Genomic DNA, 288358 nt, shown 5'->3' on the forward strand with positions numbered 1-288358 from the left:
GACGAAGAAGGTACAGGGAGTCAAACATTTAATATTTAACGGACATGGAAGGAGACAGGAACAGCGTCAGCAAACGAGTAACAGACAAAAACAATCAATGCAGCAGTGGGGAACAGAGCAGGGAACTGACAAATATAGGGGAGGAAATAAACAGGTGATGAGGGAGTCCAGGTGAGTCCAATATCGCTGACGCGCGTGACAAGGGACAGCAGGTGTGCGTAATAGATGATAGGATTGTGTGATGCAGGTCAGCCTGGTGCCCTCAAGCGCCAGAGAGGGGGGAGCGGGAGTAGATGTGACAGATTCAGTAAACCAGTTGATAAACTACACAACACAGCTTTTAAGAACACTATAAGGAGAAACATGTATGCAGTCATATTCACTGTTATCTGTCTACCTTCCCAATACCTTCATCCATGTCTCATATTCACTGTTATCTTTCTACCTTCCTCCATGTCTAATATTCACTGTTATCTTTCTACCTTCCCAGTACCTTCCTCCATGTCTCACATTCACTGTTATCTATCTACCTTCCCAATACCTTCCTCAATGTCTCATATTCACTGTTATCTTTCCACGTTCCTCCATGTCTCATATTCACTGTTATCTTTCTACCTTCCCCCATGTCTCATATTCACTGTTATCTTTCTACCTTCCTCCATGTCTCATATTCACTGTTATCTTTCTACCTTCCTCCGTGTCTCATATTCACTGTTATCTTTCTACCTTCCCCCATGTCTCATATCCACTGTTATCTTTCTACCTTCCCCCATGTCTCAAATTCACTGTTATCTTTCTACCTTCCCCCATGTCTCATATTCACTGTTATCTTTCTACCTTCCTCCAGATGGCCAGTGGAGGGCCACAGCATGGGGAAAGAAACTGTTCAGATGGGCACCTATAACATCCAATCACATAGGTTTATAAGCAGCTGACAGTTGCAACTTCCTTCTAATAACTCAAACTGCCTTGGTTTAAGTAAAGACAATATATGTACAGATGTAGGATCCTAATTTGATCATCCTGTTGCAGGACGACGTTGCTGCAATGGAGTTATTTTCAAACTTGTATTGTATTTGACATTTAAAAAGGCTTTTGGAGTTTATAATAGAGGCTACTTCCTCTGCAAGACAACCGGTCATCCACATCACGTGACTCTCAGAAGTTTTGTGATTTCCTCATAGGAAATTAAAAGCATGTTTGAAGCCTACGCAGTTTCAAAATGGCTGTTGAAACTGTGGCAAACATTTGTCAGCAACATTAGAAGTGGGATAAATGTGTTGATTTGAAGGGAAGACGGGCAGCCTGGTAAGTCTACTATAGACTACATAGAACTACTATTATAAAGTTAGGTTGTGATCAGACAAAGCATGAGATATGATCCTTTATCATGCTGACTGACCTGAAGGTCTCTGTAGGAAATTAGATATGATCCTTTATCATGCTGACTGAACTGATGGTCTCCGTAGTAAATGTTGTGAAAATATCAGGCTTAGGCCACATGCTCTGGTATTCATATTGAAAACAGATTTGAAGGTGATACGTCCTGCTACTGATAGCTTATGTGAACGGATCTGAACAGGTTTAGGCTGGTCATCTATGATATGTTGGCTATATCTGAGGTACAGACCTGATTTGCATATCACTAACAACCTGCTACTATACATTATAACCTAGCCTACTTTACATAATTTAAAATATCTTACTTGTTGCAAACCTTTCTGAATGGATCAAAGATTTTGCCCTCAGATCAATCATGTCCGTTTTAGCCCTTCTGTCTACATTCTCAGATAAGTTCAGAAAATTACAGATTGAAAGACAATAAATAGCCTACTTTTAATAAATACAAATAAGTGTGAGACATGGCCTTGTGTTGCTATACCGTCTAGAACTACCTTAACAAACAGTGACTTATTATTATTATTATGATTGTTGCTGTACTGTCTAGAACTACCTTATTAACAAACAGTGACTTATTATTATTATTATTATTATTATTGTTGTTGCTGTACTGTCTCTAACTACCTTAACAAACAGTGACTTATTATTATTATTGACGGTTACCATGGAGATGAAATGTCACATCTACATGTTCATGTGATTGCATTAAATCATCTGTTTCAAAGAAATAATGAATAAATGAGAACAATTGACATTCAATAATTAGTTGACATTGACATTCAATAACAACCAGCATGCTGGATTTCTGTTTAGGGGTCAGTGCTCTAAAATGAGTCTCGCTGGGGAGAAAGTGGTGGGGGGCCCTGCCTCTAAAACAAGTCTCTTTGGGAAACATGACACTAAAGCTAAGAGGTGAGATGACAGTTTTGTTTAAGAATTATTCATTTATTTTCAAAATTTATTAATTTCTTCCTTGGTTAAAACATCTGTCATTTTAACCGGTACATAGGTTACCTTCAGACGAGTCCGGTGACACTTGTGGGGGACGTAGAGAAAAACTGAGAACAGCATTGTGTTTGTGAGAGTCTCCCCTTTCCATGGAATGTTCAAACTATGTTGTAGGTCAAACAGTTCGGAAGCTACAGCCATTTGTATGAGAAGACAGATTTTAGGGATGTGTCATGTTTTGACAAATATTGCTCTCGCTCTGCCACATTTCATCAAAGATGCAGAGGTGTGACATCAGAAGTTATGGTAGGATTGAGAAGCATCCAGTGCAAAATACGTGACATTTCTAGTTTAATACTGACAGATTCCAATGTTTTTTTATTTTTTATTCACATACCGGTGCGTCAATCGGACCAAAATGAAATGAGATCCAATTGATTTTGATGTCAACTTTTTCATTGTTAAAATCTACATTTAGCTCTTTCTTAATTTGTTTCTTGCTGTTACAGCTAATGAAGATTGAATCTGAAAGACTCAGCAGATGAATTACAGAGTATTTGAACTGAAACCTGGTCAACTGCTTGGAAGATAGCTATGCTCACAAGTATACCACCAACACTCACGTGATTCACTGTGGCCTGGCAACATCGACCCGTCAATCCATGTCCTCACCGTAATTGCTGGCGACTGCAAAACAATGTCTTGAAATAAATGGCTCGTTGGTCTAGGGGTATGATTCTCGCTTTGGGTGTGAGAGGTCCTGGGTTCAAATCCCGGACGAGCCCTTTTAAAGAGCCTTTAACAATCTGAGACAGGCGGATCTTGGGCAACTGGTTGGAGGGGCGACTGCCACCACTGGAGCGCAGGACCAGGTGGATGAGTGATTAAGGCAATGGACTGCTAATCCATTGTGCTCTGCACTAGTGGCTTCAGCATCGCACAACATTTATTCATTTCTTCCTTGGTTAAAAAATCTGTCATTTTACCGGGACATAGGTTACCTTCAGACGAGTCCGGTGACACTTGTGGGGGTCGTAGAGAAAAACTGAGAACAGCATTGTGTTTGTGAGAGTCTCCCCTTTCCATAGAATGTTCAAACTATGTTGTAGGTCAAACCGATCGGAAGCTACAGACATTTGTATGAGAAGACAGATTTTAGGGATGTGTCATGTTTTGACAAATATTGCTCTCGCTCTGCCACATTTCACCAAAGATGCAGAGGTGTGACATCAGCAGTTATTGTAGGATTGAGAAGCATCCAGTGCAAAATACGTGACATTTCTAGTTTAATACTGACAGATTCCAATTTTTTAATTTTTTTTATTCACATACCGGTGCGTCAATCGGACCAAAATGAAATGAGATCCAATTGATTTTGATGTCTACTTTTTCATTGTTAAAATCTACATTTAGATCTTTCTTAATTTGTTTCTTGCTGTTACAGCTGATGAAGATTGAATCTGAAAGACTCAGCAGATGAATTACAGAGTATTTGAACTGAAACCTGGTCAACTGCTTGGAAGATAGCTATGCTCACAAGTATACCACCAACACTCACGTGATTCACTGTGGCCTGGCAACATCGACCCGTCAATCCATGTCCTCACCGTCATTGCTGGCGACTGCAAAACAATGTCTTGAAATAAATGGCTCGTTGGTCTAGGGGTATGAGTCTCGCTTTGGGTGTGAGAGGTCCTAGGATCAAATCCCGGACGAGCCCTTTTAAAGAGCCTTTAACAATCTGAGACAGGCGGATCTTGGGCAACTGGTTGGAGGGGCGACTGCCACCAGTGGAGCGCAGGACCAGGTGGATGAGTGATTAAGGCAATGGCCTGCTGATCCATTGTGCTCTGCACTAGTGGCTTCAGCATCGCACAACATTTATTAATTTCTTACTTAGTTAAAAAATCTGTCATTTTACCGGGACATAGGTTACCTTCAGACGAGTCCGGTGACACTTGTGGGGGTCGTAGAGAAAAACTGAGAACAGCATTGTGTTTGTGAGAGTCTCCCCTTTCCATAGAATGGTCAAACTATGTTGTAGGTCAAACCGACCGGAAGCTACAGACATTTGTATGAGAAGACAGATTTTAGGGATGTGTCATAACGCGGAAGCCAGATGCACCAATTTGTCAGAGGAAACACCGTACACCTGGCAACCGTGTCAGCGTGCATTGCACCTGGCCCGCCACAGAAGTAACTAGTGCGCAATGGGACAAGGACATCCCTGCCAGCCAAACTCTTCCCTAGACAACGCTGGGCCAATTGTGCGTCGCCCCATGGATTCGCGGCCAGCTGTGACAAAGCCTGGACTTGAACCCAGAATCTCTAGTGGCACAGCTAGCACTGCAGTGCAGTGCCTTAGACCACTGCGCCACTCAGGAGGCCTAAATGCATTTTTATATGATTTGATTATTTCTATCAAATCAGCACTTGACTTTATCTGTCCTTCATAGTAATCAGAGAGGAATGGAAACAGTGAATTTCTGTTGAATGTCTGATATAGAACCTACTTTACCTTGGTGGAAGACCATGCAGTTTATTAGGCTACAGATGAAAAACCTTTATGGACTTCACAGCTTGGTGAATAAGCAAGGCGTTGAGTTTGATGCTCCGTTCCAATAAATATTGAGGGTCTTATTCTGGTGACATGATGATCGATGCTTGGCTGCCGTTTGACAATACAAATAATACCGCTCTTATCCATAATAATCTCAATGTACTGTAGGTAACCTACCCAAACTGCATCTGCTAGCTGTTGGCTAGAGCGTATGGGCCAAGACCAGAGTGGGTACATTTGCTATACAACGCAACAGTGTTTGTGAAAACCATCAGTAGAGTTTGAAATGCGATGGGAATCAATTTCACTTATATTTTTCATTTGGTACATAAAAGTTATTTTTATGTGCACTACGTCTTCACACACAGTCTTTTAACTGCAAAAAAAGGAACTTTGATGGAAACATCTCTGGTGGGAAAATGTGCATATTGTTTAATGCAGATTTTTGAATATTCACATGAAAATCTGTCACAAATTGGAAGGAAACCTAGCTAAATAGGCAAGTTTGAGAGAAGTTCAATCAACTTAAAATGTGTAAACAATTTGTTCATATGGAAATTATTTTTAAATATTTTAAGACAAGTACATTAATGATGTAAGTCCCTTTCGACACCTTTTTAGTTTGTCATGATCCAAGGAATGGACTGGTCAAATCTGTACTGACAAACCAAGGACCATACAAACGTGTACAACAATCTGAGGGCGTTAGGTAGTCTAGCGTTTAGAACGTTGAGACTGTCGCTAGTTCAAATCCCTGAGCCGACAAGCTGAAATATCTGCCGATGTGTCCTTGAGCGTGGCACTTAACCGTAATTGCTCGAAGGACGCCATTGTTAATGGCTGACCCTGGCCAGTGGCCCCACTCTTCAAGGGTGTCTCAGGGGAGGGGGCTTTGGGACATGCAAAATACAAGTTTTCATTTCATACACTTTTACAAATATAAGCACCCATCAAATTTTTTAAGCATCATATTTCAGTCTCTGTGTATGTTTTAACTGAACTGTGAAATACAGTTTGCGGAAAGTGTGGTCCCAGCAAACTAAGCTTTTTTTCTATTTGATTTGCAAAGGTTCACACAACAATTTGTTATTTAAAAATCTGTTCACTTTGATAAACACAACAATTTTACAGATTTTACTGAGTTACAGTTCATATGATGAAGTCAGTCAATTGAAAGAAATACATTAGGCTCTAATCTATGGATTTCACATGACTGGGAATACAGTTGCCTGTTGTTCACAGATACCTTAAAACCTCTATGGGACGGTTGAGCTAAGGTGCACTAATGTGATTAGCATGACGTTGTAAGTAACAAGAACATTTCCCAGGACATAGACATGTCTTATATGGGCAGAAAGCTTAAATTCTTGTTAATCTAACTCCACTGTCCAATTTACAGTAGCTATTACAGTGAAAAAATACCATGCTATTGATGGAGGAGAGTGCACAACATCAAAAAACCTTTATCACGGCAACTGGTTTGATAAATTCACCTCTGAATGTACTTAATGCACAAACTTGTTCAATCAACTTAAAATGTGTAAAAAATGTGTTCATATGGAAATGAATAATTAACAAGAATTTAAGCTTTCTGCCCATATAAGACATGCCTAGGGAAGCTAATTATCCAATTATCCACATTCCTGGGAGTGTGTAAAATACATTTTGTATTACCATATCGTTTTTGTATGTTCTCTGATACGTTATGTAAATGAAAACGTATCAGTTGACCAATTCGGCACACTTGGGCAGACTTGATACAACATTTTGAACAGTAAAACAATGGTTCATTGGATCTGTCTAAAACTTTGCACATACACTGCTGCCATCTAGTGTCAAGTCTAAATTGCGCCTAGACTCTTAAGCGTAATAATGGCCTTTCTCTTACATTTCAAAGATGATTGAACAAACAAACAAAAATGTAAAAAGCATGTTTTTTTCTCTGCATTATCTTTTACCAGATCTAATGTGTTATATTCTCCAACATTAATTTCACATTTCCGCAAACTTTAAAGAGTTACCTTTCAAATAGTATTAAGAAAATGCATATCCTTGCTTGGTTTTTTAAATAAATGGGCCTCACAATGGGCCTCAGGATCTCGTCACGGTATTTCTGTGCATTCAAAATGCAATTGTGTTCGCTGTTCGCAGCTTATGCTTGCCCATACCATAACCCCATCACCACCATGGGGCACTCTGTTCACAACAGTGAAATAAGCAAACCGCACGCCCACATGGCGCCACACACGTGATCTGCGGCTGTGAGGCCGGTTGGACGTATTGCCAAATTCTCTAAAACTGCGATGGAGGCGGCTTATGGTAGAGAAATTAACATAAAATTCTTTGGCAACAGCTCAGGTGGTCATTCCTCCAGTCAGCATGTCAATTACACGCTCCCTCAAAACTTGAGTCATCTGTGGCATTTTGTTGTGTGACAAAACTGCAGATTTCAGAGTGGCCTTTTATTGTCCCCCGCACAAGGTGCAACGGTGTAATGATTATGATGTTTAAACAGCTTCTTGATATGACACACCTGTCAGGTGGATGTATTATCTTGGCAAAGGAGAAATGCTCACTAACAGGGATGCAAACTAATTTGTGGCCAAAATTTGAGAGAAATAAGGTTTTGGTGCGTATGGAAAATTTCTGGGATCTTTTATTTCAGATCATGAAACATGGGACCAACACTTTAAACATTGCATTAATATTTCTGTTCAGTGGTACACATTGATATCAGTGTGACAGAAGTCCCAAAGAAACCATGAAACAACATCTGTAAACATTCTAAAAACACCCCTAGCCATGGTCTAAAAATAACATAAACAGCCTTACTTTCCCACTGTTGTGGCAACATTAGGAGAATGTTCTGTGCTGGTTGGGAAATGGTGGATGTATGTATAAGCAGTGCAACAATGCACACTCCAGAAGCACATTCATTCATTCAGTTGGTTTAACAAATGATCTGAACACAAATTCAAAGTCAATTACATTATTCGGATCATTCTTACTATTGAAAATGTATCAGCAACCCTACCATATTGGCAATGTTAGCAACCATTTTGTGCAATATTGGGTAAAAGCGTTTTGTAACGTAGGGGCGGCTAACGTGTGGGCAGTGTTACCGAGGTGAGCAGTGGTTTGCTATGAAGACTGGGGTTGTCTGAGCAGGATGGTATAGAATTAGCTTATGAGTGCAGAATGATGAGATGCTATGACATTTGACACGTAACAGGCAGGGAGAAAGGCTGGCAAATATGGACAGAAGTGCAACAACAAGGGGTTTGACTGTCATTCTACTTATATTTTCAATATTATGACATCAATGATTCTAAATCTATAAAGCCCCCTTGGAGGTGTAAATTATAAAGTTATTATGCATCTCAGTAAAAATGACAAATAAAGCATTATTTGGTTCTCGTAGAGTAGGTAAATCAGTGCAGTCCTAGAAATCCTTTCTTCATTTGATTAGGTCAGGGTTGCCATTTTGAATGCAGACCAGGGTTTTTATTTGCCAAAACAAACTTCTACTTTTAACAAACTTCAATTTTTTTCTTCCTGGAAGGAAATACAATAATCCAGTTATTTTGTTCACCCACAAAGGGGCATTAGATGCCCACGAAATCCTCAGCCAGTCCAGAACAACTGTTCTCAGTTCTCATTGGTCCATGGTGGGCTGGATGGTTGGCTCATTCATGAGTGAGAAGACTGCTAGTCTGGCTTGTGTGTGTGTGTGTGTGTGTGTGTGTGTGTGTGTGTGTGTGTGTGTGTGTCACCGCATAACCTCTGTGACCCAATGTATCTGGTCCATGTCTTGATGAGGTCATCTCTGGGTCGCCCTTAGATGTCACGCATCATGCTATGAACTCCAGTTGCTTCCTTCAGTTAGCCTTCAGATTTCACTCAGGGATTTATCTCCATCAGGTCTATGGTCAATTATATAGCATATCCAAGAGGTGCCACTCTTCTTGTCAGAGCTTCATGCAGTCTCCTCAGTTTCTCTTCAAGTCCATTTTCAACTAGTCCACATAGGGTACAGGTTCGGTGTGTATATGTGTGTGTGGTAGTGCAGCTGAAGGCAGGCATGCAGAGACAATCTTCAGTAATGAGAGAGGAGCTGCTCTCTTCTCTCTGTCCCTCAGTCACAACCTGAGAGACAGAGACAGGACAACAGCGCTTCACAGTGGAATGACTACGCTTATAGCTTATATTCACATAGGGAAAGAGGGATATCGGCAAAACTGTGAGTTTGTGTTTTTTTTGCAGACAGTCGTGTGTGATTTCTTGTATGTGCTGTCACAAGGAATTCTGTGCACCTGTGCGTGTTTGAGGGTATTTTTGAGGGTATTTACATTAGTTGCAAGATTCCATTTAGTTATGGCAGTGTCAAACATGTATACATGTCTGTCAATGTCCATCAGTCCATGATTTAGAGATTGTCTGAAGGGATTGCACATTTGTTATACATGCTGTGCTTGTGAATATGATTGTGTTTCTGTATTTACCACCTGTGTGTGTTTCTGACTGTAATATGATCGCTCTTATTATCTCAGTCAGCGCTTGCTGGTACAATTTCAGGCCCCCGGGTGCAGTTGAGAGTGCTGAACCCAGGCAGGGTGACCCGTCCGTGGGTGTAGATGTCCCTGTCGAGCCCCTGGTTCATCCTCTTGACCAGGTTCTTCTCGTAGAGCAGGGGGTGGTAGGCCCCCAGAGTGCAGGCTGCGTCGTAGAAGCGCTGGTAGTAGTGACACAGTTCCGTCTTCCTCTGAGATGGCAGGAACTCATACACGTGTACTACCTCACACAGGGACATCATCAAAACCGTACCTGGAGGAAGGGGAGAGGGAGGGGGTTTAGTTGAATGTAAACTGGGTCTAATCTGGCTCAAAGGCCCATAAAGAAAAAATGTCCCGGTTGGATTGTAAACTAGGTTAGCCTCAGGTAGTATATTGCCGCTATAGTGCATCGGTCATGATGCAATGAGGAGTTGAAGACCCCTGATGAGGAAGGGATAGGAATTAGGTCTCTGCTATCTGCGCTTAATGAGCCTGACACTTTACATCAGGATAGCGCTGGATACCGATATGGAAAAGTAATATATGGGCATATATGGCCTAATATACAGTGGCTTGCGAAAGTATTCACCCCCTTGCCATTTTTTCCTATTTTGTGGCCTTACAACCTGGAATTAAATTGATTTTTTTGGGGGTTTGTATTATTTGATTTACACAACATGCATACCACTTTGAAGATGCAAAATATTTTTTCTTGTGAAACAAACAAGAAATAAGACCAACAAATTATATTGACTGTGTATAACTATTCACCCCCCCAAAGTCAATTGTAGAGCCACCTTTTGCAGAAATTACAGCTGCAAGTCTCTTGGGGTATGTCTCTGTAAACTTGCCACATCTAGCCACTTGGGATGTTTGTCCATTCTTCAAGGCAAAACTGTTTCAGCTCCTGCAAGTTGGATGGGTTTCGCTGGTGTACAGCAATCTTTAAGTCATATCACAGATTCTCGGTTAGATTGAGGTCTGGGCTTTGACTAGGCCATTTCAAGACATTTAAATGTTTCCCCTTAAACCACTCAAGTGTTGCTTTAGCAGTATGCTCAGGGTCATTGTCCTGCTGGAATGTGAACCTCCGTCACAGTCTCAAATCTCTGGATGACTGAAACAGGTTTCCCTCAAGAATTTCCCTGTATTTTGCGCCATCCATCATTCCTTCAATTCTGACCAGTTTCCCAGTCCCTGCCGATGAAAATCATCTCCACAACATGATGCTGCCACCACCATGCTTCACTGTGGGGATGGTGTTCTCGGAGTGATGAGAGGTGTTGGCTTTGTGCCAGACATAGCGTTTTCCTTGATGGCCCAAAAGCTAAATTTTTGTGTCATTTGACCAGAGTACCTCCTTCCATATGTTTGGGGAGTCTCCCACATGCATTTTGACGAACACCAAACATATTTGCTTAACCAATGGCTTTTTTTCTGTCCACTCTTCTGTAAAACCCAGCTCTGTGGAGTGTATGGCTTAAAGTGGTCCTATGGACAGATACTCCAATCCCCACCGTGGAGCTTTGTAGCTCCTTCAGGGTTATCTTTGGTCTCTTTGTTGCCTCTCTGATTAATGCCCTCCTTGCTGCTTTGAAATATATTCCAGAAGAGTGTATATATTTTTTGATGGCATATTTAAAAAAAACGTACATACATCTCAGAAGTAGGGATTCATTATTTTCTTATTGCATTTGGTTTTAAGCAACCTTATGACTACTTTGTTGTTTCTTGTAGCTACTGTAGATGATACTTGCCATTTTATTTTTTAGATTAGATTGAGATGGTGTAGCCAACTATTGTAGGTTTATAATTTGTGATGTTAACGTTTTGAAAACGCACAGAAACCTATCTAAGTATGAATGTTTATTGTCATACACTATAGTTGTGGCTGCCCATAAGGTTATGGAATCACATTGTATTTATGAAACATGGTTTAGATATTATTGTTGTAATCATTATTTTACTGTATAATCCTCCAAGGATTTCCATTGGGAATTGTTTATGCATGCTGCCACCAGCAGGAGGCGGTTAGGAGCACAAGCATAGCGGTTTCCGTCTCGCCTCAACAACTCTAACCGCTTCTCCTCGTTTAATTTTTCTTTGATCTGTTAAACAGGTACATGGTGTACAAAAGCACATTATTTAGAGAAAATGTTAGTTGAAATGGGTATCTGAGTGAAACTTACCATTTATGTTGAAATTGTTAAGTTTAAATGTTGAAATTGGTTTTGTGAAAACTGTTAGCGATTTTGACATATCGATGACTGGGTTTGCGCCTAAGCTAGGTAAGGCCATAGAATAATAAGACAAAATGGCGACCAGATAATATTCTTGTTTGAACTTATTGATTTATAGCCCCTCTGAGGTAATATTTTCTACTCCGTTTATATGGTCTATTCCCTGACATCTCCCCACCCAAGTGTTATATATTGCAGAGTTATAACTATGCTAACGCTAGCCTGTCAAGCCTATAGAGTTGCTACAAGCTTAGTGGCTCAGTATTGAGATGGCTGTAATGGTTTGTGGTTCATTTAGTTATTTAAAGGTTAAAACACGTTTCCTTATATGTGTATTCATTTTTATTGAAACTTAGTATGTGAGTTTAATATAAGCAGGTATGACTGTATTAGCTAGTAAGACTGTATTAGCTAGTAAATCAATGTATTAGCTAGTATTTCTGTACAGAGATTGTATTGAGCATAGAATTAGAACTGAAGAAGATCAAAGAAGATCCAATCACACTGGGGGTCTCCAACTAAGAATGCACATATAAGGATAACAGGCATTGTGTCAGAGATACATCGCCTGTGAAAAGAGGCTACTTGTTGTTCACCCCAACCAACACTTCCGGATGGGAATGGCCGTTCTAGTCATTTGAATTCTATGGGACAATGGCTGTGGTACAGTATGTATATATACCCTTCCCCTTTTCCACATTTTGTTACGTTACAGCCTTATTCTAAAATGTATTAAATAGTTTTTCCCCCTCATCAATCTACACACAATACCCCATAATGACAAAGCAAAAACTGTTTAAGAATTTATTTAGCAATTGACACAAAATAAATAACTGAAATATCACATTTACACAAGTATTCAGACCCTTTACTCAGTACTTTGTTGAAGCACCTTTGGCAGCAATTCCAGCCTCAAGTCTTCTTGGGTATGATGCTACAAGCTTGGCACACCTGTACAGTAGCGGATTTAGGTATGGGCGACATCGGCATCTTGCCGGGGGCGGCACAGGGCACATACACATTTATTTTTGGAATGGTGACATTTGCGTGATCGGTTCTCTATCGCTCATTTGCACGTCATACCAATGATATCATGTCACCGTGTGGGACTGTGGGTCAATTAAACTTGTTGGAGTGGGTGCCCTGATTCTAGTTTGTGAGCTAGGCAGGCTACTGCCTGGGAAGGTCTCCCACTCAGAAGTACGAGATAGGGAGGGGGGCGGGGGTAGGTTGACCTCACGTCTCAACACTGGGAGCCTGGAGCGGGGGAATGTATCAAATAGCGCACCTCTAACTTTGTGGAGTACAAATGCAATTAGTAAAATCAGTCACACTACGAAATGCTACCAAATAAACCACAATTCATTCATAATACTGTGACTATATGCAGTGGGGCAAAAAAGTATTTAGTCAGCCACCAATTGTGCAAGTTCTCCCACTTAAAAAGATGAGAGCCCTGTAATTTTCATCATAGGTACACTTCAACTATGACAGACAAAATTAGAAAAAAAAATCCAGAAAATCACATTGTAGGATTTTTAATGAATTTATTTGCAAATTATGGTGGAAAATAAGTATTTGGTCAATAACAAAAGTTTATCTCAATACTTTGTTATATACCCTTTGTTGGCAATGACAGAGGTCAAATGTTTTCTGTAAGTTTTCACACACTGTTGCTGGTATTTTGGCCCATTCCTCCATGCAGATCTCCTCTAGAGCAGTGATGTTTTGGGGCTGTTGTCTCAGGATGGTAAGTTGGTGGTTGAAGATATCCCTCTAGTGGTGTGGGGGCTGTGCTTTGGCAAAGTGGGTGGGGTTATATCCTTCCTGTTTGGCCCTGTCTGGGGGTGTCCTCAGATGGGGCCACAGTGTCTCCTGACCCCTCCTGTCTCAGCCTCCAGTATTTATGCTGCAGTAGTTAATGTGTCGGGGGGCTAGGGTCAGTTTGTTATATCTGGAGTACCTCTCCTGTCCTATTCGGTGTCCTGTGTGAATCTAAGTGTGCGTTCTCTAATTCTCTCTCTCTCTCTCTCTCTCTCTCTCTGAGGACCTGAGCCCTAGGACCATGCCCCAGGACTACCTGACATGATGACTCCTTGCTGTCCCCAGTCCACCTGACCGTGCTGCTTATTATTATACGACCATGCTGGTCATTTATGAACATTTGAACATCTTGGCCATGTTCTGTTATAATCTCCACCCGGCACAGCCAGAAGAGGACTGGCCACCCCACATAGCCTGGTTCCTCTCTAGGTTTCTTCCTAGATTTTGGCCTTTCTAGGGAGTTTTTCCTAGCCACCGTGCTTCTACACCTGCATTGCTTGCTGTTTGGGGTTTTAGGCTGGGTTTCTGTACAGCACTTTGAGATATCAGCTGATGTACGAAGGGCTATATAAATAAATTTGATTTGATTTGATTTGGCTGTTGCTGGGCAACACGGACTTTCAACTCCCTCCAAAGATTTTCTATGGGGTTGAGATCTGGAGACTGGCTAGGCCACTCCAGGACCTTGAAATGCTTCTTACGAAGCCACTCCTTCGTTGCCCGGGCAGTGTGTTTGGGATCATTGTCATGCTGAAAGACCCAGCCACGTTTAATCTTCAATGCCCTTGCTGATGGAAGGAGGTTTTCACTCAAAATCTCACGATACATGGCCCCCCATTCATTCTTTCCTTTACACGGATCAGTCGTCCTGGTCCCTTTGCAGAAAAACAGCCCCAAAGCATGATGTCTCCCCCCTCATGCTTCACAGTAGGTATGGTGTTCTTTGGATGCAACTCAGCATTCTTTGTTCTCCAAACATGACGAGTTGAGTTTTTACCAAAAATATCTATTTTGGTTTTTATCTGACATTCTCCCAATCTTCTTCTGGATCATCCAAATGCTCTCTAGCAAACTTCAGACGTGCCTGGACATGTACTGGCTTAAGCAGGGGGACACGTCTGGCACTGCAGGATTTGAGTCCCTGGCGGCGTAGTGTGTTACTGATGGTAGGCTTTGTTACTTTGGTCCCAGCTCTCTGCAGGTCATTCACTAGGTCCCCCCATGTGGTTCTGGGATTTTTGCTCACCGTTCTTGTGATCATTTTGACCCCACGGGGTGAGATCTTGCGTGGAGCCCCAGATCGAGGGAGATTATCAGTGGTCTTGTATGTCTTCCATTTCCTAATAATTGCTCCCACAGTTGATTTCTTCAAACCAAGCTGCTTACCTATTGCAGATTCAGTCTTCCCAGCCTGGTGCAGGTCTACAATTTTGTTTCTGGTGTCCTTTGACAGCTCTTTGGTCTTGGCCATAGTGGAGTTTGGAGTGTGACTGTTTGAGGTTGTGGACAGGTGTCTTTTATACTGATAACCATTTCAAACAGGTGCCATTAATACAGGTAATGAGTGGAGGACAGAGGAGCCTCTTAAAGAAGGTCTGTGAGAGTCAGAAGTCTTGCTTGTTTGTAGGTGACCAAATATTTATTTTCCACCATAATTTGCAAATAAATTCATTAAAAATCCTACAATGTGATTTTCTAGATTTTTTGTCTAATTTTGTCTGTCATAGTTGAAGTGTACCTATGATGAAAATTACAGGCCTCTCTCATCTTTTTAAGTGGGAGAACTTGCACAATTGGTGGCTGACTAAATACTTTTTTTGCCCCACTGTAGTTTCACAGACACATTGTTGCATTTTTTTCTGGTTTGTGCGAAATTGTTAATAATAATATAAAACCAGTCTGCACACCACCAAGGTGAATTGGTTTAATCTTGACTCTTGGTTGACAGTGTTGGGGGAAGGGTAATGTATTGATGCTCAAATGCCAAATCAACACAAATGGATGAGAAAAGTTCTAAGCCATCAGGTGCCCAGTTTAGGAAAAAGAGGAACGAAGAAGAGGAGAAACGTGCAAAAGATAAGGGTATGCAGCTATGTCATCTCATTATGAGTATAATAGTATGCATGTAATGAAATAGGCTAGTATAACACTTATGTTTGTTAGCTTATGTTGCTATGTTGCTTGCTATGCTATTACGCAAAGGGCGACAATATTACGTTTTCTGTCCAACTAGCTTACATGACATTGGATATCATTTCACACAGTTTTATCATGATAATATGTGTAGCCTATAGCAAAACGATTACAACCTAACTAGCACATTATTGATTTGGTTAACTTTCATTGAGGTAACATCATAAAGGTTTTTTGTGATTGTATTGACTAGGTCCTCAGCTCAGTAAGGAGAATTTCCAATGCTGTAGGCTAACTTAAAATACTTTATGCTGATATGTTGTATATTTTGTGATATATTGAGTATTTTGGGGTGTCTTATGCCTAGAATTAGCCAAGGAGGTTGTATGGTTCATTTGGTTCCTAATCTGAAAGTTTGATAAATTGTGCATAATGACATATTTAATTGTGCAACAAATGTAATTAGGGTGTCAATGTAAATTCAGGGCCACTTCTGACATTTTTTGGAGCACCTGGCACTGGCCAGGATGAGTATCCATCTACCTCCTCAGCCACACAGGCCTCTTCAGAAATGATCTTGGAGCCTCAGGATGAGGAGCCATTCACCTCCTCAGGCACACAGGTGTCTTCACAAATGTTGTCTGCGGATGAAGACCCATGTGCTTTCACTTCTCCACAGCAGGATTCTTCAGGTGTGTTTGTGCACACCTGCACGTGTGTGTGTGTGGGTACACGCACATACATTTATGTGCGCAACCCTGCATAACACAAACAAAATAAATAATTTCCCCTTTGCAAAGTTTTAAGTTTCCATATTGTAGGTAACAATGATGATTTTATTATTACTGGGTATGTATGTGGGATGTTCCACCACTGTAAATGCTGTGAATAACGGGTGTAAACTAATGCCCATGTGCTCTCCATTAGAAATGCCTGTAGAGGCATCCCCACTAAATCCTGCTGCTGAGGATGAACCACTGTCTATAGACCCTGCTGACTGGCCTTCAATTCTGACTGACAGAATTCGGACACAACTCGTTTGGAGAGGACCAAGTGAGGTTCCACTTAACATTGTTTTCCCAAGAAATGAGAATGATGGAAGAAGTTGCTACAACCAGTATTTCAGGAAGAACTTGGTGAGTGGTGAAACAATTCTGAAAGAAAACACTCCTCTTCTGCTTCTGCTGCAAACTCTTTTTCTGAGAAGAAAATGTATTTAGCAAATTCAGGACTGACAGACTGGAAACATGCAAGTTCTTTGCTGACTTCAAAAGACAGCAGTCCAGAACACCAGAACTGCATGAAAACATGGAAAGAACTGGCATTGAGTATCAAAAAAGGGTAAACAATTGATAAACATGAGATGGCACTTATGGAGGCTGAGAGGACAAGATGGAGAGAGGCGTGATACATCTGACTGCTAATTGTGCAGTCTCTGGCAATTAGAAATCTGGCACCAAGGGGACACACAGAAACACTGTACTCTCCATGAAATGGAAATTTCCTCAAAGAGGTTGAACTGGTGGCACAATTTGATCCAGTCATGAAAGAGCAACATAACCATGTCCAAAAACGGACCTCTGTAAGGACAGATGACGGATACGAGAAGCAGGTACGGGGAGTTGACATGTAATTAGGAACAGACAAAGAGCAAGACATAAACAGCGTCAGCACAGGGATACACAATGACAAAGGACAATCAACGTAGCAGCGGGGTACAGCGATGGGGAACTGACAAATATAGGGGAGGTAATGTCCAGTTGAGTCCAATTATACGCTAATGCGAATGACGGGGGGAAGGCAGGTGTGCGTAATGACGGTGGCAGGAGTGCGCGACGCTGGGGAGCCTGGCGCACTCGAGCGCCAGGGGGAAAGAGCGGGAGCAAGTGTGACAACCTCGAGTCACACCACCAGTTACCTTGCCACCAAATACAGAATGAACTCATTGATTTGTTGAGCAGCTAGGTCATTTAAAAAATGGTGAGTGACATCAAGCTGGCAAAATTCCTCTCTATCATTCCAGATTGCACCTCAGATGTCAGCCACACTGAGCAGTTGTCAATTGTGATTATAATTGTGTCCCTGCAGGAGGAGCCACACACAAAGGAACATTATATGGGTTTCTGGAGGCAGAGGAGTCCACAGGCCAACATTTGGCATCCCTGATTCTCAAAAAATTAGAGGAGCTAAAAATTCCCTTTGAGGACCGCAGAGGACAGTCTTATGATAATGGGGCCAACATGAGAGGCAAAAACAAAGGTGTCCAAGCCAGACTCCTGGAAATGAATCCAAGAGCTCTATTTGTGCCATGTGGGGCTCACACATTGAACCTGGTTGTGGCTGATGCTGCTAAATGTTATGTCAATGCCACAGGTTACATTGGCATCTTACACAAATTGTACACCTTGTTCTCAGCCTCCACACACTGATGGGCCATCCTGAAAAAACATGTAGACATCACTTTGAAGATATGGACTGAGACAAGGTGGGAGAGTAAAGTTAAGAGTGTCGAGCCACTGGGTTATCAGGCAGCAGCGGTGAGAGGCACTGATTGAGGTGAGGGATCAAACCATAGACCCTGTGATAAAGATTGAGTCCCAGTCCTTGTCAGAGGAGGTGCGATCATACCACTTCAGCATCTGTACAGTGGTGTGGTATGACATCTTGAGCCAGATCCAACATATGAGCAAGCTGATGCAGTCTCCCAGTATGCATGTGGATGTTGCAGTCAGTCTTCTCAGAAAGACATAGAGAGGTCTCAGCAACTACAGGGCAACAGGCTTTATGACTGCACAAACTTCAGCCAATGATATTTGAAGGGGAATTTATGTAGAGGCCGTTCTACAACAAAAAGTCTGAGGTCCACAAAGTGGCACTTTTCATATGAATCATTTGGTGAGCCTTTGAGTGATGCCCTGAAGAAGATGGAGGTGACATTGTTCAATCTCATTGTGGATGCTGCAACCTCAGCCCTTCAGGAAAGATTTTCCACATTGGAAAATGTGGGAGAGGAGTTTGGAGTGCTGTCAACCTTCCAAAGTCTCTCAAATGAGGAGCTGACAGAACATTGTGAGGCCCTTAGTATGACACTGCACTATAAAGAACACTCACACTTGGATGGCAGAAAGCTTGCACAGGAACTGAAGAACTTGCCATCGAAGACCATGACCCTGCTTGAACTGCTGATGTTTGTACACGAAAGGGAGCTCTCAGAATTGTATCCAAATTTGTGCTCTCAGAATTTGTCTAACTCTTCCAGTGACCGTAGTTGAAGCAGAGAGGAGCTTTTCAAAGCTGAAGCTCATCAAATCCTACCTGTCCACCATGCCACAGGAATGCCTTAGTGGCCTTGCTGTCATCAGTATTAACCATGCAATTGCTGGGCAGATTTCTTATGATGATATAATTGCTGACTTTGTATCAAGGAAGGCAAGAAAGGTCAGTGTTAGATGGCAGTTGTGCAATTTAGTTTGTGTGTTTCTTGTTTGAAGTGCAATAGTGTAATAATCAGGTTCTCTTCTTTATAAGTGTGTTATTCTATTTTTGTATTTGTGGCACGCTGGTATAAAGGGATTGGGAGACAGGCGCAGGAATGCGTAATATGTTTTTTTAATCATTACCCAAATTACAGCGTGCCATGTAAAAGCACAGGGACGAAGACCAAACAAACACATATACAAAACACATTGTTGAAACCCAAACAAAAGAGCGAGGAGTACCTCGAATAAATAACACAAGCGCACATTGATTAACACATGGGACGAGACCCGTAATCATCTGCACAATCCAAAAGGGCATGAAAGCCAAAACACACAGCACAGGCCAACGGACATAATAACAATAATCTACAAGACAATGGTGAACCAAGGGCACACTTATACAATTACTAATCACTGGGAATAGGGGCCAGGTGTGCGTAATGAAAGTTCTGGAGGGATCCGTGACATTTGTGTGATATAGGATTTGTGCAATTTATTTTTACTTGTGTGTTTTTTGTTAGCAATAGGGTAATAATGTAATAATTCAATTGTCTTTTTTATTTGTATTTATATACTTCAATTTGTTTTTATTCGTCTTTGTTACTTTTTTTGATATTTAATGAGTCTTATTTTTGTATTTATATATTTAAATAATTTTAAATGTTATGATTATGTAATTGTGTTGTTCCAAATATCTGAATAAAAATTACAGTTAGTGCAGAATGGTGCGGAAAGGGGGTGTTCGCCCAGGGAGCCATACAAGCGAGAACCTCCACTGCACCTGTATTTGGGGAGTTTCTCCCATTCTCCCAGATCCTCTCAAGCTCTGTCAGGATGGATGGGGAGCGTCGCTGCACAGCTATTTCCAGGTCTCTCCAGAGATAGATCGGGTTCAAGTCCGGACTCTGGCTGGGCCTCTCTAAGACATTCAGACTTGTCCTGAAGCCACTCGTGTGTTGTCTTGACTGTGTGCTTAGGGTCATTGTCCTGTTGGAAGGTGAACCTTCACTCCAGTCTGAGGTCCTGAACGCTCTGGAGCAGGTTTTCATCAAGGATCTCTCTGTACTGTGCTCCGTTCATCTTTCTCTCGATCCTGACTAGTCTCTCAGTCCCTGGCTCTAAAAAACATCCCCACAGCATGGGGGTGGCCATTTGAAGAATCTCAAATATAAAATATATTTAGATTTGTATTACACTTTTTTGGTTACTACATGATTCCATATGTGTTATTTCATAGTTTTGATTTCTTCGCTGTTATTCTACAATGTAGAAAATAGTAAAATAAAGAAAAACCTTTGAATGAGTAGGTGTTATAAAACTTTTGACTGGTAGTGTATGTAATAAACACTTTAATACTATGTGTCACACATACACTGTACTCTCTAAGTCTTTGCTAGGTATAAAGCCCAGCCTTATCTCAGCTCACTGGTCACCATAGCAACACCCACCCATAGCGAAAACAGTGTTTTCGGAAAGTATTCAGACCACTATCCTTTTTCCACATTTTGCTACATTACAGCCTTGATGTTAAATTGATTAAATAAATGCTTTTCCTCATCAACCTACACACAATACCCCATAATGACAAAGCAAAAACAGTTTTTTTCAGAAAAACCTTAATTACATAAGTTCGCAGACCCTTTGCTATGAAACTCGAAATTGAGCTCAGGTGCATTCTGTTTCCATTGATCATCCTTGAGATGTTTCTACAACTTGATTGGAGTCCACCTGTGGTAGATTCAATTGATTGGACATGATTTAGAAAGCCATACACCTGTCCATATAAGGTCCCACAGTTGACAGTGCATGTCAGAGCAAAAACCATTAAATGAGGTCAAAGAAATTGTCCGTAGAGCTCCGAGACAGGACTGTGTCGAGGCACAGATCTGGGGAGGGATGCCAAAACATTTCCGCAGCATTGAAGCTACCCAAAAACACAGTGGCATCCATAATTCTTAAATGGAAGAAGTGTGGAACCACCAAGACTCCTCCTAGAGCTGGCCGCCTGGCCAAACTGGGCAATCGGGGGAGAAAGGCCTTAGTCAGGGAGGTGACCAAGAACCCGATGGTCACGCTGACAGAGCTCCAGAGTTCCTCTGTGGAGATGGGAGAACCTTCCAGAAGGACAACCATCTCTGCAGCACTCTACCAATCAGGCCAATATGGTAGAGTGGCCAAATGGAAGCCATTCCTCAGTAAAAGGTACATGACAGCCCGCTTGTAGTTTGCCAAAAGGCATCTAAAGGACTCTCAGACCATGAGAAACAAGATTCTCTGGTCTGATGAAACCAAGTTTGAACTCTGGCCTGAATACCAAATGTCACATCTGGATGAAACCTGGCACCATCCCTACAGTGAAGCATGATGGTGGCAACATCATGCTGTGGTGATGTTTTTCTGCAGCAGGGACTGGGAGACTAGTCAGGATCGAGGGAAAGATGAACGGAGCACAGAGAGATCCTTGATGAAAACCTGCTCCAGAGCTGGGGCGAAGGTTTCACTTTCCAACAGGACAACCACCCTAAGCACACAGCCAAGACAACACAGGAATGGCTTCGGGACAAGTCTCTGAAAGTCCTTAACCTGTAGTGACGCCCAGCCCGTGAACGGGACCGTTATCCTCATCTAACAATAATTAGCATAACGCAACAGACATAAATCTTCCTAGAAAATCTTCCTATTCATGAAAATCACAAGTGAAATATATTGGAACACAGCTTAACCTTTTGTTAATCACCCTGTCATCTCAGATTTTCAAAATATGCTTTACAGCCAATGCTAGACAAGCATTTGTGTAAGTTTATCATAGCCTAGCATAGCATTATGCCTTGCTAGCAGCAGGCAAACTTGTCACGGAAATCAGAAAAGCAATCAAATTAAATTGTTGTCCTTTGATGAACTTCAGATGTTTTCACTCACGAGACTCCCAGGTAGACAGCCAAAGTTCATTTTTTCCCAAATTATTATTTTTGTAGGCGAAATAGCTCCGTTTGTTCTTCACGTTTGGCTGAGAAATCGCCCGGAAATTGCGGTCACCACAACGCCGAAAAATATTCCAAATTAGCTCCATAATATCGACAGAAACATGGCAAACGTTGTTTAGAATCCATCCTCAAGGTGTTTTTCTAATATCTATTCGATAATATATCAGTCTGGACAATTCGTTTTTCACTCTGACCGATTGGAGTAATGGCTACCTCTGTATTTTACGCAAGAATCTCTCTCGGAGCTCCATGTGACCACTTACGCAATGTGGCTGCCTACGGCTATTCTTCAACAGAAATGCGTAAAACTACGTCACAATGCTGTAGACACCTTGGGGAATACGTAGAAAGCGTAAGCTCTTTGATGGTACATTCACAGCTGAATAGGGAGTCATTGGAACGCAAGCGCTTTCAAAACCTGGGGCTTTCGCCTGCAACATGAGTTCTGTTATACTCACAGACAATATCTTTACCGTTTTGGAAACGTTAGAGTGTTTTCTATCCAAAGCTGTCAATTATATGCATATTCTAGCATCTTTTCCTGACAAAATATCCCGTTTAAAACGGGAACGTTTTTTTTCCAAAAATGAAAATACTGCCCCCTAACACCAAGAGGTTTTAAGTGTCCCAGCCAGAGCCCGGACTTGAACCCGATCGAGCATCTCTGGAGAGACCGGAAAATAGCTGTGCAGCGACGCTCCCCATCCAACCTGACAGAGCTTGAAAGGATCTTCAGAGAAGAATAGGAGAAACTCCCCAAATACAGGTTTGCCAAGCTTGTAGTGTCATACCCAGGAAGACTCAAGGCTATAATCACTGCCAAACGTGCTTTAACAAAGTAATGAGTAAAGGGTCAGAATACTTATGTAAATATGATATCCCCCCCCAAATAAAATATATGTGCAAACACATGAAAAACCTGTTTTTGCTTGGTCAAAAAATTGCATCAATCTTAGAATAAGGCGTAACGTAACAAAATGTGGAGAAAGCTAAGAGATCTGTATACTTTCACTGAATGCACTGTATCTGGCTGTGTTGGTAAAATCACAACATATCCCATCAAGCCAAGCGGGGAGAGGCTAATAGTTGTCACAGTTCCAAGACCAGTCAGAAACGTCCAGCATTAAGTAGCAATGATATCCTTCGCAACCGTCATCTTACGACATATCTCAAACCAGTCATGACTATTCAACAAAACAAGTACCGCCCTCAACCACAAAGTGTCAACCTCAATGTTTACATATCCTACATTACTCTTCTCATATGTATATACTGTTCCATACCATCTACTGCATATTGCCTATGCCTATCATTTAAATAACTTTTAATAATGTCTACATATCCTACATCACTCATCTCATATGTATATACTGCTCTATACCATCTACTGCATCTTGCCTATGCTCCACGGCAATCACTCATCCATATATGCATATGTACATATTCTTATTCATCCCTTACATTTGTGTGTATAAGGTAGATGTTGTGAATTTGTTAGATTACTTGTTAGATATTACTGCATTGTCGGAACTAGAAGCACAAGCATTTCGCTACACTCGCATTAACATCTGCTAACCATGTGTATGTGACCAATACAATTTGATTTGATTTGATTTACAGCTAATTTCTTAGTTACATGTTTGTAAAACTATCAAGGGAGTTTTGAAGTTGAGGGTGCAGTATTTCTGAAGTTTGCAATGAGGACGAAAACTAGCATAGTTCAGCTAGCCAGCTAGTTTAGCCAGGGAAAACCAGCTCCAGCCCAGGAGACAGATTGTAGTTTTTATTCCATGATATCAGAAGCTGGCGGCAAAAAGTTTGTTTAAACAATTCAGATTACTTATATTTAAGGAGAGTGAATACAATCCCGAAATAAGCTGTAACTGTCAATAGTAAAACAAAGTTTAAAACTATGTTTGAGTGAACCCTGAATAAAGACAATTAATTGTGAAGTCGGTTTCGGACCCGGTAGACTCCTTCTCACCACTCTATAGAGTTGCTGCCATTGCTGTCTGACAAAAATCACTATTTTAGTAGTTCTTGAAAGTAAATAAGGCATACTCTTATTTTCAGGTTGAGATGGCTCTCAAAGCAACTGCTCTCTATTCCTCTCGATCACACCGTCTTCTGTCTATTCTCTCCCAACATAGATTGAACAAGTAGGCGTGCAATGGATTATGGTCATTGTAGTTAATTACCACATTTTATGTGCTAAACTATGCAGAATATTGGTCTGTTGGAAACTACAACTCCCTACTACATTGCACAGTTCAAGCTTGATCTGATGTTTTTCTAGACAAACTGCACATTGAGCTCACAGAAAAAAACAGAACAAAATGGAAATAAAAAATTTAACCGATGTCGGTCAAGTTGTTTAAAAACCGAGAAATAACAGACATTTCGGTTAATCACTCTGCACTAATACTAATGAAGATTTTGGGTTAAGACTGGGCCCGGGCCTTAAATTTGGCAGAGGTAGGGCCTGAATGTTGCGGGCATGAGTACCCATTTAGGGCTCTAATAGGAACGGTGATTAGCAGAGTTGGGACAGGTGTAGTAAGTTGGCAGGAGAGGGGGCATGTCCAGAGGGTAATTGGGGTGTCTGGTTGCTGCCATGAGACTTCAGAACTGTTAGATAATCAAGGAAATGTACATTTCATTAATATAGGGTGCATATCTCAATCAACTTCCTCTCCTCATCTTACTCCTAAGTATTAAAAGATGTGTAAGAATTGGAATGGTGAAAGCAAACACCTGGAGGACTGGATAGAAAAAGTGGCAAATGTTACTAAGTCGACTATCCTAGCCAAATGAATGATGAATGCCCAGTCCACCATATTACTTTAGCCTATCCTATGTTTTAACCTCTTGAAGCTAGGGGGCACTATTCTTTTTTTTGGTGAAAAATAACGTTCCCAAAGTAAACTGCCTATTTCTCAGGACCAGATGCTAGAATATGCATATAATTGACAGTTCAGGATAGAAAACACTCTAAAGTTTCCAAAACTGTAAAAATATTGTCTGTGAGTATAATAGAACTGATATTGCAGGCGAAATCCTGAGAAAAATCCAATCAGGAAGTGACCCTTATTTTGAAACCCCTGTCTTTCTATGCATCCCTATTGCCAATTGAAAGGGATATCAAACAGATTCATTTTTCTACGTCTTCCCTAAGGTGTCTACAGCCTTTAGACGTAGTTTCACGCCTTTATGTTGAAGAATGAGCGTAAACGAACACATTGCGTAAGTGGCCAGCTGATGGCTCTCAGAGTGATTCTTGTGTAAAAGAGAGAGGTAGCCATTTTTCCTCCCGGTCCTACTGAAAAGCCAACCTTCCCGGTTGACATATTATCGAATAGATATTTGAAAACCTTGAGGATTGATTATAAAAAACGTTTGCCACGCTTCTGTCGATATTATGGATATAATTTAGATTTTTTTTTCGCCGTTGTCGTGACCGCTATTTCCGGTGGATTTCTGAACATAACGTGACAAACAAACGGAGGTATTTTGGGGATAAAAATAATCTTTATGGAACAAAAGGAACATTTGCTTTCTAACTGGGAGTCTCTTCAGTGAAAACATCCCAAGATCATCAAAGGTAAACGGTTAATTTGATTGCTTTTCTGATTTTCGTGAGCAAGCTTCCTGCTGCTAGCTGGACATAATGCTATGCTAGGCTATCGATATACTTACACAAACGCTTGTCTTGCTATCGCTGTAAAGCATGATTTCCAAATCTGAGACGACAGGGTGATTAACAAATGGCTAAGCTGTGCTTCGCTATATTTCACTTGTGATTTCATGAATATGAATATTTTCTAGTAAGATTATTTGACCGTTGCGCTATGCTAATTAGTGTAGTTGCTGACAATTCTCCCGGATCCGGGATCAGTCTTGGCTGATATCAAATCAAATCAAATCAATATAGCCCTTCGTACATCAGCTGATATCTCAAAGTGCTGTACAGAAACCCAGCCTAAAACCCCAAACAGCAAGCAATGCAGGTGTAGAAGCACGGTGGCTAGGAAAAACTCCCTAGAAAGGCCAAAACCTAGGAAGAAACCTAGAGAGGAACCAGGCTATGTGGGGTGGCCAGTCCTCTTCTGGCTGTGCCGGGTGGAGATTATAACAGAACATGGCCAAGATGTTCAAATGTTCATAAATGACCAGCATGGTCGAATAATAATAAGGCAGAACAGTTGAAACTGGAGCAGCAGCACAGTCAGGTGGAAGTTGAAACTGGAGCAGCAGCATGGCCAGGTGGACTGGGGACAGCAAGGAGTCATCATGTCAGGTAGTCCTGGGGCATGGTCCTAGGGCTCAGGTCAGTTGAAACTGGAACAGCAGATATCAATATCTGATAACAGATAACAGATATCTTTTGTTTTCCCCATGATGTCAAGCAAAGAGGCACTGAGTTTGAAGGTAGGCCTTGAAATACATCCACAGGTACCTCCAATTGACTCAAATTATGTCAATTAGCTTCTGAAGGCATGCATCATTGTTTTGAATATTCCAAGCTGTTTAAATGCACAGTCAACTTAGTGTATGTAAACTTCTGACCCACTGGAATTGTGATACAGTGAATTATAAGTGAAATAATCTGTCTGTAAACAATTGTTGGAAAAAAATGACATGTGTTTTGCACTAAGTAGACGTTCTAACTGACTTTCCAAAACTATAGTTTGAAGAAATTTGTGGAGTGGTTGAAAAACTAGTTTTAATGACTCCAACCTAAGTGTACGTAAACTTCTGACTTCAACTGTACATATCCCAACCAGATGCCATGGATTGACTATAGCCAATATCGTCACTGAATTGAAAGGCTACAGCTGCCGCTTTCAATAAGTGGGACTATAATCTGTGCGCTTATAAGAAATCCTGCTACGCCCTCCCACGAACCATCAAATAAGCAAGGCATCAATACAGGACCAAGATCGAATCCTACTACACCAGCTCTGACGATCATGGGATGTGGCAGGGCTAGCAAACTATCCTGGATTACAAAGGGAAAACAAGCCACGAGCTGTCCAGTGACGCGAGGCTACCAGATGAGCTAAAAACCTTCTATGCAAGCTTTGAGGCTAGCAACAGTAAACTATGCATGAGAGCACCAGCTATTGCCGATGAATGTGTGATCATGCTTTCCATAGCCAATGTGAGTAAGACCTTTAAACAGGTTAACATTCACAATGCCGCATTACCAGGACTCACACTCAGAGTATGCGCTGGCAAGTTTCTTCACTGATATTTTCAACCTCAGCCAAGGTAACCTGTCTAAATGACTATCGCCCAGTAGCACTCTCATCTGTAGCCATGAAGGGAGTTTTTCCTAGCCACCGTGCTTCTACACCTGCATTGCTTGCATTGATTTGATTTGATGAAATGCTTTGAAAGGCTGATCAACACCATGGCTCACAACACCGTCATCCCAGACACCCTGGACCCACTCCAATTCGCATACCGCCCCAACAGATCCATAGATGACGTAATCTATGGCAAGTTTCTTCACTGATATTTTCAACCTCAGCCAAGGTAACCTGTCTAAATGACTATCGCCCAGTAGCACTCTCATCTGTAGCCATGAAGGGAGTTTTTCCTAGCCACCGTGCTTCTACACCTGCATTGCTTGCTTTGATTTGATTTGATGAAATGCTTTGAAAGGCTGATCAACACCATGGCTCACAACACCGTCATCCCAGACACCCTGGACCCACTCCAATTCGCATACCGCCCCAACAGATCCATAGATGATGTAATCTCTATTGCACCCACACTGACATTTCCCACCTGGACAAAAGGCACACCGACGTGAGAATGCTGTTCATTGAATAGACCTCTGCGTTCAACACCATTGTGCCCTCCAAGCTCATCACTAAGCTAAGGACCCTGGACTTCCTGACAGGCCGCCCCTAGGTAATGAGGGTAGGCAACAGCACATCCACCACGCTGACCCTCAACACGGGAGCCCCTCAGGGTGCATGTTTAGTCCCCTCCAGTACTCTCTGTTCACCCATGACTGTGTGGCCATGCACGACTCCAACACTAGTATTAAATTAACCGATGACGAAACCAGGCAGTGTGGTTCCAGGACAACAACCTCTCGCTCAACGTCAGCAGGAAAAGGAGCTAATTGTGGACTACATGAAACGGAGGGCCGAGCACGCCCCCATCCACATCGATGGGTCTGTTGTGGAACAAGGTCGAGAGCATCAAGTTCCTCGAAGTCCACATCACCAAGAAAGTATCATGGTCCACACACTTCCCATCAGGAGGCTGAAAAAAGATTTGAGCCTAAAAATCCCTTGCCACCCAAGTCATAGACTGTTCTTTCTACTACCGCATGGCAAGCAGTACCGATGCATCTAGTCTGGAACCAACAGGACCCTGAACAGCTTCTACCCCCAAGCTATAAAACTGCTAAATAGTTAGTTAAATAGTTAACCAAAAGCTACCCGGAATATCTGCATAGACCCTTTAATCTCTTTTGACTCATCACATACGCTACTGTTACTGTTCATTAGTTATCCCTTTGCCTAGTCACTTCATCCCTACCTACCTCAATTACCTTATATCCCTGCACTTTTACTGGTACCCCGTGTACCAGTATATTTTCTCTCTGCAATGTTTGGAAGGGCCCATCAGTAAGCAGTCTACACCTGTTGTTTATGAAGCATGTGACAAATGCAATTTGATATGATAGACTATTGAGTTCTACCCCTGATCTGCCTTGATCTCTATATGGTAACCAAAAGGTTAGTAGAATTCACTGTATAGTTTACCCAGCAGTCCAGAGGAGGGTGGGTTCTTCTGGATGGGCTCGGCCATGTTGTCCTGGATTCGCTGCCAGAGCTGCCACTCAAAGCTGGGGTGCAGGATGTAGAAGGGCTGGAGGGGGTGGAGCCTCCTGTACCGCTGGTACTGGGCGAAGATGGGGTAGTCAGTCTTGTTGTACCACTGAGAAAGGGCAGTGGGTGGGGGTAAGGGAGATAGAAGAGAGAGAAATGGATGGGTGGGGAGGAGAGAAGATGAGAAAGCAACAGGGATCAAGTGGAGTATTTAAGAAAAGGTTTTTGTGTTGGTACTTTCTGTCCATGTTATTTAAATTGAATATTCAACAACATCTACCGCTGCCTAGTTAGGATTTGGCACTCACTGTCACAGCCAGGTTCCATTCCCAGTCAGGGACCTACTCTTTTAAGCATTATATTCTACTGTGTACACACTATGCTGTATTCTGTTCAAGTCAACATAGATATATATATATTTTCCCCCCTTTATTTATCTAGGCAAGTCAGTTAAGAACAATTCCTTATTTACAATGACAGTCTAGGAACAGTGAGTTAAATGCCTTTTTCAGGGGCAGAACAACAGATTTTTACCTTATCAGCTCAGGGATTCGATCTAGCAACCTTTCGGTACTGGCCCAACACTCTACACACTAGGCTACCTGCCACCCCTAATTTGATATTCATATTCATTTTTTCACACACCTAAGTAAACACATTCATTTATTTGGATGTGAAAAGTGGTAGTAACATTGTAAACAAAATGGTGGACTCATTTATTGAACCTTTATTTAAGCAGGAAGTCATCCTGAGTCCACTGTCTTTTTCACAGATGAGCCCTGCATGATATGGAGGACCAAAGCTGCCGTAATTAGAATGAAATGAATAAATAGATAAATGCAGACAAATAGATAAAAACATGAATATGTAAATAAATCCACACATAAAGAGATAAAAGGAGCACAGGCTGCCAGTTGGGGGCACACTGAGCTTCCAGGGAGGGCCGGCAGTCACCATGCCCCCCCCATAACGTCACATTCACTCAACCCAACAAACCCTTTACTCCAACAGTTAAAGCCACAGAGACTCATGGCTGCCCCCCTCCCCTTTTCCCCAGCCTCTCTGTCAACTACAACTGTGTGTTACATTCCCCCAGCTACCTCCACGACACATCCCTCCGTGAGCCTGGCTGCGCCCCCCCAGCCCAGTTACCCCAGATGGGAGAGGAAAGGACACTGTCTGCAGTGAGGGAGATATGGTGGAGGAACTGTGTTCATCTTGACCCGAGCAGCAGGAATGGTTGTGGCAGTTGCTGTTTGAATTCAGAGACAGCTTTGCGCTGAGCGAGGAAGAGGTGGGTCAGACTCATCTGGTGCAGCATGAGATCGACACAGGTGATGTCCCGCTGACACGCCAGGAGGTATCCATCATTCCCTTCATGGGTGCCAGCTAACCTGTGACTGTGCAGAGCTGCACAGTTGTGGGCTCCAACCTGGCACAATATCTGTCCTCACCAGGGTTACTGTGGACCCAGTGTCCACCAGGGCAGAGCAGGGCACCCCCCCCCCCACTCACAGTAACAAGGACATGACAAAAGTCCCAAACACAGGTCCAGCCTACCACCACAACAGGCTCCATCAGCTTGCCACCGTCTGCATCTGGGGGAAGTGGAGCCTTGCTTCCACGTCTGTGCCGGTGGGCTCCTCCTGAAGATGATGGTGGTTGGGAAAGAGAGCCAGGGGTCCGCACTTCCCGGGCTATGCAGACCCCAAGTCGATTCCCTGAGCTCTGGGGGACATGGGGCGAACTTGCTGCAGATGGCCTGGCTGGCCACACCCCCAGCAGACCCTGGGACCAGGGCGTGTGTTTCGTGTTGCCTGTAGCGACACAGCACGAATTAGTTCAGTCATTTCAGCCAACAATGCAGGCTTTTCCGGCTCTGGGCTGCTCTGCCCCCCAGCCCACACAGTGGGTCTGTCTCCCTGCACTCCCACCAAAGCCCCAGTTGAAGCTCCAGCCCACACCAGCTCCCTCTCCATAGCCATCTCCAAGGCTATCTGCAATGACTCAGGATGAGCCAGCTGGGCCTGTATGCGCAGCTACGTTCGAGAGAGCGCCTGTATGAACTGGTCCCGTGCTAGCTCGCTCTGCACGCAGCCCGGGCTGTACACACTGTCCAAAGCGCCTCCTCAGTGCTCCCACTAAAGACCAAAAATCACGTCTGTCGGGGCTAATCAATATCAAACAGGCCAGAGCATCATCCGTGAGTCACAAAGCCAACTGCAGTGCCCTATCTTCATTTGACCACCCCCCAAAAATGAGCTAACAGTTCAAACTGAGCATGAAAAGCTTCCACCTTTCCGCCTTACCAGAATACTTCAGGGTCTTAAAACCTGTTTGGGATAGGGGGCAGCATTTTCACAGAAACCTCCTGCTACTCAGGCCAAGAAGCTAATATATGCATAGTATTAGTAGTATTGGATAGAAAACACTCAAAGTTTCTAAAACTGTTTGAATGATGCCCGTGAGTATAATAACAGAACTCATATGGCAGGCGAAAACCTGAGACATATCCAACCAGGAAGTGGGAAATCTGAGGTTTGTAGTTTTTCAACTCATTGCCTGTCGAATATACAGTGTCTATGGGGTCATATTGCACTTCCTAAGGCTTCCACTAGACCGTTGTTTGAGGCTTCTACTGTGAAGTGGGGGCAAATGAGAACTGATTCAACCAGAGGCCTGCCAGAGTGCCATGAGCGGATCACGCACACATACGTGAGAGCGACCTGCAATTCCATTGCAATTCTAAAGACAAAGGAATTCTCCGGTTGGAACATTATTGAAGATTTATGTTAAAAACATCCTAAAGATTGATTCTATACTTCGTTTGACATGTTTCTACGAACTGTAATATGACTTTTTGAACTTTTCGTCTGAACTTTCATCTGGACTTGCCCGCACCTCGTGAGCTTGGATTTGTTTACCAAACGCGAAAAAAAACAGGTAATTGGACATAAATTATGGACTTTATTGAACAAAACAAACATTTATTGTGGAATTGTTATTCCTGGGAGTGCATTCGGATGAAGATCATCAAAGGTAAGTGAATATTTATAACACTATTTCTATTTTTTACAACACTATTTTACTGACTCCACAACATGGCAGGTATCTGCATGTCTTGTTTTTGTGTCTGAGCGCCGTATATCTATAATTCTGTGCATAATAGTTGTATCTTTTATCAAAGTTTATTATGAGTATTTCTGTAAATTGATGTGGCTCTCTGAAAATTCGCCGGATGTTTTCGAGGCACAATATTACTGACCATAAAGCGCCAATGTAAACTGAGATTTTTGAATATAAATATGAACTTTATCGAACAAAACATACACGAGCCTGAGAAGTTTTAACAGATACGGATGCAATCGGGACCTGGGTCGCCACCATGTTTTTTTACATCCTGAGCCCCAGATTCCTCGTCCCACCATGTCGACGTCACCCCTTCAGTCCGCCCACCAGAATCCGCACGAAGCACAGTCGACGAAGCACTCATGCCCGCTTCAGCCGCCATCATTCTTTTGTCCTCCCTCAAGCAGCCTCTGTGCTCCGACGCCCTGGCGATCTCCTCAGCCAGATCCCACGTCCATGCACACGCACCTCCTTGGCCATAATCGTCCCCTACCTCCACCTTCACTTTGGGATTCCCTCGAAGCATTTCCAACCCCCGTTCTCACATACGTTAGCTAACCATGGAAGTCATATTACCGGAACCCAAACCGGCTGCACGCGTGAGCCATCGTGCACTATCATGCATAAATGTATTTTGTCCCCCTACACCAAATGCGATCATGACACGCAGGTTAAAATATCAAAACAAACTCTGAACCAATGACATTAATTTGGGGACAGGTCGAAAAGCATTAAACATGTATGGCAATTTAGCTAGTTAGCTTGCACTTGCTAGCTAATTTGTCCTATTTAGCTAGCTTGCTATTGCTAGCTAATTTGTCCTGGGATATAAACATTGAGTTGTTATTTTACCTGAAATGCACAATTAATCCACACATTAAAATGGCCAACCAAATCGTTTCTAGTTATCTCTCCTCCTTCCAGGCTTTTTCATCTTTGAACTTATATGGTGATCGGCATCTAAACTTTCATATTATTACCATGACGACCTGCAAAACATTTCGTCTTTCAATCACCGACGTGGGTATAACCAATGAGGAGATGGCACGTGGGTACCTGCTTCTACAAACCAATGAGGAGATGGGAGAGGCAGGACTTGCAGCGTGATCTGCATCAGAAATATAACTGATATATATATAATATAACTGATTCTATTTTTAGCCCTTGGCAACGCAGATGCTTGTTGGCATGCGCGAGCAGTGTGAGTGCCATAATTGAATAACATGGATTTCAACATTTATTTTGCGACTCTCGCAAACTCAACTTGTCCGGTCTGGTCAGCAAGTAACTTTTTATCAACGTTTTTACTTCTGACACCAATGTATTGACCTGACTAGATCATAAACGAACAATTGTCCAGACAGGGGATTGAGTTTACGAATTGACGGTTTATTAACCCAACTTCACACCGGCCACTGTTTGGCCGTAGCCCCCGCCAAATAAATGAAGGATACCCTATAAAACAACCGTGACCTTGTGAAAGTCAGACATAAGTGAGAGAACAATGGCTAAACCTGGTCTTAACTTCCAATGCTCCATCCCCCTGCCTAACCCCCTCCACCAACGACCAGAATGGCCGGCATCAGAACATTCCAGGCATTCCTGTGATTGGCAGATAGCAGGTTGATTGGCATGGCGGACCCCGCGAACACTGGATGCTGGTAAGTACAACACAACCAACTAATAGCCTAACACATAACACACAGTTAACTGTCTGTGCTGGTCGCTACACTATGCTGCTGTGACCCACGTGCACCATAAAACACACACAAATACAATTTCCTTCCTTGACATAGAAACAGGTGAACAGTTTTGGAACACTGAGCCATTGAGCCGTTGATTGCATTAGGTGGCTGTGTTACAAGTGGGTTGCTTCTGACAATAAGGCACCGGACTACAACCATATAGTTTTGAACCTATAAGACAAAGGGATGAAAGTAGGCAGGAGCCGACGAGAGGAATGTCCAGAAAGGCATGGTAAACTAACATTACTGAGCATCAAGCTAGCTAGCTTGGCTACAACTGATAAAGATGAGTTGGCTAGCTAGCTGTGTTTCATAGCCAGACTTAGTTTTACATTTAGCTTGCTAGCTAATGAACTTAACAACAATTATCAAAAAACATTATTTTCTAGGTAGCTCAATATTTGTCAGATGTAAAGCAAGCAGGATCGTGGCATGTCAGAAGCAATGCATGTTAGCTAACTCATGTTAACTAGATCACTTATTAAATAATAGTGGATACTTAATAAGCTAGCAGCTAGCTAATTACAGTCAAGTAAGGAGGAGCATGTTGTCATGATGGAATAAATTCACCTAGCTACGTGAAGCTAGCCACAATATAGATTAGCCACAATAGTTGCATTTACTGTTTAACTTAGGAAATGTTAGTGAGATATGGCATGGTGCCATAAAAGAAAATAATAGTTTAACTAGCTATAACATCTCATGTATATGTAATTTCTCATAGCCGTTATCAGAAAATGGCATGCATACTCAGATCTATTGTCATTTAAAGACATACATGTGAAATATGGATACTGATACATGAATCATAAATACAGGTACCATTTTCTTGTTAGTCTCTGCAGGTTGGTCATCTGATTTCTTGGAGCCAGGTGGAGATAGATGAAACCATACTGCAAGGCAGGACATTTCTCTGCTTCCAGGTTGAGGCTTGCTACCAGCAGGAACATGGAGCACTCTCTCAGTAAGTCATGATATTATTATTTTCCTTTACATTGCATGATACTAGGCAGGAGGCCCTGGGCCAGTGGGAGGTCAGGGCTCACTCTCTTTCTAGCACGCACTATCCTTCTAGCACGCAAGAGCCTTCTAACCAATGACCTGCAATCTCTCCAGAGCACAGAATAGTAAGCTACACTCATATGCACCATGTAAACCACTGTGGCAGTCTGCCTGTGTGATGACAGTATATTATCCACAGCCACTGGTTGGATTAGATTTATCATACTCATTCCAAATTTCATGCTCTCTCCTCCCTGTAAAAGTCTCTCAGACTTTTATCAAAACTAACACGTGTCCATCCTCCTTTCCCAAGGTGAGTCTGCAGGGCTATGGAACTCTAGAAGAGCAGATCAAAACTCCTGCCACCCTGTTGTCAGCTATATGCTTTTCCTGAGGAAGGATGCAACTATCAAGGCTTTTAAAGGCTGCATTTTGGGGGTGACCAAATGCAATAAAGTTTTGTATAAACTCGTGAAAATGTTGTTAGATTACAAAATAATAACATTTTTGTCACCAACTTTTACTAACATCTGTGGTAACTGAAACAAAGACAGCTTGGAGCTTATGATTCAGATGGTCTAAAGTAAATGCAAGTCTCATGTCCAGGGTGAATACATTTTTATTAATGTATATCAGACATCACACAGGTGTGTCAACTAATATATACTACCGTTCAAAAGTTCGGGGTCACTTAGAAATGTCCTTGTTTTTGAAAGAAAAGCAATTTTTTTGTTCATTAAAATAACATCAAAATTGATCAGAAATACAGTGTAGACATTGTTAATGTTGTAAATGACTGTTGTAGCTGCGGCACTCCAGGAACAGGGTTGCCTAGCCCTTCTCTAGGGTCCTTCAGCACTCCAGGAACAGGGTTGTCTACCCCTGCTCTAGGGTCCTGCAGCACTCCAGGAACAGGGTTGTCTACCCCTGCTCTAGGGTCCTGCAGCACTCCAGGAACAGAGTTGCCTACCCCTGCTCCAGGGTCCTGCAGCACTCCAGAAACAGGGTTGCCCACCCCTGCTCTAGGGTCCTGTGGTGAAAGGACTGCTGTGCAAGGTATAAGGCAACAGATTTCTTCCAGGGCCCATATTCACAAAGCGTCACAGAGTAGGGATAGTGATCTAGGATAACCCTCCAACGTGTCAATGTAATTGTACTCAGTGTGAAGGCAAAACTTATTCTAAAATCACTACTATGAAATTCTTTGTGAATATGGGCCCTGCCCAGCAGCATACTGGCCTGTCAGCAATGCCAAATGCAAACAAAACATGAAAAAGAATGATGTTAGTCAGTTAACTTAATGAAACACTAATGTAAATGTGCACAAGCCACCTAATCAGCCAAATTATATGAAAACAACACAGCCTATTTGCAGTAAAACAAGGACAGGCATTTTTCATGCCGGGCAAGGGAACAAAGTAGTTTGACAAAAACTGCTCAAATCTTCAGTACCTACCTACCAATATAACTATAAATTATATAACTAGTTTTTCTTTTCTAGAACTCTAGCTAGAGTCCACTTAGCTAGCTAGCTAAGGTGAACTGTTGGTGGGGGCTAGCTAGCTAAGGTGAACTCTGTTGGTGGGGGTAAGATAATGTTAAACTAGCTTTCCCCCAGCAGTTTCAAGATAGCAGGCTTGTTAATTGTATTTTAATCAACTTTATCAATCAGATGAATAGCTATCAAATATATTCGTTCACCTACGTGTCCCTTCTTCGATGAGGTTGGCATCCAATAAAGGTTGCATTACCGCCACCTGCTGGACTGGAGTGTACCTCCCTTATACTTTTCTTTAAAATAACTATAACTGTATTTAAATACAGTTGAAGTTGAAAGTTTGCATACACATTTAAACTATGCAATACAACAAAAAATATGTTTGAAAAAATTATAAATTATAATAATAAAAAAAGAATGAGACATTGGGTCATATGGTCACCTGCCGTAGGCTACATATTATACATTAAGTGTGAAACTTAAGGATTATATAGAGATGCAATCGATGTGAGGGGAGTTCCTCCATATAATCAATAAAAGGTTTCCAAATTCTGTAAAATGTCTTCGTTCCTCAAGCAGTAAGTCATTTTCTACAGTGGGATACAATTATTAACTTCTGATAGCCAGATTGCAACTGGCAGGGGGAATCCGATTTCCATTTCAAGTCAATACATTTCTTGGCAATCGCTAGCAATATTTCTGTTAGCTTTATAGTATGGCTTTGCCTAAGTTTGGAATGAGTAAAGTCACCCAGTAGACAGACCTCAGGGCCTAAAGGGAATACAACCCTGTGAATTGAGGATATGGTATCGCATCCCCCTGCCAGAAACGGTGTAGTTTTGAACACTGCCAAGTGGAATGTAGGAATGTTCCATCATCTGTATCTGGAGTTCAATGTGGAAGTAACACCATCCCTGCATAGGTCACTCCATAGACCCTCTCCATAGACCCTCATCAAGATTAATACTCAGATCTTTTCCCCATCTAAGTCAGGGTTTATCTAGCTCAGGCAGTGGTAGTCCTGACATAAGAGCATCGTAAACACAGGAAATGGTCACGAACAGTGGTTGGTCTGCGTGGCAGAGTTGTTCAATAGGTGACATCTTAGGTAGGTTCCATTGTCCCTTGAGAGTCACCCTAATAAAGTTTCGTAGTTGTAGGTAGCTAAAGAAGTCCCTGTTAGACAAGTGTTATTTCTGTTTCAGCTGATCAAAAGACATAAGAACTCCCTCCTCATAACAATGTTACAGAAGAGTGATACCCTTATCAGACCATGGTCTAAAGTTACTATTCTGGAAAAACATAGGAATCAATCTATTGTTCCATAGAGGGGTTTTAGGGGAAAGAAATTCCTCTCGTCTGAACAGCTCATGCGGTTTGCACCATGCCAGGACAGAATGTATAATTAAAAGGTTGTCTGATAGTTTTTTATAGATTTATTGTCCCATTTGTAAAACAAGTCTGACCCAGTGTCCTCATTTACCTCAAACTTTTCAATGTTCAACCATGAAGGAGAAGGACCATTGTCAAACCTCTGAGCCAGAAATCGAGACTGTGCAACCCAGTAGTACATTCTGAAATTGGGGAGGTTTAAGCCCAGTTGACCAAAGTCAAGGGTCAGTTTGTCCAGGCTAACTCTAGGGGTTTTGCCGTGCCAGATAAACCGTCTGGTCAGCTTGTCGACAGAGGAAAATATTGTTACGGGCACAGGGATGGGGATGGGGAGAGATTGAAACAAATGTAGAAATCTGGGCAGGACATTCATTTTAATTACATTAATATTACCCAGTAGAGTGAGAGGCAAGTCCATTCATTGACACAGGTTACGCTCCACCTTTTGCAACAAGCTGGCCAGATTGAGTTTATAGAGGTTGTTCAGGTTACCATCCACCATTATGCCCAAATATGTGAAGCCCATAGGTGACCATCTAATAAGGAAACTTATGCCTGATGTTATGATGGTCAAAGACAGACAACGGTAAGATTTCGCTTTTATCAAAATTGACCTTATATCCAGAGAAAGAACTATAAGACTGTAATAGGTTCTGTAAATGAGAGAGGGAATGTTCCGGGTTCGTTAGAAATAAGATGAGGTCGTCCGCAAAGAGTGATAACTTATGGGTATGGGGGCCCACCTCAAAGCCATGTACAGTGCCTTGCGAAAGTATTCGGCCCCCTTGAACTTTGCGACCTTTTGCCACATTTCAGGCTTCAAACATAAAGATATAAAACTGCATTTTTTTGTGAAGAATCAACAACAAGTGGGACACAATCATGAAGTGGAACGACATTTATTGGATATTTCAAACTTTTTTAACAAATCAAAAACTGAAAAATTGGGCGTGCAAAATTATTCAGCCCCTTTACTTTCAGTGCAGCAAACTCTCTCCAGAAGTTCAGTGAGGATCTCTGAATGATCCAATGTTGACCTAAATGACTAATGATGATAAATACAATCCACCTGTGTGTAATCAAGTCTCCGTATAAATGCACCTGCACTGTGATAGTCTCAGAGGTCCGTTAAAAGCGCAGAGAGCATCATGAAGAACAAGGAACACACCAGGCAGGTCCGAGATACTGTTGTGAAGAAGTTTAAAGCCGGATTTGGATACAAAAAGATTTCCCAAGCTTTAAACATCCCAAGGAGCACTGTGCAAGCGATAATTTTGAAATGGAAGGAGTATCAGACCACTGCAAATCTACCAAGACCCGGCCGTCCCTCTAAACTTTCAGCTCATACAAGGAGAAGACTGATCAGAGATGCAGCCAAGAGGCCCATGATCACTCTGGATGAACTGCAGAGATCTACAGCTGAGGTGGGAGACTCTGTCCATAGGACAACAATCAGTCGTATATTGCACAAATCTGGCCTTTATGGAAGAGTGGCAAGAAGAAAGCCATTTCTTAAAGATATCCATAAAAAGTGTCGTTTAAAGTTTGCCACAAGCCACCTGGGAGACACACCAAACATGTGGAAGAAGGTGCTCTGGTCAGATGAAACCAAAATTGAACTTTTTGGCAACAATGCAAAACGTTATGTTTGGCGTAAAAGCAACACAGCTCATCACCCTGACCACACATCCCCACTGTCAAACATGGTGGTGGCAGCATCATGGTTTGGGCCTGCTTTTCTTCAGCAGGGACAGGGAAGATAGTTAAAATTGATGGGAAGATGGATGGAGCCAAATACAGGACCATTCTGGAAGAAAACCTGATGGAGTCTGCAAAAGACCTGAGACTGGGACGGAGATTTGTCTTCCAACAAGACAATGATCCAAAACATAAAGCAAAATCTACAATGGAATGGTTCAAAAATAAACATATCCAGGTGTTAGAATGGCCAAGTCAAAGTCCAGACCTGAATACAATCGAGAATCTGTGGAAAGAACTGAAAACTGCTGTTCACAAATGCTCTCCATCCAACCTCACTGAGCTCGAGCTGTTTTGCAAGGAGGAATGGGAAAAAATGTCAGTCTCTCGATGTGCAAAACTGATAGAGACATACCCCAAGCGACTTACAGCTGTAATCGCAGCAAAAGGTGGCACTACAAAGTATTAATTTAAGGGGGCTGAATAATTTTGCACGCCCAATTTTTCAGTTTTTGATTTGTTAAAAAAGTTTGAAATATCCAATAAATGTCGTTCCACTTCATGATTGTGTCCCACTTGTTGTTGATTCTTCACAAAAAAATACAGTTTTATATCTTTATGTTTGAAGCCTGAAATGTGGCAAAAGGTCGCAAAGTTCAAGGGGGCCGAATACTTTCGCAAGGCATTGTATGTCAGGGCACGTTCCAATAGCCTCAGCCAGTTCGATAGCGAGGGCAAAGAGGTGGGGTTTGTGCTGCTACCATGTTGTTGTTGACCAACAGGGGGAGACATGACTGTAGTCTCTTATAGAGCATTCTTGGTGACCAGTTTACAATCTGTATTAAGGACAGAGATTGGTCTATAGGAGGCGCACTTTAATGGTTTTTCCCTTTCTTGTGAATTACTGACTCTGGAAAACAGTTTTAAGCACCTCCGTAAGGTAGGGTACCAACAGCTCCTTAAATTCTTTATAGAACTCTGGAGGGGGATTTAAATCCAGGGGATTTATTAGAAGGCCTCCAACAATTCAGGGACTGAAGACTTTCCTAAGGCACTCTTTGTCTTCCTCTGACCGTCATGGGAGTTTGAGAGAGGAGAGAAAAGAGTTGATCTCTGATAGATCATTGCTTGATTGGGAAGTATAGAGGTCCTCGTAATGTTTCTTAAAAGTATCATTCATTTCAGTAGGGTCGAAAGATATCTCATTTGTAAGAGTTTCTATAGCCTTAATTGTCCTACTACATTCCTCTGCTTTCAGTTGCCATTCCAATACTTTGTGTGCTTTCCCTCCAAGCTCGTAGTAATGCTGTTTTGATTTAGTGACGGCCTTCTCAGCTTGATACGTGTTCAGAGTACTATATTTCAGGTTCTTTAGCTCAGAGATTTCAGATTCAAGGGTATTCATTTTCGCACTGTGTTTTCTCTTCAAGTCTTTAGTGTAGGAAACATTCTGTCCCCTCAGATAGGCATCAATTATTGTAGGTACACTTGCACAAAGTCAGGGATTTTATAGGCATATAAAATGATTAAACAATTATGTGTATGATTAAACAATTATACCAAACAGGTGCTAATGATCATCAATTCAATATGTAGGTTGAAACACAATCATTAACTGAAACAGAAACAGCTGTGTAGAAGGAATAAAACTGGATGAGGAACAGCCAAACTCAGTTTAGAAGGTGAGGTTGCTGAAGACAGTTTACTGTCAAAAGTCATACACCATGGCAAGACTGAGCACAGCAACAAGACACAAGGTAGTTAAACTGCATCAGCAAGGTCTCTCCCAGGCAGACATTTCAAGGCAGACAGTGGTTTCCTTTGAAGAAGCACAAAGAAACGGGCAACGTTGAGGACCGTAGACGCAGTGGTTGGCCAAGGAAACTTACTGAAGCAGATGAAAGACACATCATGCTTACTTCCCTTCGCAATCAGAAGATGTCCAGCAGTGCCATCAGCTCAGAATTGGCAGAAAACAGTGGGACCCTGGTACACCCATCTACTGTCCGGAGAAGTCTGGTCAGAAGTGGCCAAAAAGCCATACCTCTGACATGGAAACAAGGCCAAGCGACTCAACTATGCACGAAAACACAGGAACTGGGGAACAGAAAAATGGCAGCAGGTGCTCTGGACTGATGAGTCCAAATGTGAAATATTTGGCTTTAGCCAAAGGCTGGAGAGCGGTACACGAATGAGTGTCTGCAGGCAACAGTGAAACATGGTGAAGGTTCCTTGCAAGTTTGGGACTGCATTTCTGCACATGGAGTTTAGGATTTGGTCAGAATTAATGGTCTCCTCAATGCTGAGAAGTACAGGCAGATACTTATCCATCATGCAATACCATCAAGGAGGCATCTGATTGGCCCCAAATGTATTCTGCAGCATGACAATGACCTCAAACATACAGCGAAAGTCATTAATTCCTATCTTCAGCGTAAAGAAGAACAAGGAGTCCTGGAAGTGATGGTATGGCCCCCACAGAGCCCTGATCTCAACATCATTGAGTATTACTGGGATTACATAAAGAGATAGAAGCATCTGAGGCTGCCTAAATCCACAGTTATTCAACTGTGATTAGTTCTCCAAGATGTTTGGGCCAACCTACCTGCTGAGTTCCTTCAAAAACTGTGTACAAGTGTACCTACAGTGCCTTGCAAAAGTATTCACCCCCTTTGAGTTTTTCCTATTTTGTTGCATTACAACCTGTAATTTAAATATATTTTTATTTGGATTTCATGTAATGGGCATAATCAAAATAGTCCAAATTGGTGAAATGAAAAAAAAAGATTTGTTAAAAAAAAAGAAGTGCTGCGTACATATGTATTCACCCCCTTTGTAAAGAAGCACCTAAATAAGATCTGGTGCAACCAATTTTTTTATTTTATTTTACTAGGCAAGTCAGTTAAGAACAAATTCTTATTTTCAATGACAGCCTAGGAACTGCCTGTTCAAGGGCAGAACGACAGATTTGTACCTTGTCAGCTCGGGGATTCGAACTTGCAACCTTTCGGTTGCTAGTCCAATGCTCTAACCGCTAGGCTACCCTGCTACCCTTGGTATATATACACCTGTTCTGAAAGGCCCCAGAGTCTTCAACACCACTAAGCAAGGAGGACCAAGGAGCTCTCCAAACAGGTCAGGGACAAAGTTGTGGAGAAGTACAGATCAGGGTTGGGTTATTAAAAAATATCCAAAACTTTGAACATCCCACAGACCTCCAAGAGAGGGCCACCCACCAAAACTCTCAGACCAGGCATGGAGGTCATTAATCAGTGAGGCAACAAAGAGACCAAAGATAACCCTGAAGGAGCTGCAAAGCTCCACCGTGGAGATTGGAGTATAGGACCACTTTAAGCCGTACACTCCACAGAGTTGGGCTTTATGGAAGATATGCCAGAAAAAAGCCATTGCTTAAGAAACAAATAAGCAAACGTGTGGTGTTCGTCAAAAGACATGTCGGAGACTCCCCAAACATATGGAAGAAGGTATTCTGGTAAGAAGAGACAAAAATGTAGCTTTTTGGCCATCAAGGAAAAAGCTATGTCTGGCGCAAACCCAACACCTCTCATCACCCCAAGAATAGCTTCCCCACATTGAAGAATGGTGGTGGCAGCATCATGCTGTGGGGATGTTTTTTATTGACAGGGACTGGGAAACTGGTCAGAATTGAAGGAATGATGGATGGCGCTAAATACAGGGAAATGCTTGAGGGAAACCTGTTTCAGTCTTCCAGAGATTTGAGACTGGGACGGAGGTTCACCTTCCAGCAGGACAATGACCCTAAGCATACTGCTTAAGCAACACTCAAGTGGTTTAAGGGGAAACATTTAAATGTCCTGGAATGCCCCCCCCAGCAGCTAGATGTGCCAAGCTTATAGAGACATACCCCAAGAAACTTGCAGCTGTAATTGCTGCAAAAGGTGGCTCTACAAAGTATTGACTTTTGGGGGAGGGGGTGTTAAAGTTTTCAATTTTTTTGTCTCATTTCTTGTTTGTTTCACAATAAAATAAATGTTACATCTTCAAAGTGGTAGGCATGTTGTGTAAATCAAATGATACAACCCCCCAAAAAAAAACATTTTAATTCCAGGTTGTAAGGCAACAAAATAGTATTCACCCCTTTGGCATTTTTCCTTTCGCACGCCACTGTAGAAGAATTGATGCTGTTTTGAAGGCAAATGATGTAGATTTTTCTTCTGTTCACTCACTTTGCATTTTGTTTTTGCATACCTTCCCAAAACTTTTGCACAGTACTGTATATGCTCCATTTACCTTAGTAGGAATGGAGATTGATAATACCAGAGGAGAATGGTCACGAAGCAATCTGGGGAGATACTCTGTATCTAACACTGATGGTGCTTTAGCAACCTGAAGGAAGGAAGAAATTCCGAATAAACTGAAGTTGAAGTTAGGAGCATAAATATTCAATTGGGTCCAAGACTCCGAATACATATGCCTTTGCACCAAAACAAACCAGCCTTAGGGATCAGACATGATGTTGCTGACACAGAAGGGAATGTGTTTACTTATCAAAATTGCAGTTCCTCTTGCTTTGAAGTTAAAAGAGGATGTGAATACTTGTCCGACCCATTCCCTCATTCATTTCTTGTGTTCGCTGGCTGTAAGATCTGTTTCTTGCAAAAACACAATGTCAGCCTTTAATTTCTTAAGGTATGTATAGACTATTTTCCTCTAAACTGTGCTGTTAAGACCTTTTACTTTGAATGTGACATACAGTGCCTTGCGAAAGTATTCGGCCCCCTTGAACTTTGCGACCTTTTGCCACATTTCAGGCTTCAAACATAAAGATATAAAACTGTATTTTTTTGTGAAGAATCAACAACAAGGGGGACACAATCATGAGGTGGAACGACATTTATTGGATATTTCAAACTTTTTTAACAAATCAAAAACTGAAAAATTGGACGTGCAAAATTATTCAGCCCCCTTAAGTTAATACTTTGTAGCGCCACCTTTTGCTGCGATTACAGCTGTAAGTAGCTTGGGGTATGTCTCTATCAGTTTTGCACATCGAGAGACTGAAATTTTTTCCCATTCCTCCTTGCAAAACAGCTCGAGCTCAGTGAGGTTGGATGGAGAGCATTTGTGAACAGCAGTTTTCAGTTCTTTCCACAGATTCTCGATTGGATTCAGGTCTGGACTTTGACTTGGCCATTCTAACACCTGGATATGTTTATTTCTGAACCATTCCATTGTAGATTTAGCTTTATGTTTTGGATCATTGTCTTGTTGGAAGACAAATCTCCATCCCAGTCTCAGGTCTTTTGCAGACTCCATCAGGTTTTCTTCCAGAATGGTCCTTTATTTGGCTCCATCCATCTTCCCATCAATTTTAACCATCTTCCCTGTCCCTGCTGATGAAAAGCAGGCCCAAACCATGATGCTGCCACCACCATGTTTGACAGTGGGAATGGTGTGTTCAGGGTGATGAGCTGTGTTGCTTTTACGCCAAACATAATGTTTTGCATTGTTGCCAAAAAGTTCAATTTTGGTTTCATCTGACCAGAGCACCTTCTTCCACATGTTTGGTGTGTCTCCCAGGTGGCTTGTGGCAAACTTTAAACAACACCTTTTATGGATATCTTTAAGAAATGGCTTTCTTCTTGCCACTCTTCCATAAAGGCCAGATTTGTGCAATATACGACTGATTGTTGTCCTATGGACAGAGTCTCCCACCTCAGCTGTAGATCTCTGCAGTTCATCCAGAGTGATCATGGGCCTCTTGGCTGCATCTCTGATCAGTCTTCTCCTTGTATGAGCTGAAAGTTTAGAGGTACGGCCAGGTCTTGGTAGATTTGCAGTGGTCTGATACTCCTTCCATTTCAATATTATCGCTTGCACAGTGCTCCTTGGGATGTTTAAAGCTTGGGAAATCTTTTTGTATCCAAATCCGGCTTTAAACTTCTTCACAACAGTATCTCGGACCTGCCTGGTGGGTTCCTTGTTCTTCATGATGCTCTCTGCGCTTTTAACGGACCTCTGAGACTATCACAGTGCAGGTGCATTTATACGGAGACTTGATTACACACAGGTGGATTGTATTTATCATCATTAGTCATTTAGGTCAACATTGGATCATTCAGAGATCCTCACTGAACTTCTGGAGAGAGTTTGCTGCACTGAAAGTAAAGGGGCTGAATAATTTTGCACGCCCAATTTTTCAGTTTTTGATTTGTTAAAAAAGTTTGAAATATCCAATAAATGTCGTTCCACTTCATGATTGTGTCCCACTTGTTGTTGATTCTTCACAAAAAAATACAGTTTTATATCTTTATGTTTGAAGCCTGAAATGTGGCAAGAGGTCGCAAAGTTCAAGGGGGCCGAATACTTTCGCAAGGCACTGTATATTAGTGAATTATGCATGGGCTGGGTTTCTAATATACAACTGACTAGGAATTCCTCATATGTAAATAGTCAGGTAATGTTTCAACTTTAGTTTGAACACTGAAGTGACCTGTGTCTCTTTAAGAAGGAAATTACATTTAACATAGAAAAAAAACAGAAACCCCACCCATGCTGATTGTCGGACATAAACCACAATCCCAACAATCAAACATGAAAAGACTTGTAGAGATACGCTGTTGCTCGCTTTCCATCTTGCTCTTACTAGCTAAACCTTGGTGTAAACTAAAACCTACGAGCTCTCTAAGTTGAAAACAAACTTTGTGAATACACATTTATGGCTGAATATTTAAATGGGGAAAAAAGCAATAGGTCTAAGCCTACTAATTTGCCTAGCCCAGTGGATATTGACAAAACCAAGATACATTATCCTGTAAATCCCACCATTGAGAAAAAAAACTGTTGAAAATGTTCAAATCAACTGTAGCAACCAAATTGCGGGGTAAACAGATCCAAATTCCAAGTAGACATCAGGCGCTCAGTCCCAGGACAGCACAAACAAGAAAAACAACTATAAACTGCATCTTATCCCATGGATATTGTCAGGATTTGGCCAGGATTATTCAGGTTTTGGTCACTAGATGCCCCCATTGCGCTTTTTTGACCCTTTTGTTTTCCCTTGTTCTAGTTATTAGTTGCACCTGTGCCTCATTTCCCTTGATTGTATTTAAACCCTTAGTGTTCCTCAGTTCTTTGCTCTGTGTTTGTATGTTAGCACCCAGCCATGCTGTGAACTTTTGTTTCTCTAGTTGGGGAGGAACTCAATTTAACCTTGCGTAATACCCTAGATGCAGTTGCACCCCTAAAAACTAAAAACATTTGTCATAAGAAACTAGCTCCCTGGTATACAGAAAATACCCGAGCTCTGAAGCAGGCTTCCAGAAAATTGGAATGGAAATGGCGAGACACCAAACGGGAAGTCTAACGACTAGCTTGGAAAGACAGTACCGTGCAGTATCGAAGAGCCCCCAACTTAATTGAGGAAAAATTATTTTTGATACTGTCGCAAAGCTAACTAAAAAGCTGCATTCCCCAAGAGAGGATGGCTTTCACTTCAGCAGTAATAAATTCATTGAGGAAAAGATCATGATCATTAGAAAGCAAATTACAGACTCAACGTATTAAATCTGCGTATTCCTCCAAAGCTCAGTTGTCCTGAGTCTGCACAACTCTGCCAGGACGTAGGATCAAGAGAGACACAAGTGTTTTAGTACTATATCTCTTGACGAAAATAATCATGGCCTCTAAACCTTCAAGCTGCATACTGGACCCTATTCCAACTAAACTAATGAAAGAGATGCTTCCTGTGCTTGGCTCTCCTATGTTGAACATAATAAACGGCTTTCTATCCACCGGATGTGTACCAAACTCACTAGAAGTGGCAGTAATAAAGCCTCTCTTGAAAAAGCCAAACCTTGACCCAGAAAATATAAAAAATTATCGGCCTATATCGAATCTTTCATTCCTTTAAAAAAAAATGAAAAATCTGTTGCACAGCAACTCACTGCCTTCCTGAAGACAAACAATGTATACGAAATGCTTCAGTCTGGTTTTAGACCCCATCATAGCACTGAGACTGCAGGTGTGAAGGTGGTAAATGACCTTTTAATGGCGTAAGACCGAGACTCTGCATCTGTCTTCGTGCTCCTAGAACTTAGTGCTGCTTTTGATACCTTTGATCACCACATTCTTTTGGAGAGATTGGAAACTCAAATTGGTCTACACGGACAAATTCTGGCCTGGTTTAGATCTTATCTGTCGGAAAGATATCAGTTTGTCTCTGTGGTTTGTCCTCTGACAAATCAACTGTAAATTTCGGTGTTCCTCAAGGTTCCGTTTAGGACCACTATTGTTTTCACTATATATTTTACCTCTTGGGGATGTCATTCGAAAACATAATGTTAACTTTCACTGTTATGCGGATGACACACAGCTGTACATTTCAATGAAACATGGTGAAGCCCTAAAATTGCCCTCGCTAGAAGCCTGTGTTTCAGACATAAGGAAGTGGATGGCTGCAAATGTTCTACTTTTAAACTCGGACAAAACATAGATGCTTATTCTAGGTCCCAAGAAACAAAGATCTTCTGTTGAATCTGACAAATCTTGATCGTTGTACAGTCGTCTCAAATAAAACTCTGAAAGACCTCGGCGTTACTCTGGACCCTGATCTCTCTTTTGACGAACATTTCAAGACTGTTTCAAGGATGATGCAGAAAAATTAATCGATGCTTTTGTTACTTCTAGGTTCGACTACTGCAAGCTCTACTTTCTGGCTACCCGGATAAAGCACAAAATAAACTTCAGTTAGTGTTAAATACGGCTGCTAGAATCCTGACTAGAACCCCAAAATTTGATCATATTACTCCAGTGCCAGCCTCCCTTCCTTACCTCCTTTCCTGTTAAGGCAAGGGCAGATTTCAAGGTTTTACTGCTAACCTACAAAGCATTACATGGGCTTGCTCCTACCTATATTTCCGATTTGGTCCTGCCGTACATACCTACACGTACGCTACGGTCACAAGACGCAGGCCTCCTGATTGTCCCTAGAATTTCTAAGCAAACAGCTGGAGGCAGGGCTTTCTCCTATAGAGCTCCATTTTTATGGAATGGTCTGCCTACCCGTTAGAGACAGACTCGGCCTCAACCTTTAAGTCTTTACTGAAGATTCATCCCTTCGGTAGGTCCTATGATTGAGTGTAGTCTGGCCCAGGAGTGTGAAGGTGAACGGAAAGGCTCTAGAGCAACGAACCGCCCTTGCTGTCTTTGCCTAGCCGATTCCCCTCTCTCCACTGGGATTCTCTGCCTCTAACCCTATTACAGGGGCTGAGTCACTGGCTTACTGGTGGTCTTCCATGCCGTCCCTAAGAGGGGTGCATCACTTGAGTGGGTTGAGTCACTGATGTGATCTTCCTGTCTGGGTTGGCGCCCCCCCCCCCCTTGGGTTGTGCCGTGGCGGAGATCTTTGTGGGCTATATTCAGCCTTGTCTCAGGATGGTAAGTTGGTGGTTGAAGATATCCCTCTAGTGGTGTGGGCGCTGTGCTTTGGGGTTATATCCTGCCTGTTTGGCCCTGTTAGTTATAAAAAACTACAACTGTTCAAAGAACTGGGTGGGCTTGGCCTCTGGGTGGGCTTGTTGGTTATTACTGCATTGTCGGAACTAGAAGCACAAGCATTTCGCTACACTCGCATTAACATCTGCTAACCATGTGTATGTGACAAATACATTTTTTGATTTGATTTCGAAGGATTTGTCATGGCTTGAAAATGAGTCAATATTGTGATATGCCTTTATAGCAGGTCCTATTTCTATTGGCAGGATTATACAAAACCCAATTATTACTCTTACATTGAAGACATGGAAGGAGGTTCAACGCCAATATAAACTGAGTAATGACATTTCTAGACACTCGCCTATATTTCACAACCCAGCCTTTCTCCCTGCTACTATGTCCCAAAGATTTAGGGAATGGGAAAAGAGAGGGCTTTGTAGAGTCTCTCAACTATTCAAAGGCTCATTTTTAAAATAATTTAAAGAAATCCAGGAGGAATTCATTATATCCCCAAAAAACAGTATAGGTACCTTCAAGTAAGGCATTGTTAAAAAAAGGATTGTTACAAAAAATGATTGAGCCAATTACGCCTATTGACGAGATGATTGAATCACTTTCTCAAGGGGAAAACATTGGAACCGTTTCAAATGGTTATCACAATATCCTTAACATGCAAATATTATCTTTAGATAATCTTAGGAACTCATGGAAGGTTGAATTACAGGTGCAGATATCAGAGGAGAGCTGGGGGAACATATGGAAAACACTATATAAAGCCACTACATGTAACTGAACAAGGGAGTTTCAATTCAAAGTACTACATCGTTTTTTCATGAACAGGGGCGTGGCTGCAGCTTTTAGGCTTCCTGTAATCCACAATGAGCTCCTTGGTTTTATTTGCATTGAAGGCCAGGTTGTTGACAGTGCACCATGCAGCCAGGTGCTTGACCTCCTCCCTGTAGGCTGACTCGTCATTGTCACTGATCAGGCCTACCACCGTGGTGTCGTTTGTGATCTTGACAATGGTGTTGGAACTGTGTACAGGAACGCAGTCGTAGGTGAAGAGGGAGTATAGGAGGGGGTTCAGCATGCAGCCCTGTAGCACACCGGTGTTCAGGGTTGAGGAGGTGAGGTTGTTTAATTTGACAGACAGGGGTCCGTTGGTTAGGATGTCCAAAGTATTAGTTACAGAGAGAGAGGCTGATCCCTAGGTCATGGAGTTTGGTGACCAGCCTAGGGCTGACCGTATTGAATGCTGAGTATATGAACAGCCTTCTCACAAAGGTGTTGATTTTGTCCAGGTGGGTCAGGGCAGAGTGTAAAGCTATGGAGATGGCGTCCTCTGTAGACCTGTTCCGTCGGTAGGCAAACTGGTGGGGATCCAGTGTTGCAGGGAAGCAGGACATGAGATAGGCCAAAACCAGTCGTATACAATTTCGCACTTCATGATCGTGGGGGTGAGTGCAATAGGTCGGAAGTCATTCAGACTTGATTCGGTTGACTGCTTCGGCACTGGCACAATGGTTGCGGTCTTGAAGCAAGTGGGGACAACTGCCTGGGCCAGTGACAGGTTGAAAATGTCAGTGAAGACCTAGGCCAGCTGCCCAGCACATGCTCGAGCACATGACCGGAGCACAATGCAGACAACACATCTGCGATGGATAGTCTGAGGGAGAGGTCGTCTAGGGGGAGCTCAGCTTTGATGGCTGGATTTTTGTTGTCCCTGTCAAAGCGAGCATAGAACCTGAGTTTGCAGCTTCCAACGACTCAAAATCCAAACTTTTTAAAATAATAATGAGCAAGCTATCAGGGGGGTGGTCCCCATTCCCCCGCTAATTAGTGAACCCTCACCTATAGAAAGATTGATCGCTGACCTCAGCAGTGATATAAACCCAACTATGCCATTAGCAAAAAACGCCCCCCAATATAAACCATGCTTTGTTAAGGTTTTCTCCAGTTTAGCCCTGATATATGGCCGCCAGCAAAGATTATTGACAGTATCTTAATGCACAGCAGAAGCACAAGCAAGAAACAGTTGATATGAAGAGACAGTGGGGAGAACCAGGAAACTAATGACAAAAGCCGAAAAATAAAAAATACTGCTAGGAACTGCGTTTGAAAATGGAACAATTATTTTTTTTTAAATGCAAAAACGTATGATAATGAACAAGAACAAACTCTTGAACAAAATAGTATTCTACAGGAACAACTCGATTTAGCCAAAAATAAATAAAATGAAGTCCACGCCAAACTAGATACATCTGAGTTATCTACAAACAGAGGTGCGCAACTTGATAACATGTATGCAGTTTTGTTGAACAACACTCAAAGCAATAATGTTCTAGTCCAAATGCTGCAGACCAGATCAGTTAATGAACACAATGACTAAGTTGGATGACAAAACAGCGGAACTCATCGAAGTCTCTGACCAAATAATTGATGCGAGAACCCAGGTGAGGAAGATGAGAAAAATTATCTCTACACAAGCGGAGGAAATCTCATCACTGAATCTCTTGCTCCGCACTCAAGACCTTTACCTGCAAACGATGACAGATAAGTATGAGGCCGAACGGAGCAAGTGCGACTCTCACGCATCTAAAATAAGTACACTAGGAACCCAAGTGGACTCAGAATACCACCCTTAGGTACCATCTGGAGGAATTTCAGAACAGTTACGCGCTACAGTGTGACTTCCCAACCAAGCTCGCAACCGGAGCTCGGTACACAAAGGAGTGAAGAGACAGAAGGTTTCAGAATTTGCCCCTCTCTCAGGTGTCCCTCAGTCTTCTCCTCTTGGTCATTCGGCACAGAGTAATATGGCGGCTCCTCACCAACAAAGCCAAAGCTTGGCTTCTCCTCTTGGCCGTTCGGCCCAAATGTCCCCACAAGATGACGTCATGGAACACCTTGACAAAATCGTAAAAAACTTCCACTTGAGGGAAGCCAAACGACACTGAGACGCTCTTAGCAGACATAGAGGATGCCCTGGATGGCTATCCGAATGCTACAGGTACTGACAGTCTTTACCTCTTGAAGCGAATGTCGAATAGACATGTGACAAGGTTAATCCATCTACAACAGCAACAGGTGCAAAAAGACTACTCGAAATTTGCCATGGCTTTGAAAATAGAATTCAGTGCTTCTGTGACACGCAAACACGACAGCTCACTGTCAAACAAGCTCGGAAGGAACACCCACAAGCATACTATCATAGGCTTTGTTCAGCTTACTTTGGCTACACACTGAAACAGGAATGGAATGTATCCCAACTTCATTAACTACCGTGGCCCTTCAGCCCACGTTGGTTTGCCAATCTCAGAACTCAAAGAGCTTGCGAGCACAGCTTTTGAGGCATCAACAGTGAGGGGCGCTAAGAGCCCTGACATCTTTGTTTTGAAGACTGAACAGGAGCACTCACTCCAGTTAGAGGGTGCGTTATCAGGAATAACGCACAACAAAAGCATGTACCACGAAAACATGATACCAATAACCACAGTGGTCAAAATAACTATAAAGTACATCGCCAGCGAAACGACTACCGCTACAATCAACCTGATTACTACGTTCCTGCCCCCAAACCACACTAAATATCAGAGCACAAGGGTAACAAGGGTAACAAAGGGTTCAGTGATGATCAAATCGTAGACCGATGTTCTCTAAAAGCTCTGCTAAGAGAACTACAGAAGCGCCAAAAATTTCACAAATAGGAAAAAGATCACCATGACTAGGCGTGGCTTTGCCGGACAACAGGTCCGCCAAAATGAACACCATTTGCGTAAACAATCAACTTAATCCCGCTCTCAAACGAGACCCCACTTGATCAAGGAACAGGCCCCCTGGCTTTGACTACAGACTCAGATACAAATGTTGCGACGCACAAGGTCAACCACATCGCAATAGCCAATTCCACTCAAACTCTAAGTCAAATTACACATCACATCATTGCGAACAATCACTCCACTTTGTGGGGAATATGACCACAAAACTCAGACGCCATACCTCAACACATTCCTGGAGGACTGCTTAACCTGTGATGAGCTAATTGATTTGGGTTCAACAATATCGCTCATCTCTCAAATGTTGTTCAATGATCTCAAAAGGGCTTTGAAGCCAGCTAAATGTTGATTAAAAAAGGAGCGAAAAAGGAGCGACTGAAACTACACTTCCAGAACGTATCGCTTGTTCACGCTGTGTATGTTAGCAGCCTCGAAACTGAACATCTGCTACTTTGAGCAGACTTGATGGATCGTTTCGTCCCACTGATGGATTGGAAAAACAACCAATTGTCGTCACAGGTAACCGTGCCTTCGCCACCGACCACAATGTCTTCTCCTAACGCTGGCTGCAACACAGTCATCCACAAGGAGTATCTGTTGAAAGGACCCCTGGAGAAAAAGACTTTTCGACACATCTTGGTGCAGAATCTGACTCAAGCAGATATTCACATTCAATCAGCAAACCTGAATGACTATTCTTTTCATGATTTCGAGCCAGCAGTTTCTGTGTGTGAGCATCTTCCCTCCTCCTTGGAGTCATGGGATACTGTCGCCAAGATTAACTTCTCTTGTCCTTCAGACACTTCCGCAAGCACCGCTGCCACTTCAGGAATAAAAGCATCAACGTGCAGAGTGGACTCAACGTGCAGCAGGTGACATGGAGGTGAGTGAGAGAAGGAGCAAATATTGATGGTTAAGACCGAATAATGACATCACGACAGTCTAATCCTGAAGTTAATTTAATCTGTGATATTCCTCTAAGTATGGCTTCTCATGTGCATTTCAGATAATACAATCAAGCAGGGAGAGTGACTTTGAGACAACGATATATATATATATATACAGTGCCTTGCGAAAGTATTCGGCCCCCTTGAACTTTGCGACCTTTTGCCACATTTCAGGCTTCAAACATAAAGATATAAAACTGTATTTTTTTGTGAAGAATCAACAACAAGTGGGACACAATCATGAAGTGGAACGACATTTATTGGATATTTCAAACTTTTTTAACATCTCAAAAACTGAGAAATTGGGCGTGCAAAATTATTCAGCCCCTTTACTTTCAGTGCAGCAAACTCTCTCCAGAAGTTCAGTGAGGATCTCTGAATGATCCAATGTTGACCTAAATGACTAATGATGATAAATACAATCCACCTGTGTGTAATCAAGTCTCCGTATAAATGCACCTGCACTGTGATAGTCTCAGAGGTCCGTTAAAAGCGCAGAGAGCATCATGAAGAACAAGGAACACACCAGGCAGGTCCGAGATACTGTTGTGAAGAAGTTTAAAGCCGGATGTGGATACAAAAAGATTTCCCAAGCTTTAAACATCCCAGGGAGCACTGTGCAAGCGATAATTTTGAAATGGAAGGAGTATCAGACCACTGCAAATCTACCAAGACCTGGCCGTCCCTCTAAACTTTCAGCTCATACAAGGAGAAGACTGATCAGAGATGCAGCCAAGAGGCCCATGATCACTCTGGATGAACTGCAGAGATCTACAGCTGAGGTGGGAGACTCTGTCCATAGGACAACAATCAGTCGTATAATGCACAAATCTGGCCTTTAAGAGTGGCAAGAAGAAAGCCATTTCTTAAAGATATCCATAAAAAGTGTCGTTTAAAGTTTGCCACAAGCCACCTGGGAGACACACCAAACATGTGGAAGAAGGTGCTCTGGTCAGATGAAACCAAAATTGAACTTTTTGGCAACAATGCAAAACGTTATGTTTGGCGTAAAAGCAACACAGCTCATCACCCTGAACACACCATCCCCACTGTCAAACATGGTGGTGGCAGCATCATGGTTTGGGCCTGCTTTTCTTCAGCAGGGACAGGGAAGATGGTTAAAATTGATGGGAAGATGGATGGAGCCAAATACAGGACCATTCTGGAAGAAAACCTGATGGAGTCTGCAAAAGACCTGAGACTGGGACGGAGATTTGTCTTCCAACAAGACAATGATCCAAAACATAAAGCAAAATCTACAACGGAATGGTTCAAAAATAAACATATCCAGTTGTTAGAATGGCCAAGTCAAAGTCCAGACCTGAATCCAATCGAGAATCTGTGGAAAGAACTGAAAACTGCTGTTCACAAATGCTCTCCATCCAACCTCACTGAGCACGAGCTGTTTTGCAAGGAGGAATGGGAAAAAATTTCAGTCTCTCGATGTGCAAAACTGATAGAGACATACCCCAAGCGACTTACAGCTGTAATCGCAGCAAAAGGTGGCGCTACAAAGTATTAACTTAAGGGGGCTGAATAATTTTGCATGCCCAATTTTTCAGTTTTTGATTTGTTAAAAAAGTTTGAAATATCCAATAAATGTTGTTCCACTTCATGATTGTGTCCCACTTGTTGTTGATTCTTCACAAAGAAATACAGTTTTATATCTTCATGTTTGAAGCCTGAAATGTGGCAAAAGGTCGCAAAGTTCAAGGGGGCCGAATACTTTCGCAAGGCACTGTATATATATATATATATATATATATATATATATATATATATATATATATGAGAGAGAGAGAGAGAGAGCAGACAGTCATGCGAAGATGATCGGCCAAATGTGAATGTCATACCTACTCAAACCCGATCAAATAGGACACTCAATTTTCAGGAGAAATGTTTTAAAGATTATAATTGGTTCCATTACAGCCCCTCCCTTAAAGGGGGTCCTCTGTTTCTATCGTGCTAAATACTTTGTAACACAAAAGTCCAAGTTCACCTTTTGTCAAGACTGGCTTTCAAAATTGGAAGAAGGCACTGGAGAAATTTAGTGCGCATAAAGACAGCCAAATTAGTGTCACAAATTAGCTATGATGACTCGGATTCAGGAGCCAAAGCCTGTTAATTACAACTTTCACATGAGCTTGAAATACAGCAGCAACAAGCGAAGATAAATCTTATGAAAATTGTTGGGGGTGTGAAGTGCTTGGCGCGGCAAGGTCGGGATTTTCGAGGCATTGATAAGGAGAGTGGGAATTTCAGCCAGCTTCCAAAGCGCAAGGCAGAGGACGATGCAGAGCTGACCACCTGGCTGAAATGTCACTTTGATTTCACCAGTCCCCAAATGCAAAAAAATAATTGAAGCTGGTGGGCATTACAATCGTCAAGTAAATTGTCAGAAATAACATCAATGCCAGTGGTCCAGTTCACACTTGGCATTGATGGCACCCAGGATATATCAGGAGTTGATCAGGAGTCAATATGTTTGAATACACCCAGGATATATCAGAAGTTGATCAGGAGTCAATGTGTTTGAATGCACCCAGGATATATCAGAAGTTGATCAGGAGTCAATATATTTGATGGCACCCTGGATATATCAGGAGTTGATGAGGAGTCAATATGTTTAAATGCACCTAGGATATATCAGGAGTTGATCAGGAGTCAATATGTTTGATGGCACCAATGATATATCAGGAGTTGATCAGGAGTCAATATGTTTGAATGCACCCAGTATATATCAGGAGTTGATCAGGAGTCAATATGTTTGCGCTTTGTAGATGCAGATCTACAACCAAACGATGACGGTGCTACAAACATGGCTGGACGATTGCAGGGGGTGCAAGCCATTTTAAGGAAAGAACAACCACTGGCTACATATTATCACTGTGGTCCACATGGTTTCACCTCGTGCAAACCTTTGTCCCACCAGGTGGACTGTTCGCATCCCTGCCATCCGTTCAGGTCTCAGCCAATAGGAGTCAGTGCTGACAGTCCTTGAAGAAATGGCATCATGCAGCTCATCTGACACTTCAACTAAGGCTAATGATCTTCATGGAACATTTCTAAAAGGGGACACTGTGCTTGGCCTTGTAATGACTGAAGACCTGATGGGGGATTTGGAGTGCCTGAACACCTCCCTGCAGCTTAGGAAACAGACTGTTTCAGGCATGTTGGAGGCTATGGACCATGTCAAAACATGCATGCAGGGCAAGCGGATGGAGGAGCACATTGATGTCTTGTTTGCAAAAGCAACTGCTATAGCAATACAGTTGGACCTACAACTTATTCAGATGCCTCATATCCGCAAATCTACAAAGCGTTACACTGGTCAGGCTGCTGCCCATATCCATCCAGATGCCCAGTCTTTGTACAGAGCCCAATTCTACAACACCTTGGACTCAGTGAATACTCAATTCAAAGAGAGGTTTGGTCAAGCTGGATTCCAAAAGCTGCAGCAGCTTGAAAATTCAAGACTACTGCAGGTGCAGCTGGCCATATTTGGGGCTAATTACACATATAAAACGAGCTCAGATGTTGATAGCATTATTGGGGAAATGGTGCCAGAGGTAAGTTGGTCTCTTTAGGCAGGTGGAAGCTTTAGTAAGGCTTAGGGGTCGTGAGAGGAGTTTTAGTGCTCTGAGGAGGCTTAAGACATGGCTTAGATCATCAATGAGTCAAACAAGGCCGAATAATGTGGCCATGTGTCATGTGCACCAGGAGAAACTGGACAGACTGGACCATGAAGGAATATGCCAGTCTTTTATCAGTGTCAACGATAAACACAAAAAGGCCTTTGGATCCTTTGCTTGCTATTTTCTATACTTTAAAACTGGAACCCCCAACAGAAGCTAGCCAGCTAACTAGCTATTAGCTAGTTGTCAGTTAGCCCCTGCTAGCAGTCATCAGCTAACCTTAGCCCGATCAAGTCCTGCCAGTCTGCACAGAGCGATTCAACCCAGAGCACACCGGACTGCTTTTTCTCCACCAAATTTCCACATCTCCGGATTCCTACCTCAAGCTCTGAACCTTTTCACCTGGATCATTGCAGCTAGCTAGCTGCTATGCGAGTGGCTACTCCTGGCTAACATCTCTGTCCCGAAGAAAGCACCAGTTAGCCTGGAGCTAGCCTCGTGCTAGGCCCATCTCCCAGCTAGCTGAAGAGGTCCATCAGCCACTCCTTGGGCTACATTACCTATTTTGCCAATTGGCCTGGACCCCTTTTACTGCCAACACGAAGCCCTGCCTATTCATCACGACTGGTCTGCCGATGTAATCCACCCGAGGGAATTTCCACAGGCTCTTACGTCGCAATGTCCCCCTAAGGCTCTTCTGCTAGCCTGCTAGCCCCGGCCAGTTAGCTGTCTGAATCGCCGTGTCTCCAGCTCACCTAGCTACTCACTGGACCCTATGATTACTCGGCTATGCATGCCTCTCCCTAATGTCAATATGCCTTGTCCATTGCTGTTCTGGTTAGTGATTATTGTCTTATTTCAGTGTAGAGCCTCCAGCCCTGATCAATATGACTTAGCTAGCCCTTTTGTTCCACCTCCCACACATGTGGTGACCTCACCTGGTTTAAATAGTGTCTCTAGAGACAAAGCCTCTCTAATCGTCTACTCCTCCTCTGTTCCTCTGGGGATGTAGAGGTTTATCCAGGCCCTGCAGCGTCTAGCTCCACTCCCATTGCCCAGGCGCTCTCATTTTTTGACTTCTGTAACCTCCTCCCTAAGTTTGTTTTATTCACTGCTTTAGCACACTCTGCCAACCCGGATGTCCTAGCCGTGTCAGAATCCTGGCTTAGGAAGGCCACCAAAAATTCAGAAATTTACAACCCTAACTAGAACATATAACATTTTTCGACAAGATAGAACTGCCAAAGGCGGCGGAGTTGCAATCTACTGCAGAGTTCTGTCATACTATCCAGGTCTGTGCCCAAACAATTCTAGCTTCTACTTTTTTTAAATCCACCTTTCCAGAAACAAGTCTATCACTGTTGCCGCTTCTTATAGACCACCTTCAGCCCCCAGCTGTGCCCTGGACACCATATGTGAAATGATTGCTCCCTATCTATCTTCAGAGCTCGTACTGTTAGGTGACCTAAACTGGGACATGCTTAACACTCCGGCTGTCCTAACATCTAAGCTAGATGCCCTCAATCTCACACAAATGATCAATGAACCTACCAGGTATGTTACGGATACAGTTATCCTGTGTGTGTGTGTATCCTGTGTGTGTGTTTCTTTTCTCTCCTTCTCCCCTCACAGGTGAAAATCATCACTCCCCAATCAGTCAACAATCAATCAGAAGACACACCTCCTCCTATTTCCTACCCTATCACAGTTCCTTCCCCATGGTTTAAAAACCCCATCATTTGTTTGCTCTAGAGCTCAATCTCTCTGTAAATGCCATGTATGTAGATCTCTGTGTTTCACTCTCGCGTTGTGTCTTAAACCTCTCTTTTGTTTGAGCACCTCCATAGCACTTTATCATCACCTGTGAGTATTGTTTTTGGTTATGGTGTTTGTTTGTTGCTGGTGGGAAAAGGGGGAAACCAAGACAAGTCGCCCATGGGCATACACTACCCGTAGGTGAACTTTGTTAAATACACTAGTTAGAACTGGGCGGACCACCCACTGTAATTTTGGTTAGTTAGTTAGCTGTTGTTGAAGTAGGCTAGTCTAGCTTAGGGGTGTTTTGTATATTTATTGTTTCTTTCCTTGGGTCCAGCTTCTCCCCTTTTCCTGCTCCCCCCCATTACCGTGTGTTTATAAATAAACCTGGAGTTTGACGGTAGATTTCTGTTGTGGTGGTTATTTCGTTCACACTTTTACTTTGTCACAATAATAATTTGCATGAGTTATGTTACGGGTCTCATTACCATCCCCCCTAGACTGTCGGGCCAAAAGGGATTCGTAACAAGGTACAACCCCAAAGCCATAAACCCCGTCACCCTCATAGATATCATCCTGACCAACCTGCCCTCTAAATACACCTCTGTTGCCTTCAACCAGGATCTCAGTGATCACTTCCTCATTGCCTGCGTCCGTAATGGGTCTGCGGTCAAACGACCACCCCTCATCACTGTCAAATGCTCCCTAAAAACATTCAGCGGGTAGGCCATTCTAATCGACCTGGCCCGGGTATCCTGGAAGAATATTGACCTCATTCCGTCAGTAGAGGATGCCTGGTTATTCTTTAAAAGTGCTTTCCTCACCATCTTAAATAAACATGCCCCATTCAAAAAATGTAGAACCAGGAACAGATATAGAGCCCTTGGTTCACTCCAGACCTGACTGCCCTTGACCAGCACAAAAACATCCTGTGGCATACTGCATTAGCATCGAATAGCCCCCGAGATATGCAACTTTTCAGGGAAGTTAGGAACCAATATACACAGGCAGTTAGGAAAGCAAAGGCTAGCTTTTTCAAACAGAAATTTGCATCCTGTAGCACAAACTCCAAAATGTTCCAGGACACTGTAAAATCCATGTAGAATAAGAACCCCTCCCCCCAGCTACCCACTGTACTGAGGCTAGGAAACACTGTCACCACTGATAAATCCTCAATAATTGAGAAATTCAATAAGCATTTTTCTATGGCTGGCCATACTTTTCACCTGGCTACCACTACCCCGGTCAAAAGCCCTGCACTCCCCACAGCAACCTGCCCAAGCTTCTCCCATTTCTTCTTCTTCACCCAAATCCAGAAAGCTGATGTTCTGAAAGAGCTGCAAAATCTGGACCCTTACAAATAAGCTGGGCTAGACAATCTGGACACTCTTTTTCTAAAATTATCTGACGCAATTTTTGCAACCCCTATTACTAGCCTGTTCAACCTCTCTTTCTTATCGTCTGAGATCCCCAAAGATTGGAAAGCTGCCGCGGTCATCCCCTTTTTCAAAGGGGGAGACACTCTAGAAAAACTGTTACAGAACTATATCTATCCTACCCTGCCTTTCTAAGGTCTTCAAAAGCCAAGTTAATTAACAGATCACCGAACATTTTGAATCCCACCATACCTTCTCCGCTCTGGCAGTCTCTATGGGGGTGCCACAGAGTTAAATTCACGGGCCGAATCTTTTCTCTGTATACATCAATGATGTTGCTCTTGCTGCTGTTGATTCTCTGATTCTCTGATCCACGCAGATGACACCATTCTGCCATGCTGCCAAGAATACCCTCGTAAAACTGACTATCCTACCGATCCTTCACTTTGGCAATGTCATTTACAAAATAGCCTCCAACACTCTACTCAGCAAATTGGATGCAGTGTATCACAGTGCCATCCGTTTTGTCACCAAAGCCCCATATACTATCCACCACAGCAACCTGTATGTTCTCGTTGGCTGGCCCTCCCTTCATATTCGTTGCCAAACCTACTGGCTCCAGGTCATCTTTAAGTATTTGCTAGGTAAAGCCCACATTATCTCAGCTCACTGGTCACCATAGCAGCACCCACCCGTAGCACGCGCTCCAGCAGGTATATTTCACTGGTCAGCCCCAAAGCCAATTCCTCCTTTGGCCTTCTTCCCTTCCATTTCTCTCCTGCCAATGACTGGAACGAATTGCAAGAATCACTGAAGCTGGAGACACACATCTCCCTCACTAACTTTAAGCACCTGTACATAGCCCATCCAACTACCTTATGCCCATATTGTTATTTATTTTTTTGCTCCTTTGCACCTCAGTATCTTTACTTGCACATTCCGCTTCTGCACATCTATCACTCCAGTGTTTAATTGCTTAGGGGGGCGCCAAATTGGGAGCCACCTGGAAAAATTACAGTTTCTGGCTTATTTTTCCGAAAACCAGCCTGGAACTGCAATCTCGGAGGACTTGGCTATGGGTGGATTATTGACTGAAGTGCGCCAGCTTAACTGAGTGTTTATGGATATAAAGAAGAACATTATCGAACAAAAGGACCATTAACAGGGTAACAGGGACCTTTTGGAGTGCAACCAGAAGAAGATCATCAAAGGTAAGGCATTTTTTATATCGCTATTTCTGACTTTCGTGTCACACCTGCCTGGTTGAAATATATGTTTTTCATGCGTTTGTATGCGGGGCGCTGTCCTCAGATAATCACATGGTTTGCTTTCGCCGTAAAGCCTTTTTGAAATCTGACACAGCGGCTGGCTTAACAAGAAGTGAAGCTTTATTTTGATGGATTACACTATTGATTTTATAGAAGTTAAATATTTATAATACCGTCCCACCTGCCCATGAGAAGTTAATATTATTATGAACAAAACAAAAACAGGAATATGCAAACAAGAGTACATAAAATGAACAGACAGAGGTATTACATATCGAGATGTATTTTCAATTTGTCAAAATATTTTCTGGAACGTATCGCTTTTTTGTTTTTACACTTACTGATCATTTCAAAATAATATTTAAATTCTATCTTAAAGAATGTGAGGAGGGGTTTGTTCTCTACCCACATCATTTTATGGATAAATCTGCCATGAAAAATAAACAAATTAACAATGAAAGTTACATCAGGGTCCATATAAATACATATTTGTTATCAATTGTGTTATCAATTGTGTATAAATACACATTTGTTTGAATCTGTGTATAATAAAGAACTTTACAGGGGTGCTTGATTGCTGTTTGTACAGAACGCTCGGATCAACCCTTAAAGACTTGTGTGGGGCTAAAGCTTCAGAGGGTGTGAACGATGCTGAATGGGTGTAGTTAAAGAAGGGCTCTCCAGTAGTAGTACCAAAACATTCAAAGGCCATTTTCTCAAAAGTGAGTTTACAAGTTTATCAACTTGCAAAGAAAAATGACTTTCCCATTGTTTCTCAAATGCAGTGTATGTTATATCATTTTGTAGCTCTGAGTCTCTACTTTATCCAAAGTAAATAATACCATTTCAAATTTTGCTACATAAGACTGATTTGAGCCGGTCGGTCACAATTTATAAACCAAGCATTTCTGTTAAGTGAGTTCGCCAGATCAGAGGCAGTAGAGATGACCAGGGATGTAAGTGAATTGGACAATTTTCCTGTCCTGCTAAGCATTCGAAATGTAACGAGAACTTTTGGGTGTCAGAGTAAATGTATGAAGTTAAAGGTACATTATTTTCTTTAGGAATGTAGTGTAGTAAAAATGTTCTAAAATATAAATAGTAAAGTACAAATACCCCTAAAAACGACTTAACTAGTGCTTTAAAGAATTTTTTACTTAAGTACTTTACACCACTGAGAGATGACGCTATGATCGAAAGTCCGACATCGGTGGATGCGGTGGATTGAGTCGTTGCAAAACACATTTTTGTTGCTTAAACAGACGGATTTTGACGGGGATGTTTTTTTAAGCTAAATAGATTTCCGCGGGGGCATGGACATCAACTCTAGGGGGTTAATGATCTTTACTGGTCTTGATTGTTCTTGACTAGTCTTGACTGGTCTTTACACTCAATCTTTACTGGTTTTGAAAAGTTTTTATTGGTCTTGAGTAGTATTTACTGGCCTCTAATTATCTCTACTGGTATTTACTCTCCCCAAGTCATACCTGGCTGAGGTCAGCAGAAAAGGGGGAAGGGTCCCAGGCCACCAGAACACCTGTGCTGTACAGAGAGCTGGACAGGAAGCGGTGGTCGTCTGATGCCATCACCTGCGGGACAGGTAACAACGTTGTATCACCTATTACAGGTAAGAACACAGCTTTATACAACATATATAGGTAACAGCACAGGTTTATGCTTTATATAAATTTACATTTGAGTCATTTAGCAGAAACTCTAATCCAGGGCGACTTACCTTGCATTCGGAAAGTATTCAGACCACTGACTTTTTCCACATTTTGTTAAGTTACAGCCTTTTTCTAAAATTGATTAAATAAAAAAATGTCCTCAATCTACTCAAAATACCCCATAATGACAAAGCAAAAACTTTTTTAAATATTTTTTTATATTTGAAATTTTTATTTTGTATTTTTTTAAATACCTGACTTACATAGAGTCGAAGTAGGAAGTTTACATACACTTAGGTTGGAGACATTAAAACTAATTTTTCAACCACTCCACAAATTTCTTGTCAAACTATAGTTTTGGCAAGTCGGCTAGGACATCTACTTTGTGTATGACACAAGTAATTTTCCCAACAATTTTGTACAGACAGACCTTTTCACTTATTCACTGTATCACAATTCCAGTGGGTCAGAAGTTTACATACACTAAGTTGACTGTGCCTTTAAGCAGCTTGGAAAATTCCAGGAATTATGTCACGGCTTTAGGAGCTTCTGATAGGCTAATGTACATAATTTTACTCAATTGGAGGTATATCTGTGGATGTATTTCAAGGCCTACCTTCAAACTCAGTGCCTCTTTGCTTGACATCATGGGAAAATCAAAAGAAAAAAACTGTAGACCTCCACACCTTGGGTGCAATTTCCAAACGCCTGAAGGTACCACATTCATCTGTACAAACAATAGTACGAAAGTATAAACACCATAGGACCATGCAGCCGTCATACCGCTCAGGAAAGATACACGTTCTGTCTCCTAAAGATAAATGTACTTTGGCGCAAAAAGTGCAAATCAATCCCAGAACAACAGCAAAGGACCTTGTGAAGATGCTGGAGGAAACAGAAACAAAAGTATCTATATCCACAGTAAAACAAGTCCTATATTGATATAACCTGAAAGGCAGCTCAGCAAGGAAGAAGCCCCTGCTGAAAAACTGCCATTAAAAAAGTTTCTTCCAAAGACTACGGTTTGCCACTGCACATGGGGACAAAGATCCTACTTTTTGGAGAAATGTCCTCTGGTCTGATAAAACAAAAATAGAACTGTTTGGCCATAATTACCATCGTTATGTTTGGAGGACAAAGGGGTGGGGGGGGGCTTGCAAGCCGAAGAACACCATCCCAACCGTGAAGCACGGGGGTGGCAGCATCATGTTATGTGGGTGCTTTGCTGCAGGAGGGACTGATGCTCTTCACAAAATAGATGACATAATGAGGAGGGAAAATTATGTAGATATATTGAAGCAACATCTCAAAACATCAGTCAGGAAGTTTATAAAGCTTGGTTGAAAATGAGTTTTCCAAATGGACAATGACCCCAAGCATACTTCCAAAGTTGTGGCAAAATGGCATAAGGACAACAAAGTCAAGGTATTGGAGTGGCCACAAACCCTGACCTCAATCCTATTGAAAATGTGTGGACAGAACTGAAAAGGCACGTGAGAGCAAGGAGGAATAGGCCAGCAAGTTGTGGGAAGCTTGTGGAAGGCTACCCAAAACGTTTGACCCAAGTTAAACTATTTAAAGGCAATGATACCAAATACTAATTGAGTGTATGTAAACTTCTGATCCACTGGGAATGTGAATAAATAAATAAAAGCTGAAATAAATCATTGCCTCTACTATTATTCTGACATTTCACATTCTTAAAATAAAGTGGTGATCCTAACTGACCTAAGACAGGGAATTTTTACTAGGATTAAATATCTGGAATTGTGTAGAACTGAGTTTAAATGTATTTGGCTAAGGTGTATGTAAACTCAACAATAAGTATTCAGACTCTTTGTTATGAGACTCAAAATTAAGCTCAGGTGCATCCTGTTGCCATTTACCTGTGGTAAATTCAATGTATTGGCCATGATTTGGAAAGGCACACACACCTGTCTATATAAGGTCCCACAGTTGACAGTGCATGTCAGAGCAAAAACCAAGCCATAAGGTAGAAGGAATTGTCCATAGTGCTCCGAGACAGGATTGTATCGAGCCACAGATCTGGGGAAGGGTACTAAAACATTTCTGCAGTAGTGAAGGTCCCCAAGAACACAGTGGCCTCCATTCTTTAATGGAAGAAGTTTTGAACCAACAAGACTCTTCCTAGTGCTGGCCACCCGGCCAAACTGAGCAATCAGGGGAGAAGGGCCTTGGTCAGGGAGGTGACCAAGAACCCGTTGGTCACTCTGACAGAGCTCCAGAGTTCCTCTGTGGAGATGAGAGAAACTTCCAGAAGGACAACCATCTCTGCAGCACTCCACCAATCAGGTCTCTATGGTAGTGTCCAAATGGAAGCCACTGTGGTGGAAGAATCAGAATTCGTTGGGTAACATAGATAATTAAGATGTCTTATCTGCATAATATGCTTATGTGATATACTTGTTATTAGAATGGATCCTTTCGAACTCTGGTGTTGGCAGTTGCACTTCTTCAGTCACCTGGGGCCCAGAGAGGGGAGAGGTCAGGTTTGTCTTTCACATGTCCCTGGTGATATGCAGAATATCAGAAAGGGAAGAGGACAGGGGGGAACATTGTCTTCATATGTGAATGTGTCTTTACCTATACCCATGTGAAGGGATGGCGCGATTCATGGGGAACCTATTACTTGTCTCCACAATGTCTGTCCAGTCACTCCCTCCTTTGGCATTGGGGGATGTGTGTGGTAGTGTCTGGAACCATTGTATGTCATCTCTGATGTTGCACTTATCCTGGGATAGTGTTTGACCTAGAGGCTCACTCCCCTCGGTGAGCTTGTCGAGGAGTGTGGTCAAGAAGGGGTTTTACTTGAGATGGGAGTATCTGGAGTTGACAATTGATTTATGCCATTGGATGAGTTGGTATTTTTGTGCTGGTTGACGAATCAACCTCAGTACCAGGAATGAGATCGGAACCTCGTCTTAGGGGCCAAACTGAACAATAATTTATAGCGAATGATATCTGGCTACGGGATGCTCCTTTCTCATTTAAAAAGTCTCACCTTGTGACACGTTCTAAACATCTGTGGTTTGTTATGTAGACTAGGGGGTGGATCTTTGCTATAAAAGATCTCAGTAGCCTTTGTGTGGTGGCTCTCAATGGATCATCTGAGGTTGATTCGTCAACCATCCACCGCTATTGCAAAGCTCTCACTAATAAATATTCAGTTTAGGTATAACGCTGACTTGTGTGATAAGTTTCTCTCCTCATTTGATAATCCAGAAATTAACCACCACACCACTCGTCAGTAAAAGACACATGAAAGCCCACTTGGAGTTTGCCAAAAGGCACCTAAAGACTCTCCGACAATGAGAAACAAGATTCTCTGGTCTGATAAAACCAAGAATGAACTCTTTGGCCTGAATGCCAAGCCTTAACCCTGTCGGAAACCTGTTACCATCCCTACAGTGAAACATGGTGGTGGCGTTTTTCAGCAGCAGGGACTGAGTGACTAGTCAGGTTGACGGAAAGATGAACGGAGCAAAGTACAGAGAGATCCTTGATGAAAACCTGCTCCAGAGCACTCAGGACCTCTGATTGGGGCAAAGGTTCACCTTCCAACAGGACAACCCTAAGCACACAGCCAAGACAACACAGGAATGGCTTCGGGACAAGTCTCTGAACGTCCTTGACTGGCCCAGCCAGAGCCAGAGCCCGAACATCTCTGGAGAGCCCGAAAATAGCTGTGCAGCAACGCTCCCCATCCAACCTGACAGAGCTTGAGAGGTTCTGCAGAGAAGAATGGGAGAAACTCCCCAAATACAGGTGTGCCAAGCTTGTAGGGTCATACCCAAGAAGACTCAAGGCTGTAATTGCTGCCAAAGGTGTTTCAACAAAGTACTGAGTAAAGGGTCTTAATACTTATGTAAATGTTGTATCATTTTTTTAAAATAAATTTGTAAACATGTGTATTGTGTGTAGATTGATGATGGGGAAAAAACGATTTAATCCATTTTAGAATAAAGCTGTAACATAACAACATTTGGAAAAGGTCAAGGGGTGTGAATACTTTCCAAATCCACTGTCGGTAACAACACAGCTTTATATCACCTATACAGGTCAGGACAGAGCTTTATATAATCAATATACATGTTGGTAACACAAATTCACAGTACCAGTCAAAAGTTTGGACAGACCAACTCATTCCAGAGTCTTTCTTTATTTTTACTATTTTCTACATTGTAGAATAATAGTGAAGACTGGGGACATCAAAACTAAGAAATAACACATTTAGAATCATGTAGCAACCAAAAAAAGTGTTAAACAAATCCAAATATATTTTATATTTGAGATTCTTCAAAGTAGCCACCCCTTGCCTTGATGACAGCTTTGCACACTCTTGGCATTCTCTCAACCAGCTTCATGAGGTAGTCACCTGGAATGCATTTCAATTAACAGGTGTGCGTGTTAAAAGTTAATTTGTGGAATGTCTTTCCTCTTAGTGCGTTCGAGCCAATCAGTTGTGTTGTGACAAGGTAGGGGTGGTATAAAGAAGATGGTATTTTACCAAATAGGGCTAAGTCCATATGGTAAGAACAGCTAAAATAAGCAAAGAGAAACGACAGTCCATCATTACTTTAAGACATGAAGGTCAGTCAATCTGGAAAATGTTGAGAACTTTTAAAGTTTCTTCAAGTGCAGTTGCAAAAACCATCAAGCGCTATGATGAAACTGGCTCTCATGAGGACCATCACAGGAAAGGAAGAGCCAGAGGTACCTCTGCTGCGGAGGATAAGTTAATTGAAGAAATTGCAGCCCAAATAAATGCTTCAGAGTTCAAGTAACAGACACATCTCAAAATCAACTGTTCAGAGGAGACTGTGTGAAGCAGGCTTTCATGGTCGAATTGCTGCAAAGAAACCACTACTTAAGGACACCAATAAGAAGAACAGACTTGCTTGGGCAAAGAACCACGAGCAATGGCCATTAGACTGGTGGATCTTTTGGTCTGATGAGTCCAAATTTGAGATTTTTGCTTCCAACCGCTGTGTGAGGAGGAGGTGTGCTGGTGACACTGTCTGTGATTTATTCAGAATTAAAGGCACACTTAACCAGCATTGTGCAGCGATACGTCATCCCATCTGGTTTGCACTTAGTCCCACTATCATTTGTTTTTCAACAGGACAATGACCCAAAACACACCTCTAGACTGTAAGGGCTATTTGACCACAAATGAGAGTGATGGAGTGCTGCATTAGATGACCTGGCCTCCACAATCACCCGACCTCAACCCAATTGAGATGGTTTGGGATGAGTTGGACTGCAGAGTGAAGAAAAAGCAGCCAACAAGTGCTCAGCATATGTGGGAACTCCTTCAAGACTGTTGGAAAAGCATTCCTCATGAAGCTGGTTGAGAGAATGCCAAGTGTGTGCAAAGCTCTCAAGGCAAAGGGTGGCTACTTTGAAGAATCTAAAATATATTTGGATTTGTTTAACACTTTTTTGGTTACTACATAATTCCATTTGTGTTATTTCATTGTTTTTATTTCTTCAATTATTTTACAGAAAATAGTACTAATAAAGAAAACCCCTTGAATGAGTAGGTGTGTCCAAACTTTCGACTGTTATTGTATATCACCTATACAGATAAGAATACAAATAAATACACTGGTATTATCACGTGCAGAACATGTATTCGTAGACCTGTGCCTTCTGAAACGAGTGCGCATATGAAGTGGCTATGTTGACTTGAAACAGGCCCTATATGCTAGATTTAGAATTATTTAGCAACTTTAGTTGTGAATGATACAAACCTTAGAATGTTTTAGAAATCCAAACATGTCAGCTCCATGATGCGACTATTGGCTACTGATGATTTGAGAATGTCCAAAAAGAGCTTGCGCTCTGTTCTTTGCCTCAGGCTGCACACGCAGTTCTCGCCTCAAGTGGTCATATTTTCACCCATCAGACTATTCTCAATTGAGCCCTGAGATAGAGCCCTGAGTACCAGACAGTTAGGACCTGGTGGATGGACAATAGAGTCCTGAGTACCGGGCCATTAGGACCTGGTGGAGGAACAATAGAGCCCTGAGTACCAGACCATTCAAATCTGGTGGAGGGACAATAGAGCCCTGAGTACCAGACCATTAGGACCTGATGGTTACCCAAACTTGCTTTTGACCAATGAATGTCCATAGTGAATATGATGAGATTACCATGACTCAACGGTTACGTGGAATTTTACTGCAGACATGATTGCTGGTGTGGCGGTAATATAGTCAACGCAACAGCCCTAGGTATGACATATTTCACAAGGTATGTAATTATGATAAGTGATAACAAAAACATACATAGGCCTATGACATTTGAACTTTGTGTTAATCTACACTCAACAAAAATCTAAATGCACCTGCAACAATTTCAAATATTTTACTGAGTTAGTTCATAAGGAAATCAGTCAATTGAAATAATGGCATGCATGCAGATATGCATCTGTTCAAAAAAAGTATGGGCTGGTGTCACGGCTGGCTGAAGGACTGGACCAAGGTGCAACATGGTAAGCGTACATTCTCTCTTTATTGAAAATGACGCCGACAAAACAAAGAACAAAACCAAACCGTGAAGCTATGGGTTATGTGCCCTGAACAAAGACAAAGTTAACTTCACACAAAACAGGTGGGGGAAAAGGGTACCTAAGTATGGTTCTCAATCAGAGACAACGATAGACAGCTGTCCCTGATTGAGAACCATACCAGGCCAAGACATAGAAATACAAAACATAGAAAAATGGACATAGAATGCCCACCCTAGTCACACCCTGGCCTAACCAAAATAGAGAATAAAAAGCCTCTCTATGGCCAGGGTGTGACAGTCCCCCCCCCCCAAAAGGGCGGACTCCGGCCACAAAACCTGACTCTAAAGGGGAGGGTCCGGGTGGGAGTGACACTGGTCAGTATCTGGTGTGACCACCAGTTTCCTCATGCATGTGACACGTCTCCTTTTGAGTTGACCAAGCTGTTGATTGTGGCCTGTGGCATATTGTCCCACTCCTCTTCAATGGCTGTGTGAAGTTGCTGGATATTGGTGGGAACTGGAACACGCTGTCGTACACGTCGACCCAGAGAATCCCAAACATGATCAATATGTGGCATTCTGGTGAGCTTGCAGGCCATGGAGGAACTGGGACATTTTCAGCTTCCAGGAATTGTGTACAGATCCTTGCGACATGGGGTCGTGCATCATCATGCTGAAACATGAGAGGAGGGCGTCGGATGAATGGCACAATAATGGGCCTCAGGATCTCGTCACGGTATCTCTGTACATTAAAATTGCCATTGATAAAATGCAATTGTGTTTCTTGTCCGTAGCTTATGCTTGCCCATTCCATAACCGCACCTCCACCATGGGGCACTCTGTTCACATAAATTACATCAGCAAACCGTTTGCCCACACGATGCCATAAACGCTGTCCGCCATCTGCCCAGTACAAAATGCACCCCCTCCCCAACTTTACAAATATTTTTACATGACCCTCCTCTTGTACTGTAAAATACATTGAACACCCTCACCCCTCATAGAATTAACTCAAAATAATGGTTATAATCACAACTGTAGCGACCCTGTGTTTATAAAGATAGATATCTATGTGCCATGCATGTCTACGGGCCAGAAGGTTAATGGTTTGCTGACCACCATGGACTAGAATCTCACTGCCTGTTTCATTACTTCACTATCAGAGCCGGTTGCAGACAATGATCAGCTAGGGAGAAATCTGATTTTCAACAATTTGATGCCATATTTATAATTACAATACATATTGCCATTTTTTCCCCCACCAATAGGTTTCTGTGCCACCACACAACCAATAAACAAAAAACATACAGACTTCGGGCACTTCCGTATCATGGTTTGCGTTTTCAACACCAGAATGAATAGACGATGTCAATCTTGACTAACAGAAAACACACCCCGTCCTACCTTGTAGGTTTACCCAGTATCGAAGGCATGGCTTGACAATCTCTGAATGTCATTAAACGTTTTGGTGTTTTCTCCATTCATCAAATTGCTGGTGCACAGCTCGGATTTATTGATTTATTTTATTTGTCAGTAAAAAAAACAACAAAATATATATATATATATATATATATATATACACAATTTTAAAAGTGACCAAGATTGCACAATAAAGTCAGGGACTTATTTCCATTGTGGTTCCTACAGTTGCTGCAGCATATGGTACAGTAATATAAGGACTGAATGCACATCTAATTTACACATTTCCATCTGGCTTTCTGGGGTCACCTTTTTATTTTATTGTAAAGATTATGATTGTTTAAATTTCAGCTGCATTTTTAAATCAGCATATCACCTGAATATCGTTACTTTAAATCAGTGTGCACAGGAGCACTCTGAAATAGTCTCTCTCTCTCCATCAATTACATTCAAATTGAATCTGAGAGAGACAGACATTGAGTGTACAAAACATTGAACACCTGCTCTTTCCATGACAGACTGACCAAGCAAAAGCTATGACCCGTTATTGATGTCACTTGTTAAATCCACTTAAAAATCAGTGTAGATTAAGGGGAGGAGACAGGTTAAAGTAGGAGTTTTAAGCCTTGAGACAATTGAAACATTTTCTTTTTTTACATTTATTTCACATTTATTTAACCAGGTAGGCCAGTTGAGAACAAGTTCTCATTTACAACTGCAGCCTGGCCAAGATAAAGCAAAGCAGTGCGACAAAAACAACAACACATGGGATAAACAAAAGTACAAATGTAGTAAGATTAGGGAGGTAAGGCAATAAATAGGGCATAATGGCGAAATAATTACAATTTAGCATTAACACTGGCGTGATAGATGTGCAGATGATGATGTGCAAGTAGAGATACAGGAGTGCAAAAGAGCAAAACTAATTAACAATATGGGGATGAGGTATTTGGGCGGACTATTTACAGATGGGCTGTGTACAGGTGCTGTGATCGGTAAGCTGCTCTGACAGCTGATGCTTAAAGTTAGTGAGGGAGATTTAAGACTCCAGCTTCAGTGATTTTAGCCATTCATTCCAGTCATTGGCAGCAGAGAACTGGAAGGAAGGGCATTCAAAGGAGGTGATGGCTTTGGGGATGACCAGTGAAATATACCTGCTGGAGCGTGTGCTACGGGTGGGTGTTCCAAGGATGACTAGTGATCTCAGATAAGGCGGGGATTTACCAAGCAAAGACTTATAGATGACCTATATGAAGCGAGGGCAAGCCAACGAGAGCATACAGGTTGCAGTGGTGGGTAGTATATGGGGCTTTGGTGACAAAACGGATGACACTGTGATAGACTACGTCAAGAGTGTTGGAGGTCATTTTGTAGATGACATTGCGGAAGTCAAGGATCGATAGGATAGTCAGTTTTACAAGGGTATGTTTGGCAGCATGAGTGAAGGAGGCTTTGTTGCGAAATAGGAAGCCGATTCTAGATTTTATTTTGGATTGGAGATGTTTAATATGAGTCTGGAAGGAGAGTTTACAGTTTAAGCAGACACCTAGGTATTTGTAGTTGACCACATATTCTAAATCAGAACCGTCCAGAGTAGTGATGCTAGTCAGGCGGGCGGGCAGGTGCAGGCAGCGATCGGTTGAAGAGCATGCATTTAGATTTACTAGCATTTAAGAGCAGTTGGAGGCCACGGAAGAAGTATTGTATGGCATTGAAGCTCGTTTGTCCAAAGAAGAAGGGTCAGATGTATACAAAATGGTGTTGTCTGCGTAGAGGTGGTTCATAGAATCACCAGCAGCAAGAGCAACATCATTGATACTGTTAAAGTCGGAAGTTTACATACACCTTAGCCAAATACATTTAAACTCAGTTTTTCCCAATTCCTGACATTTAATCCTTGTAAAAATTCCCTGTCTTAGTTCAGTTAGGATCACCACTTTATTTTAAGAATGTGAAATGTCAAAATAATAGTCGAGAATTATATATTTCAGCTTTTATTTATTTCATCACATTCCCAGTGGGTTAGAAGTTTATATACATTCAATTAATAATTGGTAGCATTGCCTTAAACCATTTACACTTGGGTCAAAAGTTTTGCGTAGCCTTCCACAAGCTTCACACAATAACTTCGGTGAATTTTGACCCATTCCTTCTGACAGAGCTGGTGTAGCTGAGTCAGGTTTGTAGGCCTCCTTGCTCACACACACCTTTTCAGTTCTTCCCATGCATTTTCTATTGGATTGAGGTCAGAGCTTTGTGATGGCCACTCCAATACCTGGACTTTGTTGTCCTTGAGCCATTTTGCCACAACTTTGTAAGTATGCTTGGGGTCATTGTCCATTTGGAAGACCCATTTGCGACCAAGTTTTGACATCCTAACTGATGTCCTGAGGTGTTGCTTCAATATATCCACATTATTTTCCTGCCTTATGATGACATCTATTTTGTGAAGTGCACCAGTCCCTCCTGCAGCAAAGCACACCCACAACATGATGCTGCCACCCCCGTGCTTCATGGATGGGATGATGTCCTTCGGCTTGCAAGGCCAAACAGTTATTTTTTGTTTCATCAGACCAGAGGACATTTCTCCAAAAAGTACGATCTTTGTCCCCATGTGCCATTGCAAACCGTAGTCTGGCTTTTTTATGGCGGTTTTGGAACAGTGGCTTCTTCCTTGCTGAACGTTCTTTCAGGTTATGTCGATATAGGACTCGTTTTACTGTGGATATCGATACTTTTGTACCTGTTTCCTCCAGCATCTTCACAAGGTCCTTTGCTGTTATTCTGGGATTGATTAGCACTATTCGCACTAAAGTACGTTCATCTCTAGGAGACAGAACACGTCTCCTTCCTGAGCGGTATGACGGCTGCGTGGTCCCATGGTGTTTATACTTGCATACTATTGTTTGCATCTGTAAACAATTGTTGGGAAAATGACTTGTCATGCACAAAGTAGATGTCCTAACCAACTTGCCAAAACCATAGTTTGTTAACAAGAAATATGTGGAGTGGTTGAAAAACGAGTTTTAATGACTCCAACCTAAGTGTACGTAAACTTCCGACTTCAACTGTATATTCAGAGAAAAGAGTCGGCCCGAGAATTGAACACTGTGGCAGCCCCATAGAGACTGCCAGAGGTCCTGACAACAGGCCCTTCGATTTGACAAACTGAACTCTGTCTGCGAAGTAGTTGTTGAACCAGGCGAGGCAGTCATTTGAGATGCCAAGGCTTATGAGTCTGCCGATAAGAATGCGGTGACAGAGTCAAAAGCCTTGACCAGGTCACAGTACTGTCTTTTATCGATGGATGTTATGATATCATTTAGGACCTTGAGTGTGGCTGAGGTGCACCCATGACCAGCTTGGAAACCAGATTGCATAGTGGAGAAGGTACGGTGGGATTCGAAATGGTCAGTGATCTGTTTGTTAACACAGTTACCATTTAAAAAACGAGCTGTTAATTCACCCAAAAATGACATTGTGACCAAAAAGAACAGATGAAATGGACATCGTTTTCATCCCAGCTTCTTTCTATGGTGCGACCCGTTAGAACTGTAACCTTCCATTCTTCTTCTGACAACAGACCTTGACCAACTGCTTACCAGGCACAGCAAGGGCCATCCGGACCATTATGCTGTTCTGCTATTCCAAGGATGTGTAACAGAAGAGAAATATAACGAGTGGACACAGAATACCAACTGGGATGGATCTCGAGTCAATGTGGCTTACCAGTGAACCTTTTGGGGTTCATCATTAATACTATTTCTCAGAGGTTTTTGTCCATGACTGATGAAACCCGAAAAAGCATTAAAGACAGAGTTAATGAGCACTTGAGGTCACAGAGAAAGTCTGGACATGACCTGATCTCCCTTTGGAAGGAATTAGGCACTTTACCACGTTTAATTGTCAGATTTTACAGTAGCCTAATAAACAAATGCAGGCGGCTTCTATCTTCTAAATGCTTTATTATCCAAAGGTTTAAAGTGCGCGTGGGCGACCTCATGCAACCGCAACATATCGGATAAAGCATATACTGTACAGTACTGTATTTCTTCATCAGCATCTTTGTGCTTTCGTTAATAAAATAATGATAAAAATACTCTTTGAAAATGCAGATGTTTATTTCATTATTGATCCATAACAAATTACTATGGGAATAAATATCACTGAATGACAGAAATATTGGATCAAAGTAGACTAAAGAAGGTAAACAAATGGTTACTTACTGGAAAATACTCTTTCAAATTGAATGGAAGAGACAGCATTCAGAGGTCAAGACAGTACTGCTCTGAGACAAGCACGGGGACTGGTCTTGATAAATCAACAAGAATTTTATTTTCACTGAATCTCCGTTTGGGTATTGGTTAGACTACAATTAGGATTTGGAAACATTAGGATTATTTTACTCTTAATGTAGTACTGTAGCCTACTCCTGACCGATCACGTTGTACAGCGCCATTATGGGCTATTAGCAGGACAATACTCTTGCCAAGAAGGAGGGTCTGGGGAGAATTGTATCATCAAATGTATTTGTTAGTTAGGTTGGCTGTTTCACAACTGGCCGTGATTGGGTGTCGCTTCGGGCGGCACACAATTGGCCCAGTGTCATCCAGGTTTGACTGGTGTAGGCCATCATTGTAAATAAGAATTTGCTCTTAACTGACTTGCCTAGTTAAATAAAGGTCACGATGTACAGCGCCATATTTTCCTAAAGGTAACCCTGAGGGTTTTGTTTTTTGTTTTTCTTGGAATAGAAACACCATAATATAAATAAAGCTACATTTCTTAAAATTAATCCCACATACTATGTTCTTACACAAAAAGATTTATGAGGTGATGGTGGGCTTCTTTTTCTCTCCCTCTAAAAACATAAATAAATCATTCAAAATAATAAACTTGCTTTGTTTACAAATTACTAAGAATGTCTTACCTCATGTTCAAGAATGGCCTTTTTTTAAAACAAAACAATCTGCAAAATATTATATATTTTTTTACAAGCCATGGAAAGTTGTTTGCAATTCCAGTTTAATCCACCAGAAAAGACAGCATAAATGATACAACAAATATTGTGGTTAAACTCAAATATACTAATTGATTAACATGTGGAAGGGGAAAAGTATTATTATTATTAACCCTGTTTTTCACAAGCGGAGCAGGCTGTGAATTCTGTAAACAACGGTTCTAGGATGGGCTATTAGCAGGACAATATATATTGGTCATATGGGTCATGACTTCTGAGTGGCGCAGTGGTCTAAGGCACTGCATCTTAGTGCAAGAGACATCACTACAGTCCCTGGTTTGAATCCTGGCTGTATCACATCCGACTATGATTTGGAGTCCCATAGGGCGGTGCACAATTGGTCCAGCATAGTTCGGATTAGGGGAAGGTTTGGCCGGATGGGATGTCCATAAAATAGGCACGTGGGCTTATAGTTTTTGTTGGTAAGAAAGCAGCCAGGAACACTTGAATTCTGCCCAGTTGTTATCTTGTTTTTTTTCAGCTATCCACCAGCTCCTGACAGAGCCTGTGAGGACTGCGGACAAGGTTGCAACCAGCTCTGCATCAGAAACAGGTATCAGTGACAGGACGTTTTCACACTGTTCAATGAAATTCAAAACCTCTGTAGTATCCCTTGTTTCACTAAACGTAGAAAACTCCATACGGATGGGGGGCTTTGAGTACATGGAATGGGAGCGTGATGCAGCTTCTCTTGGTGTACCACTCACATCAGGGGTATGACAGCAGAAAGTTATATTAGGGGATGGGGTGCTTGTGGATTTCACTTTAGAGATCTCCTTGTTCCATTTCTCCTCTCTTCTGAGCATACATTCCACCACTGCTTGCTCCAATTGGGCTAGTGAGTTTTTCAATGTCACTACCATGCCCTCAAATTTTTGCTCCACCTACTCTATGAGGCTGGTATTTCTGTTCACAGCACTTTCCAGAGAAGCCTTGAAAACACTATTCAGAGTATTAGAATTATTTGACAATGTTGTTGACTTCCTCCAAATCAACTGTAGTAATAAGTTTGGCATCATTGACATTTCCACCACCATCATCAACATACTCTTCAGATACAACTCACTCAAGTGATAATATTTCAGCCATAGGATTTCAAAAGATAACACCAAGCCCAGGGATGAAGGGCGGTGTATCTTGGCCTGCTTCATCTTGCCCTTGGTCAATGTCTGTTTGTACCTCCTAAATGGCTAAGGTCAGACCCGACACCAGCCATATTAGCACGAATGTAACTCTCATAAATAATAAAATGAGTAACAGTATACCCGCACTGGCCACCACTCAGTAACAATCATCTTTCATCTCAAACCAAGCTACATATTCAAGTTCAAATAAATACTGTATTCATATGAGTGGCCAAAGCAAGACACACAAAAGGAATCAAGTGAGCAAAAGAAGCCTTGCAAAAGGATTCACTCCCTTGGCATTTTTCTTACTTTGTTTTATTTGGATTTTGCATTTTTATTTGGATGTCATGTAATGGACATACACAAAATAGTCCACCTTGGTGAAGTGAAATTTAAAAAATGACTTGTTTCAAAAATTAAAAAATATATAAAAACGGAAAAGTGGTGCGTGCATATTTATTCACCCCTTTTGCTATAAAGGCCCTAAATAAGATCTAGTGCAACCAATTACCTTCAGAGGTCACATAATTAGTTAGATTGCACACAGGTGGACTTTATTTAAGTGTCACATGTTCTGTCACATGATCTCAGTACATATTCAGTACCTGAACAGTACCTGTTCTGAAATGCCCCAGAGTCTGCAACACCACTAAGCAAGGGGCACCACCAAGCAAGTGGCACCATGAAGATCAAATAGCTCTCCAAACAGGTCAGGGACAAAGTTGTGGAGAATTACAGATCAAGGTTGGGTTTAAAAAATATATCTGAAACTTTGAACAGCCCACGGAGCACCATTAAATCCATTATTAACATTTTTTAAGAATATGGCACCACAACAAACCGGCCAAGAGAGGGCAGCCCACCAAAACTCACGGACCAGGCAAGGAGGGCAATAATCAGAGAGGCAACAAAGAGATCAAAGATAACCCAGAAGGAGCTGCAAAGCTCCACAGCGGAGATTGGAGTATCTGTCCATAGGACCACTTTAAGCCGTACACTCCACAGAGCTGGGCTTTACGGAACAGTGGCCAGAAAAAAGTCTTTGCTTAAAGAAAAAAATAAGCAAACACGTTTGGTGTTCACCAAAAGGCATGTCGGAGACTCCCCAAAAATATGGAAGAAGGTACTCTGGTCAGATTAAATTAAAATATAGCTTTTTGGCCATCATGGAAAATGCTATGTCGGGCGCAAACCCAACACCCCTCATCACCCTGAGAATACCATCCCCACAGAGAAGCATGGTGGTGGCAGCATTATGCTGTGGGTATGTTTTTCATCGGCAGGGACTGGGAAACTGGTCAAAATTGAAGGAGTGATGGATGGCGGTATATACAGGGAAATTATTGAGGGAAACAAACCTGTTTGTCTTAATGAGATTTGAGACCGGGGTGGTTGTTCACCTTCCAGCAGGACAATGACCCTAAGCATACTGCTAAAGCAACACTCGAGTGGTTTAAGGGGAAACATTTAAATGTCCTGGATTGGCCTAGTCAAAGCAGGCAAGGAGGGCAATAATCAGAGAGGCAACAAAGAGATCAAAGATAACCCAGAAGGAGCTGCAAAGCTCCACAGCGGAGACCTTAATCTAATTGAAAATCAGTGGTATGACTTAAAGATTGTTGTACACCAGCGGAACCCATCCAACTTGAAGGAGCTGGAGCAGTTTTCCCTTGACGAATGGGCAAAAATCCCAGTGGATAGATGTCCCTTTACTAAGTACTTTGCTGAAGCACCTTTGGCAGCGAATACTGCCTTGAGAATTCTTGGGTATGACGCTACACATTTGACACACCGGTATTTCGGTAGTTTCTCCCATTCTTCTCTACAGATCCTCTCAAGCTCTGTCAGGTTGGATGGGGAGCGTTGCTGCACAGCTATTTTCAGGTCTCTCCAGAGATGTTCGATCGGGTGCAAGTCCTGGCTCTAGCTGGGCAACTAGACATTCAGAGACTTGTCCCGAAGCCACTCATGCGTTGTCTTGGCTGTGTGCTTAGGGTCGTTGTTCTGTTGGAAGGTGAACCTTCACCTCAGTCTAAGGTCTTGAGCGCTCTGGAGCAGGTTTTCATCAAGGATCTCAATGTACTTTGCTCCATTCATCTTTGCCTTGATCCTGACCAGTCCCCCAGTTCCTGCCACTGAAAAACATTCCCACAGCATGATGCTGCCACCACCAAGCTTCACCGTAGGGGTGATAACAGGTTTCCTCCAGAAGTGAGGCTTGGCATTCAGGCCAAATAATTTCATTTTTTCATGGTCTGAGAGTCTTTAGGTGCCTTTTGGGAAACTCCATGCGGGCTGTCGTGCCTTTTACTGAGGAGTGGCTTCCGTCTGGCCACTCTACTGTAAAGGCCTAATTGGTGGAGTGCTGCAGAGATGGTTGTTCTTCTGGAATGGAGATGGGAGAACCTGTTAGGGTGAACATCAGGTTCTTGGTCACCTCCCTGACCTATGCCCTTCTACCCCGATTGCTCAGTGTTGCCAGGCGGCCAGCTCTAGGATGAGTCTTGGTGGTTACAAACTTATTCCATTGAAAAATGATGGAAGTAACTGTGTTTTTGGGGACCTTCAATGTTGTATAAATGTTTTGGATCCTTTCCCCAGATCTGTGTCTCGACACGATCCTGCCTCGGAGCTCTATGGACAATTCCTTCTACCTCATATGATTTTTTATTTATCCTTTATTTAACTAGGCAAGTCAGTTAAAAACAAATTCTTATTTACAAGGACGGCATGGGAACAGTGGGTTAACTGCCTTGTTCAGGGGCAGAAGAAGAGATTATTACCTTGTCAGCTCTGGGATTTGAACTAAACTCAGCAAAAAAAGAAAAGTCCTCTCACTGTCAACTGCATTTATTTTCAGCAAACTTAACATGTGTATATATTTGTAAGAACATAACAAGATTCAACAACTGAGACAAACTGAACAAATTCCACAGACGTGAGACTAACAGAAATGGAATAATGTGTCCCTGACCAAAGTGGGGGTCAAAATCAAAAGTAACAGTCAGTATCTGGTGCGGCCACCAGCTGCATTAAGTACTGCAGTGCATCTCCTCCTCATGGACTGCACCAGATTTGCCAGTTCATGCTGTGAGATGTTACCCCACTCTTCCACCAAGGCACCTGCAAGTTCCCGGACATTTCTGGGGGGAATGGCCCTAGCCCTCATCCTCCGATCCAGCAGGTCCCAGACATGCTCAATGGAATTGAGATCCGGGATCTTCGCTGGCCATGGCAGAACACTGACATTCCTGTCTTGCAGGAAATCACGCACAGAACGAGCAGTATGGCTGGTGGCATTGTCATGCTGGAGGGTCATGTCAGGATGAGCCTGCAGGAAGGGTACTGCATTTGGGAGGAGGATGTCTTCCCTGTAATGCATGGCGTTGAGATTGCCTGCAATGACAACAAGCTCAGTCCGATGATGCTGTGACACACCCCAGACCATGACAGACCCTCCATCTACAAATCAATCCTGCTCCAGAGTACAGGCGTCTGTGAAATGCTTACTCTTTCGACGAAAAACGCGAATTCGACCATCACCCCAGTTGAGACAAAACCGCCACTCGTCAGTGAAGAGCACTTTTTTGCCAGTTATGTCTGGTCCAGTGACGGTGAGTTTGTGTCCACAGATGACGTTGTTGCCGGTGATGTCTGAGGACCTGCTTTACAACAGGCCTAAAAGCTCTGTCCAGCCTCTCTCAGCCTATTGAGGACAGTCTGACCACTAATGGAGGGATTGTGCGTTCCTGGTGTAACTCGGGCAGTTGTTGTTGCCATCCTGTACCTGTCCCGCAGGTGTGATGCACAGATCCTGTGCAGGTGTTGTTACACGTGGTCTGCCACTGCGAGGATGATCAGCTGTCCATCCTGCCTCCCTGTAGCACTGTCTTAGGCATCTCACAGTACGGATAATGCAATTTGTTTCCCTGGCCACATCTGCAGTCCTCATGCCTCCTTTTAGCATGCCTAAGGCACGTTCACGCAGATGAGTAGGGATCCTGGGCATCTTTCTTTTTGTGTTTCAGAGCCAGTAGAAAGGCCTCTTTAGTGTCCTAAGTTTTCATAACTGTGACCTTAACAGCCTACTGTTTGTAAGTTGTTTGTGTCTTAATAACGACCGTTCAACAGGTGCATGTTCATTAATTGTTTATGGTTCATGGCAAAAGCATGGGAAACAGTGTTAAACCCTTTACAATGAAGATTTGTGAAGTTATTTGGATTTTTACGAGTTATCTTTGAAAGACGGCAGGTAGCGTAGTGGTTAGAGCGTTGGACTGGTAACTGAAAGGTTGCTAAATCAAATCACCATGCTGACAAGGTAAAAATCTGTCATTCTGCCCCTGAACAAGGCAGTTAGTCCACTGTTCCTAGGCCATCATTGAAAATAAGAATTTGTTCTTAACTGACTTGCCTAGTTAAATAAAGGTAAAAATAAAAAATAAATAAAAGACAGGGTCCTGAAAAAGGGTTTTTTCTTTTTTTGCTCAGTTTAGCAACCTTTCGGTTACTGGACCGACCATCTAACCACTAGGCTACCTGCCGGCCCATGGCTTGGTTTTTGCTCTGATTTGCACCGTCAGCTGTGGGACCTTATAGACAGTTGTGTGCCTGTCCAAATCATGTCCAATCAATTGAATTTTCCACAAGTGGACTCCAATCAAGTTGTAGAAACATCTCAAGGATGATCAATGGAAACAGGATGCACCTGAGCTCGATTTCAATTTTTTTTTTCATTTTGTCATTGTGAGGTATTGTTGGTAGATTGCTGAGGATTTTTATTTATTTAATCCATTTTAGAATAAGGCTGTCACGTAACAAAATGTGGAAAAAGTCAAGTGGTCTGAATACTTTCCGAAGGCACTGTATGTTAGCTATTGTCATGACGTGCCCTGAGGGGAGGATCATAGCCCCCCCTCTCTCAATTCACTTCAAGGGGCTTTATTGGCATGGGAAACAGGTTAATATTGCCAAAGCAAGTGAAGTAGATAATATACAAAAGTGAAATGAACAATAAACATTACACTCACAGAAGATCCAGAAGAATGAAGACATTACAAATGTCATATTATGTATATATACAGTGTTGTAACGATGTGCAAAGGGAAAATAAATAAACGTAAATATGTGTTGTATTTACAATGGTGTTTATTCTTCACTGGTTGCCCTTTTCTTGTGGCAACAGGTCACAAATCTTGCTACTGTGATGTCACACTGGTATTTCACCTAGTAGATATGGGAGTTTATCAACATTGGGTTTGTTTTCAAAATCTTTGTGGATCTGTGTAATCTGAGCGACATATGTGTTTCTAATATGGTCATATATTTGGCAGGAGGTTAGGAAGTGCAGCTCAGTTTCCACCTAATTTTGTGGGCAGTGTGCACATAGCCTGTCTTCTCTTGAGAGTCAGGTCTGCCTACGGTGGCCTTAATAGCAAGGCTATGCTCACTGAGTCTGTACATAGTCAAATCTTTCTTTTTCAAATCTATCTTCATTTTGGGTCAGTCACAGTGGTCAGGTATTCTGCCACAGTGTACTGTCTGTTTTAGGGCCAAATAGCATTCTAGTTTGCTCTGTTTTTTGTTAATTCTTTCCAATGTGTCAAGTAATTATCTTTTTGATTTGGTTGGGTTGGTTGTGTTGCTGTCCTGGGGCTCTGTGTGGGGTCTGTTTGTGCTTCAACAGGTCATAAATACCTGGTAGAAACTGCCATGCCATATTGAGAGAGTCTAAGAGAACAAAGCACCTCTCTTGGCCAAACTCCTAATCCCCAAAATGGGAGAATTAAACTATATTTTTACTTTTGAGAATGTGGGAATGGTCCGTAGACACTTAAGGCACAGTTATGAAGAGTGTGTTTCATTTGGTGATCTCATGAAGGACAGGAAACTCACAACTGTATCGCTTAAAGTGTACATTTCCTAGCTGTCAGGTTTACATCTAAATATTGTGAAACGTATTTGTGAAAAGATGTAAAGTGATATTAACCTTCTAAATGAGAGCATGGATTTTCATGTAAAGATTAACTAGTCAGTGGCCACACCCCCGTGAGCTCAGACATCACATTAGGCGTCATAGAACCGCCCCTTCTTCGACAGAGTATAAAACCCACTCCTGATGCGACATGTAGAAATAATTGGCACTACAGCTCTACCAAAGGACAAAGACCATACCATGTGGAGAATTTGCTACACGGCTGGAAATGGTTAAACTCTGAGACGATCGATCACTAGAGAATAAGAGCAAATCTTAGACGTATAATTACTAGTCTGCAGCTAGAAATTATGTAAGTCTACAACGAGAATACTGACAACCGCCGAAGCATCTATTCTATGAGAACACTTCCGAATGGTACTCTGAAGTATTCATTCTAACCACCTACAACCACGAAAGACATTGCAACTTCTGGGAAAGTTAACCAGAGACTCTGATGAACCCTAAAGGACGATTGAGGGTTCCAACAGAGAAGACAACAACGACACACTGGTGTAAATATATAAATTGCAATTATTCTCGAATTAGTGGCCGTTCATGTGCAAAGGTATACCATGTCGATGAATAGAATTATAGACTGTATGTAGTGAATGCATTTTGTCTTTCCCACTCTCTCAGTCCCCACCCCTTCCCTTTGTCTACCAAGCCATCATATCTAAGGGACTTTCCTATCATTGTTAGTAACCAACATCTAATGTTTGTTTTATGTATTTCTGTGATTATTTAGTTAGTTAATACATTTGAATATGCTGATTCATTATGGAAACTAGGGTTTGTGTAGATAACCAATAATTGTACAACGTATGGAATGAGACTAATGAGGTAACAATTAATAATCATTAATGGAAGACTAAGATAAGATATGAAAATATCCGAAGAGGTGATTCGGGAAATAGAGACTCTATAAACATTTGTCTGTGGTGCCCCAACTTCCTAGTTAATTAAAGTTTACATGATTAATTTAATCACATAATAATAGTTAAACACAGAGCATTGATTTGTTAAAATAACAGTCTTCACATTTAATGACACTATGGATGACCTCTCTAGGTTTGTGACGTCCGCAGACCTCAAAATTGCATTGCAAGTAGCATTAAAAAGTTCTTAAAGTCTTAAATTCAAAGTTCAAACTAAAATGTATCATTCTTGTATTGTATAGGAGGGCATGTATCAAGCTAGATACATATGAAAGGGAAAGATGCACATCCCTAAAGTTAGCAAAAACCTTTCTGCCCCAAAGTTGAGTGAACTAATCAAATAACATGTTATTTGTCACATGCGCCAAATAGAACAGGTGTAGACTTTACCATGAAATGCTTACTTATGAGCCATTTCCCAACAATGCAAAGTTAAAAAGTAAGTACAAGTTGTGTGTTTTGTGTGTGTGAGTGTATGTGTGTTATGGTGTGACAATGTAGCATGTCTGAGTGTGTGGATGGAGTCCAGTGAGTGTGCATAGAGCCGGTGCTAGTGAGTCAGTGCAAATAGTCAGGGTAGCCACTTGATTAACTGTTCAGCAGTCTTATGGCTTGGGGGTAGAAGCTGTTCAGGAGCCTTTTGGTCCCAGACTTGGCGCTGAGGTATTGCCTGATGTGCAGTAGCAGAGAGAACAGTGTATGACTTGGGTGGCTGGAGTCTTTGACAATTTTTAGGGCCTTTTATTACACCACCTGGTATAGAGGTCCTGGAGGGCAGGGAGCTTGGCCCCAGTGACGTACAGGGTTGTACGAATTACCCTCTGTAGCGCCTTACAGCCAAACAGTTGCCATACCAAGCGGTGGTGCAGCCAGTCAAGATGCTTTCAATGGTTCAGCTGTGGAACTTTCGAGGATCTGAGGGCTCATGACAAATCTTTTCAGCCTACTCAGGGGAAAGAGGCATTGTTGTTGCATTCAAGACTGTGTTGGTGTGTTTGGACCATGATAGGTCCTTAGTGATGTGGACACCGAGGAACTTGAAGCTGTCAACCCGCTCCACTACAGCCCCGTCGATATACAGTTGAAGTCGGAAGTTTACACACACCTTAACCAAATACATTTAAACTCAGTTTTTCACAATTTCTGACATTTAATCCTAGTACAAATTCCCTGTCTTAGGTCAGTTAGGATAACCACTTTATTTTAAGAAAGTGAAATGTCAGAATAATAGTAGAGTGATTTATTTCAGCTTTTATTTATTTCATCATATTCCCAGTGGGTCAGATGTTTACATGCACTTAATTAGTATTTGGTAGCATTGCCTTTTAAATTGTTTAACTTGGGTCAAACGTTTTGGGTAGCCTTCCACAAGCTTCCCACAACAAGTTGGGTGAATTTTGGCCCATTCCTTCTGACAGAGCTGGTGGAACGGAATCAGGTTTGTAGGCCTCCTTGCTCGCACACGCTTTTTCAGTTCTGCCCACACATTTTCTATAGGGTTGAGGTCAGGGGTTTGTGATGGCCACTCCAACACATTGACTTTGTTGTCCTTAAGCAATTTTGCCACAACTTTGGAAGTATTCTTGGGGTCATTGTCGATTTAGAAGACCCATTTGGAACCAAGCTTTAACTTCCTGACTGATGTCTTGAGATGTTGCTTCAATATATGCACATAATTTTCTATCCTCATTATGCCATCTATTTTGTGAAGTGCACCAGTCCCTCCTGCAGCAAAGCACCCCCACAACATGATGCTGCCACCCCCGTGCTTCATGGTTGGAATGGTGTTCTTTGGCTTGCAAGCATCCCCCTTTTTTCCTCCAAAAATAACAATGTTCATTGTGGCCAAACAGTTCTATTTTTGAGAGGACATTTCTCAAAAAGTACGATCTTTGTCCCCATGTGCAATTGGAAACTGTATTCTGGCTTTTTTATGGCGGTTTTGGAGCAGTGGCTTCTTCCTTGCTGAGAGGCTTTTCAGGTTATGTCGATATAGAACTCGTTTAAACGTGGATTTAGATACTTTTGTACCTGTTTCCTCTAGCATTTTCGCAAGGTCCTTTGCTGTTGTTCTGGGATTGATTTGCACTTTTCGCACCAAAGTACGTTAATCTATCTCTAGGAGACAGAATGCGTCTCCTTCCTGAGCGGTATGGCGGCTGCGTGGTCCTATGGTGTGTATACTTGCAAACTATTGTTTGTACAGATGAACGTGGTACCTTCAGGCGTTTGGAAATTGCTCCCAAGGATGAACCAGACTTGTGGAGGTCTACAATTTTTTTTCTGAGGTCTTGGCTGAAATCTTTTGATTTTATGATGATGTCAAGCAAAGAGGCACGGAGTTTGAAGGTTGGTCTTGAAATATATCCACAGGTACACCTCCAATTGACTCAAATGATGTCAATTAGCCTATCAGAAGCCATGACATAATTTTCTGGAATTTTCCAAGCTGTTTAAATGCACAGTCAACTTATTGTATGTAAACTTCTGACCCACTGGAATTGTAATACAGTGAATTATAAGTGAAATAATCTGTCTGTAAACAATCGATGGAAAAATTACTTGTGTCATGCACAAAGTAGATGTCCTAACCGACTTGCCAAAACTATAGTTTGACAAGAAATTTGTGGAGTTTTAATGACTCCAACTCTAAATGGGGGCATGCTCAACCCTCCCTTTCCTGTAGTCCACGATCAGCTCCTTTGTCTTTCTGACATTGAGGAAGAGGTTATTGTCCCGGCACCACTGCCAGGTCTCTGACCTCCTCCCTATAGGCTGTCTCATCATCGTCCGTGATCATGCATACCCCCATCGTGTCATGGACAAACTTAATGATGGTGTTGGAATCGTGTGTGGCCACACAGTCATGGATGAACAGGGAGTACAGTAGGGGGCTAGAGGACTATGGTGTTGAATGTTGAGCTGTAGTCAATTAAAAGCATTCTCGCGTAGGTGTTCCTTTTGTCCAGGTGGGAAAGGGCAGTGTGGAGTGCATTAGTGATTGCGTCATCTGTGGATCTGTTTGGGAGGTATGCGAAATGGGAGTGGGTCCAGGATGTCTGGGATGATGGTGTTGTGAGCCATGACCAGCCTTTCAAAGCATTTCATGGCTACAGATGTGAGTGCTATGTAGCAATAGTCATTTAGACAGGTTACCTTGGCATTCTTTGGCACAGGGACTATGGTGGTCTGCTTGAAACATGTAGGTATTACAGACTGGGTCAGGGAGAGTGCATGCATGCTCTAAGTACACGTCCTGGTAATCTGTTTCATGAATGTTAGCCTGTTTAAAGGTCTTACTCGCATCGGCTACAGAGAGCGTGATCACACAGTCATCCAGAACAGCTGGTGCTCTCATGCACGGTTCAGTGTTGGTTGCCATGAAGTGAGCATGGAAGGCATTTTGCTCATCTGATAGGCCCGCTTCCGTATTGAGCGCATCACTGGTACTCCTGTTTGTTTTGCTTGTAAGCAGGATTCAGGAGGATAGAGTTAGCTTTGTATATGTCTCTGTGTGTGGAGTAAAGTTAATCTTTCCTGCATTAAAATAACCGTACACTAGAAGCACCGCCTCTGGGTGAGCATTTTCTTGTTTGCTTATGGCCCTATACAGCTTGTTGAGTGCGATATTTGTGCCAGCAATTGGTTTGTGGTGGTAAGAAGATGGGTACGAAAAATACAGATTTAAACTCTTTTGGTAAATACACTGATCAAAAATATAAACGCAACATGTAATGTGTTGGTCCCATTTTTCATGAGTTGAAATAAAAGATCATTACAAAGGTGCACCTTGCGCTGGGAACAACAAAATGTGCAGTTTTGTCGCCCAACACAATAAGCTGCCTCTAATGTTATGTTAGAGAATTAGGAATTACGTCCAACTGGCCTCACAACCACAGACCATGTGTGGGAGAGCGGTTTGCTGATGTCAACATTGTGAACAGAGTGCCCTATGGTGGAGTTGGGGTTATGGTATGGAAAGGCATAAGCTACAGACAATGTACACAATTGCATTTTATCGATGGCGATTTGAATGCACAGAGATACCGTGACAAGATCCTGAGGCCCATTGTCGTGCCATTCATCTGCCGCCATCACCTCATAATTCAGCATGATAATCCACGGCCCCATGTCGTAAGGATCTATACACAATTCCTGGAAGCTGAAAATGTCCAAATTCTTCCATGGCCTGCATACTCACCAGACATGTCACCCATTAAGCATGTTTGGGATGCTCTGGGTAGACGTGTTCAACAGCATGTCCCAGTTCCGCCAATATCCAGCAACTTCGCACAGCCCTTGAAGAGGAGTGGAACAACATTCCACAGGCCACAATCAACAGCCTGATCAACTCTTTGTGAAGAAGATGTGTCGTGCTGCATGAGGCAAATGGCGGTTACACCAGATACTGATTGGTTTTCTGTACCATGCCCATACTTTTTTTAAGGTATCGGTGACCAGAAAAAAAGCTAGATTAAAATGTTCCATGTCCTTTTTCAGCCACGACTCGTAGAAACATAGGATATTATAGTTATTCAGATCACGTTGATAGCATAGTCTCCATTGGAGCTCGTCCAGTTAATTCTCCAGTGATTGCACGAGGGTCGAGGCAGTTTATCCACTTTCAGACATAGTCTCGTCAGGTATCCCGCACGCGGGCCTCTATAACGGCGCCTCTTCCTTTTTCAGGTGTCTGGGAATTGGGCCTGGTCCAGGATGAGCGGTATGTCATTCTCCTCTGACTCACTGAAGTAGAAATCATCATCCAAATTGAGGTTAAGGATCGCTATTCTGATGTCCAGAAGCTCTTTTCGGCCATAGGAAACGATGGCGGAAATATTGTGTACAAAAAAAGTTAAGATCATCTCAAAAAAACACAAAATAGCACAATTGGTTAGGCGCCCGTAAAATGGCTGCTATTCCCTCCAGCGCCATGACTCAGTTCAGTAGAAATCGAATTGCAGCTGTTTGCCTTGATTGTTTGAAGTTGATTCAACAACAACAAAAAATGACTGTGTAGGTGTGTGGTTAAACGTAGATACTAGGCGTGTGTGTGTGTGTGTTACCTGGGAGTTAAGGAGGCGGACGGTGGTCTTGGAGCCGACATCTTTCTCGTACCCCACGGTGGGCGCTGCGTTGAACCGCAGCACTGCATCATGGGAGTCTGTGGTTGGACAATGATAAATAAGTACAGTATGTATATATACATCATTCATTTGGAATCATTGAAGCTACAGATGCTGTACTAAAGTGGGCTTATAAGCATTTTTGAATGCATTTCTGAGATGCCCACATATTTCAGTTTTGCATCCAAATCTGTATTTAGATTCAGGTGGAGTGTATCGTTGTATATTGTATTGTGTTTATAATGACCAATATACTATACCCCCTTGGGCCTTATTTCTTAATTAACCCCCTAGAGTTGATTGACGCCCCGTCAAAATGTGTCAGTTCAAGCCAGAGATATCAGGTTTTTTGCATTACATTTTAGTAGACACTCTTGTCCATAGCGGTTTACAGTAGTGAGTGCATACATTTTCACACTTTTCACACTGTCCCCCATGGGAATCAAACCAACAACAACCAACAACCCAGACGTTTTTGTGAGAAGACCGATTTTTGGGATGTTCTGACAAACACCGCTCTAGCTCTGTCACCGTCCACCACAGATGTGAAAGTACAACACTGGCGGATGCGGTGGACTGAGACGTATCCAATGTGTCCCGTTTGGCTCAGTTGGTAGAGTATGGCGCTTGCAATGCCAGGGTTGTTGGTTTGACCTACAAAACTCGTATGGAAAGGGGAGACTCTCACGAATCGTGTTCTCCGTTTTGCTTTATAACCCCCACAAGTGTCCCCCACAAGTGTCACTGGACATTAAATATGTGTCAAATACATATACAGTGTCTTCAGAAAGTATTCAGACCCTTGACCTTTCCCACATTTTGTTATCTAACAGCCCTATACTAAAATGGATTAAATTGTTTTTTTCCCCCTCATATCTACACACAATACCCCATAATGACAAAGCAAAAACAGGTTTCCTGAGCTTTCTTATATCTCCTAGATTTAGGACAGATACTTCAAAAACCTTGTTTCTTATGATTTCTTATTTTACTGTCTGTTTTCCCATTTATGCATGTATTATTCAATGTGTTTATATTGGTTTTAATAGTGAAGGCCAAAATCTATATTTTATCAAATCATGTATTTATATATTTTTGTTGATACCTAAAGGGGTCCTAAAATTCCAAATCAAATAGCTAAATGATACATAGTATGACCATCTTAAAACAATTCCATAAGTCAGGTTAGCAACCCACCTCCCCCAACGTCTTAGACTCGAAATAATTAAATATATAATCATATATGACACTTTTATCCAAAGTGACTTCTTCCTAGGTTCCTGCCTTTCCAGGGAGTTTTTCCTAGCCACAGTGCTTCTACATCTGCATTGCTTGCTGTTTTAGGCCTTCTGTATAGCACTTTGTGACATCTGTTGATGTAAAAAGGGCTATATAAATACATTTGATTGATTGACTTACAGACATGCGCGCATATATAATGACTTCCTCAATGAATTACTGACTTGGGTTTTGTTGAAGATTGAATAGATCTAGTTCTAGAGGTCAATAAAGTTGTTTCCGGATATTTAATACACATAAGTGAATTTGTCCCAATACTTTTCATCCCCTAAAATGGGTAGACTATGTTCAAAAACTGTTGTAATTTCTAAACGGTTCACCCGATATGGATGAAAATACCTTCAAATTAAAGCTGATAGTCTGCACTTTAACGTCATAGGCATCGTTTCAAACCAAAGTGCTGGAGTAGGGCCAAAACCACAAGAAATGTGTCATTCTCCCAATAAAAAGCCTGTTGATGAAATGGATTGTTTGTTTATAGTTATCTAGCTTGGTTGTAGTCTGCAAGCTACAGTAAGCGAGTACAGTAATGTTACAGTAGCTAGCTACACTTTTACTGAATGACAACAATGTAGCCTGAACACTGTTCTGTCTAGTTAGTTGGGCTTGGAAATTGATAAAGGAACATATGGAGAGATCACACATTCATGCAGCTGTGGTGGTGTCACTCTTTTGTCTATCTACCTGCTTTCAAGCCTTTATCCATACTAAAAGGTCTCCCATGAAAGTAATGTTGACTTCAATGGGACAACCAGCTAATTAAAGATGCAATGTTGTGTTCTCGCTCTCACTAGATAGAAGTGTGTGGTTCAGTGGCAGATTTTCAAAAGAAAATATACAAAGATAGTATCAGCAATCAGACGAGGCACACCTGGTCTCATTCATTTACAGATGTTACTTAGATTGAGAATGATTTCCATATCTGTTATTACCCACCATTACTGTGGGTGCCGTATAGACAATGGTGGTAAATATTTCATTTAAATGTAATTTTCATTCATAAATGTGGCCAATTAATTTACTATGTGGATATCTTTATACATTATGCATACTTAGTTTATATTCCATTCCATTTGTCTTCGATTCCGGAACGTGAAGCCCCCTGACCCCAGCAGGGAGGACCAAGAAAAACTGCTGGCTTAAGGCACTGTATGACTTTGTGTTGAGTAAAATTAAGATCACTCAAGTTAATATTTACATTTAGTGTGACTGACATGAATTGGAGCATTAACTGGCTTCGTCTACACTCGGGTGGAACAACAGATATGCAATACATTTGTCAACAATGGTTGTGCCAATTAATTATATCACAATGGTTGAGAGTACATACACACTTGTAATGTAGCCTACATCCGTTGTTAAACTCTACTGATTAACAATGGGGGAGTGATCGGTCCTCGTTTTCCTGTAGTCCACAATCATTTCCTTTGTCTTGATCACATTGGGGAAGCAGGTAGCCTAGTGGTTAGAGCGTTGGACTAGTAACCGAAAGGTTGCAAGATTGAATCCCTGAGCTGACAAGGTAAAACTTTGTCATTCTGCCCCTGAACAAGGCAGTTAACCCACTGTTCCTAGGCTGTCATTGAAAATACAAATTTGTTGGTAACATACTTGCCTAGTTAAATAAACAAAAAAATATGATTCAGGGAGAGGTCTCTGACCACCTCCCTATTGACAGTCTTGTCGGTGATCACTGTTGCGTCATCGGCAAACTTAATGATGGTGTTGGTGTCTGGCCATGCAGTCATGAGTGAACATGGAGGGGACTGAGCACACACCCCTGAGGGGCCCCCGTGTTGAGGATCAGCGTAGCTGATGTGTTGTTACCTACCCTTATTGAGTTTTGTGTCAAGAAGCAGTGTGCGGTTGTGTTTTGAAGGATGCACGGGTCTCGACGTTCGCCTCCCCCAAGTCCGTACGGGAGTTGCAGCGATGGGACAAGATGACTGTAACTACCAATTGGATATCACAAAAAGGGGATTTAAAAAAAAAATGAAAACAATTCTATAAAAAAGTTTGTAATGACACAATTTCCAGTGTACAACATCTAAATAAAAGGATGTATTGGTGTTTTTCAAGACTTTGTTTATGTGTTATGTGTGCCCACAGACTGCAGAACAAGCCTGAGGTGATAGACTAGATATAAAATAGTAAATGTAAATCTTGGACATTCAAATTAGTTTGGCTAATTAAGGCAAAAACTAAAGTAGGGTGGTTGGTTGGGGTGGGTGGGTGGGTGCAATCCAAAGCTTGCAAGTTGGAATCTTATCACAGACAAATTTAGCCTTTTAGATAATTAGCAACTTTTTTACTACTTACTGTTTTTTGTTTAGTTTGCAACTACTTAGCATGTTAGCTAACCCGTTTAGCTAACCCTTCCTCTAACCTTAACCTAACTCCTAAACTTAACCCTAACCTTCACCAAGTGAAATCACACAAAGAAACGTGTCTGAGCACTTCTATAGTATGACATTAAAATCAAACAGAGATTTGGCAAAAAATAAAAAAGGAAAGTTTATTTAAGTATATAGTACTTTCAAAAAAATATTTAATTTGAATGTCCACAAAATATACTTAAGGATACATTCAAAAAAGTATGTACAAAATATAGCCGCGAGCAGCAATGAACGGGGTTCACAGGATGACAGAAAGGACACAAGATGAGTTGGATAATAAAGCAGGCACTCTATCACATAGGAACTACACTACATGACCAAAAGTATGTGGACACCTGCTAGTCGAAAATCTCATTCCAAAATAATTGGCATTAATATGGAGCTGGTCCCACCTTTGCTGCTATAACAGCCTCCATTCTTCTGGAAAGGCTTTCCGCTAGATGTTGGAACATTGCTGCAGGGACTTCCATTCAGCGACAAGAGCATTAGTGAGATCGGGCACCGATGTTGGGCGATTAGGCCTGGCTCTCAGTCAGCATTTCAATTCATCCCAAAGGTCTTTGATGGGGTTGAGGTTAGGACTCTGTGCATGCCAGTAAAGTTCTTCCACACTGATCTCGTCAAACCATTTCTGTATGGACCTCGCTTTGTGCACGGGGGCATTTTCATGCTGAAACAGGAAAGGGCACCACTCCGGCTTGTGTGCAGCTGCTCGGCAATGGAAACCCATTTCATGAAGCTCCCGACAAACAGTTCTCGTACTGTCGTTGCTTCCAGAGGTAGTTTGGAATTCGGAAGTGAGTGTTGCACCCAAGGACAGGTGATTTTTTTTACACGCTTCAGCACTAAGGGGTCCCGTTCTGTGGCCTACCACTTTGTGATTGAGCCGTTATTGCTCCTAGATGTTTTCACTTCACATTAACAGCACTTATGGTTGACCGGGCAGCTCTAGCAGGGCAGAAATTTGACGAACTGACTTGTTAGAAAGGTGGAGTCTTATGACGGTGCCACGTTGAAAGTCACTGAGCTCTTCAGTAAGGCCATTCTACTGCCAATGTTTGTATATGGAGCTTGCATAGCTGTGTGGTCGATTTTATACACATGTCAGCAATGGGTGTGACTGAAATAGCCGAATCCACTCATTTGAAGGGGTGTGCAAATACAATATATATACAAAAGTATCTTCCTTTACATGCAATCGGTGAATGCATTACCATGTTTATCACTCAATACAACAAGCATGACACAAGTGAAGATTGGTCTAGTACTGTAGGTTGGTTATCTTTGAATGCAGCAGGTAAACGTTACTATTATTATTAGTAGCAATTACTTAAAGGTCCATTGCAGCTGTTTTTATCTCAATATCAAATCATTTCTGGGTAACAATTAAATACCTTACTGTGATTGTTTTCAATTAAAATGGTCAAGAAATAAACAAAAATATCTTCTTAGCAAAGAGACAATTCTGAAGTAAGAATTTAGCTAGGACTGTCTGGGAGTGGTCTGGGTGGGGAGGGGAAAACTGAAAACTGGCTGTTATTGGCAGAGAGGTTTGGAACACTCTTTCTTATTAGTCTAAATAATTTACCGCCTGCTGATGTCACCAAGGCAGGCCAAAACTCCATCCCACAAAAACAGGCTGAAATGTCAGGTGGTATTTTTAAACAGCTCTTAAACTAAAGGGCATTATCATAATTTTCACAATTTTACAGTATTATTCCAGCCTCAGTGTGGAAATATACGGTGCCTTCGTAAAGTATTCAGACACTTGACTTTTTCCACATTTTGTTACATTAGACTTATTACAAAATTGTATTAATTAAATCAATTTCCTCAGCAATTTACACACAAAACCTCATAATGGCAAAGCGAAAAAAGGTTATTTAGAAACAAAAAACAGAATTACCTTATTTACATACGTATTCAGACCCTTTGCTATGAGACTCGAAATTGAGCTCAGGTGAATTCTGTTTCCATTGATCATCATTGAGATATTTCTACAACTTGATTGGAGTCCACCTGTGGTAAATTCAATTGATTGGACATGATTTGGAAAGGCACACACTTCAGTTGAAGGCATTCAGTTGTACAACTGACTAGGTATCCCCCTTTCCCTAGTGGCCAGGTGGAAGCCACTCCTCAGCAAAGACACATGACAGCCCGCTTGGAGTTTGCCAAAAGTCACCTAAAGACTCTCAGACCACAAGAAACAATATTCTCTGGTCTGATGAAAGTCTTTGGCCTAAATGTCAACCGTCATGTCTGGAGGAAACCTACCACCATCCCTACGGGGAAGCATGATGGCAGCATCATGCTGTGGCGGTATATTTCAGCAGCAGGGACTGGGAGTCTTGTCAGGACCGAGGGAAAGATGAATGGAGCAAAGTGTAGAGAGATCCTTGATGAAAACCTGCTCCAGAGAGCTCAGGACCTCAGACTGGGGCGAAGGTTCACCTTCCAACAGGACAACGACTCTAAGCACACAGCCAAGACAACGCAGGAGAGGCTTTGGGACAAGTCTTTGAATGTCCTTGAATGGCCCAGCCAGAGCCCGATCGAACATCTCTGGAGAGACCTGAAAATAGCTGTGCAGCAACGCTCCCCATCCAACCTGACAAAGCTTGAGAGGATCTGCAGAGAAGAATGGGAGAAACTCGAAATACAGGTTTGCCATACCCACGAAGACATGAGGCTGTAATCGCTTCCAGAGGTGCTTCAACAAAGTACTGAATAAAGTGTCTGAATACTTATGTAAATGTCACTATTTCAGTTTTTTTTTAAAGGTTTGCTTTGTCATTATGGTGGGTTGTGTGTAGATTGAAGGATTAAATATATATATTTTAGAATAACACTGTAAACCAACAAAATGTGGAAAAAGTAAAGAGGTACTTTCCGAAGGCACTGTATATAAAACACAGGGAAATCACGTTTTTGAATGCACTGGGATTTTAAAGGTATTACGTTGATATACTAATTCTGGGGACAATTTGACTAATGGTTTATGTTAAGGTTTGTGAAGTATTTTCGGCATTATTGTATTGGCAACAATGTAACCTTTATTTAACTACGCAAGTCAGTTTAAGAACAAATTATTATTTACAATATCGGCCTACCCCCACCAAACCTGGACAACACTGTGCCAGTTGTGCACCGCCCTATGGGACTCCCAATCAAAGTCCGATAAAATGGCGCCGGAAGAAATGGCAGCAGTTTTTCGGGTACCCAACCCATTGTGCTATTGTGTTTTTTTGCATGTTATTTGTAACTTATTTTGTACATAATGTTTCTGCAACCGTATCTTACAGCAAAAAACAGCTTCTGAATATCAGGACAGCGATCACTCACCTCGGATTAGATAAAGATTTTTTCGACAACAAGCAGGAAGCACAGGACATTCTCCAAACACCCAACAGGGCCCACATCCCCGTTATTTGCAAGATGAAGCGACTCAGGTACAGAGGACAAAGAGCCGGATGCCTTGTGAAGACCCGGAGAAGGCGAGCGGGAAAGCTGCCATTACCGTCAATACTACTCGCCAACATGCAATCATTGGACAATAAATTAGATGAGGTACGATCACGAATATCCTACCAACGTGACATCAAAAACTGTAATATCCTATCTAGCGGGATATACACTACACCAGCAAGATAGAACAGCACACTCGGGTAAGACGAGGGGGGGCGGTCTGTGCATATTTGTAAACAACAGCTGGTGCAAGAAATCTAAGGAAGTCTCTAGATTTTGCCTGCCTGAAGTAGAGTATATTGTGATAAATTGCAGGCCACACTACTTGTCTAGAGAGGTTTCAGCTATACTTTTCATGGCTGTTTATTTACCACCATAGACAGATGCTGGCACTAAGACCGCACTCAGTCAGCTGTATAAGGAAATAAGCAAACATGGAACCACTCACCCAGACAGGGCGCTCCTAGTGGCCGGAGACTTTAATGCAGGGAAAATTAAATCAGTTCTACCAAATTACACTACATGTTATAGCTGGGACCCTTTGGATGACAAATCAGAAGAAAATTTTCAAAAAGTAAGTGAATATTTAATCGTTATATGTGAATGTATGAAACCTGTGCCAGTGGAAAAATATTTTGATGTGGAGTGCCGTCCTCAACCAATCGCATGGCATGTTTATGCTGTAATAGTTACTGTAAATCGCAAAGTGCAGTTAGATTAACAATAATTTAAGTTTTCAGCCGATATAAGACACTTATGTACCTAAATGTTTAGAATCCATAATATTTATGATTATTTACTTGAATTGCACGGCATTCAGTTTCACCGGAAGTTGTCCTGCTAGCGGGACACCGATCCTTATAAGCCACTCTAGGGTAGGGGGGCAGGATTTTGACGTCCGGATTAAAAGCGTGTCCAAACTAAACTGCCTGTTACTCAGGTCCAGAAGCTAGGATATGCATGTAATTGTTAGATTTGGAAAGAAAACACTCTAACGTTTCTAAAACTAAAATGATGTGAGTATAACAGAAATGATATGGCAGGCGAAACCCTGAGGACAAACCATCCAAAAAAAAATAATTTCAGCCTACCTACTTGTTTCCAATGACTGTCATGTTTATTATGAGGCAAAGTCATCCAGATTGTAGTTTCTAGGGCTTCCACTAGACGTCAACAGTCTTTAGAAAGAGTTTCAGGCTTGTTTTTGGAAAAATGTGCTGGAATTTGTAGTTTTTCTAAGTGGCTCCAATTTTGGCTTAGTGTTTTCATGCGCGTGGATGAGAGCGCGTAATTCGTTGTTTATCTCCGGTAAAGACTAACGATTCTCTGTCTTAAATTTGATTGTTTATTTACGTATTAGGGTACCTGAGGTTTGATTAGAAACGTTGTTTGACTTGTTTGGATTAGTTTATTGGTAACGTTTGGGATTCATTTTGTATGCATTTTGAGGGAGGGAAACCGGTGGATTATTGACTGAAGCGCACCAGCAAGTTTTTGGGGATACAAAGAAGGACATTATCGAACAAAAGGACCATTTGTGATGTAGCTGGGGCCTTTTGGAGTGCTAACAGAAGAAGATCTTCAAAGGTAAGGCATTTATTATATCTCTATTTCTGACTTTTGTGGCGCACCTACCTGGTTGAAATATGTTTTTCATGCTTTTGTATGTGGGGCGATGTCCTCAGATAATCACATTGTGTGCTTTCGCCGTAAAGCCTTTTTGAAATCTGACACAGCGGACGGATTAACAAGAAGCTTTATTTTGATGTAAGACACTTGTATTTTCATGAATGTTAAATATTTCTATTTCTGTAATTTGAATTTTGCGCTCTGCAATTTCACCAGATGTTGGCCATAAGAAGTTAACACTTATTTTTCTTAACTGCATTGTTGGTTAAGGGCTTGTAAAGGAAGCACTTCACTGTAAGGTCTACATCTGTTGTATTCAGCGCATGTGACAAGTTGTGCTGTGACAAGGTAGGGGTGGTATACAGAAGATAGCCCTATTTGGTAAAATACCAAGTCCATATTATTGTCACGTTCTGACCTTAGTTCAGTTATTATATCTTTTGTTTTAGTATGGTCAGGGCGTGAGTTGGGTGGGTTGTCTATGTTCGTTTTTCTATATTTTGGGATTTCTGTGTTTGGCCTAGTATGGTTCTCAATCAGAGGCAGCTGTCAATCGTTGTCCCTGATTGAGAATCATACTTAGGTAGCCTGGTTTCACTTTTGAGTTGTGGGTGTTTGTCTTCCGTGTTAGTGTTTGTACCATACTGGACTGTTTCGTTCATTTCACGTTTATTGTTTTGTATTTCGTAGTGTTCAGTTTATGTATTAAAATAAACATTATGGACACTGACCACGCTGCAAATTGGTCCTCTGATCCTTCTCGCTACTCCTCCTCAGAAGAGGAGGAAGAGGCTGGTTACAATTATGTGGCAAGAACAGCTCAAATAAGCAAAGAGAAACGACAGTCCATCATTACGTTAGAACATGAAGGTTATTCAATCCGGAAAATTTCAAGAACTTTGAAAGTTTCTTCAAGTGCAATTGCAAAAACCATCAAGCGCTATGATAAAACTGGCTCTCATGAGGACCGCCACAGGAAAGGAAGACCCAGAGTTACCTCTGCTGCAGAGGATAAGTTCATTAGAGTTAACTGCACCTCAGATTGCAGCCCAAATAAATGCTTCACAGAGTTCAAGTAACAGACACATCTCAACATCAACTGTTATGGTGGAATAATTACTTGGCACGTGGCCAAAGACAAAGAGCTTCTGAGAGTGACCACAGTTTTTGATCCAACCTGTTCTATTTGTTTCTTTCAGAAAAAGCTGTGTGGAGAAAAGAGAAGAGGCTAGTTTGAGCACCAGTGACAGCAGAAAGGAGTAACAAAACTGGCGGTTTCACTTGTTTGTACACTATGTTCCCATCATGATCTCACACACCTGGTAAACTGCCAAGTAGACTAAGATTATACAAGCTGAGACCCAACTCTTGTTTGTTGGGCTCTTACCTTTGCATATTTTGATTGATTTTCAGCTCCAGATTTGCAAATCGTATATAATAAAAAGTTGCTGTTTTGAAGAATCTGCAGTCTCTCTTCCTTTCTGATTAGAATTTCCACTACAATTCCAGGCGACAAGGATGGGATGGCTAGCTCCGCTTGCTGATCGTTCCAGGGGACACCAAGGTTAACTGTGCACAGTGGCTACATTAGGCGTGGCTCAGGGAGCCCACACTCCACTTAAAGGAGCAGAAGTGACCCTTCTCGCACCCGGCAGGGAGCGTCAGTGGACGGATACACCATCCCAAACAGGCAAAATAAATGAAGGGTGATTTTCTTTCAAACATCATAGAATATCCTGTTCTGGGAAACGTTCTGCACATTAGGTCTTTGTTGAAGCAAAGACAACCCTGTTTTATAAAAGAGGTATTCCCGGGTACTTAATTAATATTAATTGATATGCCATGGTTTGCAATCGTCAGATTTAAAAGCATGAGCTACATGATTCCAGGACAGGGTCCTGAGATAGAAGTAAGAAAATATTATTTTAGAAGACCGCAGTTTGACCCATGGAGCCGTTGGAGAATTGGATATACTTGGGAAATAATTGGTAATTGGTTACGTGCATAAAACACACAACATTTTGTACAGGGGGAAATACTGTATGGGTACAGAATTCTAAATTTAAAATATTTTGATGGCAAAGAAACACTCCCTTTTGAGTTAACCCATGATCAATATATTTTTGAGTTAACCCATCATTCATTTTAAGAAAGGAAGACTTTCCTAACTAAATACTGTTTTGTTTTGTGTGTTTGTATTCGTTTATCTCTGTGTGTGTGTGGGTAAATGGATTCTCTCAATGGGAGCCAAGAGCACCAGGGGGGAACCGACTGCCCAACCCACTGACCGGACAGGTGAAGGTAATGGTGGATAAGTGGCACAGGGACATTCTGGAACAGGTTCTGCTCTGGCACAAGGTAGCAGATTTTCCCTTAAAAGGCACATTAAGTGAAGTTTTATTAGCAGAATGTAGAAATAAGTTACAGGACTTTGAAGAACCAGGAAAGGCAAGGGAAGTATAATAGACTGGGATGATTTTAGGAAGTGGGAAAGAGAATCAGAGAGAAGGGCAGAAAATAAAATTAAAGGAATAATAGTGAATGATAAGAAAAGAATGAGAAACAATTGTCACGCCCTGACTAGGGGGGTTTCTAGGTATTATATTTCTATGTTGGTGTGTATGTATGGTTCCCATTTGGAGGCAGCTGATAATCGTTACCTCTAATTGGGGATCATACTTAGTGTGTCCATTTTTTGTTGTTTTGTTTTGGAAGTTACACTATCATTAATATGTGGAACTCTACTCTGACAACAATGACTTTTCACCTCCCTGTTATATCCCTGTATTCAATACACCAGCAGCCCGCTCATCCACCTCCCCCGCCGCAGCTCTACCCCCCCAACAAGACCGGATATGACTGCAGGATCAACAGACTGCTCTGGCCGGAGCAGTAAGAACCCGTTCTACACACCGCCTATAATGACTACAGTTTCACTGGAGGACTACAGGCATCGATTGGAGAACTGTTTCCACAAATAATATGGCATCAGACCAGCAACCGATAACTACAAGAGCGTCTTGAAGGCTGTCCTGATAAATGGACTTTTGCCTCATGTTAAAGATGACCTGCATTGGCTGGGAAACTACTACCCTACAAACAGTCATTGAACACTGTAAACACGCTGAGAGGCAGCAACTGTCTCGAGAAGAAAAGACAGAACCAGAGAATGAAAGGGGATGGTGTGAAACTACAAGCTGCCCAGATAGCGTTCTCAGGGACCAGGCCAGCAGTGGCAGGCTCAGGGAGGACCTCAAAACGACGAACAGAAAGGAAAAGGAAGAAGTAGAGGGAGACAGTGCGGACGGACGGGCTGGACAACAGCAACCACAGCGTAGGAACTTTGCCTGCTCTAATTGTGGAAAGAATGGATATTTTGCTGTTGGATTGGGCGGGGTCGGGCGGGGGGTAGGTAACTGGAGAACAGGACCGACACCAAAAACGACCATCTACAACCCACACACAGACTGACGCGAGGTTGAGACAGTTGACACTCTTGGACAGTGTTTAAAGATTTTTTTCAAGCTCCCGTGAGGAGGCAATGGTTTGTCTCTTCGTCAATGGTGAGTCAATCAATTCTCTAGTAGATACTGGCACTGCAATGTCTGTCATAATTTCTAAAACTATGTCCAATCCTCCCGTGTCAAATGAACTAGTCAGCACTTTGGGGGCCTTGGGAGTAATTATGAAAGAGTTACTTACAATGCCCCTGCCAGTTAAAATTGATATGTGCAGGACACATCAATGTATTGCCTCTGCATGTTGCCCTGCAAATTTGGCAGGAAGAGATCTTCTCTGTAAATTGGGAATTCATATTATTTTATCCAAATGTGTGATTGTTAATATGCATGGGACATACAGGACATTAGCTGTTGGGAAAAAAAGGCAGTTTCATGCCAGACAGACCTACATTGCACCACCCATTTCTCACCATTGAAGAGAGATTTACACCTTGAGAGATTTCTGAAAAAAATTGTCTGAAAGAAAGCTTACAATGCAGTGATACTCACAACCTTCAGATTATAGTGGGCCTCAGTTTTGTTTTGTGCTCTTAGTATTAAGATGTCTAAAGAACAGGCTGTATTTTATATTTTTAGGATGCTTGTGTTTGGTTTACATGATATTACACCAAATGGTAGGAAATTGGGTCGAGAGTGTGTGGCTGGAAATCTTTGTACCACAGCCAGTTACAAAACCCCATATGTTGACACTCACAGGAATGACAGGCTATTGTAGAGCCTGGCTGCCTGACTATGCTGAAGTTGTACAGCCACCCTCTGACCACAAGATGGTGATGAATGACAAGATACAGTGGACTCCAGGGGGACTCCAGAAGAACCATTTGTGGCTTATGCTGTAACTGCGGCTGTCACTACCCTAGAGATTGTTAAATTACCGCCACATCTGTCAGCCCAAGCTGCAGAATTGTTTGCTCTCACTAGAGCATGCATTTTGACATTGAAATTGAATTTAAGTGTAAAAAATGTTATGTAAAAAAGGCCTGGTATGAGTTAACTGATTGATCTAAGAGTTGACTGCTGTTAAGAAATGTAGATACCGTTAAATAACGAATTAATGGGGGACTCCTCCCTATTTGTTTAATGTGTGGACGCATATTGATTGTCTTACCCGGGCTGGAAAAACACTGGATCAATGCTGCTCTAACTTCCGCGATGCATACAAGGCCATCCCCCGCCTTCCTTTCAGCAAATCTGACGACGACTCCATTTCTCTTCTCCTGTCCTATAGGCAGAAACTCAAACAGGATGTACCCGTGACAAGGACTATTCAACGCTGGTCTGACCAATCGGAATCCACGTTTCGAGACTGTTTTGATCACGCGGACTGGGTAGCCTCAGATAATTATATAGATTTATACGCTAATTTGGTGAGTGCGTTTATACAGAAGTGCATAGGCGATGTTGAGACAAAAGCTACCCTAACCAGAAACCTTGGATAGATGGCAGCATTCGTGCAAAACGCGAACCACCGCATTTAACCATGGAAAGGTGACTGGGAAAATGGCCGAATACAAATAGTGTAGTTATTCCCTCCGCAATGCAATCAAACAAGCGAAATGTCAGTATATGGACAAAGTGGAGTCGCAATTCAACGCCTCAGACACAGAGACTTATGTGGCAGGGCCTACAGACAATCACGGACTACAAAAAGAAAACCAGCCACGTCACAGACACCGTCTTGCTTCCAGACAAAATAAACACCTTTGCCCGCTTTGAGGATAATACAGGTAGGTGAGGGCACTCGGAGTGGGGTGTCAGAAAAACAACCTCTCACTCAACGTCAACAAAACAAAAGAGATGCTCGTGGATTTCAGGAAACAGCAGAGGGAGTACCCCCCCTATCCACATCGACGGGACAGTAGTGGAGAAGGTGGAAAGTTAAGTTCCTCGGCGTACACATCACGGACAAACTGAAATGGTCCACCCACACAGACAGCGTGGTGAAGAAGGCGCAACAGTGCCTCTTCAACCTCAGGAGGCTGAAGTAATTTGGTAATTTGGCACAATTGAGAGCATCCTGCGGGCTGTATCACTGCCTGGTTTGACAACTGCACCCCCCACAACCGCAGGGCTCTCCAGAGGGTTGTGTGGTCTGCACAACGCATCACCGGGGGCAAACTACCTGCCCTCCAGGACACCTACAGCACTCGATGTCACAGGAAGGCCAATAAGATCATCAAGGACAACAACCACCCGAGCCACTGCCTGTTCACCCCGCTATCATACAGAAGGCGAGGTCAGTACAGGTGCATCAAAGTTGGGACCGAGAGACTGAAAAATAGCTTATGTCTCATGGCCATCAGACTGTTAAACAGCCATCACTAACACAGAGAGGCTGCTGCCTCATTGGCCACTAACAAATGGATTACTAGTCACTTTAATAATGATGTTTACATATATTGCATTACACATCCCAAATGTATTTTTTTATTTAAACTTTATATAACTAAGCAAGTCAGTTAAGAACAAATTCTTATTTACAATGACTGCCAAGGAAGAGTGGGTTAACTACCTTTGTTCAGGGTCAGAACGACAGATTTTTACCTGGTTAGCTCAGGGTTTACATCTAGCAACCTTTCGGTTACTGGCCCAACGCTCTAACCACTAGGCTACCTGCCACCCCATATATACTGTATTTTATACCATCTATTGCATCTTGCCTATGCCACTCGTTCATTGCTCATCCATAAATGTATATGTATATATTCTTATTCTATCCCTTTACTTAGATTGTGTGTATTAGGTAGTTGTTGTGAAATTGTTAGATTACTTGTTAGATATTGCTGCGCTGTCGGACCTAGAAGCATAAGCATTTCGGTACACATGGTTAGCATATGTTATTGCGAGTGTATGTGACCAATACAATTTTATTTGACGCAAACAATAACAGAATGATTGAATGAACGATTGCATAATGATGAACTGTTTAAGTACACAGCTGGAATGGTAAGTTACTATGCTCTGTGCTGCACTTAACAATGCTTTGAAGTCTATTTTCCCCAGAGTTGAAGCAGCTTTGCCTGAACCAAAGGGAGGACAGCTCCACAAATCTTCAACCAGGAGATTGGTTGGTCATCAAGGACCTCCACAGAAAGACTTGGCACCAACAGTGCTGGACTGGTCCATTCCAGGTGCTCCTGACGACCCAGGCAGGTTGCAGAGAGGTCTACATGGGTTCACTTCAGCCATTGCAGCTGTTGTATGGGCCCTGGGAGAAGTGGCCACAATGCAACTAAAGTATACATCACCAGCATAGTTCCACGGCGGGACTTAAATAACAGCCGCTCTATCTCTGAAGACCATCCAGTTTGATTTCAATTTGCCATATATTTTTAACTGTGCTGTTTCACAAAAGTTCTGAACCTATATACATTTTACAGATACAGTATATTTTACATTAGCTATCGTGTTGTTTTTAGTCCCACCCTTCAGTTCCACTCAACTCCTCCCATCTATCTCAACACAATCCATTTTGATGACTATTTTCCATATTTTTTACCTATGCTGTGATGTTTCACAAAATTGCTGAGCTGAACCTTTCTATTCTTATAGTTTCTACAGATTGTACATAAAAACATATTTGCTAAAAGTATTATTATACTGTATTATTGATTGATTGACTGACTTTTCAAGTCACCCAGCATTTAGCTCCAGGTAAATGTTGCAATTCTTCAGCCATTCCTGGACTTGTGACCAAAACCAAGCGAAATACAGTGTTTCCTTATTTTTTAAAGTTGCATCAAACTGCAGCACACCTTGCGGGCTGCTACAGCATTCTAAGGCACGTTATTGAATTGTCAGCCATTTTTTCTGTTAATGCAAGCTAGTGCTAGTTTGACCACCAGAGGGCATCTTTGAGATTAATTTGATAGTCTTCCATATTGGCATTACCAGATAATTTAAAAATGTTTTTGTAATAACGTAGTATATAGGATTAATTTTAAGAAATTTGGCTTAATTCATTTGATAAATATTATGGTGTTTCTATTCCAAGAAAAAGCAAGGCACACCACCAAGCAAGCGGCATCTTGAAGACCAAGGACCTCTCCAAACAGGTCATGGACAAAGCTTGTGGAGAAGTACAGATCAGGGTTGGGTTATAAAAAAAATATCTGAAACTTTGAACATCCATTAAATCCATTATTAAAAAAAGGGAAAGAATATGGCACACAACAAACCTGCCAAGAGAGGGCCACCCACCAAAACTCACGAACCAGGCAAGGAGGGCATTAATCAGAGAGGCAACAAAGATAACCCTGAAGGAGCTGCAAAGCTCCACAGCGGAGATTGGAGTATCTTGCCATAGGACCACTTTATGCCGTACACTCCACATAGCTACTCTTTATGGAAGAGTGGCCAGAAAAAAAAGCCATTGCTTAAAAAAAATAAACAAGTTTGGTGTTCGCCAAAAGGCATGTGGGAGACTCCCCAAACATATGAAAGAAGGTACTCTGGTTAGATGGTGCAAATTTAGCACATCACCCCGAGAACACCATCCACACAGTGAAGCATGGTGGTGGAAGCATCATGCTGTGGAGATGTTTTTTATCAGCACGGACTGGAAAACTGGTCAAAATTGAAGGCATGATGGATGGCGCTAAACACAGGGAAATTCTTGAGGGAAACCTGTTTCAGTCTTCAAGAGATTTGAGACTGGGATGGAGGTTCACCTTCGAGCAGGACAATGACCCTAAGCATACTGCTAAAGCAACACTCGAGTGGTTTAAGGGGAAACATTTAAATGGCTTGGAATGGCCTAGTCAAAGCCCAGACCTCAATCCAATTGAGAATCTGTGGTATGACTTATAGATTGCTTTACACCAGCGGAACCCATCCAACTTGAAGGAGTTGTAGCAGTTTTGCCTTGAAGAATGGGAAAAAAATTCCAGTGGCTAGATGTGCCAAGCTTATAGAGACATACCCCAAGAGACTTGCAGCTATAATTGCTGAAAAAGGTGGCTCTACAAAGTATTGACTTTGGGGGGATGAATAGTTATGCACGCTCAAGTTTTCCGTTTTTTTTGTCTTATTTCTTGTTTGTTTCACAATAATAAATATTTTGCTTCTTCAAAGTGGTAGGCATGTTGTGTAAATCAAATTAAACAAACCCCCCAAAAAATATATTTTAATTCCAGGGTTGTAAGGCAACAATATAGGAAAAATGCCAAGGGGGGTGAATATTTTCGCAAGCCACTAAGTCAGAGAGGTGTTTCTGGGACCACATTGTTTATTTCAAGGTAGGATTATAGCAATATTTTGTTACCTTTATGCCTATTTACATGTATATTTCTATGATTGTACCTAATGTTGGCTGTTAGGCTAAATGTCTTTATTTCTTCTCCAAATGCAGACAATGACCCAGAACACACTGCCACCCGGGATTGCATTGCAAATGGGGGCATAAACTGGGTCAAGACGCCAGCAGAGTAAGTAGACATTTATGTAGTAAAATAAAGGTTAAATAAAATACATAAATAAAAGACCTACAACACCTTCGGTAGGCCTACAGTATATCTAAAAATATTTTTTAATCTCTACTTGTAGGCCTCCTGATTTAAACCCGATCTAACTTGTTTGGCATCAACTGCAAACATTAATCCGTAGCTCTGACAAGCAAAGATGAACTGGTCAAGGCCATCAAGATGTTTTGGCTAGAGAAATTGATGAAACAACAATGCAACAAATACATTGATCATCTCAGCAAGGTTTTACCTGTGGTCGTGGAGCTGGGTGGAAGTGCGACTAAAATGGAGTTTAAATAAACATCCGCATTTTAATGTATTCTCGTTATTTTATTAGCAAAAGCATAAAGATGTTGGTGAAGAAATACTGTACTGTTGTTTTTAGTTAGAAATTTAACACTTTTGAGTACTTAAGCATCGAATACATTGGAAGTTGGGGGATTTTCACTCCAGTAGCTGGGCTATAAAAAGTCTATTGTCCTGCTAATACGAAAAATTTGCATGATGGGCTACACCTGCTACAGTACACTTGTGAAAAACAAGTGTTTGAAAACCTTTTTCAAAATGCCTCCAGTTGTCCATCACTACCCTAAATAAAAACACAGCATCTTGTTTACATTCTTTATTGTACCCACAATGTCACAAATACTTTGTATCTACCTTTCCAATTATTTTTAGAGTTTGGGATTTACAAATGTGAGCTTTTCATTATTAGTTGCATTGTTTTAGGTCGAACGTGCAGACTTTTTTTCTTTAAATGATTGTCTTATGTAGGATGCTACATTTTTGACCAGTTGCAATTGTAAGTAGGCCTAATAAAAAAATCCTACTTCTATTAGGCTGTTAAGCCTCATAGCCGACCTCAGCCAGTTAAGCTATTTTATATGGGCCTAGGCTCTGAAGAAAGACTCCAATTAAGCCCTCTTGTTGTTTGTAAAGTCAAATTAAAATGAAGATTATTGTTGAAATGAATTGCTCCTCTGGTGTAGGTTTTCTCCATCTGTTGGTGTGCAACACTTGCATAACAAGTTAGCTGTATTTTCAGCACCAGCCACTGTTCACCTCCTATTGATTGTGCTGCGTTTCCCACTAGTTGTTTTTTTTACATTTTTCCTATATTTAACTAGGCAATAACAAATTCTTATTTACATCACGGCCTACCCCAGTCAAACCCGGATGACGCTGGGCCAATTGTGCGTCACCATATGGCACACCCAATCACGGTCGGATGTGATACAGTTCTGTATTCGAACCAGGGACTGTAGACCGCTGCGCCACTCGGGAGCCATGACCAATATATATATGAATATATTTTTTTTCAAAATATTAACCCTGTGTAGGTAGATGTGGAAAGGTAAAAAAAAGTATTTGTTTGCGAGCTGTGGAGGAGGGGTTTCACATCTAGCTCGGCTATTAGACAATTATTTAGTAAAGGTTGAATAGTCTTTTGTTCAGCTAATAGCCCATCCTGCTACGCTTGTGAAAAACTAATAATAATACTTTTCCCCCTTTCCACATGTTAAAGATTCCAAATTATAATGTTTTTTTTTTAGCCACAATCGGCCCCAACCCCAATTAATACATTTGGGTACAGTCTATTGCGTGCTGGACATCAGGCTAGAATATTGATGGTTCGAAACCTGCTCCCTGCTTGTTTCATTACATTATTATGTCGGTCACAGGGCAAATAGCCTGGATTGTTACTCCCATCTCGTTCCTCGCCCTCTTCCACGCGTCAAATAGTAATATGCTTTAAACCGCTCTGGTGACAAACACATTTTGCTGCCCTGTTTTCATTCGTCCACATGGCTGGGAGAACCTCCTCAGATTTATTCAGATGAAGGGAGTTAGATATGCATAGGAAGTGTAGTGTACTGTTTTTTTCTGTATATATGAATTACAATTCAGGCTTTACTCAAATCATGTTTCTAGTCTATTGCATAGTTTCAATATGTAATCATTGATGTCCCAGGAGCAGGAGTGGTAAACACTGTTGAAGTGTATAATTGTAATGCATACATACATACATACATACATACATACATACATACATACATACATACATACATACATGCAGACATTCAAAGAATGGAGTTTGATACATCTGGTATTGGATATGACTGAAAAAACTTGCTAAATAGCAATTTTCTTAAATGAACTTTAATGGCAAAAAAATATGCACAATTGTTTGTCTCTACATTAACTAACAGATTCCTCTCAATGGTACATTTTTTGTTTGACTCGTTATGATATAACTACTTACATTTGCTTCCACTGTAACGTTTTTGCCAGACATCTTTGCTGATGAAAGTCACCAGCAACGGGTGGCTCGCGTCAAATTCGTCATTGGAACCACTCGATATGATTGGTCATATAAAAACCTTGGGACCCAAATGCAAAATGAGTGCTCTAGCTCCCCCCTGTGGTGGTCTGGAGCAATGAAGCCGTGGCGCTGGGTACCTCTTAAGTCCCGCGGCGTAAGCTCGCAACTTTTAAAGGAGGAACCACTGTATAGACAGTACCAAAACAAATGATCTGATGATTCTGTATCTTCGCAGCAAAATCTGCAGAGCTGGAATGGTTGAATCATGGACCTAAATACTGAATTGTGTTATTTGGATTTATGGTTCATGAGAAGACGTTTTTTCAAAATGTCCAAGATAGAGGATAATCTATTCTGACGGACCGTATGGGTCCTTGAGGCAAATGTGTTCATTAGGAAAGACCCCTACATACACAGTTTCAAGTCTCTAGGTCAAACAGAGTGGCAGATGAGGGTATAAGTGAGACTGCTTATGCAGTGCCACCTATAGGCTAGTCGGTGTCATTCATTTTGACCAAGTTACACATGGCCTCTCGTTTCTGTGTGCCATTAGAAAAAAAGTTACCAATCATTGACCATATTAAGTGAACCCCTAAAAACATTTACATATTACCCCATGTCCTTTTCTGCAGGTGGAGTTTTGATTTAATATATTATGTTGTTTCTCATATGTTGCTAATATTTTCGGGAGGATTGTACATCTCAAATAATGTCTTACAAGTTTACTTACTTTACTTTAAGTGCCTAGAAGTTCACTTAGTTGACTTTTTATAGTACTCCGACACATCTTTAGTGTATTTAGTACAACTTAAGATGTTCCAAACTAACACTATATAAGTACACATTCAATACATGTATGTATTACAGCACTTGACATTAACTTTTTTAGCCACTTGTTCATCAGACAAGTATAATTTATTTTTTACTTGTCCGAAAGCTCAAGTCATTTGTCCAAAGGAAAAATATATATAATCTGTAAGACCATGGGACGCAACGGTGACTGAAAATTGTGTTGTATCATGCAAGGAACCACTTCACAAAATAAAATGCATTATTATCACTGGTATTGACAATGGAAGGCTGCTGGGTCTCTGTACTCAATTATTATAAATGCTGCCACTGTAGCCTTGAGCAAGGCACTTAACGAAGTAAAATACTGCACTGACAGGCTAATATACAGTGGGGCAAAAAAGTATTTAGTCAGCTACCAATTGTGCAAGTTCTCCCACTTAAAAAGATGAGAGAGGCCTGTAATTTTCATCATAGGGACACTTCAACTATGACAGATAAAATTAGGAAAAAAATCCAGAAAATCACATTGTAGGATTTGTAATGAATATATTTGCAAATTATGGTGGAAAATAAGTATTTGGTCACCTACAAACAAGCAAGATTTCTGGCTCTCACAGACCTGTAACTATTTCTTTAAGAGGCTCCTCTGTCCTCCACTCGTTACCTGTATTAATGGCACCTGTTTGAACTTGTTATCAGTATAAAAGACACCTGTCCACAACATCAAACAGTCACACTCCAAACTCCACTATGGCCAAGACCAAAGAGCTGTCAAAGGACACCAGAAACCAAATTGTAGACCTGCACCAGGCTGGGAAGACTGAATCTGCCATAGGTAAGCAGCTTGGTTTGAAGAACTCAACTGTGGGAGCAATTATTAGGAAATGGAAGACATACAAGACCACTGATAATCTCCCTTGATCTGGGGCTCTAGACGCAAGATCTCACCCCGTGGGGTCAAAATGATCACAAGAACGGTGAGCAAAAATACCAGAACCACACGGGGAGACCTAGTGAATGACCTGCAGAGAGCTGGGACCAAAGTAACAAAGCCTACCATCAGTAACACACTACGCCGCCAGGGACTCAAATCCTGCAGTGCTAGATGTGTCCCCCTGCTTAAGCCAGTACATGTCCAGGCCCGTCTGAAGCTTGCTAGAGAGCAATTGGATGATCCAGAAGAAGATTGGGAGAATGTCATGTAGATGAAACCAAAATAAAACTTTTTGGTAAAAACTCAACTCGTCGTGTTTGGAGGACAAAGAATGCTGAGTTGCATCCAAAGAACACCATACCTACTGTGAAGCATGGGGGTGGAAACATCATGCTTTGGGGCTGTTTTTATGCAAAGGGACCAGGACGACTGATCCGTGTAAAGGAAAGAATGAATGGGGCCATGTATCGTGAGATTTTGAGTGAAAACCTCCTTCCATCAGCAAGGGCATTGAAGATGAAATGTGGCTGGGTCTTTCAGCAAGATAATGATCCCAAACACACCGCCCGGGCAACGAAGGAGTGGCTTCGTAAGAAGCATTTCAAGGTCCTGGAGTGGCCTAGCCAGTCTCCAGATCTCAACCCCATAGAACATCTTTGGAGGGAGTTGAAAGTCTGTGTTGCCCAGCAACAGCCCCAAAACATCACTGCTCTAGAGGAGATCAGCATGGAGGAATGGGCCAAAATACCAGCAACAGTGTGTGAAAACCTTGTGAAGACTTACAGAAAACGTTTGACCTCTGTCATTGCCAACAAAGGGTATATAACAAAGTATTGAGATAAACTTTTGTTATTGACCAAATACTTATTTTCCACCATAATTTGCAAATAAATTCATTAAAAAATCCTACATGTGCTTTTCTGGATTTTTTTTTCTCATTTTGTCTGTCATAGTTTACCTATGATGAAAATTACAGGCCTCTCTCATCTTTTTAAGTGGGAGAACTTACACAATTGGTGGCTGACTAAATACTTTTTTCCCCCACTGTATAAAACATACAGTGGGGAGAACAAGTATTTGATACACTGCTGATTTCGCAACCTACAAAGCATGTGAGGTCTGTAATATTTATCATAGGTACACTTTTTTTAACCAGGCAAGTCAGTTAAGAACAAATTCTTATTTTCAATGACAGCCTAGTGGGTTAACTGCCTGGTCAGGGGCAGAACGACAGATTTGTACCTTGTCAGCTCGGGGGTTTGAACTTGCAACCTTCTGGTTACTAGTCCACCGCTCTAACCACTAGGCTACCCTGCTGCCCCACTTCAACTGTGAGAGACGGAATCTAAAACAAAAATGATTTTTAAGTAATTATTTTGCATTTTATTGCATGACATAAGTTTTGATACATCAGAAAAGCAGAACTTAATATTTGGTACAGAAACCTTTGTTTGCAATTACAGAGATCATACGTTTCCTGTAGTTCTTGACCAGGTTTGCACACACTGCAGCAGGGATTTTGGCCCACTCCTCCATACAGACCTTCTCCAGATCCTTCAGGTTTCGGGGCTGTCGCTGGGCAATACGGACTTACAGCTCCCTCCAAAGATTTTCTATTGGGTTCAGGTCTGGAGACTGGCTAGGCCACTCCTGGACCTTGAGATGCTTCTTACGGAGCCACTCCTTAGTTGCCCTGGCTTTGTGTTTCGGGTCGTTGTCATGCTGAAAGACCCAGCCACTACCCATCTTCAATGCTCTTACTGAGGGAAGGAGGTTGTTGGCCAAGATCTCGCGATACATGGCCCCATCCATCCTCCCCTCAATGCGGTGCAGTCGTCCTGTCCCCTTTGCAGAAAAGCATCCCCAAAGAATGATGTTGCCCCCTCCATGCTTCACGGTTGGGATGATGTTCTTGGGGTTGTACTCATCCTTCTTCTTCCTCCAAACACGGCGAGTGGGGTTTAGACCAAAAGGCTCTATTTTTGTCTCATCAGACCACATGACCTTCTCCCATTCCACCTCTGGATCCTCCAGATGGTCATTGGCAAACTTCAGACGGGCCTGGACATGCGCTGGCTTGAGCAGGGGAACCTTGCGTGTGCTGCAGGATTTTAATCCATGATGGCGTAGTGTGTTACTAATGGTTTTCTTAGAGACTGTGGTCCCAGCTCTCTTAAGGTCATTGACGAGGTCCTGCCGTGTAGTTCTGGGCTGATCCCTCACCTTCCTCATGATCATTGATGCCCCACGAGGTAAGATCTTGCATGGAGCCCCAGACCGACGGTGATTGACCGTCATCTGAAACTTCTTCCATTTTCTAATAATTGCGCCAACAGTTGTTGCCTTCTCATCAAGCTGCTTGCCTATTGTCCTTTAGCCCATCACAGCCTTGTGCAGGTCTACAATTTTATCCCTGATGTCCTTACACAGCTCTCTGGTCTTGGCCATTGTCGAGAGGTTGGAGTCTGTTTGATTGAGTGTGTGGACAGGTGTCTTTTATACAGGTAACGAGTTCAAACAGGTGCAGTTAATACAGGTAATGAGTGGAGAACAGGAGGGCTTCTTAAAGAAAAACTAACAGGTCTGTGAGTGCCGGAATTCTTACTGGTTGGTCGGTGATCAAATACTTATGTCATGCAATAAAATGCAAATTAATGACTGAAAAATCATACAAATGTGATTTTCTGGATTTTTGTTTTAGATTCTGTCTCTCACAGTTGTGTACCTATGATAAAAATGACAGACCTCTACATGCCTTGTAAGTAGGAAAACCTGCAAAATCGGCAGTGTATCAAATACTTGTTCCCCCCACTGTATGTGGCCAACCCTCCATCTGGAGAGTTACTGGGTGTGCAGGCTTTTGGTCCAACATTGCAAAAACACACCCGAGTCAACTTATCAACTGTTGAGCAGCTTTTTACAATGTGTTAGAGCAGGGCTGGAACAAAAACATGCACACCCAGTAGCTGTCGAGGACTATCCTGGAGGGTGGTTGACAACCCTGCAACATTACAATTACAACCAAATATTATTTATGTCTTTATTCAATGATTCCCTCATTCAATGAACCAGGGATCAAACGGTAAGGTGGGCAACTTCAAAGCAAGGTAGCTAAGACATGTTAATCTATTTGTAAGGGTAGATGTCAGGGGAGATCTTGACAGCATAGGAGTTAATGTACTTGTCAATTAAGTTATTCTAAGAATAGTTTTTACTGAATAGAAGAGAATCCCAGCTTTCAAGGGTTTCAGAATTATTTCTCAACACCAAATTTAGAATGGTTGAGAGAGTATGCTGAGAGTATGCTGCATTCATTTTATCAACTGTGCACCCGTATCAACTTTGTGACGGCCATTTAAGGCTGTTCATGAGTGCCGGTGGAAAGTTGTTTATGGCATTGGACATGACAATGACATTAATACATGCTAATAGCTAAATAGTTAAATAGCGAGATAACCAGTGAAATACTGGCACGCATGCATGTGATGCACACACCATGACATTTCCAGAATTTTCATTGCTGACCAAATATTTGCTATAACTGGGCAAATAACTCACTAACTGGCAATGAATATCAACAAAAGTGCAAGCGCTCACTTTTATCTCTAAAACGCAGCTCGAGACTGCATGATTGAAAGACCGCTCATGCCTGTCAATGCAGACCTACAATAATTATACTGCAATGCGCTCTGTAAAAATTGGGAGGACAGTGCTCAACACATCGCAGACAGGGTACACTAATACAATTCTGTTCGGAGTAGGCTAATTGTTTGATATTGTGATTTCTTTTTAAATGACTTTTCCATTTGGACAACTTAAATCTATAATCTGCTTGTCCGACATACTTGCCCCAGGCAAGCGGACAAGCGTTAACGTCAATCCCAGCGTTAGTACATTAGAAATATAAAAATACGTGTACATATAGTCATGTGTGGCTCAGTTGGTAGAGCATGGCGCTTGTCATGCCACGATTGTGGCTTTGATTCCCACGGGGGACCAGAATGAAAATGTAGGCAATCTGTAAATTGCTCTGGATAAGAGTATGTGATTAGATGTAAATAAAATATGTTTACCATGTACAATTATTTTGCAACTAAAAGAGTGCTCCAAAGATAATTAAAGTGCACTTTTAGTATAAATGGGATATGCTACTGACATTATTAACACACTTCTGATGCAAAATAAATCCAAAATAGCCTAATCTTCATGACTAATGTTCCAATTTAGACGTCAAACAGTATCAAGGTTCTGGTCTAATGTTTCTAAAAATGTTAGGCATAATCGTGTTCATGGAGCCCTCAACTAGCCTTACACCTCACAGATTAGGGTGGTTTTACTATTGGTGTAACCAAAAATGTTGGTTCCATACTACTTGACAATAGCTTTCAGTGTCAGTAAAAGTATATTTTAAGTGTGTATAGAGTACATTTCAAATGATGTCTTACAAGTACACTTCCAGTAGTATACTTTAAGTGGGGTGATTTTAGTACCTAGAAGTACACTTAGGTGAGTTATAATAGTACGATAACACAACTTCTATACAACTTTAATGTGTTTAGCACAACAACACTTACCAATCTCCTTGCCCAGTCCAGAGTAGCGTAGTGACCCAGCCGATGATACCACTGCACAGCTCTTGTAGGGTCCAAGGTCAGAGGTTATGGGTTGTAGGGGCAGCTGGTACGCCCAGGGCAGAGAGGAGAAGGGCTCGAGGTCAGGGGTCAGGGTCGCAACGTCTACCTTGTACTTCAGCTGGCACAGCAACTCTGAGCCGCTCACTTTAGGACGAGTGGCCACTCCCCCAGGACCAGAGAACTCCACACCATACTTATTCATCGCCTGAGAGAGAGAGAGATATTATGGTGAGAGGGAACGGTAATGTCGATGGAGAAGAAGATGGGGGAGATGGAGAAGAAGAGAGGCAGTTGGAAAGAGGGACAAAAGACAAAAGATAACTTTGGACAAAAAATATGAAATAAATCCAGTTTTCTGTTTCCATCTTTCTCTGTAAGTTGTGGAAACGTATGTTTTTGGTTTCACATTGGTTGTGGGAACAAAGCCCTATTGTTTCCTGACGTTCCGAGAACAGAAGTGAAAAGGTTGCCTGTTCTAGGAATGTTTATTCATAGTTTAGAGGGTTAGTTTTATTCTGCATCCTTCAAAGTTTTTCTGGGAGGATTTATTAACGCTCTGAAAATTAAAATTCTAGGTTATTTGGAGATTTTTGAATAACTTCACTGAATGTTTCAAGACTTTTAATAACACTGCTTGTTTATTTCTGTTAACTTTTTTTTTACACAGGCATTCATCATGCAAAAACATGTATTTTTTATTGTAACACGGCATTCAAACCTATACTATTATGTTCCCTATCCATGGAGTTAGTCCACTGCGCCACCAGGACGGAGCTAGCATGCCCTCTTTCATTCACAGATACAACGTTTTTCATTTTAGTCTATTCAAACAGAGCCCGTTTCAAAAGGAAACAAGCACTCATTAAGATCAGGTGTGGCCAATTAGTGGCTGCGGCCAACACACCTGAACACACTTAACAAGTTAAAGGATATATATATTTTTTTGATGATAAGAACGGAATCTAAATGTTTTTAAATAACATTCTTAGAATGTTTTTTGAACGTTACAAAAGTTTTCTTATGGTTTTATGTCACGTTTTCTTAACCTTCTCGGAGCAGTTTGATTACCTGACTTTCAAACTGCAATCGACAGTTGAAACAATAACAAATTGTACTTGATAGAGTCCAAGATGGTGTAGCAGTGCAGATGTGTTTTGTTCGTCCTCTCGTGTACTTTTGTATTTTCGTCCTTTTTTGTATATATTTCAATCTCTTATACCTTCCCGTAACCTGCCTCACCCGATGTGATACGGAACCGCTATTATTTTTTATTTTTTAGACCTTATAACCAGAAACTAACCAGCTAATTAGCTACAAGCTATTTAGTCATTGTTAGCCACTGCTAGCGGCCTTTACCTTCTGCACAGATACCAGCCCTTTTTTTAGCCTGGATAATACTCACCAGCCTACCAGACTGTTTCTCCACTACAACGCCGGATTCCTGCCGTAAACCCTGGACCATTACTCCTGATCTTCACAGCTAGCTAGCTGCCACCGAGTGACCCAGTACCAAAGCTATCCCTGAGCCAGGCCAGGCCTACCGCCCTAGTTATTATTGTTTAAGTTTACAATGGAGCCTCTAGTTCCACTCATCATACCTCTTATACCTCTTTTGTCCCACCTCCCACACATGCGGTGAACTCACCCATTATAACCAGCATGTCCAGAGATGCAACCTCTCTTATCATCCCTCAGTGCCTGAGTTACATCCGCTGTACGGCACCCCACCATACCCCTGTCTGCACATAATGCCTGAATCTATTTTACCATGCCCAGAAATCTGCTCCTTTGATTCTTTGTCCCCTACGCTCTAGAAGACCAGTTTTGATAGCCTTTAGCCGTACCATTATCCTACTCCTCCACTGTTCCTCAGGTGATGTGGAGGTAACCCAGGCCCTGCGTGTCCCCAGGCACCCTCATTTGTTGACTTCTATGATCAAAAAAGCCTTGGTTTCATGCACGTTAACATCAGAAGCCTCCTCCCTAAATTTGTTTTACTCACTGCTTTAGCATACTCCGCCAAACCCTGATGTCCTTGCTGTGTCTGAATCCTGGCTTAGGAAGGCCACCAAAAATGTGGAGATTTCCATACCCAACTACAACATTTTCCATCAAGATAGAACTGCCAAAGAGGGAGGAGTTGCAATCTACTGCAGAGCCTGCAAAGTTCTGTCATACTTTCCAGGTCTATACCCCCCCAAAAATTAATCTCTTCAGAAATAAGTCTCTCACTGTTGCTGCCTGTTATCGACCCCCCTCCACTCCCAGCTGTGCAATGGACACCATATCTGAATTGATCGCCCCCATCTAGCTTCAGAGTTCGATCTGTTAGGTGACCTAAACTGGGATATGCTTAACACCACGGATGTCCTACAATCTAAGCTAGATGCCCTCAATCTCACACAAATCAACAAGGAACCCACCAGGTACAACCCTAAATCCGTAAACATGGGCACCCTCATAGACATTATCCTGCCCTCTAAATACACCTCTGTGGTTTTCAATCAGGATCTCAGCGATCACTGCCTCATTGCCTGTATACGCTATGGGTCTGCGGTCAAACAACCACCCCTCATCACTGTCAAATGCTCCCTAAAACACTTCTGCGAGCAGACCTTTCTAATCGACCTTGCCCGGGTATCCTGGAAGGATATTGACCTCATCCCGTCAGTCGAGGATGCCTGGTTGTTCTTTAAAAGTAATTTCCTCCCCATCTTAGATAAGCATGCCCCTTTCAAAAAATGCAGAACTAAGAACGGATATAGCCCGTGGTTCACTCCAGACCTGAATGCCCTTGACCAGCACAAAAACATCCTGTGGCGTATTGCCATAGCATCGAATAGTCCCCCCGATATACAACTGTTCAGGGAAGTCAGGAATCAATACACTCAGTCAGTCACGAAAGCAGAAGCTAGATTTTTCAAGCAGAAATTTGCATCCTGTAGCTCTAACTCCAAAAAGGTTTGGGACACTTTAGTCCATGGAGAACAAGAGCGCTAGGTAACACGGTCACCACCGATAAATCCATGATAATTGACAACAAGCATTTCTCTACGACTGGCCATGCCTTCCTCCTGGATACTCCAACCCCAGCCAAAAGCTCCACCCCCCCCCCCACAGCTACTCGCCTGAGCCTCCTTCTCCTTCACCAAAATCCAGATAGGAGATGTTCTGAAAGAGCTGCAAAACCTGGACCGCCGCCAATGTTGCAACCCCTATTACCAGCCTGTTCAACCTCTTTCATATCGTCCGAGATCCCTAAAGATTGGAAAGCTGCCGCGGTTATCCCCCTCTTCAAAGACCCAAACTGCTATAGACCTATATCTATCCTGCCCTGCCTCTCTAAATCTTTGAAAGCCAAGTTAATAAATAGATCACTGACCCTTTCGAATCCCACCGTACCTTCTCCGCTGTGCAATCTGGTGTCCGAGCTGGTCACGGGTGCACATCAGCCACGCTCAAGGTACTAAATGACATCATAACCGCCATCGATAAAAGATAGAACTGTGTAGCCATCTTCATCGACCTGGCCAAGGCTTTCGACTCTGTCAATCACCGATTTCTTATTGGAAGACTCAATAGCCTTGGTTTCTCTAATGACTGCCTCGCCTGGGTCACCAACTACTTTGCAGACAGAGTTCAGTGTGTCAAATCAGAGGGCCTGTTGTCCGGACCTCTGGTAGTCCCTATGGGGGTATCACAGGGTTCAATTCTCAGGCCGACTCCTTTCTATATATACAGTGGGGAGAACAAGTATTTGATACACTGCCGATTTTGCAGGTTTTCCTACTTAGAATGCATGTAGAGGTCAGTAATTTTTATTATAGGTACACTTCAACTGTGAGAGACGGAATCTAAAACAAAAATCCAGAAAATCACATTGTATGATTTTTAAGTAATTAATTTGCATTTTATTGCATGACATAAGTATTTGATACATCAGAAAAGCAGAACTTAATATTTGGTACAGAAACCTTTGTTTGCAATTACAGAGATCATACGTTTCCTGTAGTTCTTGACCAGGTTTTCACACACTGCAGCAGGGATTTTGGCCCACTCCTCCATACAGACCTTCTCCAGATCCTTCAGGTTTCGGGGCTGTCGCTGGGCAATACGGACTTACAGCTCCCTCCAAAGATTTTCTATTGGGTTCAGGTCTGGAGACTGGCTAGGCCACTCCTGGACCTTGAGATGCTTCTTACGGAGCCACTCCTTAGTTGCCATGGCTGTGTGTTTTGGGTCGTTATCATGCTGGAAGACCCAGCCACGACCCATCTTCAATGCTCTTACTGAGGGGAAGGAGGTTGTTGGCCAAGATCTTGCGATACACGGCCCCATCCATCCTCCCCTCAATACGGTGCAGTGATCCTGTCCCCTTTGCAGAAAAGCATCCCCAAAGAATGATGTTTCCACCTCAATGCTTCACGGTTGGGATGGTGTTCTTGGGGTTGTACTCATCCTTCTTCTTCCTCCAAACACAGCGAGTGGAGTTTAGACCAAAAAGCTCTATTTTTGTCTCATCAGACCACATGACCTTCTCCCATTCCTCCTCTGGATCATCCAGATGGTCATTGGCAAACTTCAGACGGGCCTGGACATGCGCTGGCTTGAACAGGTGGACCTTGCGTGCGCTGCAGGATTGTAATCTATGACGGCGTAGTGTGTTACTAATGGTTTTCTTTGAGACTGTGGTCCCAGCTCTCTTCAGGTCATTGACCAGGTCCTGCCGTGTAGTTCTGGGCTGATCCCTCACCTTCCTCATGATCATTGATGCCCCACAAGGTGAGATCTTGCATGGAGCCCCAGACCGAGGGTGATCTTGAACTTCTTCCATTTTCTAATATTTGCGCCAACAGTTGTTGCCTTCTCACCAAGCTGCTTGCCTATTGTCCTGTAGAACATCCCAGCCTTGTGCAGGTCTACAATTTTATCCCTGATGTCCTTACACAGCTCTCTGGTCTTGGCCATTGTGGAGAGGTTGGAGTCTGTTTGATTGAGTGTGTGGACAGGTGTCTTTGATACAGGTAACGAGTTCAAACAGGTGCAGTTAATACAGGTAATGAGAGAGTTTCTTGAAGAAAAAACTAACAGGTCTGTGAGAGCCGGAATTCTTACTGGTTGGTAGGTGATCAAATACTTATGTCATGCAATAAAATGCTAATTAATTACTGAAAAATCATACAATGCGATTTTCTGGATTTTTGTTTTAGATTCCGTCTCTCACAGTTGAAGTGTACCTATGCTAAAAATTACAGACCTCTACATGCTTTGTAAGTAGGAAAACCTGCAAAATCGGCAGTGTATCAAATACTTGTTCTCCCGACTGTATATCAACGATGTCACTCTTGCTGCGGGTCATTGCCTGATCCACCTCTACGCAGACGACACCATTCTGTTTACTTCTGGCCCTTCCTTGGACACTGTGCTAACTAACCTCCAAACAAGCTTCAATGCCATACAACACTCCTTCCGTGGCCTCCAACTGCTCTTAAATGCTAGTAAAATCAAATGCATGCTTTTCAACCGTTCGCTGCCCGCACTCGCAAGCCCGACTAGCATCACTACCCTGGACGGTTCTGACCTAGAATATGTGGACAACTGTAACGGTCGTCGTATGAAGGAGAAGAGGACCAAGGTGCAGCGTGTTAAGTGTTCATGATTTTTAATATAATCAAAACTGAACACTAAACAAAATAACAGCTAGGAAGAACGAACAAACGAAACAGTCCTGTCTAGTGATGACACACAAAACAGAAAATAAACACCCACGAAACACAGGTGGAAAAAGGCTACCTAAGTATGATTCTCAATCAGAGACAATTAACGACACCTGCCTCTGATTGAGAACCATACCAGGCCAAACTCAAAAACCAACATAGAAAAACAAACAGACCACCCACCCCAACTCACGCCCTGACCATACTAAAACAAAGACAAAAACAAAGGAACTAAGGTCAGAACGTGACAACAACTACAAATACCTAGGTGTCTGGCTAGACTGTAAACTCCCCTTCCAGACTCATAGTAAACATCTCCAATACAAAATCAAATCTAGAATTGGCTTTCTATTTCGCAACAAAGCCTCCTTCACTCACACCGCCAAATTTACCCTAGTAAAACTGACTATCCTACCGATCCTCGCCTTCGGAGATGTCATCTACAAAATAGCTTCCAATACTCTACTCAGCAAACTGGATGCAGTCTATCACAGTGCCATCTGTTTTGTTACCAAATCACCTTATACCACCCACCACTGCGACCTGTATGCTCTAGTCGGCTGGCCCTTGCTACACATTCGTCGCCAGACCCACTGGCTCCAGGTCATCTATACGTCTATGCTAGGGAAAGCTCCGCCTTATCTCAGTTCACTAGTCATGATAACATCATCCCCAAATCATCACTGGTCATCCCCAAAGCCAACACCTCATTTAGCCGCCTTTCCTTCCAGTTTTCTGCTGCCAGTAATGGGAACGAATTGCAAAAATCGCTGATGCTGGAGACTTATATTTCCCTCACCAACTTTAAACATCAGCTATCTGAGAAGCTAACCGATCGCTGCAGCTGTACATAGTCCATTTGTAAATAGCCCACCCAATCTACCTACCTCATCCCCATACTGTTTTAATTTACTGTTCTGCTCTTTTGCACACCAGTATCTCTACTTGCACATCATCATCTGCTCATTTCTCACTCCAGTGTTAATCTGCTAAATAGTAATTCTTAATACTATACTATAGTAATACTATGGCCTACCTCCTCATGCCTTTTGCACACACTGTATATATACTTTATTTTTTCTACTGTGTCATTGACTTGTTTATTGTGATATTGGCTTGTTTATCGTTTATTCCATGTGTAACTCTGTGTTGTTGTCTGTGTCACACTGCTTTGCTTTATCTTGGCCAGGTCGCAGTTGTAAATGAGAACTTGTTCTCAACTAGCCTACCTGGTTAAATAAAGGTGAAATTTAAAATAAATAACAAACTTCCCGCCACTGTTTCTCTAAAAAACTGAGGGAAGGGGCTCGAAAAATGGAACTATCAAATTCATAGACAAGAGCTATCCATGAGCAATGACTGACTATCCAAGATACAGTGGTTCCTCAATTAAATGTTTTGAAATTATGCCTCAGGACTTTGTGGTTTTGTACATTACCCTGCGTCACTGCTTCATTGCTCCAGAACACCACAAGGGGGAGTTAGAGCACTGATTGTGCATTTGGGTCCTAAGGCACTAAATGTGTCTCTACCTGACAATGAATTGGGCGATATAAACCAAATAGAAAGTGATAATTGTTCACTACTTCAAAATGTAATTTTATTGAACTGAATGATGAGGATGAAGGTGAACCCACTTGTTTCTACTTGGTCAGAAGGAGCTGTAAGTGGACTGTAGCATATTACTTGCTAAAACTGTTGTTACACTAAGGTTTTTATTCTAAGAAAAATGAAAATTTTCAATTATATTCCATGAAATACAGTATGTGTTGACTGAATATAAGCAGCAAGTGGTGTCTGCAAAATGATCAAGTTGATGGCGCAGGCATATAGCCTCGGCACCTACATGAAGCTGAGTGACTCACTCATTCATGGCTTTGGATCAAAATAAGTACCAACATTCTTCCTGATAGTCTGGCAGTTAAAAATAGAAAACAGAAGTGATTATAAAAGTCACGACTCTACAATTGATCACTAGTTTTGGTCTCAAATAAGCACGGTCTGTGAAGAGCGATTAACTAAAATAAGCGCAGAGTCAGGCGGAGAGCGACCTGTTTAAATTATTTGAGAAAAAAATATTACATTTTAGTTGGAATGGCAAGCCAGACAAAATTAAAAGGGCATATTGTCTTCTTCTACACCTGCATTGCTTGCTGTTTGGCATTTTAGGCTGGGTTTCTGTACAGCACTTTGAGATATCAGCTGATGTAATAAGGGCTTTATAAATCAATTTGATTTGATATTGTCTCACCCTCTGTTCAAGAATAGCCTTTTTCCCTTTATTCAGATTATAACTGCTCATTTTAGGTTATTTGAAAATGAAATAATATCTAAAATATATATTTTCTTTAAACAAGGACTTGATTGTGTACTCCGCAAACAACGTTTCCAGTCTGAGAATGAGAACGGTAAATGACTGTAATTAATACATTAATTCAATATATTGGAATACAAAAGAAGCCATCCATCCATTATGGTCATTAGCAGGACAATAGACTCTTTCCAAGGAGGAGGGTAGGGGGAGAATTGTATCGTCAATATCTCAAGCCAAAATATCTTGATGGCCTTCACCAGTTCATGTTTGCTTGTACTGTAGGCTTGACAGAGTTACGGATGAATGTTTTCAGTTGATGCCAAACGAGTTCCATCGGGTTTAACAAACAAGTTCGATTGGATTTAAATCAGGAGACCTACATGTAGAGATTCAAAAAATATTTGTAGATATACTGTAGGCCTACCGTAGGCATTAATTCTACCTTTATTTTACTACATAAAGGTCTACTTTGCTGGCATCTTGACCCAGTTCATTGCTCATTTGCAATGCAAACCCAGGTGGCCATGTGTTATGTTCCGAGCAGACCCTTTTCCGGCTTACAGACAGTTTTCATCAAACCAGCTTCTTTCTATGGTGCTATCCGTTCCACGGTTAGGACTGTAACCACCGGAGTACTTGAAAATGAGCCGGAGCTGAGAGGATCACCAAAACTAAAGGTATTTTGGTTTCAGTGCATTTTCTTTAAAAAAAACGTGAATGTGTTTTTGCGTAGCATTCGCTCCTTAAAGCGAGTGTGTGGAGTTGGCTCTGGTCTGAAACCTGGTTCCGCCAACCACCCCGTTGCTCCCCACCAAAACAAATTTGGGGGCTGCCTCTCGTGCTTGCGTCATGGTTGCGAACCCCGGAGTCTTCATTGATCCTCCTTCGCTGATCCTCCTTCGCTGCTTCCGTCTGCTTCCATGGCAGGCCTTCGTATCTCTCCAAGACTTCCTCCCAAGTCCAGGATATTCTCTCCTCAACCTCCTCTAAAGACCAGGATGCCATCTCCTCCCGGGCACGCTGCTTGGTCCAGTCGTGGTGGGATCTTCAGTCACAATCGTTATAAGGAGTGGACCAAGATGCAGCGTGGTATGTTTCCATCCTCTTTGTTTTAGGAAGAGAAACTCAAAGACAAAAACAATAAAGCGTAAAACGAAACGTGAAGCTCAAAGTAGTGCTCACAGGCAACTATACCAAGACAAGATCCCACAAAGCACAATGGGGAAATGGCTACCTAAATATGATCCCTAATCAGAGACAACGATAAACAGCTGCCTCTGATTGGGAACCATACCAGGCCAACATAGATATATAATTTACCTAGATAACCCACCCTAGTTACTGTCACGCCCCAACCAACACAGAGAATAAACAGCTCTATATGGTCAGGATGTGACAATTATCAACTATTTCAGAACCGTTTTGCGCTACTTTTAGACAAGCAAGACTACTTAATTAACATACATATTTTTTTATTTGGGGGGGGGGATTTTACCCCTTTTTCTCCACAATTTCGAGGTATCCAAATGTTTTAGTAGTTACTATCTTGTCTCATCGCTACATCTCCCGTACGGGCTCGGGAGAGACGAAGGTTGAAAGTCATGCGTCCTCCGATACACAACCCAACCAAGCCGCACTGCTTCTTAACAAAGCGCACATCCAACCCAGAAGCCAGCTGCAACAATGTGTCAGAGGAAACACTGTGCACCTGGCAAACTTGGTTAGCGCGCACTGCGCCCAGCCCGCCACAGGAGTCGCTGGAGCGCGATGAGACAAGGATATCCCTACCGGCGAAACCCTCCCTAACCCGGATGACGCTAGGCCAATTGTGCGTCGCCCCACATACCTCCTGGTCGCAGACGGTTGCGACAGAGCCTGGGCACGAACCCAGAGTCTCTGGTGGCACAGCTGGCGCTGCAGTACAGCGCTCTTAACCACTGCGCCACCCGGGAGGCCCTCTTAATAAACATACATTTTAAAACATTTTTTTTATTAACCCTGCATTTTAATTGTATAAAAGCCCCTTAGATATTAATTTAGAATCATCCAAATTATTAGGTATACTACTGTACAAGGACGTTTTATGGATCTGCCAGTATTTTCCTTCAGAGATTCCGGTAAGGAATGTGTATGTAGAGGGTAACTTTCTTCACCAGTGGGGGCTGCACAGTGGGGGCTGTACAGATGTGTGATTAGTCTACCAGTTGGTGTAAATGTAATGTTAAATTCCTCTCAAGCGAATTTTCTCTTCACTATCACAATATTAAAAACTTTCAAACGCATTCATGAATTAAATCGCTTTAGCCGACATGTTGTGGTTCATCTGATGAAGGATTGACTCGATCTATAAGCCAAGGACGATAGTAAAACGGGCAATAAGATACACTACAAGAATGGGAACGCATATATAAACGTAGAAAACGGTTGCAGGTCGGAGGGCCATCTAACAAGTGCAGAACGGAAGGCCATCAAGCAAAACAGACCAATGAAGCACGGGGTAAACGGCGGGAGTATCTATGCCTCTCTGAGGACTGGGTAGGGTAGGGGGCCCAAGCTCTCTACTTCCCACTTCCGTTGGCGCTGGGTTCTGGGCCGGGAGGGTCGGAAGGGTGGCTTCGGCTCTCGCACGAGCTCGGATCCCTGTATCTCCATGTTGCCTGGGTTGCGCCGACCGGCTCCACCCCCCCCCTTTCCCCGTTAGGAACGGCCACATGGCGCATCCCCAATATCAAGGTCCACATGGCCCTATTTATATAATGAATATGATTAACTATTAAAGCATTAGACCTCTCACTAAAGGCTTCAATCATACAAAAGTTATACTTATATCCAAACTGGTTGGAGATTAGAGGAGTACATGGCCATAAAGGCTAGATCATTTTTCAAGCTGTTCAAACATTCATAGATGACCAGCATGGTCAAATAATATAAAGAGTGGTTATAGAGGCTGCAACAGGTCAGCACCTTAGGAGTAAATGCCAGTTGGCTTTTCATAGCTGACCATTCAGAGGTCAAGACAGCAAGAGCGTATGTGTGTGAGAGAGAGAGGATCGAAACACACACAGTAACACGTGCAATAAAGCAATAAGAATGTCAGTTTAATATGCAGTGCAGACCACCTCTTATTACCCTTCTCAGAGTTTTAAGAATTGAGTGTGTTCAATTATTTGTGACATTGTGGCATTTAAAGCATATTGAAGTTAGAAGCAATAGGATTTGAAACAATAGTCTACCCGCCGTGGTCAACTATTTCAGCACTGTTTCGTGCTCCTCTGAGACAAGCATGGGGACTGGTTTTAATAAGTCAATGAGATTTTTATTTTCACTGAATCTCCATTTGGGTATTGGTTAGACTACTGTAGCCTACTCCCAACTGTCATGTTGTACAGGGCCATATTTTCCTGACGGAAACAGCCAATATTGAAGGCTATCAAATGCTTCTCAAAGATGCCCTATGGTGATCAAACTAGCACTAACTAGCATTAATGGTAGCAATGGCTGACAATTAAATAATGTGCCATAGAATTCTGCGGCAGCCCCCAAGGTGTGCTGCAGTACAACACAACTTTTACAGGAAGAACCACTGTACCAACATTACCATTTTAACCATGTTTTGAGGCTATACAGTGTGTGTTTACATTTACTTTATTTACAAACATTGGAGTAAAACAAGCTTATATTTGGGGTTCTGATGGGGTACGACAGTTGAACTAAGCTCATGAGGCATTTATAAATTATAATCTTCAAAAATCAATTGGCCAAAAATGTTCAAAAATGTATGTAGCTACTACAGATTGCCTCTTTAAAAAGAACCATGATGAAACCTGTACGAAACGTTATGCTGAAGTATTGAAATTCCCACAGAAGAGTGTTTTTTATTAATTTTTTTGGAACAATTTGAGAATATGACTTTAAAGCAGAGGTGTCAAACTCATTCCACCGAGGGACGAGTGTGGGTTTTTGTTTTTTCCTTTGAATTAAGACCTAGACAACCAGGGGAGGGGAGTTCCTTACTAATTAGTGACCTTAATTCATCAATCAAGTACAAGGGTGGAGCGAAAACCCGCAGACAGTCGGCCCTTCCTGGAATGAGTTTGAACCCTGCGTTTTTACTCACCAAAGTAACAACTCAGTGTGGTCAAACTTAGCTGCAGTGACTACTTCTAGCTAGCACGAGGACAAAAATTACCGTTTTAAACAAGCCTGATGGTAGAGTCCATATCTCCTGGCAGCTCTGACTTCTCCTGCACCACCGGCAGACTTGCTTGTGGATCAAAAGAAAAGTGGAAAATGTGCCTGCTCTAATTGCTTAGTACCACACCTGTTCTTAGTTGTTTTTCATCCTCCAATTTGTTTGGTCAACTTTTCATCCTGTTCTCTTTTGAAGTAGGCTACCAGCGTTTTCCAACCCTGGCTTAGTACTAGCGCGGTACAGTAGTTGACTGACTGTGCTGCTGTGATCATTTCCATCTGCTGGAGACTTCTTCCGATCACTGTCTTATTGTTCACTCTTCCCCTCGTCTCCTGTACCCAACGCCGCCTCTGGATTATTGCCTCTGGAATCTATCGACTTTGGATTTACCTCACTATATCGCTATTGGATTAGCTGACTCTCCCTCGGCTGTTGGAATATCCTCTCCCTCTGAAGTGCCCCTTCTTGGCCCTTCTTTGGTAGCTAACTTAGCCATCAATCGGCAAGTCTCTGCTCTCTCTACTTTATATCTGCTGGCATTTTTTTGTGTTCTGTGGTTCCTGCCCCTGTAGACTAGTTGGTGTTATTCTCTCGCTTACTACTTAGCTATATCACAAAAGTGAGTACACCACTCACATTTTTGTAAATATTTGAGTATATCTTTTCATGTGACAACACTTGTATAACAGTGTAAATTTGCTGTCCCCTCAAAATAACTCAACACACAGCCATTAATGTCTAAACCGCTAGCAACAAAAGTGAGTACACCCCTAAGTGAAAATGTCCAAATTGGGCCCAAAGTGTCAATATTTTGTGTGGCCACCATCATTTTCCAGCACTGCCTTAACCCTCTTGGGCATGGAGTTCACCAGAGCTTCACAGGTTGCCACTGGAGTCCTCTTCCACTCCTCCAAGACGACATCACGGAGCTGGTGGATGTTAGAGACCTTGCACTCCTCCACCTTCCATTTGAGGTTGCTCCACAGATGCTCAATAGGGTTTAGGTCTGGAGACATGCTTGGCCAGTCCATTACCTTTACCCTCAGCTTCTTTAGCAAGGCAGTGGTCATCTTGGAGGTGTGTTTGGGGTCGTTATCATGTTGGAATACTGCCCTGCGGCCCAGTCTCCAAAGGGAGGGGATCATGCTCTGCTTCAGTATGTCTCAGTACGTTGGCATTCATGGTTCCCTCAATGAACTGTAGTTCTTGTGCATCATCTTTAGAAGAGTGTTGAATGTTGAACTTCCAGTGACCAGTCAGTATGAGGGAGTGTGAGAGCGATGACACCAAATTTAACACAACTGCTCCCCATTTACACCTGAGACCTTGTAACACTAACGAGTCACATGACACCGGGGAGGGAAAATGGCTAATTGGGCCCAATTTGGACATTTTCACTTAGGGGTGTACCGTAATTTCCGGACTATAAGCCGCTACTTTATTCCCACGCTTTGAACCTCGCGGTTTATACAATGACGCGGCTAATTTATGGATTTTTCCCGCTTTCACAAGATTCATGCCGCCAAAAAACTGAGCACCGTCACATAATGTGACGTAAATCGAGCGCGCTCAAACTTCCCATCATTCTGATTACGGTAGTAATTTTGTCACCCTCATCATGGCAAAGACACGGAGAAATGCATATGATGCAGCTTTCAAGTTGAAGGCGATCGATCTGGCTGTTGGAAAAGGAAATAGAGCTGTTGCACGGGAGCTTGGCCTTAATGAGTTGATGATAAGACGTTGGAAACAGCAGCGTGAGGAACTGACTCAGTGCAAAAAAACAACAAAAGCTTTCAGAGGGAAGAAAAGCAGATGGCCCAAAGTATTTGCAGCCACTTGACATCAGTGTAAATCGTGCATTTAAGGTGGCGCTCCCTGTTCAGTGGGAGGCTTGGATGACAAGTGGGGAGAAATCCTTCACTAAACGGGCCGCATGCTAAGAGCAACTTATGGTCAAGTCTGCCAGTGGGTCCTTGTCAAAAAAATCCACTATCATCAACGGGTTTCGAAAGGCTGGTCTGCTGCATGCTGAAGGGGCAGCATGAGCTCAGCGGGGAATTTGCCTCCGGATGAAAGTGACGAGAGAGACAATGAAAACGATCCAACATCGGATGAAGCAATTCTGAGGCTATTCAACTCTGACACCGAAGGAGATGACTTCAGTGGTTTCATTGCACAGGAGGTGGAAGATAGTGACCAATGACTTTCTTGGTAGGCTACTGTTTACTGCTATTTTTTAAATTTTTGTTACAAGCCGTGTTTCGTTAAAGCCTATTTATTTTGATGACTTCAGTGGTTTCATTTCACAGGAGGAGGAAGATAGTGACCAATGACTTTCTTGGTAGGCTACTGTTTACTGCTATTTTTTTATTTTTGTTACAAGCCGTGTTTCGTTAAAGCCTATTTATTTTTGTTACAAGACATGTTTCGTTTAAAGGCTGTGTAAAGTTCATTTGTTTCAATGTACCGGTAGGCACCTGCGGCTTATAGACATGTGCGGCTTATTTATGTACAAAATACATATTTTTTAATAATTCAGTGGGTGCGGTTTATATTCAGGTGCGCTTAATAGTCCAGAAATTACAGTACTCACTTTTGTTGCCAGCGGTTTAGACATTAATGGCTGTGTGTTGAGTTATTTTGAGGGGACAGCAAATTTACACTGTTATACAAGCTGTACACTCACTACTTTACATTGTAGCAAAGTGTCATTTCTTCAGTGTTGTCTCATGAAAAGATATACTCAAATATTTACAAAAATGTGAGGGGTGTACTCAATTTTGTGATATACTGTATGTCAACCCTGGTGGTTGGCTAGCTAGGCTAGTTAGCTGGCTAGGCTATCTAGCAGGCTAAAATAACAAACTTTAGCTGGCTTGCTTGTTGGCTAAGATAACTGCATATACTGTTAACATTATTTGATAACTGGTTAGATGGCATTTCGTTTCTCAAACTTTGGCTGTCAGCTAAGTGTTGTTAGCAACTGGTTGATTTACGCAATCAAGTAACGTTAGCAGGGTGGTAGTGCTACAATTCGCAGGGTAGTAGGGTTAACATTAGCAGGCTAGTTGGCTAGCAACCTTTGTTTAATTTGAAGTTATTTCTGTTGGAGTTTACATTATAGGGAAAAGGCTGGCTTATAGGCTATTTTTGCGGATCGTCCTAGGCAAAAACATTTTCCAGCATGACATTGACATTCCTTCAGAATTCTGATCGGTTTTAAGTTCCTTTTGGCAAATGTTCTGTTAAAGTAATACACGCTATGTGCTAGCTGGACTCTTTCTCTCTTTTCTATCTCCCTCACCTGATAGTTCTGCACCACTTTCCTCAGCCTCTTCCCCAGCATGCTACTGGACATCTCGTCGTCCCAGACCTCCCCCAGAGCTCTGTGAGGACCAAAAAATTCTGCGTCCCCGACTGTTCCACTAAGCTCCCCCCGACGATGACCCCCAAACAGGGTCTCCATGGCCCGCCTGAAGGGGCGCGGCAAGAGCCAGGCGAAGAATCCCGATGACTCTCGCTCTCTCTTGGGGTGTTTGGGGTGTGTCTCCTTAGCTGTGACTTCCTGTGTGTGGTTTGGGGAAGAGAGGACTGGGATTGGACGGTGGGCGTTGCCAGGGACGACGCCGGGGAGCTTCTGGGGGTCGAGGTACATGGGCTTGGCCCCACCTCTCAGCACCTGTGGAAGAAGAAGATTACATGAAATAGAAGAATGGATAGATGCTATTGTATGATACAGTGTGAGGATTCATGAGCCTATGGCTATGAGTATGTCCGATGGGTTTAAAAGTAGTGCACTAAATTGGGAATAGGCCATTTCGGACATGCTCATGTTCTGCTGATGATGCTCCGTGACCACTCTAGACAGACAAACAGACCTTGATGATGGAGTGTGCCCGGGGCTGGGCGCGGGTCCGTGCCCGCACCCCAAAGATAGCATCGGTGACGGGTACGCTGTTCTCGGCGCAGAGGGCATAGAGCATTGCCATGGAGATGCAGAAGAGGCCCATACACAGCGCCCCGCGACGAGCCCGACGACGTAGACGCCACAGCAAGCTGACGCGGTCCATCGCTGCCCCGGGGTACTGGAGAGGCGGTTGGGTGGATGTAGAGGGGGGAGGAAGAGGTGGAGAGGATGCAGGGGGTTCGATGGAGAGAGGGGGAGAGGTAAGAGAGAAAGGGGTGCCGAAGGAGGGGTAGAGAGGAGGGGTGAGAAAGTGAGGAATTGAGGGTTGGAAAGAGAACGGCAAAGAGGTAGGGAGAGAGGAGAGAAGGGGGAGAGGGTGGGGGGTTAGAGTGATGAGATGACAGTATGAGCCTTCCGACGACAAATTGCTTACTTTCAACATCCCATGGCAACGCGAACAAGACAATACTGTATCACAGGAGGATAACATTGATCAGACAAGCAGAAATACAACTACAGAATGCTGTATCTACATGGACAAAATGCATATTTTGATGACTCACCCCTTTTCACCCACAGTATGCTGTATATTCACACTGTATGGGAAAACACATTTGGAACTCTCCGTTTTCATCTACAGTACAAGAGTGGGCCTGCCCTTTCTACACAGTGCTGACAGACATGTTTTCTGTTAAATCCTGTGAGTTAGGTTGATACAGAAAAGAGGGATGAGAGAGGAAAGAAGGGTAAGAATAGAAAGGAGGATAACAATGAGGTGCAGCGATGAAAGAAGTAGAGCCTCGTCACTAAGACTGCCTATAGCCAATCGGGCCAAGCGAAGGATGGACACTGGAGAGGGAGGGAGTGGAGGTAGTAGAGGTTGTTCTACAGAGAGATACGGGTTGAAGGAAGGAGGGAGAGAGAGGTAATGGCCAGTGAGGAAAAGAGAAAGAGCTTGATTCAGACAGACCTATGAAACAAATCTGAGATGAGATGGAATGATGGGGGGAGAGAGTAAGGGCAAGACAGTAACAAAGAGAGAATACAGTCAGAGAGATGGGGGGAGGGGTAGCTGTGAGTTGACCTTTAAACAAGTGAAGAAGCTGGACTGGACCCAGAGAAAGAGGAAAACCGCATTTCACTCTCTGAAAGACAGGACAGAGGGGGAGAGAGGGGCTGCATACTGATTCAAGATGGTGTTTGATGCCACATTTTCCGGGGGAGAGGCTGCCCGGAGGCTACTCCAGCTCTGGCAGGACTCCCGCAGTGAGGCAACTGCACATGGGGACAAAGATCGTACATTTGGAGAAATGTCCTCTGGTCTGATGAAACAAAAATAGAACTGTTTGGCCATAATGACCATTGTTATGTTTGGAGGAAAAAGGGGGATGCTTGCAATCTGAAGAACACCATCCCAACCGTGAAGCACGGGGGTGGCAGCATCATCTTGTGGGGGTGCTTTGCTGCAGGAGGGACTGGTGCACATCACAAAATAGATGGCATCATGAAAGAGGAAAATTATGTGCATGTATTGAAGCAACATCTCAAGACATGTCAGGAAGTTAAAGCTCAGTCACAAATGGGTCTTCCAAATGGACAATGACCCCAAGTATACTTCCATAAAATGGCTTAAGGGCAACAAAGTTAAGGCATTGGAGTGGCCATCACAAAGCCCTGAAAATGCGTATGCGAGCAAGGAGGCCTACAAACCAGTTACACCAGCTTTGTCAGAAGGAATGGGCCAAAATTTACCCAACGTATTGTGGGAAGCTTGTGGAAGGCTACCTGAAATGTTTGACCCATGTTAAACAGTTATAGCCAATGCTACCAAATACTAATTGAGTGTATGTAAACTTCTGACCAACTGGGAATGTGATGAAAGAAATAAAAGCTGAATAAATCATTCTCTCTACTCTTTCTCTCTACTATTTTTATGACATTTCACATTCTTAAAATAAAGTGGTGGTCCTACTAGACCTAAACCAGGTAATTTTTACTAGGATTAAATGGCAGGAATTGTGAAACACTGAGTTTAAATGTATTTGGCTAAAGTGTATTTAAACTTCCAACTTCAACTGTATATCATGTTTTACTATTTCTCTATTTTGTATTTTTATTTTAAGTATTTAGATTATTTTTGTATAATGAAAAGAGCTTTACAAATGTAATTTATTATATTTATTGAATTAGCTTTTTTGAATAGTGCTGCTGAACATTTTATTAAAGAGACGATGTTGCAGTAGCCCTGTTTAAACTCTACGAGGCTGTTTCTTGAACTCATCTAATGTAAATCTGATCTTTCATCAGAGAGAGCAAGAGGGAGAAGGAAAGAGTGAGGGAGAAAGAACGAGAGAGACAGAGAGCTGAGGGGACGAATGGTTGTTGTTACACGGTCAAAGCTGGACTAGACTTTAGAGAGAAGATCCCACACACGATCAGAATAGCATTCGATTTTTGACAAGCACACACACTCACACATTTAATGGCACCAGAGGAGAGGCTGGTTGGAAAGCAATTCTGAGAATCTGGATTAGTATGGACACAAGCGTCTCAGAGAAAATCATTGGCAAAACTGCAGCCCTGCATAAATCAATCTGAGTTAGAGTGTATATATATATATATATATATATATATGAGAGAGAGAGAGACAGGGAGAGACTAATTAAAGAGTTAATGAAATGGGAGCAGGTGGAGATCGATGGTGAGCCTTTAACATTGTGTGTTTGTACCATCATGGAACTTCCTGCTTGCTTGTTATCTTACACAGACACATTGGCTGAGCTAAAGCTACATGGAACTGTAGGGAACCTTTGAAATCAATATGTTCATGTTACATGATTTATCTGCTGTAGTGAACAGGCACCCTTGCCCAGAGCAAAGCCACAGGCTTAGTAGGCCTGCATCACAAATTGCACCATATGGGCCGAGCTCAAAAGTAGTGCACTAAATAGGGAATAGAGTGTAATTTGGGATGCAGGTCCAGTAGCTAATAGTGGTTACACTCTCTCAGCCATCCTCACATTCACAATGTACAATGTACATCCAGTGTATAGGCCTACTCCAGCCATCCCACTGGCCTGGTAACACAGCTACAGGCTTAATGGCTATAGCTGTGTAATGGCTTCCTATTCTCTACAGTGCTTTAAAAATGGCACAAGGAAGCGAAATGGCACAAAGAAGACAAAGGTTTAGCTAACAATGCTTCAGACTGACCAATAAGAAAAATCTAAACAGAAACGAGATGTAGTGACGGTGAGAGAAAGTAGAGCAGGACCAGACAGAGAGAAAGAGAGAATACAGTCTGAGAGATGGGGGAGTGGTAGCTGTGAGTTGACCTTTAACACTAGAACCGCCTGGACTTTCAGCCAATAAGTACCCGCTTGAGAATGTTGAGAACTTTGCCAGGCGTCCCCTTTAGCATATGCATCAGATGCATATCAACCCGCAAGGTACAGCAAACATAAGCACCAGCACTTGATAAATAGTGCATAAACTATCATAAAGGATTAATTGGATGAAGAAATATTTGTGGAAATCTATACATTTAAAAAATGAACAACAAAGCTTGTTTGTTTAGATAGAGTCAATGATATGTTTTGTATAATTCTACAAAGTCCTAGAATAAATGCAGGCCCATATCCTTTTTTCGTTTTCCCTTACAATAAAAACATTACAGTGTAATCCATTTGATCAACTTTATTTGTAGATTCGATTAGTAATATAGTTATAGTAATTAATAAAGCCCAGTTACAGTTTCTTTTGACAAAGTAGAAACTGAAAAGATATTAATAATATAACCAGCCAGGTCACAGGTGAAATTATTTGCTTTATTCCTAAACAAAAGCACCTGGACAATTGTAAAGGATGAATTGCATAAATAAATATTAGTGAGAAAATATTAATGGCAAGATATAACAACTGGCATTTGTTGATTGTATGGGATAATTGTGCCCTTATACCAGTGCCTTTACGCATTAATCGATCTCGTCTTCTCTTTATGCTTGGGTCCACAGTCAGCACACAGCTTTGGGGCTTTGTGTGAGCAAGCCCTACAAACAAATCAGTTGCACTGCACACAGGTTTCATAGGCCTTTTTTCCTGTATACCTGCCGCAGGTGTTGCATAATTTCTCTGAAGGTCCATCCCATACCCATCAGACTAAAATGACTCCACATCCATGTGCTCTTTCATCTGTTTACAACGTCGATTTCAAGCTCAATATCTGATCCTCCATCCGACTCCAACTCATCTAAATTCTGCAGCATTTAGTTTGGCTTGTCATTGTGAACTACACACATAGTGTTGTACTCAGTGTCTTATTTGGCTCTCTGAGGGGAATTTTTTTAACCATTTCTAGCCTTTCATTATAAAATAATTAGACCGCCCACAATGCCCACAATTCTTCATTATTACACTATTGTTCTAAATGTATTTATTTATAGGGGACAATGCACATTAATCAACATCAATTTACAATAATGCAACATCCATGTAAATGTGCCGGGGTTAGCCAAAAGCTCATTTGCACCAATAGCCCCTGGGCAGGTAACGGCAATTACACAGCCACAATGCAAATACTCACCAAAGCAATACAAAAACATTACATCCAATAATATATCATTCTAACAACAATTTATTCATAATAAAAACATATATCATCAGCTGTTGTCTTACCTATGAGGAACCACAGATGACATGTGTATAGGTTTGGATGGATTTGAGCCATGTTTTCAATTTACATTTAAAAGTACAATAATCAGTGCAGCTTCTCAAGTCCATGGGCATTGCATTCCAGTATATTGTAGTTCTAACAGAGAAGGCCGATTGACCGATTTTACTGTGTTGAAAAGGGACAACACAATCCCCTCTAGTTGCTGCACTTGTTATCCTGGAGGGGCTTTCCATGAGCATGCTATTCCGGCATAGGGGTGGAGGGGTAAGACCATGCAAGATCCTAAAGACAAAGCTTGCATCTACATACTGCTTAAAGCTATCCAGATGATATTAATGATTTGTGTGAATGACGTGACAATGGTGGTAACTGTTTGGTTTGTTTGTAGAGTGATTCAATGGGTTTCAGAGTAGTAGCTCCTGCTTGTGACCAGCATGTGAGGCAATATCTCAGACGTAAGAAGATCATAACATGCATTCCAGAGGAAGGTAAGGTCTTATAAACCAAAAGTTGGATGGCCTAAACTTGACAATGTTAACCACCTTCTTCACCCGTTTCTTCAATGTCAAGTTGGAGTCCAAAATTATGCAAAGATACTTGAAGTTAGACACAACTTTCAGATTCTCCCAATTAACAAGAACAGCTGGTTGCGAAGAATCAATTGATTTCTTAGAGAAGTACATACAAACAGTCTTGTCGATATTTAAATGCAGGCAAGAATCAGTCATCCATTTAGAAATGTGTACCATAATGTAGCTTCAGTTAACTTGTTAACAACTTGTTGCCTATTTTTTGAGTGAACATACATTTTGAGTGTATCGTCTGCATACATCTGCATGTAAAATCAAATTGTTTTTGTCACATACACATGGTTAGCAGATGTAATTGCGAGTGTAGCGAAATGCTTGTGCTTCTAGTTCGAATAGTGCAGCAATATCTAACAAGTAATGTCTAACAATTCCACAACAGATACCTAATACACACAAATCTAAGTAAAGGAATGGAATAAGAATATATAAATATATGTATGAGCAATAACAGAGCAGCATAGGCTAAGATGCAATAAATGGTATAGAATACAGTATATACTGTACATATGAGGTGAGTAATGCAAGATATGCCAACAATATTAAAGTGGCATTATTAAAGTGTCCAATGATTTCAAGTCAAATCAAATCAAATTGTATTAATCACATGCGCCGAATACAACAGGTGTACTTTACTTACGAGCCCCTAACCAACAATGCAGTTTAAGAATAAGAAATACAAGTAACAAGTAATTAAAGAGCAGCAGCAAAATCACAATAGCGAGACAATATACAGGGGGTACCAGTACAGAGTCAATGTGCGGGGGCACCGGTTAGTTGAGGTAATATGCACATGTGGGTAGAGTTATTAAAGTGACTATGAATAGATGATAACTGGCCTCCTGGGTGGCGCAGTAGTCTAGGGCACTGCATCGCAGTGTGCCACCAGAGACTCTGGGTTCGAGCCCACACTCTGTCGCAGCCGGCTGCGACCGGGAGGTCCATGGGGCGAAGCACAATTGGCCTAGCGTCGTCCGGGTTAGGGAGGGTTTGGCCGGTAGGGATATCCTTGTCTATTCGCGCACTAGCGACTCCTGTGGCAGGCCGCGGTGCATGCTAACCAGGTCGCCAGGTGCACGGTGTTTCCTCTGACACAATGGTGCTGCTGGCTTCCGGGTTGGATGTACGCTGTGTTAAGAAGCAGGGTTGTGTTTCGGAGGACGCATGGCTTTTGACCTTCGTCTCGTGTTGTAGCGATGAGACAACATAGTAACTACTACAATTGGATACCACGAAATTGGGGGTAAAATAAAAAATATAAATAATAGATGATAACAAAAAAGAGTAGCAGCAGTGTAAAAGGGGGGTGGGGGGCAATGCAAATAGTCTGGGTAGCCATTTGATTAGGTGTTCAGGAGTCTAATGGCTTGGGGGTAGAAGCTGTTTAGAAGCTTCTTGGACCTAGACTTGGTGCTCCGGTACTGCTTGGTGTGTTTGAACCATGTTAGTTTGTTGGTGATGTGGACACCAAGGAACTTGAAGCTCTCAAACTGCTCCACTGCAGCTCCGTTGATGGTAATGGGGGCGTGCTCGTTCCTCTTTTTCCTGTAGTCCACAATCATATCCTTTGTCTTGGTCACATTGAGGGAGAGGTTGTTGTCCTGACAGCACATGGCCAGGTCTCTGACCTCCTCCTTATAGGCTGTCTCGTCATTGACGGTGATCAGGCCACTGTTGTGTCATCGGCAAACTTAATGATGGTGTTGGAGTCGTGCCTGGCCGTGCAGTCATGAGTGAACAGGGAGTACAGGAGGGGACTGAGCACACACCCCTGTTGGGCCCCTGTGATGAGGATCAGTGTGGCTGATGTGTTGTTACCTACCCTTACCACCTGGGGGCACCCCGTCAGGAAGTTTAGTTGCAGAGGGAGATGTTTAGTCCCAGGGTCCTTAGCTTAGTGATGAGCTTTGAGGGCACTATGGTGTTGAACGCTGAGCTGTAGTCAATGAATAGCATTCTCACATACAGTTAAAGTCGGAAGTCTACATTCACTTAGGTTGAAGTCATTAAAACTTGTTTTTCAACCACTCCACAAATTTCTTGTAAACAAACTATAGTTTGGGCATGTCGGTTTGGACATCTACTTTGTGCATGCCACAAGTAATTCCAACAATTGTTTACAGACAGATTATTCCACATATAACTCACTGTATCACAATTCCAGTGGGTCAGAAGTTTACGTACACTTAAGTTGACTGTGCCTTTAAACAGCTCGGAAAATTCCTAAAAATTATGTCATGGCTTTAGAAACTTCTGATGCATAGAGTAAAGTTGATAGAGGTTGGCTGGCCATGGCGGAAGGAATATGTGGCTGGATAATTTTCTAGCTGGGAACTGACTGATTTTCATGACACCCACTTGGATATTACTTTTCACATCAAAGCAATGTTTTTTTCTTTCTCATTCCGGGAGCACCCGATGACATCTTTATTTTATTTAGTTTAATCTGACTGAGATTAGTGGCAACGTTAGCTAATACATCACAATCAAATTGGCTGGCTTGTGGGAGCTGGTTTGACACATTTGACTGTTTGGCTAGCTAACACAATTTTTTGTATGTATATTCATATGACAACAAGATTAATGCTTAACTCCAGGAGCACCCAGGGATATCTGTATTACATCTGTACTTGGCTGTGAAGATTTCAGACAACAGGACCATTGGGCTGACTTGCTAGCATGGCTAGCTACGCTCAAGCACTGACTGGGCTATTTGAATGTGGCGGTGGATTTAGCTAGGCACTTCTCCACCATTTCTAGCGGCTAGCTAGCTGAGATATAGCTTGACATATGGACAACTACCTAGCTAGCTACATCTAAAATCGACTGAATGAAGATCTGAAGACCTGTATCCATGTATGTAACATTGGCTGACTGACTAGTTTAGCTGGTACTAGTAACACATTTTAAATATCTAACGTGAGTTTGTTTTTGTTTGAACTAAATTGGCATTAGCTATTCATTTAACGTTACCTTCCTAAAGACTAACGTTATTTGCTAATGCTACAATCTCAGAGTTTGACTCGGGTTACTTTCTTGTTTGCATTTGCTTTCATGTGACTGTAATGCCTTTATTTGTTTGAGTGGGTGTTTGGATATATTTAGCTTTCGCCTCTACGGAGATTCATTGACGTTGGAATATTTTGGCATTTGTGTTTGTGTGGTGCATTCCCTGCTGTAGTCCTTGTGGTCGCACTGCGCCTGAGTATCATATTTTACTACCTGTGGAAGCAGTTGCGCGGTGCGGCTTTGGGAGCGTGGAACGCACCCCTAACACAACCCATGGGCCGAAGTCTTGACCAACAGAAGCATTTTATTTGGCTATTTGCGGTTGTTAAAGCCAATGAAGGATGTAACTGATTGACTATTGAGTGAACCGTCAAAATCTGAGTTTAAACAATTTAAAACTGTTGTTGTAAATCATTCTGTTAATAATTGGGAGCCCTTGTGTCAGGTAAGTTAAGTGACAGGTAGTTAACCGGGAGTTTGACTCTATTTGGGGAACCCTGCGATGAGCCTTAGAGACGAGCATAGGACAGTGTTATTTTGTTCTGTGTTTATTTTGTTGTGCTATTTTGAGGGTTTTATGTCAGGGGGTAGGGGGAAGTTGTTTGCCTTCATTAACCATTTGATTGTTACATATTCTACTTCAACAGTATTTTGCCTAACTTTTCAGTACATGCTTTTTCCTTTGTCACAAGATATGATCGGTGGTCTTATACAGGGTGTTCATGTCTATTCCAGTTTTTATTTAGTAATCTCAATTTTTAATGACTGACAATTCAGATATTGGGGTGGGAGTTGGGGGGTCAGCTATTAGGTTTACAAGCTGGAACGTCAAGGCAATGAAGGGCCCGGTTAAACGGGCTAGAGTATTTGCTCATCTTAAGAATGTAAAAACTGATATTGCATTCTTAGAAGAAACACATCTGTGTGCAGCAGATCATGGTAGACTCCGTAAAGCTTGGGTAGGGCAAATATTCCATTAAAAATCCAATGCTAAGGCAAGGGGAACAGCAATACTTATTCATAAGAAAGTACAATTTACCACTACTGACATCATCTCGGATCCACAGGGGAATTTTGTTTTGGTATCTGGTTCTCTCTTTCACACTTCTGTTTTGCTTGTAAATGTTTATGCTCCAAATTGGGATGATGTTGATTTTATTAACAAACGTATTTATTTGCTGCCCAATCTCAACTCACACTATTTAATTTTTGGAGGGGACTTGAATTGTGTGATCAACCCAGTCTTGGACCGCTCAAACCCTAGATCATTATCTCCTTCATAAATGTCCAGCACTTTGTCTGCATTTATGAGCCAGGTCAGCCTGGAGAATGTGTAGATCCATGGATTCCTTTTTCCCAGTAACAAAATAATTATCTTTCTTTTCACATGTACACCACTCCTATTCTAGAATAGACTATAAGGGCACAATGCGAGACCCAGGTTCAGACACGGGAGGCAGATGGTTTAAGTTTTGATATTTATTTAACAATCCAAAAGGGGTAGGCAAGAGAATGGTTGTGGACAGGCAAAAGGTCAAAACCAGTTCAGAGTCCAGGTACAGAGTGGCAGGCAGGCTCGAGGTCAGGGCAGTCAGAATGGTCCGGCAGGCGAGTCCAGAAAACAGGCAAGGGTCAAAAACCGGGAGGACTAGCAAGAGAGAATAGAAGCAAGAGTATAGGGGAAAACACTGGTTTACTTGAAAAACATACAAGACGAACTGGCACAGAGAGACAGGAAACACAGGGATAATAAGTGACACCTGGAAGGGGTCGAGACCATCACAAGACAGGTGAAACAGATCAGGGTGTGACAGTGCCCCCCCTGTAGGGGCACCACCTGGCGTCCTACCTGGGCGCATACCTGGTTGACCGGGGTGTCGGCGGTGGAAGTCGGCGATGAGGGCTGGATCCAGGATGTCTCTAGTGGGAACCCAGCACCTCTCCTCCGGGCCGTAACCCTCCCAGTCAACCAGATACTGGAAACCCCTGCCCAGTGGTCAAACACCCAGGAGACGTTTCACCGTGTATGCCGGATGGCCATCAATGACACGGGGAGGGGGGCCTGGGGACAGAAAACAAAGGACTGTGAGACATGGGCTAGACATATGGAACGTAGGGTGAATACAGAGGGTACGGGGTAAAAAGAGATGGACAGCAGTGGAACTAAGGACTCTAGAGATGGGAAACAGACCAATAAAACGAGGGGACAATTTACAGGGACTCTACCAGAAGGGGCAGGTCCAGGGTGGGCAGCCATACGGACAGCCAATGCAGTAGCGGGAGCTGGAGTCCGGCGGCCGTCCACTTGTTGACGATACCTGGAATTGGTCTTGAGAAGTGCTACCCGAGCAATTCTCCAGGTACGTCGACAGTGGCAGACGAACGTCTGGGCCAAGGGTACGTAGACTTCCAATTCTTGTCCTGGAAAGAGTGTAGGTTGCTACCCAATGGAATACTCAAAAGGGGGGAGTCCCGTGGCTGAACAGGGAAGGCTGTTCCGGGCATACTTCACCCAGACCAGCTGTCGGCTCCAGGTAGTGACAGGTCAGCCTGGAGGAATGAGCCCATGCCAGGAACCGGGACCGGACAGAGTTATGGACAAACAGCAGGTTAGCTGGTCCCCCATCAGGTCCAGGCTGGGAATGTTGTGCCTTGTGAACCAGGGTCTCAATACCCCAACCCGCTGAGGCTGCAAGGCATGAGGTAGGGAGAATGGTTTCGGAGACTGAGGGTTTGGCAGAGGAACTGTATAGGCAGGAGAGGGCATCAGGCTTCACATTCTTGGACCCTGGGCAGTAGGAAATTGTGAAGTTAAATCTTGTAAACAAGAGAGCCCAACGGGCCTGCCTGGAGTTAAGGCGCTTTGCTGTACGGAGATATTCAACATTTGTATGGTCGGTCCAGACCAGGAATGGCTGTTCTGCTCCTTCCAACCAGTGCCTCCACTCTTCCAATGCCATCTTGACCGCCAGGAGTTCTCAGTTGCCTACATCGTAGTTCCTCTCTGCAGGATTGAGACGATAGGACAGGGAGGCACAGGGATGAAGCTTTTGGTCCTGGGCAGATCACTGGGACAGGATAGCCCCCACTCCAACATCAGAAGCATCAACCTCTACCACAAATTGACGGGACGGATAAGGATGGGTGCTGTGGTGAACCGATCCTTCAGATCCAAAAAGGCTCTCTTAACTTCTCTAGGATAGGGGGCAGCATTTGGAATTTTGGATGAAAAGTGTGCCCACATTAACCTCTCTGATCTACACATCCCGGATCCGGGAGCGTAATCATCGCCTCAAACTAATTAGCATAATGCAGCGGACATAAATCTTCCTACAAAATCTTCCTATTCATGAAAATCACAAATGAAATATATTGAGACACAGTTTAGCCTTTTGTTAATCACACTGTCATCTCAGATTTTCAAAATATGCTTTACAGCCAACGCTAGACAAGCATTTGTGTAAGTTTATCATGCTATGCTAAGTTGATCATGCTATGCTAGGCTCTGCTGGCAGCAGGCAACATTTTCACGAAAATAAGAAAAGCAATCAAATTAAATCATTTACCTTTGAAGAACTTCAGATGTTTTCACTCAGGAGACTCCCAGTTAGATAGCAAATGTTCCTTTTTTCCAAAAATATTATTTTTGTAGGAGAAATAGCTCCCCGTTTGTTCGTCACATTTGGCTGAGAAATCGACCGGAAAATGCGATCACTACAACTCCAAACTTTTTTCCAAATTAGCTCCATAATATCGACAGAAACATGGAAAACATTGTTTAGAATCAATCCTCAAGGTGTTTTTAACATATCTATTCGATAATATATCCGTCGAGACAATTGGTTTCTCATAAGAAGCGATTGGAAAAATGGCTACCTCAGAACTTTACGCAAGATTTTCTGCGGGAGACATCATGTGACCACTTGCTAAATGTGGTCCCTTATGGCTATTCTTCAACATAAATGCGTAAAACAACGTCACAATGCTGTAGACACCTTGGGGAATACGTAGAAAACGTAAGCTCATTCGTAGCTCATTCACAGCCATATAAGGAGTCATTGGCATGAGGCGGTTTCAAAAAATGCGGCACTTCCTGATTGGATTTTTATCTGGGTTTCGCCTGTAACATCAGTTCTGTTGCACTCACAGACAATATCTTTGCAGTTTTGGAAACGTCAGTGTTTTCTATCCAAAAATTAAAATACTGCCCCCTAGTCGTAAGAAGTTAAACTGCCTTCTACTCAGGCCCAGAAGATAGGATGTGCATATAATTAGTCGATTTGGATAGAAGACACTCTAAAGGTTCCAGAACTATTACAATAATGTCTGTGAGTATAACAGAACTGATTTGGCATGCGAAAACCTGAGAAAAATCCATTCGGGAAGTAGGATATTTTTTGTTGTTGTCTTCAATTCAATGCCATTACAGTATCCATTGACTTAGGACTCAAATTGCAGTTCCTATGCCTTCCACTAGATGTCAGTCTTTAGAAATGGTTCCAGGCTTGTATTCTAAAAAATGAGGGAGTAAGAGCAGTCTGAATGAGTGGACCCTGCGTGTCACAGTGCTTTTTCATGCGCGCGACCGAGAGAGTGCCTTTCTTGTTTACCTTTTATATTGACAACGTTATTGTCCGGTTGAAATATTATCGATTATTTAGGCTAAAAACAACCTGAGGATTGAATATAGATATATAGTTTGACATGTTTCTATGAACTTTATGGATACAATTTGGATTTTTTGTCTGCCTGTTGTGACTGCGTTTGAGCCTGTGGATTACTGAAGAAAACACGCGAATAAAACAGAGGTTTTAGGATATAAAGAGAGACTTTATCAAACAAAAGGAACATTTGTTGAATAAATTAATGTCTTCTGAGTGCAACCATATGAAGATCATCAAAGGTAAGTGAATAATTTTATCTCTATTTCTGACTTGTGTAACTCTTCTTCTTGGCTGGTTACTGTTTGTAATGATTTGTCTGCTGGGCTATGTTCTCAAATAATTGTAAGGTATGCGTTCCCGTAAAGCATTTTTCCAAATCTGACACTGTGGTTGGATTCACAAGAAGTTAATCTTTAAAGCTATGTAAAATAGTTGTATCTTTTCTGAATTTTTATAATGAGTATTTCTGTATTTGAATTTGGCGCTCTGCAATATCACTGGATGTTGGCCAGGTCGGACGTTAGCGTCCCACATACCCTAGAGAGGTTACCAGCCATGCTGAACGATACTTTGGGTGAGGTGAGCCACCAGGGTGCCGTAACCCTAAATGAAATGGCGGTAGAAGTTAGCTAAACCCAGGAAACATTGCAACTGCACCCTGGATGTAGGTTGAGGCCAATCCACCACTGCTTTCACCTTTCCAGGATCCATCTGGACATTTCCCTCAGAGATGACATATCCCAGAAAGGAGATTGTAGAACGGTGGAACTCACACTTCTTGGCTTTCAAGAGCAATTGGTTCTCCCGGAGGCTCTGAAGGACCTGTCTGACATGAAGAACATGTTCTTGGGCAGACCGGGAAAAAACAGGATGTTGTCAAGGTAGACGAACACAAAATGGTTTAGCATGTCCCGGAGCACATCGTTTACCAGAGCCTGGAAGACAGTTGCCGTTAGGTGAATCCAATCGGCATGACCTGGTACTCAATGTTTGCTGGCTGTGTTGAATGCTGTCTTCCACTCATCTCTTTTGCGAATCTGAACCAGGTGGTAGACATTCCGAAGGTCCAGCTTGGAAAAAATGGTGGTCCCCTGGAAAGGTTAAAAAGCCGAGGAGAGGAGTGGTAGGGGGTAACGAGTCTTAACCGTAATGTAATTTAGACCCCGGTAGTCAATGCACGGACACAGGTTCTTGTCCTTCTTCTCCACAAAAAAAAACCCTGCGCCAGCAGGAGATGCAGACGGTCGGACAGCCCCAGTAGCCAGAGACTCTATGTACTCCTCCATTAGTCTCCGGCCCGAATAGAGAATATAGCCTACCACGAGGTGGTGTGTTGCCTGGAAGGAGATCAATGACACAATCATAAGGACGGTGCGGGGGAAGAAAAGTAGTCCGTGCCTTGCTGAAGACCTCCAGGAGGTCGTGGAACTCTGTGGGGACGGCAGAGAAATCCGAGACTTGACTTAAGCCCTGAGGAGGCCGTCTCGGGGAAGGCTGCACTGCTTTAGGGCAATGGGAATGGCAGAACGGACTCCAACCCAGGAAGGAACTTGTGGTCCAGTCAATAATGGGGTTGTGTTTTTTGAGCCAAGAAAATCCCAAAACAGGAACATGGGGAGACTCAATGAGGAGAAGCTGTATAGCCTCACTGATTTCCTGAAACCCGCAGATAAACAGGAACAGTGCTGTGGGTAACTCTACCAATGGAGCGGCCGCCCAGTGCTCTAGCGTCTGTGGGGATACCTAATTCAGAAACTAGGGTAGCGTCTATAAAGCTCTCATCTGCCCCAGAGTCAATGAGCACCCAGAGAGATTTAGATTGGTCTCGCCACAGCAGTATTACAAAAAAAGGAGTGTGCTTGATGGGATTTAGAGGATTCCCAGTCTGGCTCACCAGAGTACTTGTCCCTACTACAGAAATAGGTGGCTATATAATGTCCCACAGCCCCACAGTACAGACAACTGTTGGAACTTAGCCTACTTGAACGTTACCTAGGCAATAACCTAGCTCTGCCCAGTTGCATAGGTTCGGAGTATCTGACTCACCGTTGCCGATGATTCTCGAGGGAGCTCGGGTGGCTTTGCGAGGGAGCTCGGGTGGCTTCTCGAGGGAGCTCGGGTGGATTCTCTCGGAAAAACAGCCTTCGGCGACTTCCGGATTCCTTCAGAGGTGAGCGAGCCGCAGCGGATGTACGAGTGTGACCTAGGCCAGACCTCCTCTCACTCCTGCATTCCCTTAGACGTCCATCAATTCTAATGGTGAAGGCGATGAGGGAATCGAGGTCCACCGGTAATTTCCGAGCAGCTAGCTCATCTTTCACCACCTGAGATAATCCTTGAAGAAAGGTATCGAAAAGAAACTCTGGATTCCAGGCACTCTCGGCGGCCAATGTGTGAAAGTCAACAGCGTAGTCTGCCACACTACGGGAGTCTTGATGTAATTCAAAACGTTTTCGGGCCGCCTCTCCCGGATACCGAAGAATCGAATACCTTCCTCACCTCTGCCATGAAATCCTCCAGATTATGACAAATGTTGGATTTTTGTGCTCAAACTGCCGTAGCCCAGGAGAGCACCCTTCCCGACAATAACGTAATAATAACGCTATCTTCGATCGGTCCGAAGGAAACGAAGATGGCTGTAGCTCTAAAATAACAGAGCACTGAGAAAGAAAACCCTGGCAGGTACCAGGATCCACAGAATTTCGCTCCAGAGGAGGTAAGCGGGTTTCTCGGCTGTAGGCTGTACAAACTCAGCACTAATAGGGAAAAAGTTAGTGGGTGGTTGGGGGTTCTCAGAGGTGGCAGGCTGCCTATGAGCTAACTCCCTGATTTGCTCCATAATAGACTTAAACCCTTGGTCGTGGTGTTCCGTCAGGGAACAAAGTCCTTCCAAAAGATCCTGCAGTAACTCCTCATGCCTCACAATGGTGGCTCCCTGTAGGGAGACAGTGTGGCGGAGCTGGTCCAAGTCTGCTGGGTCTGTCATGGCCAGTTCGTACTATAAGGGCAAAATGCGAGACCCAGATGCAGACACGGGAGGTAGATGATTTGAGTCTTGATATTTATTAAACAATCCAAAAGGGGTAGGCAAGAGAATGGTCGTGGACAGGCAAAAGTTCAAAACCAGTTCAGGGACCAAGAGGTACAGGGTGGCAGGCAGGTTCGAGGTCAGGACAGTCAGAATGGTCAGGCAGGCGGGTACAGAGTCCAGAAAACAGGCAAGTGTCAAAAACCGGGAGGACTAGCAAAAGAGAATAGAAGCAGGAGTAAAAACTCTGGTTGACTTGAAAAACATACAAGACAAACTTAGCACAGAGAGACAGGAAACACAGGGATAATAAGCGACACCTGGAGGGGGTGGAGACAATCACAAAACAGGTGAAACAGATCAGGGTGTGACATAGACAACTTTTTAATAGATAAAGCCCTTCTCCCCTCTGTTAAGAAAGTGGAATACTCTGTCATTGTTATTAGTGACCATGCTCCTCTGTTTTGCTCCGACCTCTCATTCTCATTGAACTATACAAATCGCCCCCATGGAGACTTAACTCATCGTTACTTTCAAACAATTAATTCTGCACCATTCTATTGAATGCAATTGATGTCTTCATTGAGACAAATAAAACAGAATCGATCTCTCCATCTACACTTTGGTAAACACTAAAGTTGTTCTTAGAGGCAAAATAATCTCCTATTCCTCTCCTCTCAATAAACAACGGAATATTAAACAACAACAACAGCTGATCGACGCTATTCTGAAATTAGACCAAAAACATTCTGCCTCTCCATCACCAGAACTTTACAAAGAAAGGCTGAGTCTTCAAACTCAGTACAATTTACTATCCACAGATAAGGCTGAGCAGCAGCTACTCCGCTCACATTGTTTTGTTTACGAACATGGAGAAAAGGCTGGTCGACTTCTAGCTCATCAACTCAAGTGTAAATCTGCCTCACAGCTGATCCCTCAAATTCACAACACCTCAGGTGTCTTAACAGTTAGCCCTACTGAAATCAAAAATACTTTCAAAAACATTTATTCAGCTCTTCACATGTCAGAACCACCTGAAGACAATTCAGTTCTGAATGATTTTCTTTACAATTTGGAAACTCCTACCATTAGTACAGAGAAGTGAGATGAAATTGATCAACCTTTGCGGTTAGAGGAGTTTATTTATTCAATTACAGCAATGCAAAGTGGGTAATCCCCTGGCCCAGATGGCTACCCAATCGAATTCTACAAAAGTCTTCTGCCAAACTAGCTGCCCTCCTTTGTTAAAATCCAGCAAAGATGCATCTGAGTGTGGCTCATACAGACCGATCTCACTTTTAAATGCAGATGTACATTTTTTTGCAAATGCTTGCCTCTCGAATAGAAACCATTATGACAGACATCATATCGACGGATCAGACAGGGTTTATTAAGGCTCGCCACTCCTTTTCTAACATTCGACATCTGCTTAATGTCATACACTCTCCTGCACCTTCAGACATTCTTGAAGTGTTTATGTCTTTAGATGCAGAGAAGGCATTTGACAGGGTAGAATAGGAAAATGTATTCTCTGTACTGGGAAAATGTGGCTTTGGTGAAAACTTCATTTCCTGGGTCTTACTGTTGTACTCATCACCCAAGGCATCAGGACTTTGTTCACAGTATTTCCCATTATCAAGGGCCACACCCCAGAAACTGACTACTGTCAAACAGAAGCCAACTTCTGTTTCTCCTCCTCTTTGTCAGCCTTAGTCACCCCCAATCTCCCCCTTTCAGCGTCGCGCTACACATCCAATCCAATTGATGTCAATACTTTTGAAATGTGGACTCAATTCCGTCAACATTTTACATTTTCAAGGTCCTATATGTAATACTCACCTCTTCCTTCCAGGCAAACTGGATTCAGCTTTCAGGCTATGACAGAGGAATGGCCTCACTAAGTTTCATGACCTTTATATTGATGGCACCTTTGCCAATTTCAAAGACCTCGCTATCAAATTGAATCTAACCCATTCAGGTTTATCTAGGTATTTCCAAATGAACCTGTTTATTCGGACTCAAAGCCTAACCTTTCCAATTCTATCACCCAGATCGGGTGTGGATGCCATTTTGCAAACACCTTTTCAACTAAAGGGACTCATATCCCGTATTTTTGAGATAATCATGTCCCTTGATAAGCCATCATTCAATAAAATCCGATCTGAGTAGGAAAGGAAACTTTGTGGAGAGATCACTGATGAAGTCTGGAATGGTGCCTTACTTAGGGTAAATGGAAGCTACTCTTGTGCCCGGCTCAGCCTTAATACAGTTTAAGGTACTTCACCGTATCCATTTAAGCAAGGCCAGATTATCCAAATTCTACCCACATATTGATGTGACATGTGTAAAGGCAGATTATCGGTCCACTATATTAAAAACACTTTCTGAAGCATTTGATATAAAGTTGCAGCCTAGTGCAGAAATTGCTATTTTTGGAGTACCAAACAACAATCGTTCGCTGACCAATAGACAACTAGATGCAATTGCTTTTGCCACCCTGTTGGCCCGCAGAAGGATTTTGTTGGATTGGAAATCTATCAATCCTATCCTTAGCCTCTCTTTGGCTCAAAGATCTGATGCTGTTCCTAAAATTAGAAAAAAATAAGTATAACTAATTTTATTCCACCTGGGACCCGATGATATCCTATCCTCCAAACACTTCCTCCAGATTAGTGCTCTTGGCCCCACCCCCACCCCTTGAGATTACTGCTATAGGCCTATAGGATCACCTAATCACCTGAAATTGTTAGGCTATTACATTTTTTGCTTGTATTGAAGTAACATTGTTGTATACTTTTGTTTGGTTCTCTGATATGTAACTCAATGACTTTGCCGTTCTTTGTAAATGTGTTTGGTGGCATTCTGGGAGAGGTTGAAGGGGGACAAAAAGGGGGAAAATTTACAATATCTTTACATGTAATCTTTCATTCATTGTGACTATTCAGGAATATTCAGGATATTTCAAATTCACTCACTGGAAAACACAGGTTGGAAAGCAAATGGATCCTGCTGAAAAGAGAAGACTAGTTTCTCTGTAGGCTACCATGTTATCAACTTCCAAATAGACTTACTGAGCGAACAGCATTGAGAATATTTTTCTCTCTTCAGGAAGACAGTGTCTAGAACAAATACAGTTGAAGTCAGAAGTTTACATACAGTGGGGAGAACAAGTATTTGATACACTGCCGATTTTGCAGGTTTTCCTACTTACAAAGCATGTAGAGGTCTGTAATTTTTATCATAGCTACACTTCAAATGTGAGAGACGGTGTCTAAAACAAGAATCCAGAAAATCACATTGTATGATTTGTAAGTAATCAATTAGCATTTTATTGCATGACATAAGTATTTTATACATCAGAAAACCAGAACTTAATATTTGGTACAGAAACCTTTGTTTGCAATTACAGAAATCATATGTTTTCTGTAGTTCTTGACCAGGTTTGCACACACTGCAGCAGGGATTTTGGCCAACTCCTCCATACAGACCTTCTCCAGATCCTTCAGGTTTCGGGGCTGTCGCTGGGCAATACGGACGTTCAGCTCCCTCCAAAGATTTTCTATTGGGTTCAGGTCTGGAGACTGGCTAGGCCACTCCACGACCTTGAGATGCTTCTTACGGAGCCACTCCTTAGTTGCCCTGGCTGTGTGTTTCGGGTCGTTGTCATGCTGGAAGACCCAGCCACGACCCATCTTCAATGCTCTTACTGAAGGAAGGAGGTTGTTGGCCAAGATCTCGCGATACATGGCCCCATCCATCCTCCCCTCAATGCGGTGCAGTCATCCTGTCCCCTTTGCAGAAAAGCATCCCCAAAGAATGATGTTTCCACCTCCATGCATCACGGTTGGGATGGTGTTCTTCTTCCTCCAAACACAGCGAGTGGAGTTTAGACCAAAAAGCTCTATTTTTGTCTCATCAGACCACATGACCTTCTCCCATTCCTCCTCTGGATCATCCAGATGGTCATTGGCAAACTTCAGACGGGCCTGGACATGCGCTGGCTTGAGTGGCAGTAATAAAGCCTCTCTTGAAAAAGCCAAACCTTGACCCAGAAAATATAAAAAACTATAGGCCTATATCGAATCTTCCATTCCTCTCAAAAATTTTAGAGAAGGCTGTTGCGCAGCAACTTACTGCCTTCCTGAAGACAAACAATGTATACGAAATGCTTCAGTCTGGTTTTAGACCCCATCATAGTACTGAGACGGCACTTGTGAAGGTGGTAAATGACATTTTAATGGCATCGGACCGAGGCTCTGCATCTGTCCTCGTGCTCCTAGACCTTAGTGCTGCTTTTGATACCATCGATCACCACATTCTTTTGGAGAGATTGGAAACCCAAATTGGTCTACACGGACAAGTTCTGGCCTGGTTTAGATCTTATCTGTCGGAAAGATATCAGTTTGTCTCTGTGAATGGTTTGTCCTCTGACAAATCAACTGTAAATTTCGGTGTTCCTCAAGGTTCCGTTTTGGGAACACTATTGTTTTCACTATATATTTTACCTCTTGGGGATGTTATTCGAAAACATAATTTTAACTTTCACTGCTATGCGGATGACACACAGCTGTACATTTCAATGAAACATGGTGAAGCCCCAAAATTGCCCTTGCTAGAAGCATGTGTTTCAGACATAAGGAAGTGGATGGCTGCAAACTTTCTACTTTTAAACTCGGACAAAACAGAGATGCTTGTTCTAGGTCCCAAGAAACAAAGAGATGTTCTGTTGAATCTGACAATTAATCTTAATGGTTTGTACAGTCGTCTCAAATAAAACTGTGAAGGACCTCGGCGTTACTCTGGACCCTGATCTCTCGTTTGAAGAACATATCAAGACCATTTCAAGGACAGCTTTTTTCCATCTACGTAACATTGCAAAAATCAGAAACTTTCTGTCCAAAAATGATGCAGAAAAATTCATCCATGATTTTGTCACTTCTAGGTTAGACTACTGCAATGCTCTACTTTCCGGCTACCCGAATAAAGCACTAAATAAACTTCAGTTAGTACTAAATACGGCTGCTCGAATTCTGACTAGAACCAAAAAATTTGATCATATTACTCCAGTGCTAGCCTCTCTACACTGGCTTCCTGTCAAAGCAAGGGCTGATTTCAAGGTTTTACTGCTAACCTACAAAGCATTACATGGGCTTGCTCCTACCTATCTCTCTGATTTGGTCCTGCCGTACATACCTACACGTACGCTACGGTCACAAGACGCAGGCCTCCTAATTGTCCCTAGAATTTCTAAGCAAACGGCTGGAGGCAGGGCTTTCTCCTATAGAGCTCCATTTTTATGGAACGGTCTGCCTACCCATGTCAGAGACGCAAACTCGGTCTCAACCTTTAAGTCCTTACTGAAGACTTATCTCTTCAGTGGGTCATATGATTGAGTGTAGTCTGGTCCAGGAGTGGGAAGGTGAACGGAAAGGCTTTGGAGCAACGAACCGCCCTTGCTGTCTCTGCCTGGCCGGTTCCCCTCTTCCCACTGGGATTCTCTGCCTCTAACCCTATTACAGGGGCTGAGTCACTGGCTTACTGGGGCTCTCTCTTGCCGTCCCTGGAAGGGGTGCATCACCTGAGTGGGTTGATTCACTGATGTGGTCATCCTGTCTGGGATGGCGCCCCCCCTTGGGTTGTGCCATGGCGGAGTTCTTTTTTGGCTATACTCAGCCTTGTCTCAGGATGGTAAGTTGGTGGTTGAAGATATCCCTCTAGTGGTGTGGGGGCTGTGCTTTGGCAAAGTGGGTGGGGTTATATCCTTCCTGTTTGGCCCTGTCTGAGGGTGTCCTCGGATGGGGCCACAGTGTCTCCTGACCCCTCCTGTCTCAGCCGCAGTAGTAGTTAATGTGTCGGGGGGCTGGGGTCAGTTTGTTATATCTGGAGTACCTCTCCTGTCCTATTCGGTGTCCTGTGTGAATCTAAGTGTGCGTTCTCTAATTCTCTCTTTCTCTCTCTCTCTCTCTCTCGGAGGACCTAAGCCCTAGGACCATGCCCCAGGACTACCTGACATGATGACTCCTTGCTGTCCCCAGTCCACCTGACCATGCTGCTGCTCCAGTTTCAACTGTTCTGCCTTATTATTATACGACCATGCTGGTCATTTATGAACATTTGAACATCTTGGCCATGTTCTGTTATAATCTCCACCCGGTCCAGCCAGAAGAGGACTGGCCACCCCACATAGCCTGGTTCCTCTCTAGGTTTCTTCCTAGGTTTTGGCCTTTCTAGGGAGTTTTTCCTAGCCACCGTGCTTCTACACCTGCATTGCTTGCTGTTTGGGGTTTTAGGCTGGGTTTCTGTACAGCACTTTGAGATATCAGCTGATGTACGAAGGGCTTTATAAATACATTTGATTTGATTTGATTTTGACCTTGCGTGCGCTGCAGGATTTTAATCCATGACGGCGTAATGTGTTACTAATGGTCTTCTTTGAGACTGTGGTCCCAGCTCTCTTCAGGTCATTGACCAGGTCCTGCCGTGTAGTTCTGGGCTGATCCCTCACCTTCCTCATGATCATTGATGCCCCACAAGGTGAGATCTTGCATGGAGCCCCAGACCGAGGGTGATCTTGAACTTCTTCCATTTTCTAATAATTGCGCCAACAGTTGTTGCCTTCTTACCAAGCTGCTTGCCTATTGTCCTGTAGCCCATCTCAGCCTTGTGCAGGTCTACAATGTTATCCCTGATGTCCTTACACAGCTCTCTGGTCTTGGTCATTGTGGAGAGGTTGGAGTCTGTTTGATTGAGTGTGTGGACAGGTGTCTTTTATACAGGTAACGAGTTCAAACAGGTGCAGTTAATACAGGTAATGAGTGGAGAACAGGAGGGCTTCTTAAAGAAAAACTAACAGGTCTGTGAGAGCCGGAATTCTTACTGGTTGGTAGGTGATCAAATACTTGTGTCATGCAATAAAATGCAAATTAATTAAAATTATACAATGTGATTTTCTGGATTTTTGTTTTAGATTCCGTCTCTCACAGTTGAAGTGTACCTATGATAAAAAATTACAGACCTCTACATGCTTTGTATGTAGGAAAACCTGCTAAATCGGCAGTGTATCAAATACTTGTTCTCCCCACTGTACACTTAGGTTGGAGTTATTAAAACTCATTTTTCAACCACTCCACAAATGTCTTGTTAACAAACTATAGTTTTGCAAGTCGGTTAGGACATCTACTTTGTGCATGACACAAGTCATTTTTCCAACAATTGTCTACAATTCCAGTGGGTCAGAAGTTTACATACACTAGGTTGACTGTGCCTTTAAACAGCTTGGAAAATTCCCGAAAAGTATGTCATGGCATTAGAAGCTTCTGATAGGCTAATTGACATAATTGGAGTCAATTGGAGGTGTGCCTGTGGATGTATTTCAAGGCCTACCTTCAAACTCAGTGCCTCTTTGCTTGACATTATGGGAAAATGAAAAGAGATGAAGTACTTTGGTGCGAAATGTGCAAATCAATGCCAGAACAACAGCAAAGGACCTTGTGGAAATGCTGGAGTGCTGGAGGAAACAGGTACAAAAGTATCTATATCCACAGTAAAACAAGTCCTGTATCGACATAACCTGAAAGGCCGCTCAGCAATGAAGAAGCCACTGCTCCAAAACCACCATAGAAAAGCCAGACTCCGGCTTGCAACTGCACATGGGGACAAAGATCATACTTTTTGGACAAATGTCCTCTGGTCTGATGAAACAAAAATGTAACTGTTTGGCCATAATGACCATCATTATGTTAGGAGGAAAAGGGGGAGGCTTGCAAGCCAGAGAAAACCATCCTAACCATGAAGCACGGTGGTGGCAGCATCATGTTGTGGGGGTGCTTTGCTTCAGGAAGGAGACTCACTTCACATAAATAGATGGCATCATGAGTTAGGAAAATTCCGTGGATATATTGAAGAAACATCTCAAGACATCAGTCAGGAAGTTAAAGCTTGGTCGCAAATGGGTCTTCCAAATGGACAATGACCCCAAGCATACTTCCAAAGTTGTGGCAAAATGGCTTAAGGACAACAAAGTCTTGGTATTGGAGTGGCCATCACAAAGCCCTGACCTCAATCCAATAAAGAATTTGTGGGCAGAACTGAAAAAGCGTACGTGAGCAAGGAGGCCTAAAAACCTGACTCAGTTACGCCAGCTCTGTCATGAGGTGACACCCGCAGAACACAACTGTGAAGAGTTTACACAAATATTAGCATTGTAGCTCTTATCGCAGGACTGTGACCATGTGAAATCACCTCCCCAGTCAGCCTATTGTATGTATTGACATTCATATTGCACTGTACAGCTTTACCTACGTATTGGGGATCAATGAAATGGTGTAGCAGTCTACTCAATACCCAAGATATTTTTTCCCACTCCAAAACATCATTTTTCCTCTGGAATAATGTTCAATACACATGGCTTGACAATAAATGTGGCTCAATTCACAGTTGTTTCAGAGTCCCGCAATAAGAGCTATGACGCTAATGTTTCTCTGGGTGTCACTGAGTAGACTGATACCCTTGATCCACAATCCATAGGTAAGGCTGTACAGTGAAATAAGTATGCACCCAATGCAATTCTAAAGTCTAATACATCCAGTGTGATTTCAACAGCTTTTTGTCAAATTAACAAATTGTCTTTTGTTGATTTTATATAACAACATTTCAACCTCGTTGAGAACTATTCAATTTTGGCATAATTCTATTTGTATTAATTTGCATCATTGTCAATTACATACTTTATTTTGAAAGCTAACTGCAAAGTCCACTATTGTGGCTAGCTTCACATATATGGGTCAGACCACCATTAATCAAATGAGAACTACTAAAACTACTATAGCTACTAAAACAGATTTTGCTATGTTTTTGGGGAAGAACATTGTTTGCATCCATGAGCTAGCTTGCTTTCTTTTATGACCAGCACTGTAGGTGCGCGAGACAACTTTACCAGCATCATAGCATACGTATCGATGAATCGTTGTGACATATGAAATACGAGTGATAGTGTAATCAATGTGTAATAACTATGTAAAAAAATGTAGGAACGCATTAAATTATTATGTGACGTGCAGTCATATTCAGGACCTGATGAGCTTATTTGACACGCAAAGACCCAAACAGCGTTCCATACGAAATCTGTATCAGCACAATGGACATTAAAACTTCTTACGGATAGGCGGGACAGTCACGTCCCACTTGGGCAAAAAACAGGGAAAATGCAGCGCGGCAAATTCATAAAAATGATATAAAGTCAAACTTTCATTAAATCACACATGTAAGACACTCAATTAAAGCTACACTCGTTGTGAATCCAGCCAACATGTCAGATTTTTAAAAGGCTTTTCGGCGAAAGCATAAGAAGCTATTATCAGATGATAGCACAACCAGTAAACAAAGAGTGTAGCATATTTCAACACTGCAGGAGCTACACAAAACACAGAAATAATATATAAAACATGCATTACCTTTGACGAGCTTCTTTTGTTGGCACTCCAATATGTCCCATAAACATCACAATTGGTCCTTTTGTTCGATTAATTCCGTCCATATATATCCAAATGTCAATTTATAAAGGGCTTTTGATCCAGAAAAAAACAGCTTACAAAAAACGCAACGTCACTAGAAAATATTTCAAAAGTTGCCTATAAACTTTGCTAAAATATTTAAAATTCCAAAGATTGGTGATATCCAGTGGAAGCGGTAGGAACTGAAAACCAGTTCCTAAGAAATATTGTTTGCCAACGAGAAATCACTGAACAGACAGACCTCCAAAAACAACAATTCTGAACGGTTAGTCCTCGGGGTTTTGCCTGCTACATAACTTCTGTTATACTCACAGATGTGATTCAAACAGTTTTGAAACTTCAGAGTGTTTTCTATCCAAATCTACAAATAATATGCATATCTTATATTCTTGGTATGAGTAGCAGGAAGTTGAAATTGGGCACGCTATTTATCCAAAAGTGAAAATTCTGCCCCCTAGCCCCAAGAGGTTTTAAAACAAGGCTATTTTAGTAATGAACATAGGCTACAAGAACAGTGAATGCAGCCAAACATACAGCTGTATTAACAAAATAATGCAAACTGTATGCTTAAAGTAACAGCGTAGTTACTCATGCATGCAAAAAAAATACTGAATAGCAGTGTAAAGGAAATGTTAATGTTTGTGCTTTTCTTATAACTAACTTCTGTCTTCTATTCATGTGCTGTTCTAATAGTGCTGTTCTAATAACCAATTTCTGTGTTCATGCAAGTGGCTGATTGTACAAATACCCACTATCAGTAGCTGCAATTTGGCAGTACACCCAGACCGTGTTTTGAGAATGAACTAAAGATATCTCAGTTTCAAGGTCTCAGCTTAGAGAGAAGAAGCCTCGTGAGGTGTTGGTCTGTCACATGTTATGAAACAAAACGATAATGATTGATTGATTATGCTAAATCATGTAAATATAATTTGTCTGTGTATAGCCGTATATAAGACAACTGCTGGATCTGCCCAGGCAGAGGTCCTGATTGACATGTGTACTATGGTGCATTGAGTTGGTTGGAACCTCTCCAGTGCGCTGACAATAAACAAGTATTAATTTAACTGACTTTGAGTGTCCCTGTGTAAGAATTTCCAGACAGCAGTTTGGCTTAGAATACCGACACAACTGCAAATGTGAATTAATGAATGTTAACAGAACAAAACAGCGGTACCAAGTAGTAGGCCTAGTAAACAAAATATCAGGTTGATAAAGGTATGAAACAATCTATATTGCATTAACAGTTAACAAACGCAGTAACGAAAAGGTGAATGGAGATCCAAATAACCAAAGCATAGCTTACAGCCTAACACAGTGAGAAGCAGCCATGCACATCTGTCTTGCAAATAAATAGGCCTATAAGCCCCCTTCAAACATGGAAAACCATGCTGCTAGGCGCTCATGAGTTCAGCAACAATAGGCTACCAAGAAAACCATAGTAGAATATATACAGCACCAGTCAAAAATTTGGACACACCGACTCATTCAAGAGTTTTTCTTTATTTTTGTCGATTTTCTACATTGTAGAATAACAGTGAAGACATCAAAACTATGAAATAACACATATGGAAACATGAGGTAACCAAAAAAGTGTTAAACAAACCTAAATATATTTATATTTGAGATTATTCAAATAGCCACCCTTTGCCTTGATGGCAGCTTTGCATACTCTTGGTATTCTCTCAACCAGCTGCATGAGAAGGTCACCTGGAGTGCATTTCAATTAACAGGTGTGCCTTGTTAAAAGTTAATTTGTGGAATTTCTTTCCTTCTTAATGCGTTTGAGCCAATCAGTTGTGTTGTGACAAGGTAGGGGTGGTATATATAATATAGCCCTATTGGCATAAGACCAAGTCCATAGTATGGAAAAAAACAGCTCAAATAAACAAAGAGAAACTACAATCCATAATTTCTTTAAGACATGAAGGTCAGTCAATCCGTAAAATGTCCAAAACTTTGAAAGTTTCAATAAATAGGCCATAGGAGCAAATAATTACAATTTAGCAGATTAACACTGGAGTGATAAATGATCAAATGATCATGTGCAAGTAGATACTGGTGTGCAAAAGTGCAGAAAAGTAAATAAATAAAAACAGTATGGGGGTGAGGTAGGTTAATTGGGTGGACTATTTACAGATGGACTATGTACAGCTGCAGCAATCGGTTAGCTGCTCAGATAGCAGATGTTTAAAGTTGGTGAGGGAAATAAAAGTCTCCAATTTCAGCGATTTTTGCAATTCATTCCAGTTACAGGCAGCAGAGAACTGGAAGGAAAGGCGGCCAAATGAGGTGTTGGCTTGAGGGATGATCAGTGAGATACACCTGCTGGAGCGCGTGCTACGGGTGGGTGTTGCCATCGTGACCAGTGAACTGAGATAAGGCGGAGCTTTAACTAGCATGGACTTGTAGATGACCTGGAGCCAGTGGGTCTGGCGACGAATATGTAGCTAGGGCCAGCCGACTAGAGCATACAAGTCGCAGTGGTGGGTGGTATAAGGTGATTTGGTAAGAAAACGGATGGCACTGTGATAAACTGCATCTAGTTTGCTGAGTAGAGTATTGGAAGCTATTTTATAGATGACATCGCCGAAGTCGAGGATCGGTAGGATAGTCAGTTTTACTAGGGTAAGTTTGGCGGTGTGAGTGAAGGAGGCTTTGTTGCGAAATAGAAAGCCGACTCTAGATTTGATTTTGGATTGGAGATGTTTGATCTGAGTCTGGAAGGAGAGTTTACAGTCTAGCTAGACACCTAGGTACTTATAGATGTCCACATATTCTAGTTCGGAACCATCCAGGGTGGTGATGCTAGTCGGGCGTGCGGATGCAGGCAGTGAACGGTTGAAAAGCATGCATTTGGTTTTACTAGTGTTTAAGAGCAGTTGGATGCCACGGAAGGAGTGTTGTATGGCATTGAAGCTCGTTTGAAGGTTAGATAGCACAGTGTCCAAGGAAGGGCCAGAAGTATACAGAATGGTGTCGTCTGCGTAGAGGTGGATCAGGGAATCGCCCGCAGCAAGAGCAACATCATTGATATATACAGAGAAAAGAGTCGGCCCGAGAATTGAACCCTGTGGTACCCCCATAGAGACTGCCAGAGGACCGGACAACATGTCCTCCGATTTGACACACTGAACTCTGTCTGCAAAGTAGTTGTTGAACCAGGCAAGGCAGTCATTAAAAAAACGAGGCTACTGAGTCTGCCGAGAAGAATATGGTGATTGACAGAGTCGAAAGCCTTTGCCAGGTCGATGAAGACGGCTGCACAGTACTATCTTTTATCGATGGTGGTTATGGTATCATTTAGTACCTTGAGCGTGGCTGAGGTGCACCCGTGACCGGCTCGGAAACCGGATTGCACAGCGGAGAAGGTACGGTGGGATTCGAGATGGTCAGTGATCTGTTTGTTAACTTAGCTTTCGAAGACCTTAGATAGGCAGGACAGGATGGATATAGGTCTGTAACAGTTTGGGTCCAGGGTGCTCCGGCTTTGAAGAGGGGGATGACCGCGGCAGCTTTCCAATCCTTGGGGATCTCAGACGATACGAAAAAGAGGTTGAACAGGCTGGTAATAGGGGTTACGACAATGGTGGCAACAACGACAACAGTTTCAGAAATAGAGGGTCCAGATTGTCAAGCCCAGCTGACTTGTATGGGTCCATGTTTTGCAGCTCTCTCAGAACATCTGCTATCTGGATTTGGGTAAAGGAGAAGCTGGGGGGCTTGGGCGAGTAGCTGCGGGGGGGGCTGTTGGCCGAGGTTGGAGTAGCCAGGAGGAAGGCATGGCCAGCTGTTGAGAAATGCTTGTTGAAGTTTTCGATTATCATGGATTTATCGGTGGTGACCGTGTTACCTAGCCTCAGTGCAGAGGGCATTTGGGAGGAGGTGCTCTTGTTCTCCAAGGACTTTACAGTGTCCCAGAACTTTTGGGATTTAGAGCTACAGGATGCAAATTTCTGCTTGAAAAAGCTAGCCTTTGCTTTCCTGACTGAATGCGTGTATTGGTTCCTGACTTCCCTAAACAGTTGCATATCGCGGGGACAATTCGATGCCATTGCAGTCTGCCACAGGATGTTTTTGTGCTGGTCGAGGGCAGTCAGGTCTGGAGTGAACCAAGGGCTATACCTGTTCTTAGTTCTGCATTTTTTGAACGGAGCATGCTTATCTAAGATGGTGAGGAAGTTACTTTTAAAGAATGACCAGGCATCCTCGACTGACGGGATGAAGTCAATATCCTTCCAGGATACCCGGGCCAGGTCGATTAGAAAGGCCTGCTCGCAGAAGTGTTTAAGGGAGCATTTGCCAGTGATGAGGGGTGGTCGTTTGACTGTGGACCCGTAGCGGATACAGGCAATGAGGCAGTGATCGCTGAGATCCTGATTGAAGACAGCGGAGGTGTATTTGGAGGGCAAGTTGGTCAGGATAATGTCTATGAGGGTGCCCATGTTTTCGGATTTAGGGTTGTACCTGGTGGGTTCCTTGATGATTTGACTGAGTCAATCAGGCCTTCATGGTCGAATTGCTGCAAAGAAACCACTACTAAAAGACACTAATCAGAAGAAAACACTTGCTTGGGCCAAGAAACACGAGCAATGGATATTAGACCGGTGGAAATCTGTCTTTTGGTCTAATGAGTCCAAATGTAAGATTTTTGGTTCCAACCGCCATGTCTTTGTGAGATGCAGAGTAGGTGAGCGGATGATCTCTGCATGTTTGGTTCCCACTGTGAAGCATGGAGGAGGAGGTGTGGTAGTGTGGAGGTGTTTTTCTGGTGACACTGGCTGTGATTTATTTAGAATTCAAGTCACACTTAACCAGCATGGCTACCACTCTCACGACATCCGCCGCAGTCCCGTCCCTCTCCTTGTTCGGGCGGCATTCGGCGGTCGACGTCACCGGTCTTCTAGCCACCGACGATCCACTTTTAATTTATTCTGTCTTTGTCTTTCACACCTAGCTTCACTCAACCAATTACCTGTTTATTATTTAACCCTCTGTTCCCCATGTTTTGTTTGTGTGTGATTGTTCTTTGTACATCGGTCCGTTTTTGTAGGCTCGCTATGTTGCTTTGTATTTTTGTAAATTTGAGTAAAGTACGTTGATTACTCATATCTGCTGTCCTGCGCCTGACTCTCTACACCAGCTACACACAGGACCATTACAACCACAGCATTCTGCAGCGATACACCATCCCATCTGATTTGCGTTTATTGGGACTATCATTTGTTTTTCAACCGGACAATGACCCAAAATACACCTCCAGGCTGTGTAAGGGCTATTTGACCAAGAAGAGTGATGGAGTGCTGCGTCAGATGACCTGACCTCCACAATCACCCAAACTCAACCGAATTGAGATGATTTGGGATGAGTTGGACCGCAGATTGAAGTAAAAGCAGCCAACTAGTGCTCAGCATATGTAGGACCTCTTTATATATGTAGCTATACCCAGGGGCGTCATTTGGAATTTTGCATTGGAATTATATTGAATTCTGCTTACATCACACATACATACCATAAAAAACGTATTCTGTTTATATCACACTATTCCACAATAAACATAAAAGTTTAAATGCATTTGACCAAGAAGTAACAGGTTGGCGCGAAATCTCAGCTGCTCTCTAGCAGCACCATGGACAGAGCACTACAAACTAAAGCAGATTAAAAACATGTTTAAAAACAGCTAGATTCTTTCTTACCTTTTCTTACCTTTTCAGTTGTTGGCACCTTAATTGGGGAGGACAGGCTTGTGGTAATGGCTGGAACGGGATGAGTGGAATTGTATCAAATACATCAAACACATGGTGTCCATGTGTTTGATGCCATTCCAATTGCTATTTAATGAACGTTTTGGGACAGAAAACCTGTGGCTATGGTAGGATTCTAGGCTAACCTGGGCTGGTACCTCTGTTCCATGATCGTCAGGAACAGTTGGAGGTGGAGGGGGCTGTGGAGCTCTTATCCTGGCGGCGCTTGTGGAAGAGGGGGAAGGCTCTGCACTCAGAAATAGCTAGAGCTTGGATGCTGGGCTAGGTGGTTTGATGCTGCTGCTCATCGCTCTCTTTTGGCTTTGCTTGACCTTGCCCTAATAAATGAAAATCAGATATTACAGACTGAGGCCTATCATTTATTCACTTAGCCTACCACAGATGAGATTTTCCCACGTTTTATGGAAACCCAAAGAGTCATACCTAACCGCCCAAGTGGCTCTCCACAGCCCCCTTACACATACAGCTGAACGCTCTGTCCATGGTGCTGACACAGCTCAGCGAAGATACAGATTTTGCGCCAACCTGTGTCACTCAATCATTTAGAGCTTTTTTGCTATTTTTACATAGGGACATAAAACTAAAACGGATTGGGTATGCCTCATAATGCTCTCATGTACTAACCTGAATACCAATTTGTTTTTGCTATCATGCCAACTCCTTGTCACTCATTGTCATGCCAATGATGTTTGGATTGATAATGAGCAATGGAGTTGGCAAGAGGACCAACAGATCTGGGACCAAACTCATTCACCACCACCGCACAAAAAAAATAAGTGTTAAGACACACCTGAAACCCTGAAAACGATTAACCGTTAGCTATCAAATCCAATATACCAACATAGCCCTGCTTTTCAACATGAAATAACATAATTTCCATCAACACTGGTACATTTCCAGTAGTTGGTTACCTACCTACTTTCCTTCCATAATATACAATAAGGCACTGTTCCATAACAACATATATATTCAAAGCACGTTAGATGCATGTTGAATCAACGACAACTAGTCATTATAGGATGCAGTGGGGGTCGCGCGCTTACCTTGTACCCCATATTATCCCGCCGTGGCGCGTGCAGTGTTTCTATTGTTGCCTAGTTACCTGCCTCCTGCAGTTGTCTCATGTCTCTTTGGGCCAGTGAGCAGCCTCTGTATGGAAACACAGACAGACAGACAAACCTCAATGGACGGATCTAATCAGAACAGAGAGAGAGAGAGAGAGCGCGATGGACAGAGGGGCATGCAGATTGATATAGCCTCGATTCATTGACAAGCTTAATTGAGTAAAGTCTGCATTGCTGCATACATCTTCCGACCCGACCTACACAAGTGATGTTCCTGAACAAGTGCGTCTTTCCTCCTCTTCTGTTGCGCGGTTAGGTTATCGAGGCAATAGTCCCTACCGTCAGTCGATGTTTACGGTTATAACGCGGTTATAGACGCCATATTTAGGCTATTTATCGACCTATCGGCTTTTCTCTTATTATCCGCTCGAATGTTGGTTGTCGTGGGTGTGCACGGCACGGCGTTTTTGGCGATGGATGTGATGATGATCACGAGACGGGGCCGAAGGAGCGAGCTCTCGGTGCTGCGACAAAGCCCAGACCGATACTTTCATCTGCGCCGCCGTGAGATCTCTGCAGCAGCTGCGCAGCTCAGCCAAGGCACGCAATCCATCTCTGCAGGGGGAAGAAAGACAGAAGAAATAAGACAGAGAGGGAAGGGGTGAGCTGAGCACCAACAGTAGCCTAGTCCGAAAGATTTCTTTCCTCTTTATAATAAGAGAGTCTGAATCTGACTATTGGTCTAGATAAAGTGGATATCACAATTCATCAGCCCCTTTCACACACATGCTCAGGCTGTAATAAACACGCAAAGGGCACTGTTAAGGCAAGGGCTGCCAGTTTTCATCTCAGTGTTGCATGAATGCATTGAGTTATAATATAATTTCCTCTGAAATAGGAAAATAAAGTGGTTGTCTTTGGATGGATGGTGATGGATGGGTAGTCTGAGAATCTGTAGGTCCCACCAATGTCATGAACCAGAGCCAGCTGGCTATTCATTAGGATGTAATTCTCCCATTGACACAAAAAAAATATATGACATTTTTTGTTGTAGCCTATGTAGCATATATGTCTTCTACTCATCACCATCAAAAACATTACGCCGAGAGGCAAATATATAATTCCCTAACCAGGAATCGAACCCGGATTACAGCCGTGAGAGCATCAAATCCTAACCACTAGACCACCAGGGAGCTGTGTTAACTTTAACAATGAAGATTATTCAAACATTGACGATAAATATATGAAGTGAAGAAGAATGGAGAAAAAAGCAGTACCTTTACCAGGCTAATTTGGGGTAAATTTACAGAGGATATATTCAAGAAGCCGTCGTCCAACAAGTTAGTCGAGGTTGTGCCACCAGCAATTAACTAGTGTAGAGAATTCGGGATGCAATTTCTACCAAGAATGAACATACTCACCGTTGCCGACCAAACATCCTCTTTCACTCTGAACGTGACTTCCTTTTCCTCTCGTCATTTCCAGTCACAACTTGTAGACTTGTTTACGTGCTGCCGTGCGTTTTGTTGCTAACCTTACTTTTCTGCCTGCCAACTTTACGGTTTTTACTTTTATATTTCTAGCTTTTCCCTCGCTTGACTTTTTTCATTCAACTTTTTCACTCCGGACGCTTTATCTGGACATGGTTCGTCAGGACCTCCACCAGCCGAAGCTAAGTAGTAACATTAACATGATGCCTTCTAATTGCAGTCGCTGTACTCATAATATACAGGAGAACGATTGCATTACGGTGAGGATAGCTGTGCTGCAAGCCCAGCTTCAGATGCAATCGTTAGGCAAGGGTAATTTCAGTGTAGGAAAGGATGAAACAGCGTCTGTGCCACCAGTAAGTACAGATAGTAGTATAAATTCCCTCGCACAGTCCATGCAGCCGGACAACTTTCTCATGGCTTCTGGAAGGAAATGCTGTAAGAATGCTCAACCAGTGTCGCTCATTCAGCCGACAGAAACTTTCAACCAGTTCTCCCCATTAAGCAGTGAGTCGGAGTCAGAGGCCTAGCCTTCTCTGGTCTCTACTCCTCCCGTTACGGGGTCTGAGGCGCCGAAAACTCCCACCATTAGCTCTAACAAATTGAAAACCCTAGTCATTGGCGACTTTAAATCAAATTACGGACTCCTCTTTAAATCTCAATCTCAAAGCTCAGTTGTCCTGAGTCTGCACAACTGTGCCAGGACCTAGGATCAAGGGAGACACTCAAGTTTTTTAGTACTATATCTCTTGACACATTGATGAAAATAATCATGGCCTCTAAACCATCAAGCTGCCTACTGGACCCTATTCCAACTAAACTACTGAAAGAGCTGCTTCCTGTGCTTGACCCTCTTATGTTGAACATAATAAACGGCTCTCTATCGACCGTATGTGTACCAAACTCACTAAAAGTGGCAGTGATAAAGCCTCTTGAAAAAGCCAAAACTTGACCCAGAAAATATTAGAAACTATCGGCCTATATCGAATCTCCCATTCCTCTCAAATAATTTTGAAAAGGCTGTTGCGCAGCAACTCACTGCTTCCTGAAGACTAACAATGTATACGAAACACATCAGTCTGGTTTTAGACCCCATCACAGCACTGAGACTGCACTTGTGAAGGTGGTAAATGACCTTTTAATGTCGTCAGACCGAGGCTCCGCATCTGTCCTCATGCTCCTAGACCTTAGTGCTGCTTTTGATACCATTGATCACCACATTCTTTTGGAGAGATTAGAAACCCAAATTGGTCTACACGGACAAGTTCTGGCCTGGTTTAGATCTAATCTGTCAGAAAGATATGTTTGTCTCTGTGGATGGTTTGTCCTCTGACAAATCAACTGTACATTTCGGTGTTCCTCAACCTTCTGTTTTAGGACCACTATTGTTTTCACTATATATTTTACCTCTTGGTGATGTCATTCGGAAACATAATGTTAACTTTCACTGCTATGCAGTTGACACACAGCTGTACATTTCGATGAAACATGGTGAAGCCCCAAAATTGCCCTCCCTGGAAGCCTATGTTTCAGACATAAGGAAGGGGATGGCTACAAATGTAAATTTACTTTTAAACTGGAACAAAACAGAGTTGCTTGTTCTAGGTCCCAAGAAACAAAGAGATCTTCTGTTGTATCTGACAATAAATCTTGATGGTTGTACAGTCGTCTCAAATAAAACTGTGAAGGATCTCGGCGTTACTCTGGACCCTAATCTCTCTTTTGATGAACATATCAAGACATTGCAAAAATCAGAAACTTTCTGTCCAAAAATGATGCAGAAAAATTAATCCATGCTTTTGTCACTTCTAGGTTAGACTACTGCAATGCTCTACTTTCCGTCTAACCGGATAAAGCACAAAATAAACTTCCGTTAGTGCTAAACACGGCTGCTAGAATCTTGACTAGATCCCCCAAAAATGTGATCATATTACTCCAGTGCTAACGTCTCTACACTGGCTTCCTGTTAAGGCAAGGGCTGATTTCAAGGTTTTACTGCTAAACTACAAAGCATTACATGGGCTTGCTCCTACCTATCTTACCGATTTGGTCCTGCCTTACATACCTACACGTATGCTACAGTCACAAGACGCAGGCCTCCTTTACTGTCCCTAGAATTTCTAAGCCAACTGCTGGAGGCAGGGTTTTCTTCTGTAGAGCTCCATTTTTATGGAATGGTCTGCCTATCCATGTGAGAGACAGACTCGGCCTCAACCTTTAAGTCTTTATTGAAGACTCATCTCTTCAGTAGGTCCTATGATTGAGTGTAGTCTGGACCAGGAATGTGAAGGTGAAAGGAAAGCCACTGGAACAACGAATCGCCCTTGCTGTCTCTGCCTGCCCGGTTCCCCTCTCTCCACTGGGATTCTCTGCCTCTAACCCTATTATAGGGGCTGAGGGACTGGTTTACTGGTGCTCTTCCATGCCGTCCCTAGGAGGGGTGTGTCACTTGAGTGGATTGAGTCACTGACGTGATCTTCCTGTCCGGGTTGGCGCCCCCCCCTTGGGTTGTGCCATGGCGGAGATCTTTGTGGGATATAATCGGCCTTGTCTCAGGATGGTAAGTTGGTTGTTGAAGATATCCCTCTAGTGGTGTGGGAGCTGTGCTTTTGCAATGTGGGTGGGGTTATATCCTGCCTGTTTGGCCCTGTCCGGGGGTGTCGTCGGATGGGGCCACAGTGTCTCCCGACCCCTCCTGTCTCAGCCTCCAGTATTTATGCTGCAGTTGTTTATGTCGGGGGGCTAGGGTCAGTCTGTTTTATCTGGAGTATTTCTCCTGTCTTATCCGGTGTCCTGTGTGAATTTAAGTATGCTCTCTCTAATTCTCTTTCTCTCTTTCTTTCTCTGTCTCGGAGGACCTGAGCCCTAGGACCATGCCTCAGGACTACCTGGCCTGATGACTCCTAGCTGTCCCCAGTCCACCTAGCCGTGCTGCTGCTCCAGTTTCAACTGTTCTGCCTGCGGCTATGGAACCCTGACCTGTTCACCGGACGTGCTACCTGTCCCAGACCTGCTGTTTTCAACTCTCTAGAGACAGCAGGAGCAGTAGAGATACTCTGAATAATCGTCTATGAAAAGCCAACTGACATTTACTCCTGAGGTGCTGACCTGTTGTATCCTCAACAACCACTGTGATTATTATTAGACAACGCTGGTTATCTTTGAACATTTGAACATCTTGGCCATGTTCTGTTATAATCTCCACCCGGCACAGCCAGAAGAGGACTGGCCACCCCTCATAGCCTGGTTGCTCTCTAGGTTTATTCTTTGGTTCTGGCTTTTCTAGGGAGTTTTTCCTAGCCAACGTGCTTCTACACCTGCATTACTTGCTGTTTGGGGTTTTAGGCTGGGTTTCTGTACAGCACTTTGTGACATCAGCTGATGTAAGAAGGGCTTTATAAATACAATTTATTTTATTTGATCCCAACACGGCTACTGTATTTAGCCTTGAATCGTTTTTATTGCTTTCTTTTCCAATCCTCGTTCCTCTCAGCCTGTAAATCTGTCATCATCATCATCATCCATAACTTTTTATTATGAAAACCTGTCTCTTTGTTAGCTAAGTTGTTTTGATTGTAAATCAAGGAAGTCATTGAAGACAGAATTGGAGGAAGACTGAGAATGATAAACATAATCTTAATTGTTTGAAATCAGTGCACATAGCACACAAGCAGGAACATTAAATAGTTTATACACCATTCAAAGACTGACATTAATTGGGTGAAATGTAATTACAGAGTAAATTAAGAGGAAGGGGAGAATGCTTTTGAGTATGATGCTGTATATACAGTTAAATAAACACCACAGGGACAAACAATTTAACACAAATAATTACAATTATATATAATTAACTGAAAATGGAGAGCGACTGATCGCTTGCTCCATCATAATGCCTAACCCGTAAGGAGCAGAGGATGGGTCTAACCGAGGGACAGCCGAGCATAGGTGTGGAGATCATGAACAGAGGCCCAGCCGGGCACTGGTGTCATGGCCATGGACAGAGGCCCAGCTGGTGGTAGAGTAGTCCATACAGGAGCGGAGGACTGATGCGGGTAGATGTGTGGACTGGATGCTGAATGGTGGGGTTGGACCTGCAGGTACTCTTTCAAAGTCAAAGTCATCTGATTGACAGCATGTTTTTTTGCGTCACTCTTCATCTATACCACCAAACACCCAGCATACCAGAGAGAATTTTCAACAACCTACTTGAAGCTCTGCTTCCTCTAAAGGCTGAACTGTATCTCATGTTGCCCCAACAAGTGTGCCTTGTTGCTTGGAGCACTACAGCCATACTGGACAAATTTATCAGTGTCATCTGTGGACCTGTTGGGGTGGTATGCGAATCGGAGTGGGTCTAGGGTTTCTAGGATAATGGTGTTGATGTGAGCCATGACCAGCCTTTCAAAGCACTTCATGGCTACTGACGTGAGTGCTGCGGGGCGGTAATCATTTAGGCAAGTTTCCTTCGCTTCCTTGGGCACAGGGACTTCAGTGTTGCTTGCCTCGAAGCGAGCATAAAAGCCATTTAGCTCGTCTGGTAGGCTCGTGTCACTGGGCAGCTAGTGTCTGGGTTTCCCTTTGTTGTCCGTAATAGTTTTCAAGCCCTGACACATCCGACGAGCATCAGAGCCAGTGTAGTAGGATTCAATCTTAGTCCTGTATTGATGCTTTGCTTGTTTGATGGTTTGTCTAAGGGCATAGCAGGATTTCTTATAGGCGTCCGGATTTGTGTCCCGCTCCTTGAAAGCGGCAGCTCTAGCCTTTAGCTTGATGCGGATGTTGCCTGTAATCCATGGCTTCTGGTTGGGATACTGTATGTACATACTGTCACTTTGGGAACGACGTCGTCAATGCACTTATTGATGAAGCTGATGACTGAGGTCGAATACTCCTCAATGCCAGTGGATGAATCCCGGAACATATTCCAGTCTGTCCTAGCAAAACAGTCTTGTAGAGTAGCATCCGCGCCATCTGACCATTTCCGTATTGAGCGAGTCACTGGTACTTCCTGCTTTAGTTTTTGCTTGTAAGCAGGAATCAGGAGGATATAATTATGTTCAGATTTGACAAATGGAGGGTGAGGGAGAGCTTTGTATGAATCTCTGTTTGTGGAGTAAAGGTGGACTAGAGTTCTATTTCCTCTGGTTGCACATGTGACGTGCTGGTAAAAATTGTGTATATCTGATTTAAATTTTGTCTGCATTGAAGTCCCCGGCCACCAGGAGCGCTGCTTCTGGGTGAGCATTTTCTTGTTTGCTTATGGCCTTATAGAGTTGGTTGAGAGCGGTCTTAGTGCCAGCACCGGTTTGTGGTGGTAAATAGACGGCTACGAATAATATAGATGAGAACTCTCTTTGTAGATTGTGTTGTCTACAGCTCGTCATAACGTACTCTACCTCAGGCGCGCAATACCTCGAGGCTTCTTTAATATTATACATCGCACACCAGCTGTTATTGACAAAAAGACACACGCACCCACCCCTCGTCTTCCCAGACGTACCTTCTCTGTTCTGCTGATGCATTGAAAATCCTTCTAGCATAAATTGTCCGTGTCGTCTTTCAGCCACGAAACGGTGAAACATTGGACATTGCAGTTCTTAATGTCCTGTTGGTAGGATAATCGCAATTGTAGGTCATCCATTTTATTTTACAATGATTGCATGTTAGCAAGTAGAATTGATGGCAGTGGGAGTTTACTCGCTCGCCTACAGATTCTCAAAAGGCAGCCTGATCTGCATCCTCTTTTCCTCTGTCTTTTCTTCACACAAATGACGTGGATCTGGGCTTGTTCCCAGGAGAGCAGTATATCTTTCTCGTCGGACTCGTTAAAGGAAAAAGCTTCTTCCAGTCTGTGGTGAGTAATCCATGTTCTGATGTCCAGAAGTTATTTTTGGTCGTAAGAGATGGTAACAGCAACATTATGTACAAAATAAGTTCAAAAATAAGTTACGAACAATGAAAAAAAATAAAAATAATAGCACAATTGATTACGGGCATGTAAAATGACAGCCATCCTCTTCTGCGCCATTTTCCAAGTTTTGATTATTTCAGAAATACACAATCACAAAAACCTCAAATGTCTTACCTGAGCAGTGGATGAAAACAGAGAGGAGACTGGAGAGGTAAAGAGGAAAATCCATGACTACCACTTGCACACACTCCCAGGAGCCAGATAGAGGCATACATGAATGAAAACACACACTCTGATGCACACACACACACACACACACACACACACACACACTCTCTGACCCTCCACCTGAGAGATGAAGAAAGGGAATGATAGTGAGGGAGGGAGAGATGGGGAGAGAGAGAGGGAGGTAGAGAGACAGAGAAGGTGGAGAAAATAACTACTGGCAGGTTTCTTCAAAGTTGTAGTCAAGTAGTTAGAGCAACACCTACTGGCCATATTTATCATAGCAAACCACACAAATGGAATGTCCTACTGACATTGTGGATCTATTTAGAAACCCAAACATCTGATATTCCCAGTGGCGACCCGTCATTCAAGGGAGGTGGGGCAGAGCCCCCCATTAAGCAAATAAATAAATACATTAAAATAATACGTATCACTGTTGAAGGAATTCTAAATTCCTCTGTATTATTTCCCAATCAGAATTCAATACTCTGTCAATGCATTCGAAGGGCTTGTAAGACCCTATATTTTTATAAGAATAGACAGAGCCCCGGTCTTAAAAGTCAGGTAACAGCGTTTAATTCAAGAGAGTACTGGTTACATACACATTTTTCCACAGGTTATAAACTGAAAATGACGTCAGCGTTTTCTAAATGTTCTATCTCTTTCATGACACCGGTAGAGAGGCCCTATAGTTCTCGAGCCTTTCCTCCTCGCCTGAAGCCAAGGTCAGTCAGTATAAATCAGCATTCTAGACAGTCTGGAGATAGTCCGTCCCTGCCATCTGGAGATAGTTCATTCATTTGTACAAAGGAACAGACCGTCATTGTTACTAAACTCCTGACTATATTATATACAATTGGGAATGGGAGCAAGAGAGAAAATTCGTATGTATTCATATGTGCCTCATAATAGCATTTGGACTAGTCAGTCCTGATTGAAATGTATACATAATTAGTCATCATTGATAAAAATTCCCTTAACAATCACATATCAGTTGGCAAACTGATTGAGTTAATAAAGCTGCATGCAAACATAGTCTCTTTTCTTGCTTTCTTGAGTAAGGCAGCTCCAAAATGCAGTTGTTTCAGCCTAGCTCAGTGCTTTCTTTGGTGGTGGGGCAGCCAGCAGAAAATACAGAGCATAGTGGTTGATAATGTTCTCAAGTTGCACCGTGATTGGCTCAGTGTTCTCTCACTCATAGGGACACTACGTCACTGCCAAATCTACAGGGACAGCTAGAAAGTTCAAGCCACTTGGTTGTTGCCATAGATTTACATTAGAAGTGCACATCCAAGAAGGCTCAAGGTCATTGGCCACAGATTAAATGATGTCAAATCATGTTTTAAGTACTGGAGCTTTGATTGGACTGATCATGTCAACATCATACTTTCAAAATCTTAGCTAGCAAGCTAGACAAGCAGTCTTCATGAATCAAGTCGACAATCTCTTGCAAATCCTTTTCAATCCTTATTATAGATGAAATTATAGATGAAACATATTGGTGCTCCTTCGGCCATTGGACATAAACATTAGACAAGTTCAAATAAAAAAATATGTGATTTGGAAGGAATCAGTGGCTAACTAGCCTGCTATTCGGTGCATAAGCACTAGCCTGCTATTCGGTGGAGAGGGTATGCTTTTATGCCCCCTTTACTTATGCTACAGTTCTGACTTGGTGTACAGGGAGAATACTGTAAGAACGGCCCATGTTCTGAATTCTGTCACTTTACATTTAAAAAGTGCTGAACAAATTGTTACGACTATGTCCGTCTTAGCTCGCTCATTAATGTCTTAATCGAAATTACGGATTTCCTCTCCGCTCATTGTTCCCTTATGCCATAGTTTGTACATATCAATTGTCAGTAGAAACCACATTTGTTTAAGCAAGTCAGCCATATCAAATGAGTGTTTTTAAAAGGCAGTAAATGAGGCTGAATGAACTCTTTCGCTTCCAGACAAGGTTCCGCTGAAAGCCAGGTGTAGCGGTGGTAAGGATTCACTCAATGGTGCTGAAAAGAAAGCTCTGCTGTTGGGACAGCTTTATGTAGGCCCTAACCGTTTGTGGGCACCATTTGTCACCGTTATAGTGCAATCCATGTATTGTTTAGTCTTGTGTTGTGTAGTGCCTTTGCTGGCATGCATTAAAAAAAATTGGGGGGAGTTTGCCCCACCAAGATTTACATGCTAAAATCGCCACTGGATATTCCTCTCATTCCCTATCAATAACACAACCGCAATCAATAAGTGAAGGACATAAAAACGGATTTATTACAAATTAATTACAATCAATGCCATGGGAATGCTCTGACGGCAATACCAAAACATTGAAATTATACGCTGTTACTCCTTCATTGTTGCTCAGGCATAGTAGTTGTCATACTTTGTTACACCCTGACATATTGAATACAAGTTCTTCAGGCAAATATTTTAAGAACTCTGTGGTGAAATGGAAGGTGTAATTCTCGAAAGGTACTTGATTGGTTATTTGGTTTTGTTTCAGGCACATAGTGTGAATGTGAAACATAAAAAATACAATGCAACAATCAGAACAATTGCTCTGGAAAAGCATGGTAAATCACTGACAGGGAATGTTAAAGTTCTACTTCAAATAAAATACATCTCCATTGCAATCCCTTTCTAACGGTTGAAATTAAAAACTGAAATGATAACAGAACTAGAGTTGTGCTTCTCTGAGGCTGACTGAAACATACAAGCATGTGTAATAGTAGTACAATATTAACACAGAATACTTCATGATTATTCATTCATATGAAAGGAATTTATGCAATCCTTAGAGAACCTTGCATATAGGTCAGCTATGCTTCTTCATAGCGCAGCGATATGACCAGTTATAACCTTTTATAATAGGTATGCATTGTTTATTTTGATACATTTTCCAAAAAGTTAATAAGCAGCAAACATTTCAACGTTTTAAGGCTTAAAATAAAAAGCGGACAGATTTAACTAACAAATTCACATAATATTACACTGATTAAAGTGCCATAAATCAGATAAAAAAATCACATTCATAAAATCTGTTGCGGCTAGCTAATGTTAGTAAGCATTAGCAAGCTAATCCTTCTGAAACGGCTTCATGCAGAATTGCATAATAATTCTGATAGTTGTTATTGGGGAGGGGTTAAAGGTTGAACCTGACATTACTATGGTTACGGATGAGTATTATCTTGAAGCAGACAGAATCTTAACCGCGTCAAAGTTCATTTTGCACTTTTAGACCCAACTCTGTTCCAGGGTCCAGCGGGTCACCAGAGTAACATCAGGCCAGAAGTACGCGTAGACTTGCTTGATCTCACTGAAGATATCTCTGAAGAAACACACAGAAACACACACATCCACCAATCAGTGAAACTCAATCTAAAATTCCCAAATCACTCCCCCCCCCACACATACACACAGTTTCCTCCTTCCCCCTAACCTGTAGCACCACAGCAGCCACCACAGCGATGATAGCGAGCAGCGTCATGCGTCCTAACCACCCCAGGTCTGGATTTTTGAGGATGAAGAAGCGTGCCCAGAACAGTTTCTTGGCAGTATGGGGAGGGTAGCGCATGTCGTTAACCCCCTCCATCTTCAGCTGCTTGATAAGACAGCCCCTCAGGTGGCTCAGATTGTCAAAGCTGAACTTTCCGTGGTAGCTGCCCATTCCACTGTTACCTATAGGGGGAAACATGAAGAACACATATCTCTTCTCATTTGACTCCGTGTGAAACAGCATTTTTTTGTTGTTGTGTTATATAGTGAACTTTACTTACCCACTCCACCAAAGGGCAGTGCACTGACAGAGTAGTGCACAAGACAGTCATTAGCCAACACTCCTCCACTGGAGGTCTCTGCTATCACTTTCTTTATCACCTAAAGAGCGAGATGGGACGAGAGAGAGAGAGAGAGAAGGGGGATGCAGAGAGAGAAGAGCAAGGGAGGGAGGGTTGAGTAGGAGGGGTGAGAGGAGTGAGAGAGAGAATAAGACATTTTAATGAAAAAAACTGCCCACCATTATTGTTTTAAAAATAAATTGTTGCTGAGCATGTGCTTGTGTGTTCTCTATATGTGTGCATGTGTGAGTAGTTACCTTGTCATCAGGTGAGAAGATATAGAGGGCGAGGGGTTTCTCTCCCTTGTTGATGAAGTTGATGGCCTCGTCCACTCCACTGACCGTCAGGATGGGGAGCAGGGGACCAAAAATCTCCTCCTGCATCACCTTGGAGTTCACATGCACGTCCTTCAGTACTGTAGGAGCTGAGAAGGAGGGAGGACAGATATGGATTAACTAGATGTGTCAGGGAAACCAGTAGCAGCACTGTATGGTCTGAGTAGGGGATAATATATTTAGAGGTCAACTAGATGGGAAACCAAATTTAACCCCATAGCAGTACTGTAGGAGCTGAGGAGGGGAGCATAGATACACAACTAAATGTGTCAGGGTAACCAACTGTAGGGCATGTGGTGGGCAGAACATAGATATACATCAACTAGATGGGAAACCAACTTTAACACCATAGCAGTACTGTAGGAACTGAGGAGGGGAGCATAGATACACAACTAGATGTGTCAAGGAAACCAACTGTAGGGGATGTGGTGGCCAGAGCATAGATATACATCAACTAGATGGGAAACCAACTTTAACACCATAGCAGTACTGTAGGAACTGAGGAGGGGAGCATAGATACACAACTAGATGTGTCAGGGTAACCAACAGCAGGGCATGTAGTGGACAGAACATAGATATACATCAACTAGATGGGACACCAACTTTAACCCCCCAGCAGTACTGTAGGAGCTGAGGAGGGGAGCATAGATACACAACTAGATGTGTCAGGGTAACCAACTGTTGGGTATGCGATGCCCTGAGCATAGATATACATCAACTAGATCTACAAATAAGGGCTTAACACTAACTGCTTGGTACTAAATAATGTAGTGGGGTTTGTTTGTGTATATAATAACCATGGGCCTGTAGTGTATGTGATACCTATGGAGTCCTATGACAGTCATATAATACAAATAAGTTATTCAACTTGTATTACAGAAAGAATTTCAAAGGAAAACAAAAGGCAAAACAAACAATCAACTAATTGTAAAAATGGAGATTGAATAGTGTCTCTAGCCAGCTATGAATGTTGGAAGGAGTTGAGGCAGTTTTGATAGGAAAAGTGAAACCTACAAGTATGTATCATCAAATCAAATCAAATTTTATTAGTCACATGGGAAACCAACAGGTGAATACAACATTTCCCCTTGCAGTGAAATGCTTATTTTACAAGCCCCTAACCAACAGTGCAGTTTTAAAAAATACGGACAAGAATAAAAATAAAACTAACAAGTAATTAAAGAGCAGCAATAAATAACAATAGCGAGATTATATACAGGGGGGTACCGGTACAGAGTCAATGTGCGGGGGCACCGGTTAGTTTAGGTAATATGTACATGTAGTTAGAGTTATTAAAGAATAAATAAAGAATAACAACAGAGAGCAGCAGCGGTGAAGGGGGAGAACAGTCTATGACTAGGGTGACTGGAGTCCTTGACAATTTTAGGGCCTTCCTCTGACACCGCCTGGTATAGTGGTAGGTCCTGGATGGCAGGAAGCTTGGCCCCAGTGATGTACTGGGCCATTCGCATTACCCTCTGTAGTGCCTTGCGGTCGGAGGCCGAGCAGTTGCCATACCAGGCAGTGATGCAACAAGTCAGGATGCTCTCGATGGTGCAGCTATAGAACCGTTTGAGGATCTGAGGACCCATGCCAAATCTTTTCAGTCTCCTGAGGGGGAATAGGTGTTGTCGTGCCCTCTCACGACTGTCTTGGTGTGCTTGGATTAGAGGTCGACCGATTAATCGGAATGGCCGATTAATTAGGGCCGATTTCAAGTTTTCTTTTTCATAACAATCGGAAATCGGTATTTTTGGACACCAATGTATTATTATTTTTTACACCATTATTTAATCTTTATTTAACTAGGCAAGTCAGTTAAGAATACATTCTTATTTTCAATGACGGCCTAGGAACGGTGGGTTAACTGCCTCGTTCAGGGGCAGAACGACAGATTTTCACTTTGTCAGCTCGGGGGATCCAATCTTGCAACCTTACAGTGAACTAGTCCTTGTGCACTCCACAAGGAGACTGCCTGTTACGTGAATGCAGTAAGCCAAGGTAAGTTGCTAGCTAGCATTAAACTTATCTTATAAAAACAATAATGACTAGTTAACTCCACATGGTTGATGATATTACTAGATATTATCTAGCGTGTCCTGCATTGCATATAATCTGAAGGAACATACAAGTATCTAAGTATCTGACTGAGCAGTGGTAGGCAGAAGTAGGCGTGTAAACATGAATTCAAACAGCACTTTCGTGCGTTTTGCCAGCAGCTCTTCGTTGTGTGTCAAGCATTGAGCTGTTTATGACTTCAAGCATATCAACTCCCGAGTGTGGCTGGTGTAAAAAGTGAAATGGCTTGCGAGTTAGCGTGTGCTAATAGCGTTTCAAACGTCACTCGCTCTGAGCCTGTGGTTGTTTCCCTTGCTCTGCATGGGTAACGCTGCGTCGAGGGTGGCTGTTGTCGTTCCTGGTTCGAGCCCATGGAGGAGCTAGGAGAGGGACGGAAGCTACACTGTTACACTGGCAATACTAAAGTGCCTATAAGAACATCCAATAGTTAAAGGTTAATGAAATACAAATGGTATAGAGGGAAATAGTCATATAATTCCTATAATACCTACAACCTAAAACTTCTTACCTGGGAATATTGAAGACTCATGTTAAAAGGAACCACCACCATATGTTCTCATGTTCTGAGCAAGGAACTTAAACGTTAGCTTTCTTACATGGCACTTTTACTTTCTTCTCCAACACTTTGTTTTTGAATTATTTAAACCGAATTGAACATTTCATTATTTATTTGAGGCTAAATTGATTTTATTGATGTATTATATTAAGTTAAAATAAGTGTTCATTCAGTATTGTTGTAATTGTAATTATTACAAATACATCTTTTTTAAATCGGCAGATTAATCGGTATCGGCTTTGTTGGTCCTCCAATAATCGGTATCGGCACTGAAAAATCATAATCGGTCGACCTCTAGCTTGGACCAGGTTAGTTTGTTCGTGATGTGGACACCAAGGAATTTGAAGCTCTCAACCTGCTCCACTACAACCCCGTCAATGAGAATGGGGTCGTGCACGGTCCTCTTTTTCCTGTAGTCCACAATCATCTCTTTTGTCTTGATCACGTTGAGGGAGAGGTTGTTGTTGTGGCACCACATGGCCAGGTCTCCTCCCTATAGGCTGTCTCGTCGTTGTCGGTGATCAGGCCTACCACTGTTGTGTCATCGGCAAACTTAATGATGGTGTTGGAATCGTGCCTGACCGTGCAGTCATGAGTGAACAAGGAGTACAGAAGGGGACTGAGCATGCACCCCTGAGGGGCCCCTGTGTTGAGGATCAGTGTGGCAGAAGTCTTCTTACCTACCCTTACCACCTGGGGGCGGCCCGTCAGTTAGTCCAGGATCCAGTTGCAGAGGGAGGTGTTTAGTCCCAGGGTCCTTAGCTTATTGATGAGCTTTGAGGGCGCTATGTTGTTGAACGCTGAGCTGTAGTCAATCAATTGCATTATCACATAGGTGTTCCTTTTGTGCAGGTGGAAAAGGCCAGTGTGGAGTGCAATAGAGATTGCGTCATCTCTGGATCTGTTGGGGCGGTATGCAAATTGGAGTGGGTCCAGGGTTTCTGGGATAATGGTGTTGATATGAGCCATGACGAGCCTTTCAAAGCACTTTATGGCTACAGATGTGAGTGCTACGGGTCGGTAGTCATTTAGGCAGGTTACCTTAGTGTTCTTGGGCACAGGGACTATGGTGGTCTGCTTAAAACATGTTGGTATTACAGACTCGGACAGGGAGAGGTTGAAAATGCCAGTGAAGAGACTTGCCAGTTGGTCAGCGCATGCTCGCAGTACACGTCTGGCCCTGCGGCCTTGTGAATGTTGACCTGTTTAAAGGTCTTACTCACATCGGCTGCGGAGAGCGTGATCAGAGTCTTCCGGAACAGCTGCTGCTCTCATGCATGTTTTAGTGTTATTTGCCTCGAAGTGAGCATAGAAGTAGTTTAGCTCATGTGGTAGGCTCATGTCACTGGGCAGCTCTCGGCTGTGCTTCCCTTTGCAGTCTGTAATGGTTTGCATGCCCTGTCACATCCGACGACCGTCAGAGCCAGTGTAGTACGATTCAATCTTAGTCCTGTATTGACGTTTTGCCTGTTTGATGGTTCGTCGGAGGGCATAGCAGGATTTCTTATAAGTTTCCCGCTCCTTGAAAGCGGCAGCTCTAGCCATTAGCTCAGTGCGGATGTTGCCTGCAATCCATGGCTTCTGGTTGGGGTATCTACGTACAATCACTGTGGGGACGACATCATCGATTCACTTATTGATGAAGCCAATGACTGATGTGGTGTACTCCTCAATGCCATTGGAGGAATCCCGGAACATATTCCAATCTGTGCTAGCAAAACAGTCCTGTAGTTTAGCATCTGCTTCATCTGACCACTATTTTATTGATCAAGTCACTGGTGCTTCCTGCTTTAATTTTTGAATCAGGAGGATAGAATTATGGTCAGATTGCCAAATGGAGGGCGAGGGAGAGCTTTGTATGCATCTCTGTGTGTGGAGTAAAGGTGGTCCAGAGTTTTTTTCCCCCTCTGATTGCACATTTAACATGCTGATAGAAAAAGGATTTAAGTTTCCCTGCATTAAAGTCCCCAGCTACTAGGAGTGCCGCCTCTGGGTGAGCATTTTCTTGTTTGCTTAGGGCGGAATACAGCTCATTCAATGCTATCTTAGTGCCAGGCCTCAGTCTGTGGTTGTATGTAAACAGCTACGAAAAATACAGATGAAAACTCTCTAGGTAGATAGTGTGGTCTACAGCTTATCATGAGATACTCTACCTCAGGCTAGCAATAGCTCGAGAGTTTAATCTTCCACGTAGGTCTTCTATTTTATTTTCCAAAGATTGCACGTTTGCTAGCAGAATGGAAGGAAATGGGGGTTCATTTGATTGCCTACAAATTCTCAGAAGGCAGCCCGCCCTTTGGCCACTTTTTCTCTTCACGCAAATGATGGTGATCTGGGCCTGTTCCTGGGAGAGCAGTATATCATTCAAGTCGGGCTCGTCAGACTCGTTAAAGGGAAAAAAGGTTTCTGCCAGTCCGTGGTGAGTAATCACAGTCCTGATGTCCAGAAGTTATTTTCGGTCATAAGAGACTGTAGTGGCAACATTATGTACAAAATAAGTTTTAAAAAACAACAATGCAAAGAAACTAACAAAAAAAACAACTGGTTGGGGGCACATAAAATGTCAGCCTTCTTCTCTGGCGCCATCTTAGGTAGCTATGCCTATCATAAGTAGTACAGTATCTATGTAGCATTATGCTTGTCATAAGTAGTACCTATGTAGCACGTTGACTCATCACTATCCCCTCCTATAGCGATGGTGCTGTCCTCTGTCATGGCCATGATGCGTTTGAAGTGGCGCTGGTTGATGATGCGTCCGTAGTCGGGGCAGGTCTTGGGGTCCTCTGTGTAGAAGGCCTGAAAGGAAAATACATGTACACAATTGACCAATTGTACATTACATAATAGATGGGTTGCCTGACAAAGTCACGAAAATGATGACGTGAAAATTATGCCAAGAAGCTGTAATGTGGGAAATCGTAGGTTGATTATTTTAGCTAGTTTCATCTTGTTCTTAACACCTGAAAACAAGACATGGTATCTTGACTTATGTCACGTATATGCCATTATGTCAAAAATTGGATCACTAACTAACAACTGTAACAATTAGGGATGCACGATATATCGGTAAGCATTTCGGAATCTGTCGATATTAGCTAAAAATACAAACATCGGCATCGGCCCGATGTCTAGTTTAACGCTGATATGCATAGTTGATGTCAAAGCTGACGTGCATACCTACATAACGTAGTTAGATGATGTAATGGCGCCACGAAAATTATAGCGCTACACGTGCAACACAGCAGTCCTAACCTAGCCCACAATGTCTGCTGTGTGGATCGAGCAGTCAACAAGTCGAGCAGTCATTTGAAAGAGGAAGAACATTTCAGCGAGACAACTCAAAGGCGAAATCCATTCAAGAAAATGGAATTCACTGCCCTTGACAATTAACCTTTCTCTATCGTGGATGATGTTGGCTTTCGCTGACTGGTCAAGCACCTCTATCCCTGGTACACAATACCAAGTAGGAATTATTTTTCAGATGTTGCCCTACCAGAGTTACACAGTATTGCTTAAACGTACATCCATGAGCTACTTGCTATGGGCGTCGCTGCTATTAGCTTGACAGCACAGTGGTCGACAAAGGATTTTGTACTGAGGAAAGCCGTATTGCATGCTCAAGAATGTGCTGGTTCTCATACCGCTGCTGCCATTTCAATGGCATTTGAGAACATGTTTGAAACTTGGAAACATGAACACACTCCTAGCGCCATTCGATCAACTGACTGGAGAAATAAGCTCATCAACTGCATCTGCAGCAGACGTGATACCCTCTGTCATGGCATTGGAACCATTGAAACTGCCAACACAGACCGTTGGGTTAACTTAGAAAGGTTCTCCACTAGAGGCTGTGAACATGCAATTTTAATTCTCTCTGAGCCTTTTTACTGTGTCACCACCATGCTCGATGCAAGGTACAAGGACCGCTACTTCGATGCAGACAAGAAACAAGGTTTACGTGAAATGTTAGACACAGCTGGACAAGATGGAAAAAGGACACAGTGACAGTGCGCACCGAGGAAGAGAGGCCACGGACAGACAGAGCTGAAACCTCACTGCTTGATGTATGATGAAATCGAAACAGCACAGCAAGTAAGTGAAAGAAATAGGCTTTGATTATGTTTTACTGGTAATGGGGACATAAATGCCAACAAAATAACTTTTTTTTGGTAAGTGTGTGTGTGTGTTTCAACTATTTAACTGTCCTAGAATGCTTATAAGGTCGCTAAAATTGTAAATATCGGGTATAGGTATCAGGTTTTTTGGCAAGGAAAATATTGAATATCGGTATCAGCCAAAACTACCGATCCTCGACTTCAAAGATATCTTTTACAAAATAGCCTCCAACACTCTACTAAACAAATTGGATGCAGTCTATCACAGTGCCATCCGTTTTGTCACCAAAGCCCCATATATTACCCACCACTGCGACCTGTACGCTCTTGTTGGCTGGCCCTCGCTTCATACTCGTCGCCAAACCCACTGGCTCCAGGTCCTCTACAAGTCTCTGCTAGGTAAAGCCCCGCCTTATCTCAGCTCACTGGTAACCATAGCAGCACCCACCCATAGCACGCGCTCCAGCAGGTATATCTCACTGGTCACCCCCAAAGCCAATTCTTCCTTTGGCCGCCTCTCCTTCCAGTTCTCTGCTGCCAATGACTGGAACGAACTGCAAAAATCACTAAAGCTGGAGACTCTTACCTCCCTCACTAGCTTTAAGAACCAGCTGTCAGAGCAGCTCACAGATCACTGCACCTGTACATAGCCCATCTGTAAATAGCCCATCCAATCTAACTCATCCCCGTACTGTATTTATTTATCTTGCTCCTTTGCACCCCAGTATCTCTTCTTGCACATTCATCTTCTGCACATTCTACCATTCCAGTGTTTAATTGCTATATTGTAATTACTTCACCACTATGGCCTATTTATTCCCTTACCCTACCTCATTTGCACATGCTGTATATAGTTGTTCTACTGTATTATTGATCGTATGTTTGTTTACTCCATGTGTAACTCTGTGTTGTTTGTGTCGAACTGCTTTGCTTTATCTTGGCCAGGTCACAGTTGCAAATGAGAACTTGTTCTCAACTAGCCTACCTGGTTAAATAAAGTTTTTTTTTTTTTTTTAAATGTAATATCGGCGCATCCCTAGTAACAATGTATTTGAGCGATAACAAGTGCTCATTGTGCAAATGTATTTATGTTTTCAATAAACATTTGGAGATGAAATATAGTTGATTTCCTTTTGATTTTAAACCAACGCCGTCTGTTTTGCACCAAAGTTTTTGTTGCTAAACAACCCACCTGTCTATAATTATAATAAGCTTGTGAGAGCACTGGTTTTGTGGGAAAAAAACATCAGGGAAAAGGCCTCCTTTTTCACTCCAACAAAAACTGTCAGTACCTTTATGGTTGCTACTCAATGCTTAGTTAGTGAAGCCAGATATATACTCCTTTTTATACTCCCAACATAGTGAGTTGTACTTTGATGGACTTCTTGATCTCCTCCAGCACGCGGTCCTGGATGCTGGGCTCACACAGGATGTAGTCTGGAGCGATACACGTCTGCCCACAGTTAGAATACTTCCCCCATGTCACACGACTACAGGAGAGAGAAGAGGGAAGAGAGGGAGGGACAAGGCGAGAAACAGAAGAGATTTAGAAAGTTGTATCGGTCTGTCCGTTTCTGTATCTGTTCTCTTACCGGCAGGCGATGGGGATGTCACAGTTCTTGTCGATGTAACAGGGGCTCTTGCCCCCCAGCTCCAAGGTAATGGGGGTGAGGTGTTTGGCTGCTGCCTCCATCACCAGTTTCCCCACCATGCTGTTCCCTGTGTAGAACACATGGTCGAACCGCTGACGCAGCAACTCCTGGGTCTCTGATACACCCCCTGTCACCACTGGGTACAACTCCTAGAGATGCAGGGAAAAACACATTGTTATTTACAACACATTATGCATGATGTTATATACAGATTACATAACAGATCATTTAGCAGATGCTATTGTCCAGAAAACTTACAAGAGCAATTAGGGATAAGTACCTTGCTCAAGGACACATCAACAGATTTGTCACTGAGGGGATTTGAACAAGCTACCTTTCAGGTACTGGCCCAACACGCTTTCCCACTAGGCTACCTGCCACCACAACAGGGAGGTAGATACACACTGTTTATACATCAACAGATTTGTCACCTAGTAGGCTCAGGGATTCGAACCAGCTACCTTACGGATACTGGCAAAACACTCTTTACCGCTAGGCTATCTGCCACCCCTACAGCTGTAAGGGTACAATACGGCTTTTTAAATGCCGACACTAAACCTTCTCTCAAGAAACTTTCGAAGCGCAATTGAACAGGCATTTTACTTGTCTATAAAGGAATGCAATTTCTGAAATTGGACTCATACGTCAATCACTAGGCAAACAGAAATGTCAATCAAATAATCTCGAGCTGCTTGTAGACAGTCTGCCTGTATGCAGAGTCAGACCACTCTCTCCTAAAAAAAAGTACTTTAAAGTTAGTTAAATACCGTGTCTTACCAAGACATTTAGTAGAAAGAAAACACATCTTCCGCTTGGAATCGACTCCTAAGATTCAGTATTTTTGGAACGGAGATGACTGATTAGTTGCTGTACTCCCGAGAACACAAACGTTTTTCATAGCGAGCTAGCGAGGGACGGAGAGAAAGGGGCACAGTATAGGCAGGTAGGCCACCAGGCAGACAGAGTCAGAACCATGCACTAGGCCTATCTATAGGCAATCAAAAGCTACATATCGCAATGGAATGCTGTATTTTGCTATTTCTTGGGCCTATCATCAATGAATAGGCTAGAATATTCTACACGCAACAGACCAAAGACTGAGAAAGCACAGGTGAGCCAGCTGCACTGTGATTTTAATTTTGTGGGGGGAGGGAAATAAACATATTTTTTCTATTTGGGATTTTTCTTAGCATTAAGATGTTTAAACGTTCAACCCCCTAGTGTGTGACTGCGTGTGCATGTGTGTTACCTTGTCTATGTAGGCGGGCAGCAGGTCCTCCATAACCTTGGCGGTGTGGACACACACCTCAGACGGCTTCACCACAGCAGCGTTGCCTGTCACAGAGAATAGTACAGTTGTCATTAGCATTAGCTTAAGGATGCTAAGACAAACAATGGAGTTATTGGTTAGCACCGGGTAATAAGTCTTGGGGCAGACAAATAAAGTTGGAGTTGGAGTGATACCTTATGAGTCAGACAGACAGAATGTGTTGGCATTTACTGGCATAGAAAGAGATCCTTATTCTATTTACATGTTTACTTATCTCTTATTCAGTCTAATCCAATGTTTGGTTCACACCTGCAGAGCCATTATGACATTACATTTACATTTTATTCAGTTGGGGGGGGGCCTATGCCAAGTTTGGGAAACTCTGAGTTAGCAGACACTCTTAAGTGTATTTAAGAAGTTTAGTAGGGAAAACAACCACATACCACAGTCATTGCAATAGACCATTTTACAAAATATATTTATCACATATGATATTACAGTACTATATGTCCCTCTGCAGCCACCATCCACCGGGATGACTGGTGTGTGTGTGCAAAGGGCCTTCTGTAAGGCAAGGCAGAACTCTCACCGAGTGAACGGCCATAACCTTGCCTCTGGTAACTGATAGCAGGGTTAGAGAGTAAAGTCCAGCCCAACACACACACATTAATCAATAACAGTCCAAGCTCAATGCCAACAGCTTTGGCTGAATGCTAAATGTCTGTTAAATATATTATGCCATTTCTCCATTACAAGAACCAGGAGGAACTAGGACGAAAGAAAACCAGAAAAGATGTTTCCTCAAAGTGTTTCCACTACCAATCCAATCAGAATGGGAACTTGTTACTGGAAGACTCAACTGTTATGTCTCAATTAAGGCTTAACCAGAGAAATATAGATATAGACCCACCGATTGTAGGACTGGTAAAAAAAAAAAAAAATGATTTCACCCTTATTTAACCAGGTAGGCCGGCTGAGAACAAGTTCTCATTTACAACTGCGACCTGGCCAAGATAAAACAATGCAGTGCGACACAAACAACAACACAGCACCCCCCTATCCACATCGACGGGACAGTAGTGGAGAGGGTAGTAATTTTAAGTTCCTCGGCGTACACATCACGGACGAACTGAATTGGTCCACCCACACAGACAGCGTGGTGAAGAAGGAGCAGCAGTGCCTCTTCAACCTCAGGAGGCTGAAGAAATCACCAAAAGCACTCACAAACTTTGTCACCAAAAGCACTCACAAACTTCTACAGATGCACAATCGAGAGCATCCTGTCGGGCTGTATCACCGTCTGGTACGGGCAACTGCTCCGCCCACAACCGTAAGGCTCTCCAGAGGGTAGTGAGCTCTGCACAACGTATCACCGGGGGCAAACTACCTCTGCCCTCCAGGACACCTACAACACCCGATGTCACAGGAAGGCCATAAAGATCATCAAGGACAACAACCACCCGAGCCACTGCCTGTTCACCCTGCTATCATCCAGAAGGCGAGGTCAGTACAGAGAGAGAAACTGTTTTTCAGTCTATCTCAAGGCCATCAGACTGTTAAACAGACACCACTAACATTGAGTGGCTGCTGCCAACATCCTGACTCAACTCCAGCTCACTTTAATAATGGAAATTAATGGAAATTGATGTAAAAATGTATCACTAGCCACTTTAAACAATGCCACTTAATATAATGTTTACATACCCTACATTACTCATCTCATATGTATATACTGTACTCTATACCATTTTGCCTATGCCATTCTGTACCATCACTCATTCATATCTTTATGTACATATTCTTTATCCCTTTACACTTGTGTGTATAAGGTAGCAGTTGTGGAATTGTTAGGTTAGATTACTCGTTGGTTATTACTGCATTGTTAGAACTCGGACGGCAGGGTAGCCTAGTGGTTAGAGTGTTGAACTAGTAACCGGAAGTTTGCAAGTTCAAATCCCCAAGCTGACAAGGAACAAATCTGTTCATTTTCCATTTTTGTATTATTTGGAAAGATTTCCTTACATTAATAGTCATTCAGTGGGTGAGGATGAGAAGGAAAAGAGAACATCTGCTTAAATTATTTAGCTTCCACTTTTAAAATATAATTTGAGGAAAATCATAGATGACTCCGTCTTCAGTAACGAGTTTCTGCAATTGATTTTTGTTAGCGTAAAATCATCACACCTTTTGAGTTCCTTTGTTCATGACGGAAAATTATTTCACAACCCCATTCCTTTTTCCACGCAACTTCATCTAAGGATGTAGAGTAAGTTTCCTGTAAACAGTATATGTTATATTCCTTTTCTTTTAGCCACGTAAAGACTGATCATCTTTTTTTATAATCTGATAAACCATTACAATTATAACTGGCTATACATATTTCACCCCTTATCATAACTAGATACTATTCTCAGTCTAAATTGACCATAATTAGTGCTTGTAAAGTTACTGCCATAAGAGGTATTACGGTCAAAATGAGAGATTTCAAATGTCTGATATTTAGAATTAAAGAAACAGGTTCTAGCAATATGTGTTTTATTCCCTTGCCTGTTTGCCTGTGAGCCAATGCCACAGATGTTAGAAAATTGGGTCAAGATATTATGTGTGTGGTAAATCTGAGTAGATTCTGAGTTGATGTGTATGATATTGGATGTGCTGTGTATGATATTGGATGATATAACCCTGCTAGGTCTTTGTAGGTAGAAGGTGTAAATTGGTCATAAATTGGGATAAATTGGTCATCAAAAAGAAAGGAGGATCAAGGCACTCTTCATATAATTAAAATGCCTTCATTCAATGGAACAATGATTTTAAAACTCTGACCCGTTTCGGTAGCATATCATTCGTCAGGGAGTACAAAGACACATGTCTAAGTGAAGCTTTCTTAATTAACCAGAAAATGTGTGGTTATTTCTGGTTGTTTATCGTAGTATACCTCTCAGGTGTTTACTGTGGTGCTGCTTGTATACAAACAACAGAGTGATCATTGGCAACTAGCTTTTAAAACAGACAAACGTGAATAAAACAAACGTAAATCATTCAGAAGTACATTCACTGGTGGCCATCTTGGAAGGGGGAAAGATGGAGGGCTAGATGATCATGACTGACACAATACAAGGACGGAGTCTCACCCTTGGAGGATAAAGTCCCTGATGGTGGCAGTGCTCAGAGTTCGCATGCATGCATGCAAGCACACACAAACACACACACACAAATTAAGAACAATCGAGGAACTTTGAACCTGTCTTTGATAGGTAAGAGGCTGAGAGGACAATTGTGTAATACTGATTAAAAGGACCTGGCCTGAGAGAAGCAGAGATGGATGAATGGTCTGGGGATAGGTCACACACAAACACACACAGACACACACTACCCAACCCCCCCACTCCCCCCTACCTGCAGCGATAGCCCCTATAAGTGGCTGTATGGTGACGGCCCAGGGGTAGTTCCATGCTCCTATGATGAGCACCACTCCCAGCGGTTCAGGCTGGATGTAAACAGTGTCTGAGATGGTCAGGAGGTTCTTCTCAACAGGCCGGGGGGCAACCCACTCTGCCAGCTTCTTCACTGCAAGGACAATCTCCCCTTCCAGGCCCAGTGTCTCATACAGCTGGGTGCCTGCCTCACTCTGGATGAATGGAGGATAGAAGATGGATATGGACATAGATGAGGATAGATACATGCACACAGACACACTAATGCGTGTGCAAACATACGCTGCAAAGACAAACACAAATATATTTATGCACATGCTCACACACACACACACACACACACACACATACTCCTCTCTCACTCACGCTGTGTCTGTCTGTTTGTCTCTCTACCTTGTTCAGGTCTTTCTTGATCGCCTCAGCTATCTCCTTCTCTCTCTCCAAGAGGAATCTCTGGAGGTTCTTCAGCTGGCGGATCCGGTGTTCTAAGGGCTTCGACCTCCCAGTGAGGAACGCTTTCCTCGCGCGCTCCACCGCCTTCTGCTCACGGGACATTCTTCAAGAGGTGATGGATGGCTGGATGTTACAAACACGCCCCACAAAATAACATAAATGTTTCTACTGTAAACGAACGGCACTACTCACAACCATTTTATATTTTATACTCCTGAGTCATGCTGTGTTGATGACAACAAGGTTGTGTATCAGGGAGGGATGATTTCATCTATTGGCTATAATATTAAATAGTCAACATACTGATATGAGTAGGCTAACTATGTTCATCCTGGGCTCGAAGACGTAACATAGTAAATGTAAATCTGGGACACTCAAATTAGTCAATATGTTACGTATGCTATATGTTATAATCACATAAGACTGAAGGTTACTTAAGCCAAAAACAAAAGGAGGGGAGCTTGGTCAGGGAGGATGGGTGGGTGTATAACGCAAACTTCTAGCAGCCCAAAAGTTGTGCGTTTGAATCACATCAAAGACAACTTTAGCTTTTTAGCTAAACAGCAACTTTACATCTACTTAGTACATTTTTGCTGTTTTGCAACTACTTAGCATGTTAGCTAACTTTTCCCCTAATCCTAACTCATAACCCTTAATATTAACCCTAACCTTAACCTCTAACCCTAATAAAAACCACAAGTCAGGTGTATTCAGGATGCTTTGAACATTAAATGAAATATTAAACATTAAACTCAAAATGTTATGACTTTGTTACTTTTAGATTGAGGGATGACATTTAAAGTGCGGGCACTTTTTTCAGACGATACATAGCCTCATATAATTCATTTTCAAAGACAAAGGTAAGCATATCAGATTTCAAATGACTAATGTGACAAAATTGGGGAATAGCAGTAGTGTTCTTGCTGACAAGCACACTAATTACCCTATATTTTAGCCCATTGTTAAGAATGATCCGACTAAAATAAGTAAATAAAAAATAAAATCTCCTGAAGACAAAATGCCATTAATCTGCCCCCACTTCCTAATCAAATAACTGTTATATTTATTGTCCCCCCTCTAGAATCAAATGTACGCTTTGGGTTCACAATCTTTTAGACAAAATAATTTTCATAGTTAACAAATCAGGTCACCCTACCAAACGTCCCTGCTAAAACATGCTGTAGGTCTCTTGTCTGCTGCCTTTTCCTAGTCACAGCCTAAATACAAATCATCACCAAACAAGGGGACTAATGCAAATGCGGATTAAATCGATGTCGTTGTTTCTCTCCATTCAATTTCACTCTAATCTTGAGGGGCGTTTCTTTAAAACATGCGTCCAATCCCCTTGATACCCTACATAACTAGACCAATCATATGCTTCAATATGCCGCGGTTGACAGTGCTGTGGTAGGACAGGACAATGATAAAGGTTCCACTCATGGTGTTAAATTGGAGACTCAGGTGCTCCTATTTTAAAACTGCGCTCATTTATTTAGCCAGGATAGTCCACTCAGTAACAATTGCCACTGTTTTCCAGTGAGTCCTGGGTTTCGTATCATCGATTTGGAGCACAGTTGAAAAGTTAACGCGCTGACTAATTAGACAAATACAAGCCGTACTTTTCAATGCGTGTGAGATATATAGTGAGAGGTGTGCGGTGAGAGCGTGAGAAGAGGGTCAAATGCGGATGTCTCACCGCAAATTCGTGAGTTGCCAGCTCTGCCCTAACCCCTAGCCTAGCTAACTGTAAAACGGAAGTAGTTACTCGGTGCCACCTAGGCAACAAGCAAACGTTAGCCACCACACATTGGAATTAATAACGTATCATACGTTTGCAAATTAGATTCGTAACATATTGTACGAATTGCAATTTGTAATGTATCATACGAAATTGATAAATTGATTTTGGACATCCACAAATTACTAGGTTGCTCTGTTTGCCTTGGTCAACCGACTTTGCCTGTTTTGGTGTTGTCGGCAATAACAGCTATGATGAAATGCTGTCAAAAGGCTAAAACAAGACAAGACAAAGTAAATGACTTGTATTATCCCATTACAACGGCGTAACTACCTGTGAACTAAAGAACAGCGCATTGTAGGCTATGTAACAACACTGGCTCCATGAGAGATCAAATCATAGAATAATTCTGAGCCGTTAAATTACATGGTAGCTTTGAGTTTGAGTGACAGCTCTCCGTTATGGCAAAAAAAAAATCATCCGTTTGAGAGAAGGTGTTGTTCATGATTCTATTCTGCCGAGTCAACATGTAGAAAAGGCTTGACCACAACCCTTAACACAGTAACGTTGTACTGGCCTGCAGCAGGCCATTCTGTAACGTTTCTTGGTTATCACTAATTTAATGAATATGTTACTCGCAAACACAACGTCAACACTTACCTGACGGGCTGTTATTCCAAATCTCACTCAGATTATTCGCAAAATTGCTAAATGCCGAATCAACGACGTTAGAAATGATCCGCAAACTCAGTCCGAACCACTATAGAGTAAACATGAAATACGGATCTCCATTCACTTAATGTGGCACCCAAAGAAAGACGCGTGAGCGGAGTACCTACTTCTGTTTTACAGTGGAAAAGCGAAGTTAGGTTGAAATGACTGAATCCCTGAAAATCATAAACATCCCTTTTCCACCGCTGCTAAGGGTGGATCTCCGTTAATTCTGCCCCTCTGCTATTGGTGGACGCTGGTTGGGTAGTTAATGGTTAGTTTGCCTGTCACTCAACCGTCCAGCACAATGATATTATAACCATGTTTTCCTACATGGTTATTACCTGGCGGTGACGCATAATCCCTTACTTGATCTTTATTTTATGATGTTGTTTTGTTTTCCAAACTTTTTGCACTGCAGAATGGTAGGCCTATCGCGAATAAAGCACATTTTTTAAAACCTTTATTTAACTAGGCAAGTAAGTTAAAGAACAATTTAATATTTTCAATGACGGCCTACCCTGGTTAGCGACAACGCTGGGCCAATTGTGCTGCTGGTTGTGATGCATCCTGAAATCGAACCAGGGTCTGTAGTGACGTCTTTAGCACTGAGATGCAGTGCTTTAGACTGCTGCGCCACTCGAGAGCCCAATGCTTCTATAGCCTAATGATTAATACATCAAATCAAATTTTATTGGGCACATACACACGGTTAGCAGATGTAATTGGGAGTGTAGCGAAATGATAAAATAATGTATATGTGAAAGATAATGATAAAAATAATTGCACTCTGAAACTTTATAACTGTATGAAATTGATTAGAATAATAAAATTATAATCTGATGATGTGTGTAGGTTTAGTCAGAGTTATGTTAAACAATGTATCTGTATAATGGGAAAACACAGACTGTCTGAGCAAGGCGTAGCTTAGGATTTGAACTTGTGTGTGTGTGTGTGTGCCTAGTAAAATACTGAAGAACAATTAAAACTGTGTTTGGACTGACCTGGCTAGGCCTCTGAGAGACTTGGGAGAGGACAGTGAGTACTTCTCAAGGTCTCCCTAATCTCGGGGGAATGGAACTGTCGGCTGGGTAGTGATACAAAGTGGTGAGAACTCTGGAGAAGGATAATACTCACCTACTGTTTGTGTGTATGTATGTGCATAGGATACCTACTGTTTGTGCGGAAGTATGTGCGCAGCTATAAAATGGATGTTTTTGTATTCTTGACTTTAGAACGTTCTCTGAATAAACGGTACTATCTTTTTGCATAAGCTGAGTCTTTGACTAATTATTATTAAACCCGTGGTCTTACAGATCTCGGGGATTGGTCAGAGTTATTGATTGATTGTTATTATAATTGGAATTGAAAATTCTCGTGACACGAAATGCTTGTGCTTCTAGTTCCGACAGTGCAGCAATATCTAACATGTAATCTAAAAATTCCACAACAGATACCTAATACACAGAAATCTAAGTAAAGGAATGGAATAAGAATATATGTATATAAATATATGGATGAGCAATGACAGAGCGGCATAGGCAAGATGCAATACAGGTATAAAATACAGTGTATACATCTAGGATGAGTATGTAAACATCATTAGTATGTTTACATTAATATGTAAACATCATTATTAAAGTGGCATTAATACAGTGACTAGTGATCCATTTGTTAGAGTTGCCAATGATTTCAAGTCTGTATGTAGGCAGCAGCCTCTCTGTGTTAGTGATGGCTGTTTAACAGTCTGATGGCCTTGAGATAGAAGCTGTTTTTCAGTCTCTCGGTCCAAGCTTTGATGCACCTGTACTGACCTCGCCTTCTGGATGGTAGCAGAATGAACAGGCAGTGGCTTGGGTGGTTGTTGTACTTCATGATCTTTCTGGCCTTCCTGTGACAACGGGTGCTGTAGGATTCTAAAGATATAGGCCAACAAGTTCTTATTTCCATTAAGAATTTAAGAACAAAAAAAACAATGCTTTATCATGTTACAATATTTTACAAAGTTGCCAACTGCCAAAATCATGTTGAATGTGGCTGCCACAACCCCATGCTTTGTGCAATACAATGTGATGTCAATTGTCCTTTGCATGCACATTTCCATGCAACACTATAGGCTTAGCTCCTTGTGACCAGGGTTGGTGCCTACTGCATTAGAAAAATTGCATAATCTCAGACCCCAAATAATGTGAATGGAAAGCACCGTCTATTTAGAGATTCAAGGGTTTGGGCCAAGGTGTAAGTATGACCGAACTATTACAAAAAGCTGTGAACCATGATTGAGCTGATAGAAGCCACATTGATTTCACATGAATCTAATTCGGGCAGAAATATGCCAACCATCTTCTTGGCTTATCACACATGACAGAGAAACATAGTCCCAGACACGAGAGTTACGTTAAATTCCAAGTCTTTTCAGATTTAATTCCCCATAGCCAAACCTCATTCTGTGAGTAGCCCATGTTTCAGCCACAGAAAAAAAACAGACATATTTAGAAGGATTTGCGTGCTTGCAATAGGTGACCATCAGATTCTCATTTCACATTCAACTTAAAATAAAGCTCTTGCTAGACTGATCTGAATGTTGCTATTGTAGTTTTACTGTCATGTCTTGTGATTTCCCTTTTCAAGAAAAACTTTCTTATTATAAAAAATAATAATAATAATATTCTTCCCCTGCGCTCCTTAGGGGTTAATTTCCAGTATGGTAGGCCAACTTTGTGCCTGACCCAGGTGGGAATCATGAAGAAATATTTTGTGTTTTAGTTACACTTGATATCTAATTATTTAAACCATTTTATGGTTTTATATTCATCACACATACGTAAAGAGCATACAGTACGTTTGCGATTCAAGCTTAAACCAAGTCCATTCATATGTGGGTCATCCCCCTAGGCATTCTGCAGTATATCTCCTATGCCATGCCGGGTCTCTGCCTTTCATCTGTAGCCAGGTTGGGATGGATCACACTCAGGCTCTGGATCTCAGGCTCTCAGGGTTTCCAGGGGCCCTATTGATGCCCACAGAGGCTCTCTGAAGCCTTGGTAGCAGGCCAGGACTCTCCCCTTCAACACACACACACGAATTAGGCCTCAAAATCTCTCAGGATAACAGGAAATATGGATGGAGATTCCACATCAAACGCAGAGGAGAGGAGGGGTGTTTGTGTATTGGGGAAGGGGGGAAAGGGAAGGAGGAGAAGAGGAGGGGGAACGTCAATCACACCTGAGGATCCACTTTCACTGGTGACAAACACTGGTGGTTTTGTTGTGTAATGTTTGAGATGGCTCAACTCATTACTCTCTCTATGCCCTCTGAAAGCAAAAAATATATAAATCATCAGGAATGTCATGAATAAAAAAAAACATTTGTTCGATGCCAACTATTATTACACAGTAGACCCTTCATCCAGAAGTTAATCTCTGATTTATATCACTCAAAATAGCTTTATATTCTCAATACAAGGCTCTGGCTCTGGCTCTGGACTCTTCTACTTCAACTTCAGTCAAATGTGACCGACTGTATTCCAACCGGGTTTCCTGTGTGCAACAAGGTTGTTGAGCTGCTGAGCAAAAGCCTAGTGTTCGGGTCTCAAGCAAGGTTCAGCAAACTACAATCGATACACAAACAGAGACAAACCCATACCATTGTACCATTGTGTTTAAGTGTTTTCAACTTGTTGTTGTCTGTTTGTTAGTAGGTTTGTTTTCATTAGCTGTGTTTGCACACCTGTGATTGTTATTGGACTGTGGGTCTTGGCTTGTGAATGGATGTGTATGTGTGTGGGGGGGTTAGTGGTTATGGTTAAGGTTACAATAAGAATTAGGGTTGTGTTTAGGGTTAGGGAAATAAGATTTTGAATGTGAGTTCTCCACGAGGATAGAAGAACGTAAGGTGTGTGTGTGTGTGCATGCGCGTGCATGTGCATCTGATTCCATCTAGTGGCGAAACCATGGCTAATGTCACGCCCTGGCCTTAGTATTTTGTGTTGTCTTTATTATTTTGGTCAGGTCAGGGTGTGACATGGGTGAATTATGTGTTGGTTTTGTCTAGGAGTTTTTTTGTAGGTAATGGGATTGTGGTTAGTGGAGTTGTCTAGAAAAGTCTATGGTTGCCTAGAGTGGTTCTCAATCAGAGGCAGGTGTTTATCGTTGTCTCTGATTGGGAACCATATTTAGGCAGCCATATTCTTTAGGTATTTCGTGGGTGATTGTTCCTGTCTCTGTGTTTGTTTGCACCAGATAGGGCTGTTTTGGTTTTTCACGTTAAGGTTATTGTTTTTGTATTGTTCGTTATCATCTTTATTAAAGATGTATAAAGATAACCAAGCTGCATTTTGGTCCTCCTCTCTTACGATGGAAGAAAACCTTAACAGAATCACCCACCACAACAGGACCAAGCAGCGTGGTGACAGGCAGCGGCAGTAGGAGCAGTGAAGTATGGACTATACGACTTGGGAGGAAATAGACAGGTGGGCGGTCGACCCAGGGAGAGTGCCAGAGCCCGCCTGGGATTCACTGGAGCAGTGTGAGGGGGGTTATAGGAGAATGGAGTTGGAGAGACGAGCACGGCGGCGTGGATGGAAGCCCGAGAGTCAGCCCCAAAAATGTCTTGGGTGGGGGGGACACACAGGGAGTATGGTGACGCCATGTAGGAGACCTGCGCCAACTTCCTGTGCTTACCGGAGGGCTAGAGAGACAGGGCAGGCATCGTGTTATGCTGTGGAGCGCACGGTGTCTCCACTCCTTAACAGCTAATCCATTTACCTCGCTCCGTGCTGGGGCCATGAGAGCACAGGTGGAATTAAAGTTGTGAATCTATGAAGGAGCTTTAAAGGGGCAATCTGCATTCAAACAATAACAAAAGCTGTCAATCTGCTGCTGTTTTGGTAAACAGCTGAGGGACTAGGCTGGAAACATTTGATAACTTTCAAATTCATAGACAGAGATGCAAGGACTGACCTATTCATAACATCAATATTAGAGTTGTAACAATGTTTTGTGGAAATACAGTGTTTGTTTACACTGGCATTGTTTTCAAATGATCTTATATTTTGGGTTCTGACACAGTACGACAGATTAACTAAAGCTCACAAGGCATTTGTACTTTTATTCTTTAAGAATCAGTGGGTGGGCTATATAACTAATTTTCAACTCCAAACATGGATGTAGCAATCACAGATTTCCCTTTTACATTTAGATTTGTATTTATTTATTCAACCTTTATTTTTTTACCAGGGAGGTCAATGAAGAACAAATTCTTATTTACAATGATGACCTGGAAAGTGAGAAGCAGTAGGCTTCTATTCAAGACAAGGCTTGCTCCAACCCTAATGTTGTCTTATAAGAAATGTAATGCTATGTTATTAAAAGTGCCAGTTGAGACATTCCAAACCCTTTGTAGACACTAAACCTTATGATACATCGGGAACGTTGGTTCTATCTGCATTTTTGCCTAAATTGAGTTAATGCCATAGCCTTGTTTTGTTCAATATTCTCTAACTAAATAATACTCTAAATACCCCAGTTCATGTTTTTTTTATTCAAAAGAATACAAAATAACACCATTTAAGCCAATTGTCTCAGAATCCTATTTTTGCCGATACAACCTTATAGTCCCAAACTCTCGAAATGTTTTTCAGGTACGTATTTGAAATCATAACATTATTTAATTATTCTATTAGCTGGCACAGTGGCTAAAATATGAACAAATAAGCCTGGCATTCATACCAAACCACTATCCCTAAAATAACAAGTTCTATGATCCATTGAAATGTAGGCATATTCCAATTACATAATCGGATTGTCACATTTTTGCCACCAGTTTTTAAACATGAACTGTCGGGGTTTGTAACTATAGCTCATAGCTAGTCCAATAGCTAGAGGTAGACAGGTGTCACTCATATGAAATTGGAGATGTGAATTTCAAGATCGGTATAGCCTATTCTCAGTGATGTGATTATGATGTAATATTATAGATTGATATAAGGGATAATCGTGAGGGGCTATGTGTTCGCTGGAGAATAATTAATGATGTGGAAGGTGTGTTTCACGACGCGTTAAGAATTTGTTCTTAACTGACTTGCCTAGTTGAATAAAGGTAAAAAATAAAATAAATAAATAACCTTCAACTGAGTTGCATTATTTTCCATAGAACACATAGAGCCTCGAGTTGATAATTCATTTTTAACATGGCTATAATTGAACACATTTACCGTTGGTTTCGCTCACCAAACCAGTCAGTCCTATTTTACTATTATGGAAATCGAATTCAACAATGCCAACATTTTCAATTCGACTTTTTTTTTTAAAAAGCAGATCAAACATGTAAGAATGAACTATAACCATTGTATTCTACAATTCTGCTTATAGGGAAATAATGCACTATCTAGAATGCCCTTCAAGCCGAGTATTCAGCAATGCCATTGTATAAAGATCGATACACGGTTATATAGTAGACCATATTGTAGATTGATAATTAAGCCAACATTATAATTATGAACTGATGGGGACTGAACGCATATTGTTCCTAATTATCCACTTTAATTTGGACCTGACTGAACACGAGAGTCCTCTTTACAGAGGGGTGACATGGGCCCAGTCTCGGATGGAAGTTTCGATAGGCCTAAATGGTTTCGATGTAGTTTATGAATGACAGAGCCATTATAATTCGGTCATGTGAGGGATTAACGATACTCTGGTTTATCACGTGAGGCTCTAAGTGAGAATGTGTTGTAAATTTAATCCAACTTGATTTAATAAAGTTAATTTCCCATGTTCTTTGATATGCCTGTAGACGTTTTGTGACTAATTCAGTTTGTAGCCAACAAACTAAAATACAAATAAAAGTGTTTTTTGTTCAGATTTATCATGTTGCACCAATTTATAGCAATAACAAGTATACAATATTATTATTCCTCAGTGTCTTCCTCGAATGTTGCGTAATTAGCCTACAACACTGAAACATAAATACAGTGCTTTTAGGAGACATAGGGCTATGTACAATTCGTTCGGCTGTTTTCTTTAAGGAGACATAATTCATTGGACTGTTTCATAGGCTACTGGAGGGCCCTGTCTCAAGACGAAAGCAAACATTTCATTAATTTTGAATAGCAAGAATAACAGTGAGCCTAGCCTATAAATGTACATCAACATTTACATTTTACGAATGTACATACTATCATGGTCAGTGGACTACAGCATCAATTTATGCATTACATAGAAATATCTGCGGTTTTGTTGTCATATTTCATCTTCAATAATCATTAGATGGTCAGGGCTCAGAACAGGGGCTATTCTACAGTGTGTGTCCGGCACTGTTACAGCCATAGACTTGTTGTGAAAGTCCAGAATCACTAACAACCTGCGTTATCCGACGGTTTGATCTCAAATCGATGGAAAAGAACCCGACCAAGTAGCCAAAACAACGACTAGTAGCCCGACCTGCCACATCCACTCAGACCTAACTGATCCGACACTCCCAAGGCCTTCTCAATATACACTTTAGCCACTGGGCACAGACATCAGTTCAACGTCTATTTGTTTTATTTTAATTTGTTTTAGTAGTCAACTGATGTGAACTCAACGTGAAATCACCAAAAAATGTCACAATTTCATTGGATTTATGTTAAAAGTTGGGTGAAAAAATGCCCTTATATTGATGACTTTTTGCGAATCCAATCAGTTTTCCACATCGCATTAAAAAAAATTTTTTTGTTTAAATGATGTGGAAACAACGATAATTCAACTAGTGTTTGGCCCAGTGGGACGTTTCTCTGGTGGTAGTCTACCCTAGCCTATATTGTCTTTTGGTGGTCTGGTCTAGATGGAAAGATTATGCGCAGACATACTCACTTCCCTATGACACTATCCCCTCCACATCTCTCTGAACAAAATGTGTCAGGGGGTGATCACTGTTTTCCCTGATCGTGTCAGGGCTGGCAATGTGTCCATCTGGCTCAGTGGCGTAAACGGGCCCATTACCAACTCATTGGACTTCAAAAAGGACACCTTATTAGCCGGCTAGAGTTAACGACTTTTAGGAGCGTGTGCGCTTCATAGGCACGCATAGCTCCCCGCGTCTGGAGAGGCCGAGGATGAGGAGGGGGGTGGGGGTTATGAGAACAGGTAGATCTCTCCCTCCCATGGTATAAAAAACTGATATTCCGACCATGGCCTCATTGTCCTTGGATATCGAGGTGTCGTGTCTTTAAATACTCAGGTCACACCATTCCATGTCGTTGCAGCAAGTTCCCTCCCGTCTGTAGAATAATATTGTAGCGATGTCATTTGGTGAAGATTACGTGAGTTGTGCCAGCGAGATGAGCGCGTTTTACACTGGCCATAACTGGTCAACTTCCTACGTGGATACCACCAACAACAACACGGATTACGCACAGGACTCCTGCAGAGGTAAGACCATTTACTTAAAAATGACAGGTTATGGCTCTTACAAAGTGAAATAGTCTAAAATAGTTATATTTTCAAACATTGTTGTTGATGTAGCCTATAACTTTATGTGAAACTGTAAAGATGAAAAAGATCACTCAGGGTTAGGCGACATATCCCGTTGCGTAAATTAGTATTTTATGTCTCCAACCTGGTTGGAAACTGTAACAAAGTGAATAGAAAAAAAAGGTGTCTCTAAACAGAAAACCTACAAAGACTATATCTCTCCTCCTCCTTACAGTAAGCCAGGATGCTCTCCGCGGTGTGCACGAGGGCACTCGCCGGCGCCGGAAGCGCACGACCTTCAGCAAAGCGCAGCTGGTCGAGCTGGAGAGGGCCTTCTCCCTCACGCACTACCCTGACGTCAAAGTGAAGGAGTCTCTCGCGTCCCTCATGGAGCTCCCCGAGTCCAAGATCCAGGTATTACAGATGTGTTATTTCTGTGTTTTTAAGTTTAGGGATGACCAAAATAATAACTGTTTGGAAATGGAGGAGTATGCATAGACTAATGGATGATGAGTAGGCCTAACTGGAAAGAGAGAGAGAGATTGCAAACAAAGCATACAACCTAACAACTTGATCTACCTCTTTCTCAGGTGTGGTTCCAAAATCGCCGTGCGCGCTATTTCAAGAACAAGAAACCACAAGAAGACCAATTACCACCAGCAATTGACCGTTCAGTTCCACAGTTCCCCTGCGCTCCAACCCCCAACCCCACGACCATGCCGCCCCGCTATCCTTCCCCACCTCGCCAATACACATCTCCGCCTCCTCGCTACACTTCCCCAGGTGTAGCCAAGGCCTCCAAGCTTTCTTCAGGCTGTGTGCCACGGAGCCAGACAATGTACCTGCCACTGCCTACCTCTCCAACCCCCAGAGACCAGGCCACGGGCTACCCACTGGGCAGTATTCAGAGCCTGTATTTAGGGTATTCTAACAATGAAGCGGTGCAGTGTAAAGCGACACAGAGTACCTGGGAGTTTTCAGAGGGACTCAGTGTCTATGAGGCTTTTGCCGGGGACACGCAGTGGCAACACGCCATCCCCGGGAGCCGAAGTGGCGCATCTGACCAGTGCTTGCATGCACACAACATGCCAATGCAGTACTTCAGCTTCGCCACCTGTTGGAGCCAGAAAGCTGAAATTTCAGAAGACCTGCCTGAGTTCTACAAGCAGGATCTCGACGACTTGAATTTGACTGATTTGGAGGTTTCAACTGCTATGATCGATTATATTCTCAGCTGAGTTTTTACAAAGGGTAAAATATAAAAAAATGCAAATTATTGTTAATATTTATAGATAAATAAGAATTATAATCATATGTGAATAGAGGTCTATGGAGACATGAACACTCATTCTTGGCCTATTAGCTAGCAATTGTTTTATATACAAGCAGTTTATGATTACGCTATTGTATTTTATTCAATCAAATATTGTTCCATAGTATTGGTTTGATTGTATAAATATTAGATCCCAAACTAGCCTACAAATAAAATCATAACGAATCTGTAAACTCGTAGTGCATGATACATATGCTGTTAATATCCCTTCATATTATGTGGTGCTATGACTTAGTTGCTTAAATTGGCTGTCTAGTAAACGGGAGACCATGAGTTTGAATCCCATTAGAGCCTTAGTAGTAATAAGTCACACAGTGATATTTAACATTATACGAACTGAAATAAGACTAAGAAATCTTGAGCGATAGACATACAGTGCCTTGCGAAAGTATTCGGCCCCCTTGAACTTTGCGACCTTTTGCCACATTTCAGGCTTCAAACATAAAGATATAAAACTGTATTTTTTGTGAAGAATCAACAACAAGTGGGACACAATCATGAAGTGGAACGACATTTATTGGATATTTCAAACTTTTTTAACAAATCAAAAACTGAAAAATTGGGCGTGCAAAATTATTCAGCCCCTTTACTTTCAGTGCAGCAAACTCTCTCCAGAAGTTCAGTGAGGATCTCTGAATGATCCAATGTTGACCTAAATGACTAATGATGATAAATACAATCCACCTGTGTGTAATCAAGTCTCCGTATAAATGCACCTGCACTGTGATAGTCTCAGAGGTCCGTTAAAAGCGCAGAGAGCATCATGAAGAACAAGGAACACACCAGGCAGGTCCGAGATACTGTTGTGAAGAAGTTTAAAGCCGGATTTGGATACAAAAAGATTTCCCAAGCTTTAAACATCCCAAGGAGCACTGTGCAAGCGATAATATTGAAATGGAAGGAGTATCAGACCACTGCAAATCTACCAAGACCTGGCCGTCCCTCTAAACTTTCAGCTCATACAAGGAGAAGACTGATCAGAGATGCAGCCAAGAGGCCCATGATCACTCTGGATGAACTGCAGAGATCTACAGCTGAGGTGGGAGACTCTGTCCATAGGACAACAATCAGTCGTATATTGCACAAATCTGGCCTTTATGGAAGAGTGGCAAGAAGAAAGCCATTTCTTAAAGATATCCATAAAAAGTGTTGTTTAAAGTTTGCCACAAGCCACCTGGGAGACACACCAAACATGTGGAAGAAGGTGCTCTGGTCAGATGAAACCAAAATTGAACTTTTTGGCAACAATGCAAAACGTTATGTTTGGCGTAAAAGCAACACAGCTCATCACCCTGAACACACCATCCCCACTGTCAAACATGGTGGTGGCAGCATCATGGTTTGGGCCTGCTTTTCTTCAGCAGGGACAGGGAAGATGGTTAAAATTGATGGGAAGATGGATGGAGCCAAATACAGGACCATTCTGGAAGAAAACCTGATGTAGTCTGCAAAAGACCTGAGACTGGGACGGAGATTTGTCTTCCAACAAGACAATGATCCAAAACATAAAGCAAAATCTACAATGGAATGGTTCAAAAATAAACATATCCAGGTGTTAGAATGGCCAAGTCAAAGTCCAGACCTGAATCCAATCGAGAATCTGTGGAAAGAACTGAAAACTGCTGTTCACAAATGCTCTCCATCCAACCTCACTGAGCTCGAGCTGTTTTGCAAGGAGGAATGGGAAAAAATGTCAGTCTCTCGATGTGCAAAACTGATAGAGACATACCCCAAGCGACTTACAGCTGTAATCGCAGCAAAAGGTGGCACTACAAAGTATTAACTTAAGGGGGCTGAATAATTTTGCACGCCCAATTTTTCAGTTTTTGATTTGTTAAAAAAGTTTGAAATATCCAATAAATGTCGTTCCACTTCATGATTGTGTCCCACTTGTTGTTGATTCTTCACAAAAAAATACAGTTTTATATCTTTATGTTTGAAGCCTGAAATGTGGCAAAAGGTCGCAAAGTTCAAGGGGGCTGAATACTTTCGCAAGGCACTGTATTTTGTGTTTACAGCCTCTCACCCACTAACGCGTGGGATAATAGATTGTAGGCTGTAACCACAACTAATTGGCTCAAACACATTAAAAAGGAAAGAAATTCCACAAATTAACGTTTAACAAGGCACACCTGTTAATGAAATGCTTTCCAGGTGATTACCTCATGAAGTTGGTAAAGGGTGGCTACTTTGAAGAATCTCAAATATAAAATATATTTTGATTTGTTTGAACACTTTTTTGGTTAATACATGATTCCATATGTGTTATTTCATAGTTTGGATGTCTTCACTGTTATTCTACAATGTAGAAAATAATAAAAATAAAGAAAAATCCTGGAATAAATAGGTGTGTCCAAACTTTTGACTGGTACTGTATATTTATTTAATTTACAAAAACCTACTACATAGAGTTTTATTAGTCAATATCTTCATGTGCAGCTAACATTAGGGTACTATGGGGCGAGAAGTTGAATCTGTATCATAAAGTCATTCCATCAAAATCATTTTAAGATAAATGTATCAAATTTGACATTTCTAAATTTAATTAGATATAGTCCAATAAAGTTTGATCCATTGTTTTATGTTTTATATACATGTAGGAAAGCCTTAAGCTTGTATATGTTATGGGAAAGATGCCTCCCTCCAATGGCTGATCATTTGTCTCTAGCTGTAATTTAGGCACTGGCTAGTCCAGTTAGCTAATGAGCAACCTCACCATTTTTATAACCTTTATTTTGACCTCTATTTAACTAGGTAAGTCAGTTGAGAACACATTTTTATTTACAATGACGGTCTACCAAAAGGCCTCCTGCGAGGACGGGGGTCTGCAGTTTAAAAATGAAAAATACAATATAAATATAGGACAAAACACACATGTCACAACAAGAGAGACAACACACAACACAACAAGAGAGACAACACTACATAAAGAGAGACCTAAGACAACAACATTATGAGGGCATAGGGCGAGACCCAGATGCAGACACGGGAGGCAGATGGTTAGAGTCTCTGATATTTATTATAATCCAAGGGGCAGGCCAGAGAATGGTCGTGGACAGGCAAATTATCATAACAAGATCAGAGTCCAGGAAGTAAAGGGTGGCAGGCAGGCTCGAGGTCAGGACAGGCAGTATGGTCAGGCAGGCGGGTTCAGAGTAGAGGCAGGCAGGGGTCAAAACTGGGAGGGCTAGCAAAAAGGGAAATATGGGACCAGGGGCAATGAGGAACAGGGAGTGGCTGAAGGAGGCCAGACAGAGCTTGCCACGGAATCTTGCTTTGAGCACACACCATGCATGCGGCGACTAAAGCCGAGACATCAGGAGCCATGGTGGGCCACCAGAAGCATTGTTGGAGGAAAGCCAGGGTACGACGAGCACCAGGATGACAGGTAAGGCTGGAGGAGTGAGCCATTCTAGGACTTGAGGCCGTGCCGAATCAGGAATGAACATCCGGTCCCCCAGGGTCCGGTTGGGAACGTTGTGCTTTGCGGATCAGCGCCTCAATACCCCAGACAACCGAAGCCGCCAAACATGAGGCAGGGAGGATGGTCTCTGATTCAGAGGGTGTGGCAGCAGAACTGTACAGGCGGGAAAGGGAGTCCGGCTTCACATTTTTGGACCCTGGGCAGTAGGAGATAAATAACAGGGCCCAACGGGCTTGCCTTGAGTTAAGGCGCTTGGCAGTGTGGAGGTATTCTAAATTCTTATGGTCAGTCCAAACCAAAAAGGGATGTTCCAGCCAGTGCTTCCACTCTTGCAGAGCCATCTTAACTTCTAGGAGTTCCTGGTTTCCAACGTCATAGTCATATTTCATCAGGTAACATAAATGCAAAGCTGGCGAGAGGTGGTTAGAATAAGATTTGAGGCCAAAAGTCAGTGTAACCAATAGAGAGTCAGAGTCCCAAATGTCTGTCCCACGGTTGGGGGAAATTTTGTCGTCAACAAAGTATTCAGGAGTCATGAGACAAATAGCAAAATGCACAAGAAAAAAATAAAATATATAACAACTTGGCCATTGTAGGTTCAGAGTTACTCGCCCCAACAGTGCATGTGTGCTGGAGGCGAGCGAAAGCTCAGGGAGAGGGGTGAGTGTGGTGGAGGTACCTGTACCAGACAGGGGGAGACAGACCAGAGCAGATTGTGATCATATCGCCAGGTGGAATCCAAGCAGCACTGCAGCAGGCAACGGGACTAGGTGTCACACACTTGGGAGAAGCTTTTATTTCTAGTGCCAGATTTCTTGTAGAAAATGCCACTGAATGGTCTTTGAAGCGTCCTCTCAAGCCCCCTCCTGCTGTTCAAAGACTCCTGCCACTTGTTGGGCCCAATGGCCTCGACACCTTTAACTTCACACATTGGTGCTAATAGAATTTGTATCTGATCTGTCCTTGCAAGCCTGGGAGCCTTAACTCAGCATTCAGTCTGCATAAAGTGAAATATATCATTGTAATGTACTTTATTTTAATTTAATTGATTTATTTATTTATTGAATTTTACCCCCTTTTCTCCCCAATTTCATGGTATCCAATTGTTAGTAGTTACTATCTTGTCTCATCGCTACAACTCCCGTACGGGCTTGGGAGAGACGAAGGTCGAAAGCCATGCTTCCTCCGAAACACAACCCAACCAAGCCGCCGCACCGCTTCTTAACACAGCGCGTATCCAACCTGGAAGCCAGCCGCACCAATGTGTCCCAGGAAACACTGTGCACCTGGCGACCTGGTTAGCGTGCACTGCGCCCGGCCCGCCACAGGAGTCGCTGGAGCGCGATGAGACAAGGATATCCCTACCGGCCAAACCTTCCCTAACCCGACGACACTAGGCCAACTGTGCGTCGCCCCCTGGGCCTTCCCGGTCGCGGCAACAGAGCCTATCGGATTTCCTATCATCAACTTGTACTGTTGCCTTTTTTGACCCCCTGTGTATGACCATCTGTCTGCCCCTGACCCAGCTACCGGCCGCCTCCTGTGGTCCTTTACAAATAAACACCACCCAGAATTATCCATCCGTATTCCATAAGCAACCATTCTGGCTCGAGCTGTTGGCTTCACTCCCACCGTGATCTCTACCCTTGCCACAACTTCCACCCCACAGCCTACCCAGCACCCACAGGTCTCCAGTAACCTTTCTCCGAATGTTGGTAAGAAAACACTTCAGAAGGAAGTTCTGTATATATTAGCATATAAAGTGATTAGAAATAATTGTTCATTGAATCAATACTCACAAGTTCTTGTTTATTTGTTTTATTTTTGTTAAAACAACAAACAGCGGCAGAGGTCGTATTGGAGTTGTTCCACAGGCCAAGGATACAGGAAGCAAGACCTAAGAAAAGAGCCTGTACTCTGGAGCGGGATCGATTTGGAGGTGGAGGGTCCGTCATGGTCTGGGGCGGTGTGTCATAGCATCATCGGACTGAGCTTGTTGTCATTGCAGGCAATCTCAACGCTGTGTGTTACAGGGAAGATATCCTCCTCCCTCATGTGGTACCCTTCCTGCAGGCTCATCCTGACATGACCCTCCAGCATGACAACGCCACCAGCTATACTGCTTGTTCTGTGCGTGACTTAATGCAGCTGGTGGCCACACCAGATACTGACTGTTACTTTTGATTTTAACCCCCCCCATTTGTTCAGGGACACGTTATTCCATTTCTGTTAGTCACATGTCTGTGGAACTTGTTCAGTTTATGTCTCAGTTGTTGAATCTTGTTATGTTAATACAAATATTTACACATGTTAAGTTTACTGAAAATGAATGCCGTTGACAGTGAGAGGACATTTCTTTTTTTGCTGAGTTTAGTTTAGGAAACAGAAAACTGTATTGTGATCAAACGTTTCATTGATGAGGAAATTAGCATAATGTCAGCCAAAATCTATCTTGCTCGATCTTCTCCCACTGCCAGCCACTGGGCTTCCTCTCATAACCATATTTGGTGGTGAGTGGAAACGCCAACCAGATGCTTCAGATTAATACATCTGCTGAAACATGAAACAGAAACACTGTTCTATCTGTGCTCTGACTCAAGCTCAAACTGAGAAAATGGAAGGGACCACTGTCGTTACCTCGCTCTTCGTGAATTTAGGACAAACTGAAGTGAAGAGAGGTACTTAAGTAATTCTTGTGGCATCTACCGAAGTGGGATGCTTTGGACGACCCAAATCTGATATCACCTCTTTGAAGTTGAAATGTAAAACAGGGTAAGGGTTAAGGTTAGGTAAGATTTATGGTTGGGTTTAGGTTAAGGGTAAGGGTTACGGTTTAGGGAATGGTCGTCCCAAGGATCCCACTTAGAATTTACCATTTTAAATTTCAACTTCAGTGAGATGATGTCAGAGTTGGATGTCCAAAGGAACCCACTTCGACTTTTCCATCCCACTTAGCAAAATCAGGTTCAAAATTGGTCCCTGGACCCATATGATGTAATCACAATGGGATTAGGCTATAAAACCAAACCTAATTGGTGTCTATGGTCGCGTTCCACTGTTTAGATGTTACAAGATCTTACAACACCTGGATAGGTAGTTTACATATCAGCTAACCACATCATATGTTATAGCAATCAGACTATCCATGACACAGTTGATGACATAGCACGCAACCATTGGTTGATGCATGCAACTTCTAAGCAGTTGAACGGGACCTATGTCTAACTCATTTACCAATATCCATAGAGTTAGAGGACTCTAGATGGATAATAAAAAACGTTTTGGCATGGACATTTCCATTGAGGGCAACCACCATTTTAAAGTAGTCAATTGGGTTGGACTTTCTATGGGTTAAGAAAGGATCACATGAGTCCATGGTCATCAGGAGGGATCAGCCAATGAATTATACTTGTGAGCAAATGTTCCAGAACTGTAGGTGGCAGTAAATTCCCAACCTTGGCTTTATACCTGTTTAAACAACACACTCTAGGTGGCAGTATGCAGTTTGTTTCAGTTTGTTTGCCAACTCATGGAAATATTAGAAGACGAAAATTGACGACTTCAAAATGGCGATTGGCTCAATGGCACTGCCCGTGCGCTCACAGACACCATAATGGGAAATATATAAAGGTGATATCTCTATCATTCTCTATGCCAATATCCCATAATATAAAATCCTCCTTCATTCTTCGATCTTTAAACCGGTGTGGTGATGCTTTCTCAGAACTAAAGGCTGCTACGGTTGTCGCTAGATGGAGAATTAATGTAGCAGGTTAGGAGAATTAACATAGCAGGTTAGGATAATTAATGTAGCAGGTTATGAGAATTATGTTAAGGTTAGGAAATAGGTTAGGCTTAGCTAAAATGCTTTACTCCATCGAGCCACAACCGTACAGAAGCAGTTCTTTTGAAATAATATATTTTATCAGCTTCCATTGCCCTTCAAGAGTTGCCCTATTTCCTCATCACTTCTGACTTCAGCTGAGCAAAGACATCAGAAAGCACTGAGCAGAAAGGCTGGGCAATGATTTAAATGGTTCTGTAAATTAGTGAGTCTTGTAAAGTTAATTCTACTCCACAATTCTAGATACAAATTATAAATGCATTCTAATTCTACTGTGCTATCCTTCCTTTGTGTTTAGTGTTCTATCATGAGATTGTGATGTCACATAAGATGTTTGGAAGTAGAGAACAGAGAGACAGAAGAGTTTCTGTGTCTCAGGGGGATATGAGGGGCAGGAGGAGGAGACCAGCAGGTCAGGACTGTATCCAACCTGGGGCTAACCCACTTCACCAACACCAAACCAACCAGTAAGAGCCGGTTTGTAGTGGACTGGGACAGGTCGAGTCTGATTCTGACCACTCCTTCCTTCCATTGGCTGTAAAAGGATTATTACATGTTGTAGATCAGTCTGATGTAATTGAACCACTATGTAGCCCATTCTACTAGAATGGGGCCCACATTTAGCATTCCAGAGTTTGCACTGCAGTTGTTTATATTTTGACAATTGCACTTTCCAAAGCACAACAACATAGGTATTGCTAAGTCTATGTAAGAACATCAGCTAAAGCTAAATGAAGAGGGGGATGGGGAAAATGTTTAGTATAATGTAACGCTCCTTCTCCAGCCAGGTGCCAGAAAGAGAGAAGCAGAGGACTGAGATACAGGTGGAGTCCAATGTTATCGTGGCCGTCAGGTATCTTATTATTCATCACTACTGTATATGTATAGTGATGAGCTATTGGTGAGCTATTGTGTCTGTTTGTGTGTGTGTACAGGGTAAGGCCTCTGACTGAAGATGAGCATAACAGGGGAGATGAGACCATCGTCTACTGTCCAGACCAACACAGTCTACTGGTGATGCCGAAAAGCACATGAACACACATCATGCCCTCTTTTGTCTCTTATCCTTCTCTCTCACACATCCTCTTTTCTCTCTCATCCTTCTCTCTCGCACATCCTCTTCTCTCTCTCTCATCCTTCTCTCTCACACACTCTCTTCTCTCTCACACATCCTCTTCTCTCTCTCATCCTTCCCTCTCTCACATCCTCTTCTCTCTCTCATCCTTCTCTCTCACATCCTCTTCTCTCTCTCACATCCTCTTCTCTCTCTCATCCTTCTCTCTCACATCTCTTCTCTCTCTCACATCCTCTTCTCTCTCATCCTTCTCTCTCACATCCTCTTCTCTCTCATCCTTCTCTCTCACATCCTCTTCTCTCTCACATCCTCTTATGTCTCTCATCCTTCTTTCTCACACATCCTCTTCTCTCTCTCATCCTTCTCTCTCTCATCCTTCTCTCTCTCACATCCTCTTCTGTCTCTCATCCTTCTCTCTCACATCCTCTTCTCTCTCACATCCTCTTATGTCTCTCATCCTTCTCTCTCACATCCTCTTCTCTATCTCACATCCTCTTCTCTCTCTCACATCCTCTTCTCTCTCCCTTCTCTCTCACACATCCTCTTCTCTCTCTCATCCTTCTCTCTCCCACACATTCTCTTCTCTCTCTCATCCTTCTCTCTCACACACCCTCTCTCCCTTGGCTCTCCTTTCACTCAGTCATCCCTCAATCACACATCCTTTCTCCCAGGTGGGTGCGTCGGGGCAGGAGAGGGCGTTTGTGTTTGATGTGGTCCTGGGCCCGGAGAGTTCCCAGCATGCCATGTTTCAAGAGTGTGGCATGACTCGTCTCATAGACATGGCGGTCCAGGGGTGAGAGACAGTCAGGAGGCTCATGGGTAGTGCAGTTGTTCAGGAGAAAATGTTGTAGTCAAACACACATCATAGTTTGTGAGTTGGTAGCGGTTGCATACCGTCAGGGCCTTCAAAGCCTTCAGAGAAGGTCTAAGAATATATCAAATAAAAATCTAAATGATTTTGTAGTGCAACTTTGCCGGAGGTGACACACGCTACTTCTAGTCTTTGGAGTCACTCACTTGCAAGCTAGTTCAAAATCTCATTTTGCTACACAATGCAGAAACAACAGTTGAATGACTAGGGACACCATCATCTTCATCTGTTCATCTGTTGTCCTCTATGGCAGGTTCTGCTGTACTGTGTTTGCCTTTGGACAGACAGGGTCAGGAAAAACATACACCATCACTGGGCCACACTCTCTGGTCAGTACTAAGAGGAAGCTTCCTCATACTAGCTAAGTCAGCTCTGAACAAGGGTCAGTAATACCCCTGTTCATCCAGTAGTTAGTAAGGACAAAGACAGAGTCTTGTCTACATTTGTCCTTTTGTTTCAACAAAAATACAATTATATTCAACAGTTGATCGTTAAAAAAAAAGGACAGAGACTCTGAGCTGAAGCATGACTCCTGTCTTCAGAGGATCTTTTAAACTTCTTAAAGAAATGCATCCTTCCCTATTTCCTTACGTCTGTACTTGACCTCTCACCCTTTCCTGGCTTCCTCTCCTCCAGTTCTTGGAGGGCTCTCATGACGCCTTGCTGGCAGGTCTAATGCAGCGTTCTCTGTCATACCTTCTTCAGCTGGCTGGCCAATCAGAGGAGGGCTTTCACCTCTATGCCTCATACCTGGAGATCTATAATGAACAGGTATGTATGGTATGGTAGACACACACACACACACACACACACACACACACACACACACACACACACACACACACACACACACACACACACACACACACACACACACACACACACACACACACACACACACACACACACACACACGAATTACACACAAACATACACACACAATAGTAACTGTGTGTTCAAAATCCACTTGTGTGTATCTATCTAGGTGCATGACCTGCTGAACCCATGTCTGCCGTACTCGTTGGCAGTGCGCGGCAGCAGAACCCAAGGGTTCTACGTAGAGAACCTGTCAGTAGTAGAGTTCCACAACCTGGACAGCTTCATGAGAATACTGGAGGGAGGTGAGGGAGATACATTTATTTGATTATTTTCTCCATTGCTACACCACAAAAATAATGTTATTTTTCTGTCTCTGCCTGCGCCACTAAGACTTTTTGTCCTGGTGTGTGTGCTCAGGGGCGGCCGAGGCAAAAGCGACATAAGCGACTGCTTAGACGGGCCACATCGATTTTGTTAGTCATTCTCACAGATCATATTAACATGGCCAAAATGTTTCTCCACCCTATGGAAACGTGCAGAATCTGTAAAATTGCAAAATCTTCTTACCTCTCGTGGAAAGATGTCATTTGTCCCCCCCTATCTCTCTCCCGCAGTGTAACAGTTAATTTGTACCCCCATCTCTCTCCCTTAGTGTAATAGTTAATTTGTACCCCATCATCTCTCTCCCTTAGTGTAACAGTTCATGTGTACCCCCATCTCTCTCCCTTAGTGTAATAGTTAGTTTGTACCCCCATCTCTCTCCCTTAGTGTAACACTCTCTCCCTCGGTGTAATAGTTAATTTGTACCCCCATCTCTCTCCCTTAGTGTAATAGTTAATTTGTACCCCCATCTCTCTCCCTTAGTGTAACAGTTCATGTGTACCCCCATCTCTCTCCCTTAGTGTAATAGTTAGTTTGTACCCCCATCTCTCTCCCTTAGTGTAACACTCTCTCCCTCGGTGTAATAGTTAATTTGTACCCCCATCTCTCTCCCTTAGTGTAATAGTTAATTTGTACCCCCATCTCTCTCCCTTAGTGTAACAGTTCATGTGTACCCCCATCTCTCTCCCTTAGTGTAATAGTTAATTTGTACCCCCATCTCTCTCCCTTAGTGTAATAGTTAATTTGTACCCCCATCTCTCTCCCTTAGTGTAATAGTTAATTTGTACCCCCCATCTCTCTCCCTCAGTGTAACAGTTCATGTGTACCCCCATCTCTCTCCCCAGTGTAATAGTTAATTTGTACCCCCCCCATCTCTCCCCCCATCTCTCTCCCTCGGTGTAATAGTTAATTTGTACCCCCATCTCTCTCCCTTAGTATAATAGTTAATTTGTACCCCCATCTCTCTCCCTTAGTGTAACAGTTCATGTGTACCCCCCCCCCATCTCTCTCCCTCAATGTAACAGTTCATTTGTACCCCCCATCTCTCTCCCTCAGTGTAACAGTTAATTTTTACCCCCATCACTCACCTTCAGTGTAACAGTTAATTTGTACCCCCATCTCTCTCCCTTAGTGTAACAGTTAATTTTTACCCCCATCTCTCACCCTCGGTGTAACAGTTAATTTGTAACCCCCATCTCTCTCCCTCGGTGTAACAGTTAATTTGTAACCCCCATCTCTCTCCCTCAGTGTAATAGTTAATGTGTACCCCCATCTCTCTCCCTTAGTGTAACAGTTCATTTGTACCCCCATCTCTCTCCCTTAGTGTAACAGTTCATTTGTACCCCCATCTTTCTCCATCAGGATAACAGTTCATTTGTACCCTCCCATTTCTCTCCCTCAGTGTAACAGTTCATTTGTACCCTCCCATCTCTCTCCCTCAGGATAACAGTTCATTTTTACCTCCCATCTCTCTCCCTCAGTGTAACAGTTCATTTGTACCGCCCCATTCTCTCCCTCAGGATAACAGTTCATTTGAACCACAATTCTCTCCCTTAGTGTAATAGTTCAGTTGTACCCCCATCTCTCTCCCTTAGTGTAATAGTTCATTTGTACCCCCATCTCTCTCCCTCAGTGTAATAGTTCAGTTGTAACCCCCATCTCTCTCCCTTAGTGTAATAGTTAATTTGTACCCCCATCTCTCTCCCTTAGTGTAACAGTTCATTTGAACCCCAATTCTCTCCCTCAGTGTAACAGTGAATTTGTACCCCCATCTCTCTCCCTCAGTGTAACAGTTCATTTGTACCCCCATCTCTCTCCCTTAGTGTAACAGTTAATTTGTACCCCCCATCTTTCTCCATCAGGATAACAGTTCATTTGTACCCTCCCATTTCTCTCCCTCAGTGTAACAGTTCATTTGTACCCTCCCATCTCTCTCCCTCAGGATAACAGTTCATTTTTACCTCCCATCTCTCTCCCTCAGTGTAACAGTTCATTTGTACCGCCCCATTCTCTCCCTCAGGATAACAGTTAATTTGAACCACAATTCTCTCCCTTAGTGTAATAGTTCAGTTGTACCCCCCCATCTCTCTCCCTTAGTGTAATAGTTCATTTGTACCCCCATCTCTCTCCCTCAGTGTAATAGTTCAGTTGTAACCCCCATCTCTCTCCCTTAGTGTAATAGTTAATTTGCACCCCCATCTCTCTCCCTTAGTGTAACAGTTCATTTGAACCCCAATTCTCTCCCTCAGTGTAACAGTTAATTTGAACCCCAATTCTCTCCCTCAGTGTAACAGTTAATTTGAACCCCAATTCTCTCCCTCAGTGTAACAGTTAATTTGAACCCCAATTCTCTCCCTCAGTGTAACAGTTAATTTGAACCCCAATTCTCTCCCTTAGTGTAATAGTTAATTTGAACGCCAATTCTCTCCCTCAGTGTAACAGTTAATTTGAACCCCAATTCTCTCCCTCAGTGTAACAGTTAATTTGAACCCCAATTCTCTCCCTCAGTGTAACAGTTAATTTGAACCCCAATTCTCTCCCTCAGTGTAACAGTTAATTTGAACCCCAATTCTCTCCCTCAGTGTAACAGTTAATTTGAACCCCAATTCTCTCCCTCAGTGTAACAGTTCAGTTGTAACCCCCATCTCTCTCCCTCAGTTTAATAGTTAATTTGTACCCCCCCATCTCTCTCCCTTTGTGTAATAGTTAATTTGTACCCCCATCTCTCTCCCTCAGTGTAATAGTTAATTTGTACCCCCCATCTCTCTCCCTTAGTGTAATAGTTCATTTGTACCCCCATCTCTCTCCCTCGGTGTAATAGTTCATTTTTACCCCCATCTCTCTCCCTTAGTGTAACAGTTAATTTGTACCCCCCATCTCTCTCCCTCAGTGTAACAGTTCATTTGTACCCCCATCTCTCTCCCTCAGTGTAACAGTTCATTTGTACCCCCATCTCTCTCCCTTAGTGTAATAGTTAATGTGTACCCCCATCTCCCTCCCTCAGTGTAACAGTTCATTTTCACCCCCATCTCTCTCCCTTAGTGTAACAGTTCAATTTTACCCCCATCTCTCTCCCTTAATGTAATATTACATTTGTACCCCCATCTCTCTCCCTCAGTGTAATAGTTCATTTGCACCCCCTCATCTCTCTCCCTCAGTGTAATAGTTACTTTGTACCCCCATCTCTCTCCCTCAGGATAATAGTTCATTTGTACCCCCATCTCTCTCCCTCAGTGTAATAGTTCATTTGTACCCCAATACTCTCCTTCAGTGTAATAGTTCATTTGTACCCCCATCTCTCTCCCTCAGTGTAACAGTTAATTTGAACCCCAATACTCTCCTTCAGTGTAATAGTTCATTTGTACCCCCATCTCTGTCCCTTAGTGTAATTGTTAATTTGTACCCCCATCTCTCTCCCTCAGTGTAATAGTTAATTTGCACCCCCATCTCTCTCCCTCAGTGTAATTGTTAATTTGTACCCCCATCTCTCTCCCTCAGTGTAACAGTCAACTTGTACCCCCATCTCTCTCCCCCAGTGTAATAGTTACATTTGTACCCCCATCTCTCTTCCTCAGTGTAATTGTTAATTTGTACCCCCATCTCTCTCCCTCAGTGTAACAGTCAACTTGTACCCCCATCTCTCTCCCTCAGTGTAATAGTTACATTTGTACCCCCATCTCTCTCCCCCAGTGTAATAGTTACATTTGTAACCCCCATCTCTCTCCCTCAGTGTAACAGTTAATTTGTACCCCCATCTCTCTCCCCCAGTGTAATAGTTCATTTGTACCCCCCTATCTCTTTCCCTTAGTGTAATAGTTCATTTGTACCCCCTATTTCTCTCCCTCAGGGATGCAGAACAGACAGAGCTCCTCTCACTCCCAGAATGAACATTCCAGCCGTAGTCACTCCATCCTAACTGTCCACATCAAGGTACACGCACACAGTCTTCCGTCCCTCTCCTTGCCTCAAACCAGAGACCCTCTGAACACAACACTTGCCTCCCACTAAGCAATGTTACCTATAGCTCCACAAAAGCTGCAGCCTTTGCAGTGCAAAGGAAACAACTATTTCAAGGTCTCAGAGTCAGTGACGTCACCGACTGAAACTCTACTAGTGCGCACCGCTAATTAGTTAGCTTTTTCACACCAGTTACACTCAGCCCCATTAGACCTCCTCCTTCTCTACAGCAACCCCATCAGCTGGGCAGATTCCAACTGATTGATCAAGGTCACAGCACCAATGTAACAGTCTTGTTATTTGTCCATCTCCTTGCACCAACCTGGGTTCAAACCAGGGACCCTTTGAACACATCAACATCTGCCTGCACTGAGCAAGGGGAACAACGACTTCAAGGTCTCAGAGCGAGTGACGTCACCAATTGAAACGCTACTAGCGCGCACCACTAAATAGCTAGCCATTTCACACCAGTCACACACACACACACACACACACACACACACACACACACACACACACACACACACACACACACACACACACACACACACACACACACACACACACACACACACACACACACACACACACACACACACAGGCTCCCTCTGTCTCTATGGTAGATCTAGCAAGGCTGGGTGGAGAGAGTTACCCCTTTTTTCCTCACTTCTCTTTCTCTCTCTCCCCCTCCTTCTCTCTGCCAGGGCATGTCAACCCAGGGGAAGCTGTGCGTAGTAGACCTGGCAGGCAGTGAGAGGGTGAGAGAGGGAGACTCTATAGAGGAATTATTGGAAGAGACAGGCAACATCAACCGCAGTCTGCTCACTCTGGGTACCAATGTTACTGTTGTGTGTGTGTTTTCAGTGTGCGTGTCAATGTGTGTTTGAGCATCGTTGTTTTTGTGTGTGTGTTTGAATGCGTATTGTTGTCTGTGTGTAATGTTATGTATGTATGCATGTACACTACCGTTCAAGGTTTGGGGTCACTTAGAAATGTCCTTGTTTTTGAAAGAAAAGCCCATTTTTTGTCCATTAAAATAACATGAAATTGATCAGAAACACAGTGTAGATATTGTTAATGTTGTAAATGACTATTGTAGTTGGAAACGGCTGATTTTTGTATGTATTATCTACATAGGCGTACAGAGGCCCATTATCAGCAACCATCACTCCTGTGTTCCAATGGCACGTTGTGTTAGCTAATCCAAGTTTAGCATTTTTAAAAGGCTAATTCATCATTAGAGAATTGCAATTGTGTTAGCAGAGCTGAAAACTGTTGTTCTGATTAAAGAAGCAATAAAACTAGCTTTCTTTAGGCCAGTTGAGAATTTGGAGCATCAGCATTTGTGGGTTCGATTACAGGCTCAAAATGGCCAGAAACAAAGACCTTTCTTATGAAACTCATCAGTCTATTCTTGTTCTGAGAAATGAAGGCTATTCCATGCGAGAAATTGGCAAGACACTGAAGATGTCGTACAACGCTTTGCACAGTACAACACCCCCTCACAGAACAGCGCAAACTGGCTCTAACCAGAATAGAAAGAGGAGCATCCCGGAGTCTCCTCTTCACTGTTGACATTGAGACTGGTGTGTTGCGGGTACTATTTCATGAAGCTGCCAGTTGAGGACCAGTGAGGCGTCTGTTTCTCAAACGAGACACTTTAATGTACTTGTACACTTGCTCAGTTGTGCACCGGGGCTTCCCACTCCTCTTTCTATTCTGGTTAGGGGCAGTTTGTGCTGTTCTGTGAAGGGAGTAGTGCACAGCGTTGTACGAGATCTTCAGTTTCTTGCCAATTTCTCACATGGAATAGCCTTAATTTCTCAGAACAAGAATAGACTGCCGAGTTTCAGAAGAAAGTCTTTGTTTCTGGCCATTTTGAGCCTGTAATCGAACCCACAAATGCTGATGCTCCAGATACTCAACTAGTTTAAAGAAGGCCAGTTTTATTGCTTCTTTTATCAGGACAACAGTTTTCAGATGTTTTCACGTAATTGCAAAAGGGTTTTCTAATGAACAATTAGCTTTTTAAAATGATAAACTTGGATTAGCTAACACAACGTGCCATTGGAACACAGGAGTGATGGTTGCTGATAGTGGGCCTCTGTACGCCTGGGTAGATATTCCATAAAAAAAGTTGCCGTTTCCAGCTACAATAGTAATTTATAATGTCTACACTGTATTTCTGATCAATTTGATGTTATTTTAATGGACAAAAAATTGTATTTTCTTTCAAAAACAAGGACATTTCTAAGTGACCCCAAACGTTTGTGTGTGTGTGTGTGTGTGTGTGTGTGTGTGTGTGTGTGTGTGTGTGTGTGTGTGTTCTACAGGGAAGTGTATCTCGTCTCTGGTGGATCCTATTAAGAGGAATGGCCATATTCCCTACCGCGACAGTAAACTCACCAAGCTGCTCTCTGATTCGCTGGGAGGATCTGGTATCACTCTCATGGTATTGTAGATCTATAGTTTGTGTGTGTATTTAAAAAAAATCTTTACGACTGTGGGCTTGTCCCCAAAATAATCTGGTGTATATGTTGTCCTAGATTGCGTGTGTGTCTCCCACCCTGGGCAATCTCCAGGAGACCCTGAACACACTTCGATACTCCAGCAGAGCCAAAAGGATCAAGAATAGACCCATGGTCAAGAGGGTAACTTAACATTTTAGTTTTTAAACATCCTTTCTACCCATTCTAGAAAATCCTTTCTATTTATTTTAGTTGTAGAATATCCCTTCAATACATTCTACAAATTCCCCTCTACCCATTCTAGAATATCCATTCTACCCATCCTAGAATATCCATTCTAGCCATTCTAGAATATTGATTCTAGAAAATCCATTCTAGCCATTCTAGAATATTGATTCTAGAAAATCCATTCCATTTCTACAATATCCATTCTACTCATCATATTTCTACACCAGGACCTGCGTGAGAAGTTGGTGGTCAGCCTCCAGAGAGAGATCTGCCGGCTGCGCCAGGAGAACCTGTTGCTACAGCAGCACCTCTCCTCAGCCCACAAGGCTGGGGCAGGGGGTTCTGGGCTGGAGACAAAGTACCCTGGGAATATGAGTTCTTCTCCTCAGCATGCAAAAGACTTGGCCGGGGTCAGGACAGGCTCCTCCTGCTCTGAGACCAGCCTCAGGAGCCTGTTGCAGGAGCTGATGAGAGAGAACGACAAGCTACAGTGAGTCTAGAACACAGAACATAGAATGACAAGATACAGTTAGTCTAGAACACAAAACATGGAACTCCAAGCTACAGTGGGTGTAGAACATAAAACATAATGACAAGCTACAGTGAGTCTCTAGAACAAAAACATACAGTGCCTTGCGAAAGTATTCGGCCCCCTTGAACTTTGCGACCTTTTGCCACATTTCAGGCTTCAAACATAAAGATATAAAACTGTATTTTTTTGTGAAGAATCAACAACAAGTGGGACACAATCATGAAGTGGAACGACATTTATTGGATATTTCAAACTTTTTTAACAAATCAAAAACTGAAAAATTGGGCGTGCAAAATTATTCAGCCCCTTTACTTTCAGTGCAGCAAACTCTCTCCAGAAGTTCAGTGAGGATCTCTGAATGATCCAATGTTGACCTAAATGACTAATGATGATAAATACAATCCACCTGTGTGTAATCAAGTCTCCGTATAAATGCACCTGCACTGTGATAGTCTCAGAGGTCCGTTAAAAGCGCAGAGAGCATCATGAAGAACAAGGAACACACCAGGCAGGTCCGAGATACTGTTGTGAAGAAGTTTAAAGCCGTACAGAACATACACCGAGTGTACAAAACATTAATCAATCAATCAAATGTATTTATAAAGCCCTTTTTACATTAGCAGATGTCACAAAGTGCTGTACAGAAACCCAGCCTAAAACCCCAAACAGCAAGCAATGCAGATGTAGAAGCATGATGGTAGGAACCTAGGAAAAAACCTAGAGGAACCAGGCTCTGAGGGGTGGCCAGTCCTCTTCTGGCTGTGCCGGGTGGAGATTATAAGAGTACATTGCTATTTAAGGCCAGATTGTTCTTCAAGATGTTCAAACGTTCATAGATGACCAGCAGGATCAAATAATAATAATCACAGTGGTTGTAGAGGGTGCAACAATTCAGTACCTCAGGAGTAAATGTCAGTTGGCGTCCCCGGAGTACCAAGTCTAGGTCCAAAAGGCTTCTTAAGAGCTTCTATCCCCAAGCCATAAGCTAATCAAAGGGCTACCCAGACTATTTGCATTGCTCCCCCCCACCTCTTTTACGCTGCTTCTACTCTCTGTTTATTATCTATGCATAGTCACTTTAACTCTGCCTGCATGTGCATATTACCACAATTACCTCGACTAACTGGTGCCCCCGCACATTGACTCTGTATCGGTACACCCTGTATATAGCCTCAATATTATTATTTTACTGCTGCTGTTTAAATATTTGTTACTTTTATTTTAAATGTTTTACTTATCTATTTTTTTAAACTGAATTAACACTTATTTTTCCTAAAACTGCATTGTTGGTTAAGGACTTGTGTGTAAGCATTTCACCTGTTGTAATTCAGCACATGTGACAAATAACATTTGATTTGAATAGGGTCAGAGGCAGAGAATCCCAGTGGAGAGAAGTGAGCCAGACAGTTTACGATAGTGTCTTTCCAAGCTAGTCGGAAATTTCCGTTCCAAATTTCTGAAGGTTGCTTCAGGGCCCGGGTATATTCTGTATGGGAGCAAATGTCTTGTGACAAATGTTCAGTTTTTAGGGGTGCGACTGCATCTTAGGTATTACGCAAGGTTAACATCCTCAGTTAGGTGGTTAACCGATTTTTGTATTCCGACATCCATTGGTAGGTGGAGGGAGTCTGGAAGGGCATCTAGGAGTCTTTGGGTTGTCTGTGAATTTATAGCACGACTTTTGATGCTCCTTGGTTGGGGTCTGAACAGATTATTTGTTGCGATTACAAACGTAATAAAATGGTGGTCCATAAGCTAATCAAAGGGCTACCCAGACTATTTGCATTGCTCCCCCCCACCTCTTTTACGCTGTCCAGGATTATGAGGAAAAACATTTAGATCCACAATCTTTATTCCATGGAAAAAACTAGGTCCAGGGTATGACTGTGGCAGTGAGTAGGTCCAGAGACATGTTGGACAAAACCCACTGAGTCCATGATGGCTCCGAAAGCCTTTTGGTGTGGGTCTGTGGACTTTTCCGTGTGAATATTAAAGTCACCAAAAATTTGAATATGATCTGCCATGGCTACAAGGTCCGACAGGAATTCAGGGAACTCAGTGAGGAACGCTGTATACAACCCAGGAGGCCTGTAACCAGTAGCTATTAAAAGTGATTATGTAGGCTGCATAGATTTCATGCCTCAAAAGACAAAAACGCAGTCTTTTATTTTATTTTTTTGTAAATTGAAATTTGCTGTCATAAATGTTAGCATCACCTCCTCCTTTGCAGAATGCACGGGGGATATGGTCACTAGAGTCACCAGGAGGAGAGGCCTCAATTAACACAGTAAATTCACCAGTCTTGACATGTTTCGGTCAGGCCAATCATATATCAAGATTATTTTCAGTGATTAGTTCATTGACTATGACTGCCTTGGAAGTGAGGGATCTAACATTAAGTAACCCGAATATGAGATCTTTCAATAATGTCAAACAAACACGAGTCACTGATCCACTTTGTAACCTGGACCATTACAGTAGTGAGTTCTTGTGCAGCTTGTTGTTTGCTCTTTGCATGCACATATATCACTGTATCATCTGCATACATTTGAACTTCAGACCCAGTACAGACAGAAGGCAAATCTTTAATGTACAGGCTGAACAGGAGGGGCCCCAGTATTGACCCTTGGGGCACGCTCACATCATAGCTAAGAGTAGGCAACAGCTCATTGCTCACTCTGACACACTGAGTTCTGCCTTCAAGGTATGATTTCATCCATCTCAAGGCATCGGGGGAAAAGTTTAACTTGGACAATTTTGTGATGAGAATCTCATGGTTAACAGTATCAAAAGCCTTCTTTAGGTCCAGAAACACAGCCCCAACAACGCCCCCTTTGTCCATCTTGGAATTCACATTTTCCAGAAGAAAGTGGTTGGCCGTTTCTGTGGAGTGTTTCGCTCTGAAGCCAAACTGCATGGAGTGTAATGTGAAGGGGCTGTTGTTGAGGTGGGCAATCAGTTGTTCTGCTACAGACTTTTCAACAAGCTTTGAAAGCACAGGTTTCTCTACTAATGGGCCTGTAGTTACTCACGTCAGCAGGGTCGCCTGATTTAAAAATGTCCGTTATTATGGCCGACTTCCGTACCCCTGGAAACACCCAGAGACCAATAGATGTGTTGATGACCTTAGTAATGGGGCCAATGAGTGACTCTTTGTAGTTTTTAAGAAAGACAGTCCAGCCCAAACACATCTTTGGCTTTAGAGTTCTTTAGTGAGCTATTCACCTTGTTCACCTTTGACTCAGAAACCTCCCTTATGATGAAGACAGGTTGAGTGTCATTTACTAGCACTGACCCCAAGAAACCAGTGGATGAGTTCTGTGTCAGTACCCTGACAAAGTCAATAAAGTAGGAATTGAAGGCTATTGCTATTTCGACTGCATCCTGTGTTAATTGTTATTCACCATGATTTCTAGTCTTTTTGCAGTGTTACTATGGTCTTTCCAAGTTAACTTTTTTGTGAGATTGACCATCAGGTTCTTGGTCAACCTGCCTGACCAAGGCCCTTCTCCCCCGATTGCTCAGTTGGCCGGGAGGCCAGCTCTAGGAAGAGTCTTGGTGGTTCCAAACTTCTTCAACAATCCTGTGGTTCTACGTAGTACTACGTACAATTCCTTCGACCTCATGGCTTGGTTTTTGCTCTGACATACACTGTCAACTGTGGGACCTTATATAGACAGGTGTGTGTGCCTTTCCAAATCATGTCCAATCAATTGAATTTACCACAGCTGGACTCCAATAAAGCTGTAGAAACATCTCAAGGATAATCAAGTGAAACAGGATGCAACTAGGCTCAATTTCGAGTCTCATAGCAAAGAGACTGAATTCCTATGTAAATAAGGTATCTGTTTTTTTATTTTTAATACATTTTAAGACATTTCCAAAAACATGTTTACACTTTGTCATTATGGGGTATTGTGTGTGTGTATATGGTTGAGGAATTTTTATTTAATTTTATTTAATCCATTTTAGAATAAGGCTGTAACGTAGCAAAATGTGGAAAAAGTCAAGGGGTCTGAATACTTTCCGAATGCACTGCATGTCATGGAAAGAACAGGTATTGTTAATGTTTTGTGCACTCAGTGTAGAACGACAGTGCATCTACAGTGCATCTAGAACACAGAAAATAGAATGTCAAGCAACAGTGAATTTAGAACATAGAACACCAAGCTATAGTGAGTTTAGAACATATAACATAGAGCCACAAGCTACAGTTAGTCTAGAACCTGTTACTATGGCAACAGTCTAGAACCCATCTAGAACACAGAATGACAAGCTACAGTGAGTCCAGAACACACAACGACATGCTACACGGAGTTAGGGTGTGAGTGTGTTGTGTGCCTCTTTAGGCGAGATAAGCTGGCTCTGTTGGACAGCCAGGAGAGTTTTAATCAGCAGAGAGCACAACTTTTCAATGAGAACAACCGCCTGCTGAGAAAACTAGAAGATCTGGAGAGGTAGGCTATTTTCACTCTTTGAAAAAGGGTTCCAAAAGGGTTCTTCGGCTGTCCCCATAGGATAACCCTTTTTGGTTCCTGGTAGAACCCTTTTTGGTTCCGGGTAGAACCCTTTTTGGTTCCATGTAGAACAGTCTGTGTTAAGGGTTCTACATGAAACTCAAAATGGATCTACTTGGAACTAAACTTATTATTCAAAGGGTTCTCCTGTGGTAACAGCCAAATAACCCTTTCAGGTTCTAGATACTGTAGCACTAAAAGTGTACCATCATAAAGATACAACAACGTAGAACAAACATCACTTCAGAACAATGGCTGTCCGGCTTCTTCTTCTCCTTGTCCATGGCAGGGTGATCTCTAGCTCTCCCCACACGAACAGCAGTAGTAACTCTGGTCTGTCCATGCATGGTGCCTGGGGTGGGGCCAACCACCACCCTGTGCCCTATCCCTGCAGATACAACAACATGCCTGTGAGTAGAGTAAACACTTCACTACCCTCTAATCTCCAATGCCCTTTATAATTGACTGTATGTACACCAACGGCATGCTTACAGACTTGCCTTTTATAACTCTCTATAAGTACAAGAAATCTCACACTATTAGACTAAAGCAAGGATATCCTGTAAAGGATAAACTAAGGCCTGTGTGTGAAGGTAGGAAACCTTACCTGTTGTTTGTTTTCTGTAGGACCCAACAATGGGTTACCCCTGGCACCCTGTCCTGTACTGCTGTGGCTGCTCCTCTGAGAGTGGCCTCAACGTGAGTTTAAAAACCGCCAAACTACATGCTCGTTTTAGATGTGGGGAGCTGAATCCTTGTAAATATTGCAGAGTGAGATCTCTATAAAAGCAATAGGACAGCTCTGATTAGTATGTATATGTGAAAGGTTTTATATGACAAGCAACTGCTTGTTATGTTATCCCAGGGCCAACAATGTGGCCAGGGGCAGAGGCACGGGTATGGAATAACTGAGGAGGATGTTTACAAGGCTACACCTTACCAGGAAATGACTGGTCCACATCCACCAATGAGAATTCAGGTGAGAACAATGCTCTTTACAGTATGGCATAGCAAACATGCACACAGGCCTTTAACTTGTCCTCTCTGTAACACGCCTGCCCCTCTTCCCTCCTCAGGTAGTGCTGCCCCCTATCCAGGATGGACCCCCACAGCAAGTCGGCCGAGACCCAGTAGAGAGCACCCAGACTGGGCCACAGCACATAGGTCCTGCCCCTGGAGCACTTCTACCTCGCAGGAAGACGTGAGTAACCAATAAGAAATGTGTTAGCGTGTGTTATTTAATGTCTCTGTGTGTGTGTGTGTGTGTGTGTGTGTGTGTGTGTGTGTGTGTGTGTGTGTGTGTGTGTGTGTGTGTGTGTGTGTGTGTGTGTGTGTGTGTGTGTGTGTGTGTGTGTGTGTGTGTGTGTGTGTGTGTGTGTGTGTGTGTTAATGTGTGTCTCTCTGTGTGTGTGTAACCAGATGCCGGGCAGTGTGTAAGGGTTATGCTGAGCGGTACCAGGAGCAAAGGGGGGTCAGAGCCCAGAAGGCCCGGAAGTCAAATGATAGGGCTGATCCCACTATCCCCACCCACACCACCCTGCCCAACATCACACACCCTGCCCTACATTCCACACCCTGAGAGGAGAGGTCAGTGTGTGAGTGTGTGAGTGCGTGTGTGAGAGAGTGAGAGAATCTGACATTTGTGTAGAAGGTTTGTTCATCCTGCATGTGTGATTGTTTTCGACTATCATTTGATGTGTGTGTTTATGACAGCAGCTTTAAAGGGGAAATTTGTTAAAGTACCTAAACCTGTCTGACTCAGTTAGACTGCCTGTCACAGTGTGTACCTCTCTCACTCAGGGAGAGCGAGGTAGAGCTAAATCACAAGGTTCTCTGAAAGAAAACGTTCTGTCACAGCGAACATTTAGAATTTTTATTTGATCTTTATTTAAACAGGGAGTCACCATTGAGACCAGGGTCTCTTTCACAACGTACTAAATTTGGGAACCCCAATTGATTGTGAGATAAGGCATATACACTCAGTGTACAAAACATTAAGGACACCTGCTCTTCCCATGACATATCTGACCAGGTGAATCTATATTTTGAAATATTTGATGAATATTTGAATATCAACTGATAGCTAGCTGGAAATAAACTTTTCAATATCTGAATGCCAAAGTCATACTACATGAGATATCTTTGGCAGGAGGGATGCAGGATACAAGGGTGAGAAGGAGGAATGCAACTACAAACACTGGAGGCATGTTAGTTTGAACTTGGCTACATTTGTGACCTCCAGTTTTGAGAGAAATATACACTGTGTATACAAAACACTAAGAAGACCTGCTCTTTCCATGATGAATCCTGGTGAAAGCTATGATCCCTTATTGATGTCACAAGCCTTGAGACAATTGAGACATGGATTGTGTATGTGTGCCATTCAGAGGGTGCATGGGCAAGACAAAAAATATTTATGTGCTTTTGAACAGGGTATGGTAGTAGGTGCCAGGTGCACCAGTTTGTGTCAAGAACTACAAAGCTGCTGTTTTTTTTTTAATGTTCAACAGTTTCACGTGTCTATCAAGAATGGTCCACCACCCAAAGGACATCCAGCCAACTTGACACAACTGTGGGTAGCATTGGAGTCCTCTCCCTGAGAATTCTTTGTTAGTTACTTTTGATGTTGAGTTGTTATACACAAATATTCAACGGGAGAGTGACATTGAAGCCATCAAACATTTTCTTCTGCAATGTGACCCTTCCAGTGCATGCATTATAACATTGGCTGAAATAGTACTCACACGCAACTATTTAATGTTTCTAAATGATTTCTTTATTCAGGCGAAGGGTACTGCGATGGGATCCCCTATGGTTCCTAACTGTTCTAATGTGAATATGGGTTACATGGAGAAACAGTCCATTCTCAATCCTCTCAAAAATGTTTTCTTGCCGAACATTACTATTTGGAAACGGTACATTGATGATATTTTTGTTCTATGGAGGGGTGATGCAAAACAGCTCCAGGCATTCCATGCTTAACTCTTGTTCTGAGCACCTGAAATTTACTATGCAATCTGACACACATTCAAATCAGTTTCCTTGATCTTCTGATCTTGTGTGAGGATAATGTTCTATACACTGATCTTTACAGGAAACCTACTGATCCTAACAGTTTGTTGAGGGCTGCTTAGTTGTCACCCGCTTCCCTTGAAAAACAGTTTGTCCTATGGCCAATTCTGTCGAATCAAAAGAATTTGCTAAAAACAATCAGACTTCGACAGAAGTATGGCTGAGACGCAAAGAAAATTAAATGAGAGGGGGTACAATTTTTTAATTTTTTAATTTAACTAGGCAAGTCAACTAAGAACAAATACTTATTTACAATGACAGCCTACCCCGGCCAATGGTGTGCCACCCTATTGGACTCCCAACCACAGCCAGATGTGATGCAGCCTGGATTTGAACAAGGGACTGCAGTGACACCACTTGCACTGACATGCAGTGCCTTAGACTGCTGCACCACTCGGGAGCCCTAATAATTAATACTGCCATTGAGAAAATCCAAAACAAATCGAGACATGATCTCCTTCAAGGACAGTCACGCAAAAAGAATCACTCTTGCGTTCTTACTACCTGCTATTCAAAGTGCTCTCAACAAATTAAGGGAATAGTTCAAACATTGGCACATTCAACGATCCGATGACAGTATCGGTAACAACGTCTATTTGCACCTCTACCGGATGGAAACTACAAGGGTAATATCATTACCATGTATCTTGGGATGGTAAATCAGAATTTCCCAATTGATCTCTGAGATTTCTACCCCGTGAGAATACGACCATGGGAGGGTCCGATACTGATACAGTCATCGGATCTTTGAATGCTCAATACAATGGAACTTACAAATGTAGATCCTTCGAATACACCTACACAGGGAAACAGATCCCAATCAAAGGTGCTATCACGTGCTCCACTAATGCAGTTAATTATCCTATATCTCATCCTTGTGGTAAAAATAATGTGGGTAAAATGAAGAATGAATTAAAAGCACGAATCTTGGAGCATCGTAGCACCATTAGGTCCAAAAACTCGACGTACCCAGTTGCGGCCCACTTTTTGGAAGCAAACCACTCGATTTCAACCTCCCTAGGAGAGGGGGTGACCTCGACAATTTCTTGTTAAAACGGGATCTTTATTTTAAAGATCCTTGCACCCTTCGGTCTCAACGTAGACTTTGATCTGAAGCCATTCTTGTGATTACTTTGATTTTGCTAAACAGGTGTTCTACTCCGCTAGCCGGCACCTCTCCTAAACAGGTGTTCTACTCAGCTAGCCAGCACTTCTCCTAAACAGGTGTTCTACTCAGCTAGCCAGCACCTCTCCTAAACAGGTGTGCTACTCTGGTAGCCAGCACCTCTCCTAAACAGGTGTTCTACTCTGCTAGCCAGCACCTCGCCTAAACAGGTGTGCTACTCTGGTAGCCAGCACCTCTCCTAAACAGGTGTGCTACTCTGCTAGCCAGCACCTCTCCTAAACAGGTGTTCTACTCCGCTAGCCAGCACCTCTCCTAAACAGGTGTGCTACTCTGGTAGCCAGCACCTCTCCTAAACAGGTGTGCTACTCTGGTAGCCAGCACCTCTCCTAAACAGGTGTTCTACTCTGGTAGCCAGCACCTCTCCTAAACAGGTGTGCTACTCTGGTAGCCAGCACCTCTCCTAAACAGGTGTGCTACTCTGGTAGCCAGCACCTCTCCTAAACAGGTGTGCTACTCTGGTAGCCAGCACCTCTCCTAAACAGGTGTTCTACTCTGGTAGCCAGCACCTCTCCTAAACAGGTGTGCTACTCTGGTAGCCAGCTCCTCTCCTAAACAGGTGTGCTACTCTGGTAGCCAGCACCTCTCCTAAACAGGTGTGCTACTCTGGTAGCCAGCACCTCTCCTAAACAGGTGTGCTACTCTGGTAGCCAGCACCTCTCCTAAACAGGTGTTCTACTCTGGTAGCCAGCACCTCTCCTAAACAGGTGTGCGTTTCTTTTCCCTCCAGAAGCATTGGAGTCAACATGGGCCAGCATCCCTGTGGAGTGCTTTCGACACCTTGTAGAGTTCACGCCCGACAAATTAAGGCTGTTCTGAGGGCAAAAGGGGGGAGGGGGGTTGCAACTCAATATTAGGAAGGTGTTCTTAATGTTTTGTACACTCAGTGTATGTTCTGTGTTCTAGATTCACATTTATGTGATACATTTGGGTCACAGCTTCACAATTTTACATTTTTCTGAGATCTCTGCCAACCAAGGAGGAAACAGCAACCCTTGGGTTTACTGCACATAAAACTACACACGCACAAGGGAAGTCCTCATAAGCACGAACACTGTCACTGGCAGTTATCAAAATACATCAGACTTTAGGACATCACCCAACACAACAATCCTTTTACCATAATGTCGGAAGCATCATCAGACCTTGATAGTAGCCTAGTTTCATTTCTTTCTTTCAATGCTGTGGAAACCAAGCAGAAAATGCTGTGCTCTAAAGATGACATTGTAGCCACACAAATACTTCAGAAGATAATTGTCAATCTGATCAGAAATACTGTGCTTACAACCTTTATCTCCTAAATGGGGCCGCTGGTGTATTTTGTTTGAATTGTCGAATATATTGTGCAATAGGCTATAAAGTTGTTTCCTGTCATGTCAACCATCCATCCAAATCAAATAATTCCAATTGTCCGCCCTTTGACTTTATAAACTTTCCCACATGTAGCCTAATATGGAGGTCAATTCGATGAGCAACACTGCAGCTGTTGCCAGTGATCAACATTCTTCAATTATTCTATATATAATCAATAACGACTTTCAAGGAGACGACTGTCCCGAACACCGAGGCATCACTGCGGCGACGGTCTGTGCCAACTTTCTGGCGCAGTATGGCGCGCTGAAGGTGGACGGCCTCCCAGGTTTCCTCCGCACAACGGAACCAATTGTCCACCCCAGCAGCCCCGGTCCGACTCTGATGCCATGGAGCCAGAACTGGCTGATACCCTAATACACATTGAAAGGGTGTAGTGAGTTCTGGGCCATCTCTGCCCAGGGCACAAATTTTCCCACTCCTTCGGCCGGTCCTGGCAATAAGACCGCAGAAACCTACCCACATCCTGGTTAACTCTCCACCTGCCCATTACTCTCGAGGTGAAAACCTGAGGTAAGGCTGACCGAGACCCCCACCTCCATGCACACCTTCCAGACCCTTGACATGAACTGGGGACCCCGATCAGACACTATATCCTCAGGCACCCCATAGTGCCGGAAGATGTGTGTAAACAGAGCCTCCGCAGTTTATAAGGCCGTAGGGAGACCGGGCAAAGGGAGGAGACGACCAGCATCGTGGTGTTACCTTTTGAAGGTGGAAGATCAGTTAAGAAATCTACCAACAGGGCAGATGTCTAGGAGCCTTGCTCTGGGCACACACTGAGCAGGAGGAAACATAAATCCTCATTTCCTTAGCTAAAGTGGGCCACCAGTACCTCCCATCAAGACAGCGCACTGTCCGACCTATCCCAGGATGCCCAGAGGAGGGTGACATGTGGACCCAATAGATCAGTCGGTCGCGGACAGCAGACGGAACGTACAGACGCCCAGCTGGACACTGAGGGGGAGAGTGCTCTGCACGTGACGCCCGCTCAATGTCCGCGTCCAGCTCCAACACTACCGGCGCCACCAAACAAGAGGCTGAGGTATGGGAGTGGGATCCATGGACCGCTCCTCTGTGTCATACAGCCGGGACAGTGCGTCTGCCTTCCCATTCTGGGAGCCTGATCTGTAAGAGAGGGTAAACACAAAATGGGTGAAAAACATGGCCCACCTTGCCTGGCGAGGATTCAGTCTCCTCGCCTCCCGGATGTACTCCAGATTATGATGGCCAGTCCAGATGAGAAAAGGGTGTTTAGCCCCCTCAAGCCGATGTCTCCACGCCTTCAAGGCCTTGACGACAGCCAACATCCGATGCCCCAGGAAGGAGACAGACTGTTGGAAGAACAAGCATTTCTCAGCCTTGACGTACAAGTCATGCTCCAACAGGCGACCAATCACTTTGCGCACCAGGGATACATGCTCGGCGCGTGTATTGGAGTATATCAGAATGTCGTGGATATACACCACTACACCCTGCCCGTGCAGGTCTCTGAAAATCTTGTCCACAAATGATTGGAAGACTGATGGAGCAGTCATCAACCCATACTGCATGACTAGGTACTCATAATGCCCTGAGGTGGTACTAAATGCTGTCTACCACTCGTCTCCCTTAATACGCACCAGATTGTACGCACTCCTGAGATCCAGTTTAGTGAAGAAGCGCGCCCCGTGCATTGACTCAATCGCCATAGCGATAAGAGGTAGCGGGTAACTATACCTCACTGTGATTTTATTGAGACCTCGATAATCAATGCACGGGCGCAAACCTCCATCCTTCTTCACAAAAAAGAAACCAGAGGAGACAGGAGAAATGGAGGGCTGAATGTACCCCTGACGTAGGGATTCAGAGACATATGTCTCCATAGCCACTGTCTCCGTTTGCGACAGGGAATACACGTGACTCCTGGGAAGTGCAGCGTCTACCAGGAGATCTATCGCACAATCCCCCTGTCGATGGGGTGGTAATTGAGTCACATTACAGAAGGCGAGAGCCAAATCGGCATATTCTGGGGGATGTGGACGGTGGAGACCTGGTCTGGACTTCCCACCGTAGTAGCACCAAAGGAAAACCCTAAACACCTACCTGAACACTCTCACGACCACCCCGTGAGAGCCCTCTGTGGCCACCAAACAGTAGGGTTATGACAAGCTAACCAGGGTAGGCCCAGCACCACAGAATACGCAGGAGAATCAATAAGAAAAAGACTAATCTTTTCCCTGTGTTACCATACTCAAAGGAGCGGTGACCTCCCTGATAAACCCTGACCCTAATGGTCGACTATCTAAGGCATGAACGGGGAAAGGCATATTTACAGGAACAATGGGAATCCCTAAACTATGAGCTAATCGTTTATTAATGAAATTCCCAGCCGCGCCTGAATCTACTAGTGCCTTATGCTGAGAACGCGGGGAAAATTCAGGAAAGGTAACAGAGAAACATATGTGCAACAGAGGGCTCTGGATGAGAATGGTGCCTACTCACCTGGGGTGCCGCCAGAGTGCCCTGCCTCTCGCCTCGATACCCAGAGGAACCAACCCGGCACCGACCAGCAGTGTGACCTCTGTGGCCACATATGGTGCACGAGTGGGAACCCCCTCCGTTCTCCCTGTGCAGCGCACCTCCCAGCTCCATAGGTATCGGAGAGGGTGTGCGGGAGGATGGAACAACCAGACCTTGATCTGAACGTCCGCGAGTAGCCAGCAGGTTGTCCAGCCGGATGGACAGGTCCACCAGCTGGTCGAAGGTGAGAGTGGTGTCTCTGCAAGCCAGCAGAGGCTGACGGACATCCTCACGTAGACTACAGTAGTAATGGTCGATTAAGGGTTGTTCCATCCAGCTCCGGCAGCCAGGGTCCTAAACTCCAGGGCAAACTACTGGGCGCTCCTCTTGTCCTGCCTCATAAGGTAGAGGCGCTCACCCGCCGCTCTGCCATCAGATGGGTGGTGGAATACTGTCCGGAAACAGTGGGTGAACTCCTCAAAATCATCCAACGCTGCATCTCCCCCTCCACACACAGCGCTGGCCCACTCCAGGGCTTTCCCGGTGAGGCATGAAACGAGGGCCTCCCTCTCACGGTCCGATGAGCTGGGTGGACCGTGGCCAGGTACAGGCTTAGTTTAAGAAGGAAACCCTGGCTGCCGGCAGCATCTCCGTCATATCCCTGTGGCATGGATAGCTGGATCCTGTTAGGTTCAGGTGGGAAAGGGGCGTTCAGGGGAGACCCTGGTTGTGCTGGTGGAGGTGCTGGGAAAACTCCCTGTGTCTCCCAGCGGTCCATATTCTGGACAACGCGATCCTTGGCGACGCTCAGTTTGGAAATCATCGCCGTATGTTCCATGACGCGCTCCTCCACTTCCATGGTCGGGGTACCTTCTCCTGCTGACTTCATTGGTGGTCAGAGATTCTGTCACAAATGTGTGTATAGGTGGCAGGGAAGTCAGGCGCGGGAGAATAAACTTGGTAAATGGAGTAATTTAATAAAACAAAACATAACTCCAAAACCATAAAATACAAATGAAACAAATTGGGTACGAGGACCCGTCGCGCACCAAATACAAACAACACGAAACTGAAACAAGAAACAATCTCTGACAAAGACATGATGGGAAACAGAGGGTTAAATACACAACATGTAATGAATGGGATTGAAACCAGGTGTGTAGGAAGACAAGACAAAACCAATGGAAAATGAAAAATGGATCAATGATGGCTAGAAGACCGGTGACGTCGACCACCGAGCACCACCCGAACAAGGAGAGGCATCGACTTCGGCAGAAGTCGTGACAATAACTCTAAATTAAGCATATAGGAATACCTGTTTCATTGTTAACCGCTCAACACAGAATAGCTGGATGTATTTGTTATTTTATTCAGCTATGTACAATTTTATTTTTCATACTATAAAATGATTTTTTAAAATTATGCCACGGAAATCTAAACAAATATCAAGTACAACTCAGACTACACTTTCTTCATATCATGTTCCTTTAGACCTGTCTAAAATAAATAATGGATGTATTGTGATGGTGTAGGCTTTGGCTTTATTAGACTTTTAAAAATGTAGATGTTCCAAAGGTGTGTAGGAAGACGCATAGCCTACAAGCCATCAGTGGCTTGTAGGCTATGCGTGGAAGCCAGGAGATGCTAAATGTGTTTATGTTATTTAACTGTCAATTACCATGAAACCAGCAGTTATTTTCTTGACAATCACCTGCTGACAAAATGTCATACCATCCACAGCCTATCACATTCTCTTGCTCGCTTGAGAAAGGCAATTTGGCCCTGTCATGCAAACTAAATCTCTTGCGTCATTTGTAAATTATTGTCATTTGTGAATAACCTTGTGAAGTACATTGCTATCTGAAAGTATTTGTAGCCCTTAACTTATTCCACATTTTGTTGTGCTACAGCCTGAATTCAAAATGTATTAAATATATATTTTTTAATCATAACCATCTACACACAAAACCCCATGACAAAGTGAAAACATATTTTTAGAAATGTTTGCAAATGTATTGAAAATGAAATACAGAAATATCTCATTTACACACAGTATCAGACATTTTTCACACACCTTTTACTTATTCCACATTTTGTTGAGTTACAGCCTGAATAAATTTAAAAAATCAATTTAGATGCTGTGTCAGTGGCCGACACACAATACTCCATAATGTCAAAGTGGAATTGTGTTTTGAGACATGTTTCTTTTATTAATAAGAAATGAAAAGATGAAATGTCTTGAGTCAATAAGTTTTCAACCCCTTTGTTATGGCAAGCCTAAACAAGTTCAGGAGTAAACATTTGCTTCACAAGTAATAATAATAAATTGCATGGACTGTATTTAATTTTCAATACATAAAAAAAAGCTTTAGGATAGAGGAAACAATAAATGCAGGTGTTTGTAAATGTCACAACTTCCACCGAAGTCGGTCTCTCTCCTTGTTCGGGGCGACGTTCCACGGTCGACGTCACCGGTCTTCTAGCCATCGCCTCTCCACCTTTCATTTTCCATTTGTTTTGTCTTGTTTTCCTGCACACCTGGTTTACATCTCCTCATAATTACTATGTGTATTTAGCCCTCTGTTCCCTCCATGTCTGTGTGGGGTATTGTTTATTGTCAAGGTTGGCACGCTTCCGGCTGGTTTACGCCGGGTTTGGTTTTGTACCCGTGCTTTGTAGCAGACAGTACTTTGTACTTGGTTGTTGTACTTTGTGCTGCCTCACTTGTTCTGTGGATATTTGTTTTTGTGACGCGGTTGCATCTGTTCTAGTAATTGCCTCAGTAAAGTGCTTTGTCCACTCATCTCTGCTCTCCTGCGCCTGACTTCCATGCACCAGCAACACCCACCGTTTGACAGTACACATGCATACACACACACTCTCATTCAAATAAACACATACAAGAACACACACACACATACACGTAATAGTGCCAGACATGCACACAAACATATACAGTTGGCATTGCTGTTATGATTTTAGTTGTCCTTGATGTCCTTTGTTTGAAATGTATTATATATATTTTTTGCATTGTTGTTATTTTCTTCTGCCTTTTCCTTTTTTCTCTTTAGTTCATTGTCTTGGTTGTTGGTGCATTGGGGGGGTTCTTGGGGGTGGGGAATTGAATTAATTGTATTTTTTACTTTTTATTTTTCTTCCTGGGGGGTCTGTGGGAGGAGTCTCGAATGGTTGAGGGACAGCTATTGGGGAACTGTGGGGGGGATCTTGGAGGGTTCGGGTTCATGTTTTTTTGGCCTGGTGGCCCTGGATGCTTCTGTGTGTCGCTATGAATGGGAATCTGTTGGATGACTGGTATGATGTAGTTGTTGAGCGGCTTCACTGCAAGTATATAGTATATTTCGATTATTCAATAAATACATTAAAAAAAAGAAAAAAGACAAGGAGATGATTGTGGACTACAGGAATAGGAGGACCGAGCACGCCCCCATTCTCATCGACAGGGTTGCAGTGGAGCAGGTTGAGAGCTTCACGTTCCTTGGTGTCCACATCACCAAAAAACTATCATGGTCCATGCACACCAAGACAGTTGTGAAGAGGGCACGACAAAACCTTATCCCCCTCAGGAGACTGAAAAGATTTGGTATGGGTCCTCAGATCCTCAAAAGGCTCTAACAGCTGCACAATTGAGAGCCTGGTTGCATCACTGCCTGGTATGCCTGGTATGGCAACTGCTCCGCCTCCGACCACAGAGGATAGTGCGTATGGCCCAGTACATCACTGGGGCCAAGCTTCCTGCCATCCAGGACCTCTATACCAGGCAGTGTCAGAGGAAGGCCCTAAAAATTGTAAAGCCACGCTAGTCATAGGCTTTTCTTTCTGCTACGGCAAATGGTACCGGAGCGCCAAGTCTAGGTCCAAAAGTCTTCATTTTTTAAAATTTAAAGCTTCTACCCCCAAGCCATAAGGCTCCTGAACAGCTAATCAAAGGGCTACCCAGACCGCTCTTTTACACTGCTGCTACTCTGTTTATTATCTATGCTAACTCTACCTACATGCACATATTACCTCAATTACCTCGACTAAACAATTACCTCGACCGCACATTGACTCTGTACCGGTACCCCCTGTATATAGCCTCGCGAATGTTTAATTATTTGTTACTTTTATTTTCAATTATTTACTCATGTATTTTTTTACTTACCTAACACTTCTTTTTCTTAAATCTTCTAAAAGCATAGTTGGTAAAGGTCTTGTAAGTAATCATTTCACTGTAAGGTCTACACCTGTTGTATTCGGCGCAGGTGATTTGTTTTAACAAACTTTCAAAGGAAAGATACTTCTTGGCAGGGAAAAAAAATCACTTGAATAGATGTTGGTTTTGACATGTACCTGTCATAACCAGCCATAAAATAATGCAATGTGTCACAACAAGTGTAAATATGTGGGTCATGACAGTGTTATGACAGATTATGACAAGTTATGTCTGCTGTTATGACATGGTTAAGGGTGTCAAGTAAAGTTTTACTAAAACTGAATTTAATACATTTTGAATTCAGGCTGTAACACAACACAATGTGGAATAAGTCAAGGAGTATGAATACTTTCTGGAAGGCACTCTAGCTCTACCTCGCCCTTCCTGAGTGAGAGAGGTGCACACTGAGTCAGACAGGTTTAGGTACTTTAACAATTTTCCTAAATTTGCCATTGTTCCACTTTAAGGAGACCAGAGTATTTTCCAGGTATCATAGGCATCTTAGTGCACTTTCCCACAACCACCTATTTAAATGTCTTTACAATGCAGAGGGCCAAACAGAAAACAATTGAGATAAAGCAAATCTTCAATCTCTCACATGACCTCTACATTAGGTTCCCTCCTATGCTGCTGTCACCAATCAAGCCCATTCACATGATTTAGGAGATGAGGAAATAGGAGGCAAAGAAGGAAGGACGATGTTGAAGAGAATTGGAACGTAGCCAGAGCTAAACTGGTTCTGTGCTGCCACTTTGATACTTTGACCAGGGACCTAAAATAAACAAGCCCAATCTCTCTACTTGAGGTAATTTATTATAGTGTGTCTGAAATGACACCCTATTCCCTACATAGTGCATTACTTTTGAGCAGAGCCCAATGGGCCCTGGTCAAAAGTAGTTGACTATATAGAGAATAGGCTCCTGAGTGGGGCAGCGGTCTAAGGCACTGCATCTCAGTGCTAGAGGCATCACTACACAAACCTGGAATCAAACCAGGTTCTTTCACAACCGGCCATGATTCGGAGTCCCATAGGGCGGCACACAATTGGCCCAGGGTCGTCCGGGTTAAGGTTTGGCCGGAGTAGGCCATCGTTGTAAATAGGAATTTGCTCTTAATTAATTAACTGCCTTACCTAGTTAAAGGTTAAAACATTCTTTTTTTTTTTTTAAATAGGGTGCCAAAAACTGATTAACCATATATTAGAAAAAGAGAGGACACAAGGCAACTCAAAGATACAAATCATGAATATTTTATTTAATCATGTCAACCTAAATAGACAGTGTAGACTGATGTATCAGGTTGGCCATCGTTAGTCAATACAAACAATGCAAGAATGACTACTATAGTATGTTTTTCATTGTGCGCTACCATTATGATTAGATCACCTATATTGAACTTATGTAACTTTGTAATAAAAGTCATCATCAGCTTGTATTGTCTATCGCTTTTCATTTCTTTTCTGCCATTGGCTCGTAATGTCTGTCTATCTCTTCTCTGTCCGGGCCAGACTCCTGTTTGCAGCCCAGCCAGTACTTGGCAATGGATCGTGGGTAGGGAGGGCTGGCAAAGTCAATGTGTTTGGTCTGGAGATCCACCCTGTAGTATTTATCTGGTGGCAGAAAACAATCAAATAAAATGATGATCAGAACAAGAAGGTGTGTGTGTGTGTGTGTGTGTGTGTGTGTGTGTGTGTGTGTGTGTGTGTGTGTGTGTGTGTGTGCATGTGTGAGTGAGTGAGTGTGTGTGTGTGTGCATGTGTGAGTGAGTGAGTGAGTGAGTGAGTGAGTGAGAGAGAGAGACCTGGGTCCAAATATCTCAATTACTTTTATATCCATTTAAAAAGGAAGTATTCACATATTTTTTTATTTTGAAAAACAAATAGCTGAATACTGGAATGTATTTGGAAATACGGTATTGGTATGTATTTGAAAATACTCACACTGTACTCTGCCTCACTGTCACGCCCTGGTCTAAGTATTTTGTGTTTTTCTTCATGTATTGGGTCAGGCCAGGGTGTGGCATGGGGTTTTTGTATTGTGGTGTGTTTTGTCTTGGGGTTCTGGTGTGTATGTATTGGGATTGTAGCTAGTGGGGTTATCTAGCAAAGTCTATGACTGTCTGGAGTGGTTCTCAATCAGAGGCAGGTGTTTATCGTTGTCTCTGATTGGGAACCATATTTAGGCAGCCATATTCTTTGAGTTTGTCGTGGGTGATTGTCCTTAGTGTCGTTGTTCCTATCTCTTTATTTATTTACACAAGTATAGGCTGTTTCGGTTTTCGTTACGTTCTTTTTTTTGTAGTGTTTTGTGTTTATTCGTGTTTCACGTTGTTCATTAAACATGGATCGCAATCTACACGCTGCATTTTGGTCCGACTATCCTTCACACCTAGAAAACCGTAACAGAATCACCCACCACAAACGGACCAAGCAGCGTGTCAACAGGCAGGACCAGCCCAAAGAGGAGATGCGCTATAAGGATTTCTGGACATGGGAGGAAATCCTAAACGGAGAAGGACCCTGGGCTCAGCCTGGAGAATATCGCCGCCCCAAAGAAGAACTGGAGGCGGCGAAAGCGGAGAGGCGCCGGTATGAGGAGGCAGCACGGCGACTCGGAAGGAAGCCTGAAAGTCAGCCCCAAAAATGTATTGGGGGGGGGGTCTCAGGGAGAGTGTGGCAGAGTCAGGAGTCAGACCTGAGCCAACTCTCCCTGTTTATCGTGAGGAGCCAAGGAGGAGACCAGAACCAGAGCCGGTGTTGGAGGTGAGCGAAGCAGAGACTGTGAAAGAGTTAATGGGGAAATTGGAGGAGAGAGAAATGAGGAAGTTGCTGTGTTGGTGCTTTTTGCATGGAATTCGCCCGACGGAACGTGTCGGGGATTTGATGGCACCTGGGTTAGCGCTCCATACTCGTCCTGAGGTGCGTGTTAGTCGGCTGGTGAAGTTGGTGCCAGCCTCACGCACCAGGCCTCCTGTGCACATCCCTAGCCTTGCACGTCTTGTGCCAGCACTGCTCTCAAGATCTCCAGTACGCCTTCACGGTCTAGCCCATCCTGTGCCACCTCCACACTCCAGCCCTCCGGTAGCAGCTCCCCGCACCAGGCTTCCTGTGCGTGTTCTCGGTTCAGTACCACCAGTACCAGCACCACGCATCAGGCCTACAGTGCGCCTCGCCTCTCCAGCGCTGCCAGAGCCTTTCTCCTCTACAGCGCTGCTGGAGTCTCCCGCCTGTTCAGTGCAGCCAGAGCCTTTCTCCTCTACAGCGCTGCTGGAGTCTCCCGCCTGTTCAGTGCAGCCAGAGCCTTTCTCCTCTACAGCGCTGCCGGAGTCTCCCGCCTGTTCAGCGCAGCCAGAGCTGCCAGCCTGCATGGAGCAGCCAGAGCTGCCAGCCTGCATGGAGCAGCCAGAGCTGCCAGTCTGCATGAAGCAGCCAGAGCTGCCAGTCTGGAGCAGCCAGAGCTGCCAGTCTGCAGCCAGAGCTGCCAGTCTGCAGCGGAGCTGCCAGTCTGCAGCCTGCATGGAGCAGCCAGAGCTGTCAGCATGGAGCAGCCAGAGCTGTCAGTCTGCATGGAGCAGCCAGAGCTGCAGATGGAGCTGCCAGTCAGCCTGCATGGAGCAGCAGCTGCCAGCCTGCATGGAGCAGCCAGAGCCAGTCTGCAAGGAGCTGCCAGTCAGCGTGGAGCAGCCAGAGGAGCCGCCAGTCAGCGTGGAGCAGCCAGAGCTGCCAGTCTGCAAGGAGCTGCCAGTCTGCAAGGAGCTGCCAGTCTGCAAGGAGCTGCCCAGTCAGCAGTGGAGCTGCCAGCCGCTGCCAGCAAGGAGCTGCCAGTCAGCGTGGAGCAGCCAGAGCTGCCCAGTCTGCGTGGAGCAGCCAGAGCTGCCAGTCTGCAAGGAGCTGCCAGTCTGCAAGGAGCTGCCAGTCTGCACAGAGCTGCCAGTCAGCGTGGAGCAGCCGGAGCCGCCAGTCAGCGTGGAGCAGCCAGAGCTGCCAGTCTGCAAGGAGCTGCCAGTCTCAGCGTGGAGCCAGTCTGCCAGAGCTGCCAGTCAGCGTGGAGCAGCCGGAGCCGCCAGTCAGCGTGGAGCAGCCAGAGCCGCCAGTCAGCGTGGAGCAGCCGGAGCCGCCAGTCAGCGTGGAGCAGCCAGAGCCGCCAGTCAGCGTGGAGCAGCCAGAGCCGCCAGTCAGCGTGGAGCAGCCAGAGCTGCCAGTCAGCGTGGAGCAGCCAGATCTTTCAGTCTGCCAGGATCCGCCAGTCAGCCGGGATCTTCCAGATCCGCCAGTCAGCCGGGATCTTCCAGATCCGCCAGTCAGCCGGGATCTTCCAGATCCGCCAGTCAGCCGGGATCTTCCAGATCCGCCAGTCAGCCGGGATCTTCCAGATCCGCCAGTCAACCGGGATCTGCCAGTCAACCGGGATCTTCCAGATCCGCCAGTCAACCGGGATCTGCCAGAACCGCCAGTCAACCGGGATCTGCCAGAACCGCCAGTCGGTCAACCGGGGATCTGCCAGATCCGCCAGTCAACCGGGATCTGCCAGAACTGCCAGTCGGCAACCGGGATCCGCCAGTCGGCCGGGATCTGCTGAAACCACCAGCCAGCCAGGATCTGCCAGATCTACCTACCTGCCTGAGCTTCCTCTCACTCCCGAGCTTCCTCTCACTCCCGAGCTTCCTCTCACTCCCGAGCTTCCTCTCACTCCGAGCTTCCTCTCACTCCCGAGCTTCCTCTCACTCCCGAGCTTCCTCTCACTCCCGAGCTTCCTCTCACTCCCGAGCTTCCTCTCACTCCCGAGCAGCTTCCTCTCACTCCCGAGCTTCCTCTCACTCCCGAGCTTCCTCTCACTCCCGAGCTACCTCAGTCCCGAGCTGTCCTTCAGTCCCGATCTGCTCCTCAGTCCAGTGGGGTTCTGGGTGAGGACTACTAGGCCATGGTCAGCGGCGAGGGTGGACTATCCAGGGACGCGAGGAGAGGGGACTAAGACATTGACTGAGTGGGTTCCACATCCCGCGCCGGAGCCGCCACCATGGACAGACGCCCACCCGGACCCTCCCTATTGTTTTGAGGTGCGTTGTCACGCCCTGGTCTAAGTATTTTGTGTTTTTCTTCATGTATTGGGTCAGGTCAGGGTGTGGCATTGGGTTTTTGTATTGTGGTGTGTTTTGTCTTGGGGTTCTGGTGTGTATGTATTGGGATTGTAGCTAGTGGGGTTATCTAGCAAAGTCTATGGCTGTCTGGAGTGGTTCTCAATCAGAGGCAGGTGTTTATCGTTGTCTCTGATTGGGAACCATATTTAGGCAGCCATATTCTTTGAGTTTGTCGTGGGTGATTGTCCTTAGTGTCGTTGTTCCTATCTCTTTATTTATTTACACAAGTATAGGCTGTTTCGGTTTTCGTTGCGTTCTTTGTTTTGTAGTTTTTTGTGTTTATTCGTGTTTCACGTTGTTCATTAAACATGGATCGCAATCTACACGCTGCATTTTGGTCCGACTATCCTTCACACCTAGAAAACCGTAACACTCACATGCATTTAACCCATGCATTTGAAAATAGTATTTGAAACAAGTATTTCAAAATATTTTCACATTTTAGGCTTATAGAAATTTATAGAAAACTATTTGAAAATACTTTCAAATACTTCCAATAGAGGTAGTTGATTCGGGCCACATACACATGTATTTGAACCCAGGTCTGGTGTGTGAGTGTGTATGTACGTTTGTGTGTGTGAGTTGGATGCCTATGTTTGTCTGTGTTCGTGTGTGCATGTGTACTGTTACCTTTCTTGAAGAAGTAGACGTTCTGTACAGGCAGTGTCTTGTCGTGTGTAGTGTGTGTGGGGGTGTAGTCACTGTAGTCAGAGTCATATGTGAAGCCTCCTCCCATCCTATCACACACACACACACACACACAAAACCACTGTCGTCAGCTTAAAATGTCCTTTAAGGTCCATATCTGTACCCCTCACTAATGTGTGGACAACCAAACATCATCAAATCATCACATATAGAGATAATTGGCCTTAGAAAAGACTTGGTAAAAAGCACTGAGTTGGGCAGGCTTTTATTCCAGCCCAGGTCTAACACACCAGATCAGGTGGACACAGTTGCTGCTGTGTGATACGAGTTAGTACAGTACCAGTCATCAGTGCTGGGATGGCACAAAAGCCTGCACTGCATTAGGCTAGAGTACTATACCTACCAGTCGTGGTCATCTAAAAAAAAATCCTCAAAGTACGCTGAGCGACTCTGTCTGGCCCTGCCTCTCTGACCCCGCCTCCTGTCCTTCCTCCACCTATTGGCTCATCTCCTGGGTGTGGGGGATGGGGAGGGAGTGGGTTTAGGGCTGATGTAAAGACGGCCCACCATGGCAGCGTCTATAGGGGACTTGATCCCCACCCAGTCTTTATTGATGAACCGTGGGCCCTTTTTGTGGCCATGCACTGCAAAAAGAGACGGTAGGAGTTACTTTAAATTAGGCAGAGTTAAAGACACTTTGACAAACACACGGACAAGCATGCATGCACACACGCACAAAGACACGCGCACACACACACACAGCTGGGTCTTACGGCCTTGGAAAAGCATTGTGAAAAGGTTCTCCCAGGTATCATCACAGTACAGGTCGGTGTAGCGCGTGAAGAGCACAGAGGGGGACGACTTAGTCAAGCGCACACACTCTTCGTGAGACGGCTGGTGCTTAAACTCATACTGGTAGTACTGGTCCCCTGTATAGGGAGAAAATAACGGTTAAATCAATTCAAGTCTATTAAAGCAATTCAATTAATTTAGTTAAATAAAGGTTAAATAATAAATAAATAAATGTAAATTGCAACCCAGAAATCCGGGAACATACCCAGTTCTGTGAATATAACATTATACAATGTTTCTTTTACAGTGCCAAAAACATTCACCTGATGTTACAAGAGCATTCCAAGAAAATTACTTTTAAAGAACATAAAAAAGTTGAACACATTTATTTAGGTTGTGGTAACATTATGGGAACATGACAAGAGATATGTTCCCAAAACACAAAACCTGTTCACTTGAGCCGATCATAACAAGGTTTTTATTAGGGTGCAAAAATTAGGGTGGTTCCCAGAACATTTAATTAGGTTGTGGGAACAGTGTGGGTACATTACAAGAGATAGGTTTCCAAAACACAAAATATGCTCAGTTGTGATGACATTCATACAATGGTTAGTTGCACAGGAAATTCCTTTAATGCCTGGTAAACATTATTTAAAGGTTTCCAGAACATCATGACAGAAATATGCAGCATGACGGAAATATGATGCCAAGTTTTTGAACTACCAGTAATTATTTTGAGAAGATATAATTTATAAAGCGTTCTATGCATTTGAACAACAGCATAAATACACCTATTTCTGCTGCACATGCTGCCACTGTTTTGAACAGATTAGATTATACAATTTTTAAATTTTATTTATTTATTTATTTCACCTTTATATAACCATGTAGGCTAGTTGAGAACAAGTTCTCATTTACAATTGTGACCTGGCCGAAGATAAAGCAAAGCAATTCGACACATACAACAACACAGAGTTACACATGGAATAAACAAAACACACAGTCAATAATACAGTAGAACAAAAGAAAACAAAAAGTCTATATACAGTGAGTGCAAATGAGGTAAGTTAAGGAAATAAATAGGCCATGGTGGCGAAGTAATTACAATATTTCAATTAAACACTGGAATGGTATATCGGCAGAAGATGAATGTGCAGGTAGAGATACTGGGGTGCAAGGAGCAAAATAAATAAATAAATACCAGTATGGGGATGAGGTAGGTAGGTAGATACATAGATGGGCTGTTTACAGATAGGCTAAGTACAGGTGTAGTGATCTGTAAACTGCTCTGACAGCTGGTGCTTAAAGCTAGTGAGGGAGATGTGAGTCTCCAGTTTCAGAGATTTTTCCAATTCGTTCCAGTCATGGGCAGCAGAGAACTGGAAGGAAAGATGACCAAAGGAGGAATTGGCTTTGGGGGTGACCAGTGAGATATACCTGCTGGAGCGCGTGCTACGAGTGGGTGCTGCTATGGTGACCAGTGAGCTGAGATAAGGCGGGGCTTTACCTAGCAGAGACTTGTAGATAACCTTCAGCCAGTGGGTTTGGCGCCGAGTATGAAGCGAGGGCCAACCAACGAGAGCGTACAGGTCGCAATGGTGGGTAGTGTATGGGGCTTTGGTGACAAAACGGATGGCACTGTGATAGACTACATCCAGTTTGTTGAGTAGAGTTTGAGGCTATTTTATAGATGACATCACCGAAGTCGAGGATTGGTAGGATGGTCAGTTTTACGAGGGTATGTTTGGCAGCATGAGTGAAGGATGCTTTGTTGCGATATAGGAAGCTGATTCTAGATTTAATTTTGGATTGGAGATGCTTAATGTGAGTCTGGGAGGAGTGTTTAGAGTCTAACCAGACACCCAGGTATTTGTAGTTGTCCACGTATTCTAAGTCAGAGCCGTCCAGAGTAGTGATGCTGGACGGGCGAGGAGGTGCAGGCAGCGATCGATTGAAAAGCATGCATTTAGTTTTACTTGCGTTTAAGAGCAGTTGGAGGTCACAGAAGGAGAGTTGTATGGCATTGAAGCTCGTCTGGAGGTTAGTTAACACAGTGTCCAAGGAGGGGCCAGAAGTTTGTGAATTGTGTCGTCTGCATAGAGGTGGATCAGAGAATCACCAGCAGTAAGAGCAACATCATTGATGTATACAGACAAGAGAGTCGGCCCGAGAATTGAACCCTGTGGCACACCCATAGAGACTGTCAGAGGTCCAGACAACAGGCCCTCCGATTTGACACACTGAACTCTATCTGAGAAGTAGTTGGTGAACCAGGCGAGGCAATCATTTGAGAAACCAAGGCTGTCGAGTCTGCCAATAAGAATGTTGTGATTGACAGAGTCGAAAGCCTTGGCCAGGTCGATGAACACGGCTGCACAGCAATGTCTCTTATCGATGGCGGTTATGATGTTGTTTAGAACCTTGAGCGTGGCTGAGGTGCACCTATGACCAGCTCTGAAACCAGATTGCATAGCGGAGAAGGATTGGTGGGATTCGAAATGGTCAGTAATCTGTTTTTTAATTTGGCTTTCGAAGACCTTAGGAAGACAGGGTAGGATAGATATAGGTCTGTAGCAGTTTGGGTCTAGAGTGTCACCCCCTTTGAAGAGGGGGATGACCGCGGCAGCTTTCCAGTCTTTGGAAATCTCAGATGATACGAAAGAGAGGTTGAACAGGCTAGTAATAGGAGTTGCAACAATTTCGGCAGATAATTTTAGAAAGAGAGGGTCCAGATTGTCTAGCCTGGCTGATTTGTAGGGGTCCAGATTTTGAAGCTCTTTCAGAACATAGGCTATCTGGATTTGGGTAAAGGAGAAATGGTGGGGGCTTTGGCGGGTTGCTGGGGAGGGTGCCGGGCTGTTGACATTTAGAATGAGCAGCCATCTCACGAACGAAGGAGTGCACCAAGGAGAACTCAACAGGCATGCAGATGCAATAAGTGAAAATACAATCTAAATGAGATAGCTAATATAATGTCACAAAGCATGATGCGCTAGCCAGTAAACTTTCATTCTGAAATATCTTCATATTTTCGAGTTAGTAAGACATTCATTTAGATGGACTTGAAACTGGCACTGGAACTAACTAGCGAGCAAGCTACCAGGTAGATAACTGGTTAAATTGACCCCCAAAATTGAACAAATTATTTCTCAATGTTTCTCAAAATACAGTAGCTGGCTAATTCATTTGATCATGCTTTTTGATACACCAGGTTTTATGCTTTTTTTTAGTCCTGGATTGCAGGAAGTGATTTACTGGGCTGTTCGCACTACCCTCTGTAGTGCCTTGAGGTCGGAGGCCGAGCAGTTGCCATACAAGGCAGTGATGCAACCAGTGAGGATGCTCTCGATGGTGCAGCTGTATAAATCCTTTTGAGGACCTGAGGACCCATGCCAAATCTTTTCAGTCTCCTGAGGGGGAATAGGTGTTGTCGTGCCCTCTTCACGACTGTCATGGTGTGCTTGGATCATGTTAGTTTGTTGGTGATGTGGACACCAAGGAACCTGAAGCTCTCAACCTACTCCACTGCAGCAATGTCGATGAGAATGGGGGGGTGATCGGTACTCTTTTTCCTATAAACCACAATCATCTCTTTTGTCTTGATCACGTTGAGGGAGAGGTTGTTGTCCTTCCACCACACGGTCAGGTCTTTGACCTCCTCCCTATAGGCTGTCTTGTCGTTGTCAGTGATCGGCAAATTTAATGATGGTGTTGGAGTTGTGCCTGGCAGGACAGGAGGGGACTGAGCTGTGTTGAGGATCAGCATGGCAGATGTGTTGTTACCTACCCTTACCACCTGGGGGCAGCCCATTAGGAAGTCCAGGATCAAGTTGCAGAGGGAGGTGTTTAGTCCCAGGGTCCTTAGCTTGACTGATGAGCTTTGAGGGCAATATGGTGTTGAACGCTGAGCTGTAGTCAATGAATAGCATTCTCACATAGGTGTTCCTTTTGTCCAGGTGGGAAAGGGCAGTGTGGAGTACAATAGAGATTGCATCATCTGTGGATATTTTGGGTTGGTATGCAAATTGGAGTGGGTCTAGGGTGTCTGGGACGAAGGTGTTGATGTGAGCCATGACCAGCCTTTCAAAGCACTTCATGGCTACAGACGTGAGTGCTACCGGTCGGTAGTCATTTAGGCAGGTTACCTTAGTGTTCTTGGGCACAGGGACCATGATGGTCTGCTTAACTTTTTATGGCTGTAGGGGCAGTATTGAGTAGCTTGGATGAAAAGGTGCCCATTGTAAACGGCCAGCTCCTCAGTCTCAGTTGCTAATATATGCATATTATTATTAGTATTGGATAGACAAAACACGATAAAGTTTCCAAAACTGTCAAAATATTGTCTGTGAGTATAGCAGAACTGATATTGCAGGCGAAACTCTGAGGAAAATCAAAAGAGGAAGTGGCTTCTATTTTGAAAACTGGATGTTCCATAGCCTCCCTTTGCTGGACTTAAAGGGATATCGCTTCCTCAAGGTGTCAGTCTTCAGACATAGTTTCAGTTTTTTTCGAAAACTGAGCCAGAACGATAACATCGCGTCAAGTGGTCACATGAGTTTTGCTCGCGCAACAGAGTTTGGATAGGTATTGCTTTTCCCTCTCCTACTGTGAAAGACATTTGCAGTTGATATATTATCGATTATATATTTTAAAAACAACCTGCGGATTGATTATAAAAAAACGTTTGACATGTTTCTGTGGACATTATGGAAACTACTTGGAATTTTCGTCTGCGTTGTCTTTCCTGTGGATTTCTGAACATAACGCGACAAACAAACGGAGGTATTTTGGATATAAAAATAATCTTTATGGAACAAAAGGAACATTTGTTATGTAACTGGGAGTCTCGTGAGTGAAAACATCCGAAGATCATCAAAGGTAAACGATTAATTTGATTGCTTTTCTGATTTTCGTGACCAAAATTCCTGATGCCTAGTGTACTTAATGTTTTGTCGTGCGATCGATAAACTTACACAAACGCTTGGATTGCTTTCGCCGTAAAGCATAATTTCAAAATCTGACATGACAGGTGGATTAACAAAAGGCTAAGCTGTGTTTTCCTATATTGCACTTGTGATTTCATGAATATAAATATTTGTAGTAATATTTATTGAATGTAGCGGTATGCTATTCAGCAGTTGTTGATGACACTTATCCCGATCCCATAACAAGTTAAAACGTGTTGGTATTACAGACTTGAAAATGTCAGTGACAAAACTTGCCAGTTGGTCAATGCATGCTCGCAGTACACGTCCTGGTAATCCGTCTGGCCCTGCGGCCTTGTGAATGTTGACATGTTTAACACCTTAGTGTTTCTCCACCGATTGTACAACCAGAACCAGCGCCTTGTGTTGGGCACTTATCGTGCAAAATTATAATTTGGAGATCCGCCACAAAAAGGATTCTGATAATGTATTGGCAGATGCTTTGTCTCGTGTTTAAAAATGTATGATTTTTGTATGTCTCGTTAGGTTGCCTTTGCTTGTTGAACTTGTTGGTATTCGTTGTAAGTACTTTGGTCGCAATCCTTATAGGGTTGCTCTTTTAAGGGTGGAAGTGTTATGGATACAGGTATCCTGTGTGTATTTGTTTTCTCTCCTTCTGCCCTAGTCACAGGTGGCAAGTCATCAGTTGCAAATCTGAAGACACACTTGCTCCCTTTCCCTTACCCAATCACAATCACAATCAGTTGTCTCTTGTGCTATCTCTTTTGTTTTTGCGCCTACATCTCACATTGTCTGCTATCATTTGAGTATGTATTGCTGTGGTGTACGGCTGTTTGTTTGTTGGTGGGAAAAGGGGATACCAAGTCAAGTCACCCTTGGGCACACATTACCCGTAGGAAAACTTTGTCTAAGTACCCTAGTTAGAACTGGGCGGACCACCCACTGTATTTTATTGGTAAGTTAGCTAGCTGTTCTTTACCCAGTAAGACTAGCTTAGGGGCTTTTTCCCATTACACCCCATTACCGTGTGTTTGAAATAAACCTAAAGTGTTTGACGGTAGGTTTAGGTTGTCTGCGGATTTCTTTTAGTTCTCACTGTTCCTTTTCACTGTTATTATTTGCATGAGATATGTTACGGGTCTCGTTTCCATCCCCCCTAGACTGCAAGGCCAAAGGGGTTCGTAATATAATTCAACAAAAAAACAATCGGCTCGGGGCATGTAAAACGTCTGCCTTCTTCTCTGGAGCCATCTTCTTCTTCTCCGGTGCCATCTCCTTCTACTCTTGTTGGATGTAGTTTATTGGTTTATCAGGTCACACGCACCCATGACTGTTATTTATTTATACATTAATTACAATAAGGTTTTTGCTTTAGCGCCATCTGTAACTGACAGAGGAGTTCCAGTCTCACATGCGGAAGTAAGCCATCTGGTGCAAGAGACTCATTGGGAGGGTGACTAGAGCAGTCCCAGAAGTTCTGACTGAGCACATATTTGAGCGCCCCAGGACGGTCCATTTACTTTGTGCTGTTAAAGTGCATTCAGAAAGTATTCAGACCCCTTGACTTTATCACATTTTGTTACGTTACTTATTCTAAAATGGATTAAATTGTTTTTCTTCCTTATAAATCTGCACAAAATACCCCAAAATGACAAAGCAAAAACAGTTTAGAAATGTTCGCAAATGTATTTAAAACTTTAAAGAAATATCACATTTACATAAGGAGTCAGACCCTTTACTCAGTACTTTGTTGAAGCACCTTTGACAGCAATTACAGCCTTAAGTCTTCTTGGGTATGATGCAACAAGCTTGGCACAGCTTTTGGGAGTTTCTCCCATTCCTTTCTGCAGATCCTCTCAAGCTCTGACAGTTTGGATGGGGAGCTTCGCTGCACAGCTATTTTCAGGTCTCTCCGGAGATGTTAGATCGGGGTCCAAGTCCTGCCTCTGGCTGGGCCACTTAAGGACATTCGGAGACTAGTCCCAAAGCCACGCCTGTGTTGTCTTGGCTGTGTGCTTAGGGTTGTTGTCCTGTTGGAAGTAGAACCTTTGCCACAGTCTGAGGTCCTGAGCGCTCTGGAGCAGGTTTTCATCAAGGATCTCTCTGTACTTTGCTCCGTTCATCTTTGCCACGATCCTGACTAGTCTCCGAGTCCCTGCCGCTGAAAAACATCCCCACAGCATGATGCTGTTACAACCATGCTTCTCCGTAGGGATGGTGCCAGGTTTCCTCCAGACGTGATGCCTGGCATTCAGGTCAAAGAGTTAAATCTTGTTTTCATCTAACCAGAGAATATTGTTTCTCATGGTCTGAGAGTCTATAGGTGCCTTTTGGCAAACTCCTAGTGGGCTGTCATGTACTGAGGAATGGCTTCCCCCTGGTCACTCTACTATAAAGTCCTGATTGGTGGAGTGCTGCAGAGATGGTTGTCTTTCTGGAAGGTTATCCCATCTCCACAGAGGAACTCTGGAGCTCTGTCAGAGTGACCATCAAGTTCTTGGTCAACTCCCTTACCAAGGCCCTTCTTCCCCGGATTGCTCAGTTTGGCCAGGCAGCCAGCTCTAGGAAGAGTCTTGGTGGTTCCAAACTTCTTCCGTTTAAGAATGATGGAGGCCACTGTGTTCTTGGGGACCTTCAATGCTGCAGACATTTTTTGGAACCCTTCCACAGATCTATGCCTCAACACAATCCTGTCTCTGAGCTCTACAGACAATTCCTTCGACCCAATGGCTTGGTTTTTTCTCTGACATGCACTGTCAACTGTGGGACCTTATATAGACAGGTGTGTGCCTTTCCAAATCATGTCCAATCAATTGAATTTACCACAGGTGGACTCCAATCAAATTGTAGAAACAACTCAAGGATGATCAATGGAAACAGGGTACACCTGAGCTCATTTTCGAGACTCATAGCAAAGGGTCTGCAAATTTATTTAAATCCGTTTGTGCAACAATTTCTAAAAACCTGTTTTCACTTTGTCATAATGGGGTATTCCATGTAAATTGATGACGAAAAAATGAATTTGATCTATTTTGGAATAAGGCTGCAACATCACAAAATGTGGAAAAAGGGAAAGGGTCTGAATATTTTATGAATGCACCGTATGTAGCCTTAGAAATAAGTTTAATGAAATAAATAACTTCCTAACATCAGATAACATTCATATATGTGACTCACCACCTGGATTCAGTCTTATGTAGCAACATTTGAAAATTGTGTTTTTTACAATGAATAAAAGTAGAGACTCAAAATTGTATATCATACACTGCATTTGAGGAACAACGGGAAAGTAATTCTGCTTTGAAAGTTGATCAGCTTGTAAACTCACTTTTGAAAAAATGGCCTTTGAATGTTTTGGTATCTAGTGAAGAGCTCTTCTTGGTCTACACCCATTCAGTATCGTTCACACTCTCTTAAGCTTTAGCCCCACCCATCATGTTTCACTCTCGGAGTGCACACTTGACGCTCTGACCGATAATTTGTTTACCTATTGATAACATGAAAACAGCCTAACCAGCTCTGCTGGCAACAATTTCATCATGTATTTTTGCAGACATTTACTGGCACTGGGCATATTCAACCGGTGTTGTACATGCGTCACATAACGTTAGCTAACGAGCCAGCCAGCTAATGTTAGCTAGTTAAATAACAATGAACACAGTGCCAACAATGCCACAGTGCTGGGAGCTAACCAACCAGGTTCAATATCAGCTAGCTAACATTAGCCTCTAACTAGAAAAGCAAACGGCTCTGGGATATGAATAATAACGTCAGTAAGGAAGCCAGCCAACTAACATACTGACTCATTTCTAGCCACTTTAATAATGAAAAATTGATGTAATAAATGTATCACTAGCCACTTTAAACAATGCCACTTTATATAATGTTTACATACCCTATATTACTCATCTCATATGTATATACTGTACTCTATACCATCTACTGCAACTTGCCTATGCCGTTCGGCTATCGCTCATTCATATCTTTTTTATGTACATATTCTTATTCATTCCTTTAGACTTGTTTGTATAAGGTAGTTGTTGTGAAATTGTTAGGTTAGATTACTTGTTAGATATTACTGCATGGTCAGAACTAGAAGCACAAGCACTTGCATTAACATCTGCGAACCATGTGTATGTGACAAATAACATTTGATTTGATTTAGATAACAGCACACTTGAGCTTGAAATGAAACCACTTTGTCAAAACTAAAAATGTGTAATATCTGAAAATGTAGCTAGCTAATGCTAGACTGCATGATGGACACGTCTCCCTGTCAGGAATGCCATACCATGGTTGCCCTTAGTTTGAGGATGTAATCCGGAGACAGGTGTTTTCTCCATCTCATTAGCTCTAATTCCACTGATTTCAAAACTTGATCCTCCAGAAAGTGGAGAGCAACACTCATGCAGCTAAACTACACAATTGTCACGTTCGTCGTATCGAGGAGACCAAGCGTGATTGGAATACATTCTTCTTTTATTTAACGAACAACACTTTAAAAAAACGAACAAAACAAACGTGACGCTATAAACAACTAGTGCCGACATACAACTACACATAGACAATAACCCACAAAACCAAAATGGAAATGGCAACCTAAATGGGATCCTCAATCAGAGACAATGATAAAAAGCTGTCTCTGATTGGGAATAATTTCAGGCCACCATAGACCTACCTTTACCTAGACAATACCAAAACCCCATTGATATACAAAACCCCTAGACAAGACAAAAACACACATACCGCCCTCGTCACACCCTGAACTAACCAAAATAATAAAGAAAACAAAGATAACTAAGGTCAGAGCGTGAAAACAATACATTTAAAAAAAGACGCGTTCAACAGGATTACCAACACAGACTGACGAGCTCAAATAGAGAGAAGCCCTCTATATGGCAGACCAATCCGAACTCATTTCTCGGCATGTCCAACCCACTCATTATCTCAGCCAATCATGGCAAGTGGGAAGATTGTTTACTTTTTCTGTGGTTTAACCAACAAGGCTCGTAATTTAACAATTGTATTTGTATTTACAGATGGCAAACAAGTTTGTTACTAAGGCACATGAAAGTTCATATGTTCGAGAAGGCATTTCTGCCAAAAAACGCATTATGATAAAAAATATATTTTTACATTCAAACGGCTCTCCTGTGAAGTTGTGACTTGCAACATACGCCTAGTTTCCTGAATCGTGTCACATATTAGCCATTTCCCAGACTCACTTAAATAATTAATTTGATGATACAGCAGTACCAATACAAGGATATAACATCTATAGAAGAGACAGGAATGCTTATGGGGTAGGTGTTGCTGTTTACACAATCGTTTAAAAGTTTGGGGTCACTTAGAAATGTCCTTGTTTTTTAAACAAAAGCACATTTGTTTGTCCATTAAAATATCATGCAATTGATCAGAACTACAGTGTAGACACTTAATGTTGTAAATGAATATTGTAGCTGGAAACGGCAGATATTTAATGGAAAATCTACATAGGCGTAACCAAGGCCCATTATCAGCAACCATCACCCCATAGAGTAGAGCTTAATTAATGTATTTCAATTGACTGATTCAAATTATATGAAATGTAACTCAGTAAAATCTTAGAAATTGTTGCATGTTGCATTTATATTTTTGTTCGGTATATAAGGTTGTATTACTTCATTGTTTATAACAGGAACATAAACTATGTATAGCTTCAAAATATATAAAAAAGCTGTCAACAACCTTTTCCAATTTTCATCTGAGTATGCCTATGTACTGAACATTTAAAGAACAGATTAAATATGTTCTATATGTATTAGGCTAGGTCCCTTGTAGGGATAAGGAGCAGTTTCACGGACACATATTACACCTAGGAAGGTTTTGTGCACCCTGATAGAAACCTTATCTGAATGTCAGAACAACTGCACAGTTTTAGTGTTTTAGTAACCTCTTAAGTAATCTTGTGTCTTACCACACAATGCTTCCACAAACTAAAGAAACATTCTCTGAACATTTAGAGAACAGATTCAATGTGTTCTAGGAACATTCTTGTGACAGCAGGTGAATTTGCTTTGCACCGTAAAATATTTTTGAATCATCTGCACAACTGGATATTTGTGTGTTTTGGCAACATATATTTTGTGATGTGCCCACAATGTTACAACCAGATTGTTCCCACAACCTAATGAAACATTCTGGGAACTTTTAATGAACAGACTAAATGTGTTATAGGAACATCAGGCGAATGTTTTATACAAACATGTTATAATCATCATCACGACAGGACAGTTTTTGTGTTATGAGAATTTTCATTCATTAATTTTATTTATTCAACCCTTATTTTACCAGGTCAATATTACCAGGTAAGTTGACTGAGAACACGTTCTCATTCACAGCAACGAGTTACAGGGGAGAGAAGGAGTGATGAATCAGCCAATTGGAAGCAGGGGATGGTTAGGTGGCCATGATGGTATGAGGGAATATAGACAGGACACCGGAGCAAACACCCCTACTTTTACGATAAGTGCCATGGGCTCTTTAGTAACCACAGAGTCAGGACACCCGATTAACGTCCCATCTGAAAGACAACACCCTACACAGGGCAATGTCCCCAATCACTGCCCTGTGGCATTTGGATATACAGTATTACATCATATTACATTATTTATTTATTTATTGACCAAAGGAAAGAGTGCCTCCTACTGGCCCTCCAAATCCACTTTGCCGCAACCTAACAAAAGTTCTGGGAACTTTCACAGAACCATTTTTGGTTTTCTGGGAAGTCAGTTCAAGTTAAGTGATTAATCCCCTCAAGGGTTTCATCACAGTACACTATGTTTCAGGTGTTTCACAGATTACCAGTATTCTGCCCATTGGGCCCACATTGGTTGAATCAACATTGTTTCCTCGTCATTTTAGTTAAATTAAGCTGAACTAATGTGGACAAGACCTTGAATTGACCTTTGTGCCAAGTGCGTGTATGTTACCTTTGAAGAAGTAGACCTTCTCTTTGCCATGGTGACCGGGAGCTGGTATGGCGAAGGCAGCGTCGACGTCAGTTGGAACCTTCTCAAACCCTACAGAGATGTCCCGAGGGTAATCGGCATCCAGAACATCATCCTCAAAACGCCAATACTTATTTCCCTGAGAGGAGACAAGCGAAAGCAAAGCAAAGCAATGAATCAAACTAAATAGTCAACGTTAGTTTCATAGGCCATATTTTCCTGTTAATTTGGGATTGATTCCAGCAGACAACAGCTCAAGTTTAGACCAATGTTTCCCAAACCTCTCCTTCAGCCAGCCCAGTTATTTGTTCTTAATTCCAGAACTAGCATTGCTGATTCAACTAATGTAGGGGTTGATGATGATGTGACCATTTGAATCAGCTGTGCTAGTTCTGGAATACATCAAAGCAGTAGACTGGCTGGGGGTACATGAGGAAAGGTTTGGGAAGCACTGCTTAACATTACTTTTGAGATGAGAAAACGTCTGACATACTTTGACTTTGGGATGAACTATCCCTTTAACAGGGCGCTGTGTCAGTGTTGTGAGTGGTGAGGAAAGGTGGTAGCTTAAAGATGCAAGACACTGTATTAGTGTTGTGAGTGGCGGGGAAGATGTAGGATACTATGGCAGTGTTGTGAGTGGTGGGAAAAGTGGTAGCCTACTTTGAAGATGTAGGTCTTGCCCTGGCAGTTGATGCGAGTAAAGGCAGCATCTATAGGTCCTCTGATGCCCCACTTGTCGTAGATCAGTTTGGGGTAACCGGGGACAACCGCCCTCTCATCGAGCTCAAAGAAATAATCACCTGTAAGACAGCATGTTTGTTCTCACCAGGACAGGGAGACAGAACAAGTCATAGAAGAAATAATGGCGAGAGGGAGAGAGGGAAAGAAAGTGAAACAGAGAAGCAGTGAAAATGTAGACATAAAGAAGAAGATAGTGTAGGAGCCAATTTTCCATGTTTTGTGTTCTATTAATTTCATCCTCATACTTCCCTGTTCTTACCTGTTGTGCACCTGGCTGCTCCCCCTTGATTTAGATTTGTCTGCTTTAGTTATACTGTATATGGCTGCCAGGGGATTGTGTGGGTGGGAACTAGTGTACCTGGGAGCACAGACAATTTTCAACCATGCTCTTTTTGTTTGATTATGGATTATTGAAAATAAGGTATTCTTTCTGGGGTTTTTTTTTGGGGGGTGCATTGGAATTATCCTCAGGTCCCTAGTAGTGAGTGTCATCAATGACTTTTGGGGTATTTGCCACTGAATTCAAGTTTAACATTTTGAGATGGATGGACCCAACTGGACGCGGTTACCACAGTGAGTAAAAGAGACAAAGAATGGATGTGCAGAGGTATCTGCCAAAACAATCGCTGTCTAAACCAAATAAGTTGTTAATTGTTTGCCTCTCAGAGGGTTCACTGCTGTGTATGTAATTGTGGATTTGGTTTGGATTATGGGCAGTTTTCACCAGAATTGGCACCTGTGCTTGACAACGTTACGTTCCGAAAGATCAGTGGTGTGTATTCATGGGTGCCAAGGGAAGCCAGGTTTCCACCAAAAGTTGACCAATAAAGAAATCTATCTTTTATCTCTCTGTGTTTCATAATTTTCCTTAAATTCACAAGAAGCTGAATGTATCTCACCGGAGAAAGCATCCGAGCGAGTGTTGGCCATCTATCTGTTACTGTCTGATCAAAAAGAGTATGACATTGTTGCCGCCTGCAGCATTGAATGCAATGGAAACCAGAGAGCATTTGGCGTCTCGATAAAAAAAAATAAAAAAAATAATAGCCAATCAGCGTTGGGCTAAACTGAGTGAGATCAATGGTGAATGGTCCTGTTGCACCAAAACAAAAAGTGTCAAGAAAAGCCCGTTTGGACTGGCTTCACACCAATTACAAGCCAAACGTAATTTACAGAATAAACTTGAATTGTTGCATCTCGTTGTGTCGTTGTCCTCCGGTGGCTAGCTAACTAACTAAAATCGTCCCTTTGTAAGTTATTTATACATGTTTCTGCTACCATGTCTAATAACCGAAAAGAGCTTCTAGATGTCAGGACAGCAATTACCCACCCCATACTGGAGGAATTATTTTTCTTCAAAAAGTCGGACGATAAAGGATTTACTTCACATGCCCGGCAAGGCCCTTATCTCCATCATTAGTTGGAGACAGAGGTATCATGGATGAAGATCTGGGTGCCTTGATAGGACCAATGGTAAAGGTCGATTACCCTCTTGGTGACGGATCCTATTAGCCAATGTACAATCAAACGTTAAGAAAACCAACTAGACATAAAAAAATGTAAAATCTTATGTTCACCGAGTCGTGGAAGAACGAAATCATGAATAACATACAGCTGGCGGGTTATATGTTTTTCTGGCAGGATAGAACAGCGGCCTCCGGTAAACAACTGCTGGTGCACGAAATCTAAGGAAGTCTCAAGGTTTTGCTCGCCTGCGATAGTATCTCATGATAAGCTGTAGACCACACTAATTACCAAGAGAGTTTCGCTCTGTATTTTTCGTAGCTGTCTACATACCACAACAAACCGATGCTGGCACTAAGACAGCACTCAATTAACTGTATACGGCCATAAGTAAACAGGAAAACGCTCGTCCAGAGACGACGCTCCTAGTGGCCAGGGACTTTAATGCAGGAAAACTCAGCATGTTAAATGTGCAACCAGATGGGGAAAAAACCTCCAGACCACCTTCAATCCACCCACAGAGATGCATACAAAGCACCAGTGAAGCACCAGTGACTCATTCAAGAAGAAAGAGGTCAGATGAAGCAGATGCTAAGCTACAGGACTGTTTTGCTAGCACAAATCAAATCAAATGTATTTATATAGCCCTTCGTACATCAGCTGATATCTCAAAGTGCTGTACAGAAACCCAGCCTAAAACCCCAAACAGCAAGCAATGCAGGTGTAGAAGCACAGACTGGAATATGTTCCCGGATTCCTCCGATGGCATTGAGGAGTACACAAACATGGATTACAGGCAACATCGCACTGAGCTAATGGGTAGAGCTGCCGCTTTCAAGGAGCGGGACTCTAACCCGGGAGCTTATAAGAAATTCCGCTATGCCCTCTGATGAACTATCAAACAGGCAAAGCGTCAATACAGGACTAAGATCGAATCGTACTACACCAGCTCCGATGCATGTCGCGTGTGGTTGGTCTTGCAAACTATTACAGACTACAAAGGGAAGCACAGCCAACTATAGCCCAGTGACACGAGGCTACCAGGCGAGCTGGCAAGTAACACTGAAGCATGCATGAGAGCATCAGCTGTTCCAGACGACTGTGTGATCACACTCTCCGTAGCCTTTGTGAGTAAGACCTTTCAACAGGTCAACATTCACAAGGCGGCCGGGCCAGATGGATTAACAGGACGTGTACTCTGAGCATGCGCTGACCCATTGGCAAGTGTTTTCACTGACATTTTCAACCTCTCCTTGTCCAAGTCCGTAATACCAACATATTTCAAACAGACCACCATGGTCCATGTGCCCAAGACCACTAAGGTAACATGCCTAAATGACTACCGACCCATAGCACTCACGTCTGTAGCCATGAAGTGCGTTGAAAGGCTGGTCATGGCTCACATCAACACCATTATACCAGAAACCACCTGGACAAAAGGAACACCAATGTGAGAATGCTATTCATTGACTGCAGCTCAGTGTTCAACACCACAATGGCCTCATAGCTCATTACTAAGCTAAGGACCCTAGGACTAAACACCTCCCTCTACAACTGATCCTGGACTACCTGACGGTTCCGCCACCAGGTGGTAAGGGTAGGTAACAACACATCCGCAACGCTGGGGCCCCTCAGGAGTGCATGCTCAGTCCCCACCTGTACTCCGTGTTCACTCAAGACTACATGGCAAGGCACGACTCCAACACCATCATTAAGTTTGTTGATGATAACAGTGGTAGGCCTGATCACCAACAATGATGAGACAGCCTATAGGGAGGAGGTCAGAGACCTGGTCGTCTGGTGCCAGCACAACAACCTCTCCCTCAACTTGATCAAGATAAAGGAGATGGTTGTGGACTACAGACAAAAGGAGGACTGAGCACGCCCCCATTCTCATCAACAGGGCTGCAGTGGAGCAGGTTGAGAGATTCAAGTTCCTTGGTGTCCACATCACCAACAAACTATCCAAACAACTAAGACACTCGTGAAGAGGGCACAACAAAGCTTATTCCCCCTCAGGAGATTGAAAAGATTTGGCATGGGTCCTCAGATCCTCAAAAGGATATTATACAACTGCACCATCAAGTACCTCAATAGACCGTAAAGGTAATCACTATACAAACTATAACGCTCCCTTAAGGAAATTACAAATATTATGGACACTTTAGAAATAGTGGATATTTGGAGACAAAAAAAACCCAACCTAGTGAGATATACATGGAGGAGACTAATCAAACTAGTCGCCTTGACTACTTTCTTGTCTCTTTCTTTCTTGCATCAAAGGTTAAAAAAAGTTAATAGGAGACAGAATGCGATCGAGTCATCATCTAATTTGCATTCACATAACTCTGGAATTACATTGGAAATGTAATCAAAGTTTACTGGAGGACAAATTATTTTTAACTAAGACAAAATAATTTATAACAGATTTTTCCAGTATAATATAGGTTCAGCATATCCCCTTATTGTTTGGGATACCCTTAAATGTACCTTTAGGGGTCATTCAATTCAATATTCATCAATCATAAAAAAGCAGTTTCTGACTAAAGAGACAAGACTAACAAGGGAAATATATGAACTAATAGTACAGGTAGATAGCAATAAAAACAATACTACAGAGATACGAAATAAGTTAGAGGAAAACTAAAAATAACTTGAGGAACTTATTTCAAGAACAATCTAATGTAATCTTTAACAAAATAAAGCACACTTGATGGAATATGGAGAAAAATACACAACATTCTTCCTGAATCTTCAATACAGGAACGCTAACAAAAAGAATTTGCAGAAACTCGTTACTGAAGACAGAGTCATCTATGATTCCCCGAATTATATTTTAAAAGAGGAAGCTAATTATTTTAGGCAGATGTTCTCTTTTCTGTCTCATCCTTTCCGACTGAATGAAGATTATGGTAAGGAATTCTTTACAAATAATATAAAAAATGTAAAATTAAAAAATGTACAGAAAGTGTGAAGGCCAAATTACAGAGGAAGAAGTTGTTGAGGCTCTTAAATCCTTTCAATCTGTAAAAATCCCAGCGCTTGATGGCATACCGGTAGAGGTATATCAAGTATTTTTTGATATACTAAAAGCTCCATTGTTAGGTTGTTTTAACTACTCCTATAGAAATGGTCGTCTGTCAGGTACTCAGCGGGAAGGTTTGATTTCACTATTATTAAAACAAGACCCAGATGGCAAATATATTTTTAGATCCAGTCTAAAAAAGACTGGAGGCCTCTTACACTTCAGTGTTGTGACGCAAAAATACTAGCAAAATGCATAGGACTCGGAATTAAAAGGGTTTTACCAGGTATTGTTCATCCTGATCAGACAGGCTTTTTTTTTTACATTGGAGATAATATACCACAACTACTATACCACAACTACTAGAAATAATATAACATCATGAAACAGGAATGTATTCATAGCGGATTTTGAAAAGGCATTTGTTAAGTAAGAGCGGATTTTATTTATAAATGCCTGGAATTTTTCAATTTCAATAATTCTCTTATAAAATGGGGAAAAATAATGTATAGCAACCCCAGGTGTAAAATAGTGAATAACGGCTACTTCTCAGAGAGTTTTAAATGGTCAAGAGGAGTTAAAAGAGGGTGTCCGCTGTCACCATATCTATTCATTATGGCCATCAAAATGCTAGCTATTAAAATCAGATCCAATAACAATATTAGAAGATTAGAAATCCAAGGCTTAAAAACAAAGGTGTCCATGTATGCCAATGACTCAAGTTTTATATTATGTCCGCAAGCTAGATCCCTGCAATGTCTCATTGAAGATCTAGATAACTTTTCTGTACTCTCTGGACTAAAACCTAATTATTAAGTACAATATTATGTATTGGACCCGTAAAAAATACAACTTTTACATTACCCTGCAGTTTACCTATAAAATGGGCTGATGGTGAAGTAGACATATTCTGTATTCATATCACAAAATATATAAATAAGCTCCCCACAATGAATTTCAATAGAAAACTTGTAAAAATAGACAAGATCCTGCAACCATGGAGAGGTAAATACCTGTCTATTTATGGAAAAATTGCCCTGATTAACTTCTTAAGGTATAAGGGGCAGCATCTTCACTTTTGGATGGATAGCATGCCCAATTTCAACTTCCTGCTACTCATGCCAAGAATATAAGATATGCATATTATTAGTATATCTGGATAGAACACACTCTGACGTTTCTAAAACTGTTTGAATCATGTCTGTGAGTATAACAGAACTTATGTAGCAGGCAAAATCCCGAGGACTAACCGTTCAGATTTGTTTTTTTTTAGGTCTCTGTCTGTTCAGTGAGTTCTCATTGGGAAACGATATTTCTTAGGTACTTGTTTCCTACCGCTTCCACTGGATGTCCCCAGTCTTTGGAATTTGGTTGAGGTTATTCCTTTGTGCAATGAAGAAGTACGGCCATCTAGGAAATGGGTAACACTGTTGAGAGTTGTGCAAGACTTGAAAAGTAGAGTTAGTTCTCTCGTCCTCTATTGAAAACAGATAGAACTGTCTTCAATTTGATCGATTATTAACGTTTAAAAATACCGAAGTTGTATTACAAAAGTAGTTTGAAATGTTTTGGCAAAGTTTACAGGCAACTTTCGAGATATTTTGTAGGGATGTTGCGCAGTTTGGAAGCTGTTTTTTTTCTGGATCAAACGCGCCAAATAAATGGACATTTTGGATATATATGGACAGAATTGATTGAACAAAAGGACCAATTGTGATGTTTATGGGACCAATTGGAGTGCCAACAAAAGAAGCTCGTCAAAGGTAATGCATGTTTTATATTTTATTCTGCCTTTTGTGTCACGCCTGCATGGTTGAAATATGCTACTCTCTCATTGTTTACTGTTGTGCTATCATCAGATAATAGCATCTTATGCTTTCGCCAAAAAGCCTTTTTGAAATCTGACATGTTGGCTGGATTCACAACGAGTGTAGCTTTAATTTGGTATCTTACATGTGTGATTTAAAGTTAAAATGTTTCCGTTATAATGTCTTTAATGATATTACCAAACAACAACTGGTTTGACATGATTATCGTTTGGAGCCCCACCAACCATTTCCCACATTATTTATGTTAGAAATATTATTTCAATGTACAACCTTTTGATGTTACAGTACTGAAAAATTTCTCAGTGGTATCAAATGGATTTTTTTACTTTAATTTCTGCAGAGTGAGAGAGAGAGTTCCTACAAGGTATTTACGACTGTCATTAAACTGGCAAACTTTCCCCACTTCCCACCTTCCTCTCTGGTGGGGGAGAGAGAGAGAGGGGGGTCTCTCTCTAATCATCACCCAGGAGGTAAAGTCATGACATGGATTACTAGAGTTTTGATGATTTGGAGAAACTCCAAAGTTTCCAATGATTTCCAATGAAACTCCAAAACTCCAATGATTTGGAGAAACTCCAAAGTGGAGAAACTCCAAAGTTTCTCTTCCCTTCTGAATTGGCTGATGTATTTTATAAATTAATCTTCAAATAATAGACATTTAACCTGTTTGGCGCAGGCATGCAGCAAGCGACCCACCTCGACAAAATCCAGTGAAATTGCAGAGCGCCAAATTCAAAATACAGAAATAGTCATAATAAACATTCATAAAAATACAAGTGTTATACATCGGCTTGAAGATTAATTTCTTGTTAATCCAGCTGCTTTGTCAGATTTCAAAAAGGCTTTACGGCAAAAGCATACCATGCAATTATCTGAGGACAGCACCCCGCTTACAAAAGCATACACACATTTTCCAACCAAGTAGAGGAGTCACGAAAGTCAGAAATAGCGATAAAATTAATCACTTACCTTTTAAGATTTTCATCTGGTTGCAGTCACAAGAGTCCCAGCTACACAATAAATGTTTGTTTTGTTCGATAAAGTCCCTCTTTATATCCCAAAAACTCAGTTTTGTTGGTGCGTTTTGTTCAATAATCCACTGGCTCAAAGGCGGTCAAAACACGAATACATCTTAATAGTACCGGTAAAGTTTGAAACATGTCAAACAATGTTTATAATTAATCCACAGGTTGTCAATTGTCTAAATAATCTATAATACTTCAACCGGACAATAGCATATTCAATAGAAAGGAAAAAGTATGAAGGGCGCGCGCAAACCAGCACTGTATGCTTCTTCAGTCCCCTGACAGAAGGTCTCATTCTTCATTTTTCAGAAAACAAGCCTGAAGCAATGTCTAAGGACTGTTGGCATCTAGTGGAAGCCATAGGAATCTGGGTCCTACAATCTGGGTCCTAACCCATTAGATTTTCCTCAGGTTTTCGCCTGTCATATCAGTTCTGTTATACTCACAGACATTATTTTAACAGTTTTGGAAACTTTAGTGTTTTCTATCCAGATCTATTATATGCATATCCTAGCATCTGGGCCTGAGTAAAAGGCAGTTTACTTTGGGCACGTCATTCATCCAAATTCCCGAATACTGCCACCTGTCACTAAAAAGTTAATAAGTGTGAAGCATAAACTGAATAGCCAACAGAAATTGTTAATAAATATTAAGAGGTAACTTTGTTAGGGTAGACTCAAATGAAAACAATGCCTTCCAATACGGAGAAAGTTATGTTTGTTTTAGTATATGTTTTTAAACCTTGCAATTTGGGGGTAAAGCCGAACATTGTTTGAGAGTTAGCCGAGTGTATTAGCAGTAGAGATAGAGAATGTCTACCTATTTGGTAGAAGGGTCCTAGTTGAGGGAACAGATATGAAGGCTAGTGAAAGTAACAAAGTGAATGGTGGTTATTAGTGGCTTTCAGATAACACTCTAATAATGCAATATCTTAGTAATTTGAAGAGTAAATGTTTCACAATGAGGAACAGTGGGATTGAGCATTGGGACTGATATTAAATTAGAGGCCTCCATCTGGTGTTTGGGTTAGAGATTCGTTTCCTGTGGAACAATAGATAGCCACCAGTATTCACTGAACTCAAACAGGATGTAAGGGACACAGTGGGGACATTTGGGACAGAGGTTTGAAGAATTGAATAAGAGATGTTTCGGATAATTCTATAGTTTGGGTAACACCAGTGATTTAAGTAAGAAGGTAATGTCATCTAAAACAATAATCTCTGTCATTACGTGGAACTGTGTCCTAAATTGAAGGAAATCTAAGTAAATGTTTTTAGTACCGAATATTGAGTTGATAAGCCAGCACAAATTTTTTGAAGGTCCTAGCAGATTAGTTAAACAACAGGTTTCATATTTTGACTAGTTTATGTCCCAGGGAATGTTAGTACAGAACTGTATGTCAATGCAACTGGTCAAAATATGGAGATTACAAAAGAGGGGCTCTGGGATTGTTTACTTTAGAAAGTGCCGATTCAGCTTTACGGGACACCATATCATCTGATGTGTCTGAAGTATAATTCTCTATACGTATGGTTTTATCAAGACTTCCTGCCCAAGATGCAGTAAACTCAATTAAGATTAAGACATTTTAGAACTGATTAAGATGTGCAAACTAAGTACATGTTTATTCTCTTTCTTCCAGGACTGATGGAATGTCTATGTCACGATTTACTAGGAGTGGTGGGTGGAATCAGGAGCAGAGAGCAGGGTTCAGTAGATTGTCAATTTATTCTCCGGCGCACAAAAACGGTCACGCCAACACACAGGGCGCATACAATAGACCAGCCCAAACACAGGACCAAAATAGTCCGGAGAATAACCACACGAAAACCACCATACAACAGAGTAACAAAAACAATCCCGCACAAAACAAGGGCGGGACAACCTACTATATATAAGGACGCTAATTAAACTAAAATACACACAGGTGAAACTAATAAGACAAAACCAACAGACAAACGAAAAAGGGATCACTAGTGGCTAGTAGGACGGTGACGACGACCGCCGAGCACCACCTGAACAGGCAGGGGAGCCAACTTCGGCGGAAGTCGTGACAGTCTACTACCAAGTTTTTTTGGACATGTTTATCAGTGACCTCTCCCTTCAAAAGGCTTCCTGAGGAAAAGATGCACGAAGAGCACAAAAATGAAATGTTATGAAGTATCTATTGTCCGAGTTTTGGTTGCACACATGTACATTCTCTTGATAATAAATGTACTGAAAAACCCAATGGAAACCTGATACACAACATTTTTGTAACGTTTGAAATAGCTTTCTAAATAATGTCTGAGGTACAGGGAAAGAAACACTCACTTAATATGGGTTGACTGACCTCTGATCTGACTTTCTGGTGAGGCCTGACCACCCTTACTAGAAAGGCTAAGAATATTTGGTGACACTTAGATGTAATATGGAAACACTAATAATTAGGAAGAAGGTTAGAATTTAGCAATAGTCCTATGTGTGATTCGGACAATGAGAAGGACAGAGAGAGAGTGCTGCTTCTGAATGAGGGACACCTGTCTCTAGTCTATTTTACTATTATCTTATGGGATACAATTATTTTCTTCAAGAAAAGAGTTATAATAATATATATATATAATTTATATATATATATAATTATAATTATAATTTGATTTGTTAATTTTTTAGTTAACAGGCAGTGTTGTTTTTTGGGGGGACGCATGAATCACGATGTGAATCATGTGCCCACAGGGGGAATTACCAGTGAGCATGGAGAGTGATCTCGTCCACACTGCTCTCATGCCGCTCGTGTACTGGTAAGAAAATGGACAAGACATAATGGACAGTAAAGGACAGTGGTGGATCAGGTAAAATGGGAAATTATCAAGGGCCATCCACTTTCAACATGTGTGCCATTGGGAGGATGAACTGCAAAACTATCTGAAGAAGAAAATTAAGATGCCAGAAGAATGAATGCCATGAAGGAAGGGGGAGGTCAACTGTGCCCGTAATTGATTTAGGCTTGTCCATTCACATTTTTTTGCAGCAACAGGTTGTTTGTGGAGGTCTGCACACTGTGAAATGTATAGTAATTTAGACTACAAATGCATTTAGATACCAATCTGTCATTACCACAAATGGGGGCCGTGATGAGAAAAATGAATGCTAGAAATATAAGATGTATGTACTGTATGTCAATGTAAATGTACATTCTGCCCGTATTGGTGTGTGTTAAGTTGAGCGTCTTAAAATTCAGGTGAGAGAACCAACGTGAAGCACTAAGGACTGTCATTCTAAATTTAGGTTGGATAATTTATCAATAGTTCTAATTATGAATTGGAAAGGCAAGGCTTCTAGAGACAGAGCGATGCTCCTAAAATGTGAGGATAGCCACTAGATTGTAGCTTGGGCTAACCTTGTCCCAATCTCATTCTTATCCAGGTTGGTCTGAAACTGTTATAATGTGTTCTCTCTTCCCTGTGAAGTCAATGTGGTTTCTAGGTAGTGTGGAACATGTGAGTGATCATTGATCCAGATAAGGGATTGTTGGAAACTGACACATTTTTTACAACTGACTAATTGACTTAAGCTAGTTTTTAGTATGTTTATAACTATGTAAGTCAATTAATGTGTTATGGGTTAGATGGAATGATTTATGTGCAAATGTGTTTGTGGCCTGAGGCAAACTAGAAGGAGCCCTGAGCAAAAGGGAGCAATGCCGGCCCGGAGTAGAGGCCCAGAAGTAGATGGTCATTGTGGAATGAGTGTCCTGCTGGGCCCTGGTTGGGTCCGGTTAAGTGGTGAACTTCACTATAGCATTAATAAGAAAACATGCCTTTTAAGACTATGACCAACAATGTGCCCTAGACCAAATTCTGGAGATCTAGAGACGTAGAGAAAATTGGCAATGCTAAAAAAAATACCGTAAATTGGCTCTGCAAAACAGAGAGGATCTTGACTATGTTTTGGAAGGTCTAGGGGTCACTTGTGCAATCATTGCCAATGAATGTTGTACTTTTGTCCCAGATCACTCTTCTAATATGACTCCTCTCGCCGAATACATTGGCACTTTTCTAAGAATAATTCCTAATAAATAGGGTTGTGGCGGTCACAAAATTTTGTCAGCCGGTGATTGTCAAGCAAAAAAACTTTAATATAAACACATTTAGCATCTCCTGGCTTCCACACATAGCCGACAAGCTACTGATGCAGACCTTTGGAACATCTACATTTTAAAGAGTCTAATAAAGCCATGTAATATAGCTTACACCTTCACAAAAAAATACATCTAAAAAAGAAACATCTAAAAAAGCATGATACGAAGAAAATGTAGTATATTTCAGAAGAACAGAATAGCATACTCTGAGTGGTCCTTGTGTTATTAAGTCCTGATCTGGCTATCGTGAGATATTGGTTGGTCACATGCATGAACCAAACGTCAATGATGAATTAATTTAGAATGATGACTAAGATAAATCATGCCCATGTAACGCGTCTGTAAGCAGTTTATAAGAGATCTAACGGGACTTCCCTGATAGTACAAATCTGTCAGTAGCTCTATGGTGCATCAAGTTTGTTAGAACCTCTCCAGTTAACTATTAATAAACAATTATTAATTTAAGATTGACTGAGTGTCCGTGTGTCGTTACTACCCAGCATGAATCTGCTGGCAGCTAACCAACCAGGTTCAATGTCAGCTAGCTAACATTAGGCTCTAACTAGAAAAGCAAATGGCTCTGGGATACAAATAATGTCATACACGTAATGCTAGCTAGGGAGCCAGCCAGCTAATGTTAGCTAGCTAGCTAACAGTACACTTTAGCTTAAGACATGTAGCTAGCTAGGTAAACAATGAACGTAAGTAGGTAAACAATGTGTAAGGTCACACACTTAATGTTAGCTAACAAATCAAATCAAATTTTATTTGTCACATACACATGGTTAACAGATGTTAATGCGAGTGTAGCGAAATGCTTGTGCTTCTAGTTCCGACAATGCAGTAATAACGAGCAAGTAATCTAACTAACAATTCCAAAAAAAAACTACTGTCATACACAGTGTAAGGGGATAAAGAATATGTACATAAGGATATATGAATGAATATGAATCAAGCCTACCACTGTTGTGTACAGTCCGTATGCATATGAGAAACTTGATGATTGAGTTGGTGGCGTGCATGGATTCCCATGATTAAAGTCGTGGGTGAACAGGGAGTACAGGAGAGGGCTCAGAACGCACCCTTGTGGGGCCCCAGTGTTGAGGATCAGCGGGGGGAGGAGATGTTGTTGCCTACCCTCACCACCTGGGGGCGGCCCGTCAGGAAGTGCATCAGTACCCAGTTGCACAGGGGCTGCGGGGTCGAGACCCAGGGTCTCGAACTTAAAGCTTGATCCACTACTGTTCCATCTTGGAGGGTACTATGGTGTTGAATGCCGAGCTGTAGTCGATGAACAGCATTCTCACATAGGTATTCCTCTTGTCCAGATGGGTTAGGGCAGTGTGCAGTGTGGTTGAGATTGCATCGTCTGTGGACCTATTTGGGCGGTAAGCAAATTGGAGTGGGTCAAGGGTGTCAGGTAGGGTGGAGGTGATATGGTCCTTGACTAGTCTCTCAAAGCACTTCATGATGACGGATGTGAGTGCTACGGGGCGGTAGTCGTTTAGCTCAGTTACCTTAGCTTTCTTGGGAACAGGAACAATGGTGGCCCTCTTGAAGCATGTGGGAACAGCAGACTGGTATAGGGATTGATTGAATATGTCCGTAAACACACCGGCCAGCTGGTCTGCGCATGCTCTGAGGCGCGGCTGGGGATGCCGTCTGGGCCTGCAGCCTTGCGAGGGTTAACACGTTTAAATGTCTTACTCACTTCGGCTGCAGTGAAGGAGAGACCGCATGTTTCCGTTGCAGGCCGTGTCAGTGGCACTGTATTGTCCTCAAAGCGGGCAAAAAAGTTATTTAGTCTGCCTGGGAGCAAGACATCCTGGTCCGTGACTGGGCTGGGTTTCTTCCTGTAGTCCGTGATTGACTGTAGACCCTGCCACATACCTCTTGTGTCTGAGCCGTTGAATTGAGATTCTACTTTGTCTCTGTACTGGCGCTTAGCTTGTTTGATAGCCTATTCAGCCATGTTACCAGACACCTTGCCCTGATTAAAAGCAGTGGTTCGTGCCTTCAGTTTCACACGAATGCTGCCATCAATCCACGGTTTCTGGTTAGGGAATGTTTTAATCGTTGCTATGGGAACGACATCTTCAACGCACGTTCTAATGAACTCGCACACCGTATCAGCGTATTCATCAATGTTGTTGTCTGACGCAATACGAAACATCTCCCAGTCCACGTGATGGAAGCAGTCTTGGAGTGTGGAGTCAGCTTGGTCGGACCAGCGTTGGACAGACCTCAGCGTGGGAGCTTCTTGTTTTAGTTTCTGTCTGTAGGCAGGGATCAACAAAATGGAGTCGTGGTCAGCTTTTCCGAAAGGGGGCGGGGCAGGGCCTTATATGCGTCGCGGAAGTTAGAGTAACAATGATCCAGGGTCTTTCCACCCTGGTTGCGCAATCGATATGCTGATAAAATTTAGGGAGTCTTGTTTTCAGATTAGCCTTGTTAAAATCCCCAGCTACAATGAATGCAGCCTCCGGATAAATCGTTTCCAGTTTGCAGAGAGTTAAATAAAGTTCGTTCAGAGCCATCGATGTGTCTGCTTCGGGGGGGGGATATATACGGCTGTGATTATAATCGAAGAGAATTCTCTTGGTAGATAATGCGGTCTACATTTGATTGTGAGGAATTCTAAATCAGGTGAACAGAAGGATTTGAGTTCCTGTATGTTTCTTTCATCACACCATGTCACGTTGGCCATAAGACATACGCCCCCGCCCCTCTTCTTACCAGAAAGATGTTTGTTTCTGTCGGCGCGATGCGTGGAGAAACCCGCTGGCTGCACCGCTTCGGATTGCGTCTCTCCAGTTAGCCATGTTTCCGTGAAGCAGAGAACGTTACAGTCTCTGATGTCCCTCTGGAATGCTACCCTTGCTCGGATTTCATCAACCTTGTTGTCAAGAGACTGGACATTGGCAAGAAGAATGCTAGGGAGTGGTGCACGATGTGCCCGTCTCCGGAGTCTGACCAGAAGACCGCTTCGTTTCCCTCTTTTTCTGAGTCGTTTTTTTTTTGGTCGCTGCATGTAATCCACTTGGTTACACTGGTTGTAAGGCAGAACACAGGATCCGCGTCGCGAAAAACATATTCTTGGTCGTACTGATGGTGAGTTGACGCTGATCTTATATTCAGTAGTTCTTGTCGGCTGTATGTAAAGAAACCTAAGATGACCTGGGGTACTAGTGTAAGAAATAACACGTAAAAAAACAAAAACTGCATAGTTTCCTAGGAACGCGAAGCGAGGCGGCCATCTCTGTCGGCGCCGGAAGTACAAAGCCAGCCAGCTAACGTTAGCTAGTTAAACAACAATGAACAGTACCAAATCATGTCGTTACTGCCCTGCATGAATCGGCTGGGAGCTAACCAACCAGGTTCAATGTTAGCTAGCTATGCTTTATTTAGGCTCCCTGGACATTTAAGAAAATGTAATTGTTTTGAGACTTGCAGCTACAATGTAGGAGCCATTTTGAATGTTTTGTGTTCTATTCATATCATACCTATACCTAATTAGGAGCACAGGCAATTTTCAACCGTGCTCTTTTTATTTGATTTCGGATTATTGAAAAGAATGAAAATAAATTGACTAAACGTATTCTTGGACTCATGTTTTTTACTGGATTGCGGGCGTTGGAATTATCCCCAGGTCACTAGTCAATGGCATCAAGAACTTTTCTGGTATTTGCCCTTACACATTCCCCCTCACCTCTGAAGGCGTAGATGGATCCGTTCTTGAGCTGGAGGAAGGCGTCGAAGGGCTTCCCGCTGCAGGGCACTGCCTCTGGGTCAGGGGGGAGGGTGGGGGTATGGGTGGTGGTGGTCGGGGCCAGGGTGGTGGTGGGGACAGCAGTTGTGTTCACTGCTGTAGTGGGGGTGTTCACTACATTGTCCTCTGGGGCATCAAATGTGTCACCGCGGGCAACTGAGGAGAGAATAACACAGATTTATATTAGAAACTTTATATGGACAGTGGTTTGATTCTATGTGGCATTTTTTTACTTGATCAAACTTCATTAAACTAAACCTGGTTGTGTCCAAAATGGCATCCTATACCCTTTATAGTCCACTACTTTTGACTTTGGGCCCGAAGTAGTCAAAATAGTGCTCTAGAAATTAAATAGGGTGCCATTTCAGACACATCCGTTATAAATATGATATACATAAGATCATAATTTCCAGGGAGCCATAATATCATGAGAAGCAGAGCATCTTTCTTACTCTTCCTAGGGCAGGCACTGTCGAAGTCCATGCAGCAGCTGCTGTAGTAGCGACACATGGAGTCACACTGGCACTTGGCCATGCGGTTGAAGCTGTGACAGCGACCCACACACGACTCTGCACAAGTAGGGATGACCCAAAAACAGTGGTTAACCTTAGAACAACATTCTGATACAGCAATGTAGGCTAGACATTGACAGAGGCCCTTATATGAATGCCCAAAGTAGTGGTCATCATACATAGTAGCTACAGACGTTGTTTTTATATAAAAGGTATTCAACTGTAGTTACTCAGTTCTTTAATTTAGTGTGACCACACATATTTTTTGAACAGACGAAGCTGGGCTTGAAGTATGGTTACTGGGCAAGCACGTTAAGTAACTAACCAAAGCAGTAGGCTACCAATAGCTGAATTATACAAACATTTGGCAGCACACGGGTAGAGTAATGGACATTAATTAATTTAATTTAAAAAATTGTAACTTACCCTCTGCAGCAAACGCAGAGGCCAGTGCAAGTGCCAGCAGAACAACTGACAACTTCATTCTGTCTCACTCAGCAGGAGACCACACAAACCGGAGAGCAGTAGAAACTGGTGCTCCTCTGTCAAGTGGAAATGTGAAAATACACAAAACCAAGGGTTGCAAATCCAGAGTCAGTAGATACGTAACTCTAGTCTACGGTTTCCTGTTGTACTTTGCTTGGTAAACAAACCCAAGTCAATTTCACATGATAGGATGGCCCACTTTGGAACCACTGCATTGTGGGCAACACAGCTGATCGATCTGGGGCTCCAAAAGACATTCAGCCTAGTTGTTTGTTTTGTGAGCGGATGGTCAGTTAGCCATTTGCTGTTATAATCATTAAACATGATTCCAATAGGAACAGCAGTGTTTGTCTGTGAAACATCAGGTTGTGAACTCACGCAAGCGCTTTATGCACAGATTGCCACTTTTCAACAGTGCACATTGGAATGAATTAATAGACTTTACGACAGTAAAGTGTGCATGGCAGGCATATGATCAGTGTAAGTCCCTATGTGATTCTAACCTCTGTGTAACGACCTATTGATTTGTGGAGTGGAACAACAACCCTAGGCAAATATGGGAGCCAGAGCTTTCCAACTCAGTGTTAGCCCCGATGACCCGGCCGGCGCAATTCTCTATAATTTTTCCAATGACGACTAGAAGAACAGACTAAATAATTGAGCCCACCAACCTACAGCATTGGACATGATCATATTCCGAAATTCCGATTGAATTAGCCAATCACTGACTCCAAGTAGGCTACAGGCTATTTCCCAAACGTTTGGTTATTCTAACTAGCCTCATATTATTGTACATAAAAGTTGTTTAATCCATGATGGTATATTGTGGCCACAACAAAACAAAAGCATCATCATGATAAATATTCCTATCGCACCTTTTTTGTTGAGGAATAGAGATGCACTTTTGATTGAGTCCAGGACACCATGCCCAAACGTCCACGTGTGCCATCATGAGCAAATTGATGTTGTCCCCCCACACCCAACGCAACCACGACACACAGGTTGAAATATCAAAACAAACTCTGAACAAATTATATTAATTTGTTGAAAAGCATGAACTATTTATGGCAATTTACCTAGCTAGCTTGCAGTTGCTAGCTAATTTGTCCTATTTAGCTAGATTTCTGTTGCTAGCTAATTTGTCCTGGGATATACATTTTGAGTTGTTATTTTACCTTAAATGCACAAGGTCCTCTACTCCGACATCTAATCCACACATAAAAAGGTCAACCAAATTGTTTCTAGTCATCTCTCCTCCTTCCAGGCTTTTTTTCTTTGGACTTTATATGGCGATTGGCATCTAACTTTCATAATAAGGTCAGTTGAGGTCAGTTGTGGTAATACACCTTATTATGAACAGTTATTACAAATTGTGCACGCGTGAACGAGCAATATATGCCTGAAAAAGGCCTGGAAAATGTTCATATTTTATGGTGACAATAGCGCCCTTATTTGCTGTATAGTTTTGAAGTTTTGGAATTAGGCCAAGACAGTATCTAAAGGAAATAGCAATGCATGCCAAACTTGATCAAATGTCTTAGGAGGTGTTGGCAGAATGTTTTCTTTTGTAGTAACATTTCCTGTATCTCACCGTTTCTGTTGTGGACCTGTAAAGAGATTGTTTTCCCAAACCTGCATTGCCTGCGAATTTTGAAACATTGTACACTCAAAAAAAAGGAAACTACAGTAGGCCTACTTACAGTGGAAGCATACACACTTCAATGTAAAGATCAACTGTCTATTTACCTGTTGATAGAAACTATAGTAGGCATACTTACAATGTTATTCTGCACAAATGTAAACGTCAACTAGCTGTTCACCGTTAATGGAAACTTAGGTGTACAATACAGTGGAGGCCTACACACTTCATTGTAAACATCACCTAATTGATCACTGTTAATTGAAACTACAGTAGGGTGCAGGCCAGGCAGAAGGCTGTTAGCCAGCCTGCCAGCTTAGTGGAGTCTGCCACTTGCACTGCCAGTGTATTCAGCTCAGCTATCCCCATTGAGACCGTGTCTGTGCCTCGATCTAGGTTGGGCAAAACTAAACATGACGGTGTTCGCCTTAGCAATATCACTGGAATACAGACCTCCTCCTTTCCTGCCATTATTGAAAGAGATTGTGATACCTAACATCTCAAAATAGGGCTACTTAATGTTAGATCCCTCACTTCCAAGGCAGTTATAGTCAATGAACTAATCACTGATCATAATCTTGATGTGATTGGCCTGACTGAAACATGGACAAAGCCTGATGAATTTACTGTGTTAAATGACACACCTCACCTCCTGGTTACACTAGTGACCATATCCCCCGCGCATTTCGTCTTTTGAGGTTCTAGTCATGAAATCTATGCAGCCTACTCAATCACTTTTTATAGCTACTGTTTACAGGCCTCCTGGGCCATATACAGCGTTCCTCACTGGGTTCCCTGAATTCCTATTGGACCTTGTAGTCATGGCAGATAATATTCTAATTTTTGGTGACTTTAATATTTACATGGAAAAGTCCACATACCCACTCCAAAAGGCTTTTGGAGCCATCATGGACTCAGTGGGTTTTGTCCAACATGTCTCTGGACCTACTCACTGTCACAGTCATACTCTGGACCTAGTTTTGTCCCATTGAATAAATGTTGTGGATCTTAATGATTTTCCTCATAGTCCTGGACTATCGGACCACCATTTTATTACATTTGCAATCGCAACAAATAATCTGCTAAGACCCCCAACCAAGGATCATCAAAATTTGTGCTATAAATTCTCAGACAACCCAAAAATTCCTTGCTGCCCTTCCATACTCCCTCTGCCTACCCAAGGACGTCAGAGGACAAAAATCAGTTAATAACCACCTAACTGAGGAGCTCAATTTAACCTTGCGCAATACCCTAGATGCGGTCACACCCCTAAAAACTAAAAACATTTCTCATAAGAAACTAGCTCCCTGGTATACAGAAAATACCCGAGCTCTGAAGCAAGCTTCCAGAAAATTGGAACGGAAATGGCGCCACACCAAACTGGAAGTCTTCCGAATAGCTTGGAAAGACAGTACCGTGCAGTATCAAAGAGCCCTCACTGCTGCTCGATCATCCTATTTTTCCAACTTAATTAAGGAAATTGAGAACAATCCAAAATGTATTTTTGATACTGTCGCAAAGCTAACTAAAAAGCAGCATTCCCCAAGAGAGGATGGCTTTCACTTCAGCAGTAATAAATTCATTAACTTCTTTGAGGAAAAGATCATGATCATTAGAAAGCAAATTATGGACTCCTCTTTTCAATCTGCGTATTCCTCCAAAGCTCAGTTGTCCTGAGTCTGCACAACTCTGCCAGGACCCAGGATCAAGGGAGACACTCAAGTGTTTTAGTACTATATCTCTTGAACCAATGATGAAAATAATCACGGCCTCTAAACCTTCAAGCTGCGTACTGGGCCCTATTCCAGCTAAACTACTGAAAGAGCTGCTTCCTGTGCTTGGCCCTCCTATGTTGAACATAATAAACGGCTCTCTATCCACCGGATGTGTACCAAACTCACTAAAAGTGCCAGTAATAAAGCGTCTCTTGAAAAAGTCAAACCTTGACCCAGAAAATATAAAAAACTATCGGCCTAACAATGTATACAAAAATGCTTCAGTCTGGTTTTAGACCCTATCATAGCATTGAGACTGCACTTGTGAAGGTGGTAAATGACCTTTTAATGTCGTCAGACTGAAGCTCTTCATCTGTCCTTGTGATCCTAGAACTTAGTGCTGTATTTTGATACCATCGATCACCACATTCTTTTGGAGAGATTGGAAACCCAAATTGGTCTACACGGACAAGTTCTGGCCTGGTTTAGATCTTATCTGTTGGAAAGATATTAGTTTGTCTCTGTGGATGGTTTGTCCTCTGACAAATCAACTGTAAATTTCGGTGTTCCTCAAGCTTCCGTTTTAGGACCACTATTGTTTTCACTATATATTTTACCTCTTGGGGATGTCATTCGATAACATAATGTTAACTTTCACTGCTATGCAGATGACACACAGCTGTACATTTCAATGAAACATGGTGAAGCCCCCAAATTGCCCTCGTTAGAAGCCTGTGTTTCAGACATAAGGAAGTGTATGGCTGCAAGCTTTCTACTTTTAAACTCGCATAAAACAGAGATGCTTGTTCTAGGTCCCACGAAACAAAGAGATCTTCTGTTGAATCTGACAATTAATCTTGATGGTTGTACAGTCATCTCAAATGAAACTGTGAAGGACCTCGGCGTTGCTCTGGACTCTGGTCTCTCTTTTGACGAACATATCAAGACTGTTTCAAGGACAGCTGTTTTCCATCTACGTAACATTGCAAAAATCAGACATTTTCTGTCCAAACATAATGCATAAAAATTCATCCATGATTTTGACACTTCTAGGTTAGACTACTGCAATGGTCTACTTTCCAGCTACCTGGATAAAGCACTAAATAAACTTTAGTTAGTGCTAAATACGGCTGCTCGAATCCTGACTAGAACCAAAATAATTGATCATATTACTCCAGTGCTAGCATCCCTACAATGGCGTCCTCTTAAGGCATGGGCTGATTTCAATGTTTTACTGCTAACCTACAATGCATTACATGGGCTTGCTCCTACCTATCTTTCCGTACATACCTACACATACGCTATGGTCACAAGACACAGATATCCTAATTGTCCCAAGAATTCCTAAGCAAACAGCTAGAGGCAGGGCTTTCTCCTATAGAGCTCAATTTTTATGGAATGGTCTGCCTACCCATGTGGGAGACGTAGACTCTGTCTCAACCTTTAAGTCTTTATTGAAGACTCAAATCTTCAGTAGGTCCTATGATTGAGTGTAGTCTGGCCCAGGAGTGTGAAGGTGAACGGAAAGGCACTGGAGCAACGAACCTCCTTTTCTGTCTCTGCCTGGCCAGTTCCCCTCTCTCCACTGGGATTCTCTGCCTCTAACCCTATTACAGGGGCTGAGTCACTGGCTTACTGGTGCTCTTCCATGCCGCCCTTAGGAGGGGTGCATCACTTGAGTGGGTTGAGTCACTGACGTGGTCTTCCTGTCTGGGTTGGCGCCCCCCTTGGGTTGTGCCGTGGCAGAGATCTTTCTGGGCTATACTCAGCCTTGTCTCAGGATGGTACGTTGGTGGTTGAAGATATCCCTCTAGTCGTGTGGGGGCTTTGCTTTGGCAAAGTGGTTGGGGTTATATAATGCCTGTTTGGCCCTGTCTGGGGGTATCATCGGATGGGGCCACAGTGTCTCCAGATCCCTCCGGTCTGGACCTCTAGTATTTATGCTGCAGTAGTTTATGTGTCGAGGGGCTAGGGTCAGTCTGTTTTATCTGGAGTATTTCTCCTGTCTTATCCGGTGTCCTGTGTGAATTTAAGTATGCTCTTTCTAATTCTCTCTTTCTTTCGGAGGACCTGAGCCCTAGGACCATGCCTCAGGAGTACCTGGCCTGATGGCTCCTTGCTGTCCCCAGTCCACCTGGCCGTGCTGCTGCTCCAGTTTCTACTGTTCTGCCTGTGGCTATGGAAACCTGACCTGTTCACCGGACGTGCTACCTGTCCCAGACCTGCTGTTTTCCACGCTCTAGAGACAGCAGGAGAGGTAGAGATACACTCAATAATTGGCTATGAAAAGCCAACTGACATTTACTCCTGAGATGATGACCTGTTGCACCCTCGACAACTACTGTGATTATTATTATTTGACCATGCTGGTCATTTATGAACATCTTGGCCATGTTCTGTTATAATCTCTACCCAGCACAGCCAGAAGAGGACTGGCCACCCCTCATAGCCTGGTTCCTCTCTAGGGAGTTTTTCCTAGCCACCGTGCTTCTACACCTGCATTGCTTGCAGTTTGGGGTTTTAGGCTGGGTTTCTGTACAGCGCTTTGTGACATTAGCTGATATAAGAAGGGCTTTATGAATGAATGTGATGTGTAGGCCTACTTACAGCGTTAGTTGATCTTTACATTGAAGTGTGTAGGCTACCACAGTAAGTATGCCTAATGTAGTTTCCATTAACAGGTGAACAGGCAGTTGATCTTTACATTGAAGTGTGTATTCTACCAATGTAAGTAGATATACTGTAGTTTCCATTAACGGTGAAGTTCTTTTAAGCCTATACACTTCAATGTAAACAAACTAAGTAGACTTAATGTAACCTACAGTAACAGGTGAACAGACAGCTGATCTTTACATTTAAGTTTGTACACTACCACTGTAAGTAGACCTACTGTTTACATTAAATGGTGAACAGACAGCTGATCTTCACATTGACATATGTAGAATAACACTGTAAGTACGCCCACTGTATTGTCCAAGAACAGATGAACAGACAGCTGATCTTTACATTGAAGTGTGTGGCCTACCACAGTAAGTAGGACCACTATAGTTTCCATTAAGAGGTGAACAGATAGTTGATCTGTACATTGAATTGTGAAGGCTGCCAATTTTAAGTAGACCTACTGTACTTTCCATTAACGTTGAACAGTGAGTTGGTGTTTACATTGAACTGTGTAGGCTACCTCTTCCGTAAACATACAGTATATTTACTTTGACTTGTGTAGGCTAATTCTGTAATTCGGCCGACTGTAGTTAACATTAGAGTTGAACAGTTGGTTGATCTTTACATTGAAGTGGGCTAGTGTAGGCTAACTGTTCCACTTTAATGTTAACTACAGTCGGCCGACTTACAGAATTAGCCTACACAAGTCAAAGTAAATATACTGTATGTTTACGGAAGAGGTAGCCTACACAGTAAGTAGGTCTACTTACATTGGTATAATACCCACGTAAAGAGCAACTGTTTTTTTTCACCTGTTAATGGAAACTACAGTCAGCCTACTTACATTTGTAGAATACATACTTAATGTAAAGATCAACTGTCTGTTCACCTGTTAAAGGAAACTACATTAGGCGTACTGTTAAGTGGAGCATCACAGGTGAACCCATTAGCAGACTCACATAAGGAAACAGGAATGAATGAACCAAAACATGTATTGTTAATTAAAAACAAAGATATGGAGTGCAGATCCGTGGAAGCTCAGATGATTTGCCAGAAAAACAGATGTGGAGACTGAGTTTGGAGTTAGCTGAGTAGAACGCATGACGGTGAAATAAAAAAAATAAACAAGGTCAATAGTGAGGATGACAGAGTTACCATTTGATGGGGGAAGGCCAGTGATGAAATCCAAAGCTGTATGACCAGGGGTGACTGGGTATGGGAAGAGGCCGAAGCAGACCAGATGTAGCACAGACTGAGCAGGCTGAGATGAATTCCCGAGCGTATTTCTCCATGGTGGGTCACCAAAATCACTGACGCAGGAAGGCGACAGTCCGGTTCATGCCAGGGTGACAGGTGAGTAGAATGGGCCCATTGAAGAACATCAGAATGAACTGAATCTGGAACAAGCAGAGCCTTACAAGAACTGTTTCGAGGATCAGGCTGGTTTAGGCAGAGCCTGACGAACAAGTGACGCAATCTCCCAGGAGACAGCAGCAATGACGTAGGAGGATGGCAAAATGTTTTCTAGCTCGGAACTTGTGTTGTCTGTGGTGAACTGATGGGAGAGGGCGTCACGCTTGGTATTCTTAGATCCAAGGCGATAAGTGAGTGAAGTTGCTTCTTCCCAAAAAATAAAAAAATGCCCACCTGGCCTGCCGAGAGTTCAGATGTAAGCTAGATTTTTGTGATCCATCCACACAATGAAGGGCAGGACCAAACCCTCTAACCAGTGACAACACTCCTCAAGAGCCAGATTAACGGCCAGGAGATCCCGGTTACCTATACCTCAATTTCTTTCTGCAGGTGAGAGCTTGCAGGAAAAGGCGGCACAAAAACGTTGAGACAGGATTGCACCTATCCTGGTGTCGGAAGCGTCCACCTGGAGGACGAACTGGAGTTCTGGGTCTGGCTGGGTAAGGATTGGAGCAGAAGTGAAGCGGTGCATGAGTTCCCAGAATGCTGCCTCTGCCTCAGGGGAATTGACTTGAGGTGAGAGGAGCTGCCAAACGACTGTAGTCACTGATGAAGCATCTATAAAATTGGCAAACGCCAGAAAACGCTGTAACTGCTTCAGAGTCGCAGGCAACCCTGTGACTGCCCTAACCTTGGTAGGGTCCATTCGTAGCTGTCCTTGAGCAATAATGTAACCCAAGAAGGACAGAGGAATCATGAAACTCACATTTCTCAGCCTTTACAAATAGCTTATTCTCCAACAGCCTTTGGAGAATGTGTTGCTTGTGAGCCTCAAGGTCCTTTGAAAAAAGAAAAAGAATGTCATCCACATAGACAAAAACAAATAGCACAATGACATCCCTCAGGACATCATTAACCAGTCTCTGAAAAACAGCAGGGACGTTAGTGAGACCAAAAGGCATGACCAAATACTTTAAATGTCCAAGTGGTGTGTTGACCTCTGTTTTCCACTCGTCGCCCTTCTCTGATACAGACGAAAAGCAGCATGAGTGGCAAGAGCAGCATGAGTGGCAAGTGATATTTGTTCCTGGCAGTGATACTATTCAACCCACGGAAGTCTATGCATGGCCTCGGTGACCCATCCTTTTTCTTGATAAAGAAAAAGCCAGCTCCCATCGGAGAGGAAGAAGGCCTGATATGTCCGACAGCCAGGGAGTCCTGGATGTATTCTTCCATGGCATCTTGCTCGGGGAGAGAGAGGTTAGGCAACATGCTACTAGGGAGAGGAGGCTGAAGCTCGATAGCACAGTCGTACGGCCGATGAGGCGGCAGAGATGGTGTGTGGTGCTTACTGAATACAGGAGGTAGACTGATATTCTGGAGGAACAGAAGACAGGTCTGAGGGTTCTGGAATGGCCTGGGGTGCAGACAAGGCAGGCGGAAGGGCAGAATGTAGACAATTGGAATGACAAAATGTACTCCAAGTAGTTATCCTTCCGGTGGACCAGTCAGTCTGCAGATTGTGTAGCTTTAACCATCGATGACCTAGAGGTGAGTGAGAATAGTCGATTATGTGGAAACTGATCTTTTCCTGGTGATTTCCAGAGAGACGCAGGATAACAGGAACAGTTCTCTCCAAAAGAAGAGTAGCTTTCCATTGATAGCGTTGGCATCCAGAGGTGAATCGAGTGAAACACTGTCCAGACCCAACTGATTAATGACCCCTCGGGACAGAAATCTCTCGTCGGCGCCTGAATCAATGAGAGCAGGCCCCCGCCTTTTCTGGACACAGTGAACAAGTGGAGACCAGGTGACCAAACTGGCCACAATATAGACAGTGGATAGGGGGGAACACCCCCCTATCCACATCGATGGAACAGTAGTGGAGAGGGTAGCAAGTTTTAAGTTCCTCGGCATGCACATCACAGACAAACTGAATTGGTCCACTCACACAGACAGCATCGTGAAGAAGGCGCAGCAGCGCCTCTTCAACCTCAGGAGGCTGAAGAAATTCGGCTTGTCACCAAAAGCACTCACAAACTTCTACAGATGCACAATCGAGAGCATCCTGGCGGGCTGTATCACCGCCTGGTATGGCAACTGCACCGCCCTCAACCGTAAGGCTCTCCAGAGGGTAGTGAGGTCTGCACAACGCATCACCGGGGGCAAACTACCTGCCCTCCAGGACACCTACACCACCCGATGCTACAGGAAGGCCATAAAGATCATCAAGGACATCAACCACCCGAGCCACTGCCTGTTCACCCCGCTGTCATCCAGAAGGCGAGGTCAGTACAGGTGCATCAAAGCTGGGACCGAGAGACTGAAAAACAGCTTCTATCTCAAGGCCATCAGACTGTTAAACAGCCACCACTAACATTGAGTGGCTGCTGCCAACACACTGTCAATGACACTGACTCAACTCCAGCCACTTTAATAATGGGAATTGATGGGAAATGATGTAAATATATCACTAGCCACTTTAAACAATGCTACCTTATATAATGTTACTTACCCTACATTATTCATCTCATATGCATACTGCACTCTATATCATCAACTGCATCCTTATGTAATACATGTATCACTAGCCACTTTAACTATGCCACTTTGTTTACATACTCATCTCATATGTTATACTGTACTCGATATCATCTACTGTATCTTGCCTATGCTGCTCTGTACCATCACTCATTCATATATCCTTATGTACATATTCTTTATCCCCTTACACTGTGTATAAGACAGTAGTTTTTTGGAATTGTTAGTTAGATTACTTGTTCGTTATTACTGCATTGTCGGAACTAGAAGCACAAGCATTTCGTTACACTCGCATTAACATCTGCTAACCATGTGTATGTGACAAATACAATTTGATTTGATTTGATTTAGTACTGATACGTAGCTGCCTTTCCTCTGGAGATAGACGGGTCCGGTCGAGCTGCATGGGTTCAGGATTAGAATATGCAGTTGGAGAAGGAGAGCAAGGCACTGAAGCAGATGTTATGGGACATGCAACCCTACCTCCCCTCTCCCTCTGACGCTCAGAGATGATTGTCAATGCGGATAGTGAGAGAAATTAGTTTGTCAAGTCCATCAGGCTCCTCTCTGGACACCAACTCGTCTTTGAGGGTCTCAGTGAGTGCGTTCCGGAATGCTCCCTGAAGGGCTTCGTCATTCCAGCCACTCTCTGTAGTGAGGGTGCAGAACTCACATGCCATTTCAGCCACACTCAGAGCCTTGAAGAGGGGACAGAAGTCGTATAGCGGCATCTTTTCCAAAGACCGGGTGGTCGAAGACCTTCCTTATTTCATCTGTGAATCTACCGTAGGAGAAGCAGATAGGTGACTCTCCCACACTGTAGTGGCCCAAGAAAGCGCTGCTCCACAAAGGTAGCCAATGAAAAAAAAAAATATTGGCTTGTTCACTAACATAAGAGTAGGGCTGTTGCACAAATACTAGTGAACATTGCACAAGAAAGGCTCTGCAAGCGCCAAGATTACCATCACAGCGCTCAGGAGTCAGAACGAAAGGCTCTCGGGGCAGAGAAGAGGGAATTGAGATCGGTTGTGTACTCCAGTCGGAGGTTCGGACCTGTAGGTCAGACAGGCTCCGCGAAAACTCCTTGATGTTCTCCAGCAGGGCTTTGTCATGTTGCTCAAGACGGGCGCCTTGTTCAACAAGAGTTTGACGAGTAGTGGAGTCTGCTTGGTTCATCTCTTGGCCAGATCCTACTGTTAAGCGGAGCGACACAGGGGAACCCAAGAGCAGGAAACGGGAATGAATGAATCAAAATATGTATTGTCAAAACAAGGAGATATGGGAAAGCTCAGATGAATTGCAGAAAAAAAACAGATGTGGTGAATGAGTTAGCTGAGTGGAACAGGGTAATTAGGTCCTGAGGGGAATCCAAGGTAGTGGTGGTGAGTAAAATCCAGAGCAAGGTAGTTGGGTGGTGAGATGTGGAACAGGAGACAGGAGACCGATACAGATCAGTAAACTGCAACGAGAGGATAAACATTGTCAGGCAGGGAAACAGGCACAGCAGAGTAACAGGATCTTGAATAATCATAAATGGCCAGAATCATGAACTGACTGAGCAGAGATTATGGTTTGGAAGAGTGGAAGTGGCAGAACTGAGTTTTTGTAGAGGTCTTGATATGGAACGAGTTGCAGCTGGTAGGGATCTGCTCTGACTCCAGCACACCTGTCTCCAACCACACAATCACACAGAGAAGGAGAGAGAGAGAGAGTGTGTACAGGGGGAGTAACTGCAGGTCAAGAATACACCGGATGAACACACGAGGGCGTAGCAGGAGCAGATGTGACACGTACTTACAGTGTTAGCCTGCACACTTCAATGTAAACGATCAACTGTCTGTTCACCTAATACATTTCTGCTATATGTCATAAACCATGCTCCCTGTCAGATGCATAGAGCCTAATCTTGAAATTATATCTAACAGGCCCACTTGAAAAAGAGATGCTCATGGTATTTTATTTTGTGGCTACTTCAAGAGTATGAACTTAACTGTCTCAACATGGCCAGAACATTTGAGGAATATATTCTGCAATGGTTATGATGTACAGTATGTATATAAATGAATTATTGTCTACATGAGAAATTTGACATTACAGTATTTAGACATAGCCTACAAACTTCAAGAGAGAAGGTGAAACATCTGTTCTACTGTTAAACAGAGCTTCAGATTGGATCTCATATAAGAAAACACCTTATCTATTTATGTGTGAGTACAATTAAATGAGAGATGGGAGGAATGGTATCCTATACTAACTTGTTGTAGGCCTTTTGGCAGTGGTCTAAACTATTTAAGTAAAAATACTTTAAAGTACTACTTAAGTAGTTTTTTGGGGTATCTGTACTTTACTGTTTATATTTTTGACTACTTTTACTTTTACTGCACTACATTCCTTAAGAAAATATTTAACTTTTTACATTTTCCTAGACTTCCAAAAGGAAGAGTCCAATTCACGTACTTATCAACCCTACTGCCTCTGATCTGGTAGACTCTCAAAACACACCTGCTTTGTTTGTAAATGATGTCTGAAAGTTGGAGTGGGCCCCTGGCTTCCGTAAGTGAAAAAAAGAAAATGGGGCCATCTGGTTTGCTTAATTTAATATAAAAGGAATTTTGATTTATACTTTTACTACTTAAAACCTCTCTGGGATATGTGGGACGGTACCGTCAAAAGCCAGAGAAAATGGCCAAAAGCCAGAGAAAATGCAGAGCGCCAAATTCAAATAAATTCGGATAAAAATCAAACTGTCATGAAATCACACATGTAAGATACCAAAATAAAGCTACACGTGTTGAGAATCCAGCCAACATGTCAGATTTCAAAAAGGCTTTTCGGCGAAAGCAAATGATGCTATTATCTGAGGATAGCACCTCCATAAACAAAAGAGAGAAAACATATTTCAACCCTGCAAGCGCGACACAAAACGCAGAAATATAAATATAAATCATGCCTTACCTTTGACGAGCTTCTTCTGTTGGCACTTCAATATGTCCCATAAACATCACAAATGGTCCTTCTATTCGATTAATTCCGTCAATAGATTTCCAAAATGTCAATTTATTTGGCGCAATTGATCCAGAAAAACACCGGTTCCAACTTGCGCAACGTGACTACAAAATATCTCAAAAGTTACCTGTAAACTTTGCCAAAACATTTCAAACTACTTTTGTAATACAACTTTAGGTATTTTTTAACGTGAATAATCGATAAAATTGAAGACGGGATGATCTGTGTTCAATACAGGAAGAAAACAAACTGAAGCATTCTTTCTGGTCTTGCGCCTCTATCAAACAGTACACATGAAGTGACCCTCGTTCAAGATGGCCGTACTTCTTCATTACACAAAGGAATAACCTCAACCAATTTATAAAGACTGGTAACATCCAGTGGAAGCCGTAGGAACTGCAAGCATGTCCCTTAGAAATCTGGATTCCCAATGAAACCCCATTGAAAAGAGAGTGACCTCAACAACAAAAAAGTCTGAATTGTTTGTCCTCTGGGATTCGCCTGCTACATCAGTTCTGTTATACTCACAGACATGATTCAAACAGTTTTAGAAACTTCAGAGTGTGTCCCATCCATATCTACTAATAATATGCATATCTTATCTTTTGGGGATGAGTAGCAGGCAGTTGAATTTGGGCATTCTTTTCATCCAAAATTCCAAATGCTGCCCCCTATCCTAGAGAAGTTTTAAGTATCAAAAGTAAATGTAATTGCTCAAATATACTGAAGTATTTTTTAAGCCAAATACTTTTAGACTTTTACTTAAGTAGAATTTTAGTGGGTGACTTTTAGTTACGTCATTTTCTATTAAAGGAATCATTACTTTTACTCAAGTATGATATTTGGATATTTTATCCACCACTGCTACAGGCTATTTCACGACATGAGTAGCATATGAAACCATCAAAGTCAGAAAAGATGAAGAACTTATTCTGCAATGATCATGGAAATGAAATAGGAAGTATATGCCTATTTCAAATAGTTTTTGAATGCGAAAATGTTTGCATCTTGTTATATTATATTTAGCTAGACTACTTTTTTTTTTTATAAGATTGTCATATATTCCAATTGCACAAGGCTGCTTCTTTTGCCTTCTTGCAATGCTTCAACAAACTAGAAACTGTGTGTTTATGGTCTACTGTTTGCGGGAGGATAAGCACAACTCATGTCCAGTTTTTATAAATGCCAAATTTTGTGTGAAAAGTGGCGCACGCATGTTTTGGGGCAACACACGTTTATATGTGAGGCCCCAGGAGATCAGTGATGAATGATGGATTTGCGTGTTGTCACAAAACAAATATGACATTCTTAGAGACAGTGTTACATTTTCAATGTAATGCATCTCAGTAGAAAACAGTGCTTTCACACAATGTAGAAACCTAACATTCTTTGTAATTTCAATGACAGGTATTTGTTTCAACATTTTATCTTATAATGAACAAATGTCTTTACATGTTAGTTTCTAGAGCACAACATCTGCCTCAAAAGTAGCTAGAATTCATATAGGCCCAATAAAGGCTGCATCTCAATGTAATGATGAGTCGGAAGCAGGTGCAGGTGAAACATTTTAATAAAACAAAACCAGGAACACGACACTAACATAAGGCAGAACGCCGATACACAAGAACAATATCAACTGGTGAGTGAACCTGGGAGAGTGACATATAAAGGGGAGGAAATTATGAAGGTAATGGAGTCCAGGTGTGAATCATAATGATTCACAGGTGCACGTAATGATACGTGCCAGGTGTGCGTAATGATGAATCCCAGGACCGGTACTCTGGCAACGTCATACGCCGGAGGAGCAGGAGCAGACGTGACACTCAATCAATAATACATTTTAAGTGGTGCTACATTTTAAGTTTTTAAGTTGGGAGTGCCAGTGCTACCAATAATATTTTTAACAATTAGAGCCTTACACATCTGTGTGTGTGTGTGTGTGTGTGTCTGAGTGTGTGTCTGAGTGTGTGTGTGTTTCACAAAGGACGTCCTGGTCAATGGCTCGGTCTCTGATCACATGGAGGGGTATCCATTACGTCGATTCTGTTGCAAAATGGTTCTTAAACAGAAGCAAACGGAACGAAGCGGGGAGGGACCTACCAGAGTTTGTCCAACAGAAACTCCAGTTTTCAGTTGCAAAACGTCAGATCTCCTATTAGCTATAGATGAGTCCCTCTGAGCCAGAGAAACATTCCATTCAGACATTACAGAACATTGCATTACCCAAGACCTTCAGGACTACTGGGAACAATTTATATTAGTCAATGAGGAAGTGACTTCAATCATTGTAAGGGCCTGAAGTTTTCCGTGAACACTTACCTGACCAGGAAAAACTTTAGGCCATTGTTACATTTTCACTGTGGGTGTACTTTGTCTCTCCGAGGGACGTTCCTGTGGGTTTATGATGTTATGTGAGTTCTGGATGGCAACCACATATCTGTAATAATGTTCTATTAATAATTTGAACTTATTTTGTTAGGTGCGACGGCCTTGGGTTGCAGAGTGATAAAATGGTAGTTGCATCCCAAATGACACGCTATTCCCTACATGGTTCACTACTTTTGACCTTGGCCCATTCCCACTGTGTAGGGAATAGGGTTCCATTTGGGACATTACCTATACGTTTGGTACAGTACAGTACACTCAGTGAAGGAGCAGGTAGTAGGTTGTAGATGCTCTGTGCTCTGTGTGGGACAACTTGAACAGGTATATGACAAAGGGAAGAGCCTTGAGTTGTCTGCTGGCTGGACTGAAGTTAGCACTCTATAATAATATAGCAGGTAGAAATAGAGTGCATAGAAGAAATGTGGAATAGAGTATATTCTTGTTACAATCAGATTTCTTTCAGTTTGACTTCATGTTCTACCAATCAGGTCCATCCCACATTGTCCTATGATTGGCAGCTCACAGACCAGGTAGGGTCATAGTCTTGTCAACTTATCTGAGCTGCTTGTAGAGGGAGAGGTTGGGACGCGGGCCAGCAGATACTCTGGTGCTTGGTGACTGTCTGGGACATATCATGGTTATAGTTGTTTTCCAAAGGACAGGGACTTTTTCCTCACCCTAGTTAAAGGCTTTAGAGTTTTTCCTGGTCAGGTCACATGCTTATCTATGGTATTGTTATGATATAAGGGAATGGTTAGTGTGAGATCATACACACACTTTCCAGGATACACTTCCACACTCCATTCCCCACGTGGCAGCCACTGGGTATAGGTGCTGAGCCAAGGCTTGATAAGCACATCAGATGCTGCCAATTAAGGTGGTTGTCAGTCAGAGTGCCAGCTTGGAGAGTCGTGAGGTTGTTGGTTGGTTGAGAAGGGTCTATCTAGCTAGGACACAGTCACACAGTGTCTTTCGCCCCCGGTCTGCCCAGCTCTGCTTTCCTGCAGTTATTTTAACGTTATGGTGAGGGTAATCACTTCCAAGCAAGAGTTGGGTTGGCTTCACTAGCTAGCTACTTTCATCTCCTTAAATTAACA

At 42.6% G+C, this 288358-nt stretch overlaps 3 protein-coding genes and 1 non-coding gene across 9 annotated transcripts; 1 reads left to right on the top strand and 3 right to left on the bottom strand.

Annotated features, from left to right (window-relative positions):
* The first annotated feature begins 3062 nt into the window (after positions 1-3062).
* trnap-ugg lies at positions 3063-3134 on the top strand. The gene has a single exon. It is a non-coding gene; the product is annotated as a tRNA-Pro (tRNA).
* A 4418-nt stretch (positions 3135-7552) lies between these two features.
* Positions 7553-164967, bottom strand: st6gal1 (ST6 beta-galactosamide alpha-2,6-sialyltranferase 1). Of its 2 annotated transcripts, none has more exons than XM_042300029.1 (9): positions 164630-164967; positions 164348-164453; positions 132042-132248; positions 131468-131842; positions 115878-116142; positions 89420-89517; positions 63162-63263; positions 28908-29082; positions 7553-9733 (listed from the first exon to the last, which is right to left on the bottom strand). In XM_042300029.1, exons 2-9 carry the CDS (start codon positions 164357-164359, stop codon positions 9456-9458), a joined length of 1512 nt encoding a protein of 503 aa, XP_042155963.1. In that variant the 5' UTR covers positions 164360-164453; positions 164630-164967; the 3' UTR covers positions 7553-9455. The 2 variants fall into 2 exon arrangements, with proteins under 2 accessions (XP_042155963.1, XP_042155964.1); XM_042300030.1 differs by having other exon boundaries at positions 164626-164967.
* A 9275-nt stretch (positions 164968-174242) lies between these two features.
* aldh3a2b (aldehyde dehydrogenase 3 family, member A2b) lies at positions 174243-192408 on the bottom strand. 5 transcript variants are annotated; one of them, XM_024376736.2, is made up of 11 exons: positions 192302-192408; positions 189665-189847; positions 189234-189465; positions 185817-185902; positions 184508-184716; positions 184288-184405; positions 181455-181596; positions 176088-176254; positions 175771-175870; positions 175434-175672; positions 174243-175322 (listed from the first exon to the last, which is right to left on the bottom strand). In XM_024376736.2, exons 2-11 carry the CDS (start codon positions 189824-189826, stop codon positions 175308-175310), a joined length of 1470 nt encoding a protein of 489 aa, XP_024232504.1. In that variant the 5' UTR covers positions 189827-189847; positions 192302-192408; the 3' UTR covers positions 174243-175307. The 5 variants fall into 5 exon arrangements, with proteins under 5 accessions (XP_024232504.1, XP_024232503.1, XP_024232502.1 ...); XM_024376735.2 differs by having other exon boundaries at positions 189665-189827; positions 192123-192406; XM_024376734.2 differs by having other exon boundaries at positions 192123-192406.
* A 45241-nt stretch (positions 192409-237649) lies between these two features.
* Positions 237650-271981, bottom strand: vtnb (vitronectin b). Its single transcript, XM_024376739.2, is given in 9 exon segments — positions 237650-238025; positions 242183-242289; positions 242604-242844; positions 242974-243129; positions 254910-255066; positions 255591-255730; positions 270844-271059; positions 271356-271472; positions 271842-271981. Coding segments are annotated over 9 exon segments (1353 nt in total). The 5' UTR covers positions 271900-271981; the 3' UTR covers positions 237650-237864.
* Positions 271982-288358: the final 16377 nt, after the last annotated feature.

Source organism: Oncorhynchus tshawytscha, linkage group LG17 (genome assembly GCF_018296145.1).
Source record: "Oncorhynchus tshawytscha isolate Ot180627B linkage group LG17, Otsh_v2.0, whole genome shotgun sequence".
Taxonomy (NCBI): domain Eukaryota; kingdom Metazoa; phylum Chordata; class Actinopteri; order Salmoniformes; family Salmonidae; genus Oncorhynchus; species Oncorhynchus tshawytscha.

Excerpts from the sequence above, each read along its gene's own strand:
- st6gal1 (XM_042300029.1), bottom strand. Across the intron at positions 131,843-132,041 it reads GGGCACACTCCATCATCAAG|GTGCTGAGAGGTGGGGCCAA; the intron begins GTCTGTTTGTCT and ends CTTCTTCCACAG. Across the intron at positions 116,143-131,467 it reads AAGTGGTGCAGAACTATCAG|GCGATGAATAAGTATGGTGT; the intron begins GTGAGGGAGATA and ends TCTCTCTCTCAG.
- aldh3a2b (XM_024376736.2), bottom strand. The coding sequence starts at position 189,826 with ATGTCCCGTGAGCAGAAGGCGGTGGAGCGCGCGAGGAAAGCGTTCCTC. Across the intron at positions 189,466-189,664 it reads TCAAGAAAGACCTGAACAAG|AGTGAGGCAGGCACCCAGCT; the intron begins GTAGAGAGACAA and ends CCATTCATCCAG. Across the intron at positions 176,255-181,454 it reads TGAGTCAACGTGCTACATAG|CTCCTACAGTACTGAAGGAC; the intron begins GTACTACTTATG and ends CCTCCTTCTCAG.